The sequence below is a fragment of the Streptopelia decaocto genome, assembly GCF_964273445.1.
Source record: "Streptopelia decaocto genome assembly, chromosome: 3".
Classification (NCBI taxonomy): Eukaryota; Metazoa; Chordata; class Aves; order Columbiformes; family Columbidae; genus Streptopelia; species Streptopelia decaocto.
The window spans coordinates 22079562-22367919 of NC_138656.1; the positions used below are offsets into that span (position 1 = coordinate 22079562).

Sequence of the window (288358 nt, forward strand, 5' to 3'; positions counted from 1 at the left end):
AACTATGACAGAGTTTGGTATAATTCATCAGAGTTAACCATTCCTGCATGGGATCCAGGAAAAGTGTATCTGAGGCCATGAAAGAGGTTACAATGGAAAAGCTAAACTGCAAAGCTTCTGTCTGACCAATTATGCCTTTAATGTTATTGAGCAAATAAAAAGTAATTCACTGAGTTGCTGCTCTGACCATTATTCCGGAGCCAGTAATGGACTGGCGATAATAGATGTTCCTTTTTATCATTAACTGAAGGACCAGGGAATGAGATTATCTGTAATTACATGCACATCTCCCTGTGCAGCACCAGCAAGAGATCCCAAGCCAACACCAGGCTAGCTAGACCCAGCACTTTAGCTGCAGTCTTGTGTAGATTCATGTGTCCATTCTGGGAAGTGCACCTATACTCTATGCACACCACCTCTGTTTGGCACTGCACTGTGCTTGTGTTAGACACGTCTGCCTCATTAGCGCCCCTGCATGAATTTCTTCTACAGGGCTGAAAAGCAGCAGTGTAAACCAGTGGTGACTCCAGAAGTTAATTTAACTGGTTTCTTCAAAAACTAGAGTTAAAAAAGGTTTACATTCATAAACAACAGTTTTCAATCTGTGACTACACCTTTCACTGTCTTAACTCTAACCTATTTTTTTTTCACATTAGGTTTTGGAACAATCTTTCAGTGCACAATATCAGAAAGTCTTTGTTGATGTACCTTTGCCATAGCTGTGGTATGAATCTTCCCTTTACTGACCAGACATGTTTTGCCCCTGGGTTCCCAAAGTCAAGCTAACCAGCCTCTTGCCTACAGCACAAGAACTGTATCTGCTTGGAGTTTGAATCAGGAGAGTGGTTGACTAACTCACATGCACAGAAGCTGATTGATGAAGCATGATGCATCCCTTAATTAAGCAGAAGCTACTAATAAAAATGAACTTACTGGATGATTTGTGTGATTCTTGCAAGGCAGCCATATGTGCTGCACTCTGGTAGTGGGCAAGGGTGGTATGCAGCTGATGCTGGGAAACTACAAAAGAGGAAACTTGTTAAGAGAAACAGTTTGGGTGCTGTCACTATTTCAGGGTAGTCAGTAATTAATGCCCTCCTTGCTTATCCTTGCTTCTCTGATGAGTTGTCCTCTCCTCCCCCTCTGCACCTATTCAGCACTAGTCCTTGCCATCACTGCTGCTCCCACAACTGCATCTATTTCTTCTTTAGCTATGACTGCAGCATTTGGGGGATAAAATTCTTTGAATTTGCACATCTGTTCCCTTTTCCGTGAGCTATAAACATGTGTTTGTCTCAGCAAAACTCCACAACAGTCGGGGTCCAGATGCCTCTTCCTGTGCTTGTCTACAACACTTCAGTGTTTCCCTAGGGTGCTGGAGAAGGAGCGCACTTGGTGGGTGGGATCAGGAGGAAGCTCCTGGAATTCATTCTCTGTGTCTTTGGGCAGCTGCAATTGCTTTACCTAAGTATACAGTTCACCTCTTGAAGATCCAAACTAGTTTTAGCAAGATGGTACAACCATGTAGGATTGCATTGTTATCTAATCAACTGAGTAACAGCCTAGAGGTCAGGATGTTGTGAAAACATGGCAACACTTCCTTGGTTACTGTCAATGGTCTTCAAGAATTCCTGCTGCAATCCAGAGACACAAGTATAGAATCTAAAGGGAGAAGCGACGTGTGATGCTTGTATCTTCAAGGTCCCCACTCCATACGTCTGAGAATCAAAACATTGCTTTGAGATGTACATTCCTTTAACGGGATGAATAAAATGGACTCTTTCACTTCATTTGCTTTTTAAACACAATAATGTGTTCATGCAAATAAATATTCTTTTTCTGCAATTGTCCACAGTGAAAAATAGCAAAGAAACTCCTTCTTTGTTATATTCAGTCAACTTCTATTAAAACTAAGCTGGAAATGAGTGGCTAGGCAAGAGTTCTGTAGCAAAGGAACATGCATTTAACAGAAATCAACAAAGCCAAACCTTAAAAAAGAGGCAAGCCTCCCACCAGGATACAAAACAAGAATGTTATCCATAACACATGCGATACAGCCCTTTCGTTCTGCATGGCATAGCTAAGAGTGCAGCTACAATCCCCAGTTTCAGATGCCACCTTTGGGAAAGATGTAGTCCTAATAAAGGGAAAACAATTGTCAGAATTCTGAAGGGGAAGAAAAGGAAAAAAATGGGATTGCTTGGTCTAAAAATAAAATAAAATAAAATAAACTTTGCTCCCTGCCCTTGGTCAATAGAATAAAAAAATAATCAAGTTTAAATTAGAGTAATGGTGGTTCAGACTTAAACATCAGGAAAAACTTTCAAATAGCAACTATAGTTAAACACCAGGATAGATTGCCTAGGGATGTTTTGGAATCTCTGTGATTGGAGCTTTATAAGAACAGGTTAGACAAACATCTGTCAGGAATGATTTAGGTATAGCTGATCTTGCCTTGGGGTAGGGGGGTGAACTAGATGACCTCTAAAGGTTCCTTTCAGCCCTCTTTCCTGTGATTCTATAAAAAATACACGAAAGGATTGTATGTAGAATTGAATTTGGCACCTTTTAGTGATTCTCATCGTTTTTGCTTTTCTGTTGTTTGCTTTGCAGTTCAGCCATGCTGAAGACTCCAGGTTTCAACAAGAATCTTAAAAAGCTGTTTGATGCCAAATAGTGCTCTGGTTCTTTTACACTGTTACATTTAATTAGGGTTTCTAATTAATCTTCTCTGTGTATTACACTATATCCAGCCATCAATGTTAATAAAATCTTTGCTTAGTTTAAAGACTCTCTGAAAGTTTTCATTTGGAAAGTGAGACCATCTGGCCTCTCTACCTCACTAGGATTAGATTCTGGGTAAAGTGCACTCCATCTGTTTTTGAGATTCGTGTACATATTACAAAGAAAAATGTGTTGCAGCAAGGCTAAGGAGGGGTTTTATTGCCAAGACAGCTGAAATACAGTCAGATCTCTTCAATATTCTTGAGGCAAAAAATAGACAAATTTCCTTTTCAAAATGTTCTCAACATCTCATCCGAAGAGTTGTTTATTGTTTCCCATTGTGTGAGGTGAAGTCTTCCACTGAGGATATGCCTCAATTCTGCAGATATTTAGCATAACATGTTGAAATGTTAATCCTTGTTATACACTGGCGCTCCTGAGAAAGACCCTGCAGCCTACCCTGAGCATTGCTGTGGAGTCCCCAACAAAGGTGTAATACTGGAAGCTATGAAGCTGTGCTGCTGACAGGCAGCACGGCAGCACAGAACAAGCCCATGTACTTGAACTCAACTAGTGAGATAGGATCAGTTTGGCCCCACCTGCTTGTTCATGAATTCATATCCCCTTAGCACCCCACATATGGTGTCTGGCACCTCCTTGACTTCATTAAACAGGCAAATCAAATGCCTTGATTTACTAAACAAAGTACAGTATGTTTTACGACTGAGAATTTTGGCTGTTGTAACGCTTCCTCAGCTGTGGTTATAAGGTGACTATATTTCCAGGTCTTTTCCTTTTACTCTGTACACAGTGAGTTATTTGGAGTGATCTTGTGGTTGAAGCCCCTGTGATCTCAGTTCTGTTCCAGTCATAGCACACACTCCCTCTTAACCTCTGCCCTCATCCTATTAATTAAACAAGACATAAAGCGTTATGAGGAGAAGGCAGTCACACCCAATCGCCTAACTGGCAACAGATGCTTAATCATTTTCGGCTCATTCCCATATTTCTGTTCTGGTTTGGGTTGGATGATATTAAGAAGATCCTGGAAATTACTGTCCATATGAAATTTTGGGTCAGTCATAGATTTCCGTCCATCATTGGGTAAAGATCCAGGGTGAGCAGAATGCTTTCTGTAGCATTTTGATCAGAATAATTTGTAAGGTTTCATTTCTATTGAATTCAAATCCTGTTTCTGATTTGACCTTGAATGACAAGCTATACATTGACATTAAACAGGAATATCATGCTTCCAGACCTTTTTTAATTCAAATTTGTTTACCATAGTCAATTTACTGCATGCAGAGAAAATGCTACATACTGTTGGGTTCTCATCCTTCTTGACTGAGACCCGTGGAGAGAAAAGAAAGATTTGCAAACAAGCTTTGAACATTAAAATCAGTTCACTAAAAATTACCATGGGTATGCAGAATTTCTTCCTCGTTTTTGTTGTGTCCTGGTTTAGTTCAAGTCTTCTTTAAAAAAAGAATAAAATTTAGAAAAGCAGAAGGAATCTTTGAAAGAGGTAAGTATGACAATTTGGTTCCCGGATGCAAAGAACCATTAGCTACGACTCAGGTTCCTTAGCATAACCATTTAGAACTGCAAGTAGATAACAGTGACTTTCATTGATGCTGGCAGATTTATGGGGCCATCATTAAAAAAGAGCGCAGTGGCCTTGATCAATGTTTTCAATGGATGAGGTACATACTTGCTTTCCATCAATATCAGACATGCATCACTACTTTTCCCGCCTGTTCTTTTTTTTGAGAAAGGATATAAATTGTGAACAAGGGAAGATTAGCCTTTTTCTTGAGCCTCACTGCTATATTTATCAATGGAACAGACAGAAATCTGCACAAAAATATGTTCTGCTCCACACTTTCCTCTTTTCTGATAGGTTCTGCTTCAGGTCTCTAAATAAAGATTTGGATTATTTGAGCACCAATAGTGCCATTTTTGAATTTTGGAAAAAAATGAACACAATAATTTTCTTTGACACATGAAAATACAGATTGAATCTGTCTTAGAATCCATCACTGAGTAACAAATACAAGCAGGCTTCATTATGAGAAGGGACCTTGCTAAGATCGCAAGGATGAGCAGATTATTTTCAGCCTCTAACTCCTGTTGATGACACAGAAATAACTTTTCATGTGCTGTAACATTGTTGTTCAGGTGTACTTTTTAAAGTCAGCTCTGTCAAAAAAAAAAAAAAAAAAAGTAAAGTGTAAGAATACCCAGTTTAGCAAACTCTTTGAGCAACCCATCAAAGGCTTAATGGCAGAGCTATAAAACATACACCTCCTAACTCTTACGTTCCAGGAGCGGTTGAAAGCAAGCAGAAGCAAACTATCCAGACTATACCTTTTCATTTTTCTTTTCAGTTACTTGTAAGTGCTGCTACACCCCAGGCATGTTCAGATTTGGAGTAGGAAAAATATTCTAAAACAACCGTCATTGTCTACTCAGGAACCTGTTGGATATGACCAGGAGAGAAATTCTGTGACTTTAAAGTCTCTCTTGTAAAGCCATTTTTTCTAGTCATAAAATTTTGAGTATTTTAAAGTCGTTTTGCCCTCTTTAATTACTTTCTCTTGTCAGAGAAGATGAGTCAGTTGTTTCTAAGATTATTCACTTATAAATTCTGCATAGAAATTGCCAAGACTTATCCCCTTATTCCTTGCTTCTGAGTTCTATATAGCAATAAAATAGTTAATATTTGAATTGATTTGTTAATTCTGTGTGACAATCTGAGTAACAGATGTATCATCTAGATGTGTTCTTGCTGTGAAGAGCCAGTTCATCAACATATTTTGAGAAAACAGCATGGTAAGATTCCTTTTATCAGTGTAAAAACTGGGGCGGCCTAGTAGTTTTCAAGCTCAGTGGAAGTTTACTAATGGCTTGTTCAAAGTGAATCTTCTCTCACCTATCACTTTACCATTTGTGACCTGCAAATTATTTTATAATAAATGTTACATTTATTATAAACTGCGACTAGTCTGGACTTTATGGCTAATTTAGATTTGAATTTAAATTATTCATATCAATCTTTTCTTATGCACACATAATAAGGAACAAATCTGAATCTTTCAAATTCAGCTGTTCACATGGGCTTTTCATATTTATAATAGAATCTGAGGTCGGTCAGAAAGAAGAATTCTCAAGATTCATTGGTACATACATAATTTTGTTCCCAAACGGACATAAAAACACTGGTTTTAAAAAAAAATTATTAACTCTGGCTAGCTGCTAGACTTTGAGAAAAATATATGAATAACAAAATGATGACACTTAGTAAACATTCACAAGATGGAAACAGAAGTTCCATTTTTTAAAATTTCTTAAATTATCGGAACAATTTTTTTACCCATGTTAAGACAATCACCTTCATAAAAAAACTACTTTTATTTTCTTTGCCAAGTCTTTTCCATTCTTAAAAAAAAAAAAAAAACTATGACGAAAGAACACGTTTCTCCAGCTTGAATACCTTCAGATAGGATGGCTTTGATCTAAACACCTTTACAAGTTTGTCTCTATCAGCCAGATGTCTGAAGAGTGGAAGCAAAGACCAGTGAGATGTGAGCATATCCTATTGAAATCTGCTACTACTTGGAGCAATTGTTATCGAAGAGCCAGACAAGTGGAAAAATATGATAGGAGACAGAAATAAAGATACCTGAAGTATCCAGATTTTACACACTTCACTGCTGGGGATCCCAGAGGGTAACATTGTGGAAGAGATATGCAAAAATAAGTTGTTAGTGTACAAATACTCACACATGCCTTCACTTCCTCATAGCTCCTGAACCCTCCCACAAAAGGGTGATACTTCCACAATGTGCCTCATTGCCTTCTTCAGGACAAATGACTAAACATGCCAGAAACCTTTCCAGCCAGTGGAGATCCCCCCCCAGTCCAGATGTGGTGATCTACTAGGTTGCTACTGAGCAGCAGATCACCTATCATATGCGAACCCTAACAAAGCTATGAATTTCTAAGTGTGTGTTTGTGGAACTATTGAGGCACCGTGAGGTTCCCAGTTGGCCATGTATTTATTCTTCTTTTCTTGTTTTTTGTGAGAGAGATGTAAGTGGGTTCAATATTGACGCAAGAAAAGCACATTGTCCTTTTAGCTATGGAAGGAATCATGCAGTCTTCAGTGTAAAAAATGTAATATTGAAAAAGGAAACCTTCACTTGGAAATCTTTCAAGCATCTTAAATATTATTATTCCACTTACAATAACATAGGTGATTTCATCTGAATGCATAGTAGCTGTGAAGAATTAAATAAGCAGATGGATATATTTTACAGGAAATGAAATATGCCATCACTATTTTCACATTACTAAAATATGCTGGTGGTTAAAAGGCAATATAAACTTCAGAGCAACAGGAACAAATATTTTTCTTTTTTTAGCAAAAAACATATCTTGCTATTGTAAATCGTCAGATCTCACCATTTGATTGTGCATTTGTAAAGTATAAAGTCATCAAAAACCTTCCCTGATTCTTGGTGTTCAGCAACAGCTGTGAGATATATGACCATGAACAGAAATGAATGAGAGCTAAATCATGTGTTAATCATTTCCAGAACTAGGTCAAACATAAGCTCTCTCTTGATGCTTACAGACACAGCTGTCTGTCATGGTCATCCTCTTCAAATGCCACTAGACTACAAGTGACAAACTAACAAGTTGCAGGAGCTGTGTAACCCAGCATCTACCTGCAAAGTGGTCTCAGTCAAAATTCCTGCCTTCTCAGGGGCAACAGCAAATTTCCAGTTCATTCCTTACCACAAAGATGCTGCATGAAGTCACTGCACTGTAGATTAAGAACAATTGTCATTGCTGGTTTGCATAAAACTCGGAGTGATTAACCCACTTGCCTGTGATAGTTATTTCTCTTTCTTTTTCCTATTTGAAGCTTGAATAAAATGTTCCCACTACTCCCACTACCCAATATGTCACTGGGTAGATTTCATGGGGAAGATTGTTTCTATGGTTCTTCCAGTTACTACTTTTTTTGTTTGTTTGCCCTGGTTCTTAAACTTCTTGTACTGCCTTTTTCTTTTCCTCTCTTCTGAACAGGGGACATGAACCCTCTTGTGAAACCACAACAATGTCTATCCTCATAACAGACCCCCCTTTCCCCAAAACATGATGGGCCCAGAGCTGGACAAGTTTTTAGATACATGAAGTTTAGTGCTCTTCTGTATCTAGTTTACCACTGGAACAACTAAGTACTTCATTGAGGTTCTATCTGATCATATTGATTGTATATGACTTCAGAAAAAGAGACTGGCAATATGGATAGTGTAAGTAATCATCTGGACTAAGGGGGGCTTAAGGATGAAACCTAAGTTTTAAAAAATATAGCTGTCACTAAATACTATGATATATTTTGAATGAGATTAAGATATAAGCCCCAACGGTTGCTCTGAATGAGATTAAGATATAAGCCCTTCAGTCAGACCAACTGTTGCAAAATGTTCATGTTTTTGGCACTGTCGTATGTGTGTTCATGGAACTGGAAGAAATCAGAAAGATCTTTCAATTCTGAAGCAATGTTTAAATGTTTAGAAACCACACTGGCAGCTTCAGAACCCTCCATTTGCTCTGTTGTCTACAGCAGAAGATTGATGGCAAACCAATTCTACCTCATCTGCAGATGGTAACGCTTCGTGGTGGAGAAAACACAGGATCTTAAGAGGGAAAGAAATCTTACAGATACAATTTTTTTAAAGGTTTGAGCTTTTTACTCCCAATTAATCTTTAACTAGATTGTGTCAAGTTTGTTTGTTTGTTTGTTTTTATGCCATTATTAGCATAAACTAGAGGTATCCTGTGTTGCAGGGGAATTGGAACAAGTGGGAGGGAAAAAGCAAAGATCAAGCACAGAAACAAAACCAATACAGTGAGTGATTCCTAGCAGATACAGAGGAATCTCACCTATCTGGCACACAGCTTTGGAAAACTGGAAAAATTAAGCCAGCAAATGTCTTCTGAAGTAACCAGAGACCCATGTCAGAGGATGTTCAGTCAGTGTCTGAAACACAGCTGACTACACGTTCTTACATGCTAGGCATGTGTGAGATGGTTATTTTTGCAAAAAAACATAAAGTATGGGCAGTCTGTTTCATGTTCTTACATATGATGCATATTTTCTCCTCTTAACAGTGATTCACTGGCCAAGATTTTGGTCAAAATACCAGTGTGAAAAAACAAGAACAATCCTACTCAGGGCTGTGGAGTTACATTAACAGCATATCAAAAGAACATGTAGCATCTATTTTGCTTATGTATGAGTGGTCAGAAATTTACAGTTCTCCTTCCTCTCCTCTCCTCTCCTCTCCTCTCCTCTCCTCTCCTCTCCTCTCCTCTCCTCTCCTCTCCTCTCCTCTCCTCTCCTCTCCTCTCCTCTCCTCTCCTCTCCTCTCCTCTCCTCTCCTCTCCTCTCCTCTCCTCTCCTCTCCTCTCCTCTCCTCTCCTCTCCTCTCCTCTCCTCTCCTCTCCTCTCCTCTCCTCTCCCTCTCTTTCTCTTTCTCTTTCCTCCCCTCCTCTCTCTTTCTCACCATCCCTTTTTAAAAACAGAGTCATTGTGAGCTGAGCATGCATAGACTGAAATTGCAAGTGCCCCTTACTTATACCATGAGCAGACATACAGGATGTAGAAGATTTGGGTTTTGATATTGAATATCTTGACCGAAAACAAAAACAACCTTAACACTTAAATTTGAGAAGAAATGTCTTCTCAGTAAGGGTAACAGAACACTGGAACAGGCTGCTCGGGGGGGTTGTGTAGTCTCCTAATCTGGAGACATTCAAAACCCACCTGGACACATGCCTTTGTAGCTTCATCTAAGTGTTCCTGGTCTGGCAGGGTGATTGGACTAGATGATCTTTTGAGGTCCCTTCCAATCCCTAACATTATGTAATTCTGTGATTCATAGGGAGCATAAAGTACCTAAGAGTAAGAAAGAGGGTTCAGTTGAATTAATTTATTTTTTAACTAAATGTTATATACATAGAGTCTCAGTGTTTTCTCTTGAAGTGCCTGCGTGATTTATCTCAACAGATTTCTGCATTTATGAATTTATTAACCAAAAGATTCTCAAAGGAAGCAGTTTAATGCAAACTCTCAATATGTCACATTTTGGCAGTGATTGCTTAATGCAGCAGTGCACTAATGAATTGCTCCACTGCATCCTCTGATCATGAATATGAATCGGAGTACTATAAACTGAACTCAATGTGCTGATAAGTGACTGTATCTGATTGTGCCAGCAGCCAGATGATTTTCCCATTAATGAGCTGAACTATTAGAAGATGGAAGAACATGAAGCTCTGCCTTGTCTGAGCTTCTTTGCTGACTTTTCCAGGCCTACCGGAAATGTTTCTCAACATGTGAAAGAATTTTTTTTTAAAAGAAGTGTTTTACAAATGCAGTTAAGACAAATAAAATTGTCAAGGCTCAAATTCATTTCCTGATTACAGAAAAGCTGTGGAGTCTCCTTCTCTGGAGTCATTCAAGACCCAGCTGGACACATTCTTGTGTGATCTGCTCTGGGTGAACCTGCTTTAGCAGGTGGGTTGGACTAGATGATCTCCAGAGGTCCTTTCCAACCCTAACCATTCTGTGACTTCTTTGTGGTTGTAGTACTTCCGTTTTAATATGAAGTAATCCAGATTTTAAAATTAAGGAATTACGCACATCCTCTGCTTTTTAGTCTCTGCTATTCTGAATACAGGAGCCCATGGCTGCCAGGAAAGGACAGAGCTCCTCATCCTTCTAACAAACTCTGCTCTGCAGAACTTCTAAGTTCATTAAATTGAGGACTATGGATTAGGAAGGCATGTTGCAAACACATCCTTTGGAACTGTTAGAAATATTTTTAGTTTTTGTTTTAATTTTAGTTTTAGTTTTGAGGCTTTCAGAGTCTAATTCAATGCCAAGAATTGGTATAGCAAATTCCATGATTGCTTACAAGCACCATCATTTTGCTTTGCAGTTTAAGCATGGCCACATCTGAACCGGAGACAACTTCAATAAGTCCAGAATGACGCACGTAAATCAGTTGCAGAGCCCCTAATGGTTCTAGACCTGTGTTGCTATAGAAATGTGAATCGTGGCTTAGTAAAAGAAAAAAAAAAAAAAAAGGCAAAAAAAAAAAAAAAGCAGCTGTTCTTCGGAAGCTGCAGCACAAAAAAGTGGAGTAAATCTGTGGTCAACATTATTATAGCAATTCTGCCTCTAGAGGGCATTACAAGCTAAATGTTTTCTCTGAACAGTGTTGGCAACGTCTTGGATCAGTCTAGAAGACAGTTCTTAAATTACCTAAATTAAGAGATTTTCTGTCTTTACAACATCAGCTATGTAGGAGACAAACAAAATTATTGGGCCACAACACTGAAAGATCCTTAATCCACTGAGTAGCAGCAGATAGATTTGGTAAGAAAAGATGTTACCAGACATTTTCTAATATCCCTGAACATTCTCATGATGTGAGATGTTGTGAGCAACTTTTATCACATCGCTGTTCCATTTTAATGACTTTGCCTGCATCCTTTTTCTGAATGTTGTGATCCTCAGTGGTCATTAAACCCAAAGATCATTGGTCATCAGCACAGAGGCTTTGTACCTTTATCACTTGGCATGTAGGCCAGTGTATCTGATATGGAAATAAATAGCATTATTTACTCTCTCAAGAGAGCCTGTGATCTATACATATTGTTCAGATATCAGTGGACATCAACATGCTACATTCCAGGCTTTTTATGCATTGGAAAAAGATGCCTAAGTGACATAGAAATATTTTGTTAGTGAGCTGGTATGACAAGATCTTCCCAGTAAGTGCTGCTTCCTAAAGGTACATGATAAGCATCTTCAGCCATGAAGTATGAAAAAGCCTTTTTTTCTCTGTACACATGGACTAAATCAGTCCAAATCACAAAAAGATACTTGTGTTTCTGTGGCTGAAAAGGACTGTGCATGTCTTGCTGCACACTGGAGGACATGTTTTGTTATTACAGAAAACAACAACCAGGTTGCTTTGGTATAGTTTAGCTGTATATGTTTTATTATTCACATTTGTTCAACTACAATTGACTGAAATACATTTTATGGGGCAATTAGAGTAACTATGCTTCTTTTTCTGAAGACAGCCTCTTTTTCTGGCATCACAGTGATTCTTTCCAATTTTTAGATACTGCTGCGAGTAGTTTGCTAAATGTCATAGTCAACTACACTTCTGAGACACCACATATCTTCCAGTCTCACCAAGATCCATTTCAAATTCTCAGTGTTCTTTTGTCGGTGCCTCTATCTATACCCATTCTGTGTTGTTATGATTTAGTACAGTGAGAACAGATTGTAACATCCTCGATCACATGCAAAAAACCTTCTCTGAAGTACTCACCGTTCAGTAGTGGAATGTTATTAAAAAAATCTATTTTATTAATAAGAAAAACCTACAATATAAGAAAACATATATATTACAAAAAGTAATTTTATAATTAAAAGTAATATGGTAAACTATATAAATAAGAAAGATAAATAGGAGTAAAGTAAAATCACTAACACAATCACTTAGTGTTTATATTGATAGAATGGTTACATAATGATATCATAAAAAACCTTACTGTCTTCTTCACTATATTATTGTAGCAAATAAAAATATCAAAATTATAGCTTTGATTGGTTTTAGATAAAAACTGTAAGTTTGCTACGTGCAAATATTTCAATTTAAACAAGAGCAAAGCAAAAGTTTCTTTGCCAGACAGGCACTTGCACTTGCTTGCTGCAGAGGGTTACCAAATGGAAGTGACAGTCTGTCCCAGAGCCACAGAAATTAGGTCCACCCTGGGGCTAAAATTTATCTTTTATCTTCTTTCCCATATACTGCACAGTTGCTAGCATTCACTTCCAAATTATTTTTTAAATCATTCATTATGTCCAATTCCTCTACATAATAAAAACCTACTGGTGTCTCCTGCACTATATAATGTAATCTGAGCTTCTTTTGTAATCAAGGGAATCCAACATGATGAAGATGTCCCAAAACCGGGTTCTTGAATTATTACTAGCTGTTCCTTTTAATATTGGGAGTTTTCTCTATCAGCCTCAGCCATATGTAGAAAAAAGTAGGAGCAGGTTCTCCAGCCCATGCTCACAAGGCTTTCCAGATTGTGCAAGCATCTGGACAGGAGTTAAAAAAAAACAAAAAAAGTCAAGATCCATCTAAAGTTTCATAGATTTATGTGCTTTTATACTCACAAATATCTTCAAGCTTCTGTTAACTTTCTATGTGTGTTCATATGCAGTTTAAGAGAGTCACAGAAATAATAAAAAGTCTCTACATAATGGAAGAATTGGTAGAGGTCCTCTTAGAATAATTTTCAAATGGTCTGTATAAATCTACGGAATAAGTGCTGAATGTACTGAAGCAGAAATTAAAGGATTCTGGGATTGTAGTGTGGCCACACAAAATCGTTTGGATGTTATATGTCCATGAATGACGTAAATGCTACGTGAACTCCCGTCAAAGAAAAGTATTGGATTCCCTATGAAATCTAATGGGCAAGAGAACCCACAACCCCAAACCTGGCAGGTAATATGATTGCTACTTAATTAATTTTGTGGGTGTTTATTTATCTGATAAAATGAACAGACCTGATTTTGTGTAAGAAGGTTTCTGGGAAGTAGCTAGCTGATTAGAATAAAAAAAGGTTTTTTTGTTTTGTTTTCTTAAGAGGAGGAAAAGTGTGTTCGTATCGACCAGTTAAAATTATACGTGTTGGTTTTAACGTACATCTGTGCTCCAGACCATTAGGTTCGAGCACAGCCACCAGTGCTGGTCAGCATGGGAGGCTTTGTTTTGTCCTGTGGTCAGAGATACTGAAAAGAAGAGAGAGAAAGTAAGATTAATCTGATAAAGGTATTGCCATTTCTAATCGAACTGATGGGAAACAGTGGTATGAAGTTAAAGAGGCAACACAGGGTGAATTACTGTGATGAACTACCTTAAAGCTGAAGCAATCAAATAGATAGCTCTCACATCTAAAAATTACTGTGGCATCTTTATTCATCAACAGTTTTGCACAAGTGTCTTATGTTCAATCCCTTCCACAAACATCTAAAGCACTCTGATACATTTGATCAGATTAAATCTTACTGGGGCGACTGAGCCAAAGTACAAAAAGTAACAATACTACAGCCCAGTGCCTGCACTCATAACCTACTGTGATGGCATTGAAAGTGCTTTTACTCTTGTGTGTGGCAGCAGTAAAACTTTTTCATGTAGGCTGACAGCTGAAAACTTGCAGAAGTGAAATTTCTGAGTCCTAGTTCAGAAAGTATTCATACAAACAGACATCTCATGGAGGCTTTCTTCACATTCATAGGGGACAAAAGAATCACATAACAAATTTCAGTAATAAAAAGCCTACAATTTAGTAACTGATTTGAATATTGTAAACGGATATATTTGATATATAGTCAAAGGATATGAAAAGCAAACACGGTATCCTAGAGCATGAAACTCCTGTAAAAATTCACTCACATAAGAATTAGTTTATTAATTGCTCTTAAGAAATGAAGTTAATGAGCTCTTGGAATGCTCAGTATTTTACAGGATTGCACGCATGTGAGCCCAGCAAACATATCAGTTTTGTGTGATCAAATGTGTCCTTCTTTGCCAAGCATCATTTGATTATGTTCCCACATATGTTTCCTTAGCATGGCACTAGGAGTAAACACAGCTATTGATAAAGAAAATTAAGTGGATATGGAAAAACTGATAAGGAGTATAGGTTGTTACAACTTTATTTTTTCAAAACTGTTTTTTTATCAGTCACAGAAGAGCTAAAAGGATTTAAAATAGTGTCTTCCATATAAAAAGCCTATCCTCTCCTTCTGAAGACACGGAACAGTATTCATAAAGGATGTATATTAACTCTGAAAATCATGAACAACATATTAATACATTTACAGTTGTGAGAAAAAAAACAACAGATGTAACTTTGAAAATTTTCTTTTTTCAGTGTTGACCTCACTCACAAATCTGTAATAAAGACAATGTGATTCCAGGTCTTTTACTTGATTACTCTGGTTTTGTATTCTAAAGGATTTACATCAACTAAAATATAGCAATTTCAGAAAACATGTTCCTATGACAATACCTTTTTTTGGGCAAAACTGAAAAAAAAAAAAAAAGTGTTCAAAACTTTATTGCTTAGATATCACGCAAAATCAGCTAACACTATTTTGGACATAGTTTACCTCACTTTGCAGAAAGAGTACTTCACGGGACATTCAGTCAACATAGCACTGTGCATTTGCTGAAATACATTTATTGATTACTTATCAGGTGTCTTATACTGTGAAGTTTACAGGACAATTACACTATTTGCCCAGTTCTGGAATACGTTTTTCCCAGTTTTTCGAAGAGAACGATTGATGGTGACACTGTTTGAAAGTCCTAAAGAAATAAGAAAGATATAAAAAGTGTTAAGTTTGGCTTTCATGGTTTTACCTTTTTTATTATTATTATTATTTTTAAGGTGTTTTAGAGCTTTGAACATCGTCTTCTGCTTTCACTTCATTATATGAGTTAAAATGCAAATGATGCAACATAATGTATATGAAACATACATTTTTACATTATAAATACATGATTTTGAAGAAAAGCACAAGAATTGAATTATTTTATTGTAAGTAAATAAGTATTTTAACTCTAATTTACTATAGGCACTGAAATAATTTTCTGCTCTGAAAACTAGATTTTATAGTCTTTTGCAAATCATCATATACAAAATTATATTCTCCTCCTTGGCAACCAGGTAGGTTAAAGACACCAAAATATCTTTGCAATATTTTAAATTTTTTACCTTGGTTAACATTAAAACATGGATCTTAAACCAGTTCCATGAGAAATAGTAAAAAAATTATTATCTTAAATAAGTATTAGTGGCAACAAATTGCTTAAGCGCTCTGGTAGATAAAAATACACACAGGGTGATTCCTGAACATATTTTTTTCCAGGAGAAGTTCTTGGTTATTGCACTCATTTTTTTTTTTAAACACAAATACTTACAAATCTAAATTGCATAGGAGAAATGCAAGTGGACCTGTGCCTTAAGAGTGTAATATAAATACAGTCAAAAAACAAGTGAAAGAAACTAGGTATTCTAAACGATGTTTTGATTTAGTTACTTACTAATAAGTGCTCATGGTAAATGATTAGCAAGTCCATGGTGTTTATGATCAAGGTTTTCAATAATTCTTAATAGTATAATTTCTTTGACCTTGAAATACTGGGGATAGTATCAGCCATACAAAATTGTTTTGCATTAGAATTGTTTTCCTTTTCCAAAAGTAACAAGGCACAGTTGAATTATCAGCTTTCTGATGATTAATTTTTAAGAAAGAAGTTGGTCTGAACACTTTCTACTGTTTTCTATTGTCAATGTGATGCTCTGAGAAAGCACCTGGAAATGTGTTCATAAAATGTCTGAGGCCATGAATGAAAAAAAGCTAAAATTTTTACCTTTCCAACACATTTAACAACTTGAAAGGTTTGGTTTTCTCTCAAAACCAGAATGAAAACTATTTTTTTTCCTGAAAAAATGACATGAAGCAGAATTATAATTCCCTGGATAATTTAGATGTCACTACTTCACAAACCACAGTTCAGCTGAATCTCCATAAACAGACAAAGCAATTCTGACTTCTGGGAAGCTTCATGCAAACACTGACATAGCCCACCTGACTTTCATCTGCACTGTGTATTGCCAAACTGTGACCATATAATTTCTTATTTCTCATACTTAAAGCTATTTGATATGATTCCTCCAACATTCTGGTGCATGAATTTTGAAATAGCAAAGAAGACAAGTACATTCAAAATGAAATATTCCCTTTGTGGTGTTGAAAGTGAGTACTGCTCCATTCTTAACCATTCACAAGATTTAGATTTTAATGTTTCTCTATGCCTTGTAACACACAATTTCTTATCCAACATCCCATTTGCATATTTTTATATTATAATGTCAGAGTGGCATAGTATTTTATTTTTCATTGTGTGTTTGGCATCACAAGCACGTTCTTACTGCAGAAAAGTTGTCCATATAATTATTATAATAAATATTATTATAACTCCAACATAACTGCAAGTAGTTTCCTACTAAAGTGAAACTAGTTATATTTAATTCAGTAAATCCACCATGCTAATATTGTTCACAGGAACAGAAAAAACAACAGCTCTCATTGCTGAGAAAGCAAACACATATGTCCTGGTTTTGTTAAAAACAAGTCTCTCTTTCAGTGAATTTTGCCTGTCAGCTAAAGCCTTCATATTAACTGCATTTTCCTGGAGAACCAGACACATGTTTTGGTAAACCTAGCAATGGAATGCAAACTTATTGATAAGCGTGGATGGACATCTCACGAGAGGGACAATGAGAAACAAGTGATCAAGAAACTGACCAACTGTGTATAACATTCCATTCACGTGAATACTTCATATAAAAGTGGGAGATCACAAGGATCTCGTCCCTTTTTCCTTTCCCTTTTCCCTTCTGCTTATGGCCGACATTAGGAGAGGATCTTGCTAGTCTTCCCTGTGAACTGAGGCCTAGTGAGAGACTGAATCCAGCTCCGGTTGGCTGCAGAGTCTAATCCAGGACTTTGGTTGCCGGCTCTGCAGTTGCTGAGATTTTCAAGATTGGTTTTGTATATTTTGTATATTTTCCCTATTCTTATTAGTAGCATTAGTAAAACATTGTTAATTTTTCCAACTCTCTTCTCTCTGTCCTTCTTTCCCTCCTGATCGCCTGTCCTGAGTGGGAAGGGGGGAGAGGGAGGGGCAAAAAGGGGAAAGTGGGGAGGAGAGGGGGTTAACAACACGTCTGCCAGGGTTTTATTGTCACCCTGCAATCTAAACCCTCGACAACATAATACAGATATAATTTAGGATTAAGCAGTAATTAAGAGCAGCATCCTTTGTTTTGAAAATAGGAAGTGTATTTTTGATTTACATGAAAGACAGGTACATTTTAACACAAAAGCAGTGAACTTTGGGTGAGACAGGGAAACCAGTAAAAGGTGTACACCCCCCGCATCAGGATAAAATCAGGAATGGTAAGGCTGAGCATTGAAGAAGTCTTCATTTGCTGGAGCAGACGGCTTTTGCCATTAGGATGCCTGGCCAAACAAAAACAATTGGCTGCCAAAATTAGCTCCTTGGGACAATTTAGGAGCTTTTGAAGTGAACCGTTTTTTGAGTTGGAACTAAGCCCAGGTCCAGCTTCAAACTCAAATCAAAATGACAAAGAGGAAATTTTCTGTGCCACACGCCCCCTCAGTGTAAGATTACTTTGGGTTGGCAGCTGTACTGTTTATCTTGTTATTTAAAGCTATTTCACTAGATACTCACAACTGAGCATTTAAACAACTGGCTCCGATTATGACGAGAGCAGTTGTAGTTGACCACATTTAGGAGACATCACACAGTCTGATGGATAAATAAAAGTGCTGCTCGCTTTACAGTTAGACTAATTAAAGAAGTTTAGAATGTATACTAGATAAATGTTGCACAGCATATGTATAAAATATAAATATCTTTTTAGGAAAAGAAGCCTAACCATTTCTGTATTTGCAGATGTAGATTTTCATCAGGATTCAGCAGTGGGAGAAAGTAAGACCAGAAATTACCACTTGGCCTTGCAAGATCTACCTCACAGTGCTGAGGAGAGTCTGTCCCACTGTATCATTGGAGCAGGATAAAGGGGATGGAATTGGAAACCACGTTCTCATGTCTCTCTAATTTGATGGTGAATTGTAAGTTCAAATCGTGCAGTGAAGCACTGCAGTGCACTGCTGGTTGATCCTGGTAGACTGCCAGGATCATCTTGAGTTGAAGCTGACTGCTACATAGCACAGAAGTTATGAAGTTATGTAGATAATCCTTTTGAAGCTGCAAGAGTAAAAGTTGGGAGTGGAGAAAAACAGGCTTCTCGAAAATTATTTTCAGTGCCAGTCCCTCATTGCTGGTAGCTGGAATGAATTAGCTTACAAATATGAATTCCTACATCTTGGTGAGATTGACCCTACAGTTTTGCAGTCTCAGGAACATAGGAGCATGGAGCTGAGCTTTATGGAATTTTTCCACAATGCATTCTTAAATCATGTCATATAATTTCCAACATCAGCGGCCTGTATTTCTCAGGACCAAGATGTATTTTTAAATTCCCAAATGAAGTCAATACACGACTTCCTTCTTAAACTTGTTAAGCTTTGACTCCTTTCACTCCAGTACATTGTAAGTGACTCAAGTTCAACTGATAGAGCTTAACAAGACCTATGAATCCTTTCAATATATTTGACTCCTTGACTGTCATGTATGCTCATCAGTTCTAAACAATGGAGTCAAAAAAGGTGACATAAAGTCACCAAATATTTGTCTCAATCAACACACTCCAACATCATAGATTAGATTTGCTAAATCCTCACATAGTTTATGTTTGGAATGTTATTATTTAAAGCAAATTCTAAAGAGATTTTATATCAGAGTACAACTACAAATAACATTGGCAAACCAACAAGACCTTGTAGAACTACATATCACCTCAAAGGCTTTTGAAAATGCATTCCCTCATATTCTAGTGATAAATACACACTAATAGTGTTTCTTTCCAGACAATTTTGAGAGTACTGTACAATTCCCTGTAATATAAAAATGTACTTTGGAATGAGATATGAATTACAATTAAGTATCTTCTTGGAAATTTAATAAAGTAGGAAGTCAGCCACTTCAGACCAAAGCAACAATAGGTAAACAGCAGCAGCATATCTACTCACAGATTTTAAGGCCAGAAAGCATGACCATTTATTGTCAGCTCCTGCATGCACACTTTGGGCAATTTCCGACAGCCAATTTATCAAGTTGGTAACTATTACGAAGCTGGCAAGCACATGATAAACTTGGAACAATACATGCAGATTTCCTTCATAGGTTAAGAGAAGCAGCATGTGAAGATATTTCAAAGATAAATTCTATAACTTCTCTAATGAAGAGTATTCTACCTATAATGGTGATTCAGAGCACTGAGTCCTCTTCTGAGGCAATCTAACAATACTGAAGACACTATAGAATTGCATGATGTTAACAATGACACCATGTGCTATGCAAAATGTAAACCAAACCATGAAAGGTTTGGATCTCAGAAAATTTTTTGTAGTGTTGGAATTATATCTGTTGAGAAGAATTAATGGTAGAAGGAATAACTGAAAAGTGGATACAGTTGCTAGAATCCTAATTTTATCTTCATGCTATTTAATAATTAAAACAGGGAATAAAACTCACTTTCCTTTAGCTTGGAATCAACAAGTACACATCAAGTCTTTAAGAGGATGCAATGGGAAATTCTGCACAAATGTCCATGCAGTAGTTAGGTCCTTAGTGCAGGGTAAGCCTGAGAGCAATCTTGCTTTCCCCACAAGGCTGGGACACAGCTCATGAACACAATACATTCGTAAAACAGGCAGTACTGCCAAGTGCCACTGTACAGCCACAGTCCACAACCCAGTTTGTTTAATACTAAGTGGTCATATATAAGTATTCCCAATGATCCTAATGCTTGTAATAATAAAATTAGAGTTTCAAACTGAGCTGTCATAGTAAGCTTCCCGACCTGTTAATAGTCACAGAGATCTCCCACAAGGAAGCAAACCAGAAATGGCAAGCTGTTAAACAAGTAAAATGTTGGTCCAGCCAACTTTTATTCTTAGCAAATTTATCGATACTGGTTAACAACACTTCCAACTAGTACAGGGCCTTCTGACATGACAAAATGAGTGTAACAACCCATTCTGTCAATACAACACAAATATCATTTCAAGTGCTCAAAACCCACTAAGCTACCCTAAAAAAGATTGATTTATCTGCTCCAGTGTTTCTTTGGGGCAAACTCTTCTCACAACTGAAACCAATTAGTGGGGCTGGCACTTGTAGTGCAGAATGTAGGTCAGCATCAAGTAATAAAAAAGTATTGACTTTTCTCTGTCTGTAAGCAGCATGAAAGGGGTGCCATGGCCTTGTCGTATATGAAAAGAGCTCCATTAATTTCACTTATTTCAACCAGGGCTGTCAAATACTAATGCTTCTATTGCACTTTTCACACAAAGTACATTGACACCAATCCTGGCCCCAGTGAAACAAGTTTACAATATTTCAGTCAGTGAAAGGGGTACTATAATTTTTAATTCCCTGTTGTACATTTAGTGTCTTTAAGCAGCACTGCTCATAAGACCTATTGAAAGAGATGAGCTGGGACATTAATAATGGCTACCCTTCTTCCCATGGGCAACAGAACCTATTTCTTGGGCATAGTTTCAACAGCTAATTAGCCATAAAGTTCAGGACACAGTTGTTTGGCGTAATATTGTTTTTGTGGCTGGTGGGCACAGACTGCCAATTTTGCTTACCACTGTCGAGAAATATGCAAAAAAAAGAGGAAGAGGTCTTCAGTGACTTAAGGCTATAAAATTGAAAAGCTAATATGTTAACCAATTGGGTCAACCAGCCCCTCTCAAAAAAAGAGATAATAACAAAAGCCTGGATCATGCCTTGGGCACTGGAGCTCATTGTGTCAGTGCAGAGGTATTGACTTCCAGGGAAATGTGTGCCTGACCAGAGCTCCCTGCGCCACCGCAGACAAGTGACCACTGCTGGGAGGAAGGGGGTTGAATGACGCCTGTCCCTCTTCAGCTTTCCAGTGCAATGCAGAGGAGGAGAACTAGGAGACATCATCTACCTCCTCTTTCAACTATCTACTACTACTACCAATTCGAAACCCTCTGAATCTTGCTCTTGTGGGTAAGCACAAAGAAAAAACCTGTACTTCCATGAATGAGCTTCTCCATATTGTGGATCAACACAGTGGTGGTCAAACTGACGTAAAATGTTAAAATCCTGTTTCCCACTGTTCTCTTCAATTTCCCCCCTAAACTCTAAACTGCTTGCTTTGTTGCTGTTTTGGGTTTTTCTTCTAAATGAAGTTTATGATTCTTCTTGTCAGGCTTGAGGGCTCTGAGTGTGATGTCTAAATCATTCCCTAATTACCTTCTGCAAATGCGAACATCATCAACAACAATAAAACTCTTTGATTTAAAAAGACTGGGTGACTACGGTAGAAGGCAATTTTCTACTTGTTTTTATAACTTTGTAAGTGCAAGTCTTACCCTTTGAATCAACTTCCTATTAGATCTTAAAATAAAATTATATTGTATAGCCATCATAAAAGGCAACTTTATAACCTTCTGTGTTATGCTAACATCAGACAAGCTTATTCTACTCGTTAGTTTTAGTCTTTCATTGACATGATAATGCATTGCAAAAAAAAAAAAGTCAGAAAATTATGTTCACAGTAGGAAATCTAACTACACTGTTTTAATATCCTATCTTCCAAACAGAAAGAGAAAACATTAATTGCTGTTTAGTTTATGCAACAAACATTTCATTATTATTACATTTAAATATTCATGCAGATTTATAACTATCACTGACTTTTACACATTTCATCTTTTGGAAATATAAATGAGGAAACCAAACACAAACAGTGCTTGCTAGAAACTATGAAATATTGCTAATTATGGCTTATGAATTTGAAAAACTTGATCAGATAATCACACAGGTTTAGATATGTCCAGCATGATGTGTCCAGTACGAGCAGCACAGTGGTCTGTGCTTCTCTGTGACAGCCAGTCATGGAAATTATAACTCTGTTCGTCCCTTTCTCTACTTTTCTGAGAAGGAAGTGTTCTGCTGCTCATCACAGAATCACAGAATGTTTGGGATTGAAAGGGACCTCAAAAGATCATCCAGTCCAATTCCCCTACTGGAGCATGAACACCCAGATGAGATTACACGGGAAGGTGTCCAGGTGGATTTTGAATGTCTCCAGAGTAGGAGACTCCACAACCTCCCTGGGCAGCCTGTTCCAGTGTCTGTCACCCTCACTGTGAAGAAGTTTCTTCTCAGATTTAAGTGGAAGCTCTTGTGTTCCAGTTTGCACCCACTGCCCCTTGTCCCATCATTGGTTGTCACCGAGAAGAGCCTGGCTCCATTCTCATGACACTCACCCTTTACATACTTTACATACATTAATGAGGTCACCCCTCAGTCTCCTGTTCTCCAAGCTAAAGAGACCCAGCTCCCTCCGCCTTTCCTCATAAGGGAAATGCTCCACTCCATCATCTTTGTTGCCCTGCGCTGGACTCTCTCCAGCAGTTCCCTGTCCTTCTTGAACTGAGGGGCCCAGAACTGAACACAATATTCCAGGTGTGGTCTCACTAGGGCAGAGTAGATGGGGAGGAGAACCTCTCTCAAGCTACTAACCATCCCCCTTCTAATACACCCCAGGATGCCATTGGCCTTCCTGGCCACAAGGGCAAGGTGCTGGCTCATGGTCATCCTGCTGTCCACCAGGACTCCCAGGTCCCTTTTCCCTACACTGGTCTCTAATAGGTCATTCCCCAACTTATACTGTGTCGACGGTTAAGATTGCGGGGTGACAATAAAACCCTGGCAGATGTGTTGTTAACCTCCTCTCCCCCCACTTCCCCCTCTTTGCCCCTCCCTCTCCCCCCTTCCACTCAGCACAGGCGATCGGGAGGGAAAGAAGGAGAGAGAGAAGAGAGTTGGAAAAATTAAAGATGTTTTACTAATGCTACTAATAAGAATAGGGAAAATAATACAAAATATACAAAACCAATCTTGAAAGTCTCAGCAACTGCAGAGCCGGCAACCAAAGTCCTGGATTAGACTCTGCAGCCAACCGGAGCTGGATTCAGTCTCTCACTAGGCCTCAGTTCGCAGGGACGACCAGCAAGATCCTCTCCTAAGGTCAGCCATAAGCAGAAGGGAAAAAGGGAAAAGGGACGAGATCCTTGTGATCTCCCACTTTTATATGAAGTATTCACGTGAATGGAATGTTATACACAGTTGGTCAGTTTCTTAGTCACTTGTTTCTCGTCGCCCCTCTCGCGAGATGTCCATCCATGCTTATCAATAAGTTTGCATTCCATTGCTAGGTTTACCAAAACATGTGTCTGGTTGTCCAGGAAAATGCAGTTAATATGAAGGCTTTAGCTGACAGGCAAAATTCACTGAAAGAGAAACTTGTTTTTAACAAAACCAGGACATACTGGAACCTGGGGTTGTTCCTACCCAGATGCAAGACTCTACACTTGCCCTTGTTATATTTTATTAAATTTTTCCCCGCCCAACTCTCCAGCCTGTCCAGGTCTCACTGGATGGCAGCACAGCCTTCTGGCGTGTCAGCCACTCCTCACAGTTTTTCTGTCATTTTGTTGAATGTGCACTCTATTCCCTCATCCAAGTCACTAATAAATATACTGGTCCCAGTACCAATTCTTGAGGGACTCCACTAGATACAGGCCTCCAACTAGACTTTGCCCCACTGACCACAACTCTCTGGCTTCTTTCCTTCAACCAGTTCACAGCCCACCTCACTACCTGATCGTCCAGACCACAATTCCTCAGTTTAGCTGTGAGGATGCTCTGGGAGACTGTCAAATGCTTTACTGAAATCAAGATAGACCACATCCACTGCTTTACCATCATCTATCCACCTGGTTATGTCCTTATAAAAGGCTATGAGGTTGGATAAGCATGACTTCCCCTTGGTGAAGCCATGCTGACTGCCCCTAATGACACTCTTATCCTTGATATACCTTGAGATGATACCAAGGATAAGTTGTTCCATCACCTTTCCAGGGATGGAGGTGAGGCGGACCAGTCTATAGTTACCCAGGTCCTCCTTCTTGCCCTTTTTGAAGACTGGAGTGACATTTGCCTTCCTCCAGTTCTCAGGCACCTCTCCCATTTCCCAAGACTTAGCAAAGGTGATGGAGAGTGGCCTAGCAATGACTTCATCCAGCTCCCTCAGCACCCATAGGTGCATCTCATCCAGACCCATGGATTTATGGATGTCCAGATTGCTTAATTGCTCCCTAACCCAGTCCTCATCAACCGAGGCAAACTCCTCCATTGTCTTGCCCTCCTCTGGGGCCTCAGCAGTACAGGGCTCCTTAGGACAGATTCTGGCAGTGTAGACAGAGACAAAGAAGGCATTCAGTAACTCTGCCTTCTTTGTATCTTCTGTTACCAGGGCACCCACCTCGTTCATCAGCAGGCCTCCATTGCCTCTGGTGTTAGTTTTATCTGCATGTATTCAAAGAAGCTCTTTCTGTTGTCCTTGACCCCTCTCGCCAGGTTTAGTTCTAAGGAGGCCTTAGCTTTCCTAGTTGCCTCCCTACACCCTCTGACAACAGCCTGATATTCTTCCCAAGTGACCAGCCCCTCCTTCCATGACCTGTAAACTCTCCTCTTCCACTTGAGCTTACCCAGCAGTTCCCTGTTTAACCACGCAGGTCTCCTGGCTCCCTTCCTTGACTTTCTACATGTCGGGATGCTCTGATCTTGAGCTTGGAAGAAGCAGTCCTTGAATGCTAACCAACTATCTTGGGCCTCTTTATCTTCAAGCACCCTTTCCCACAAGATTTCCCCTAGCCATTGTCTGAAAAGGCCAAAGTTGGCCCCACTCAAGTCCAGGGTTGCGATTCTGCTTGGTATTCTGTTCCTGCCACGTGAGATCCTGAACTCCACCATCTCATGATTGCTGCAGCCAAGGCAGCCCTCAACCCTTACTGCTTCAACCAGACCCTCCTTGTTAATGAGGATGAGATCCAGCAGCGCTCCTCTCCTAAGCTGGCTCATCCAACATTTGCATCAAGAAGTTATAGTCAATGCACTGGAGGAACCTCCTGGACTGTGGATGGCTCACTGTGCTCACTGAAGTTTGCTTTCTTAGCTCAGTAGGTAAGCTGTGCTAGTTCGTGTTTTGGAGATAACTGAAGATAACTGGTTAACACAAGTCAAGTCCTAAAACTTCTTGTCTTCTTCTGTGCAAGGTAGGAGAGGATGTGTTCTGGCCTTGAAAAGACCCTGTTTCTGCTCCTACACGGTTAGAAGCAGTTTGGACAAAGGACTAAAACCATATCTCACTGTAGCCTTCCATAGCTGTACAAATTAAGCTATGACATGACAGAAAATCCTGATGCTTTTGAGAATGAAATAGTTTGAGCCATTCTACAAGGGAAGCACAAATATTTCAAAACAAATAAGATATTTTGCAATAGCTGTGTACATTAACAATTACAAATGTGTCAATCCTTACAAAACCTTGTGATCTCCCACTTTTATATGAAGTATTCACGTGAATGGAATGTTATACACAGTTGGTCAGTTTGCGCTTTCTGACAAGCAAAGGCAAATTAACTCTTGTCTTTGATGGAAGTTTTGTGCAAGGGAGGACAAAGAAAAAATGGGGAAGGATTTAGTCCAGTGAATTACTTTTTCTTGTAAGTATTGCCTCTCTAAAATTAACCTGGGATCTGAAACTAGCCTGTTCTTTTCGTAATGTGAAATACAACCAGCAATGAAGATTTGTGGTCCAAATTTGCATTTGTTACCTGTACTTAGTACCCTGCAGTAGTTGTGGCTTCCCAAGGGGAAGGAAGAGTGGAATTCCCAGCCGTATCCTCTGAGTTAATTTATTCCATTTATTGATGATCTACACGCCAGACACTGTCTGGTCCTTCCTTCCAAACATGTGCTAGTTTTGTAATGCTTTATAAAGAAATATTTTCTCCTTTATAAATAACTGTTCATATACTGAATTTATTTATGTGTGTAAAGCAGACCTGCTGAAGAGGAATAAATCACCTTTATGTAGATACTTTTAGACATATTCAGAGACATCATCAATACTAAACTGTTTGCCACACAGAAAGTTACAGTGGATGCTGTACCATACTTTAGTCAGTGTTATGAAACAGCATCCAAATTCTGTTCTGTCTGTATTTGAACCAAAATTGCCATAGATAATGTTCTATTTTTTCAACTAACGTAGCCTTTTTTTACAAGTAAATTAAATTAAGAAACTAATGTGGATTTCTCCACAAGCTATTTCATAGGTGGATAACCTTGAACTTTACTGAATTTGGGCTAAAAAACCAATGTGCAGCTGAAATATTTTAGTAGGTATTCAAAATCCCAAGAGGTGTTTATTTGCTATTGTCATGCAAATGTCTACTATTTGCAAGGGATTTTAACAAAATATTTTTGAAGAGGGAAGTAGATGTTCATCTGAATTTATTTAAGATGTATAAATAACATTGCTGAATGTGAAAATACACTGAGTGATACATAACTCTTTTATGAAGTTATTAAATCTCAGGTGGAACTATGCCTAAGACTATATTCCTGTTGACAGAAAAAAAATAGAGACTTAAAGGCATCTGATGAAAACTAAAGGACATATTTTTTTATCGTAGTGCTTGTATTTTTAAAGCTACTCCTTGTCCTGTCCATCACAGACACTCTGCTAGCAGCAGGACTTGTATTAGAAATAATGCACTTAGGGATAAGTAACTTATGCCATTTATAAGCTGCCCCTTTCATTGTCTAATCTGTTCAACCACAACATTCTCTTTCCAGCTGAAAATAAGCCAGAGTGAAGTGTTGACTGCCAAGACAAACTCAGAACCACTTTTAACCTGCTGGACTAAAGCCAGAAAATGTTTAACCTGCCAAGATGAAGTTGCAACTACCTCCAACTTGCCAAAATCATGCCACCAGAAGTTAAGGAGGAAAAATTCTGAGCTGAAATCCTTAACTGAAAATATTTTAATCTTATCAAGTTAAGTTGTATCTGATTAAAAACCAACAAACACATAAACAAAGTCATAACCATTTAGAATCAATAAAAAATAAATAAGGCACATTGATTGCACTGTATTTGGCATATGCAGCAAAAACAGTACTCCAATTAGATTTCATCTGGTTTAACATTGTTAAACATTTTTCTAAAACCTGATTGCTTTTTGTAATGAAATTACTAGATATGCAGATCAGAGGAGAAGAGTGGGTGCTGCCTAGCTGAGCTTTAGCAAGGCTTTCAACACAATCTCCCAGAGAATCCTTTTAACAAAGTTGGTGAATTACAGCCTAGAAGTGCAGACTAATAGCTGTAATAACTGTCTGGAGTATCAGGTTCAAAGGGTAGCAATGAATAGTTTGTACTCAAACTGAAACCTGGGTACAAACATGTTTCCTCAGGTGCTATCTGGGGACATATCTTGTTTAATATCTTAATCAGTGACCTGGAGGTAGAGATGCAATGCACTCTCAGCACGTTCATGGACAACACCAAACAAATTGGTGCAATCAATACACTTGAGGGCTATCATTCAAAGTGATGTAGATAGGCTAGAGGAATGTCCTGAGAGTTCCTTACAAAATACAGTCTGGACAAAAGCATCTGCCACAGTCTAACTCCAGGAACAAAACAGGCTGGAGGCTGACAGGCTGGGTAGTAGGTCTACAGAAGAGGACCTGGGGGTCCTGGTGGGCAGCTTGCTAAACGTGAGTCAGCAATTTGCCCTAGCAGTGATGGAAGCTAAAAAGAAAAACAGCTTTTGTCATTTGTAAATGTAAGCTACCTTCAGAAGAGATCGAAATGAGCAGACAGGAGAAGGCCTTGCTCCTTTCATAGACAGCTTACTTCGGAGGTCAGCTAACACTAGAAAACCTACTTATCTACTATCCAGGGTTCAAAAATGCTCTCGATAATTAATAAAACTGGAACAATAGATCTTCGGCTAATATGTATTGCTATTTTGGCAGTCTGTATTTATTCATATATAACAACTCTTCTTTGTGTGTCATGTTTTTCTTATTTTTTCAGTGGCACTTCTCCTATATAAATCCACCGGTTCTTTGATCCAGTTCAGGAACAGCATTAGCAACACTGACTATTAACTCAGGTGCCACAGATTTGTTTTGGCATTGACATGAATCTAGTTCTGTCAAACTGCTGCTGATTAAGAAACTTCAGGGAACAGAACAGTTAATAGCCAAGCATTATTTCAGATTCAATAGTGTTCAGAAAACTAAAATGGATTACATGTATAAGCACATATTTAAAAAATAGATTGCTGAACACTTCAAAAACTAAAATCGTGCTGTCTTGGTTCTGATATGAAAACATGTTATACATACTAAATGTAACAAGTTTTGAAAGCATATTCTATGGTAGTATGTTAGCAAAAGCTTATTTCATTTTTCAGTTGGATAACTTCCAAACTAAATTCTACACTCCGTTGTCCATGTTGAGGAAAGAATTTAGCCTTCGACTTTCTTTACATCCATGCCCTTAATGGCTAAGTAGAACTTTCAATGTATAGCTGGGTACTATTATATCTTACAAATGAATAGGAACCAGGAATTTTTACAATGTTTTATATGCTAATTTATTCATTGACAGTGTAGTAGCAATATAAGTTATGCTGTAAAGTTTCCCATGCTTCTCTGAAGACTTTGGATTTGACCTGAAGTGTGGAAATCCTTTAAATAGCAAAACATTTTGGTCCTCCTCCTGCCAAAGGCTTGGGCATCTGCAAAAACTACAAATCATGCCAAAGTCTTTGAGTGATATATGGAGGACCACAATCCACTAGGAAATAAGCTAAGACTCATTCATTTCATTTAGGTCCTTCAGTGGGATTTGAACCATCCAGCCCACAAACCATGTCTCATGAGATTGCAGTATACATCCAGCCCACAGTAATAATGATTCATATACATATATGTGTATATGCTTTATTGCTACCTTTAGCCGGATTAAAAGCAATATATCAAATTTTATATTTGTGCTTCTTTTATTAGCTTTCTAGCACTTGATCAGCTGATAGAGGTAATAATGAAATGTTTTTTTATAAACTGGAGTTTGTAAGTCCTGTCCTGAGAATGTAATATTTCAAAAAATAGCCTAAGCTTTGGGGAAAAAACCAATTACAGAAACAGCATTAAAAATGCCAAGCACTGGGCAGAAGCAATTCTGGATCAGTTTAAAAAAGTGATTGATGAAACTCTAATCTGAGCTGAAGGAACAGTTTCACGACAAGCTGTGACCATTCCACACACTTCATTAGCTGCCATAATTAGCCTGGTGTTTCAATTTGTTAGAACTGGTGGGGACAATTTTACTCAGAATGCAAACATCAAAAAACAGGGTGCCTCAGACTTCAGAAGAGGCTGATGAGAAGCTTTTCTAGTCTCTGCTAACTAAAAGATTAATTACAGCTGATGGGAGGCTGTACTCTGATTGTCACTCTGTCTCTGTGCATTACTTTTAGCATTAGAAGAAAGACATGGTTGACACTGCACTGCTCAATCAAGCAGCTTCACATTAGTGTACAAAGCCTGCTAACATGCAATGTTTTCATTGTTTCTCTTTTTCTATTTTTTTCCTCTAAGTTTGAGACTCTCATACCTAACAAGTTATGCTTTAATAGGGGAGGACATTCAGTTACTAATAAGTAGTGCTTACCACTTACGCTGTCATTCCTTCATACAGCTACAGATGAGAGATACTAACATGTATCAAATCTACTAGCTGGGCATATTATTAGTTCCTATTATCACAGTTAAAATGTAAATTCCTACTAAAATACTCTCATGGAAAACAAAAACAATATGGATGTGAAACATACTGTGTGCATCACAGTCTTTATGTGTAATGCCCTTTACTTTAGGTGCTATTGCCTCTGTGCGTTAACTCAAAGCTTGTAAGGTTATTTAAATGGAAGTGAAGTCTGAATTTGAAATGCAAAGGTTACTCCTGAATAATTCCATAACTCTCATTCTATAGAATATTAGCACATGGTAATATACCCACTCATAAAGAACTCCTTATGTGGATATGCCTTTCAGTTTCCCTACTTATTTTGTGCTGAGTTCAAGAAAAACCGTAAAAGAAGAAAAAATATAGTTTCTTATGTGTATCATGGTGGTATATCCTTTTAAGTTGAGTTTATATAATAAAAGGAACATTGAAACTAGCTCTTCATTGCATTAAATGAAAAAAACACTGAAGTGTGTTCCAAAGTGAATATCATATTACTCATTAAAATGGAGAAAACAAGTTCAGAGTTGATTCATAATAAAAATTTTAAAGAAAGAAGTAGTAGCTACTTACATCAAACCATTAAGACATCAAGCAGTCTGTATTACTTAGAGTTGCTCTTTCACTCCAATGTGCGTGCACAAAGGTATCTTTTATTGTGATTTTTCCTATTCAGGAAATGTCGATTACTCTAAAATCCATTTTACTGCACTGAAGTCCTACTGCTCTGAGAATAAGCTACTCTTGCTCTCTGGAAAGACTGTCAAAACAACAAAAAGCTTGTAGCCTTTCTCTCAGCTTGGGCATACACTCAGCATAACCTCTGAGAATCCATCCAGAACAACTGTAAGTGTTAATAAGTATAGGTGAGGTTCTTAAGAGCATGGTTTAGTGCTGGAATTAGGTTATGGTTGGACTTGATGATCTTAAGAGTCTCTTCCAGCCAAAATGATTCTGTGATAATAACATTACAAATTATACAACTATTCAATCATAATGGGTCAGTGTAACAAAACGTCATTCAGGCATCATTTTCAGATGCAACATTCTGTATCTGTTGAAATAAGTCATCAGAATATGTGCTTCTGATCTTAGACTTCAATTTGCAAACTCAACAGCAATGTTTATGTGAAGATGAGATTAAAAAAAATTGTTTATTTTTCTGGAAAAATATGTAACACAATTTTTCCTAGAACATTATTTCTAAATAACATTTATCTACATATCGGTTACATTCATTATAAGCCAGATCCTTATGCAAACTAGCTTAGCTCCATGGATATATCTCAGTTATGTTAGGTGCTGAGGATCACTTCTCATGCCTGCTTTTTCAACAATTATATGGACCACGTAATTCGTAGAGGACTGTGAAAAGCTTTCTGTAACTTTCATTTAAACTCTATCTAACCAGCACAAACAAGGTCTAGGTGGGTATTAGCAAAAAACAAGTAGTTTGCTTTTGCAGATATGTCCCATAAAGAATTAAGTGACTTCAAAATATAGTCTTTTAAATTCAATATTGTGGCAAATTAAATTGAGTTGAAATACATTATGTTGGGCAGACACACAACCAAATCTACTTAATTCCAAGAATGCTGAACAGCCCGTCCAAAACTATCAAAGGTAAAGGCCAAGCACTTCTCAGTTTAGCATGAGGCTTTTCAATTCCAACAAACAACATAACATCCAAATAGTGAACATCTAAAAAAATATAAACAAAATAAATTAGGTGTAACGACAAACTCTACCATTTCCAGCTCAGCTGAGCATTAAAAGCTCTGACACAAGCTGCTGTAATGGACTCTAAGCATGTACTGAAGGAGTTGGTTGTGTTTCTAAAGAGTTTCTGATTAAACAAGAGGTTTTAAAATTTTTTAGGCAATGTATACAATGGGATTATTTAGAAAGTTAAAATGTGCATGTATCTCCCTCAAAGACATATTGGTTAAAGTTAGCTCTTACTAAAAAGCAAGATTTTCTTTTATGCTGCTGACATACAAGTTGCATTATTAAATGAGGAAGGTAGGCAAAGCAAGACATTTATCATCCAACAGACAAATGACATAGGATTGCTAGTTAGACAGTATAATAAGTACCATCTAATTTTCTCTTTCGAATCAATTTATTCTTCAAAGCCTTGGATCATCATCAAGGGACTGCATTTTCCCGTTGAGAAATTAGAGAACTGAAAATCAGGTTTTATAAAATATTCAACTAGTTGCAGACAAACCCTTACAAATAACCACTAGAATGGATTTGATTAGAAGAGTGGTGACAGTATCTTTTCTTATGCAAATAACTGAATGGTTTGACTCTTCTCAGTCACTAGTTCGTAGTGTCCCTTCAAAATTGCACCCTGTAACTCATCAGTAACCTTCACCAGAATGCTTTTCCAGCCTTTCTTGTCAGCCTTCTGGTTATCCACAGGCTGTTTTCTGCATTTAGTTAAAATGCAGCCAGGGATGTATTTGTATGTTTTAATTTGCATCATAGTGTTTACCTTTCTTCTACGCCTAAGAAAATAATTTGAATGATCGTTGATAGTTAATAATCATTTGCATTGTATTGAGAGCAGCAGTTTTCAAAGGAAGCCCAGCAATGGTGATCTTACAGATTCCCTCAAAGGAAACAATCTACAGCTCAAGAACTTTTCCAATGGGAGCTCTGAAAGCTATCTTAATACAAGATTGATTTCTCTAAATAGGACACAGCCATTCAGTATGGAATCTGGAAAAATTGTTATGTCAGCTGTCAAAAGTTGAAATTGCCATTTGCTTTCCTAGAAGACTGAATGGGTGCATCTTATAATATAATGAGAGATATTTCATCCTATTGAATGAGAAGTAATGGCTGGTGTTCCCGCTGTTGGATATGATATACTCCCACCTTTTTTAATAATTTGCTTCTCAACAATATTATTATGACATTTACTATACAAAGCAAAAAGTTCAGAAGTAGAAGTTGCAAAAGTGACTTTAAGCCATCTTCTGGTACCCAGTGTTAGAGATCACTTGCTTATTAAACTGCTCTGTAATATTAAATTGGCAACACTGCTCTTTTGTTGTAGCCTAACCAGGTCACCAAATGTCTGAGCTCCAAAGAGCTCGCAGCTCTGAAGAGTAAAGCCACTTTGGGAATCACCCTATGTGGAGCCAGGGAATTACTCAAGTTGATTTTCACATGAAGATATAGCAGTGTTCTGATTCATAAAGGTTGTTCTGAGAGCAGAAAATATATCCTACAAGGCCCAAAAGATAGACTTTTCATTAATACTGTAGGATATATTGTTGTAGGACCAGATCCTGGGGTCTAAATGATTTGGTTTGGTGCAGGACTCGGGATAGGAAGAAAAGTGACTAAAAGCAGCCTTATCTTGGAAACAGATAGTTGATAACTCAAACTAAGGGTCCATTTGTAGCATCTGAATAGATGCATGAAGTCATGCCAGCAGTAATAATCATACAGGAGCCATGTTATTGGCCGGAGATTGCTGGAGTGCAACTCACTTTGGCAACGACCCTTATTATCCCTGACATGGCTCATGAGGAAACTGGCAGTGTAACAAGCAAACTCTTACAGATCGTCTCATAATTCCCTTACAATAGAGTCACTTCTGGCTGCCACATTATGTCGGCTCTGCATTGCCTAGGAAAACACATTGCAGTTGGATTGGGGAGCTAAGAATCGGATATTCAAAAAACATGCTCGCTCTTCTCATTGTATGTTAGTAACTTCTTACACAAAACATACTAGAAAATATGGCCCTGAAATTTTTAAAACATGTAATAAGGGCTGATAGTACAGATGCACATTCATTAGCCAATATCACTCTGTATCAGGAAATATTCTTGCATAAGATTTTTTTTTTCTAATTAAAATGAAAAGAAAGCACACAAATTCCTTTCAAAAATTGTCATGGAGTCACAAGCTAAGAGAGAAAAAGTGTAAAGCTTCACATATACATTATACCTATCTCAAGTCCAATCACTGCAAGATTAGGAAAAATGGATTTAAGGTGAAATTCAGTATAGTCAAGGGATGGAAAAGCGTGAATAGTGTATCAAACAATTCTGCCACAAAATGGCATCATCCACTAGACACAATTATTGTGAGTATGTTGTTAGTCCTACAAGGGATGAAACTAATTTTCAAACAGAACAAACTGCTTGCCCCCTCCCCACTCTATTTTTCCCTCGCAGTAATACTATACAAAGATAATTTTGCTGTGGAACCACAGGACACAGTGGTTTCAGAAGAATGTGGAAAAAAGTGGGTTGGCCATAGCCATGTAGAAGAGTCACACTTTCTAAGGCACTGACATTTTCAGGCTGTATCAGGTTGTCCTGATGGACCTCTTCCCACATATCTAGAAATCAGGGCCCTACCTAGTAATGTGATTACACTTGAGCCATAATGTGAGCAACAATGAAAACCACAGAGGCGACTGAACTTTCAGAGGCATCAGACTATATAAAACAGCATAAATTCCCTGGACACACAGGTTGTTCTATTTTTCACTATAGAAAGTCCAAATGTAAAGTCACGTGAGAGGAATTATGCAGTTGAAATGTTCACGGAGATTTGATCCTTACAATATTCTCTATGGTAGAAAGCAAATCAAAGATCAAGAATTTTTACCATAGAAAAGATCCAAATTTACACCCAGTGTAAATTAGTGAAACTCTCTACTTTGCATTATACTTATGTTGTAATATTTTTTATATAAACTCTGGCTTAAAATACATACACATACTGGGTTTTATCTGTTATATAGTATGTCACAATCTAAATAAGCACTTCATATAATCTCAGTTGAGGGCAACCACTGTCCAACAAAAGGGACTGAGCTGTTGATTGTGCCTTTATCTACACTGGCAGAATGTGAACCTCTAATTCTCTGTCTCTGGTGACAAAGATAGAAGTGATACAATTTATTTAAGGAACAACTATCGCCTGCTCTAATAAAGTGCAAAAATGCCAGTAGTGTAGACTACAACCCAGTTCCTCCTGCTCCATCAAAACCAGAATCATGTTAGTGGTGATTTACAAGGGCTATTCTTCCTAGCCTAGGCAAGGCCATGACAATCAGAAATATTTGAACTTGATATTTGATTAATGCTGGCAGTATTCCATAAGTGATTTCCACTCAACAACATCTAATTATTTAATTATTTCCCATTATTAATGGAATTAAAAAATTCAAAACAAGCAGCTAGAATGACTGTTTTGCAGGAAGCAATTCATACATGTAGAAATCTTCCTAAAATTATATTAAACTGGCCTGTTGAACTTGAAAGGCATATTTTATCCCAATCAATGCATAAAAGTAAAATTATCCATAACTAAGGCATGTTTCTCTGCTGTACAGTTCAGCTGTAATGATCCCCACACACTGCACTTGCACATCAATTATGATAATCATAATCACGGTCGTTAAGCTGAATGTTCATTATTATCAGGATGCTGGTGACAGCAGATTCAATCATCGGGTGCAATGGGCAGGCAGTCACAGTCCCACCCAAGTTTCTGCAGACAGCGTTGTGCCACATTAAATCTATGATGTGTTCCACATCCCACTCCATTCCAAAAGCTGTAGACGGTAAAGGTCAACTTTATGTTCTGTGCAATATGCTTAGGTTCTCTAAATTAATTCTTTGCAGTACTGGGTATTTTTATGCTTTGTAGATAATAAAATTCTGTTTAGGGCCAAAATGCCTGTGCAAATAATGAAACAGTTATGCAGTCGTACTGTAATTCACCTGTAATAAGGCATCAGAGGAAAGAATCTATCAGGAAGGAGCATCTTAAAATGTCACTTCCTGAATTTTGCAAATAAGAAAACATTAAATGCTGTCATTAAAGTCAGTTTTCTAAAATGCATATGCAAACTAATTCCAATACCGATTAAAGGCTGTAAGCTATCATTTCTGCCTCAGTAAATATGAACATATGTGAATGTTTTGACAACTGAAAGATTATAGTTAGTCTATTTGATCCCTTGACTGTCCGGCTACATTGGAACCTATCATTGTAGATTAAATTCATAGCGACTGGTAATTTTTTTGTATTGATAATTCTCACATAAATTCTATCAAAGGCATTCCAAGGTGTTTAGACATAGGATATTAAATTTAAAATATGCAAGAATATTTATTTTTTATAGTGGTTTACACTAGATTCAGTTTCACTAGAGGTATAGTACTTCCATTTCTTGTTTATTTTTAATGAAGAATTACAATACAACAGATTTTCCCTTAACTCAGAAACTTCTTCAAAATGTAAACAGAATGAGATAAAAATGTTCAGATTGTAGCCAGATGAAAAGAAGAACTATTAACTTTTCCTCACATAGATATGGTAATTATTATGTTTAGAGGAAATCTATTCTAATACACTTTCATTTTCCAGAAGAAATACAACAAGGCAATATTTTCATTGTTGTTAATTTTGCTTCTAAAGTAATTATATAATTTGCATACTAATCTTTTTGTGACTCGAATTAAACTGCATGCTTATAAACACATGAAAACCTCAGGAAAATAAAAGTAGGACATGCTCATGTACATATACAGGGAAACTTTTAAATATGTAGTTTGAAAAAAAGCTAGCTATTACCAGTTAATATCAAGTAATACCTCAGCAGCTCTGAGGGGTCACTGATCCACTGACCACTGAACTGACTCCTTGGAAGAACTTACACTGTAGTTTGTCTTAGCAGCAATGATAGGAGATATTTCTCTGGTCTAATACTGCCAAAAGCTGAACATATATCACGGCATGGTTATCAGCTATTCAGGCGGTAATAAAAGTTGCATCCACAAAAATATAGGAAACTCAAAGGAGGGTTGTGTTTAGCAGGCAAAGGGTTAAGCAAAAAATCTGATTTTTTCTGTAATATTTTGATACATGTCCTTTAGCCTCATGATTCATTACAACAGGATAATTTTGTTCAAAGCACTGATATATACGAAGCTTTAATACAGCTTAGAAATATGAAAGGGACAGAGAGTTCTTTCTGCTTTAACAGCTACGAATGTATGACCTCACACCTGCCTATAGGACCTTTGCCATAAAAATATAATGAGGAGGTGGAGGCGATTTGGTTGGTTTTCTGTTTTTTGTTGTTTTTGTTGTTGTTGTTGGTTGTTTATTTTTTTTTGTTTTTCTTATAATAATGACCCATTAAAGCAGTAAGTAGGTCATAAATAGCTCTTTTCTCCTCTTATCTCTCTGTTTGGGTAAGCGCTTCTAATTGAAGCTTCATATTGATTTAGAATTGGGGTTGGAAGCCTATATGTCATGTTGGGTTAATGTATATAGCTGTTCACCTCCAGAGATTTAGGTTGAAATCTGTCCAAGATCACAAGTGACTTTAGTTGTTTCAGCTGAACCCGTAATTTATATAATATTATATATGTGTGATATCATCATCTGAGCCTGAAAAAGAACTGCTAAGGACCTAAAAAAGAATAGTTTACAGGACAAGATGAGTACCACCAATAAGACTTTCAGATATTTTTTATATACTGTATTTATACTGTGGAACTTCAGTCAGTCACATCTTCCACTCACTGCATTTGAAAGACAAACTCAGGTCTTTTTGTTTAATGTTGATCTTTGTGCCTTTATTTACAATGAGATTTAATTAATGTATGCTAGAAAAGCAAAATTCTACTCTGAACTAATTTTAAAGCTTAAAGTTTTAAGAAACAATTATTTTAAGAAATATTTCTTCTCAAACTAAGATTCCTCCAAACTTGTTATATATTTACAAAGATGAAGTAACTTTCAGGAAAATAAGTAATCATATCTTACAAAATCCAAGAATTATTTAGGTTGGAAGAGACCTCTTGAAATCATCTAGTCGAATCCCCCTACTCACCTAGAGCAGGTTGCCCAGGACTGTGTCCAGTTGGGGTTTGAATGTCTCCAAGCATGGAGACTTCACAACCTATTTGGGCAACCTATGCCAGTGCTCTGTCACCCTCAGAGTCTGAGAGAACCCTGTCTCTCTCTTCTTCATTCCTTCCTATCAGGTGCTCATACACATTGATAAGATCTCCGTCGAGCCTTCTCTTCTCCAGGCTGAGGAGTTCCAGCACTCTCAGCCTCTCCTCATAAAAAGCTGCTCCAGCCTCTAGCTATCTTTGTGGCTCTGTGCTGCACTCTCTACCAAGTCCATTATCCTTCTTGTACTGGGAAATTTTAATGTGATTATGATACCTAATACAAATAGAAGTGATGCAAACATTACACAAACTCATGTTCAAACATATTCTGAGGAAAATTACCTCTTGTAGCACTACAAAACCAGAAATATATGAGATGCTCCTGAGAAAGTAGGCAGTTTAATGAGACTTTCTTCAAATAAAAGAAGTGCCTCTTCACTACTTTTTAGAATTTTCCAAAGAATGTAAGCAGTAAAATATTTTGTTATTTTTGATCAGGTCTTGCCATAATTTTCTGAAGGTTTAGCTTAATGTGGAAGAACAAATACGCAACCTCTCCTAAAGCAGAAAAGGCAATACACATAGAACAAAATTTTGCAAAACTTATATAACCAAAGCTGTACTTAATCGGGCTTTTAAAAATCATAAGTTGGAGACGTGTTGAATTTCCTCAAATTGAACTTACAAGAAAGAGGGCCAAAGAAGCCTGGCATCTCATCACATTGGCTCTATGTGATTTTATAAAATGCTAGAAAGATTCCCATTGGATTTTATGATCTCTGGATCAGGCCCAAATTCACTTAGTTCTAATAAAATAACAATTTAAAAAAGTAATCTATTCTTTAATTTTTACAGTGACTTACCTTGCCTGCTATCCACTTCTTAGGATGTACTTCTCGGAAGTGTTTAATTCCATAAGTTTCTTGGCCATATTTGCCTGACCTACAAATTGACGGGTCATACTTCTCATTTTTATGATATGAAGAAAATGGTAGAAATCTGAAATTCAAGAACATTTAAAAATCAGTTATTCTCTACTCTAGATGCTACAGGATTGATGTAAATCATAGATACCAGCACTACAGGAGGCGACATGGACATGAGCTCCTTTTTTTCCAGTGCTTTCTTAACGTTCCCTCTCAGTATTTTGAGAGGATTACTGCAATTTATCCTATAGCTGCTTTTAAATTAAACTTGGAGCAACAAGATATAGAGTTTCACCAGGATTAAATGAAGACTTTCTGTACAAAGATATAACCCAGTTCACTCGCATTATTAGATTATTACTTTGGCTGTATCTGCACCACCAGCTGGTGTGATGTGAAGAGAGAATGAGTGGGGTTCAATTTGTTGGAATCTTCATGTTGACACCTCACATCTTAGCAGGCAGAGCAGCCTGTGCCAGCGCTCGGTGGGAAGCACACACCATTCACAGGTGTGGAGCTCATTGCTGGAGAACTTACATCCACTTTATAAGCCATGTAGGACCCCAACACATAACCTCAACACGATCGTTCCATCAGATGGATCAGGATGTCCTAACTGTCCTGGACAGCAACAGGTTTTCTGGGTAGGATGCACAGCAAACTGTATGGAGGAAGGTCAAAGACACCTTATCTTAAAGGATCTGCATGAGAGCCTACAAAGATGTCTTAGTTCCACCTATTTCAGTTTGCAAGCAAGCAGGCACATTTTTATAAAAAGTAAGATATTGTGAATTAAGCTTATTGGTGCTTGTATTCTGAAAAAAAACCAACATGCATTCTTTATTCTACAAATATAGGAAAAACTATTATACAATACAATTAGAAATATGTGCATCAGAAGTTTAAAACGTCATTTTAACTGCCATGACAACAGGTGAAGTTAATTAAAACCTTTTCCTAGTTGAAAGCTTTTCAGGATCCAGAGTCCCTGTAAGAGTCAGATAGCCAAACAAGTTTCTGATAAAGACAGGGATTAAAATACCTTTCTTTGTATCTCAGTTGATACAGATTCAGAAAATTATTTGTTTGGACTAATTGATCCATCAGCAACTGTTTGAGTATTGTTCGTTTTTTAAAAAGCAAACAAACCTAAAAACAAACAAACAAAAACAAAACAAAAAACACAGCAACAACAAAAATCCCTGTCTTTCCACTTCGTAAAAATAAACTATTTTAGAATCTGGCCAGCTATCTCAATTTATTTTATCTAGTACCGCAAATGTTATGTAAAGTTAGCGAAAGAAAAATACTGAGTTAGCAGACTTTTAAATTATACAAAGCTATAGGAGCATGTGTATACTCATGGGAATGGGTACTCTCACATAAGACAGATTATGGTACTTGTAATGCTAATTTGCACATGGGATGGACATCACACACACACAAAAATTAATGTGGCCCCAGTGTCCCAGAGAATACATTGAAGGTGCTGTGAGCCGGCTGCTCCACTTGCAGTTTTTATCACTTCTGAATTGCATTTTAATAGTACATTTTTCTTTTGTTCAGACATGAAAGAAAATTGGCTTTCTCAGGGGACTGGATAGCTGAGAAGACAACGCTAGCAGTTTAGGGATTTGCCCATATATGCACAGAATTTAGTTGAGCCACAGCATTCATAATTAAATATGAATACTATGTCTGTAAAATTTACACACAAAATGGCAAAAAAGTCTTGAGGAAAGTAGAAGATAAGGTAAATTACTATGGTTTCCTCAATAAAATTTCCTACACAGAGGTTTTGATTTTACTGTGTATCAGCTAATCTTTGCCTTTTTAGCAAATAAGTAATCTATGCTCTACCATGATTCCAAACAAAAAAAAATACATATATTGTAACACCTAAGACACAACTAAAAGTATGTTCTACATGTAGTTTAGCACAAATGTGATCTTCTGCATTCTGCTGCATATCTCCTCTAAGATCATCAACTGGAGTATGTGCCATGCAGCCTGGAATGTATGGCTTTGGCTGAGTGAAAATTAAAAAAAAAAAAATATATATATATATATATATATATAAAAATAAAATCAATTATGAATTTTTGAGGAAGAACATTGAACAATATGAAAATATTAAGACTGAAATGAACACTAAAGATAGGGTATAATTATATAAAGTAGAAACTTCTTTTCTTCTGTCTCCAGTTCTGCTGCTTGCAAATTCAATGTCCATTTAAAACAATAATTTTTATTAGTCTATGTGAATAAGTAATTAAAAAGAACATTAAAACATTTTTTCTGTTAAGTAGGGTAACCAAATTAATGGGAGTCATACAAAAGTCATTATATTCCCACAACCAATAATAATAGTAAAAAGCAATAGCACTGCAAAACACTTTAGTCATGGCATTGTGTTCTGTAGCTCTATATATACACCTGACACAGCTTTTCCCCAAATTAATGACAGTATGTGCTCTGAATGTGACAGAAGGAGTGATGGAAGGAAAGGAAAATTAAAGCCAGACAATGGTATGATGCCATCATTATCAACTGCATAAGTTTAGACCTCAATAGTTTTTTTCCACTAAAAGCTCACTCAGAGGATTCCTACATCTGGGATTCAGATTTTTCTTGTGATTTAAATGTAAATTCAGAAATTCTTAAAGGTTTTCATTAAATATGACAGAGACAGAAGTAGCAGGATCAAAGAAGAATTGAATTCCATATTGATGTTATATTCTGCCATAAAACAGAATCAGTATAAGCTAAGCCTTTCCCATGTTGGTGTTCTCATGGGAGGTGAACTTCCTTAAAGAAATAAATAAAAAAATGAAAAATTATTTCGTTTCACCCACCACAAATCCTTGAATGAGAGATGTGCCAAAGAACACATTCAAGACAAGGAGGAAAGAGTTGGAACCAGAAATGGGAAATCATCTCAGGTTCCACAAGTAGCAGTACTACACATACACAGCCTGAGGGAGGAGGAGGACCAAAGCTGGACATGTCACTGGTAATGAAGGCCAGCTGCACTGTTGCCAGGACCGCATTATGTTGAACCTAATTAGTGTAAAAAGACCTAGAAGTCTCAACTTAGTAGCCAGTCGTGGACCTGACAGCTGCTGGTGGTGTGTATTTAAATTTCAAAAGATAGCCTAGATTTTCGTTGCTAATGAAAATAAAAATTGCTTTCTCTCTCCCTTCACTCATCCTATCTTGTATCTCCTTGCCGGATTAATTTCATCTTTCTAAACCTTATTTTTCCCACATTGTTACCCCCTCATGATCTTTCTTTGTGCATTCCTCACCTACCAGTTCTTCCCTCCATTCTGTCTCTTTTATTGTAATATCTCTCACTATTGCAACAGGAGATGGAAGAGGCCTTTGAGACACTGAAGGCTTTTCAGTTGGATTGATTGAGATGATGGCAGCAACAGTTGGTACTGGGCTCTGGTGTCTATGGCAATGTGAGAGGAGAGAGCAACAGCACGAATGGGTAGAGGATTTGTCAGGTCCACCATTTGCTGCTGGGCAGCAGCATCCCAGTGCTATATGGTACCTACCAACAGGACACAGTTCAGAGGAATTCACTTTTTCTTGAACTTAAAGGCAGCAAAAAAAAAAACCACAGAGTGGTCCTTCAGTACATTCTCTGGGCCTGCCCAAGAGGCAAAATCCCAGCAGTCCAGCAGTGCAAGGACATAACCCTGGTACCAAAAATGCTTCAATCTTGACCCAGGCTTCTGAGAAAGAACTGGCAGTAAATCTGAAGCCAGACACACTGCACTAACAGGGCACAATAAGAGATACTAAAACCAGAGAACTAAGAGGAATATTCTGCTTCCGTGGTTTGTCAAACTTTCATAATATTTGCATGCACTGTACATTTTTGTAATTTAGTAGTAGAAATACAACCAAAATCTTAACTCTAGGTGTGTGATAGTGGTGTTAAATTTTTATCTGACGTGGTTCTACCCAATAGCTATTCAATTCCTTGTTGTCTTCATTTAATTCAAATAAAACTATTTTATGTCCTTTGAAGAAGACAATGAATAATTAGCTCCAAAGAAACTCTGCTTCTCTATCGGGAAGCTGTGAATTTTTTTTTTTTTTTCCCCTTTAAATGAAACAGGAATTTAATGTTAAGCTTTCAAATTTGGGTTATAGCTGAAGTAATTTTTTCATCAAATCTAACAGTGCCTCTCTTTTCACTCCAGGAACAAAGGAAGAAGCATAGTGGTTTTTTATAGCAAAACAACTGCAGCAAGCAGCCATTATTTAGTTCATAATGAGTGTATACTAAAATCAAATTGTTATTTACAAAAACAAAGACAGATTATTTTACTTAATATATCTAGTCAGATTACCTTTATGGAAATATTTTTTGGTATAAGAAAGTTATTTTGAGTGCATTATTACAAATATTTTCTACAGTAATAATCTAAATGTATACTTTTTCAATAAACTATCAATCACTTTTATCCTAACATCAGTAAATCTAAGAATTCTCTGGCTGTTTTCATTTAACCCCTGTCAGAGGTAATATGAAGTGGTAACGAAAGCATACTCTAGCTCTTGTAGGAAAAGAGATCTCTTCTGCAGCAAATTCTGGAACTTCTTAATTATACACAGACTTATTATCTGTATCCCCAGTGTTATAAAGTAGCAGAACTTCATTAGAAAAATTAAGATGGAAAAATGAAGGCGCTACTTTGTAAATTTCCAGTGGAAATTAGCTGGAAGAAGCAGAGGAATACTGGATCAAAAGAGGGTAATCATGCTTAACTGTGCCCTAGAGCACCCGCATGTATAATACGATTTGCACAGTAACTACCTCTCCTATTACTGCTTGTTTGGAGTATTCTGTGTTAATGGGGTTAGCTAATTTAGTATTTTAACTTAAAAAGACTCTGCTGATTAATAAATGTTGCACACTGTGGTAGTAATTAAAATAAATGGAAGAGTTACAAATAGAAGTTGAATTGTTAAGAAAACATTATCTGAAAATATATGATAATCCCTGTTTATCATAACACAATAACAGTCCGGAAAATATGCAAATTACTGAAGTTGCAAAGCATGTGAAAAACTAAGTATAATTTGAAAAAAGTTTTCAGATATGTTGTATTTGTCTGACATCATAAAATGTAGCAGCTGTTTTCACTACAGCTAAGTCAGAAATACAGTAAATGTAGAAATAAAGATTTTTTTAAAATCTTAACTCTTATCAAAGCTTTTAAATTTTATTGCCACTCAAAACACTGGTGCTCCCCAAGTACAGAGCTTATTTAGGCCATTAACTTCTCTGTAAGTGTACCTTTCATCACCGAGCTGTGCAGCATGGAAGCACCTGAGCTGGTTCTAAAGGAAACCATTATCTTGCTGAGAAACAAGCCCATGAGGAGCTTGGTGCTGCAATGTCCACACAGCATGTGAGAGGCAGGGTGTGCAAACATTGCACGCTGCTGCACATGAGTGAACCAGTGTGCTCAGGACTAGCAGATCTCCAGTATAGTTTGGAGCACTGACGCAGCCAGAAACTCAGATGTCTTGCCTGTTGTCACACCAGAAGACTACAATAAATCAGGAAACCTCAGCCTTACACTATTGCTGCTTTAACCCTATTCTATCAACGAATCACAACTCATTCTGATGTATGTTGACTTCATAAAGGATGTTTAAGAGTATACTTTGAAGCACAAGGCATATCACGCAAGACAGATTTCAGCAAAGTTAATGAAAATAATTTACATTTTTGTTCTATGGAAAATTAGGCTAGCACGCAGCTGCATGCAACTGAGTAAAGAACTTTTCATGCTTAGTGATCTAAATCTGTTGGATCCAGCAGTCAGTGTCTCAAACTAGACACTAGTTTATTAAGTGGCCATCCCAAAGGAGTTCAATTGTCATTCCTATCCAAGCTGAGGGGCAAATCACTTCATTTGTATGAAAAATAGCACAATACGGCAGTAACAGCTTCAATTACATGAGAAAAAGGAATCGTTCTTATTAGGCTAGATTATCCAGTTGCTCCATCATTACAAAATAGGAAATTACAGCCGTTGCTGTAAGTAAGCACAACATTCTCTCTTGCTTTAATTTGTACTGCTTCCGCCTGCCTCAAACTCTCCGACAACTTTTTCAATTATTTCTGTGTTTTAATCAGAAGCCAAGACTTTCTTAGAGCTTGAAACACTTAGAGAAAACACATTAACATTTTTAAGAACCCTGATAATCAGAGGTGAGTGAGAATTATGAATGTTGTTGGAAACTGCAGGAATACCGACAATTTTTTTAAGAGATATCACACAATACTCACTCCGGAAATACATACATCAAGGATTCAGTTTGTCATTTTACGCAAACACCAGCTTTTTTGACAAATACCATACACTTCTGCTGTTCATTCTCTCCGTATTTTTCTAAAATAAAAGAATAATCAGCACAGGAAGCACTACCAGGAAGAAATACAGTCCCAAAGTACACAATTACATAGAAAGAGATGGAAATTTGTCAATTCATAATAGACACTGCTGAGAAAAGACTACTGTAGAACCAGAGTAACCCTTTGCTGACTCCTCCCTGGAGACCGGCATCCCACACCGCAGCTGCAGCATTACTGGTGAGTGTTAGTCCTGATGATGACCTGCAACTCTGTCATCACCTTTTCAAGGTTACAGATGTGACCCTTGCACAGTTGGTTGAATATGAAGAATAAACGGAATGATCGCAGCCTGAAAATGTATAATACACTATGCATTTAACGTACATAAAGCTGAGAATCATTGGTGTTAGGACATTGCTTCTGTGTGTTAAGTATGGCACTAAATACTTCCCTACCCATAACGTAAATAAAGACCCCTGATCAATTAATATCTGTCAAAGTTGGAGACTCCAAATTTAAACTTTTCATGACCAAAGCTTCACAATTCGATCACTGAAGAGAGTCAGTGAAATATGCATTACAAGATCTGACCTTCATAAAAATGTTGATACAGTAAAGTCTGGAAAAACCTCATCAAATAAAGACTGGGCAATATAGTCATGCCTGTAAATGCAGGATATCATCTGTTCTCACATGGAATGTATCCATCAAAACTTATTCACTGAAAAGAACATTTTAAATGTGAAGTAGAACATTAATTATTACCTAGTGGAGTTTTGGCTGTTTGGTTAGGGTTTTTGTTTGTATATTTGTTTGTGGTTTGTTTTGGTTTTTAATTTCAGTGGCAGAAGCTAGAAACAAAGATGTTTAAAAAGGCCCAGATTTAAGCTGAGATGTGAAAGTTAAGCTGCTTCCCTCTCACTCCAATAAATGAAAAAATACAGAGAAGAATGTAAAACTGAAATACTTTTTTACTTCTAACTTACCTCAGTGATGTTTTTTGGCATGAAAGGAATAAAGAGCACTATATCTCATTTTTGTCACCAAAGATAAAAACTAACATTGCCTGCAAGTGGAAAAGTAGCCAAACTAAGAGATTTTTTTACTTTCAAGACTGGTTTTGAGTAGAATTTCCATTTAAAGTCACTGTTAAATCAGGGAAAATGTGAGGAAAATAATCCAACAATAAAAACATAAAAGCCAAATCATCTAAATGCAATTGATTCTGGTATTCTTAAGTCACAGTCCAGAAGCTGACACAGATCAAAGATGGCAAAACATCATGTTCCAGTGAATCAGTGGATCACAGGCTGCTCATGAGGAAGAGTGATTCCTTTCTGTCCTGAATTCTGGTATTAAAGTGTCGGAGGATTGCCAAGAACAGTGAATTCAAGGGAAAAGTTGACAAAACATCTTTTTTTTTCTAGTTAACTACAAAGCCAGAGGGGGTGACCTAACAGTCTTTTAATATCATTGGACAAAAGAGTATTATAATGACAAGAAAATAATTGAAAATATTTGGCAATAGCCTTAATTCTGTTGGGATGTATTCTGTCTGTATTTGGGATAGAATGGAAAAGAACTGGCCTGTCTGACACTATTACAGATGCTATGGCTTAGGAAACCAAACTGCCTCAAAGATGATTACAGTTTTTGCATCATGTTCTAACATGTGCAACATATGCTCCTTTCCCTTCCAAGTGAGCTTTGGTGGTCTACTGGGAGAGAAAGCAAGTCTCATTGGCATGCAACACCATTTTTTCCTCCCATAGTCTGTAAAATCCCTGAATACTAAGACTGAAACAGTATTTTTTTCCTTGGCAAGGTACATGTGGCAAAACAGAATTTGCATTTGTTTTCTTGTTTCCCATGAAACCCATCTGTTGCATCACATATTATTACAAGTTCTTCTATAGATTCATAGATATGGATGGCACATGTCACACAATTACAAGATAGGGTCTCTGCCCTGAACCATTTATAATCTAAGGACACAGAATTTAGAAGTGTGTACATAGAATGTTTGCTCGTAAGCTGTCAGGTTTGACATTTTGTTTTGTCAGGCATGAAAGGTTTCTGAAAGCAACGGAAAAAAGAAAACATTCCCATAACAATATAAGAAAAAAAACAAAGAACTTACTCATTGTCATGTACACGGTTTCGCCATTCCTCCATTTTCATTTCCTCTCTGGCCTTCTCTAGTGGTGAATTGATTGATGCTGCCACTCGCAAGGTTGGTTCCAAAGGCTTGTAGCGCTGCCGCAATACTTCAGCAGTATCGCGGAAAGGCCCCTGAAAGGTATAGGATAATGTGTTTTATTGTGGGGTTACAGTTCTTTTCTTTGCTTCTTTTATTCATGACACATCAGCATTGAAAGAGGACACAAAATGTCTGGGAAGTGTAGCACGACTTTTCTTCCAAAATAATTAAAGCAGTTCATTTGGATAGAGAGTTACAGACAACACAAAGGTTGATAATATGCTATAAAGCTCCAAAGAGATGATGAGAAATGTGCACTCCAGATTTATTTAGCTAGTAATAAATATTTATTATTTAAAACAATATATTGTTAAAACTGATTAGGAAAAGTTAGTTTTTCCTTAGAAAAAAAATATTGCTTAAATAAAATCTGATACTTAAGTATTAACTGTATCTAGATTCTGCTTAAGCAGTAAGCTTTAGTCTTTTCATTTTCCTGAGATAAATAATGTTTTATCTTAAAGAACACACTCTTTTCAATTTAACTTTAAAGCTACCTGGAAGGGAACTTAATGCATGACTTAAGATATAATTCTTCTAACGCAATTCTAACTAATGACTTCAATAACATAGGTGTATAGTCCATTTTTTAAAAGTCTAATTCCACATTAATTGCACAATTCTTAAAAAAAAAAGCTCATAATTCTTTTACAAGCCTCACTCTATATGTACATATATATATTTATTTTTTTTCCAGAGTATATTTTAAATAACTGATCATACCAGCATCTACCTTTTAACAACACAGATAAATAGCAGCAGGAAGTCCTTTCCTGTGTTGTCAAAGTGACAAATCTTATGTCTTGTTTTTAGTACTAACCAGTAAGAACTTACCTGGAGTATGAGTGCAGTATTAGGCTCAGGACAGATTAGTGGCAACTCTGGATTTAGAAGTGTTCCTAATTATTTTTTATTTTATTTTCATCTTTGTTGATCCTGCAATGAACTAGTGAAACCTCCTGAAACTATGAACAAAGAACCCTAATAACAGCCTTTATTCTTAAAGATATCCTTCTTTAAATAGGTTATCACTAACAAGTCACAGCTGGAGTTACCGCAAGCACTGAGTGAAGACTGTGGGGCTAATAAAAAGAAATGATTCACGCCTCATTTATGTTCACTTATGTTTTACATTAATAGAAACCAATAATAGGAACCAGTTACCATAAAAGTCATGGACCGTAAATAACACAAATGGCAAATAAGTATCATCTAGTACTTTTCACAGCTGGACAGGAGGATTGCTATATTTGAAAGTAGTTAATGGATTTTTACAGGAACTTTACTTTTTAAAGGCACAGCATCATGGTGTGGAGATTTCTTTAAAGGTCCTAGCAAACAAGTGAACATAGTATTTACACATCTTGCAGATATTTTCTTGCTTCTACTTTCAAAGTTTGCATAAAATAATATATTCATTTAATATGACCACAATAAGTCTTTAAAAACAGAATGAAAAGCATCATTGCCTGTGAAAGAATAATCAATACAAGAATAGGTCATTAAAACCAAAACCCAGTGTTCTAGGAAAACATCATCTGATGATCAAGTTATAAAAATGTTGAAAAATGACAATAAAAAATGAATAGTCTGTATTGCAAGATATTTGCATGAAGTTTATGTAAGGAGCAAAGAAGAAAGAAATACACTATTGTCAAATAATACCAAGATAAATATGTTTGCTTTTAGAAAATAGTCTTTCAGGATATTGTATTTCTTCTTCATTGTAAAATATTGACTCACCAGGGTAAGGACCAAGTCAGATATGCAAGCAGGGATTTTTTGCCTTCTCTAATTTCTAAGATCTTCTAACTCTTTCACAATCCATACTTCAAATGAAATTAAAAGTTCAACTAGTAGTGGAAGGAGGGGAGAAAGAATGTAACTAAATAAAGACCTCTCAAAGCAGGTGGTGTGATCACTAACAAAAGTGGGATATATATGTTAGTATATTAAGATAATTCTAAACTTTCCCCACAGATTTTTCCTTTTCTCTGGATCATGTATTTGAAGAAACTTACTTAGCAATAGGCACCTAAGGAATATATCTGAGATGACAAGACCTTTAAAAAATCCATTTACCTTTCTGCATTTTAGAAGATGAGCTTTAGATTTGTGGAATCTGTGGTAAAATCGTGCTTACAAATGTTTAGAAACTGGAAGTGCCTGCAACCATTTCAGGTGTCCTGCCTCAAAACAGAAAATTTCCTCGTGAGATCAGGCTAAGGAAAGGCAGAGAGGGAGTCAACCAACAATTTTCACCCTGAAAGCAACTCAGACATCTCTCTGTTTTCTGTTTGGAATTTGTACTGAGTAGCATAAATCTTCTCACTACTGATTGGGCTGCAAAGTAAAGGTTAGCAGATAGGCATTCTTACTACTTTACCATAAAATCAGAAACTTATTATCAAAATTATGATGTACATGAAATCATATGTACTTCACTGCCCCCACTGCAGAACAGCTAACAGCATGCAAAAAACCCTAAAATGGCAATGTGCTTTCTGTTATTAATGCCTTTTAATGAACAGATGACTAATTTTAGCATTAACTGTGTTTCCATCAAACTGTAATTCTAGTTAACTCAGTAATAAAAATGATAGATTCAACTGATGTATAAGCGTCAGTAAAAACCTTTCTTTTAAATACACTATCTCACACACACAGAGCTTACCTATAAAATACTAAATACCCACTTCCCTAAGAGAAAGCCAATAGACAGTTAATTTTTGTTCTTTTAAACATTTATAATAGACATTCTCATATAAAATATCCGACTTGGCGAGCAATACAAATTTTAGATACCTGAAAGAACAGTGAAGTAATAAGTGACTCACAGTGGGCCAGATAGATATTAGAAAAAGAAGATTGGTGCCAAAAAGTGTTACCACCGAGAACAGGGACTCAAGTATATCTAGTAATTAAATTCCTTATTGTCACACCAGACAACTTTCAGGATGATGGTTTCTGATGGGTTTTCATTTCCAGCTGTTTCATCAGCTCAAACCAGTGTCCTTTTCTTAGACGCACAACCCTAAATTGTCAAAGTGTTGTGCAGGGATTTAGCCGTGTGACTCCCATTAACATCAATAAGAGTCATGCAGCTAAATCCACGTGCTGTGCTTTGAAAATTTACCCCACAGTCTACATCCCAGGGTGCTGAAAGGATTAAAGTATTATATAGTAAATTCCCTCTTTGAGGTGCAGAAAATAAACAGAACTCTTCTGGTTTGTTCTAAAAGGCTATCTGTGCACGGCTGCTGTGTGTGCGTCTGAACTTAGAAAGGTCTATAAAATACTCCAGTATCCAGTAAAACAGTTTTGTAAGAGCAGCTTAACAACAGAAAACCTCTGAGTTCTCTCTTTGTTTAAAAATCATGATTTCTGTACCATGTCCACTGGGCAAAAACTGCCCCTCTACCCTGAGAGACAGTGCGTTCAGTCACATCCCACTGAAGGACTGTCATAGCCCCTTTGATCCCAGATGGTAAAGCTATAATGTCATATTTATCTCAACTCCAAACTCCCTGATCACCCAAACTGTTTATTGGCTCACACTTTGTCTTGATTCTGGTAGGAGTCAACAAGTTCACTCGATGAGGAAGTTCAAGCAGTCAAGGTGAGGAGAACATAAGGAGGGAAGGACAGAGGTGGAGAACAGCCCTGAAGCTGATCCTTACTGTTTTAAGCCATGGATCTCTGTGTGGCTCATCTCTTCCAGAGGCATTCTGGCAGGCCTGCATCTCCTTCTTGTGATCTAACTCGATTGTCTCTGCCTTCATGTCCCACCACCAATTCAGACTCATCCTGCCATGGACAAGTCAGTCATGACATAAAGGGGACAAAATAGCCTCTTCTGTGTGGGTTAGCCAGTACGTCCATGGCTGTCCCCACTGAAGAACAATGTGGATGCAATTAATAAACCACAGGTTTTTATTATTAATATTATTATTTGTGGCAGATGGCATGCATACACATCGTTTGAACCCAGCAATTGTTCAGACTTAAGACTGTGTACAGATCACTTCTACCAAGGGTTTTAATAATATAGTAAAAATAAACGTGTTGAGCTCGAGGTGTAAAATACCAATAAAGATATAATATACATTTCTTATTGTTCATTATTGTTAAATTTCTGCTGCTAAATCAGTGAAAGTTACTGAGAAGAACTCTTTTAGAAGCATTGTTTTTCTAAATAAAATACGGAATAGACAATACAGGACAGAGTATCAAAAAAAATGTAAGACGTTCTGAAGACATTGTGGTAAATCAAAGTCAAACTGGCACTGAAAGTGTATGTGTGAGCTAAGTAGAAGGTTCAGTAGAATGGGCAAACTGAAAAATTCTTCAGAATAGAAGGAAAGACAGAACACTTCTACCCCAAAAGCAATCGAATCAGACATTTACTGGCAAAAGCTACATGTCATTGTATTGTCATCAAGTGAGGAACACAAAGGCCTCAGAAGTCTATCTGCTGTGTATATTGGGCATATTCTCAGCTGGTTTTGGTAACAAGGTGGCAAAACTTGTTTTACCATCTTGTGGGACTTTCACTCTGATGCATTTTTTCAGAGATCTCCATTACCTTACAGAAGAGGAAAAAAAGCTATCTGCAACAGATGTTGACATCAACTGAAATTAAAACTGAGATCATGACAGTTAAGAATGAGAGCTGGGCAGCTTGGTTGTGCTGCAGAACTAAATGTAGAAATTTTTGTAATTAAAGGTGACACACAGCTAGTGGACACAAAAGAGAAGGAACTACTCTGTACTGAGAGGATGTCACTTGGCCTTCATGTGGAAAACAAAAGAAGAAAAAGTTTTCACAATTCAGTAATTTGTCTGATTACCTTTAATTTATCTTATTTTTATTGATTCAAAATTGGAAATTAAGAACTCTACCTCTATTGACTCATAATATTGATATTTGATTACATTACGTCTTCCATTTGAAATGTCAGAAATAACATCTTTTCTCCCAAAGGACAAAAGTAAAGTCTAAAGAATCATATTTCCCTGCTCTTGTGTACCACCAAGATCTCTTTTCCTTTAAGCCATATCTGTTTCAAGGACTTTCTATCCTGAATGCAGGCACTAGATCTACATATTAAACCTAAATCCACAACTGGGAGTTTTGGACTAGATGATCCTTAGGGATCCCTTACCAACTCCAGATATTCTGTGATAATCTGTGATAAAAGATAGGAACAAAAGCTGCCTCAGAGTCACTGAAAAATATTACCTGAGGTTTCTGTCTGCCAATAGGTGGCAGAGGCTCTGCTGTGGAAAAAGTCGGAGGCCTTCTACAGGTTGGCCAGTCATAGAGCTCTGAGGTGAAGGGACTCTTCATTTGCTGCCGTTTGTGGCTCAATGGCTTTGACTTCCGTAGCAGCAGTTCCATTGGATCTGGGGATCTTCTGAATGGTGAATTGTATATGCCTGCAATCTGAGCAGAAGATGGGGTTATCTTTGACTTCAACTAACTTAAAACACATTATTGTGTTTATTCTAGAAATAAAACCAATTAAAAAACAGTTTTACACAAAGTTTCATTTACTACTGATATGGGATAGATCTACAGTTTGAATGTATGTCAAGACATTGCATTACAGTTATAAAAGGGTTTAAACAGGATAATGTAATGTATAATCTGGATTTCAGCCCTTCAGATGTGTGTAACTTTCATTTTATGGAAGAAAAACCTCCTGTATCTCAAATCCATATTTTCTTTCAGTCACATTCAATCTTCTGCCTTTCACAGCAGTAGTCAGGGCAACATGCCTGTCTTCCCTTAAAAAATAATAAAAAGTATACAAATTTGCATCTAGTTTTAAAGGCAAACTATTATGGTGTTTTGAAATTTAAAGTTTAATTAAAATTCCAATCTAAATTCATATACACCATACAAAATTACCTATTATTTCCAAACACACACTCCAAGAGTAAAATAAATGCTTATGCAAAGGAACATAACTCTTGTCCCTTTAAACTCTCTGCAAGTTGACTCAAAATGTGAACTAAGACAGTGGCAACTGTAGCATTTTAAAAAGTAAAACTGCGTGATTAGTTAAGGGGAAATACAAGAAAATTTATCGAATAACAAAAAAAAAACCTGCTTCTTTCCAATGAAATCTTCACATTGAATTCCTTTAACTATTCAAATGTATTTATTTTTAATAGTATAAAACCTGTGAAAAACAAAAATTTACAATAAAAATTCAGAATTGTGAATTAAACTGACAGATTCACTCTTCACTGAATTTGATATTTCATTTTATCAGGATACATCACTAATTGCATCGCTAGTGTGATCTAATATAACAATTACTAATATAAAGCATACATTGCAAATTCTGAACTAGTAATCTACATCATTAACAATCTGTGAATATTTGGCAAGTCAAAATTATGTGACAGACAGTTCCCAAATCATTTCTACAACTGTAGGGATTTTATCAGTTGCATATAAACAGTTCTCAAGTAGACATATGTTAGTATACTGAATTAATTATGAAGTGTTAAACATGAGAATTCCTATACCATATTGCACAAAGCCACTAAATCTCCTATAAAACAGATGATATATGCTTAAAATACACCTGGCAAAAATTAATTTAAAGATACTGAGTTTCTTTAAGGATAATTATATTTTCTGTAACAGTATACTTAGGGTAATCTTAAGACTTTTAAAGTAGATTTGCTTTTTTAAAATATATTGTCTTTTGCTTTTATCATAATTTTAATTGCTAAGAAGTATTGAATAAAAATAGGAAAAGAAATTAGCTTTGTGATGCAGGGAGAGTTACAGAAAAGAATAAATGTTTAAAATCTTGCATTTCTTCTCTGGAACACTACTGAGGACTCGTGAGAAAACTAAGTAGAGCATCAACCTCCTCATAAAGTATTAATCTCTTGGGGCTGAGAGGATTGTACATTCCCCAGTTAGTTCTTAGCATTTTTCATTAATATATGCTACTGGGGAGTTCTAATTTCTTGTGTCAAAACAGTTAACTAAGGCCCATATAAAACTTAGTGCTTTATGGTCAAAAATATTCAGAGATGGTAGCTTATTCAAAATACTGTTGGGCTATTCAAAATTTTATGGGCTATATTCTTCAACTCTGTAAGTGATCTGGCCCTAATTACAATTTATTCTGGCTCTCTGTTGTATGTTCCCCTCTTAGTGCAAACCCCATGAACTATTCCACTACATGTCTAAATGTGTAATGGGAAAGAGGACATGAATAGAGATAAATGGTAGAAACATATGTATGCCAAACAACCCATGTTTGGTGCTTCAGCTCCTCAGGATGCCAAAGTAAAATGGCAGGGAACCACGCTTCAAATAGTCGGTAAGCAGAATCGCTGGAGTGAATGTGAAATTCCGGGTCTGTATGGACTGTGAAGTCTAGCTGCTTCTTGAACATTTGGTTCTACAAGTTTGGCTCTTACATAAACATCTCATAAAGTTACAGATCCTCCTAATGCTGTTATTATTTTTGTAGTATTTCATACATTGTCCTATTGCAGTTTTCTTTTCAGCCCAGTACCTTTTTGTTTGCAAATACTCAGTGACCTGTAAGCGCTACAAAAACATAAGTTCCATATGTTGTCTCAGGCTTTACTGCACTGTTCCACATTGACTGAGTAGATTTACGTTATATACTTGTTACACAAGTTCTCTCAAATATGGTTAAGGTCTTCCATACAAATTAGATTCCATGTTGGAGATATACAAAGCAACTCCATGCAATAGTCATGCTGGCTCTTCACCCATTAGTCCTACCATAGCCATTGGCTCTGCCTATAGTCTGATCAATGAATTTTTGTCTTCATTCTGTAGATGACAGCAAAATAGAAAAGCAATTGCCTGTGACTACCATTTCTCCATTTCACTGAACCACTCCTTATATTTTTACTTTATCTTTTTCCACCCATTCCGATGCCACCTATCTTCAGCTGTTGTATCCTGCCTAATGTGGTGACTGTATTCTAGCCATGCCATGTGTCCCCTGCTAGTGGGAGAAACACACACATATTTTATAGAAAACTACAGTGTCACTGAAAATGTAAATGCTTTCAGAAGGAAAACTTCTCTATGTGCACCATGAAGAATAAGGATGATCTAGAATAAACCACTATCACATAATGACAACTCTCTGAAGGTGGCAGGCATGGATTTGTGGATCAGCAGCATATCCTGATCAGGTCTGCATCTGCCCAAAATTTATACCCCTTTTTCAACCTTTTCTTTAAAAAAGAAAATAAATAAAAAAGCTGAAGAGCAAATTGAGTAGGAAATATTAACAACAACAACAAAAAATTCAATCTACAAAGCACAGGTTTGGGTTTTTTGTTTCCTCTTAGGGTGGGGGTGCTGGGTAGGAGGTGTTACAACATCTTAAATAACTTAGACATTTTTCCTCTGAAGAGTTACAGGCAAGAATAACCTTAAAATGATGTGCTGTCTGGGCTCTGCTTTTGTCTGGCATTTCTTCTATTAGTCATACTTAAAGCAAATGTAAATGGCTCAATGAGTGTAATGGCTTTCTGAAACTTCATTTTGCAATCTCTACTGAGATACCAAGTATATTCTACTTGACATTTATTTGTTTCAATGTTTGGCAGTAGAAAAAAATATAGTTTATAAAGAGTTGGAACACTGTGAGATGCTGACAAATACTCCAAGGTGCACAAATAGGATTGGATTTTAGGACTTCTAATGACACCAAACCAGCCCATAATAAATGTGGGAATCCTTTGATTCAGTGTCTTTAGAATTATTGTTGCCAAAAAGGTGTCCTAAGAAAGAACTACTTTTGCTGTTCTTTTTTGACATGCTGTCAGGTTAAACATACAGTTAGTGTACCAGCTATGAAAATGGATTTGGAGCTTCAGTGAGGCCAGTTGGACACTTTAAAAGTTGTTACTTCTTCTACACTTGAAACTCTTTAAGATCTGGGTCAAAATTGATTATGAAGTGCATTTTTAAAAAATAATTTTTCAAGCAATCCTTGTTAATTACTGTATATTTTAATTATATCTGTTTAAGTATTCAAACAGACAGATAGCAGAGCAATCAGCAGACTTAGTATCTAGATAAAATTAGTGCTAACTTATTCTAAATTCCCCAAGGTTTGTGGTAAGATTTTAGGTCTAGACTTAAAATTGGCAGAGTTTGGTAGGAGGGACAAAGGGATGAGTTTGATTCTACTTTCAACTTCAGACCAACCTCTGGCAAAATTTATTCCATTCACTTTTAAATATCTCTGCAAATCAGAGTCTTATTTTCTTGCACAAGTGCAATGCACTGATGGATGCCCTGTTCCCTCTACACTCTGCAAGGAGCTGGCAGCCTGCAGAAATCTAAGAATCTGAAGGATCAAAGTCTTTGGTATTTAATGAATTTGCATATCTTTTTGAGACCAGTACAATGTGTTAAAAGCATTACTTCATCTTTTCCTTACTTTAATACAATATTCTCTCAACTACGAAACCATTGTAGTTAATATTGCTTTTTCAGTGGCAGAAGGGTATTTGTTTGAAATACTACGTCATACTTTGATTCCAATATTTTCCCCACCTTCAGTCCATAAGAAAACATGTTACTCTCCAAAATATTGTAAGTTACAGAAAGTATCTTTTGTCTACAGGGAGAATGACACATTTTATGTACCAGTGTTCTTCACAGCCATAAAGGTCCTCTGTCAACGCCAGCTTTCTGGGACTTTATTTCCAGGAACAATTTTCTAAAGTGACAAACACTATGGGGAAATCTGTGCTGTTAAAAAAACCTACAACTGAGTTATTTGCAGTACTGTCATGCTAACTTCCACCTCAATAATACCAAAGAAATCTCAGGAGGGAACTCTGCTAATAGCTTCTTACTGACCTCCTTGCATCAGGCCCTTCTGGTGAATGGTGGCCCAGTGGTGAATATGGCAAATGAGGTGTGAAAGAACAGATTTTTTTTTAATTTTTTTTTTTTTTTTTTTTAAGGCTATGGTTCTGATTTGTAAGGGAAAATCAAAAAAAAAAAAAAAAGAGAGAAATTGAAAGAAATGAGTTATACAATAGATATATTTTTCCCCTAGAATTCTCTGCCTCAGACCTTCCATCATGGAAACCCAAGCATGACCTGGAATATTAATTGTGTCAGGTCAAGCATACTGGCAAATGTACCATTTGTTACCCAGTCATCCTTAGCAGTACATTAATATTTTGAATCATTTTGCATTTCTAACACTCTATCATTCTCTATCCTTTAGTTTCCTCCCAATCATTTTCTTATCTTTATAATTAATGGTGGCATAAAAAGAAAAAAATCATAAGAAAACAAATATTCACTTAATAAACATGAGCAAAGAAAAAATTTGTTCCCTGTTTAGTTGGTGGTTTGGGTTTTGGTTTGGTTTGGTTTGGTTTTTGTTTGTTTGCTTGTTTCTTTTTTTTTCATATATTCTGCATTGCTTCCACCTGTAAGCCTATATTTAGTCTATGCTGTAGAACATCCATTTTTGTCTTTTCCTGTTTATAATTTCTATATGTAGAAATGTAACTGTTTTTTTTTTCCTGGAATACAATACATAAATTATTAAGGAGCTTGCCTCTTGAAAGTTAAACTATGAAGGAAGCGAGCAGCAAAAGAAATAGAAAGAAGAAAGCAAGAAAGGAAAGAAAAAGGTGCAGGTAGAAAAGATCGTCGATCCCAAGCAGTATAATAAAACATGAACAGTTTTAAATGCTGCAAAGTCTACATATAAAATTCCAAACAAAATATTCCCTAGTAGGTACAGTGTAGCTACTGCACTGCAAATAATTACGCACATGCAAAATTAAAAATCAATGAAATTGAGTTGATGATAAAAGATAAACATAAAGTCAATAGAAAGTGTATCCTCATATATTTATGATATTTTTTATTCTAATTTAGCTAAACTATAATAAAGGTATGATCTGTTTTAATTACTTCTCTATATCGACTCTGAATTTCTGAAATAATCAACATACATCATTATTATAAATGGGTTTTTCTAACAGACATTTAATCTTGAAAAAAACAGCTTTGAAGGAGGAAGATTTTGCAAGTAATTGTCACAGTAAGAACCTAAATAAAGTCCTACTTTCTCATTCTGGTCTCTTAAGAAGGAGTTAAATGAGAAGGAAAGGACTTCAACAAAATAGGGACTTAACTTGAAAATCCTTTTTTGCTCCATTGTAATTTGTAGAAAACCTAAGCAAGCTGAGAGGAGAGGCAAGAGATCTTTAAAAGCCATAAAAGTAAAAGCATGAAGGAGAGCTGTGAATGAAATATTTGCTAGAGATGGGATTGCTGAATCAACACTGACCAGTGCACTTCATCATAATTATCAGGACATACTACTGCCAGGGGATTTATAAAAATCCCACTCAGCAAATAATTGCCCTGCTGTTAGGAGATAGTCGGAGTGTTAACACACTGTCACAGTCCAGCGTTTAGTAAGATATTCAACATTCAATTACTCTTGCTGAGAACTAAAAGGAAACATGATCATTTCTCAGCTACTGCAGTTATGCTTCCACATGAATTCCAGTGAACAATCTTGTTAATCCCCAGATATAGTTTCTCTAGGAGGTAAAAGAAATACCTTAAAACATTAATGATTCACAAGGAAAAAAAAAAAAAAAAGGTGTTTAAATGATGCTGCAACCATATCTGTAAAATAAAAGGATTTTCAAATTTCTAAATAACTGGTTTATTGCAGGCTATCAGAATATTCCATATATTGTGAAAATAAAAGTGTAGTATTTTCAATATTAAATTTATTGGGGAAAGAGCCATCTATAAAAATTCTGTAAATACTGTTCTAGCAACAAGTATAGTAAAACTATGTCCATGAATTCAATTTTGAAACATCAAAATATTTAAGCATATTAGAATGTTTTCTACTAGGAGTAATCTGTGACTTTTAAACTATTATTAACACATTTTTTACATTAACAATTAAGAAATATAGTTTAAACTTTATTCAGACACTGGAAAAATATCATAGTGTGGTTCAACATTGCAATTCAAGGCAAAATTTCCATACTGTGGCTGACAATAGGAAAAATGTCACCCAGCTTTATACATGTAGGTTCAGCTCTCACTGAGCTAATGCTAATCCTTAGGCCTGATCCTGTAATCCTTATAAAATACACTCTCAGGAATTTCATCTAAATAGGAATTGGAGAACCTAGCCTGTTACTGTACCTAAGGTATTTTAGCTTTGTTTGAGATACTGCTTTTACGCAGAGACTGAAGAATTCATAAATGAGTGATGAGTAGTGTATATTCTTTCAAGTGGGATTAATTACCTGTCTTCTTCTTAATATATATTCTGTTTAAACAGTGTAATGGAAGCATTAATTATTGTTATTCTGCCTTCAGATTGTAAAGTCCTTTTCATCTGTGAAATATTTGCTTGATATCAAAATAAAAGTGCAATCATGTTTTAAATGCACATTTGTGAGTAAACCAGACTGCAATTTTATGGCCTCTACAATGAGGTGTTAAGGAAACATTCAAGTCCAACATCCTGGCCACAGACCATAAAATCAACCTCTAAACCTGCACATGCACTAAGTTCAATTGCAAGAAAGAAAACTCCTATTGAGTCTCCAAACAGGTACCAACTGCTTGGGTATTCAGGTAGCAAAACAAAAGAGAAACAAACTCTTAGTTCAATGCATGGATCATTGTGGCACAATATCCAAAGCACAGCATCCCGGCAAACGCAGAGGCATCCCAAAAAAGTCTCCACCTTTCATTGATTCTCTCTTTGACTGAGGCTCATTCTGTCAAACCTAATTCTTACACAGGCACTTGACGACTTGACTAGATCAGGGATAATAACATGAATGGGAGAGCGATGGCACGGGAAACAACACTCTTATGATGAAGACACAAAGCAGAGATAGCGTTGAAAGTTCTCCCACTGACTTCTCATTTGACTTCTAACTGATTTCAAAACAAGCAGACAAATACATTTTAACTTTCTTAACAACTGTATTTTTAAAACAGGAATGGGAAATTCCACTAATCTTATCATTTTTTTCTTTAAGAAGTTCTGGAGTGAGTATGGGATCACATAAAATTCTAGGAATTTCTGAAAACCAATCTGTTTCTACAACCACCCTGTATAAATGGGAATTAAAGAGCTTAGTCTGAAGAACAATCTCTGACGGTGCTTTTATTCTTCCACATCTCAATAACTGCATATGAACACACAGACTATATTTTCTTACTTCATAGGGTTATTTTGAGGCTAAAATTCTTTATGCTTGTGAGAAGATTTCAGAGACTTAAAATACTTATTTATATGTGCCATATTATTTACATCTTTAAAATGAAAATTCCATATACTATCATTGTCATAATGGAAAACATCAGCTTTGTAAGAAAAAATCACCTCAAAATTCACTCCTTTTCTCACTGGATTGAGAAAAATCCTTGTAATTATACCATTTAGTGTCTTTGAATTTGTAACACCAAGAGTTACTTACAACAACATACCAGAAGATGGTAGAAGCTCTTCTTAACAGTTAGATAGATAGAAATGGAAATCATATGGTTATTTCCTTTGTTAACAAAAAAATAATTCAATTCTCAAAAAATGCTTATATGCAACCAAACAATGTGACATTTCATTGCTTTTCATTGTTTCTCATGTGTTGCATTGTGCTTACATGTGAATTTTCCCTCACAGACATAGATTCTGACAGATTTATTAAACAATTTGCTGCAGTAAACCTATAGGATTAGACAATGACTAAAAACTTGAAGTGGTCGTATGTTTAACAGAGCAATCTTCAATTAGACCAATAAACAATGAGGAGGAGGTTTAATTGGAGGTCATAGTATTGTATACAGGAAAGAATAAAGAAGAGGGAACAGAGCCATGTTAGTCAGATTAGTAAATGTAGTCAGAAATGAGTAGAAAAGAGTGGAGTAATAAGAAAAAAAAATGAGAAGATGAAGATTCTATTAAAAGGTTGTTAAAGCAGAAAAACTGGAAGCAAAGAAACATGCAAGATAAAGGTTAAAAAAAAATAGATGGGGGAAGATCTGCAGTTTTCATCACTTCTGTTACAGGACAGACATAATTCCCAAATTAACACTATATAATAGATACTAAACAAAAGCACTTAATATTGAATAAACTGTGCAAGTTAATGAAAGAGCTTTACCATTATACTATTCACTGCCTAGGAGCTGAAAACAAACAAACAAACAAACAAAACAAAAAAACAAAAACCAAAAGAATTGGTGCATACATCACTCATCTTGAAGTCTCATTAAAGCAAGGATACCATCAGCGCCACTTCTTAATCAACAGGAAGGTTTGCTGTTGAGAAATGTACGGCATTTTATCTTAGTGACTTCTCCCATGCCATTACTAACCTCCCTCTTCTTAAGCACTTATCTCTTACTTAGCATGTACTTCTTCTGATATAATAGTTTCAAAAATTACCTGAGCAAGACCATATGTCATGTCAAGCTTGTATAAACACCAGCTGGACTACTACACATCAACCAAATTTATCTGAGTAACAATTTCAGGAATGTCAGTGGAGTTTCACTCTGTGATTGTGTGTGTGAATGGGGCTCTGTGTGTGAGCTATTTAACTGATATTTGCAATACATTGTGATTTCTTTTCAACATAGATTCTTTCATAAATATGTTTATTACATCATACACAAAGCCAACATTCAATATATAACTCACTCCTATCAGTTTTCCTACCCTGCAGCAATCCAGTCCTTTTTCCACCCCAATTGACAGTAAAACACAAAATGTGGTCATGTTTTTCTAAGATCTCAGCATGTACACTTTTGATAGATCACACAGCTTGTGCTTTAAACTCTGCCATTAATCCTACCCACAGGAGTTAAGCAAGAAGTTTGTTGTCTAGAAAAAATCCACACAAATAGAGATTATGCAATTCAGGTGCTGAAAAATAATGTTTTAAGTACAGGGAACCTTCTAGACAGTGGATTTTTAAATGATTAATGCTAGATGCAGAGATGCTAAGTGCTGTAATACATGGTAGATACAGAGATGCCACTATGCTATAATAATATACGTTTAGTATGAGTGACACGGCTAGTAACAAGATAGAAGCTCTGAGAAATATTGCCATGTCTACATGGATATGCCTTTAAACAACTAAGCTTGCATAGGATCAGTCACAAGGCAGCACTCAAACTTTACATCCTATCATTTGTTAAGCTCTTTCTAATGACAGATGATTTTTCAGTGTAAAGTCTTTCTCATTTCTTTGCACAGGTATCAAGTTATCAAACAAACTGAAATGATTCTGTAGTAAGCAGCCTTTAGGAAAAATAGAGTTTGCAATACTGTCACACAACATGCTTAAAATTATTAAATCTGTTTTATTTTTAAGCTCATTCACTCACTGTCTTTAAAAAAAATAGGACACAAATATTTTGTTTTCTGGGAAGTGTGGCAAAGGGAGAAATTACTGATTTCTGTTGGAAGCACTTTCACTTACCACTTGTGCTACACTGAGACTAATGAGAAAAGTGAATGGGAAGGAAGTACTTTTCACCGACACTGGGGAGAAATACAACTAAAATGGGGCATAGCCCATTATTTCTTACAGGAGGCAGGTTATGGAGGCTGGTTATGGTGTCAGCACATAGTACTTCCTTATCCTCTTCCCACTGCTCCCTAACCTATGGAGTTACCCTTTTCCGGGCATGAAGATCACCACGTTTGTCATCTCAGTTTTGATTTTTATTGTACTTGCCCTCTCTAGGGAAACAAAGACGTCTTCTTAGAGAAAAAGAAAAGCTGATTGAAAAGGAGAGGAGCAAAATTAGAAAATCTATGGAAGTTGTAAACTTTTTCACTAAACGGTTTTGGCAGAGTGAGCACCAGATAGATTCTGGAGGTATACGTTGGCTTCCAGCACTTGCCTTCTTTTTACATCACCATGATACTGTGCTGAGTAGTAGAATTACAGTCCCAAGTGTTCCCAGCATGAGTGATCCCAAAGGGGCAAAGCTGGACTCAGATTCTAGGAGAACTAAAGATTTTTGATAGTGTGTGCAAATCACTTAAAGGTCATTTTTGGAATCCAAATTGAGTGGAACTAACTTCTAGACATAAACATTTCTCTTTGTTGGGGTACTACGTCTTCCAGAACTACAAACATCTCAGTTAGTGCCTGCTTTCAGTTTGCCTTACTTTGTACTTCTTTTAGACAGAAACACTAAGCAGCATTAATGGAGATTCCTTTCAAGTGAAATGAGATTGTGTGTGTAGTGCCATATGAGACACAAGAGTGGATGGTTTTACTATAGTGAATACCTGTGAACAGACCGGTACATCTGGCTTCCACTGTGGAAGTGAATACTCAAAGAAAGCTTTCTGATCAAACATACCTGTCACAAATATTGTAAGAAGGAAGTGTTTTATATACTAATGCTATTTAAACGTAGCTGCCAGCCTGCCTGAGAGCTAGGAAAGCTCACTCTCTCCTCTTTGATTTAAATGAGATTTTTTTTATGGTACAAGCTTTGGAAAGTACTCAGAAATACCTGTCTTCTTGGCAGAGAAGTGATGAGTGGATATTAAACACCCATGGATAGGTGGGGATGTTCAGTGATTGGGGCACCTACATTAAAAAAAAATTAACCATTTTAGTTCATCTTCAGGAAGTATGAGTACTTATAATGAATGATAATTTCATTCCCTGAATGTTTTAGAGACAGGATAATAAAATTACAACAGTAAAGAGTAAGGAAATAAAATGTAAAAGGTAAGAGCTAATTCATTCTTCATGCTAGTCCTTGGCCTTTCCTGAACAGACACTGCCAATAGTAACAAATTATGTATAATCATTTTGTGATGTGGACTGTTCACTCGGGACTAAGCTCAAATGACCAAACTTGCAGCCTTGTCTCTTATACTGTGGATCCGAAGATCAAAGGCCAGAGCTTTATCCACTGAGTCCTCACCTTTATAAGAATAAAACTGCCAGGTGTCCAGAGACAGAGTGGGTGTCAAACAGTGTCATTTTAGACCAATTATTTTTCAAGTTCTTACAGGACAGCACATTAGGTTAGAAGCATATTAATCAGTTGTGTCTTCTGAATATTCATTAGTCTGCTCCAGGAAAGATTTTGTGGGTTTTTTTCTTCCTTACTTAAAACATTTACACCTGTTGGAAGTACAGTAACTTCAATAGAATTAACTCCTGATTTCCAGTAGTGTAAAAAGGGGACACATACCATCAGTGCTACGTTTAGGAATTGCCATCTCTGTTGAAAGGAAAAATGCAATAAAAAATACTTTAGCATTTAATAGAATTCGAATTTAAAATATTTTACTCTATGAACTGACAAACACGAAATAATGACTGATAGAATTTATAAAAGAGATAAGAGTTTTTCAATAACTACAGAAAACCAAAATGAAACTGGTCTGAAAAGCAAAAGCTGAAAAGTAACATTGGGGCATGTTTTTGCTACCTTTATACAAAAAAGCCCTAATCCAGAGTCCACAGAAATTTGCTTATAGAGTAGGTTGTTGCACAGAGAAAGAATGGAAAAACTCAGTTCTCATTGCTGAAAGTAGAACTTTTCACTGTTACTCACTTGATGCTAACATTTCCTTCCCCAGGACACTATTATTATTAAAGTTTGGTGTTTTTTGTTGTTTTTGTTTTTTAATTGTTTTCTACAGTGCTAAATCATTCAAGAGTTATTCTCTCACATGTTCATGTTTTCCTGGAAAGGGTTATCCCATCCAAGACTATGTAAAAGTACTTCTTTCTTTTATAGCACCAGTTATTATATCCCTACAAGTAATTCTTTCCAATGCATCAGTTCAATTGGAATAATTATAGGCAAATACCAAGCCACATTTCTTAACACATTACCTTTCACTCAACAGAGAGATAGTGACACAACCAAGCAGGCACTGAAAAGTGAAGGAACTACTGCAATTCAAAAAGATAACTCATGTCTTGCCAGTGACTAAAAGATATGTCATAGATTTTGTAACTTGTACAACAAAGTTGTAACATTAGTACTTAAACCTATTGTATAATACTTAAACAACAGATAACATGGGTCTGCATTCGAGTGTGACACCGAATCTTTGCATTTAGTCTGTTATACACCTGGTTCTAATTGTCACTCTAAGACAAAGAACAACCGCAAAATTTGTTGGAAGGCTGGAAATGCCAACGACAGGAATCATGCAACCACATATTCCAACAAATGTGGGCTCTTTATATCCACCTCTACAAAGTGCCATCAATGTGTTCAGCAATTCTGTGTTCCATTGACTTTAAAAGCAGTTTGTCAGCACTTTGGAAAGTACGGCCCTTTCTACAAATGTCAACCTTGCTAATATGACAAAGAGCAGAAGGAAAAACCTATTCAATTATTGTGAATTTTGTTGATACAGGAAGAGGAACTACAGGGCTATAGAAGGATCATCTACATAGGTAAACGTGTTCATAATAGAAAATCACATTTAATAAGTAGTTTATTTATTAAAGGCAGCTAACAAAAGGATCATTACCACTGTAGTGGAAATAGCATCCTGTAATTATGGACTAGTAAGAAAAAATTTGCCTTGATAAGAACTTACAACACAGTTCATGACAAAAAGGATAAAAATAATGAAAAAAACATACATCTGCACTGTTATTTCTATTGTGCTACCAATAAATATTCTTAACAAAGGTAAAGCTGTGTTAAATATGTACTGCAATTTTTACCATGTTCATCATGAAGGCAGAATTTATCAGACTGTTAAGGTAAAAACAGAGAAGGAAAGCATTGTTATACAAATATATATAAATTTTAAAATCTGAAACATAGAGTTTTATTCTTAAAACAGAATTCAGTTTTGAAGTCCCACAGTTGCCACCTCACAGATTTACTTTTTTGCTGTATTTTTCACTGCAATCTCTTGCACCGAGCAACCAGTAGGTGGAGCAGACAATGTAACTCATCGTGTAATAAGGGCATGGACTTGGCTGTTGGTTTTTTTTCATAATTATGGGTATCACGTAGGAGAAATTTCCTTCAAACAAAAGAAGTTCATGTGTGTAAGATGTCACTTGACTAGTTATTGATACAACTGGCATATATAGCAAGTTGATTAAAAGCTCAGTACTTTATAACGAGGAAGTTTTAGAGTTCATGCTTTATTTGTCGAGATGTTATTTGGCAACTAACCTAATTTAAATCAAATAAAAATTTACATTCTTTCTAAATCCCATTCTTATGCCTATAAACAGGGTTACCTTTGTGTTACATGGATATTACAGGCACTACAGAAAAAAAATGTAGCTGTTTTTTAGTAAAGCAAAGAACTGTGTTTTGAAATTGGCAGGAGGAATAGCATTGTACTTTCACAGAGAGTCAATAATTAGATTATTAATATACATTATTAATATGTTATTAAAAACAGCAAATTAATATGACTACTGTTAGTAATTATTGATTATGCAAATACACTAACTTGTTTAACTTTCTTTTCTTTAAATTTCTTTGCTAGAATACTAATATTCTTTTATTCAAATGAACAACTTAGTTCTTATGTGGATTAAAAAGTTTGTGTAAATGCAACGTATTTCTACACATAGCAATGGGAAACAGTCATTTGGGTAAGTTTCTACAGCAAAATACACTCAGTCAACTGTCTGCAAAAAAAAAAAATAGAAAAATTGTAAATTATAGTATAATACCATACATTTTATATCATCTAATGATTTCTCTCAGTGTTAGTTTCCTCCCCCCAGCAAGGTGGAAAACTGCAGACAAACCAAGTTATACCTATATAATATTTTGTAAGCAGATCAAACTCCTTGTTCCTGAGTTTGCTTATTCTGCCCATATTTTGAGCTGACCAGAAGCTGTGTAACTGCATTAATTCTTGAGCTAATATACCGTGGCTCTCAACAGGGCTAATTAGTTTGGGTTCAGCCCCATGTTATAGCTCCAGATTGGCTTGGAAAGTAATCAAAGCAAGCTCACATCTGTCTGTGTAAGACTATGTGTATATACCTGGTACCAGGAACAACAAATAATGCATACTAATTCAGAGTTTGATATCCATTTCTTCCTCATTTTTTTTTTCCTCATAAAGGTAACAGTTTATGGAAGAAATAAATGCTTGAATAGCAAGTCAATTCATGAAAAAGACAAAACATGTTGACTTCATCATAGACCATGCTGTTATATACATCGTAGACATTCTTGTACATTCATGACACTAGTATGCTTAAGTATTACTTTTTGAAATGCAAATTAGCAAATAGGAATGGGCACAAATTTGTATATAATCTGTGGAATAAGACAAGCAAATTCTGCAATCGATAAAAGATTCACAGACTCCAAGGCCAGAAAGGATCACTGTATCATCTGCTGCATTATGCAATGCCACGATGTTTGATCATGTCCCTATTTAACCTGTAACACACTTCTGAGATGAGTTTCTGGGCTTCAGCTTGTAGGTAATGGAGAATGGAACTGGACATGTCTTTCTTTACTAAAACTAGAAGCAACAACTCCTTAGTTCCTTTCTGTCAGTAAGGAAACACTCTTTCCTCACCCTTTTTGCCTGTAGTAAAACAAAAGGATTGAAAATTATAGGATTTATTTGAAACAATTATTACAAATACAGATTTTGTAATGCTGTCCATGTAACCTGCCTGTACCTCTGCAGCCTTGATGCATGAGGTGGCTCAGCTCCATCACTGAGCCTTATTATGCATGGCATGAAAGAAAAGATTGTAGCAAACTTTAGCAGAAGACCTCTACAACTTATTGGGCTTTAGTTAATACATGACTCTACAATAAATCTAGCTCATCAACCTCTTCTTTTCATTTGCTATGCCCTCTACTTACAAACTATATGTTTTCCTTAACTCACTCAGAAGCGTTGAATTTACTGCCTGGTTCTACTGAGACATTAATGGACCTTGCCCAGTAATCCAATTAACTACCCTTGGAAGACAGCAAGACATAGCTGTAGTCAGATCAGAACACAAGGCATATAGAAAGTGAAACGTCGGACATAGAGCATCAAACCAGTAAATTCTGCACTGAAGTAACTTGCCCTGTATCTTAGCAAGATAGAATATCAAATTCTATAACTATATGCAATTGTGGAATACAGACTTTGATTGCAATAAGCAGTTCATATATATCTTTGTTGGTTTTCAGGTTGTCTTTAGGTCTTGTATTATTTACACTCACTCATGTTTCCAAATACCACATGCAAAAGAAGATGGTTCTTAGAGCACAGTTCTGTGATAAAGGGAAAATTCTGTTGGTTCTAAGTACCAGTATTCACAGACCATCTCAGCAAGCAAAACCTAGCATATTTTTGTTCTGAAAACCACCGCTAGCTAAACTCTAATTATGTAAAATTAGAAACCTAAATTCATCAGAACATAATAGTTATTGCTGCCCCCTACCAGCAGTCTGTGTGGATGGTTGAAATAAAGCACTATTTGTCATTTCTTACAAATGTGTTACAGCTTGCTAGGCCAGTATCATCAGAAGTGAACTAAGTTTACTAAAATCTTTTTAGACTACGGGTCACTCAATGTCTCTAATCAAATGATTTTTGTACTCCAGGTAAACATAGTATTTTTCATGTGTTTGTTTACATAAATTGTTCTGTTTGAAACAAGAATTCACAATTTTCTACAGTTTAAAACTATAAAAACACTGCACAGATTATTCTTAATATTTTAGACCAACATCTAGACAAATCAATTATTGTGAGATGATTTCAGTTATTAACTAGCTCCCCTCGGAAAACTTTTTATTCTATTTCTTACTAAAATTTTTCTATGCCTTTTTTTTTTTCAAATATAAGTACTTAAATTCGGTTTACAAATTGAGTTTTCAAAACTGATATCTAGTTAATTAAACTATATTTCTATTTATTGGATAGATCACAAATGATTCCGAAATGGAGGGAAAGATTAAATATTCTGACACTAAGTGTCATGGTATTTTTCCCATATTCATTAAGATTTGCAGTTCTTACATGCAGATTATAATTAACAACTTACGAAAAGCGTGCACTATGGTCATACTAGCATACCCTGATTGCACATTAACTCCTTATTCATATGAAGAACAACCAGTCACCAAGCACTTACAGACACAAAAGGGTTTTTTTTGCAAAAGTTCACAAAAGTGCAATAAAAAAAGGCAAACTCACAAGCTTTACGAATCATATCAGTTTTGTGTATCTACTGCCATATTCACCTGTCTTTAAAGCAGCTTGCGTAAGAAAGCTTGAAAAAAAATACCACTTTTATCAATACAAAACAAATTAATCAGTAAATATTTAAAATTTATGAGGCATTTCTATTTGAAAACAACCGTACTAAATAAGCTGATTCAGGCAATTCTAGGAAAAGCTTTAGATGAAAACCTGCATTTACAACCTTTCCTAAAAACAAGCAGAACACAGCACCAATCCAAGCATTAGCTCAATTAAAAAAAGGAAAAAAAAATGAAATCCCTTCTCAGCTTAATAACTTGTTAGCTCTTGACAAGTGCAACAACACAACAATAAGCCAGTCAAAATGAGTTTTTAAAGCGAGGTTATGCCCTTCGTGTTGTGTTATCACAGTGGCAGATCAAACTGCTGACTTGGACTCTTTCTGCCAGCAGTGCTGATGCTGCCTCTATGAAGCTGCTGTCACGGAATAGTCATGGTACCTGCTCTTGCCTATAGAAAAGCACTAAATTGAACTCGAAGTAGTGTCTTTGTGATATCTTTTCAACAAGTCATGTCCCATTCAGCCTGCTAGTTTATCTCTGTCAGGCTGGGGGCCCAAGTGGTTTGCATGAGCTGTCAGGGACAGGTCCACCAACCTGCTCAGTGCTAAGGAGGTAATGCATCTTTCGCGCTTGGTATTGCTTTTCCTTTTCTTTCTTTTCTAGGTCTTTCCTTTTTTCTTCATTTTCCTTCATTTCTGTGTACTGTTGGAGTTCGTTCCTGTAATAAAATAAGTCTGCTAATTATACTATTACAATAAAACATGTGCTACTGTTTTATTTTACTTTAACCCTTTCATAGATTCACAATGTTCTGCCATTATATATTAGCAGTATCCTGACACCGCTGGAAGGCAAAACACAGATCCATTCAGTTCCACCACAACAAGATTCTACATGGATATAACTGTGAAGAAATAGGATTAAAATTATAAAAACTATCAATAGTATATTAGTGCATATTTCTCACTCTTTTGTAGAATGTCAGCCTACGTATTTTTAACGTTTGATAAAATAGCATTCATAGATGTCCTTTTTCTGCTTTTAAGAGTCATTTTGGTTTGAATTTCTCTAAGCGTAAGTTATTATAATTTAGTGATATTCCTTCAGATGGTTTCAAAGTAAAAATTGTTCGCTTATGTTTCAGGTAGAGCCTTGCAACACCTCCTTCTGATCTGCAAACAGGTGAGAGCTTATGGAATGAGAGAGGACAGTAAACACAGGATAAAAGTTGACATTCACTCCTAGATCCTTGAGCTTTTTGTAAGGTTGAGAATGCAAACATAGAGAAGAACTGGATGTAAAGCTTTTCTGTGTGTAATGTCCTCAAGAGAAGTTTCCATAACACCAGGCTTCTTGCACAGGTCACTTTCCACTCTGGAAAAAATGTATGTGTTTGCAAACACATAGTGTTATCTAAATGGGTGGGCCTGTATATTCAATTAGTCATAGAAAATTCTTTCATCATAAAAGAAGCAAGGAACTGTACCTAATAGAGGTTCTCAAAGAATGGAGAAAACTCATTATTCTAGCTGAAAGTTTAGAGGGAAACTTTAACAGAAAATGGGTGTAGATTTTCTTGTCAATGTCTTTTTTTCATAGACCCAGGCTTGCCCTAAATTATGCAAACAGTGGAGTGAATTAATGTTCTATATGAAACAAAATTCCATGCTATTGTGTACAGTACATATATTTGGAATTTTTGAACCAGTTAAAAAAAAAGGTTAGTTTGATTAACATTCATTATTTTTGTTATTAAGAAATGGCTAGTTCAAATTAACCTGTGTGCCAAAGACACCAAGCATATTCAGTCAGGCATTTAGATTGTTTAAAAAGTAATTAAGTGAGTAAATTCCAGTCCTTTTTTTTTAAGCATGTGTGTATACAGTAAAATAAAAAGCAAAGAAAAATATATTAACATATCTAGATAATGAAAATATTCCAGCAAAACAGATTATATAGAGAGGTCCACATTTATTGTCTCAGTCATTTCAAAGAGTACCAAATAAGACACTCGAGGACAAGGGTCAAATCCTGTCAAAATATGCATATGAATAAGTTCGCTGATAGGAATAATCCCATGGGAAAGTCATACTGCTCCTGAGAGTGTTTTTAAGACTCTGGCTCAGATTTATCATTTATATTTTAATTATTATCATGTTAAATAAGTTCATCAAAATATGTGAGAGCAATAATTGCTTTATAAATACAAACACTATGAGATCACGTCCTTAAATACAAGTTGCAATTTAGAATTTTCATTTGTTTCATGCTATCTTTCAAGTTTTTATCAACTAAAAGAAGTAAAATATCAAGTAATTAAACATGTTTTATTTCAAATGTAAAAGAAAATAATAGAATGAAAAGGAAATAAATTGAAGATCGGAAAAGATGTATGGGTCTGTTTCAGTCTCTGGAAATACTTTTTGTTGCAGTTTACTGCTAAAGGCTGCTAATACAATATTTCATACAAGGTTACTTATGAAGCACACTGACGTTTAAAAATCACCATGCTATGCTTTTGCAGCAGTGTAATTTTTTTCCAACATAAGATTAAATTGCAAAATAAATGAATTACTTAGAGTGGCATGGCCCCCATTTTGCCACCCTTCTCTTGAAAATTGCTTATTAATATGAAAAAAGAAGTTGGAAAATAGCCTGTTTTACTTTATGCATAGCGTTTCGGGGCCTCAAAGCCTGCAGAGCTGGACTAGCTGCACATTTTAGATTGTGTTGGCAAGCGGGGATGATGACCTTTCTGACCTGCATCTCAAGGCTATTATTAATCGCTAAGTAACCTGGTAAAGCCAAACAAATTTGTTTCCATTGAAAGGATCTCTATCTGTGTCTGAGAATTTGTGCTGTACCAAACAAACCTCATTAACTGTGTCCATTTTTGACAAAGAACTAGGAGTTGGAGGGATTGTCGACCTTTCTTTGTCCTTAAGGTACAGATTTCAGAGTCACTGCATGTAGGTACATAGGCTTTTATACTTGGAAACTCTTTGTTCTATATCGATCATAAACAAATTAATAAATAGAAAATGTATATAGTACCACCATTGTTCTTTTGTTCTATGGCACTTTAATTTCAATATCAGAGTGTATGATCCGTGTTTTCCATTTCTAATACTATTTCTTGATCCTTTTTGATTGCAGAGTCCTTTATTCAGCTTTACTACTGCTATCTGTAACTGATGAAATGTCTATCAACACATTACTACAGTTTATTCATGTTCTTATATAGTCATGTACTTCTTCCCAACAGTGGATATAGAAGCTTTGTTATTTAGAACACAACTGGTGATGAAAACCCACAAACAATGATAAAAATATGAATTTGTATAACAGACGTAATTATAATGGGATGCAAAACGTTTCCCATTGTCATTAATCTGAATATACAGGATTGCTTTGAATGAATGATTAATAATCATAATTTGTTGAAATTAATTGAAGTCTAAAATACTTGTTGAAATTCAATGCAATTCATGATCTTTTTAGACAGCACTATCATCCAAATCATCATGATCTTTCCTGATTGTCACACATCCTCCTTAATCCTGAACTATAATCTGTTTAAAGTTTGAGTTTTTTTAAGCAGTTGCAAATAATTTCCAGCATACTTTTTCAGCCCACACATCTTGACAGTTGTGCTAAAATATTTCCATCATGCATTACACTGCCCTGTACAGTTGTACAGAATATGCAGACAATTCTGTTTTGGGGACAACAGCTCCCAAGATGATTCTCTCCTGAGTATGTAGTAGTCCAAACACTGCTTGACTGGAAAGCATAGATGTTTTTAGCATAAAAATAGATTAATTCTAAACTATTTGATCCTGAAACTTTCATCTTACCTTACCATACTTCCAAGAATTTGAATAGGAGCAACAAAAGCACAGAATATATAAGTAGCTGGATATGAACATACAATTTTATACATTAGCAGGTTAATACTCACACATTAAGTACTGTGTAGGAAGTTTCACTGCTACCATATAGAAAAATGTGTGCAAGCATAACTGATGCTAAAGACATAAACTTAGGCCTCCAAATAGAGTTAAACTTCCAGATAGCTTACATGTAAATCTATTTATTGAGAAGTTTCATGCTCATGACCTCATATATGTGTGGCTGCTCAGAGAAATTAAAGCCAAATTCCACTAAAGTCAATTGAAAATTTCTTGAAATTAAATGATCTTTGGATTAAACCCTTACACTTACTGACAGTCTTCCCTTTGTTCATGTATAGCTTAAGTTCATTGAGCAATAGTACGCAGTCTTTGCTTGGGACTATGTGGTATTATGAATACCAGCTATGACACATGACTCTGGACCAAATATGCTTCAGGATGAACCTGTCATGGTTCAGTGTGAAGTGGGAGAACTGAATATGGGCAAAGTGTATGGCCTGTGTTTTTAAAGCTTCACCAAATTTTGAGGGAGAAAAAGAGTTCTGTAAAAGCAAAATAAGTTTTAGGTTAATCAATAATATTGCTCTGCTTTTATAAACAGTCTGTCTGTTGCAGTACTGCTTATTAAACTGTCACAACTGACAAAGGGGGTAATTTCTTAGCACATCATTTTTTCATTATCTTCATTATCTACAGTATGTTCCTACAAACCTGGCTTCCCATATAAGCTTAGTCCAATCACAGTTTCTCCCACACAGATTTTTATGGAATATCTTTGTAGAGGAAACGTGTAAGTTTTGACAAGTGTAATGTCTTACCATGATCTGAAAATTGTTCAACAAATCAGAAGAATATAAATGTTCATTAGCACAAGTGAAGGATGCATTATTTTGTTTAAAAAAGTGAATATATTCATTCTTTTGTTAAAAAAAAAAGGTGAATACAGCTGTGTTTTCCTTGTGATAGGGAATGTTTCATGTAATTTTAAATAGGCATAGGATTATCAATGTGTGTGCTCAAAACACACAATTAAAAATGATCTTGTAACAAATCTGTGAGGTAGCTATTGAATCGTTAATGATAAAGTTATTTGCTTTATATAGTTTGAAAATGAAACATTTTCATATGACAAGGTAACTTATTGTTATTCTGATACTTCATTATGCAGTAGGCAGTGGTGTTGGTTCCAGCTATGAGATGCAAATTCAGTTGACAGTGCTCCTGCTGTCTGTATAAAGGTTAAAAACACACATATAATATCATTCCTGGCACTTTTGGAAAGGTCTTCAAGTGATGATTTCAGCAATATACAGATTTTCATAATTCTGCATAGAACTGCATCATTTTACAAATTCACGTTGACCTACATTTATTGAACTTTATCAAATTATTGCATTCTGTTTGCATTTTCACTGGCGTTCTGTGGTCCTTTGACCAGAAAACCATAAAATCATAATATTAACTGAAGTAAACAGCATCTGAGAAAATCAATGAGAAGTATAGTTGCCTAGAGTACTCAGAAAGAGTATGAAGTTATTGTGAGATTAAATAGTTCAGACCCCAAATCATAAAATTCCTGCAACATAGGCAGTAGGCAACATTATCATAAAAGGAGATAACCTAAATCGATGTTACCTTCCTGACTATACATCATCCTCTCTCCTCACGTAGAGAATATGGAAGTGAAGATGAAGTTAGTGGGACAATACTTTTGGCACACCACTCCATGCCGCTTGGTTTCACATTACATTGGTGTAGGTGAGAAAGGAATATGACCTGCCATGATAATATCATTTGACTTAATCTATTATATTTAGGAAAAAATGAAATATATGTATAGAATAGCCTGGGACACAAAAATAGTTTGGAGACCTCTATACTTTAAATGTGATGTTTTAACAGAACATAAGTACTACCTACTTATGTTAGCTGTGCAGTATCAGATGGCTTGATAATCCTCAACATTTTTCTGATTTTTTAAATGAAGCTGTTCAGACTTAATGAGCAGAACAGAGCAGCTTTGTAACCTCCTTACTCCTCTCTGTTATGATGTATGCTCCTGTGTGTATCCTGATAGAATCCTATGATCAAAATGTTTGATCTGAAGTTGCAGTGAAAGAGATGCTCAAAGAGGCAGTCGGTTATTTGTGGTATGAGGTATCACACTGCCTAGGAGACCTATCACAAATGGGTGTCCAAAATTATTACTCATTTTAATGTTAAACTCAATCTATTTGACAACTTAATCATGACACTCTCTTTAAAATCTGGAGGAATGGTACTGCTCTGTCATTGCAGTACAGTGAATAGGAAACTAATAGGACTCCTTAGGATGAAAACAAAACAAAACAAAAAGCTAATGTGTAGGCATGCAAAAACACCCTATAGTTTCTATTAGTATTAATTTTACAGAAATAAATTAATTACACCTTGAAATCTCATTATAATTTATGCATAGTAGAATATATTTTGCCTGGCTTTCCTTAACTACATAGTGTACACTGTCAATGGAATTAAGTGACATACCAGTTTAACTGTCAACGTCCACAATGTGATCAATATACTACGGAGGAAATGCGATGAACATCGTGGTGAAGGGCATACTGTGAATGAACACCTTGTGCAGATCAGAAGATCAGGACACAACGTGTACCAGACGATAGGAAAGAACAGACTGATGTACCCTTCTTATCCTTCCAATTTCCACGGCTGCACAGTTACTCAAGAGACTGAAACAGCTTTTCAAAATACTGATTGCAGAATCAGTTTAAAAGAGGGAGCGTTTTCCCTAATCCATTATACAGAATGTTCTAATTCAGGTTTCAGTAACAACTGATACAGAATTTTTCCTCATACCTTTTTAAAAACTACTTCTCTAGTAATATAGCTTTAAAAATTATTCTGTTTTCTGGAAACATGCAAACTTATTGATTCAAATGTTCTTCCCTTATGTGTATAAATCCTTGAGCTAAATTTACTTCAAACTCATTGGCAGCAGAAAATGTTATGAAGTTAAAAATAATTTTTGTAAAAGGTTCAATTTAAATGATGATATTTTGTTAGCATAATTATTTTGATTTAATTAAACTGTAAACCTCACCCATTAGGGATATGGCATAAGAGTAACTACAACACTGAAGCTTCTGTTGACTGAGGAACTGGATCCAAATATGCTGGTTCAACTTTATTTGCGCTCAGGTCTATATTAATAGAGCTAACTATAACAGGAAAAATGTTTTCGCTCCATGTCTGTTTTCTATTGACTCCTTCATGGAAAATCAGCCTAACTGATTACCTTAAACAGTGAAATTAGTATTTGGGGGTAACAAAGCTGATCTGGCCCAGAATGGATAGCAGAGCCCTAACACAAGTTATTCTGATAGCAGTTTAACAACAGTGGGCATTTCTACCACAGTGCTAATCTGCTAATAGAGCAGTCATGTTCTTAAGTTTTCCAGCAACATATAAAAGAGGATGACTAATAACAGCCAAATACCATTCAAAGTTTTCTAGTGAATGTCATGTGAAAGTATCCATTATCTTTTGGCACTGCAATTCCCAGAAGACTATATCTGCTACCATCTGCACTGTAATAACCAGAGGAAAGCATGCCGCTATGTTTTGCCACAGTTAAGCTGTTCCCAGTACATGAACGAACTCATTTAAGCTGTTATCTCTCTGCGGCAGCGCAGGACAATGTAGACATTTCTGTGTTCCTTTTACTTTAATATATGGTACTTGGCAACATTTACAATATTCAACATTATGTAATTTAGAAACCAAACATGACGTTTTAACTTCTAAAGGTCATCAGCTAAGTTGATTTTCCCTCTCAGGGTATTATGAAACAATCTGACTGAGGTCTACTGCCTGACTCATATTTTTTACTTACCTTCATATAAAAGTCTGCATATGTTTGCAAATAAAATGGTACACTTTGATCACATTAAACGCGTTTTACAATGGCAAGGCAGGGAGAGCTTTTATGTATTGACCCATTACGTATAGCAGAGCAGTAATGCCAAATCTCAGAACTTTATAGCGATTTTCACAGTACCTGATGGTTTTCTCAAATTCCATATTCATGGAACAGTGCTACCACTTGAGCACCTATGATGTCATTTTTAATGAAGCATAAAACACTAGAAAAGGCATAGCAAATTAGAATATTTTTTATGTAGCAAATGCAATTATTTTGAGAGAGATGTGATGCATTTATAAATACTGCAGTGCTATTTGTATGTGATTTCACAGCAGTGGCTAATTACCAAACTGACATTATCAAGTAGATCTCAATTTCCAGAAGTGCTAGGAAACCTTATCTCTTACTGTCTTGATAACTTTGAAGTAATCAACACCCCCCAAAAATCAGGCATTTTTTAGTATGGCATGCAAGATATTACACTCAGAATTAAAGTCTATTCTCTCAAATTTGGTTTCTACCATATAAACCAGACTACATTTAACCATATATTTAGGCGTCCAATTATTCACACCTAAAGAGTACTTCTAATATTAGGTTCTGTTGTATATGCCTAAGCACATAATTTTCTGCTCTGAGTACCAGATTCCTTCTTGAATAGCTAAGCACTATGCTAGGTGGTGGTGAGGCCTCCCACCAACAAGTAGAAGAAGGCTAATGAGTTCTGCATTATTTAGGGTGCCACGCTCAAATTAGTTTGAGATGAGTCTGTAAACATTTTGCCATCATGTAGTTAATCGGACAAGAAAAGAATAGCCTACTTGCAGAACAGGGGTGGAAAATGTTGCTTTCTTGAAATACTTCATCATGTCAGTTTGGTTTGGAGGCAGTAGGAACTATGAAGTTCAAGGTAAAACACTGGGATTTAGCTCCTCTGTCAAGCATAAGTAACTTAATGGATTCACTTAATTATCCCTATGAGATAAAGAGCCTGAAGAATTTGAAAGGGGGATAATAAGTAAAAGTTTTGCATGTCTTAAAAGCATCATGCTCACAGTTTGAGGAACTATGGCTTTTAAAGGGGTTATTATGAGTAGTATTCATAGAGATTAAGAAACTCTTTTATGATACTGTGATTGAAAAGGTATATAAATCAATGCACAAGCCGACAATACATCAGAAGGAAAAACGTTATTTTTCTTTTATTTTGTATGCACCGTAACTGTGCTGAGTTCTGATAGCATGTTAAAGAATGTTTGAAAGCCTGTCCAAAATGGTCTAAAAAATTATTTTAAGCAGAGAGAAAACATCCTGCAGTGCCCTCCATTGTTTATGTTTTGCATAGAGAATATTAAAAGGTGGCTAGATTAATGTGAATATTAAAGGAGTGTTCAGTAGAAAAGGATTTAACAAGAAGCAATGGTTCAAAGATAAAAATTAAACTATTTCAATGGGGAAATATGGGACATACTCTGAAGACCAAAGGTAATTAACTCCTAGATTAGAATAAAAAAAGGTGCATTCTATATTCTGATGTTCTTAAATCAAGACTAGGTTGTTCATCGAGAGCTTAATAGGCTTTGTTATAAACTTCTTATTGATAGATATGATACTGGTGATGAATCTGGAGTCAGACTAAACCATCTGATTCAGAATAAGATTATTTTGAGCATCACTAGAAAAAAACAAAACAAAACAAAACTTCTTTTGTTATTCATTGTTATGTTCTAGACTGTAAAAATAGAAGACAATTAGTTTTTCCATTTTTTTTCTCTTACTGAGTACTTAAGACAACAAACTCTTCTTAGATAACAAAACGGTCTATTTATAATGATCTAGAAAATAAAAAAAAATTAACAGAGACTATTTTTAAAGTATCTTTTTTTTCTTTTTTTCATTTTGGACATTTTTCTTTTAAAATAAAATTAGTGGTTTTGTGAGACCATATACTGCTTTGCATCTCATGCAATTCTATGACACGTTGTGGGATAGTATAGGATATACCAATATAAAAGGAAAGACCATAATTTTCCAACATAGAAAAAAAAAAAGAAACATCCAAGAAAGATCAATAAGCCTTCACATACTCAGTCAAAAACCAGATCATGAACTTGCAAAAATGCAATGTATAGACACCACACTTACAATAACAAAATGCAGCTGTGGTGTGGCTCCTTTCAAAGGCCTTCACCACTGTAGTCTCTATTTCTGCCACATAAATGGGAAATGAGAACGGCAGACTAGCCTCAAAAGCCTTCCATGGGCTAATGCAAGTGCCAAAGAATATCTTACTTAGTTTGGTCTTCCTTAATATTCCTCCTATCTCTGAGTATTTTGTGAAATTGTGAGATTTACTAGTTATTCAACAAGGAGTTATGAAGTATGTGAGAAGCTAATACCAATTGTCTATTTGCACTCAGACACAGACACATTGTAATCAAAAAGACTTGTGGTCTTAAATCAAATGGACTGTTGTGCATCAATTAAAAAGAAAAAATGACACTTGTGTCTTTTGGTTTTCTTTTGTTCCTTCGAAGAGCTCAAAAATTTGCCACATTCCCACACGTTCTGGAAAAGCTGTATGTGTAAATTAAGAACTCAGTCATGTATTTGTAGATACACTCACATATGAGCTGTAATATCTGGAGAGCATAAAGCAAGCTTAGTTACATAATCTTTTGTACACAAATTGCTTCTACAAATAAAGAAATATCTAATTTTCTAAAGTAAAACATCAATTCATGCATTTAAATTTTATGCTTCATTATCAAACTGAAAATTGCACACCAAAAAGAACCATCACCTTGTTTTAATGACAAAGTAACTGCTTTAAGTGAGTTAAGTAAATGGCACATAAAATTTGTCATACTTCTAACGACCTAAACAGCTGAAATGACTAGTTCTCCAAAAGGCACATGAAATATATTTATATACTTTTCCATGAGTCTTTAGTCTCCAAGTGGTAGAGCAATTCCCTGATAACCTAGTATAGCCTGTATATAGATGGCCTGTCATGTCTCTACAATTAGATAAAACCAGAACTGCTATAATTTAATCAGTTACAACCTGAAAATTATATTTTGAAAATCAAGTTTATTAATATGTAATCTTTAGGTAATCATATTTATCCTCCTAATTTACACAATATTTATGATACTCTACATGTCCTTGAAATAGGGAACAGGGACACTACACTATGAAAAAGTGGCCTAGCTGCTGGAGTTCATAAATTTTGTTCAGCTTTGGATGAGTTCAAAGAATTGCCATGTAAGAAAAGCCTTACAGAGGGAATTTATCTGATTATGGCAGTAATAATTACCCAGCTGTTTATTGCAGATAGAGAAATAATTCATGTAGGCAATAGGCCGTGGTGGCAATGACACTCCGCATTTAGTAAATATGCAAACTGTTCACTTCTAATTAACCAAGCTAGAGGATGCCCTTATTAAATGTATAAACTAAAAGTGCCTTCCTGACAAGTGATGAATTGTTACATTGCACAAACTCTTGCCACAGAATTACTGGAGTGAACTTGGGGCTTAACTTCATTAAGAGATCTTGTGGGATAGTTAAATGAGGATGGACAGCATAACAAGACCTACCTGACAGTCAATGATATGTTAGAGCTTAATGAAACTGTACCTCTTCCCCTTTTCCACTTATTTTACACTGAAGATCCTACTTTAGACAAAATACAAGGCTGTGAAATCTGTCTGTGTAAGACAATATAAAATACTAAGATTAGGCAGTTTCCTTGCACAGAAAATGTTTTACAAGATGTCAGTAATTCTAACAGACCTATTTCAAAATAAAAAAAAAAAAAATCTATCCAGACACTACAGCACTTTCAAAGCGCACAGGTATAAAACTATTGTTATTCTACAATACTATGTTGTCACACCTGTTTTATTCTACCTTCACCAAAAGTAATCAGCTACATCACAGACTATTTGGTCCAATGAGTAAATGCAAGGATCTCAAATTTCTTTCTACACACTCAGAATAAAAATCTTTCTTTGGATACAAGTGAAGTAAAGCTTAATGTCTAACCTGCTGCTCCTAATGGTATGTTTAGTACTATACAAAAATACATGAGGAAATATAGTTTTCATATTTTAAAGACTACAATCTAACCAGTTAACCTACATTATCCATGTTATTCATGTTTATGTGCAGAACTTGATCCATAAGAGACAGAACCAGCTAAAAACATGGTAAGACCCTTTTCATGACTTGCTCAAGAGAGACATGAATAAAGCACATGAGGTATGTCTAGCTAAGTCTGCACTGGAAATTGAGCTTACTGTGTAATCATAATGGTTCCTACCTTAACCTCATTGCATTCCTATGGAGTTAAAACAGGGTATTGCCTCTCTATAGCTCTAGCCAGTTCATCTCAGCTTCATGAATAATCTAAAAATACAAAAAAAGTCCATCTAAAGTGTCTTGTTTTGCAAAATGCATTATTAAAAATCTATAGGTACATAAGCATATATGTTGTATAGAAGTATATGTGTAAATGAAACCGTGCTAATAGGTATAAAGGTGGGCAAAGAGAAGACCCAAAATGGAATGCCTTGTCAAAGAAGGTTTTTATGCCCAGAGTCTGTGAAGAAATCTGGATTTACGGATTACATATTTGAGAAGCAATAGCCATCACGAAATACATGACTGTAGAGAATATTTTAACCAGATGTGAGTCTCTTTAAAATGCATCATTTTAAAGCTTTTCTCTGGTCTAACTCTCTCTTTAAGTTAACATGAGAATCTTAATATTGTTCAATGGAAACTAGGTCAAATCGCAGAGAAGAATCAAATAGCTCATTTTTTATATCTTATCCTAACAACATCAGGTTTGTAGCTATGGACGTACTCTGTGATCTTCAGTGGATTACACTTCTAACTTTCCCACAAGATCTAGCAGTTATTGTTACTCTACAATACTATGTTGTCACACCTGTCTTATTCTACCTTCACCAAAAGTAATCAGCTACACCACAGACTATTTGGTCCAATGAGTAAATGCAAGGATCTCAAATTTCTTTCTATACACTCAGAATAAAAATCTTCCTTTGGATACAAGTGAAGTAAAGCTTAAAATTTTAAGCTTAAAGCTTAAAAGCTTAAAATCTAAAATCCTCTGGAAAAGGCATAGACATCTCAAATTATGTGCCTTACTACTCAAAATTAATATGTAAAAAAAGCATATTTGGCACTTGTCCTTATTTCTATGGCCCCCAAAGAAAGCTGACAGGATAAGTTTGCATTCTGAAAATTCTAATTACAAGTAAATAAGTCAAAAAGCATAATGTATCTCCTCTAGATATCTTTGAAGACAAGGAAAAGAAGATGGGTTGAAGATAAATTAGTTAATTAAACATGAAGTGAAAGACAGCATTACAAAAATGAGGTTTTTATTGTTGCAAGAATTCTAAGGAGCTGTCTGAAAGGCTTTGGAACTAATTGAAAATAGACTACAGAATCAATTGCTTTTGTAGTCAATGAGGAGGAACATTTTAATTGAATTATAAGGCAATATATACATTTCTCAAAACACTTTGACACTTGAGAAAATGGCTGGCACATGGACTTATCTTTATCATAAAGGAACAATCAGATGGAGGCTGAGCAAATTCTCCTCATATTACTATGTCAACAGATGATTTATTTCAAGCCCACTCAAAAGTTTTAAGAAGCAAAGTGTTAAAAGTAAATAGACCTCAGTAATGCTCTAGTAATCAAGAATAAGTTAGAGATTCTTACTTTTTTCAGTACTATGTCCTCAGGCATATTTGCACAAGAGCTAAATATTGGATTAGATCACCAGCAACATGTAACAGTACTCTACTTCAGTCTTCATTAAGATTATAAAAAATTAGACTGTATAAGGGATTTGTGAACATACATATTGCCAAGGAAGTGATTTATATCTCTTTGCGTGATCTATTTCCCTGACATTTCTTGAAGACCAAGAAGGTTTAATGATGACCATGATACTAAAACCACTCATAGAACAGCTGTGCAAACTTGGATGAGAGTCACATTCTTTATGGCCACTTTCAAGGTTTTTTTCATTACTAAAGCTACCAACAATAGAAAGTAGAATTTGGTGTATATCCTCCAAGTATGTGAAATTCACAATTTCTAATCATAACAGTGTTTACAGGCACTACGATGCTTGCTAAAGCTAGACTCAGGTCTTAGTTTGCTACCTTTGAGTCAGTGTTTGTACAATAGCCAAGAAAGCCAAACTACCTGTGCCTTGGTTACACAAGAACCCCAACACCCAAAGTTTGCCACGGCTTTGTTAGTTTTCTGATACTGCTGTCTTACTGAGTTCTGTGCCTAGGGAAAAATTTAAATGGTGCCATTCATCAGTAAATGGAGCACTACATCCCCAAATCTTATCTCTAGTTGCACACCTGACATATAGCAAAGTTGCTTTACTGTAGTTTAAAGGCCAGTGTGTAGATAACCTTAGTCAAAGAACTGCAAGTTAATCACACAGTTGTGCAGCTGACATCATCCATAAATTCTTCTGATATAATGGCACCAGCATGCTAATTTATGTGATGTCCATTTGCTTATCATGTATTGGAAACTGTTTCACATAAAACAAAATTCTAATGCATCATATGGAGTTATAGCCCATGCTAATTGCTTTTGGCATATTTCCCCTTGTAACCATTTTGTCAGTTCTTAGAGATGTTAAATGCAGCTTTAAAAATGTTTCAAAACAAGGCACTTTCCCTTAAAATTAAATACACTAACTTCACTGAGAAGTAATGGAATTTATTTTAAAGCATGCATTTATATATGCAGCCAGCCAACTAATCCATATTCAGATAGAATACAGTATGCATTGGTATTTATTTAAATACTAATGGATGCTATACATGAAGACTTATTACTAAAATCTAAATAGCAAAATTTTGGAAAATAAATATTTAAGAATGTTTCCTACTTGGTTGGTTTAGAACTTCATAAATCTTGTAGAAAAACAGAATTCAGGACTAATCAACTCGTTTCACTGTTATACAGAAGCTAAACTATACAAATATCAAGAAAAATCTGACTATGCCCTTATGTAGATGGGGTTCAAATTCATTCTTTTGCTGTCTGTCAAAGGATACTTTTAATGACTTCTCAGCTACTACGGACCCAACTGGGGACACCAGCAGCCATCACACCCATTGTTTCTGTAACAGTGGGAAGTAATGGGAATGCTGGTGGAAAATCCACCCACTCCTCAGCCAGTCTGGGAGCTAAAGTCAGTAGTTACCTTCAGTTCACACAAAACAAGTGCCTTAAGTTAGGACAAGCAGTGTGAAAACTCACACATACTATGACTATTATTATTTAATTATATTTTAGGTCAATTTCTGTTAAATCAATTTGTGTTAAACTTAATTATATCTCTCTATGGCTTTAAACTGGGGCAGCCTCTATTAAGTTTACTTTCTCCTGGGGCTTTGACAGTAAAGACAAATGATAAAGGTCTGGCTACTAAATGAGGACAGCTATTAAATAAGGACGGCTTGTATTAAAGCTGGATGGTAAAGATGTGACTATTGGTTGAGAAAACCCCATAGTAAGGGAAGTGTCATGTATTTAAAAAAAAGGGGTGGGGGGAGGGAAAGGAGGCCAAAGGAGGAGATAAAAGGAAACAAACTTTTTTTCAATAACTCTTCTAAGGTACCCTTAGAAGAAACTAACAATGTCCAAATTTCATGGTAACTTCCTCTGAAGTTTCTCTTAGAAACAAGTGAGTGGTAATTTGATATAGGCTCCTCCTTAATGAAAGAGGAGAAAATCAAGTACAACACCTGGTTCTGGAGACGAACAGGTAAAAACGAACCTCAGAAGGAATTTCAATGTGATTTCGAGTAGTCGTTCATAAATTAAAAGTCTGCCAGCAGTTTTCTAGAAGATAAGACTGAGAGCCATATATTATAGAATCATAGAATCCTTTAGGTTGGAAAAGGCCTTTGAGATCATTGAGTTCAACCATTTACCTAGCACTGCCAAGTCTACCACTAAACCATGTCCCTAACAATCATATCTATGCATCTTTTAAATACCCCCAGGGATGATGACTCAACCACTTCCCTGGGCAGCCTGTTCTAGTGCTTGACAAGCCTTCCGGTGAAGAAATTTTTCTTAATATCCAATATGAACCTTCCCTGGCACAACCTGAGGCCATTTCCTTTCATTCTATCACTTTTTACTTGGGAAAAGAGACCAACACCCACTTCATTAAAACCTCCTTTCAGGTATTGTAGTTCAGTTTAGAAGTACATCGTAATTCGAGAAAGAAGACAGTTTAAAAAAACTTTTGAAATTATAAGCTTCTAGTGTGTAATTTTGGGTGGGGTTGGTTTGTTTGTTTGTTTTGTGTGTGTGTGTGTGTGTGTGTGTGTGTGTGTGTGTGTTCGTTCTTTCTGTTGGTGGGGTTTTTTGTGTTCAGTTGTTGTTTTGGGGTTTTTTTTGGGGGGGTTGTTTTGTTTTGGTTTGGTTTTTTTCAGTGAGTGGCGGGGGAGAGGAGTTATACCATTCTGGAGTACTTAAAATCAGTCTCTGTTTTACTGTGGTTCTATTGGTCTTTGTGGAAAAACTTGGTTCTTTACTAGAACTCAAACTGCACTGATGCATATATTCTGACAAATACAGCTATAAGACACATAAGGAAAAAACACATTACTTCATGTAGCATATCGTGGTGTTTTGTGTTGTTCTAGAGATGTGAAACACTCAAAGCCAGCCTAACCTGAGTGCACAAGTGTATTAGTGGCTCTGTCTACCAACATGTAAATGTCCATAATTCTGATGCTATAATAAACCTCAGCCACTTCAGAAATGCACTCCTTCAATTTCAGAGAGTTACTGGGGCTTTTTACAATGAAGAATTGCAATAATTTTATATGCACAAAAATGTTTATGAACAATGAGGTAATACTCTTCCACTTTTAATGTGATGGCTGATAAAAATAATCTGTCCTCCACCTTGTTCAGTATTCCTCATAAGAAACACAGTGGGCTACCTTGGGGTCAAAGTAATTGGCAGCAACTTAGCCCAGTGACAGGAAAAATCTGTTTGGCTGAGGGCCTACACCTGATCTTCACTAAACATCTGTCAGATTTCATAAGAAGAATGTTGAAGATAATATACATATCAGTTTTTCAAATGTACCCCAGTGAAGAGATTATTGAAGTGACTCTTGATTGCACTTGAGGACTGATGCATTTTTAAACCTGAAATTATATGATCCATTTGACCAAATTAACTGAAAAATTAATTTTTAACATTTTTTTAATCTGAAAGATGGATTTTTTTAACCTGAAAGGTATATATTTATGTGAACTCCAGAAGACAGAATTCAAATTAGCAGAATATCACTATATCAGTTGTGAGGCAAGAGCTCACACAGACCAACTTTGACACATTTTGATGTACCTGAAGTCATAGTGCTCACCTTACCTGTTAAATAGAAAAATGTATATCTAGATTAAAATGCTTGACTGGTGCATAGACTTTATGCTTTTTAATGACTTGGAACAAGTACTAGAGAATTTGATGAACATGTCAAAGTACTGAGAGACAAATATTTCTGTCGTTCTCCAAAGTTAGATGTACCCAGCAGAGATCTATTGTAGGTATGGGGAAATAAAATACCAAGTTCCCATCAATCCATGTTCAGTACAGCAGGAATAATTCTTGCTATCTTGCTTTGTTCATGCACATCAAAGCTCAATCTAATCAACACGTTACGAGCCTTGTTCCAGGTTTAGGCAGGGAAGGGAGACAAGTGGAGGAACTATTGTAAACAGAGAAACAGGTTGTATCTCTGCAGTTCATCCAGTTATATGCATTTGAGACCAGAAAAGTTATGGCTTCATTTCCTTTCCAAGAGTTGGTCTAGCCTTCTTAGGATACTCCCTTTTCATGAAGAGAACATTTTTTAAAGGCTTTCAGAACACAATGGTGCAGCTGAAGAGACGACAGATTTTTTTAAGTCTGGTTTTGCTCAGTTATGCTTTAACTTTCTGCACAAAATACATTTACATGAACAAGAATGAGAGATTAGAGGTAGGGAGTTATCAGTGTGCTTCATTATAAGTAACAGTGTAATGCATGAGTTATAATGCTATGACAAAGAGGATGTAGCATCACCTATAATAGTGGAAAAATAATATAAATTAATAAGCAGCATCCAAAAAAGTCAGATAATGCTTTTTTTCATATATAACTTGCATATGCTTTCTAACAGTCTTCTGGCTGGATTATCTTTTCCATGCGATCTAGAAATACCTTTTCACTAGACCCCCTTATATTTCTGTGCCTCAGAAAGCAAAGATTTGTCTCAGGCTTTCTGAATAGGAAAAACTAGATGGATTTTGTTCAACATCCTTTTGCTTACAATAAGAAAGGAATGATCATAATTACCCAGTATTTTGTCGGTTTCCACTGTTACCTGAAGAAATAGTCATGGATCAGGACATCAAATGGGCTACAGGGAAATAATTGCCTCTATTTTAGAGAGCTTTCAACTTATGTGTAGGAAAAGGCTAGGGATGGATAGAAGAAACAGAGTAGAAATACATAGCAACAACAGTTCTAAACAGAAATCTAACAGGCAAATTAATCTATCCTGTAACTACAAAAAGAGCCTGCTCCACTATGTCCACACAAGTATCTTTTGCAATCAATATTCATAGTATGGCTCATGCATGTAACTTAGATGCAAATATGCACTTACATTCATTGTCACTAATCGATTTTCAAAACAATTTTTTTTTTTTTTCTGTTGTGTATACTGGGAAAAATAATCTAGTTCATCAAACCATATTTAGGGCATCATAATCTATGAGTTCTGGCCATAGGTGATGAGACAAATTTTGTTTTATTAAACTGGCATTAGCCCAGAGTATCTCTAATTAATTCAAAGAAAATATTCCAGATTCATAACAGTGTAAATGAGAACAGAATGTTGCGCAACATGCGCAGGCATAGGATAAAGACAATGATGACTGATACATATCTATATATATATTTGATAATGGAGGAGATCCTACACTCAAATCATTTAGTTAGTGCCATAAAGTTTTTACAAACAACAGAATAGGAAATGAATGCTTTACCTCATGGAATTTTTATCTTTACCTGACAAACTCGTTATTCATAGAAACGGCTTCCAGGTATTTCTTCAGTGCATAGTAATTATGGATATATTTCCGAACATAATAGCCTCGCCATCTTTTCTGAATCTAGAGGAAATAAATTTTTGTTTAGTATATTTCAAAGGAAAAGTTTGTGTGCATATCAAATATGTGTTTTATTTCCCAAAGAGTATGGTTTCCTTACAAGTAGAAGCACCAATATGTTTCAATTAAGAAAATGAGGGTAGGATGGAACATATTGCAGTTAAATAGTGATATGAGCTTACTATTAAATGGCAACATAGAAAATAAGTCAAGTTTTAAACCACAGTTTATCTGGGATCATGGCAATAAAAAGAAATGCCTGGTACTGCCAATGACATTGCTCTATGTAAGAATGGTAAAAAATAAAGATAACAGAAGTGGTGCCTTTTCTCGGGTACAAAATGCATTCCCTACTGAGTCACCAACCATCCAATATCTTCTGCTACATGCTTACGTTTGTGCTCTGGATATAATCTAAACTGAAGAGAAGCCGCCTCAGTAGCTCAATGTATAGGCTTTCTGGAAACATAATTACAATTTGCAGCTCTTTCATCTCCAATGTAAGACAATGCATGTCTATTTGTTGCATATTAATTATAATGTTCTCATAAAATACTATTCCTCCTGCATAACAGATAAAGCTAAACTGAAAAAGGAAACCTGTTTATCTGTGGATAGTCCGAAAGTTGTATTAAGAATAGAAATTAGGCAGCATCATCCACCAAAAAGTATTTGTATTTTGGTGCATTTTAAAAAACAACAGTTGGTAAGTGAAGTGTAATCCATGTGTTTAAAACTTCTGTGATATTTGAAAGTTCTGATCATGATGTTTCTGAAATGTTTACAGGTTTACTAACTAGTCATTTTGTGCGAAGGGAAAGTAAACACTAATTGGGTAAAAAAAAAAAAAAAAAAAAAAATCAGTATTTCCATTTGGTTAGCCATATTTATTCCTACTCCTGTAACTTGCTTCATTCAGTCACGCTGAGGGCTGCTCTGACTCCTCATTTTTTTCCTGTAAGAGGTCAGTGTATTCCAGATCGATATAGCTGGAAAATAGACTAATGATCTTTTCCTCTGTTCTCAGTGCCTAGTTCCTCTTTACATTCTTCAATCCTTGAACTTATTTATCTTCCCACAAAGTATTCTTTACTTCATTCCTTGCATTTTGTCTCCTTTTGTTCTCAATATATTTCTAAATTATCTCCCAATTCCTATCTTCTAGTCTGCATTACCTTCAGTCCTGCTCCAGCTTCCATCTCTTTGACATTTACAGCTTTGAAATCTTAAGAGACATAACAGCTGAAAGGCAGAATCTACATTAAAGCAAGAAGACTGAGGTCTGATGATTCAGAAGAGAAGCCAAGGTAAGAAGCTGCTCATCTTCAGTAATCACACCAAAAAGAAGAATCCTGCAATTTGCCAAAAGCCCTCCTTTTCCTGTGGGCCTCTGGCTACAAGTCTCTTCAAGAACTTAAACTCTTCAGTGTATCTACAGGGAATGGTTTTTGTCTTTTTTTTTTTTTTTAAACTTTACAACAAACTTTCTCTTTCCAGAACCAAAGTATGACTTGGTAAGTGGAGTGCAATCTATGTGTTGCTTTGTTTGTCTGTTTTTAATTACCTATCTCCTTCCAAAGAAGCATGTAAAAGTAAAAAAAGAAAAGAGTGTCATGTCCTATTGTGTTTGATTCAGGAAGAAGGCAAAGCAAAAAAATCTGACTGTTGCCCAAACTATCAATCAACCTTTGCACTCAGTGACTTTAGAGTTTGTATCATCCTGTCTGGGGAGTGCAATTTTCTACCTCCTGCCATATCTTGAGCTGGAAGCAGCACCATGCTGGCGCCATCTGTAAGCAGACTAACTAAGGCAGGCTTGCATGTTTTCACACTTTGTCTTTGGTACCATTTTGCAACCACAAAAGCCAAAATACTTTTTAAAGTAAAAACTAGCATTCAGTCTCAACTGGTGGAATCTTGTGGTACCGTTATGATTATCTCTTTATGTGAGATTTAACAAGAGAATAAGTGTCACAGAAAATCTTTCAATGAGTCCTTGAGTGACGTGCCAGCAAGAAAATAGATGATGCACTCAAGCTATTAGGAATTAGAGGATATTACCTTTTAGTGTTAGTATACTCTTCTGTTTCCCCTTTCTGCATCACCATGTATTTTCTTCTCTTTTCGAATAAGACTCAGAACTAATTTTAAAAGTTGATATTTTATTTTACCTATGTGATGTTGTTTGTGGTGGGTTTTTTTTTTTTTTTGTTTTGTTTAGTTTCTGAATAAAAAAATATTTTGGTCCTGTAAATATTGTAATATGAATAAATAATATCTTGTGAGCACCTGAACATGGGAACAAGAAAACTTGAACACTAGACACACTTCTTCGCACTGGGTGATAGTAAATTTCATACTCTTTGCAACTCCTGTTTCTCATACACAAGCTTATTGGGTTAAAAAGGGATAGAGAAAGAGCAAAGAATGAGTATGCCTTCAGAGATCTGGGATTAAGCAAAATCCTTTGCAAGTGAATAAGAATCTTAGCTTTGTTTTTCTGTTTGGCTTCAGCATTTCTCAACAAGAGCAACTTGGCTCCCATATAGCTCTGTGCTCATTAATGCAGGATTATGGTCCCTTTGAAACTCTTTTTGACAGTCTTCACCTCACAGTTATAAATGTAGAACTGGATATTTCTGGGTTACAGGATCAAAACTCAAACTGAAAGACAAAAGACTCAAATTGCATAAAGCTATAATTATCTCCAATGGGCTCAGTGTACCAATTAAATGCTGCATTCTACCTTTATTTACACCACTTTCTGTTCAGAATGATCTCACTGATTTCAACTGAACGAAACATAAAAAAAACCTGCATTATGTATCAAATTATTTTATACTAGATTTCTGTATGTCAGAGATCAAAAAACTGAAGACTAATCCTTTTGCAACAGAACATTTTACACAAAGCTTCTGATGATGTTCATATTTTCAGTGTGAAAGTTCTAAATGTTTGCTTTTATAAGGAAGAATAACGTTTTGCAACTAGATTACTTTTTCATTTCAAGGTGAAAGTTTAAAAAATTCTTGAAAAAAAAGAGACAAGTGTGTATGCCCTTCAAAGTAATTAGCAAGTTTCAACAGTGATTGGTACAATACAATTATTGTCATTGATCAGTACTGAACAGATAATTTTAAACAAAGTCATTGTGTGCTCAGCAGATTACAGCTTGTTAACGGGCAAGTTCTAAATGACCTCTTAAGCTAGTCAAATCAATGATGCATATTCCTCATTAAGTAACATCAAAATGTAAGTGGTCTTATAAATAATGTTTATTTTAAGCACTAAAACAAATGGCAAAACCTTGATATATCAGAAGCCATCTGCTCATGGAAATATTTCTTTTTCAATAGGATTACATTTGTTGCTAAAAATTTATAGCAAACTCAAATCTTTTAAGGAAGAAAATAATATACCAACCTAGTACTCAAAACTAAAATTGATTAAAACAAGTTCTCTGATTCAATTTTAAAAGGTAAAACTGATAGTTCTGGTTACAATTAAATGCAATCCAGGGAGACAGAGATGTAGACTGACTTTGAAACTCTGAGCATGTGTATGGCCTCAGTGATACCTCAATTGCCAAAACGAGAAGTGCCTTTTTAATCAGTGACCATAAACTGAAAAACTATTTCAGTCATACCATAAGATAAAACTAAGTGGTTAAATAGAACACTTCAGTATATTAATCATGAATCAAGCTCACAATGTGTGAATTTGAGGCACTGTTGACTTAGGAAACCTGAAGTCTGGCCATGTATCTTCTGTGCAGTAACTCAACAAGCTCTATTCTATATTTTCTCTATATTTGCTTCATTCTTCAAAAAACAGATGCCAGCCAAAAACACCCAAAAAACCACACAAAAGCAACAAAGCAAAAACAAAAAAATCAAACCCCGTTCAGTGTTTTAGAATGGTAGTATTTTAAATCTTTTCTGCAGATACGGCTGCACAAGATTAAGACAGAGAATTGTATTCTGACATTTGCAACTAAATAAAGATCTGTTCTATTGTTTTCTACTGATTTAAACTTCCATTAAAGAAAAGGACATGACTGAAAAAACGGTACTTTGAAGATTTATATCACCTAATGATTCAACATTATATTTCCATTACAAATGAATGGGAACGCATTCAATTACTTTTAAAAATGAAAGACCAAATGCAAAACTCCATTTGATTAGAATACATAATTACTTCTGAAATTTGGTGTTCAAATGCCTTCTAAAAGTACACAGACAACTTTTAAGAGCTGTCTTGCATCTTGTATTTTCTCACTGATTTCAGCTGCATGAGTATACAACATTTACCCACTATGGCATACTTTTAAATTAGCTAACTAAGGAATAAAATAAACAAAGATAATTTTTTTTAAAAGTGCATTTTTCAGGAATTATATTGTTGTTAAACACCTCCAGCTCTCTAACGTGTAACACGTTACACCAAATGTAACATTCTATTTTGTGCCTTTGAGAGAACCAGCATCAAGTCAAAAATATGATGGGAACAAGCCTTGAGCCTGAGTTATTCTGGAACCAGAAATGTCACAAAATTAAGATCAATTCTAAGAACCTTCCTACTTTACAGAAGCTTCCTCAGGTTACTCTCCCTCCCCACCACATTCCTACATTTGGTAGAATTCAAAAGCTACATTGTCCTGCCTATAAAGATAAAGGCCTCTAAAATAAAGCAGGTTTATTTCACAAAATAAAAGAATTAAGTCACATAAAAAGATTTCATCCCAAGAGTTACCTCATGTCCTTCCCGTGTTTCTTTTACATATTTGTTTAAGTGCAGTTCCAAAGTTTGGGGGAAAAAATGCTGATTTGTTGTTAAACACATTTTGCAGTTTTCTCCATAGCACATTTCATTTGCTGTATATTTATTGAAGTTCAATGACTGTTTATATTCTTAATCTAGCAAAATCCACTCATAATATCATAAATGAGATCAGTGCAGTTCCACATCTAGATTTAGGCAATGGAATTGTCCTGTGCTCTCTGAGTAACAATTTTGAGATTTAATACATCAAATGTCATGTCCTAACAAAAGAAAAAGCACAGCCACATCAACAGATGTAAAAGCCCTATAGTTGGTCAGAATTGTAAATATATATCTATATTTGTAAGAATATTCACAGATAGAACGTTTGGGATTTCTATCAGTATCAGATATGGAAAGGCACAATAAACATTTAAATGGGGCAAGACTCATACAGATGCCTTAAAGTCAGCTACAGTTTTCAAATACAACCCAGACTACTGAGTGTAACTTAAATTTTTAACTATGTACTATTTCCCACTGTTGCCATCAGCATATCAATCAAGTGTATATTATTCTGGTTTGCTCATTTTATTAAAAGCAAATTCGGAGCACAATTGACTTTTCATTTGTTTAACAAGTGAAGAAATATTTACCCTGACAGCCATTTCATTGTAGAAATTCATCTTCATAATAAAATATGCTGTCTGTGAATCAAGGAAAAAAAAAGATGGCATATATTTCAGTTACACAAAGACAGTGCTCCTATTTTTACATATAAAAGATAAGAATCTTTATACATAATACATAATAAGAGTTCTAGGCTTAGAGAGAATAAAATCAAACTTTGTATTGAAGAGATAGGCTTCCTAATACATAATGCAGGCTTAACCAGAAAAATCTATGGTAGTCAAACTAGGAGCTAATGGAGATATATGATCATAAAATGCTCTCCGCTGAGTTTGATAATCAATGGTGCTCTACTGAGAGAAGAATAACAAAGCAGAAATATTCACAAGTGCTGGTGACACGTAGTATTGTATGATTTATTCACTGGGGTTCTTTTAGCCAAAACTCACAGAAACATAAAAGGAATACATATTTCAAGACGTCTGGTTTAATGAAAAATTCAAAGAAATGCTGTCTTCAGTCGAAATCGTTCAAGGATACGGATGCAGTGATGGAGCAAAATTGTGCCTTCCAACCATCTGTACTAAATGTTATGTACTTAGCTGCCTCCCGAGTAATCCTTGGGAATTTTGTTTCATTTAATATTCATTTTAACATCATAAAATCATAAATACAATGATACCATGTTACAGTGAATCCCCTGATATAGAAAACATTTCCTGAAGTCCTGGTTTCTTTCCAATGAAGTAGAATTTCTCTCATAGTGAACGAATCCCCTATTATACTAAGCAATCACTTGGCAGCATAGGTTATTTTAATGGATACATCACTTTAAACTAAGCTTTCACATCTGTTCCGCCCTCTAATTACAAATGCAAAATGAACATAATTCACAATTGTATCATAAAAAGTAAAATATAAGTACTTTGAATGCAAGAGTATGCCCTTTATTTAGCACAACATGCAGCTTTTATGTGTTTCTCATGTTTTAGACACAAATCAAAGGCAAAAGTGGTTTCCCCTGATATAGTGATTTTCTCCCCCATGGCAAAAAGGAATTCACTATAAAAGGGTTTCACTGTAATTAGTGTTATTTGAATTGCCTAGTCTGATCCAAAGCAAATTGTCTGTGGAGAGCAGCAGGACTGGATTATTTATCAACAGTCTGGGCAATTAAGAAACAGTTGGCTGCAATATGTTATTTACAAATGAACACAACGATGCTACTTCATTTTAAATTCTCTTTCTTCATTACATTAAGCAAGGCATAATTCCTGCAGTTTAATTAAGGTGCATTCTAAATGCTCACTTTAATATCATACCAATCTACTAATAATGGAAACAGCAGAAAAGATACTTCTTATATGAAAGAAAGATGCAGGACCGATAAATTTCAAAAAAGTTTCACCTGTATGTGTTGGTGTATACACACACATGCATACACATGTATATATGTATATATTTGAGGGAATCTCCAACCCAAAGGTATAAATTGGAATAAATAGCGGACTCCATCTCTCCTTCTGCCTCCATGGATATTTTCTGAGTGATACTAACTGTAGAAATTTAATGTTGGAATGAAATAAAGTTTGACCGGTCTAATTATATTCCTAAACTGTTTGATTAAATTGATATAATGTTGCTTTGCAGCACATCTTTTCCTTCTTTGGAAGGGAATGTAAGAGTTGCCACACCACCAAATAAATAAAATACATATTTAATGGAAGTTCCTAAGCTTAAAAATTATCATCAGAATTCTGTCCATCAGTGATTAAACTAAACAATCTCACACTTTTTGTTTATTCTTCTCATATTTGGAAGCTGTGAGCACTTAGGTCTGCATCCATCCTGTTTCACTGAAGAACCAAAATTGGAGACCTATCATCCTTACGCTTTTTATATCATCAATACTGAAAGACAGTGGGGCCACTTCGCCTCTGAGCCTGGCAAAATATTGAAGAGCTCTGCAATTGCATTGCTGTCTAGTATTTACAGATATAGTCAAAGCCAACTCAGGTCCTAACTTACTTGCCTCACTTAGGTGTGAGAACTCCAGGCCTTACCCTACAACTACTTCACAAGGTCACTCACAGTAACAAGGAAATCAGACATTTCTGCTTTCATTCAGCGTTGTTCTAAATCACAAGTCAGACAAATGCACAATTGCTCATGAAACTGTCTTACAGCCTTACCCTTGTGCCAAAAGCCAAAGTCTGTTTCCTAATCCTGAGTAGAATAATATGTACAAGTTCTGCTATTACAAGTGGTGGAGAATGTCTTCATCCCTACTCACAAAAGCATAGCCATAATTTAGTGCTTCAACCCAAGTCTACATGTACATGCTTTCCTGGTAAACTAAAGATTCTTCCCTGAACCAGAGCCTTCTTGTCCAGAAGGCTCCTTTCTCAAGCTTAAGTGCAATTCCCTGCATTTCAGCTTGTGTCCACAGCATTGCCTCTCACTCTTTCACTGGGTGCCAATTCTACATTGACATTGCAAGGCTGATTCCCTGAGAAGAATTATTTTGCCATCTCATGCACCATCTCTACTTCTGAACTACTAAGTCTTTGTATCTGTCTCTGATATTAATATACAGGTCTCTCTGCTGGTTTATGTTATGTCTATGATTCCAAAATATATTTGAAGCCTTTTGCGTATAAACTGTTACACTACTTTCCCTTTTTCTGTTTAAAAACATGTTTGAGGATCACCTACAAATGTGATCTGATCCTGACTGGTGTTTTCTTTTTCTTCAAACAGCTAATACGAAGTGACAAATTCAAAAGAGGAACAGAAATTTGATTGAGAGACTCCTGTTGCACTGGGACTATTTAAAACTGGTTACTGAGTTGAAGCTAAACTATTTAGGGTGGTGTCAAACTACATCACATAAAATATTCACTTTTTTTCAACTGCATCTCCTTCCACAGGGAGATGAAAATATGGCCATCATGCATGCTGACTTCATATAACAATGAAATGTTACAATTCTCTTTACTTTAACAAGTGATTCTTTGACTTTGAGAAATATTGTAAAAAGAAACAGTGACGTACAGTTTGATTCACGTTCAGATGTCTGCCTGGTTTTAAAATTCATACTTGCCTGCAGGTCATGCAGCCTTTCAGAATCCAGTAAAATAAACATAGCTAAGTTATTAGGAAAACAATAGGAGTACAGTTCTTAATTTTAGCTTGAGATTAATATTAGGAAATCAAGCTCTATACCGAAACACCTGTATTTAGAAGATAGAAAGGCACATAAGTTTAGTCATATAAACACCACCAATATTTTTTTTAAGTGAATGTATTTTAACAATCAAAGGCGGAGGCACTAGAGGAGTAACAAATGAAATATTAGTAGTGATGCACATATGGACAGCCAGTCTGATGAGCCTCAGTCTTTGTTATTTTCCGCATCAGTACCACTCACATTTCACAATTTTGAATATAATCATTAAAATGATTTATTATCAAGTAATCATGGGTATTTAGTGCATATGCTTTGCCTTGTTTGCTGGCAGTAGCTACCAATCCAATCATTATCAGCAGATAAATTTTAAAGTGACCAATTTTTTTTTTTTTAATTTTTTTTTGTATTTAAGGAAGTATCATGTCAAATGTATCCCTGTTGTTTCATGAGCAGGAGTCATTACAGCAGCTGTTAGCAAGAGTTCAAAGCAATCATTAAGTGATCCTTTAAGTTAAAAGTTGCATTAAGCCACTGAGAATATTTTTGTTTCTTTTATCCCAAATTCAGCTACTGATGAAGTGAAGATAGTATAACAATGAATATAGGGAATGAATATGAACTTTATATTTAAGTCCACTCCAAAACATACAATACAGAATATAGCAGTACAAAGGGAGAAAAGGGTGACTTTTTATGTGTTACTTGCACGGCTTTTTGGTTGACTTCCAATCAGGCTGTCCCTTTCCAATCAAAGAAATGGTAAGCACAAAAATAAGCATTTGAGGGGGAAAAGGTGGTTTTCCGTGCTGGTTGCTGTACAATTCATAAGATTGCTGATGAGATTCTGTTTTGCTAGAGCCCTGGCTAATATTTGTTAAGTGCTGGTGTCCAGAAACTGCATGACTTAACGGTTTGATTTAGAAGGTGTGTATTAAGTGTGGGCTTGCACAATTTTATGTCCTACATTATTCCATAGACTTCAGACTTGGCAAGGGCTTGTCAGTTATGTCTATTTGAAGAACAACATACAAATGAGGCTTTACTAATTAAAGGATTTTTTTTTAACTATTTTTCTTTTCAGAAATATATTTCTAGAATGGAAAGCTGAGGGGGTTTTATGATGCTAGCTATCGTGGCTTCATTGTTACAGGAAATCTCCTTATTTTAAAGACTCTATCTTCAAATGTAACTGTCAGAGTATTTTTAAGAAGAGAGGGCCAAAGAAGAAAGAAGTAATAGATGCATAGAATGATTGACGTTGGCAGGGACTTCTGGAGCTCCAAAACATTGCTCAAAGCAGGGTTAATTAGATTCAGTTGTGCAGGGTTTCATTCCATTGGGTTTTGGTTATCTCCAAGGATGGAGACTCCACAAGAACAGTTTCCATTCTCTGAGCAATCCATTCCAATATTTTATCACCTCCACAGTAAAAAAAAAAAAAAAAAAGTTATTTCTGTGAGTGGAATTTCCTGTGTTTCAGTTTGTCCTGACTGCCTCTCATCCTGCCCTGTTTCCCTGAAAATAAGACAGGGTCTTATATAATTTTTTTTGCTCCAAAAGATAAGCTAGTGCTTTTTTCAGGGGATGCCGTATTTTTCTATGAACAACAATCTATATTTATTCTTGAACAAAAAATCAACATTTATTCAAATATAGTCATGTTATCACATTGTGAAGCATCATCATAACGCTCCAGACCCTGAATTCCATCGTGAATTTCTTGTGACTCCGTTTCCTTTAGAACCATTGGCCCAAATTTCTCATGTTTAGCAATAGTGCTTACCTTAAACGAGCACCCCTTGTCCATGCAGCCTGCTTGTAGCACATTGGCAATGCAACTGTCAGTTGTCTGCTTTTCTTCACAAAGGGTCTATCTGTCCTGCTGCATTCTATTGCCAATTAATTTTATGTTTTTATATGTATAGCTGTCTGGACACTATTTAAATTTACTTTTTAAGGAACTGTAACTAGCGCTTATTTTCGGAGTAGGGCTTATATTTCAAGCATCCTAAAAATCCTGAAAAATCATGCTAGGGGTTATTTCTGGGGTAGCTCTTATTTTCGGGAAATCAGGGTGTGACTGGGCATCAATTCCAAATGCTGTTACGGGCTAGCTCTCTGGGAAGAATTGGAAGAATTGTCTTGCCATCTCACCTACAGAGCACCACTCAGAACAGTGCAATGGACAGGAAGCAGGAGGGTGGTGTGTTCATTTTGCAACTTATCTGAACATCACTGTTTTTACAACCATTATATATGAAAATAAGTCTCTGAAGTGACATCATTCTGTTCAAAATAGGAAGCTGATTGCTATAAAGAAATTAGCATTTGGACATGGGGTGGCTAAAACATAAGTCCTTATAATGCCTGGGGATTGAAAAATATGTAAAATGGCCACCATCAGACCTTTGTCCTGCTTAAGCCCTCTTACAGACCTAATGATCAGATGTCAAAAACTGACATGGTGCTTATTCTCATCTTGAAAAACACAGAAACATGTAAATTGCTTTGTTTCTGAAGTGAAATTCCCCACACTACAATGTTTTAACAGTGAAAAAATGTAGAAATTGAGGGGACATCATGAGATGACTTCATCTAAAACATTGCATTGCCTAAAGCATATCTAAGCCATCCATGATAAGCATTTGTCTAAATTCCTCTTAAAAACCTGCAGTAGAGGGAGTTCCACAACATCTTTTGGCCGTATATGTCAATGTTCCACATGAGGTTGATTTCTTCCTTCCTTTTTCCCAGTGGCTGCACAGATCCTTTCTTTCCATTAACAAATTTTAACATATATTAACATTATAATGTGTCTCTTCTTCAACAGAAGCTTTTCTAGATTAAACAAACATTCCCTAAACTCAGGGATAATATTCAGCTGAAGTCCCCCTTTTTTAAAGTAGAACCCAATCCAACCATTCAGCTGTCTGCCCTGTATTAAAAAATTAGAATGTTTTAGAAGGTAGACTAAAAACCATAGCTTGAAAAGATGACTCATTAGTTAAACCAGGTAAACTGGAAAAGATAAAATCTTTAACTAGATTACTGATAGACAGGAGGGGGAAATAGACAAGCTTTCAGCCACACAAGTCCTGCTATTTGAAAACATAGTTTAGCAGGAGGTATGGACTTTAGCCTGTAATATATGAGTTACTATGGCTAATTTTTTTTTCTTTTTCTTATCTTGTCTATTTTGACTGAAACACAACAATTTAACTTTAACAAAATTAAGCAAGAACAAATGACTAACAATTTTAAGATTATTGTCAAATATTAACATAAATTGATAAATTAGTGAAGGAAACTACATATTAAAAGCTTAATTGTTTTATGTTAAATGCAAATTAGGTTCTTCTTAATCTCCTAAACCTGTTAACAGAGGTTTTAGCTTGTGTGCTATCACACACTTTCGCTATCTTCAAGTCTGCCAAGGGAATTAGATTGACTGTGATCTGCTGTGTGCCTTAAGGCAAAACCTCGAATACTTCAAGGTTCATTAAGTAAGAAATTTAAACCACTAAAACTCAGAACAGCAATGTGTAGACACATTAGCTTATTTTTTTTCAGAATAAAAAGTTCTGCCAGGTAAAAAAGCATCTTGAAAAGCTCCAATCCTGCAATTAGCATCATGTAAGCAGGCTTCTGCATGAGGAGATCTCATTGCTGGTTTGAGGACTCCAGAGCTGCAAACACACGCTGACTTTAACTTAGCCATTATGTGTTGGTTTAGTGAAATTAATGATGCTTTTCATGACAGTAAAGTTAAGTACGTGTCTGTGTGTATAAATGATCAAGTTTCAGGTTTTTAATATCAAGATGAGTGAATGAATGACTTCATATTTACTCTATAAATAAGCAAACAAAATTTTTAAAACTACTACTCTACCTCCACCATTTTTAAGAAGTATCTTCGGCTTCGATAACCTCTCCACCACTTCTGTATAAAAGTTGCCATTTTGTTCAGATGTCTAAAATGAAATATATTAGGAAAATAATGATCATTTTGAGACTTTATAATATAACTTTATTTTTCCTAATATTAAAAATAACATATAGTGTATTATATCCATACTTATCCCAAACAGATGGCCACTGCAAACATATTTTATACACATCCATGTCTGCATATATACATATGCACACACATACACACTTGTAAACCAATATTGATATACACACACGCCTTACTTTTGACAAAATGCATCATGGCAAACTTATCTATATACTATTTCTGTTATCATTACAAAAGTTTTGTGAGAGAAATTTGCATGATAGATGATTGTATCTTCATTAATGGTTTTAACCAACATATCTGATCGGTTCCGAATTTTTTCAGTCACATGCAACATTTTCACAGCTTTAGAATTTTTCAATACCTGATAAAACCCACAGATATCTGACATTTTTAGACTACATTAATGCTTTTATAAAATTACACCTTGTTTAGCTGCAAGTAAATCTTTACTCTCCCCTTATTATGTATATACTTGATTATGCTGCTAAAAATTCCATAATTGATGTGTCTCATTAATTTTGCAGAAAATAATGCTATCATTACTTTGGGGAGCATTCATACCATCAGCTAAGGATATCATATTCAGAAGCCTTCCCGTACAGCTAGAGTCACTCAGAGGGTAATTTCCAACACTAACAACTGGCTATATTGAGCCTGTGCTCTTAAGTCAGACACCACATCCGTCTTTGGGAAGGGGACACTGAGCGGTATCACTCTGTACATCGTTGCAGAGAAAATCCTCTTCTACACTTCACTGATTTAGTTCTTCTTATATGCTTATCACAATTACATTGTTCTTCTTATGCTGTCAGTACTAAATCCAAATGTGTGGGGTTTTGTACAGAATAGATTGTCAAAGACACTTGGGTTTTCACTTTCTTCTGCAGCATGCCGTTTTACTCATGTGCTGGAAACAGAGGGGCACGCACCAATCCTCTGTAGGGGCTTTTTGACACTGATGGCATAGCTGATGTTCCTTGGAGGACGGAAATATCAAGTTTATTTGCATGCTGAACACTTGTATGTGATGGCTGCATCCTCCAACAACACACTTGAACTAGCAATGAAAACAGGTTACCAGTCCTTTTTTTAACAAATGCATGTAATGGCTCTAGTCTGTCTTTTCATGAGGGAAATATTGGTCATTAAGGGATAATTCTTATTTAACCTTCTGATTCTTTAGGCTTGATACAGTATGTATGGATGATATATAATGACTTGCAACAGGCAAGAAGTCAAACTAGATGATGTAAAAATCCCTCTCCCTCACAGCCTTACTTTTTATGCAGATACAGAAATTAAAGCATATGAGTTTGACCACTTGGGCTTATGATCATAAAAAATGGAAGAGGGCCTCATGGGAAAAGGGACCAACTACAGTGTTTCCAAAAAATTTATATCTGTGCTGATATAGCATTTTATAGAACAAAGTAATTGTAAATGGTGTCTATTTTATAAATGGTGAAAATGATGTAAAGAAAGATTTTTTGAAGTTATCTGATCAAATCCAGCAGAACTTAAATTTTTACAGTAAGAGTCCAGTTACCATACACTTACTGGGCAAATTTTCTCTAACCTCCATAAAAACAGAGACAAGAAAACTCTCTGCAAACACCATTCTTTTCTTCCCAGTCATGCCAAGATTTCTCAAACAATATTGTATATCTACTCTGAAGATGGATCATGTCAATTTTACTTACAAGCATCATGCCATTTTAATTTTTTGCAGTTCTGAAAGTCAAAAATTATTATTTCTTAGAGTGGCACAACATATATTTAATTCTATTTAAAAGCAGAATAACATTTGGTGGTGGTGGTTTTGTGGTGGTTTTTGTTTGTTTGTTTGTTTGTTTTTCCAAATGCTCCCATTTTATTAAAATAAAGTAGTACCATGAGAAATTTGGGGAGAAAATCAAGACTGGAATACAGATTAAAATAGACTTCACATACAATACTACCTCAGATAGGCTCGGACTCTGCATCCTCGAAACCAGCTTTGGATTTTTACAGCAGCTTTGTACTCTATTTTTCTGACTTCATCTATAGACCTGAAAATATAAAAAGTAGTAATACTTGTCAGCATGGTAATTTAGAATCAAAGCAGAAAAAATCTTCTAAATATGTCTTACCGTTGCAGTGTGTGATCTTTTTTTACCAGGTTTTTCATTTTTTAATTGTACGTAGTTGAATAATAGTGCAGAACAATATAAACTACACTAGTTGTATGCTACGAAGATAACAAAATAAAGAGTATCGCAAATTGCGGATGATGTAAGGTTTGGGAGAGGGTACTTCTTATTCCCATACAAGACTGAATATCCATGTCAGCATGTCATTGATTTCTTCCACTGTAGGTGAAATATGCAGATAATGCTTTAATGATAATTGGGCCTGAATTATAACAGAAATCCTGTAGGTATGCATAAAATTGTATCTCTATATGAACATTAAACAAATTAACTGTGGTCAATATTATCATGATAAATGTGAATTGAATTAATGAGAAGCATATATTATGGGTGAAATCTACTTCAAATACATTGTTTTATGATAGATACAAAATATTTAATTGTTTATTACCTGGACAGTGATAGCATCAATAACGGTGACAGATACACACCTTGTCTGTAGATTCTTTTAATGAACATGAGCTGATCTTACAGGATGAAAGCTGAGGATTTAGACCTTTTAGCTAGTTTCTCATGAAGGAATTTAAAAGGGAGAAATATAAAAAAGAAGAAGGGGTGACTGAAGGAAAGTGAGATACAACGGGAAGCTAAAAACATTGAGTTAGAAGGATGAGAGTATAGGAAAGAAACAAGATGTGGAAATTTCCATAATTTAGAAGGCCTAGAAGGTCAGAATATGAAATCTTCGTGTGGCTTAAAAGGAAGTCGGGAACTGGTAACAAATGCTGTTAGTAATTTGGATAGATTCCAAAGGGATGACCATGGCAATCTCTTACATGGAGTTATAGGAGTCAATGCGACAGTTTATTGAGTCTTGACAGGACTTTTCACAATGGAAATTCAAAGACATGGATTTTGGAGATAATGTATAAATGAAACTGGCTGCATAGTAGCATGTGCTGCGGACAGGCAAGGAGGGAACAAAAGGAAACAACATAATTAGAAAATATGCTAGAGTTGCATCATTGATTAATATAGATACTAGAGCAACTAACAAAAATGGGAGAATACAGAGAAAAACGAAGAATTTGTTTTTAAGTTGCACAAGAAGAAAGGTTATCTAGAAAGAGATATTGGTGAGGCAGCTGAAGATGCAAGATAGTTGTAGACTGAGAACCAACGACTTCAAGGAGATTTTCAAGAACTATTAGCTGCCAAAGCTTTGTATCAATTGACATAGTACAAGAAAAAGGTGTGTACACAAGTGGAAAAGAAAATAAAAAAATAATTTCAGGAGATAGTCCTTCCTGGCCTTCATTCTGTGACTGACTATTAGGAGAATAGTGTTTGTGACAAAGCTAGAAGTCATGTAGGGAAAACCATGAATCTCAAAAGAGATTAAAGAAATGTATGAGTCTGGAAGAGACTTTTCAGAGAGTGCAGGAATAAGTCATTACTACGATGAGTTTCAATGCTGAGCAGTAGAACACAGCTAGGAGATCACCTCTAGCTTTTATTTGTTTGTTTGTTTCAAAATGTGAATAACTGTAAAATCTTTGAATTTAAACTTATATTGTAATTGTCATGGACTTTTTGCTATCCCGTTTTTATTAGGAACATATTTACCAAATAGCTCAATTTGTTACACCTGCTGCAAAAGAACAATTAGGTTACTATGAGTTTGTATTCTTAACTAGTTGATCTTAGTTAGCTCTCCTAACAAAGTGTTTTGTCAACATTAATTGCCTCAGTAAACACTAACAAGATTAATTTTTATCTGATAAATTAGGATTATCCTCATTATATTTCTTGAAAAACGAAACACAGATTTACTACCAGAGATCAAGAAGCATTAGCTCCATTCATTTTGTGTCATCTGGTGTGGCATGTGCTCTCAAATAACAGTAAGTGGGGACAAATTTTCATCTGACATGCAGAAGACCTGTCCAGTACCTGGAAAATGTGGAGCACAGACTTTTTTACCTAGGACCAAAAATAAGTAGATACCAAAGCTGGCATTTATGCTAAAGAGCTTCCTTGTTCCTCTGTTGTGCAGCTTCCTAGACTTCACAGGAAGCTGACACCTCCAGAATACTTTCACCTAGAGGTAAACGATTTTGATTAAAAGGGTTTGAGTGATTTGGACCTGGACAGGCAGCCATGACTTCAGCCTGGAAATGAAGAGCATATGGGACTGGCCACGTCAGAGGTGACAGCTCCAAAACCAGTCCTACCCACTTGGCAATAGCAACAGTCTGCTTCTGAAGAGAACATTTCTCAGTTAGCATTCTGTCTTGCCCCGCCAAGTCAGTTTAGAAGTCCTTGTAAGTTTATTGAAGCAGACCAACAACAGACTTGTTTTCTTACAAGTATAGTTCCACAAACACTTTCAAATTGCCTTGACAGCAGAAGCAGTTTGAGGTCTATGTGGCTCAAGCTGGTATCTGCCCTTCCTGATCAGACCGCATAGCTGTCATACTGTTTGAATTACGCTTTTAGAGTCACAGATATTTCTCAAAGACTTTACCGAATGTTAAAAAGGCATACTTCAGGTCAGCACCCAGCATATAGATGTTACAGTAAATAAAACTAGCTTTTGGAATGAGTAAATGGTAAAGTTGTTGAACACTTAAAATAAGAGAATGAACTAACAAATCCTGTATATTTTAATGCTTATGCTGACAGGGCATTACTTGAAGTGCAGACATAGAATTTTTTCATTGTGCCATCATTAAGCAAGTCTTTCCCTAGAAAGGTGCTTTCCCTAGAAAGATGCAGTCAGTTTAGAAGGCCTCGTACCTCTGACATAAACAGAGTTCTGTATAAAGCGTCACAGGAACATTATTAAGATCAGAAAAACCTTGTTAAGATCAGGCAAACCTGTCTAACCACAACCAACAGGCAAGACACTAAAGTCATCAACCTGCCCCAATTTTTAATGGAACAGGGGTAGTCCTAAAATAGCAAATGCATTTTGAAAGATAAAGGAAGTTTTCCAATTTGGGGATTTAAGGCGCTTCAATTATTATGGTCCTCCTGCAGCATTAATTGCTAGCAAGAGTACTTCGTTTTCACCAGGGTTGCTTTAAGTCAAGCTGCTCTGGAGGGTCTATGTGTTCTAGATATTCTGCAGAATTCTGCTTTTTGGTCTTAATAGACACATGAAGAAAGATTTTTTTTTCTTAAAATGTGTTTGACCCACATGAAACTAAATCCTTACAGTTGTACCACTGAAGGTATTTGCAAACAGGGCAACATACAGAAAAAGGTAAATACTTGGTAATCTATATTCTTCTGCACCTTCTGATGCTTCAGATCAACTCAGATCCTTCAGGGAATCCGGTATTTCACTGCAGAATACTGACTTCATAGAAAAATTGTTTTTTTATCATGTATTTTTGTCTGAATGTCCCCAAACTATTTGTGAATGATGAGTGACCACACAGATTATACCGATTAATGTGCTCACAACATCCCAGATTTGGCAAATTTAGCTGATCTATTACATTATGTAGATAAAACATGGTTCTGAAAGGGAAATGAAAGCTGTTGTCTGACTTCCAAATATAAATGCTTTAAAAATACTTCAAAGATCACTGCAAATTTGACACTCTTCAATGCCCAAAACTTGCTTGTTAAGTTTAAAAGTTAAATAAAGATCTACCAAGATGTCTAAGCAAGATATTCTAATTTGTTTCAGGATTTTAGTGACAGCTGTGTTGAAGTAGTCCAGGATTTTTACCCTAAAGAACAAAGATCAGATTACAGATAACCCCTTCAGTTGCAGAGCTGGATTGTTTGAAGCCTCTCATTTAAATTCTCAGCTGAAAAATCTGAATTTTAAGAAAATGATGGACTATTCTTAAAAATGAAACAATCCTTTTTTGGAAAGCTCTGCCAAAAAAACAGTCCCCAAACATCAAACATGCTGCCCTCCAAAGGATTACCGTGTCTGGCTCAGTCTGATCTTTCTAACCTGAAATATATGAAATACAAGCATAGTCTCCTGTAACTGATGCTCGTTGAGTGAACTACTGTGTGTTACAGCCACAAGAGTACAAGCTGAAGTTCAGGGAAATAACAGGAAAACACTTTATATGCAGGCCGGACTTGAACTCTATGTAAGTTTCAGTGATGTCTGGGAGTTTTGTTATTCATGCTAATGATGTTGTAATTAGATTCTAAAACAAATGATTCATTAATTAGTGAAGAAAAAACAAAACTGCAACTATGGCAACTATGCTTTTTTTCTGTTTTGAGTAGTAGGCATTACATGTACAGCAGCAGCAATAATACAGTTGAATAAAAATGTTTACAGGACAAAGCTATGCAATATTAAAATAGGTCTTAAAACACTTTGTTTCTTAAAATCTGATTTTGGAAAAGCTGGCCGATGCCACCTTAGCAGTGAGAAAACTCGGCAGCACGGTCCCACTCAGGGAAGGGTAACAGGTGATGTGGTAGATCAGCCTGCCACTCTCTACGTGGGACATTTGGATCTTCGGTAGAATAAACATCTCCTTAGCCCAGCAGAGAAATACAAAACATGTCCCAAGTACTAGAAACTCAAGCAGCACAATCTGATTTAGAAACGCAGCTCAATTTTAAACAGCATGGATAACACACATCAACTTGCTCGGGAGCTAGGGGTTCCCTGTCAAGTCACCAAAAAACCCAAACTAAAAACTAGTGCGTTTCTACAGGTCAAACTAAACGTCCAGCGAAAGTTCTAGATTTGAGGGAGCATAACAAGGGCTCCCTGCTGGCGTGGGGCTCCCCGGGGCTCCCTGGGAGTGCACGGCCGGGACGGGCAGCGCAGCGGGAGCGCGGCCGGGAGGAGGCGGGGGAGGCGGCTGCCAGGACGGGATGGGGCCGGCTCCGCGGTAAGAGGGACCCGGCTGCCAGGGTTCGGCGTCTCTAGGGAGTTTCCAGAGGCTCCTTTTCCCTCAAACTCAGCAAGCGGCGGGGGAAAAGCGGGACACTATTTTCAATGCACAAACGGACGCCTTAAAGAAACCGCGCTGCTGCGATCGGGTGTCCTCAGATCACGCTGGAGGTATTTGGGGAAAGAGGGTGGGTGCTGCCGGGGGGTGGGACGTTTAGAGCTAAACCGTTCTCAGCGGGAGCGCCGCCATCTCGTTGCCGGGGGAGATAGGGGGCTGCCCGCCCCGCCAGCGCCAGCCCAGCATGAGGAGGTGCATCCCGCCTCACTACCGGCACACCCGGTTACCTGTTCCTACGATAATACTCTTCCCGCAGTCCCGACAGCCTCGCCTGAAGCCGGGCCAGGGCGGCCATGCTCCCTCCCTCCATCCCGCCCGCCCGACGCCGCCACCATGGCAACGGGGCTGTACCACTCCACTCAGGCGCGGGGGTGGCTTTCCTCACCGCAGCCCTGCCGGCAGGGAACGGCGGGGCACCGTGGACAGCGGAAGCCTCGCGGAGTGGGACTGGAGCAGAAGAAGGGCCAAGGCAGTGGGTGCTGGAGGGGACACGGCCCCGCTGGGCAGTGGTCCAGAGAGGGAGGGGATAGAGCTGAGATGGTCGCGCCCAGTTTCCTCCCGGTGCCGCAGCTGCTTCCGGGCTCTCATCATGGGGGACTGAGGAGCAGCTCTGGCCGCCCGCGTCCTCCCCTCCCGGCCTCGCTCGCCAGCCCCCGGCGCTGCCGCCGGCCCTCGCCCCGTGTCCCAGCGGCCCAGTCTCTGCGAAGTGGCGCCAGCCTCCCCGGGGAGCGGCCGGGGGAGGCGCCGGGTTCATGTTCCGGGTCGCTGAGCCTACCCCGACCCGAGCTCAGGCGGCGAGAAAGAGTTGGTAAGCCCAGGCCCGGGGGCGCGGCGGGGCATGGGGCCGTTCGGCGGCGCCGCCCGGGGGACACGCACGTCTCCGCCGCCTCCTGCCCTTCTGCGGAGCCGCGGGGCTGCTGCCGGTTTTGGGGGGAGAGGAGCAGAGACACCATTTCCGCGCTGTGTGTGGGACTTGGAAACGTGGGGGCAAGCGCTGCCCCCGCCTCGGCCATTCCTCCCCGCTGCCCGGCCGGCTGCCAGGCCTTTCCCGCCTTGCTCTCCCCCTCTGCTGCCGGGTACGCGTGGGGAGTGAGGTCGGTGCTTTGCGCTGCGCCCCAGGCCTCCGGGGCTGGAGGGGCTGCAGGCCTGACAGATGCTGCTGGCACGTCTCAACGGGGCGCCGTGTTTATAAGCGAGCAGTGGGCTGGGGAAAGAAACTTTCTGTCGTTGCTAAAAAGGGACAGCAGACAAACGATAAATCAGAACTTCTATTACAAGCTTATTTAGTTTTTTGTGTTTGCTTTGTTTTTTCTACTTGTGGTAGACCCTCTTAAGGCCAAACCTCTGTGCAGCATATGCTGCAGAAACAACCAGTTGTTGTGTTTGCTGCTCTGAAGCTAAATTGTTGCAAACCAAGAATCAACAAGTGCAGCTGTAGATAATGAGCAAGGAAAGTGTGGTCAGTTCTGCTGCAATAGAGTTCACAGCTTTACATAGTTCCATATACTACGTTTTACATAATTCCGTATACTAGCATAGTGACCTGAAAGGCCATATGGCTTTTACTGTAGGACTGTGAAAAGGGGAAACTGAATAACTGAATAGAAGAAGGGGAGGATTTTGTTAATAGGCTGTGGAAATATAAAGACTAGTGGTGGAGAGACTGGATGGAAGCAAGACATCCCAAACAACCAGCCAGGAAGCCTTTAATTTCCTTCATGAAATGTTAGTTATCAACTGTTGTGTGTAACTTCTAGTTCATTTTACTTTTATTAACGGAAGTGGAGAGGAGCATGGTGGGGGTTTTTTTTATGTTTGTGTTTTTTTTCTCTTGAATGTTGATACTTGGAGGCCTTGAGGCTATGGTATGTACACCTGCCAGTCGAGTTCCCAGATCTGAAATTGATTTTTTGTTTTGTTTTGTTTTTCCTGGGGAAGAAGAGGAAGAGAAGGGCTCCACACTTATTTTTCTTTTGTGGGGAACTACATTTCTCCTTCACTTCTGCTGATACCACCACTTTTTTTCCTGTGGGTATTTTCATGGCTTCTTTACATTTTTGTAAATGAGAAGGCTTTCAAAGAGGGGCTTTATTTGCCCATATGATATATATTTGCTAGTTGTTTGTCAGTATTGCTAGGAATGCAAATTTGCCTGGTGTAAATGTAACTACTTCTGTTGATGTGATTCAGGACACTGCAGAGAATGAAGTATACTCTACTGACAGAAGTAATTTTAATTCAGTACTTATGCTGCATACAGCAGGAACATTGCTGAAGACATTTGAAACTTTTATCTGTACTCTGAGAATGTTATTATATACTTAATTTGTCATTTGTCTTTAAATTTTACTATTTTGTGTCTACATAAAGTAACTTAGTTCCAGAGGTTTTAACAGTAGTGTTCAGCAACCCAAGGTATGGGAATTTGGCATATTCTTCTGTAATTGTCATCTGACTATAATGATTTTGCTTGTGCAAATATACTTCCCAGAGGAATTCAGTACAGAGAGAGTTACTGACTTATCTATGGGACTGTTAGCTTAACAGTTCTGAAGGAAGAACTGTTAAAAATCTGACTGTTCCTCAGAGCTGCTCTCTTTCCTTATGTATAAGTTATTTCAGAAGCTGTCTGTTAAAGGAAACCCATTCAAGTTAGATGCAGGAAAATAATTTTTTTGATGTTTAATACTTGATGTAGAAAATTAAGAACTTGTGTTTCTAAAAACATTAAGACCCTAAAGAGTGAGTAGATTCAGAACAGCTGCAGAGTGTGTTTGCTTTGGGTGGTAAAGCTCCTTTGAAGCTGAATGTTTTTCATGTATATTGGGAATATGTGGGACAATTTAGGAATTGTTTGCATTTTAGGTATTTACTGGGCACTCTGTTTCTTTCGATAATGACTTTGGTGCCATAGCATATTACCATCATTTGACAGTTCATGTGAACTTCCATCTTGTCAATTAATGAAGTCATACTTCTGAAAAGGGCAAGCATATCAGTTAATGGCAGCAATGGGATTGCAAGAATTGCTACCTCTCATGAGAAGTTGCTCCAAATCTCATTTCTGGCTGACCAATTCATTTGTGTTAGAGCCTTATTAAATGCAGTTCATGTCAGCTTATGGATTCAAAAAAACAGAAGCCTCATGTTTTTGAGGATACAAAAAGGGGAAAGCAAAACAGAGCAATACAACTTTTTGACTGTGTACCATTGCTCTATACTGAACACTTTTTCATTGTTAAATGTGAGTAGACTTGATAGTACTTACTGCTGCGCCTTCTTAGGTAAACAGCAGTTATAGAAAAGTCATGTGTGCTTACTGCAAGTTTGTCTGGCCCTAATTTTAGGGGGATCTGCACTATAATCAGTTAATAAAATTCATTCCTCAAATACTAATAACTTTTTATTGTATAGGACATATATAAGGAAATTTCAAAACTTGCCTAAAGAAGTTTCTCAAATGCAGAGTTGCTACCAAGAATTGAGGTGTAGTGTGTGATTAGAGGAATAAAATGTTGCTGGTAATTGCATACAGTTAAATGTATTAGCACTGTATATTTGATATAGAAAGAGTTCATAGAAGTTTCCAGCAAGTGTTGTAGTTTTTTCTTTAACTGTAAAACAATTACTCATAAATCTTCATTTTTTTAAACTCCTCCTATATGTTTATTGTTTTGTGAAACTGATTTATATACGCACATAACTGACTATTAAAAAAGAGAGTTGGCATACCTTGAAGATGAGAAATAGCCTGGGATTATGGGATTGTTTTTCCCTTTTCAGATACAGTTGTCTCTCAAGTAGTCTCAAGAGTCCTCAATTCTTGTAAGTGTTCACACTATCTTATATGAAACTCAAAATAATTGTTTTCTCACATTTAATTTCTGGAAGTTTCTGTTCTAACACTGTCACATTTTTAAATTTTATAGTACAAAAATTAGATTTGTATTAAGCTTTTTTTGGTCTGCAAATCCAATTTACTCTGAATGTGTTGCCAGTGTGTTGGCTCTTAGTCTTTACAGGAAGCACTGGGCAGGATCCTCAGAGTGGAAGGATTTTCTGTAGCTCTATAGTGAGCTGTTGTGCTCCCCAGCAATGGTTGATACAAGGTAGAATGCATTTTGGTTGTGCAGCAGACAGTGCCTAAAGATATAATTAGGTGTGGATGCGGAGCTAGATGCTTTGTGTCCCCTGGTGATGGGCCATTTGATGACAGGTGAGTTTGAATAATCAAGGCACAACTTCTGTTTCTGATGTATACTATAAGCTTCTATCTAACATGGGTTTATCAGTTATTTCTTCATCTACCATCATATCTTGCTAGCTATTTATTAATAATATTTTTAACTAAGTTGTATTGCTCTGTTTTGCTTTCCCCTTTTTGTATCCTCAAAACCATGAGGCTTCTCTTTTTTTGAATCCATAAATTCTTTAGGCAAGGCAGTGAAAATTATTATCTGCTGCTCCCTTTGAAGTACTTATACCTGTCCAGTCCAAATTTCAGTCACATTCGTCAATAAAGCAGAGATATCGAAAGTAATGTGTCCAAGGCTTTGTGATTCTGAGGTGGAGAAATGGGATTTGAATTAGCACCTGTCTGAAAATAAAAGTACACTGTGAATACAGCTGTTACGAGACATCAGAGAATCCATATGGGAAAAAATTATAGAAAGTCAGCTTTTATAATCCTCATCTTCAAGGAGCTACTTGATTTTTCTTGTCCTCTTAGCTTGTGATCAAGTTGGGTTGTAAAAGTAGCAAAAATAATTGTCTTTTCAGAATAGATGAGGCACAGATGCAGTATAACTTTAGCTGCAAGAAACCCCATGTCTGTTTAACACGAAAAGGTACAGAACTAGAAAGTAAATGTAAATGCAGCTGTTGGTTTAGTAAGGGATATTGCCTCTCTTTATGAGTTGTGCAACTAAATTAGCTTTCCCATCAGTGTGTGTTTTTTTTAAATATTTAGTGAGCAGTTGGAATTCTACATTATTATATGCTTTTGGTGGGAAGTGAACAAATATGATACTTGACTTTCACTGAAAAAGCAAGTGCCCGTTGTTTCCATTAGGAGTTTCAATATGAACATGAATGCTGAACGCAAGCTGAGTGAGCTGTTTTGTAGTAGGTGAAAGCAGTTATACTGTTTCCTGCAATAGTACTTCTATGGTCTGTTCTGATACAGGTTAGAGAGGAAATGGGTCAGCCTTTGGTGAACTACATTAAAATTGCTTCAGATAAATGTAAAGGTCAGTGTAGACAAACTAGATTTTCTTGTAGTAAAACAGAATCTTCTCCTAGTGAAGACATTACAGTTTATTGCTAGCTGTGGGCTGTTGCTGTAACAGCATTTTTATAGCCTTATGTGAGTCATGCTAAACTACGACTCAACTTAATATTTTATGTATCTCAATATGTTGTTCTACATTCCTTGTTACAGCCTTTGAAATTTTTCATCTTACTGACTGCAGTTGATACTCGCTGGTAATTCCTTTAATGTTTCCTATAGTTATTTTTCAGCCTATTTGAAGTGCAAATATTTTTGATATGGTAACATCTGCAGTGATGATTAAAATTACTTCAGGTTTGGAATACAAGCTTGACAGCTGGTTGTGAACAATGGAGAAAGTTGCAAAACTGAGTTGGTCTGATAAATAATGCTGTGATAGAAAAACACTGTTGAATTAGGAGGCAGGTTTCAGATTAACTGTTCTATCTAGTTGCTATTGCCAATTTTTTTTTTTCTTCAATTATAGGAAGAGAAATGAGAGCTCCAGTAAAATCAATCAAAAGAGATTTCTTGGGATTTCAGGATAAGGAGTTTTAATATCAACCAATGGCATGTTGAAAGTGCAGTGTGAATAAAAAGCTGAAGTAAATTGTGTATTGTATTCTCAATCTATTACAAAGGGGCTTCCAGTGTCCCAAATTGATCAAGTAATTCTCATAATCCTAAGGAAATATGTTGAAGTAATTATAGTATTAATTTGTCTGATCCATCCAAGCGATAATGTACTTAGGATACAGTTATATTATACATGAGACCATGACTGGAATGTTTATGGTAAACAAGGTCTCTGCGCTGTACAGATCTTAGTTCAGAAGAGACCTGATGTTCAGTAGGAAAGATTAATTGCAGGAGTGCATAAGATTCGAAGTTAGAGTTTGATGGAAAGACTCTTACTGCTCAGGGCCTTTTAAGAATCATATTATCCCTTAAAAAAACACTTAAGGGGGTTCACTTCTCTTAAGTTTTATCTTTTGACCTGGCAACATCTGTATTGACAATATTTTGGGGAGAATTCAAGGCAAGTTTAGATTAACTATATAAATCCAAGCTGCATATGTTGTGTTTGATCTTGAAGTGTTTTATAGAACTAAGGCAAGTTTACTACCGTGCTTATACCATTATCTGGAGTAAAATGGTATGCCCACTCTAGGAGCTACATTGATTTCAGTGATATGGTTATCCATATGGGTGCATAAATTGATCATAAACTATGATGTAAGACATTAGTGTCCCTGCCTTTCCTTCCACTTTGTGCTCCAGATATTATATATGCTAGTTCATGTTCTGTCATGTTAGCAGAAACTTGTTCATCTTAAGAGCTGAGTGTGGGTTCTGTTCAAGCAGCGTGCGTAGAAACCTTGTACAAATATACCTGGACTTGTCTCTGCCGGTGTTTGGAATTCCTACTATACAAGCAAAAAAAAAACCCAAGTAAAACCCAAATAATAAATCCACACACACCCCAAAAACTCTCTGCAGAAACTTTGAAAACTCGAAGAATTAGTTTTAAATAGTTTTGATTCTATGAAGTAAATTCTGGGTTTATTTGCTTCCACTTTCCTCTTTCTCTCTGAATTGTCAGAAAATCATTGCTTCATTTGGACTGCTTTTCCTACTGTATTGATTCTCTTATTCCTGAGAAGTATTTTCATGTGATTGAGGTTTTGATTCTTCTGAACCAAATGGATTAAGGAGAAGTATAGCTTTCTTCTAGGGCTATCTCATCCTTTACAAGATAGTATGATGATTCTGCTGTACTAAGAGCCAAAGAAAATTTTAGTTTAAGAGGGAGTAATAGGACTAGAGATTACAGCAAGACAGAAAAAGAGACATGAGAAATAAATGCAAGTGACACTAGTTTCAGGAATCCAAAATGAGCTCGTGTTTCTCTCCATGCTATTGTTCATCTTGCATTTGAAATGTTTAAGTGTCTCTGAAAAATGTTTAAAAAGAGAATATAAATTTCTTTAGGTAAGGTATTTCATAACCAGCTCGGATTTCTTAAATGTGCTCTTCAGTTCCACCATTAATATTTGAAATTTGTGTGCTTTATGGTCATGTCTGTCCATTCAGCCATCACCATCAAGTACCTTTAACATTAAAGTTTGTGGTTAAGTGAGAGAGGGAACCTGTGTGCTATGTGTCCAGATTTTTTCCACATGTACGTCTCTGCTGGTATGGGTATAAAACTATTTGTGGATCCCTTCGTTATTTTATACTCTAAAACAAATTGAAGAGTCTTGCTTTTAAACATCTTATACATAATTTACTGAATGTCTTCCACATTTATCAGTTTGTGTAATGTAGGAAAGAGCATGAACATTATTCTCTGCTTTACCTCAGTGACAGAGGTCTTCTGATGCTTTGGTGAGAGAACCTGGTTGTGGTGGTTACAGAGAAGGTTCACAGCCTTCGGAGGAGGAGGAAGTTCTGCAGCAATCATTTGATGTTTTCTCTTCCTTTCATAATTATGTTCATGTGAATATGGGTCAACTTACCAAAGCATACTAAGTTAAAGATGTGCTAAGTGCTAGTGAAATTTGAGCAGGAAGGAGCAAAGCATGTAAAGGATAAGGCCTTAATCAGACAGTGTGTGTATTTAGGGATCTTTTTCCTTACACAAATGTGTGATTCTATGAATGAGTGCCTACATGTGGTAGGAAACTTTGTGTGTAATACTCTAGAGTTACCTGTAGCAGAGTATTCTCTCAACTTAATATCACTCCATTGAATCAATATTTAAAAAAAATCAAATATCAGCCATTTGGAAGGACAAAATTAGTATCTATTAAAAAAAAAAAGACATACACTGTCAAAAAATTACTGCTTTAACTTCATTTTAGCTTTTAGGCAGCATTAAGAGATAACAAAATATTTTCTTAAGGATAATTATGACAACTCTTAAATAGAACTCCCTCAAACACTATCAAGGAGGAATATTATATGTTCCATTTCACATCCATAAGTTTAAAATGTGCTCCCTACCCACAAAAAAACAAACAAACAAAAAACCCAAAACCTCACTACTCTCCTTTCCAAAAGAGAAATTTGGGAGCATACCTTTTAAAAGGAACGTATGCTGATGTGTTGCAAAATGCATAGGACCAGTTGGCAAGGCTTTATCTCTCTGTATGAATGCAATAATCTTGATAGGATGGATGTTAAGACTACCTTGCCTATGGTGACTAAAATGGTTTTGGCAGGTTAAGTTGTTATTAAGTTCACACTTAACACTTGAGATTCTTATGTTGTTTTCTTGCTTTTCTGTTTGTTTTTTGTGAAATACATAGGCATTTCAGTAGGACCATGGAGGAGCTGGTTCACGATCTAGTTTCGGCACTGGAAGAAAGTTCAGAGCAAGCCAGAGGAGGTTTTGCTGATACTGGAGATCATTCTCGAAGTGTGTCCTGTCTTCTAAAGCGACAGGCAAGGAAAAGGAGGGGACGTAAAAGACGTTCATTTACCACCCATCATCCTTGGGAGACTGGTCACTGCTTAAGTGAGGGTTCTGATTCCAGTTTAGAAGAATCAAACAAGGACTACAGGGAGAATCATACTAATAAGAAAGACCACAGTGACTCTGATGATCAGTTGTTGGTTGCTAAACGGAGGCCTTCCTCAAACTTAAATAACATTAGAGGCAAAAGACCTCTGTGGCATGAACCAGATTTGGCTGTTGACAGTTTGGGAAACAGAACTTTGCGCAGGAGAAGAAAGGTAAAACGGATGGCAATAGATCTGCCATCAGAAGTTGCTAATGCACGGACAATAACTCAACAGCAGGATAACAGCAGAGATCAAGAAATGGACAATGACAATAGATCATACCAACACCAAGAGTTTTCCAAGAGTAAAGTGAAAAAAAGAAAAGTAGCTGCATCTCGGCAAGGACCGGAAATCTTGGATGAAGGAGTAGTTATAGAAAATGAAGAAGTGAACCAAGCAAACAAGGATAAAATGGAGTATGAGGAGCAAAAAGGCTCAGATGAGAACATGAGTGACAGGTTATTCTTTCTCTTCCTTTTTACAGAAATTTTAGAAAATACTTTTTGGCTTTTATTACTGTTGTTTGTGTTAGCAATCTTTGGATTTTTCTTTAATTCCAGAGTTAAAATGCTATCATCTGTCATATCTGTTTTAAGAGGTTACTCTTTTTAAAGTAATATTTTTAAACCATATGAGATGCTCAGGTTAAGGAATTCAATGTGAAATAGAGTCATGTAGCAGAGGAATAACCAAGAAAACAGTTTCTTGAAATAACACATTTAAATTGTTTCAAGATTAAAAATGGCAAAATGTACAAAAGTTTAAAATGTTTTTTTTCTGGGTATTTCAACTGGTGACAGTTCTCAGACAAAAATTAAGGTTTTTTTTTTTCCAGTTTCTAGACACTGCTGCTTTGATTATCTCTATTCATCAGAAAGGTTGTCAGTGTTTAGAGTCACCATTTAGACAGTATGTTCTGATGTGTCATGGGCATAAAGACTCTGCAGGTTGCCAAGGATATACATCATTTATGAAATGCAAAAACCAATTTGCAGTTCAGAAACACCTGAGCTTACTATTAGAAAAATAGGGGAATGATGACCCTTTGGCAGTATACCTCATCCATCCATTCCAGACAGCAGTCATACTACAATGGTAATTGTTTCCAAAGTACTATTTTGACAACACAGTAAGGTGTAAGTCATTTTTCCACCACACACAAGGGATGTTACCTGCAGGGCCTGGTAAGCTTGATTATGTTTATTTCGTATGCCTGGTTCTGAATGCAGAACTGTTGACAAGACAGACTCATATTAAAACACATAATTTTGGCCAGTTGCTTGACAGCACTAGTGTCCCTGTTTTTTTGTAGGCATGGTATCTATAAATTGTGAAGTGTTTGCCTTACTGGAGAGGTAGAATTAAGATACAGAGAGTACTCAGGGACTTTGACCAGAGCAGACAGATCAGTTACTTACTGCAATAGCAGCATTAGTGGTAAGTGACTAACACCGGTTATTGCTGGAAAAAGTTCTTTTAAGTCTTTTTATTACATACTGGTTTTGTCCCTCACCTGTGGACAGTAAGCAGCTGAAAAACTGAATGGATCCTGAGTCTTGCAAATTGTTCCTAATGCCTTAATTACTAGAGCAGAAAGCAGTCCTTAAGGGCTGCCAGTGTAACTTCAGGCAAATCACTTTGACATGCAAGACAGGAGTGTGTGTTGCCAGGAAGCCTTTAGAAGACTTCCCTCTTTGATACCAGGAATCTGTTCCCCCAAGTTTGGTACATAAAGACAGATGGTTACATTTTCCTTGGAGTTAGGCACCATTGCATGGTTTATCATATGTCCATACTCCTGTCACCTCTTTATTTGTAAAAGATCTTCTGTTATACTACAAGGGTAACAGCTTTCCAAATCAAAAATTCTGTAGCTAATTTTTGAGTGAAGAGTGGTTGATATAAAAGTCCCATTGTAGGCTCCTAAAAGTGTACTACTTTCAGGTCAGTCTGAATATATATGTATATATATTTTTTTTTTCCCCACAAAATAAGTGTTATTTATTTTAAAAATTCATCTGCCTCTTTAAAATGATTCATGTTTTATTACACCAAATGCTGTCATTTTTCAAATTGTACTTGAAATGTTTGTCTCTGGCCCCAATAAATGGCCTCTAAAACCATTCTCATCTTCATAGTGTTTTCTGCTCATGCACATGGTTGTGATTTTACTGAATTTCTTGCAATGGTCATCTGTACCAAAAAGCTTGAACACCACTGAATTAGAAAATTTGTGTTCCAAAATGTGATTAGAAATCCACCATATCTAAGCCTCTCAAGTGTGTACTCTATCTGAATATTTTGTATGTGAATAATATTAACTTGTTTTAAACTAGCTTTACTTAAATACAATAGTGTCTTTATTGTTTGATGTCATTTAGCTAGAAGAATTGGAAACAGCTAGCAAACTCAGTGTATGTTCTAAAAGCTCAGATTTTAGAAGGGAACATGAGTTTTGTAAGATTGCACAAGATATGGAGAAATAATGAAGCATCTTGGATAAGACTCATGCTTCAGTAGCATTTGTTGGAAGAGGAGAAAGAAAAAGTCTAAAATATTTTCTAATTTTGTATGTTTGTGTGCCTACAGTTTACTAATTATTCCAAGAACAAGGATTAATTTTTTAGAAGTTCTAAAAACAAAACAAAGCCAATATTTTTTGATGGAAGTTAAATTGCTGTGATCTAAAACTGGTGAGAAGTTTTCAGTGTATACATGAAATGACTTCAAAATAACATATATATTTGAAGTGACACTTCTTTTGCAGTCTTTTATCTGTGTGTGTTCAAATACCAAACACAACAATAACCCTTTTTCAAGTGCAGGCTTCAGGAGTAGTAGGAGGAGTCTTAAAGCTCTTAAAATGTCAGCATCTAAATGATCCCAAAAGATTAATTCCTTTGATGTTGGTTTTGAGCACTGGAAATGAGATTTTTGTGATCAGAGCTCATTGTCCCATATTCTCAATGCTTAGCTCCTTGGTCAGTTTAAGCCAAATTTGCAATGCATGGAAATTCCACATGACATTTAATTCCTGCAAGCTTTGGTAATTGTTTCCATTTTAAGTGACTAAATAGAGGAGAAATTTCAATTTCCCTTTTTGAAAGAGCAGCAGTGAAGCTGCCCACCCACCCTCCAGACTGCCAGTGAGAGTTCTTGGGAACAGGCTTGGTTAGTAAAAAAGATCACAAGTCTGTCTGAAACCAAGGTATGAAACAGTTTGCTAGTAACAGTGACTAATAATAAAAATTATTTCTTCTTTGTTTCCAACAGATGTGTAAATAGGGCTGTGAAAGCTTTTTGGATAGCTGAGCTGTTCCAGGTTTTGGCTTGCATACCTTGGTTTATAGGACTAGAAGGAATCTGTGGGTTTTTCCTTTTCCTGGAAGTCATGCTGGGAAAGGAATTCTTAGTACAAAGCTATGGAATTGGCAGTATACAGTGCAAAATTATATTAAAACTGGAAATAAATTCCGTCATAACAGCTCTCATGTACTTAGACATTAATGTATTAACTCCAGAGGTTTTGAATTTATTAAGTGAAATGGCTGCCATGTAGCAATTATTTCTGCTGTAATCCCTGCCCTGTTTGACTGTGGCCTTCGGAGAATGAACACTGTGGCTGCCATGGATATTCCAGTGTTACTGTTTGACTTAAAAAAAAAAAAAGTATTCTGTGTAACTTTTATATTTTCAGGTGTTTATGTTTTTATGAACTTGGTGGTCCTTCAGTAAGAAATATTTCACAATTAAAATACGTCGGAGAGAAAAAAAAAAGGAAGAAAAAAGGAAGGAGACTTCTCAAAATTGGAAATTTTAGTGGGGAGAGTTGCTGAAATACTAGAGTTAAAAGGATTTCCTACCTTGCATTTTAAAAAGTACAATTAGACAGCAAATGGACAGGAAGAATCTGTGAAAAGGGGATGTTTTTTCTTTGAGTGTGAAGTAAAATTGTGCATAACGAAATGTAAGGACAGTAAAGCCATCTATATTGTAATTAAAGTGAGGATGAAATGGTTGCTAGAAAGAAGTTGCTAGGATTTGCAACATTAGGAAGTTCAAGTTTTTGTCTCGCCCATCAGAGATGGTTCCATTCTCATTGCTTGCCTGTCATCTTTCTTCTGCTTAGGGCAACTATGCAAGTGCTTAAGTCTGTTCTGATTAGATTATGTATAGAAGGTGGTGTAAGTATTGTTTATACAGTAAAAACATGGATAAGCAGAAGATACAGCAAAGATTAAGATCTTCAAATACAGAGCTGTGTGTGTATTCTTCTGGAAAAAAAATCACTGCTTTCTGTCACTTGATACTGTATTGTGTTTCAAATCCTGTTGGGATGCCTCCCAAAGCAAGATACAAAAACCAAATATATACTTATAATTAAACACAAATTAGACCAATTTTATGTAATTTATGCTACAAGCATTAAAAATTACGCTTATTTTTGTGAGAGGTGACCATGTAAAAGGAAATAATTTTCCTGAGTCTCCTAGCTATTTGAAAATTAAAACTACTTTTTTATTAGAAAGTAACTAAAAATAATTGAAACCAGTTAAATTCAAGTATAGGACTTGTTTTAATATTTGTAAGCGTAGAAAGGTAAACAGACCTGAAGTATCTATAAAGAGCTTGTATGGAAGCTTGAGAGTAGCTGTAGTATTTATAACTTGTACTTGAATTTTTGTGGTAAACTGATTTTTTTTTTTTTAATTGTTCTACATCTCACTGTAAATAAAACTTGATTAAGTTTTGGTGAGAATATTGCTTCCTTAGCAGATCTACTCTATTGGACAACAAATTGAAATAAGAGGTTCACAAAAAATTCTTTAATGTGAAACTCAACGAATTGTGATCTGTGTTATTAAAAGACAAGTCTGTTTTGCTATTTGGAGACACATGAAATATTGTTTGTAAAGTTATGTATACAGCAAAAAAACCCCACAACCTATTGATTTTGATGTCTTTGAATTAAGACAGAAGTGTGTGCATGTTGTATACACACATTCTAATTTTAGGGCCATGTTGGAAATCACAGAAAAGTAAACTGTAACTTGCTTTTTTCTGTTGGTGTTAGGATCATTGATCATACTTTCTTCAGAGTGATCTTTATTTTGATGTAATTGGCTACCTTTGTTAAAACTTCTTTTCTTTCTTCTCAAGTAGTATGTCATGAAACCTCAAACAGTGTCTTTTCCAGAATACTTGCAAATGATGCTTAGAGAGGTAATTCAGTTTTCATACTCTAATATTTCATGTGCTGAAGGAAGGCTTAGGCTGCTTTTGATTGAGACTTTTCCTATTTTATTGAGCAGTGGTGTTCCAGGATCAAGCTGAATTGCACAGCATAAGAAGGAAGCAGTGAGCATTTGATGGAAGCACATAATAAAATTCATCAATTGTGTCAGCACCTCGTTGCAGTCACATCTGGCTTACTGTCAGGGTACCATTAGATTCCTCTGGTTTTATGTGCCAAAAATAATATGCTTTGTAGTTAATGGAACTAGGATATTTGCAGTTTGATTAAAAAAAAAAAAAAACATCCTATTTTCTTTCCGATCTTTGTTGGGCTTAAGTTCAATTTGATCACAGCCTTGTCTCCTTAAAATTTTACGACTGAAAGATCAATTGTTCTTTTGATCTATTTCTTTCTTTCTCTTATTACAGTGAATCCAGCAGCCTGAGCAGCAGTGATGCTGGTTTGTTTACCAATGATGAGGGAAGACAAGGTATTGAAACAATCTTTCCCTTCTCCACCCCTCAAACCACATCAGTTGAAATTCTGTAAGCGTTGGAAGTTACTTCATAGATTAATTACTATATTTCAGTTGCTATTACTATTTTGATGAGTTGAAGTATAGCTTGCTTTCTGGGTTTTTTGAAATGTTACTAGTGAATGTCCTGAATCCATGACTTAGTCAAAAGCTGTCTTGAAAAGTAGTCTTTGTAATATAATAAATATACTTACAAAATGAGCATCTCCAGAAGGTTATCTATACTAACTTTTAATTCTTCACTTGCTCCAATTTTTGGACAAGACTTTGTAATCATAATACTGCATCTCAAAATATTTTTGAGGTGTCTATTTTTCTTTCTTCTAAATTGATATGGCAGGATTTTAGAGTTCTTTTTCATTCAGTAGTTTGCTTGAAAAGTAGTTTAAACAAACTACTTTTCCAGCAGTCTAAGATTGAGATTAGAAGATGCATGGTATTTGAGTCTCTCCTCAAAAATTTTTCTTTACTCTAAAATGCAGTGAAAATTTCAAGTTTTCTTCCAGTATGCATAATGTTCTCTCATGTTTTTATGTGATAAAACTATTAAGGTTGCAAATATAAGACTTTTTTTCAGTTTGTGTTTTTTACCATCTTTAAATGCAACACATTTACCTGTATTATGCTAGTATCTTAGTGCCCATACTGTCTTTGACAGTATACAAAATTGAGCCAAAAATAGACTCTCAGGTGATTTAAGACTTGCTTTTCTGTCGGCAATTTCAAGTTAATGGTAATTGAGATTATTTTCTTATGCAGTTTGCCACAGACTATGTGAGCGTGTGCAAGAAAACAAATCTCAACCCCTTCCACAATAGTGATTCTGGTTAAAGGAAATGTTTCTTGGTGGTGGTGTTTGTATGTGTCTTTTATTGTTTGGTTTGGCTTTTTTCTTTAGTTGTTTTGTTTTGTTTTGTTTTTTTGTTGATTTTATTTTGTTTTTGTTTGGTTTTGTTTCTTTTTTGTTGTTGTTTTTTTCTACTGTCTATCTTCAATTTTAACATTACAATAGGGAGACTTAAAACAGGTGTTACATTCCTTGCTTAACAGTAACTTGTACTACGTAAACTGTACCTCCCAGTCTGGGTATCTGTTTTCAGTTGTGCTAACACATAGCTTTCTTGCAGAATTTAGACTCTCTTTGAAAGTTTAGATTGATCTTTCAACTTCAGATGAAAAGTATTGATATCAGAATGTCAAAAATATTTCCTTTTACTTCCTTATATACGTTTCTCTTTTGACTTGGAAATTTTAAAACTTTTGTCCTATATATTTGTGTAATATGTCCTACCACATTTCATGTTTACATACATTTTTGAAGTACACTTATGATGTATTTGTATCAATATTTGTCCTTAAATTCTGAACTAAATTATCTAAATCTCTGAATAATATGGTTGAAAATGTCCACTTTGTTTTTCTTATATTTTTCATGGGAAGAGAAAAGGGGAGGGATCAGTGAACAACAGTGTTCTTTCACTGGTGCGTTGTTACCATTTTAGTGTTGGTTCTTTACTATAGAACTGTAATTCTTATTTTTACCTGCTTGATTTTTGTACCTTGATTCAGTTTGATTCTAATTTTCAAGCTGAAAGTCTTAGGCCTGAAATAATATTCTGAAACATAAAAGAACAACAATAATTAAACTTGGGAAGGATATTGTTGGGACAAAACATCATTTTCTTAATCTCTACTTTGAACTAATTATTTTCTTGCTGTGATCAGAAGACCATTAGCTTTGCACTGAATCTCAGACATTCTTATATCTGTGTTATAGCTTTGGTTTTGTGAAAACTTTTCCATGAAATTGCTATCAAAGATCCTACTGCAAAACCAATTTTTAAAATTTTCTAATAATACTTATTCCCCCGAAAGGAAATGCTAGTGATTTTTATCTTTGTACTTGCTTTATGAAAATGAGGTTGTCTCTGTTAATTCATTTTTAGCTCAGGTAAGACACATAAAAAATGTAAAATAAAAAAAAAAGTAGGAGGAAATAAATCTCATAAAGGCCAAGGAGAAGCCTAGATGAGATAAACAAGGCTGAAAGAGGAGAGGATGGAAAAGTATTAAGGGACGAACTGGCCTGTTTTTAAAAGCTAGACTGACTCCTGTCTTCCTGGTGTCCCTCCTCCAGGATAGATGTTCAGAACATCAGCATCTTGACCTCATTTTTAGTTCAAATTTTCTGCACTTCTGACTTCATGTTCCAGCTAAGTCAAGTGGAGAACCAGAGACTGATTAATGCTGCCTGGTGAAATACTTGGTTTAAATGATGTGCCTGCCATCATTCAGAAGTTTGGGTAGCAAAGGATGGCATAATCCTGTTCTCCAGGGCAACATTTGTTCATTTTGTGCCTCTGAGATTAAGAACAACATATTGCAGAAAAATACTATGTATAAAACCCTAATTAATTCCCAGAACATATTCATCCTATGGGACAGATTCTAGAAAATAAAGTGATCAAAAGCCACCATTTCTTCAAGCAGTTGGCCAAGTCAGTTAAATAGTTGAATATTTAGTTCTGAACTTCAGAGTGCCTGACCTTGCAACTTTTAAGATTTCCCAGAATTGTTTCAGAAAGCAAATGGAAGTAAATTGTCTCACAGTAACTGTACTCTTCTGCGCGCAGGCTCTTGGAAGACTTTCAGCTTTTATAATTTGATTCAAGAAAGCCAGGTGTAGCTGTAAGTGGGCGTAGTAGTGGAGTAACTGCTAGATATATTTTAATTGTCATCAATTGCTAAGATAAAGTTGCCAAGACTTAAATCCTGTGTTCAGCTTCTAATATGTGGTGCTCCATCTAACCTTTTTTTCAAAACCTTTATAACCTTTTCCTTTCCAGCCTGCCTCTGTTACAGTCTCATAGCTCTTTTTGCTTGATTTGTTCTGTTCCTATGATGTTCTCATCTGAGCCGCGCCATGCTTGTCCTCTTTCCCCAAGTTATCCAGGTGCTTGTGTTGGGTTATGTGAGAGGGCAAAAGCAGCTCTTTCGTTGTGCCTCGTTCTTCTGTCATATTGCCTTTTGCCACAAGTAATTAGTACCCAATGCTTTCCAATCCCAGTGTGGCAAATGTTTTTCTTCTGTGAAACATTGCCTACCCTGTACAGTTGTCCAGCAAAAGCTTAAAGATCACAGAAGATGCTCAGTGCAGGTACAGTCAGTGAAGGAGACAGCTGCTGAACTATTAACAAACCTCAAGTTAATTCTTACAGGCTGTTTTGCATTTATTACAAACTTTAATTATAAGCGGTGTTATGCCCAGTGTAGAAAACTTTTGCAAGAAGAGTTTCGAATCAAAATGTCTAATCTTACATTGCAATGTATAATACAACTCTCTTGTAGGCTTAGCAAGTAGGATCACCTGCAGTTTCAAGGCACTTTACAGGTGTGGTTTACAAAGGTGCTTTATAAGTTAAAAGTGCTTTAAGTTAAGCTTTCAACACAATGTTAACAAAAGTGTAACGTTATTCGAACACTAGTTGGTATTATTGCTGTTTTAGGAAAAAAAAAAAGTCAAACTGCAAGTATATTCTTTAATGAATTGTATAATGTGGTTATGGCAAATAAAACATTATATTTTGTGTTCCTAGTCCATCTACACCTACTAGTACACTTGGGGAACTTCAAAGTTTGACTTAAGACCTCTTAAATCATGACATGCGGCACTTGAAATGCCCTTTAAGATCTAAGGAAGTAGGAGGAAAAATTATATTAATTAAGTGTTAAATAGTTAAAATTGGAGAAGGTCAGGGAATGTCAATTTCCACTGTGGATGTGGCTGAGCTTTCGAAGATAGCTGTTCATTATTTTATGATTAAACATATATTCATTACTGTGTCCTTTATGAAGATGACCCACTACTGACTCAGGATATGAGAATTCCATCCTTTTGTCTTCTGTAGCGAGAAACGAATTTGGACCTTGTATAACGTGTCAGTAACTGCAGGTGTCAGGTTGTCATTCTCCATATATAAAATAAATGGAATGTGCAATACCAGGTATAATCACCAGCAGCTTTGGACTGTTGTGACCAATTAATTTGTCTTTGCAGGTGAAAAATAGTATTAACTTGTTGTATATGACCCGAATAGTTGAAATCCTAAATATTGCATGTGGATCACTGTGGCACAGGTGAACATAAAGCTGAGATCATGTGTTGTCCTTGGTCGAATTTATTAATGGCACACCTGTGCAGTCCTCCTACGCAAGGGCAGGGTATGATGTTATGTTGGACAAGCAGGTGGGAGAAAGCCTTCATGTGATGTTTTCCAGCTTGAATCAGACGAACTAGCTGTTTAAATGGTGTCTGAACGGTGTCCTGCTATCGTTTTTGCCAAGCTGGCTCTGTAAAGTGCGGAGGGCAACCTGCAATGTGCCTCTGTGGATGGGTAACTTAAACTCCTGCTTTCCTAAAACTCCCAGTGTGTGTTATAGTGAGTCTTCCCATGTTACCTAATGATTATTAGAGGTGTTAGCAGTGGTTTTGTTTTGTGGTGTTTGTTTGTTTGTTTGTTTTTAACCTAGAAAGCAAGAAACTGGTTATAGAAATGAGAGTAGCACATGAATAGCAAAGAATACCCTAGGATGCTATTGCTCTCTGTGTGTGAATTGATGGGTAATGGAGCAGCACAGTGGCAAGCGATGTTTGTGGGACACTGATACCCAACTCTCTTCACTGTAGCCCTCAGAGTAGGTTGTGGTTGTTACAGGAAATCACACACACAACATGTGACTGCTATGGAGGGTAGTCTGGCCATTTGGAAATAAAATGAGGAAGAAGGGGAAAAATGCTGTCTGTTTGCAGTGGAAAGTCTGTTTGTTATAATCCTACATTGCTTTAGCTAGAATAAGATTCAGGTGAAGATATTTTGAACATGAAGGTGATGGTGATGTAAATGGGGTTTGTGTCCATAGGGGAACCATAAGAAACCTGCATAAATCATTTTCTAAACTTCTTAAAGGGGAAGAGAATAATTTAACATGAAGGAGTGATAATTACATAAATATGTAAACTCAGTAATACAGAAGTGAAAATTAGGGAAACAGTAACTGGGGAGAGGGGAAAGCTTATAAATAAGCCATGAACTGAAGTGCCTTGAAATTTTAGAATTGAAGTTGACATTTCTGAGACTTAATTTTTTTTTTTTTTCATCAGTATAGTTATAATTTAATGTAAATTGCTTTGAAGTAATTCCTTGAAGCATTAGCATTACCCACAAACAAGGTTGTTGTATTTTAAATATATGGCTAGAAGAATGCATGGGCTCAGACATCAGTCTCTGGAGATCTGGAGGTGGTTTTACCTTTTGTGTAGCTTGGAAGAATATGATAATTTGCTCTAGTCTTGTGCTGAGTAGAGGTTCAGCAGCCTTAACAGGAATCTGCAGTGAATCTTTTGAAGTATTTAGAATTTTTAATTCTGAGAAGTTCACGTGCTACAGATACTGTTGCCTTTTCAGAGCTGTAGATTTAGTAGGATAAAACTCAAGTATTTGGTTACAAAACTCTTGAGCGGGAGGCTTCTGTGTTACTCTGTAACATATGTAAGAGGCTGGGAATCCACCAAATGGAGTGATCTTCCCTGACTCTTGGAATATTGCATCCCTTCAGGGTGGAGCAACTGGGGAACAAAATACCTGTGGGCACTTTCACCTGGATAAGAATAGTAGTCACAGGTTTATGCTTGCCTCTAGGTAATAATATGATTGAAAATAGTCAAAGGATTCAGAGTTGTTTAACTTATATAGACAAGGAGGCTAAAACCCAGATATGCCTGGATTCCGCTGTCATGTGGGAAAAGCTACAGTGTTCAGATCTTAAGTCCTTTATTCTGCCTTTGGCAGTAAGCAACGTGAGTGCTTAGGGAAGTGTACAATAGCATAACAGGTGAAATGTCTTAACAGATAGTTGCTTAACATAATATTCCTATTGTACACAAAGGGAAAGTAACTTTATATTTTTTCACAAAGAACCATTGTTGAGCATATAGTGAAGATACCAGTTTTCCATAGCCACTGTTTGCCTTATCGTGCAGTCCACCAACCCAGTCTTAAATTCTAGCTCTTTGTTTCGAGACTGTATTGCACACCTCTTACAGGCTTCTGTCCTTGAGCTGATTGCAAAACCCAATCTCAGAATTCTCTGCTTACTTTCATAGCTGAATTATGTGTAACAAGGCTTCTTTTGAGTTCCTGATAGTACTCCTTATTAGAGCTCTGATCTTATGACAAATTATGCAAAGTTTATCTATGTAAAAGTTTGGAAAATCTAAACAAAGGTATTCAAACTTCATTCAGAACCAGAGATCAATCTAATGAAAGGGTGGGATTCTCCTTCCACCACTGCCACTGTTTAGTAGTCTTAGACATCCTCCAAAGAAACCATACGTGGCTGTAACAAAACAAGGATAGAATTAGTTTTGAACACCTTTGTGAAATGTCATAACTATAAATGAGGATTAGAATAAGTATAGAGAGTAATCTGAAATGTGTCAGGAACACAAAGAAATTCAAGTCTTGTTTGGACCTATGTATCTCTTTCCACTTCTGTTTTCCCTTCATCTAAAATTCCTGTTCTCTAGTCTCTGCAAATGTTGCTGTTAGTAGTGGTCATTAAAGGTATAAGGATCACATTTCACCTGCAAGTGATCAGTGAGGGCCCTTATTCTATATTTTCTTGAAGTACTTATCTTGATGAATGTTTACAACTGTTTTCACTTGTGCTTGGTCTTGAAGTATTCTTTTCATTGGAACAATTTATTTGGAGAAAATGTGTTGAATTTTATTTTACCTCAAATTTTGGCTCAGGTTTTCATATTTTTTTTTTCCCCACTGCAGGATGGAGTGGGAATGGAATTTTACATGAATGCCTTTTGTTCTTGAAAATTGTCTAATAAATCTTGTATTTGTGTCTTGCTTAGTCCTGCCTAATTAAAATTGAAATGCCAAACAATTTATATGCAGAAATACTGAGACATGCTTTGGATACTTGGAAGTACAATTAAAATATAGAGCACATCCTTTGAAATCTAGTTCTTGTAAGTAAGAAAGGACACGTGCCGTGTCTTAAGATATTTTCTGTTCTTTTCCAAAACTACCTGGTTCGTGTAAAAGAGCATGTTTTAAAACAAACATAGCAGTTTCTTTTTAGTTGCCAGTGTGATTATGAGCCAAGTTTAAGATCAGATTTTCAGTCTTGTCTTACTTTTGACTTTAAATCCAAATATTTTAATACTGCATCTAGAAACATTGTCAGTAAAAATGACCAGCTTTGTGGTATAATGCAGTATAATTCTCAGTCACATGATACTGTCAGTTTTCATTTAAAATCAACTTTTTCAAAACTTATTTCTAAATGAATTTAATCAGATTAACTTCATTTAGTCACATCTGTTCATGATTGTTTTCCCCTTTTACTAGCCATACAAATCATGAAATTAAGCTAATTATATACCATTATCAGCTGCAAAGAACTAGTTTCATAGTTTTATACCTTTTAATTCCCTGCAGGAGATTAAAGCTTGTTTTTTGTTAATATGTAAAGTGCAGTAACTTAAATGGATTTCCCTGCAGTTATTGCCAAAGGATTAACTAGTTTATTATTGTTTTTCACTATTGTAAATTGGTTTTAAAACATTACATTTTATGTGGTTTCTTTGATGGCAATGCTTGTCATGGTATTGAGAAACATTTGCCAAATAAAACTACTATATATGAGCAATTGTTATATACACAAAAGAAGTTACATATTGTTATAAAACAAAAGCAGTAATTGCCCTGTCAGAGTTATTATTGCTGGTAACATCTGGTTTTTATCTCTGCTGCTCCTCCCTCTTTTTTGGGGGGATACTGCCCTCCCACAGGTGATGATGAGCAGAGTGATTGGTTTCATGAAAATGAACCTGGTGGAGCATGTGGAATTACGGGGGTCATTCCATGGTACGAACAAGAAGACTCTACAGAACTGGAGAGAGAATTGCCTGATCCAGTCTTTGAAAGTATTTTAACTGGTACTTTCCCTCTTATGTCCCGCTCAGGGAGGAGAGGTAAGTAGCAATCAAGCAAATGCAAACTGTAGAGCCACTTCAGTACAGTAGAAAGATGTCTGTGGATTATACAAAATACGTAAAATGTTGACAAGATCTTGGAGTTACTGGTTTGTTTCCTTGAACTATTTCATTTTTAAGATATCATTAGAGAGAAAGAATGAAAAAACCCATCAGTGATTAGAAAAGTCAGAAAGTGTAAAACTTGGCTCATTTCAATAGCCTACTCTTCTATTTGTTGTCTTTATGTTTGCATTAAGAACTAAGTGTTATTTAAAGTGAATTTTTACATTCTGTTTTGTCCATAGCTTCTGTGATAATGCTTAGAATTCGGTAGAGGTTAATTAATTCAAAGGTTGGAAAGGCTAGCGTGACTGTCTGCTTTGCTTTATGATTGGGCCATGTTGTCTGTAGAGAAGAGAGAACGGTTCCTTTAGAGCAAGGTTTGAGATTGTGACTTAGAAAATTTTTTTCTTCTTTAAACTACTTCAGACAACAGTGAATTCAGTGTATCCAGTGGTAAGTCGTACCAGGGTTTGATTGTGTTTACAGCTAGGAACCCATTCTTGTCTAAAGATGGAAGTTGTCAGCCCTCAGCTTGCTGCCAAAGAATTTTGTTGTACCTTCTGTCTGCCACAAGGATTTCTTTTGCCATTCAAATACAGGTCTTTTATAGGAGCACTTTTAAACTACTCTGCATACTGAATGCATTGAATTCTCTTTTGAGGCTTATTTTCCAGAGGCTTGGAATTGTGTCTGAGGACTTGATCCTTGCATATTCACCAGCTTTAACATTTTCTAGTACTAATAAAGTCGTAAGTGATGCAAAAATCACTTTCTACTGTAGTGCAGTATGCTCTGCTTATGCAGCTAACTGTGCATAGAACAAGGATGGCAGTAAGAATATCCACAGAAATGTATGTTCAACTTATCCTTTCTCTCACTTTTCTGTGCTTTTTTTTTTCCACCAGTACAATGTTTGACAATATTAAGATGTCTTTGTTTAACTGAAGTCAGATTAATAGATTGGTATTTCATGTTGAATTTCATTTGTTATATGGTGTAGGAAATATGCTTAAACTGATTCGGAACTTCTTTTTTTTTAGGTTTCCAGAGTAGATTTGGTCATCTTCATGGAATGCCAGCAAGAAACATAAAGAAGGCTTCAGGAAACCAGAATGCATTGGTAGGTGCTTTTATTATTGGAAGCTAATTTGCACTGTTCTTTTCTTAATAAGCTATATGTCTCTCATGCTTGTTTCCTAATATTGTAGATAGGTAATGGAACAGTAAGACCCCAGTGCCACTGCTACCTGATATTTTTTGTTTGCTTTTTTTTAATAGTTAGATTCTTCGCACTGCAATTCTATTGTAGTGGAATATTTGTGTGTACTCGGATGGCAGAAATAGGCTAGACTGTTTCTCAGTACTTATTTTGAACCGAGTGAAGGAAAAGGTGTGTGGAGACATTATTTAACATTTTCAGTATGTATCTTGTGTATACAAAAACATGTTTCTCCCATCTTGCAATAAAAATCAAATCAAAGTTAAAGTTTTTTCTGATACTGAAAGCATTCTAGGATAGATTGGGGTACAATTCTGATTTTTTTTTTCTTTTTTTTTTTCTTTTCTTTTCTTTTTTTTTTTTTCTCCCAAAAGTCTGCTTTGAAAAATCTATCCTTATTTGCTTGAATTCTGTGTGGTATATGCAGAAAATGTATAGCAAGTTTGTGATGCACTGTTGTAGACATCATGCATTCCTTTGAACCGAGTCTGTTCTAAGGTTGTAACTACTAATGAGATGTTTGAGGTGTTTTTAGTGTCTTCATCTCTGGGAGTAATGTTTATAAGTGAAGGAAAAAATCCAGCTGTCCTTATGTTTTTTGTACAATCTAATAATTGGATTTTCCCTTGGCTTTTTCTCTAAAATAAGATAGTAATGAATTTAAGAATTTATTTGGTGGAGGGTATGAGGAGAAGAGAGACTTGGCTTTTAAAATGAAAATGTTAAACTGCACTGCAATGAATACATTTTATTTCTTTTTTATCAGAATACTGTTTGGAAGAGTAGAAGAATCTGAGAGACTCTCTGTCAGTTTGTAATAAACATATCCCAGCATGATAAATACCACAATGTCAGTGTTCTTTATTATTTGACAACATTAAATGTTTTCAAATTTTAATTTTACTAGACAAAATAAGGTGCTTTTGAGAAATTTAAGAGCTATCGTATCTGGAGAGAATAGAAAGGACGTGGTAGAAATTTAACTCGTTTTGAAGAGACAAGGTTTTTATAATTGAAGTCTCTGTCCAACAATTGCCATTTGGAACTGAATAAGATGCTTTAAAACCTTGGCCTGTGATCTCTGCTGTTAGTGGTCATGAATTAGATGAATGCTATCTAGTTCTTGGTTTCCTATCTACCTATTTTTATTTTTGGTTCAGTGCTTGCTTGAGCATATCTGGGATTTGTAGCCCATTTTCTAGGCTTATTGCAATTTCACTCTGGTATTTTATAGGAGCTATTATAACTGATAGGTTAGCTTCATGGTATTGATGATACATGGCTTAACTACCCTAAAAACTGCCTTTTCTTCTAAATTGTAAAAAGGTGATTAAATTTCAAGTGATGAAGATATAGTGTGAATGCATATATGTAATAAAAAACCCTAATGTTTATTTTCTGCTACACTTTCTGGATTGTCCTTAGGAGCCCATTTTTTCTTCCAGTCATGATATTTTATATATAAAGATGGTATCATAGTTCCTTTTATAACAAAAATGCAAGCCTGTCTACTAAAGACTGATAATTCAGTTACTTCCAGTTATTAAATATATCATTTACATAGTGTTGTGAAACAAGGTTGACATGTGAATGTACCTTCTAAGCTACTATGTTTGGGCAGGGATGCATATATAGGATGGATGTGCAGCTGGCTCTTCAGATGCAGTTTTCTGACCTTATTGATGACTATGTTTGTGGGCACATCTGCGTCTGTCTTTGCAAACACAGCTATATAAACCAGAGCTCATGTGCTTCCTTTTGTCAGTGATTGCTTCTTGGTGAAAATCTTTTTTAGGTACTTCAATGACAAAAAAAGAGAACCATTTAATATCTGTGACACCTGATAACAGAGAACAAGAAGTAATTACTGCTATTAGGTGGTAACAGTGAAGAAGAGTCAGGATGCTTTTAGAAAGGTTAATATCCTGAGGAAAGAACACTGCAGACTCAACTCATTGAAAAGACTTGTGTGACTTAATTCTTTCTCTTTTTTAACACAGAGGAATCTAATGTCTGTATCACTGATTTTTAAAGGGAGACTGAGGAAAAAAATGGAGCTTTCTACTGAAATACATTTCGTAAAAGACACACATTATATACTGTATTCACTCTAAGGATGTCTAGTTTCTCTCTTGGGAATGTGAGCATGTAGTTAGCCCTTTGCATACAGTCAATGTGTTCTTAAACTTTTTTTGGAACAGTTTAGCTGAAGGTTCACAATTACAACACCTAGCGAAGCCTTGAAGAGATCACTGGTTTAGGGAAGGCAAAATAGCTATGATAATACTTTGGTATATCATCATCCTCTGCCAAAAAGCGTTTAATACCCAACTGTTTCAATGTTTTCTTGTAAGAGGATCAGGCTAAGAGTGTGATTATTGCTTGCTATATACCAAGGAAACTGCCAACTTAAGTAACTTTCACACCATGGTTTCTAGAAGCAGTGGGAGCAGAGAATCAGAGGAAGAATGCTGCTCTTTATGGACCAGTTAGTGAACTTCAATTTGAAGTAGCCACACCTGGCACTTGGATCTTCTCCAGATGCTCTTTCTGCATTTCATTGTCTAGTCGCTTAATTTGAACAAGCTTGTGGGTCTTTCTGCCATCAAGTGTGCTGCCTTTGAGTCAAAACACTTTTTAAATGATTGTACAACACTGGACAGGGAAGAGAGAAGTAAAAACCTAGCCTGCAAATAGTATGAAAATCTTTGCCTAATCCAACGTGCAGGATTATTGAGTTGGCATACAGGAAGTGACAACTGAAAAAGCTGAGCAAGAAAATAAGAGGAAAAAAAAATGGAATTCATAATGAAATGGTTTATCAGGCATATTTTATTGCATACAATTACAACACTGGCTTTTCATATTGTCTTTGCTTTTTGTGGCAGCATCATTTGTAACAGTACTTTATTTGAAAAGAAATAGAAAAACATGATTTTCTATGACACCATGCTTTTGATCCCAGTGGTGTGAAGTGGCTAGTAGCAACTTTGTGATTATAACTGGAAACTGATATGTGTGCTTTCATACTGTACTAGTATTTAATATACTCTTTTAATAATGTATATTGCAGGAAATCTTACTGTGTTTGGTTGAGTTCTGCAGTTATATATATGGCCTGAACAACTATCCCCACCCCCACATTTTATTAGGCAAAAGTTCTACAACGTAGCAGTAGTTCTATAAATGAAATACTGATTTCTTAGAAGGAAGTGATTTCACTGGGCTAAAATGCAAAAAACATCACCAATAAAAATGCTTGCTTTCAACTCTGCCAGTTTTTTTTTCCATCCATCACCTTTATGTCATGATTTTTGATTTCATGATTTTAAAGACAGCCTTCATCTCGCACAGCCTGTGCTGTTGAGCTTGGCTATACATAGTTGTAGTTATGCAAAAAGTACGTAAAGGGTGAAAGCTACATTTCAGAGACCTGTTATCTGAGGGTGTCTGGGTATTTCTGTCAAATCCTGTTACCCTTTTTCAAAAGTTCCAATATAAAAGAGCTTTTCTCAAAAACTTATTGTCAGATAACTACTACTTCATTGACATGTGGAGTAAAGATGTATTGAGCACTAATGCTTCTTGTTAACTGCTTTCAAAATGTAACATCAAATCAAATATTTCTCTAAGTTCTTTCTAACTGAAGAAACAGACAGGTGTTCTCAGGAATGTTTTTCGTGTCAAAATATTTTGGAAACGGAGTGAAGTCATATTAGGTAAGGAACCTTGATACTCTTTAAGGAAACATTCCTTATATCTGTAAGTCAGGCATCATTTTTACAGTGTTGGTCAGAAGCCTCTTTATGAATGCTCTGCAACTTCTGTAAAAACACTCCTCCTCAAGTTAAAGTTGATTTGGTGTTGTGGAGAATTCTTTTACACTACACGTGTGGCATATAGTCAGATAGAAAACAATTCAGTTTGGTAGGTGCATAAAATAACTTGTCTTTGGGGTTTTAATTATTTTCTTCAGTTAGTAACTTCTGTCATTTGGGGTGTCTCTGTCAAACTCTGTGGAAATGAGTGGTATTAGATGATGTCTGATAACACAACTAAACTGTTGTTGGATTCCAGGCTTTCACTCACTCAATATCAGGAATACTAGGCCTCTGTGAGGATGACATTTTGATTCTCTATGCTGCTAAAGCTGCAAATGAATTTTCTTTTTAAGTGGGTAGGAAGGGTAGGTAGGGCGTTTGGTTTTTATAATGGGGGTTTTAGTAAGCTTTCCTGTCATGGAAAATGTTTTCGGCTATTAAAAGCATTTCTTACTGTGTTTTTCTTTTTTTTTTTTAATCTTTTCCTTGTCAGTAATTGTCTCAAATTTATGTAAATGTAGTGAATAAGTCATACTCTCTTAATCATTACTTTATTTAACTCGGTGCCTTACTTTTACAACATAGAGGGAAAAACTTTCTTGAGGAGCATTTGCATTCCTGTGCTCCTTGCAGATACGGATTTTCAGACAGTAAAAAAGCAGATTGTTAGCAGAGAAGGTGCTGCTCTGATGGCAGTTTAGGCCCTACCTTTGATTCTTCCTGTGTTCAGTCACTCTTGACCAAAATGCTCCAGTTTTCCCAAGGAATGAGTTAAATGTTTTTCTTCTAGACTTCAGAATTTAGTCATGTTGAAATAGCTTCATCTTATGAGAAAACAAAAGCGGGGAAAAAAAGAAAAAGCTTCTGTCAGATTGCAGAACCCCATTGTAAACAATGTACTTTTCAAAAATGGGATGTAAATATTGGGGATGATGTTGACTTATCTGTGATGTTCTTAACATCATGTATCTAATAATATTTGGAGAACTGCTTACTATTCTTACACCTGCTATGTATTTTGCATAGTAAGAGGTTCTTTTTTTCCACAAATTAATTTTCAAGTGCTTTTTTTGCTAAAGCTCTCTCTTATACTGATGCAAGCATAATATAATTTGTCCACCTGCTGTGGTGAGCACCTGATGGAAGAGTAAAAGCTTCTTAGTGAGTAAATTAATAGCTTATCATGCTTATTAAAATAATCATAATTGTACCTGTACCATGTTTCATAGTAGGTCAGTATTTCTCAAAGTGGTTCCCATCACTGGTAGTACCAGTGGTGGTACCCATACTTCAAACAAGCTTAAATATTGTGATTGTTCAAGGCAGAGTGCTAGCTAGAATTAGTAGATCAGTTTTGTTAGCATAGTTGTGATTGATACAAAGTATTTTGAATTCTACCTATCCTTTTTGAGATCTGAATGGTTTCATAAGCTCTGCCTATGTTTGTTTTAACTGCCAGTTATTTTTGTGTCACTTGTAATTGTCTGTTAAAAATCTATGATCATCTTGGTGTCATCAAACCACTAAACAGGCACAAATAATACCATGGCATTTCTGTCTCATTTAAAGCTGCAGTTCATTAGCCAAAAAGGACCTACAGGTAACTAAAATACCAAATGTATAGATTTCAATAAATCTAATGTGGGTCAGTTTTGTTAATACTCCTGTTACCTAAGTGTAACCCCTCTTCCCTCCACCATGATTAAAATAGCTAGAGGAATTCTCAGCCTTGTTTGTAACAGTTGTAAAGGCGTTAACTGGTGAAGGTGAATCTGTTTTATTTTTTTCTTCTGTGTCGCTTATATTGTAAAGTAGAGTGTACAGTCTTGAATTGTGTCCTGGTTTAATTCTTACAAAATATATGCCTATCAAGACAAAAGAATAGTTTAAAGGCATCAGGCAATAGCTTGTATTCAACAAAATGAAGATATCTTGTAGGTGTAACTACTGAAACATGTATTCTGTTTGCACAACAGAGCTCACAATGTTTTTTCTTGCAATATTTCACCTGTTGTGACAATCAAAGCATACCCTGAAAATATCAAAGATTAACTTCTGTCTAGCTAAATTGAATGAGGTGACTTAGTCCCTTTTCTTGGACTCTCACTTCAAGTATAGTGTCAAAAAAAGCATCCCACTCCAGTGAAATAGTTGCCTTCCAGCATTAGTCTCAGAAATGCCAAATGTGCTGCTTATTTTTTAAATGCATCTTGTAGTTTATTCGTGGTGACAAGTGCTATGAACTGTAGTCTGAGCAGTATTCCTTGTAATTCACCTTAACCCAGCTGCTCAAATGATAGTCAGCTGCAATTACATTTAAGTTTACTTTTAAACTAGGGCAAAGAGCATAATAATACCCCTTTTATTCTTCAGTTAGTGCCTGTCTTGAAGACATACTTATTATATTTTTACAGCGCTCTTTACAGATAATAACGATTTTGAAAACCTCTGACTTAAAAATATGAGGCAGCATAATTATTCCTCTTGTTTTCTCCTGCTGATCACAAAGAAATCCCCCTTTCTGGTGTCTGGCTGCAGGAAATGTTTCTTCTGCAGACATTTGGAATGTGCCTGTTTTGACTTCTTAAGCCTGTATTGGTTCCTTGGTTTATGTTTTAGTTGAATTCTGACTACATTTAAAGACAATTTTGTATTAGTTTTAGTATCCTTTATGAAAAAAATTTCAGTCAGTTATGTCTATTTTAGACACTTCTTAATGCCTCAATAGAAATGTTTTGAAGAATTAATGGTAAAGCTACATTGTCTTGTGTCCAGTGTTAGGAATTGTATTTCCTTGTGCTGAGCTTAATCATGTGATGCTCAGAACAGACAGAAAAATCTTATGTGTAACAGGTGAGGAACACATGCACAAATATACTGTGGCATAGTTGATGAGCAACGTTTCATTTACACTGTAGTAGCATTATAAATGTCAAGTAAATCGTGACAGTGATTTCAGCTAATACATTGTGTAGTATTTTTCAACTGGAAGCAAATACAAGATCAGGTACAACTCCTAAGCTGTTGAAAGTTTCTTGCTAATCATACAGTGGCAACTCATTCACATGAGTAGGTTTTTCTATTCTGTCTTGTTGCCCAGAAGGGATGGTAGGGGAGAATGAGGGGCCACCAAAAGCATAACAATTTGAAAGCAGTCCATCTGTTTTTTCAGTTGCATTTCATAGGGTGGCCATCTATAGGGAAAACAACGGCACTCCAGACATGTAATAGGAATACTCTGCCTATGTGTTGGTGTCTGGGTTAGGCCTATTAATAGTGACCTTCTAGATTTATTCTGACATGCACAGTTTATACTCTGATGTGCTCATTTGGTTAGTTCGCTACCTCTGTTCTTGCTTTATGTAATACATATTTTTTAAAAAATTTTAAAAAGTGATCAATATCATTTAGCAGCGCACCTTTCAAATTATTACTATGAAGATGAAATAAAATATTTTAATCTTGTTTGATTCATAACAAAAGTGAAAATAGAAACTGCAACTTAAAATGTTTTGTGGTTTTGGGTTTGTTTTTTTTTTCTGTATACAGTCCGAGTTCATATGTCTTGAACCCAGACTAAGATGCAGCTGTAAAAATAGGGAATTAAACTGGATCTTTAGTGTCTTCTCCAGCAATTTGTCATGGAGATGCATTGATATCTTACTTCAAAATACAGCACAGAAAATAAAGTAGCAAACACACGTGGTGCATTGTGTAGAAATTGAATTGCTCAAGAAAATTATTCTGCTGCTTTTGTAACAAGAGAGATAAGATAGGAATGAAGAGGTACTCCTCTGCCATTCTGTTTGATTACTGTGACTTTAGTTAGTCAGATGTAAAGACAATGTTCTATAACCTCTTAGAAATAACCATAAAGAAGTAGAGTGAACCACGGTTGTTGTAGCCTAACGTGCCTGTGACTTAGCTGGAAAATTACACGTTTGCTACCATTTTCATTCTTGAAATAAAACAATCAAATGTGCATATTGAGAGCATAGTTTTGAGGAGGGAAGAAAGTACTCAAAACTTCTCATGGACTGTCTCTTCTGATAGTTATCACATGGTATTTACAAGTAAATTTAAGACAATTTGTAGTATCTAGAATAACTAAGAACTTTTCCTGTTAGAAGTTACCGTAAGGCAGCTTTACTATCCAGTAAGGTACAAGACTTGAAGGAAAGATAGGAAAGGACTGCGTAAAAACGAGGGGGGAATTGCATAAATAACAGCAAGCATTTCAATGTTAAGTTGGGTATAAGTATTTTAAAATGTATTTTTATCTCTGGTTCTAGAGAACAGAACACTTAACTAAATTGTGTTCAGATTATTGAGAATAAACTATGTAATAGTCACGTCATATATAATATTTAAAAACTCTGAAGGATTTATGCAAGTTTTCTTTGTACACAAACTGATATCTTCATAAAATTAATACCCTTTATCAGTGATGTATATGCATATTTTCTTTAGGTTTTAATGTGATATTATTTTGTTTGTTTCAGGGAAATAACTTCATTTACATTGCATGTTCTAGTGAATGTTACATTAAATATTACCAGAATGTGTCAAATGTTTTAAAAATATTTGGAGGTTGATGGATTAGTACTCTTCAAAGGGAAACAAAACACTAAATATTTCTAATCCTGCATTATTTACCGCATGGGTGGTTAAATGCTACTTTAAGCCTCATAAAATTAAAAGGGAGAAATCTGCCAACTGTAGCAGGAATTGGATTTAGGAAGAGTGGTACAGAGCCAAAATATTGCTACAGAATTAAATGTCAAAAATCTTCTTTAATAGTAGATATATAGTTCACAGTGCCTGGTTATGATTAATACATTTAATCTAAATCACTGAAAGTTGCTCTCTCCTTTTCCATAAAATACAATAGGACACAAATCAGTTTTACTGTAGGTGGATAACAATTGGAAAATAATGCATCTTCCCGCCCAATAAATTGTCAGTTATACCTTTTAACTAAAATCGATTCATCTTTCCAAAATTTATTACAATTTCTAATAATAAATCTTTTCAAATGTTTATTCATTTGCTTTTTGATACATTTGTGCCACTTTTGCTATGGTCTAATGTTTTTTCTTTTGATTCATTGTAAATTAGAAAATCTATTTTGAGTCAATTTTCTAGTGAAGAAGTTAAAATCTATAACCTAGCCATTTTTTCATAGTCTCCTTTGCACATTTTAATACCCTTGAACTTAGGTACAATCCAGTAAATTCTGATCAGAAGGTGATTAAAAGACTTTTCACTGCAACTTCTTGACTGAGGGCCAGATTCATAAAACAAGTACTTATGAGATTGTTAGCTGGTTTTCCCCTGCACATCTCCCTGATTCCAAGAGAAAGATTGAAATAGTTACAGCGCATGAAGAGATACATAGGTTTTGGCTGAAGATTTTTTTGGTATGGACAATCAGAATTGCCCTTCTGAATTAGAATCCAGCTCTGAGCATACAGGGTATGATAGAAGCCTCCTTTGTTGTCCCTTTATAGCAGCAAGACAATGATAGTACTAGAGATCACCAAAGCATGCTGTATATTTCCCATTATTGTTTATGTCTGTAATTATTCAATGCTAATCTCTTGAAGTGTGATCACCTGCCCTTTCACATTCTTAAAAGTAACAGTATTCTAAGAAGAAAATATCTTAAAATAAATTTTTCATCACTTTCTCTAATGATTGATCTGCTAATCCGTATTGTGACATTGTGTTCACTGTTCAGCAGTTTCCTGCTCTGTGTATAATAAAATGTGTCAGAGAAGGATAGTCTTAATTTTTAAAAAATCTACCAATAAGCGTATTTCCTATTCTGATTCAGTTAAACAGTGTGCTCTTTTAGTCAGTTCTCTGGCAATTATATATGAGAAGCTCAATCTAGCAGTAGTCATATCAAATTTCTTAATGCACAGATCTGTTTTGTTTATATTATAAATGTCAACATTGGCAGAACAGAGGGAGAGGGTTAGAAAATGTTTCAATCATAACTAAGAAGAAAATTACATTCATAATTTGAACCTGATCTACGGTATCACTTATTGGTGAATTTGTGTAGCTGACAGTATCTTGGGTTTTAAAGTGATTGATTTCAAAGTTAAAAAAATCATTTGTGTGGTTGGATTGGAATTCATTAATTTTACTAATTACAGAGTGAAGAAAACAGCTGTTTTCTTAGGCAGAGATCAGGCTTTAATTACAGGTCTTACCTGCTCATCTAAAAATAGTGTCAATATGTTCATGTGTCTCTCTTGAAGTTAATTTCTTATTTTCATATGGAGGTATGATTCTGTTACTCATTTGTTAAGCCTCGCTCTAATTGTGCACAAAAACAAATCTAATATGCAGAGTACCTGTTAAGGGGTACATGTGTTGTAATGCATATATTTAGAAAATTCTTGCACAGTAAGTTGGCTAAAGATTGGCTCTTTAAAATGTCAAAAATGGTACTACCCTGTACTACTGTTTTCAATTGTAATAGTGTGTGTTACAAATATAGTCAAAAAACACATGCAACAAAGCTGAGTTTCCAGCAATTATAAAAATCTGTCTAGAGTCCCCTTAAGACTCTTATTCTGAGGGAGGTACTCTGTAGGACTACAGCCTACCTGGGAGAAGCAGATTGAAGTACCTTAGAATTAGAGGAAGAACCTAACAGAGGTATTGCATATTTTCATTCTGTCCTTTAGCAAATTGCTATAAGTATGTTGTCTGTTTTAATTGCTTTCAATATGTATTTTTCACTGCCATGGAGCAGTGGAGATTATCTATCTGATACTAATATTTGGCAAGATCCAGAAAGATACCACCTTTGAAGGGAACACTTTGCAACCAACAGCCTGAGGAGGCATGATCTGTAGAAAGAGTAACTATTTTTGCCACATCCTTCTGTGCTTGGAAGAAGTGCCTGAAAGGAAAGAAGATAGCAAAGCATCAGTGAGCATAGTTGCTATAATGAATATTTAATGGAGTAAAATGATGCAAGCCTGTAAATGAACTTAAAGAAGTAACAATTGTCATATTAGAAAAACTTGATAACTTTAACTTTGTGTAAAATCTTTCTAACTTCAAAACATAATTTTCTCAGTACTTCAGTATATCCTTGCTCAGACTTTACTGTTTGCCAGGATTCATTCTTTATTTCAGAAAGTGCATAAGTTGCATGGAAGAGAATTCTCATATTTTTTAATGAAAATGTATTTTCTTCAAAATCAGAAGACTGTCTTATAGTGAGCACCATTTCTAAAAAACAAACAAATTCAAGGTATACGTACAGTAAAGCAACACGAAATGACAAAACATAAGCAGAGTCAATATAACCCATTAGTAGCATACTCCAGTGGTTGTCCAAGTGTTCCATTATAGTCTTCTTGTAGGTATTATGGGGTAGGGAAAGGTACTTTCTGAAAAGCAGTATGCTTGGGTGGGTTTTTCAAGGTTTTGGTCAGGGGGGATTATTTTGCTTTTTTTTTTTTTCTTTAGAGGGAGATTTGTACATGTTTGCTTATTTCAGGGGAGTTACTACTACAGGTGGTATGATCAGAGCTGTTGAGCAGTATGAGAGTGCAGCAGACCCAAAATCCTTCATGAACGTGGAAATTGTTAATATGACTGCCTGCTTTTAGTTGTGGTGATGTATTGAGAGGTTGTGGGACCTTGAAGAAGTAGGTCCTTAATCGTTTAGTGGTTTTTTTTAATGCTAGGTTAATAGATATTAAACTACTAATAGCATCAGATTGCATCCATTATATCTGTAGTCTGCCACTTTACTGTGTAGTGATGATGAGACTAGAAAATATTTTCATTTCAAAGTGAGCTTTCACTAAAATTCTAGCAAAATTATCCAAAATTATTGCAGGCTGTTGGTGTACTGTTTGTTACTGGTTCTTTAATTTAATGTTTCTTTCAGTTAATGTTGTTGTGTTTTTCTATATATACAAAAATTCTCAATTTGTTTTGAATGTGTTTCTTCTATAGTTCTTCCAGTAAATTAGTAAGGCAAAGAAACTTGATCTCAAAATAACTGAAATGGGAATATTGCACTTTGAAGAATATGTTTTAATCAATAGCTCTCACTACTCATTGTGGCTATTTTGATAGGATACTAAATATTGTACTGATACCATTCAATTTTCAGTTATGCTTTTGTTGCCATGAAGATAAACTGTTGAATTATTATTCTTGAGAGAAGATTAATTCTTGCCTTCTCTGCATAGCAATGTTTAGGGAACAGGTGAATGTTTAAACGCATTGCTTTGGAAGGTAAATAATATCCTTGAGGTATTGTCCACTCTGCTCTCTGTGGCTTTCAAAATGTGTTACCAAGCACAGCTCTTTCTTACGCCTTCAGAAGAAAATAAACAGGCTCTAATGTCTACCTTAAGCTAAAGGGGGACAGAAAACTGCCTGGAGATTCAGGTACACCTGGTGTCCCCTTGATTTTACTGTCTTGCTGGAGGAGCTGAAAGTGGCCAGCCGTGCTGTCAGGGTTACACATAGCCAAGAGGCCTCAAATAGCCTTGACTTGCACAAAATAGATTATTCCAGTGGAGTGACAGAGCTGGTCGGCTGTTAAGAGAGCTAATCAAAGCAGACACAAACCCAAGTATAATACTGGTCATTAGAAACTCTGTTGGCACCAGACTAATTAAATGTAAACACCTAAAGCATTCATTTATTTCTTTATCAAAATTATCAAACTGGTGAAGTGCCCGCAGCTGGGGGAGGTGAGACTTTTTGACCTCACTTAACCTTTCTAGTATAACTAAGAGGATTTGTCTTGGCAGCCCCCTTTCCAAGGGGAGATCTTTGAAACCATTAATGATCTATCCTTTGGCAAAATGCCTGGCACATATTCTCTCAGAGCAGACTTTTTAAAGCTTTGTATGCTTTCCTTAACACACATCATCTGACAAGCTTTCTGAGGAAGCTGGTGGTTCCTGTCTAGCTTTGTACCTCGTTCTTAAAGTTTAAAAGGGTGTGTGCTTGTATAGATCAGTCTTTTTTGATCTGCATGTCCAATGTTGCTTAGTCTCATCTCGTTGTTGTGTGGCCTGACAAAGTATTGCTTGTTGTTTGAGCAGCAGCAGCACCTATACCCTTAAGTACTTGTCTCTGAAGAACAGTTTGGGGAAGGCTGGCGAATCCCAGGCACTTCAAGCATTCTCTTGCAGAAGTGACAAACCAGGACTAGAATCCTCATTAATTCTCTCAGTGCAAATTACATCTGGTTAGGGATCTCCTGAGAGTTTGTCAGGGTCTCAGACACTGTGCAGCAGTGGCTGATTTGAAAGCTGTCAAACAAATGAGGTTAGATAGGCAGTTTTCTTTTGGCAGGTGTTACTGTGATATTTTTTGGCAGGATGGAAGGTTGAGGTTTTGGAGAACCCTGTTGAGGTTGTCCCAGTGTTTTGCCATGTTCTTTGTTTTAATTTGTTTAACCTCGTCTAAGCGAAGCAGAATGACCTAAGAACTGTGAATTATACTGATCTTTTGCCTGTGATCTTTGTGTGCCTTTCTCTTGCCAAGTGATGTTCTGGCCAGGTATTAACCAATTGATGTGCTCTCCTGGCTGTGGATGACTCTGAATTTCATATGTATTTTTGTTTACATTGGGAAGCAGTGACTTGGTTTTGTGGGCTAGAAAAATGCATGCTGCTTCTAGAACTTTCAGAAACTGAAGTGCATATGTTGACTGTGTTAGATTTCACGTAGTAGACTCTGAATATCCATTTTCAACAGGTCGAAGATTTAACAAAATGCCTGTCTGCACATTGACAATATATAAAATGCAATTAACAATTAAAATTGTTCTTGACCATCACAAAGAACTCTAATTTCTTAAGGAGTTCTTTCTACTGCCACTTTACAAAAATCCCGTAGCTTCCCCTTCCCTGTTTTTGTGACTTCAGTCTTTTCTCTGTTCCCAATGATACCTGCAGGTCCCTTTTCATATCTCTTTATATCTGCATATACATATGCGATCCTCGGGACTCCTAACTCCCAGTTTGAAAATGGGCAGTGTATGATGTGAATTGTTCCAGGCTCCATGTGTGAGCTGCCTGAGTTCATGCTGATCTCTCCTCAGTGTAAGAGAACTGATTTGGGTGTCTCTGCCCATTCACTGTCACAAATGCAAACTTATTTTTAAGACCTCTCCCCTTTCAGAGCCAGCCAAAATTTTGTTAAAAGTTAGTGAGGGAGTGGTAGGACATCATAAGGTGCAGATAATTATGCAGGTCTCCTTTTTCTCAGAAAACCCAGCTAAAAAATTTCATAAAAGCGTGAGTAGAACTATGACTTTTATGAAAGAATATAATAGTAAATTGTCTTTACAGGAACATAGCTCTGGTCAGCATAAAGAATACAGTAGTAAGTATACATGTGTATTTATTAAGTACGGCAGTCCCAGGGTAAAGTTACCTATCTGTTTTCTAAGGCTGGCAGCTTTCCTGCTTAGAGGTGTGTCATGGGCTAAAATATAGGTTCAAGTCAGGGAATGTCAATCATTTTAATTTATTGCCGTTAAACGACCTTTGAATTACTGATTGGACTGTTGAAAAAATAAAATAAAAATTAAAAAACAAAGAAAAACAAACAAAACAACAACAACAAACCACACTGAAACAAGCCCACCTCACCTTCCCGCTAGATACCTCTCTTCCCCACTTTCTGGTCTCCAGTCCCCCCACTGCACATTACACTCAGTCACTTGGGTTGGAGGATGGGAGGCATAGGAGATGAGAGCCAGTGTATTGTGGTTCCTTTTGCTGCTGCTTGTTTCTTACCAAATTGCTCTGGCAGGGCTTGCAGTCCCTTTAGGGTTGTACCTCCTCCTCAGCCTTGTCTCCAGCCCTTGCTCAGGTGGCTTCTTTACTTCAGAAGTGTTGCTTTACTGCCAGTCTGTCTTATTTCTCACTTGTGCCTGTTCATGCATCTCTCACAGTATCAGCTCTTGCATCTCTTTTGTTTAGCATTCATCCTCCTCTGACGCCTTCTGTATCCTCCTGTGTGTCTACTTCTGTGTTCACCTCCCATTCCTAAATTTTCTTTCATGGAGTCATCAGGGTCTACTCTGGTTCCATTTTGGTGCATGGTGGGTCCCTTTTGTCCATCACAGAGCCCACAGGTACCAGCTGTGGCTGGCACAGAGCAGTCCCTGGCTTCCTCCTACATGGGTCGCCCTTGCAGCACCCCCTCCAGCTGCAAAAGCCCTGCCAGCTGTGCCCAGAACAGGGTAGACAGCCTTGATTTGGTTTTGTATATGTAGATTCTCACCATGGTACAAAGAGAAACAAGAGAAAATGGACAGGGGTGAAAAAGAGTTACGTTCTAAAGCATTGCTGTTTTGGGGTTTTTTATGTCTATTGCTAAGGTTACTTACACAAACTATTTACTTCAATAAAATGCCTTGGAGAATATAAAATCAGAACTGAAAACTGAGTACATAATTGGTACAAAACTTCTTCTGTGCCTGGATAACACCTATGTGTAACATACATAGCTTACTAATAGTAATCATACTTTAAGAAAGCCTTGCAAATTACTTCCTTCTTAGAGTTTGCTTCCTAATAAGAAGAAAGTAAATAAATTTCCAAGTACAGTGGACAGCTTTTTGAAAAGTTATGATTTCTCTTCAGTGTAGAAAACTCTATAGTTTTGGTAAATATGCTCACTGTACCTCATGTGAATTGTATGTTATATAGTTTTCTGGCAATGACTATATTGATAGAATCTCATGTTTTACAGAGGAGAGTCTTATGAGACTGTAATCCAGATTCATAAGGATAAATTTCATCCATTTCATCCAGTCTGAGCCTGGTATTGTCTAATAGTTAGGTAGCTCCGAGCAATTAAAGCTAATAAAATCCAAGGAACAGAGACTTGGGTGGAGTTTACTCTGTAAACCTGGATTTACGTGTCTGTGGGTTTTTATATCTGTCTAATAGCTAATAATACCCTCCCTTCCATTTGATAGGCATGCAAGAAGAAAGTCCCTAGCAAGTTGTAAAGAATGTGTGTATGGTATGGATTATGAACATGGAATCATGTAGTTTTTAAAATTAATTTCAGCTATTCATATTTGTTAATTTCTATTATTATACTATAGGACCAGCTTCTCAGTACTGTTTGAATGGATAGCAATAAGCCCTAGTGAAGTTCTTGATGCAATAGATCTCCTTTTAAGCTATTGATTTGTGGTTTGTGAATTTACTGAAAGGGATTCAAGTAGCATCTTGAAAAAAAGATTGATACTGGAATACTGTCAGAAGAACCTTGAAATTGAATTACAGCTTTAATATTCAAAGTGGGGCATGTATTTTTATTTGTAGTATGTGTAAAATGACTTTTATAGATGAAATTTAAAATCGGTGACGCAGAATAGGGTTTATAGTGCATGGGCTTTAAGAAGAGCAAGGGAAGAGCTTTGATGTAGAGCATGTAGCAGAAAGATGCATATTTATTAAATAAAGGAATTTTAAAATGGGGGTATGGTAAAATAAAAGGTTCTTCCTGATGTGTTATTCAGATAAATGTCTGTGTTGCCAAAAAGAAATGCAAAGTCTTTCTCTGTGCTTAAGTATTTTATTAAATAAGTATATTTATCGTTACTAAAACAACCAAAATCATGAAATATTTACTTCTAAAACAATGAGTAATGGCCTTGTCAAATCTTAGTGCTTGAGGATTTCATTTCTAGGAGTCTGATCCTGTGTGCTGTGCTGTCAGTATCACCAGTGTTTCCAGCGAGGTGCTGTCCTTTCTTCTCATCCTTGGTATTCCGAGTTGTCAGATTTGGCCAGATAGGCCTCCCTCTACATGGTTTAGATGTATGGATTCCAGAAACCAAAGAAAATCTGTGTAGGGTTCCTTAGGTGGACACCCGCATGTCAGCAGAGTCAAGTGTTCGGAGAGGCACTGGCTGAAGTACCAGCTCCTCAGCAGCCTCCATCATGTAACCCGTTGCATGGAGGCACACATTACCTGTGCCTTCATATACTGTGTTGTCCTAATATGAGCTAAAAATGTCTTGCTTCATTGTCTCGTTTAAGACAAAAAATAAACCAGAACCCCTCCCCTCTCTTGCATCAGTCCTGCATTGGACTACTGCGTAGTCTCACTGCTGAGGCACGTCTGGAGGAGGAAACGGGGGAAAGGTCACCTCCTGTAGTGTCACAGATACTTGTTCCTGGACTTCCATTTCCCACAAACTTTTTGTGACATTTTCTTTTTGTGCCTTTTTTTCAGCATTTTCTCTGGGTTATTTTGTCAGTAGTCTTTACATTCATAATTTCCTTCCTCACCAGCATTGTTTGTACTCGTTTGTGTAGTAATTTCAATAAATCTATTTATCACAGTGAGTCTAATGCCTACTTACACATTGTCATTGAAGAGTGGTAGCAGCAGAGACTGAAAAGCAATAATTGAGCTTGCTTGACAGTGCATCAATGCCAAACATAACGCTGAGGCTACTTAGGAGCACTATTAGCTCTGGGTTTCCAGAGACTGACTCAGGACAGTCTTCCCAACAGAAGGAATTTATATGGATTGCAAGGGATGGAGTATTGTAACCAACAACCCTCTTCCATTCAAACTGGAAAATTCTTAAGACTTCAATAAAAATCATTGACAGCTTACCAGGAAAGGTCAGACTTTTTTCCTGCTCCACAAAGTACAGCAAAAACTTTGTTATGGGATTGGTGTGTAGGCTGGTAGAAAAAGCTTGTTTTGAAGATAGAACCCAAATAATCAGGAAGATGTTATAGTTATTTCAAGATACTTTTGATATTCTGCATTGTAACATTTAGTAGCAAGGATATGATAAATGTTCTCTTTTAAATTACTTAATCCTCTATTCAACCTAAAATTTCACATAAGAAACCTTTTTCAAAAACAACAGTGATATATTAAATACATTTCCCACTGTCATGTTAAAGGATACCAGGTCAGCTTGCTGGGCAATCTGAAATACTATGACTTGATAACTGTAATAGGATGTTTTGAGGTTTGCACATTCCAGTATAGTTCAGAGACGATTCTTAAACCAGCTTTTTGTTTTATTACCCACAACCATTTCCCAGGAAACATTTGTGTATTGAGGGTTTAGCTTTGGGTAGGGATTAGCTGCTAGAAATGAACGTATTACTGATCAGTGTTGACAGGAAATGGAGAGGAAGAGAAAAGAGGAATGTTTTCTCACTCTTTATAAGATTTCAGTTGCTGAAATCCAGTTTGAATGATTTAGTACTGGCTCTTGGTTCTAATGTTATATTACTGTACTTACAACTAAAATAATAATCAGTCTTTTACCATTCATCACAAATTTAGCATAGCATGATGGTGAATGAACAGTTGGCCTTATTAGCACTAGTTTGTTATGATCAAAGCTGTAGTCCAATTTCAAATTACCACAATTCATTTGCAGAAACAGCAGAAACTTTGACTGTATGCTAGGCTATAGCAAATAGGGCAAACACAAAGAGCAGTAGCACTGCCAAGAAAAATTTTAATCTATACAGGTAGTATGTAAGGAAGGTGACATCATTGTTTCTAAAATAAGAACTTATAACAACTTTAAAAATTTAAGACTAGTAATTTCATTGCTGAAATAGTCCCTACAGATTTTTTTCTTTAAGAATTATCTGCATTTGTCACTATTACCCTTCAGTGATAAAGAACACAAAATGAGAATCACAAATAACTTGTATGGAATATATTAGTTAACACCTCTTTAACTTGATATTCTTTAAGACTGTCCTAGCTTGCCTCCTCTTTCTACTCAAATAATTGCTCTTTCAATACATAGTTAATAGATACCTTTCTCCTCCCCTTTTTTAATCATTTTCTACCAAGCTGTTATTTTCAAACTTGCCGTAGTATATTTTGCTGACTTAGAAAGAGAACTCTAATTTTACCATAGTATGTTTTTTTTAATTTAAAGAAAAGCTGTTGGTTTTGTTCTCTATATTGTTGTTGTGCTTTAGTCCATGTTAAAATATGAAATTGCAATAATGCGGTTTAGATCTGTATCTTTTTACATGAAATTAAGAAAGATGTCAATGTAGTTTTGAAGTAGCATGGGGAGAATGTGTGGGGGCAGTATTATACCATAAGAAGGAAATGGAGAGTCTTTACTTACACTTGAGACTTTTAGAACTGCTTTTTTCCTGTTTTTCTTTTCTCCTTCTGACATTCATTTTACTGACAACTGCTGGGGTCTGAACTTTGACAGCAGCAAGTGGAGCAGATTACAAAACAGACAAACTCTGTGAATTTCGATAGTTTTTCTGTACTGTCCTTTCCTTGACTTCATTAAGTAAATTGAAGCCAATGGTAACAGACTTCATTTCAACATGTTCCTATTTTCAGCTAGCATATTTTTCAAAAATTTTTGTGTTATTTGCATCTGAGCTTTACATACCATCTTGTCAAAAGTACCCAACAAGCAAATCCCACTGATTTGTATGTGCTAAGTGCATAGATTTACTGCTACAGTTTGAACATTTTTAAATTAAAATATATCGCTTGTTCCAAATGTATTGATTTACACATCTATTTGTCAATATTAAATAGAGCAACTTTTCCAATAAGTTAGAAAAGATCTGGCAAGGCAGGTTACATTCAGTGGATTGGTTTAAGTTTATATTTCTGCATGTTACTTGTTCATGTGTTCTTGCTCTTTCGCCCTTTATTCTCAATCACTGTTACAGGTATTTGTAACGTCCCCTAACTGAGAGAAGCTGCAGCCAGTTGCACTGTGAATTTGTGCAAAGTTGCAGTCATTCAAATGTGACCCTGAAGTTTTCTTTCTGAGTTTTCAACTTCTAACAAGTGCTTCAAAATGAAAATTCTAAGCTTAGGGGTGTTTTTTAATACCTTAAAAATCTTAAATTGGGCTTCAGAGCTCTTAAGCTTAGTGTAATGCCAAATTCTCAAAATGACTGCTTTTACTATAAATACTCTTGAGTAAAATGTTACAGTTTGATCCCTTTTTTTTTTTTTTTTGAGGTATCAATATAGTTATCTCTTTGTCATCAGCCAGCTACTTGTGCAATAGTCATTTTAGAGTATGTGTACAAGAGTCACCAGTGCAAATAATCTTACTGCTTCTCTTTCTTTTCTGTTCTCTTGCACCTGAATGTTAAAGTACATCCTTTGTCCTACATAAGTGGTGATTAAGTGTGTGGCAGCTGAACTATAGGGGCCATCTTCTAACTTAGTCTGTTAAAACTTTTTTGTCCATATCTATATTTATATCTGCTCAGCCTATTCTCCTGATTGCTGATCTGAAGAGGAGATGAGATGTAAAGCATGTGGAACATGCATAGTAGAACATGAGTCTGGTTCAGATCAAGAAAATACTGTGTATTTTTGTCTGTAAATGTAGACATAGCTCACACTTAGTAAGTTCATACAAATCTTCCAAATGCTAAGTAAATCCACCTAGTGACTGACCAGTTCCCTAAAAATTATGGTGGTTTTTGTTGGGTTGATTGGGTTTTTTGTTTTTAAATACTGTCATTCCAGTTGCTTAAATTCTAGAAAGTCATTAAGTGATTCTCTTTGGTAGTGATAGACACAGGTAGGGTTTTTTTCCTGCTGAAAAAGAAACTAACAATCATTTTCTTTTCATTTTTAAAATGTTGGAATTTTCTCAATAGTTTGACTAGTGTGTGTCTATTGGTATTAAACCTGCATGTTACTTAAGTTTTAAAAGCAAGGATCTATTTTAATACTGTGCTAATTTTAAATCTGAATACTTGCAGCAAGGTGAAGGAACAGATTATGATAGTAGCTAATTTGCTTGAATAGAAATACCATCTCAAAGAAGAAAATGAAAATTGTAGAAACATTTTCATGGGCCCTTGAAAATCTTCGTTTGGGTGACATTCATCAGCAGTGTTGTTGAGAAACTTCTGGAAAATTGTGTATGTAGTTTCCGTGTTCAGGGATAAGTTGATGGTGGTTGCCGGAGCCTCATAGCAGTGGAACATCTAAGCATGCTGTGAGATCTATGGTGTTTGCTCTGTGCACAAGCAAGGAAAAAATTATACCAGAGCTGCTTCATGTCTGTAGAGACAATATAACTTAGGAAAAAAATATTCAGCAGCTTTCTTTTTCTCTCCAAATCACATTAATTTGAACTTCTAGGTGTCTTCCTGTAGGCTTTTTAATGACAATGAATTGAAATGCATAAGTAGAAATGAATAACATCTTTTGTAAAGGGATATCCTATGGTGTTGGTACCCATATTTTTTTCTAGTGCAATAAATATGTTTTGTTGGGGAGAGGAAGGAGGGGTGTGTCATCGATTGTAATTTACTAGTGGAAAGCCTATTTTATGCTTGCCTCTTTCAACTGGGTTTTCTGTGGAAGTGAGGTGAGCTATCATCAGTTTTCTTTCTTCCTCATTCTAGTATCTTCAAAAATTCCTGGTTAATTTCACAATCCACCTAAATTTGACAGTCATTCTAATGTAAATGATTATGAAATACCTTAAGTCTCTTGAAAAGAAGTAGCGAGGCTGACGTGACAAACCTAAATTTATTAACTCCCTTGAGGAGACGCTTGTGGCATAGACTCAGTGATTAGCATGGGAGAAACCCATGTGGGAGTAACCTTGTAAATGCTTCAACATTTGATCAGTGTCTGTGCCTTTGTTAGACCTCAAAGTCAGTTAAATGTCAGGTCTAAAGCCATAAGAAGCCAGGTGGAGTTGCTTGTTTTTTTTCCAGTTTCCTTTATCCAGAATGCATGAATGAACAGGTAGAGTTAGTTAAAATAGAAACTTCAGAAGCACTGATTTTATTGATTTGCTGGCCAGTTCAGTGATGTTTAGTAATTAGTATGCTCTCTTATCCTTAATTATTTTAGACAACGTTATTTATATTTCAGTTCATTATACTTGAAGGTTTTTTACCATTAGAAGCCATACTAATTTTTTTGTTCTTTTTCCTTTTGATGCGGCCAGTTCTATGGCTGTAGTGACCTCTAATTGTCACTTCAACTTTTGTCTGAATATGCTAAAAAAGTTGTGTTTTCCTGTTTTAATAGTGCCTAAGGTTAAGTTTCCCTAAGGTACTGATAAGAGATAATGCCAGGAAAATTCTTGGCACATTTTCAAGATGGGTGGGTCTCTTGAGTTCCAAGGATGGTGGGTCAAGGAGGAGACAGACATGATTTCTAGTAGCCCAGAATAAGAATTGGGTCTGTACTAGGTTTAGTTGGGTGAAGCATGGAACAGAAAAGATTGTATACTAATTCTCTGAATGCGGACTGTGTATGAAGGATATTTACATCTATCAGCACTAATTGTATTAAAGTGAAATAATTATTATGTGTGCATGCTCATGCTATCTTTTTTTCTTAATCCCTCACTTGGAATTTTAATCTCTAGAAATTCAGTGATTTCATTACTTTTAATTTCCTCTTACGTTGCATTTATGTCATGTGCCATCCTTGATGTTTGTTCGGACCAAATAACCAAACTGAATAATACAATGCTACAAAGTTACTTGAATAGAACTTTCTTCCTTTGATTTGCATAGAGACAGAGTTCATGGTTCAGTAGTACTGATCTTGGAGGAAAAACTCATGTTACAGTTGTGTAATTCTGTAGGAATCTAATATTTTTGCTGGTAAAAAATGTTTTCATTTTTAAAAAATAGTGGCATTTCAGGAGATAAGTGTTTGATTCAAAAGAGAATTTGACACAATCTGTCCAGCAGATTTGCCATATTTGCCAGTAGTGTTAGCATCCTCAGTAAGAAATACAAACAACTAAAATTTATATTACTCCATCGCATCATCACTATTAGCTTCATTTACACTGATTGACTTATGTCCCTTAGCTTATACTTAGGAAGTTGTATGCCTATGAACCTAGACCATAGGAGGAAATTGTTTGCCAAGTATTTGCGTATCTTTGTTCCATGTGGAAATACATTCTTTACATGTTGAGTCTGTTTTAAAAAGAAATAAATGGTGATTGTCGCCAATGAAAAAGCCAGTTTGCATCATGATAGCTTTAACAGTCAAAATAAATAATCAGTAAGAATTCAAGGTCTGTCCTTTTCACATTACCTGTTATTTTTAAAAAGATTTACAAATGGGCTGTGAAGTTCACTTCTGAAGTGTCAGAAGTCCACTGACCTCATGAAAACTGCTACAGATAACAAAAATTTTTGTTTTCATTTTGACCATTAAAATAGTTTTCAATAACTAAGAAAAAATTCACTAATATAACTTAATTGCATTACATCATAGCATTCAGATAATTGAGGTTGAAGTGAGTTGTCAACTTAATGTCACGTCATACTTTTGGCTTAGTGGACTCCAATAATATATTTAGGTTTTGGCCTGGTTTTGTGATTGGTTGAAAGGTTAATGTATATAACTGCTACTTCAGGACATGAGTTGTAACACTGTGTTCTGTATAGTATATTCCTTTCTGTGTTCTGTATAGTATATTCCTTTCTGTGTTCTGTATAGTATTTTCCTTTCCTGTCTGAGTTTTCAGGCTTTCTGTAGGATGAGGGTGGGAGGGGGGTGACACCAGCAATGGTAGCTGTATACTCTGTCATCTGCTTAATCCTTATCCCCTTCGCATTGTCAATACTCATCTAATTCCACTTTAACAACAGTAATTGGCTGATGGAGTAGCAGATATAGATTTGTTTTCCTGATGACTCCTTGACTTTTTTCCTCTGGTAATACTAATAGAATTCCAAATCCTTACTGGTGTGATCATGTCATGAGTAGGTCAACAGTCATGTCAAGGTCCTATTGGAAACTTCATAGCCAACATCTTAATTTAGACTTAGCTATCTTTTTCTCTTGTATGTGCAATTGTAAGCAATTCTTTCAAGTATCACACTCATTCCATTATAATGTAATTCGTTTGATGCAAAGGGAGGCAGTTCTGCATGTGAATTGTTTGCTGAATTGTAGCTGGTCGCACACAAATTCAGTAAGCCTCTTTCCAGGTGTGATGTGTTATCTGAATTATGTTGGGAGCTTGAAGAAAACAGAATATTGCTTGTTTGCTGAGATTTTCAAAGTTTTTTTCAGCCTTTCAGTTAATGAGAAATGAAATTTATATTTTGAGTTTCTAATATCTAAGGAAAATTTGAAATGTGAAGTCTCTGGGTTGGCTGAGTTGATCCAGTGGTTTCCTCTGACCAGAAGGAAAAGACTTGCTTGCCTCCTTGTTCCTTGTTTTCTTTAACTCTGTCTTAAACTTGTGTCCCACCTGCTCCAGGCCATGTAATTCCTCCCCTACATCTTGCCACAGCTCTGAATTGCAAGATCCATTTCTAAGCTGCCTTAAATCACCTAGACGGGAAAAAATCTCAGACATTTATTTTGAAGTTCGCTTTCTGATCTTTTCAGTGAATTGGAAGTGATCTGGAAAAGGTCAGAAACATCAGCTCTGACAGGATTGTGATGCTGACAGTAGGGTGGAAAGGGGGATGTGGGACAGCCCCTTTTAGCATTAGGGAGTCATTTAGGACAGATTGTTTGGGGGTGGGATTTTACCTTTATTTTTGATTATAAGTTAAAGTTAAAAAATAAGGCTCTACGGAGTTGTTTGGAAGCCTGTCTAGGTTTGATGGTCTGTCTCTCATCCCCATAAAACTTACTTTGTCTTTTCTGTTACCTGAAGCTTCACATTTATTTTTGGCACCAGTATGTGTCCAATCTGGAAATGGGAAGTATGCCTTGTTGCCTTTCATGGACTTGAAGTAACATTGCAGAAGTTTTTGGTTTTAACTTGAGTAAGAGCAGAGTAGACTGCGTATGCTCAAACTGTCAGAAAAACCTGTAACAACTGATTAAACACCTTTTGTCTCTTTAAAGCATGTCAGATTTAATTGAGTGGTTAAGAACCAGTTTTGGCAGAGACTTAATCTCACTTAGTCTTTTGGCTAACTGAATAGTACTCAATATTGAAAGGCTGCGTGCTGTCTCTCGATAGAGATTTATGCACTTGACCAAGTGCTTAAATTTTACAGGGAAACATTTAAATTCAAGTGCTTTGGTTGTCTTACATCAGAAGCAATGCCTATCTTGGGAATTAACACCGTTATAACAGCAAGGAATGTTAACCAGCCAGAGTCTACAACCTGGCTGACTGCCTTATTGTAGAATCACAGAATAGTTTGGATTGGAAGGGGCTTTCAAAGGTCACCTAGTCCAATCTCTCTGCAATGAGCAGGGACATCTTCAACCAGATCAGGTTGCTCAGAGCCCCGTCCAGCCTGGCCTGGAATGTCTCCAGGGATGGGGCATCTACCACCTCTCTGGGCAACCTGGGCCAGTGTTTCACCACCCTCAATGTAAAACATTTCTTCCTCGTGTCTAAATCAAAGCTCCTTCCTTATAACCTCTGTCCAAAGCCTTTGCTTTGTGAAGTTGTTGAGCAATTATAGGGAAATCAGCCATTAACACTGCTCTGTTTAATGTATTAGCTTGTCCTCTTAATGTTTCTGCATTAGTCATAGGTAGAAAGCAGAAAGGGGCAGGAATGAAAAGAAAACCCCCAAAACAGCCTTTTCTGTTTAACAAGGAAGTTATCTTTAATATTAGGTTTTGCGGTGCCAAGCTATGAAGGTGTAATATTTTACTTCCACTTTAAAGTACAGGTAGGTCCCAGAATTATTATGCTTTCTGAGAATCTGGCCCAATATCTGAAATGTTCTTATAGAAACATTTTTCTTATGGAAATTTGTTTATGGAAACATTCTTTTAGACTAAATGAATAAGAGAAAATGCTTTGCTGTAAGTAAAAATTCATACCATTGAATGACATTTTAATTACATTGATTTGCTGCTTCCAAAACAAGAAGCCCAGAAAGCATTAAAATAGTAATCTAAACTTATCTACACATTTTAAGTTTTCTCCTGTTCTATAACTGAAGCAAGAAACAGTAGTTTAGAATGTTACTTTGTCATTTTAGAAAATGTATGTGTAAAAACAATTAATACTTAATGCACAGGCAAATGTAACTTCAAAATTTTTCTGTCTACACAATAAAAGATACTATCTCATTCATCGGCCCAGCAAGGTAATTCTTGTAACTAGCGTGACTTTAGCTTTAACAGACCATCTCTGCCTCAAGGAAACAGGCTGCCTTTCTAGTGTAGACATGCACAAGTGCTGTATAATAATAGAGCGTTATTATATGTATCATTTTATGTGTACAGTCAGTGTATTATCTACTGGTTTGGAGGGAGTGGCTGAACTCAGTTCCCCTGTTTAAGGTAAAATTTGAAATATTTTAATTGAAATATTTCACTTTTCTTAAGCTTGCATCTGTCCTTCAGTGTTATTGTTTTCTGCATTAATAATATATGACAATCCTAGCTATTAATCAGAATGGGATGTGAATATGGCAACTCATGATAAGCAAAGTTACCTTGAAATTACTTTTATTATTAACCCAGAACTCAAAACAATCTTTTCCATAGAACAAAACTCTGGATGCAACTGTGGTACAGTTTTATTTCAAAAATATTTTACTAGCTTCTTTCACCATCAGCATACAGGTCTCATTTCTTTCTCTCATTTTTCTTTTCATTAATTGTTTTGGCTGGAAAACTGAAATACATTGTGTTTGTCTAACTAGCTGAGAATTCAGATTTGAGGTCACTTCTCATTTCACTTCACTGTGAAGACAGCTGAGCAATGACAGAGTTGCCCAGAAGGGTGTGCAGTCCCATCTTCAGCAGTTTTCAAGACCCAACTGAATAAAGTCTTGAGTAACCTGGTTTAACCTCGGATCTGAGGAGCAGGGCATAGGGCTGGAGACCCCTTGATGCCTCTTCCCACCTGAATTACTGATTGATTCCAGCCAATGGTCTCATCCAGTGATCCTGTTGTATTGGGAAGTGCTACATCATAGCTGTATATTTATGTTTTCTTTTTAACATACATTCAACTCCTTTGTTAAATTAATTTTATCTAGCCAGTTGTCAGATCAACAAGAGAATGTAACTGGGAGTCCAAGAAAGTGACCCAAAACACTTTTAATTCATGTATGTGTATTTCTTCATTACAAGCAAGTCAAGAAATGAATAAATATTTTTAAAGGTTAGCCTTTGTTTTGTTATCAAAATAACATATTTCTTTGAGTGTATTCTATGAAATAGTTTTAATAGGCATGAGGTCTTTTTAAAAAGTTATTATGAAATAGTTTCAAGTTACAAAATTAGTTAAAAGGCTTTTGACTTAATGTCAATAGTGTAAAAAAATTGAATACTTTTACTATAATGATTCATTTGAACTTATTTACTAAAGTCATTCTTTAAGGAAAAGTTATGGTTTGGGTTTTTTTTTTCTCCTAATATATTAGATTTTCTTGTGATTGAGCTCATTGGCTTTTGGATTCTGTTTTCATCTTTCTTACTCAAGGCAGAATAGTTTAAGTCAGCAGTATGGCCTTTGTTTCAGTAAAGAACTTGAAACAATCTTCTATGGTAATCTTCCCCTACCAGCACCCCAAAGGTGAACACTTTATTCAGAATCTTAAGAAGTTAAATGGAACAGCTGAACTGGTTTAACAGCTTGCAGTCCCTAGAGGAGAAGAGGGTAAGAGGATGCACATTATCAGTAGATCCTGCTCCTTTCCACCTAGTGGAATAGTTCAGAATTTCACTGAAATTACTCATGTTTATCCACTAGCTTGCACCTTCCCACCCCACAGCATTTCCCTGGGTTGAATCAGCTCACTGAATGCAGTGAATGTCATGCCTGGTGGAAGGTGCCAAGTGATATAAGAGGAAGATAGGAAAGGATGAATTAATGACACCAGTTCTCCTCTCTAGCAGCAGTATGGTGTTAACTTCAGCAGTTCTGCTAAAAAATTAAAAATTCTAGAGCAAGGCTAGACCTAACCTAGTCTGGAAAAGAAAGCTGTGGAAAGAAAGAAGGCAAAAGCATTGGCAGGCTTAACTTTTACTATTTTAACTGGAGGAGTTAATTACTGCTAGCATGTTTACAATTTGTGATTTATTTTTTTCTTTGTGGACATGCATCTCACATACTAAGTTTTCTGTTGTTCTCACAAACTAACAGGTACTTTCCAAATGTAAAAAACACTGTCCCTGCCACAAGGAGAGGGGAATATTGAGAGAAATAGTACAGCAGGGTATTTGACTGTTGAAAATTGATGTGTGTACAAGTAGACAAAAAGAAGACAAGGAACTGCTAATGCTAACAGCACCAAAAAAAAAAAAAAAAAAAAAAAAGAAAAAAATGCAGAATCTGGTCTCTGAGACAAGGAAGGAGGAGATGGCATGAAAGAAAACAGAGGAAAATATGTGTGGGGCATGAAAAGTGATGGAAGGCTTGAATTAGATTTTTTTTTTTTTTTTCATTTATATGTTGGTGGTAGAAGTCAAATAATCCTGAAATCTTTGAGTCTGAAACCTGAACTTTTCCCAAAGTTGAGAATAGCAGGCAAGGAGGAAGACTGGGACATCACTATTGCTGCTGGTCACAGTTTTGTAGGGGTATTAAAAGGTTTTGGAAATAGGAGCAAGGAGCAGGTGGTTTGGGTTTTGTTTTGTTCTTTTAGAACTATCTAAGTATTAAACTGACCCTGAGATGTCTGGGTGAGGTTTCAGGAAAGGTTTGGAGATCTGTGTTAGATGAAAGCTAACAAATGAAAGGCAGGTCCGTTTGAGAACCGTCAACATGGATGTTCTGCACTGCAGAACCTCAACTGCATGTCAGTGTTTCAGGCTGCAGAGCTAAACATCCTTGAGACTCTGGACCTAGTTTGGTATAACCGAGCAGATACCTTGAGCACTTGTTGAAGGGAAACCCTCTCTATTTGATTCTGCTGCAAAAGAAATTTGCTGAAACACTGTTTAGAGAGAATTCTGAATGAATTTACATCCCATTTCAATCAGGAAGAGCCCAGGACCAATATGCTGAACACACAGGAAGACTTAGAGTTTCTCCAAGGACTTCTACATCAGAGTAAGTTCAAGGCGAATGGGTGTTTAGCTTTCTGTCACAGTGAAATCCAGATTCTTGTACAATGTGCACAGCCGTGCTTTATTAGTTGCATTGGAGATGGTGACTAGCAGCAGTGAAGGAGCTGGTTCTGGAGAATTTGTTTCATAGGGTCTAACTCTTAAGAATTTAATTTGTGGAGTCTTAAGCACTTGTGTAGACAGTGGTACTTCTTAAAGAGTGATCCAGAGCACTAATGTTAGCTATATATTTCAGGAATTTCCTTTCCCTTCTCCTGTCACCGTTCTACCCCTAACAGACTTCTCTCTGTTGGTAAAGGTTCCACATTCTCTATACAAGTATTTTGAGTAAAGGTATAAAATACAACCCTTGTGTATGTAAATCAATACCACTTGTTTTGCGTATTAAGATACCAGCATGACTAAACCATGTTCATTTTGAATGTACTTAATTTCAGTTATTGTATTAAAAGAAACCTAAGTTTCTGAAGTTGAATCTTTTATCAGGTGCATTTAGAAGCTCACTTATTTGCTTGCTTGAGCCTGAAGTCTATATTTCCTTCAGAAGCTTCTTTCTGTGCTTTCATAATGTCACAATATTGTTCTGTTTTCAAGCCTGATTTTTATGGTGGTATAATTAACAGACAATGTGTTGATACAAAAAAAGACATCTACTGCTTTTGACACTGAGAATTAATTATGAAATAAAAGACAGATTTGTGCTCAGGCTAGAATTAGCCTAGCAGTTCAAAATATAAGCAGTCACCTTGGCATCACGTAACAAAAAGTGACACCCTTTCTTTTACTATAGACTAAATATATCTTGTGAGCTTTAGTTAGATAAATCATCAGTGTGTCAGTTCTATCTGTTATTCTATTTAATTAATTTGGAAAATAGTTGTCTCTTTCCTTTGACAAGCACAGAGTTCATGTTTGTTAAATGCTTGGAAAAAAAAAAAACTGGTTATGCTTTTTGAAGTGGTTTAGATTGTTATCAGAGAGGTTGTTCATTCTTACTAGAATAAGGTGACATTCAGCAAAATTGGTAACCAATTTTAAATGAAGTAAAGTTTCAAAGGAGTATCTATAATACGGTTTTTCAAACCCTTTAATTAGTTTTTGCATGGAATACCTTACACAAAGTGCTGGCATCGTATTTTGCTCTTGTTCCTTGCAAGGGAACACAATTTGAATGCTTTTAATGCAACTTTCCTTATTTTATGGCAACAAAGACTCCTCCAAATACCTCATGCTGGTTAATACAGAAGAACATTGTGTCAGTGTGTTTATCTTGAGCGCACAAAGAACCACTGGAGGGTCAGAGGAGGGCATCTGGTGGATAAGCTTTCAATATGATGGGAATGATAACAGACCTATGAGTGGTGCAAAAACCAGCTAATCGTTTACAGTATATGATTAAAACCCATGCCTTTTTTCTTTTTTGCAAAATTTGTTTATTGATGCAAAGGGGAATAGCCCTGTATTTCCTAAGCGGACAAAGAGGGAACTTACTTTTGAGAAACCTGGCTGTTCTAAGCTGCCACAATTTCTACTAGTTGCAGTGGCCATTTTAAGGTTTTAGGCCTCCGTGTTCTGGGTGGGTTAATTTTGTGACGGATCGTCATTGTGATGGATGATCTCCTACTGTCTCCTCTGTGCATTTGTCAGTACAATAGTAATTGTCCTAGTTTTTAGGCTTTTATAGTAACAATTCTTGGGAATATCAAGAAGTTATAAATCATCTTCAAATTTTGTTTAATTAGAAAGCTTATTTTATCACAATGGAGTGGTTTTGAGGAGGAAAATGGAGATGAAGAGAAATCAGTAATTAATTTCTTCATTTCCTTCTGAATAACACAGGACAGACAGTCCTCATGCATTTTCCAGTTCCAGTGTAATTGACATTGTGATGCAGGTTGGACCTTCCTTTAGAGGACAGGGATTTTTAAGGATTTAGAAAAGACTTTATTGATGTTGCTTTCAGAAAGGGTGTAGCAATTATGTACATTATAAGGATTACTAGGAATTAAGATATTTACAAAACAGTATGTAATAGCATATAAACACTTTCCTAGGCCACAAAGTATGGTAATTTTTAGACATGTGTGCTACATTCTGCTTAGTTGGCAGTGAAGCCAGCAGCAGGTGACTGTTGGTTATTTTTCGAATTTACAAAAGCTTCATGTAGAGCTGGCTGATTGCTGCCAGGAAGGGTGTTCTCAGGTTTTGCACATGAATGTTCAGTACTTTCACTTTCAGCACACATCCAAGTTTGTGAGAAGTTAGTTCTAGCCCACAGTGCCTTGCTTAGTATCATCTGAGAAGTTGCGCGCATTAAGAATATCCTGTGTGTGCACGTTTTCGGAACAAAAGGCAGACATGACAATCTGGGTTTAAGTCTCCAGGTCTCAGGTTTATGCACAAACTTGTTCTATTTAATAATAATTCCATTAAGCAACGTATATCATTTTAATTATCAAGGCTGATGGAGTTTCATTTGAACTTAGATAGATGTGAGTTCATGTATTTTTTCCTAAAGTAGAGGAAATTGGGGGTTTGGTGTCAACTGCAGGAATGAAACGAATGTGGAATGGAGTCAGTTCTTTGCTCATTAAATCCAAAAGCACCTGCTGTATTATTATTTGGCTGTAAACCAAAAAAAGAATGGTTTAGTTAAAACTGGAGGGAGGGGGGCAATCACTTAATCAAATTTATACAGCTTTCAGAAAGTTACTGGAACTAAAGTAGTTGGTGATGTAATGTATGAAGTCAAAGAGTATTTTGCTATGCTGGAGAAAACTAATGGAAACATTCACTTGGGGTAAGACAAATGGTATTAAATGAGAAAACACACCATGAATTGCAAATGGAGCTGAGTTAATTTGTTGCTACAGTAGTGTTGCCCTACTGTTAAATGAAGGCTGTGTAATTATCTTGCTGGCAGAGATAATGTCAAAACCTCATTTCTCCTTACATGCCTCATTTTTACATGAGGGCTAATTGAGCTGCAAGGTGACAACTGATTATATATGGATATCATCAGGTCCTCTTGCTCAATTTGCAAATAATGTTATCTTTTTTGAGTGATGATTTTTATCACATGTCAAATTAAGGCATTTAAAAAACTTTTTAAAGCTATTTTAGTAATTTGTAGCATTGCATTTCTGTCACCATTTTATTTATATTTTTCAGCATTAATTAATTCTTCCTCCAAGATTCTTGACATCCATTTACTTGCCATCCCTTTATTTAAAGCACAGAGACACATGTACTAGTCAGTTTTTCATGCCTCTTGATCGTTATGAATGACAGGGCACTTTATAATCGCAAATATAGTAGGCTTTCTTTAACTTTTCTGTGGGATTTTTGTTTATTGGAAATGCTGCTGAATAATTTTTGTTAATAAATGTCTGATTTAACAAATACCTGATTTAAAGCTTTTACCCTATGCCCAAATAAGCTGAAGGAAACTGTGTCAAGTAACAGCACCATTGCCTCTCTTTACTTCTTGGCTTCCTGAACACCAAGGGGCCACTTCATCAATGTGGAGCTGAAAACTAACATGATTCAGCCCAATTATTTTCTTGGTTTGCTTGATCTCTGCCTTACCCATGTATTCAATGCAGTCTCTTTCCTAGATCTCTTAAGTTTTTTTGACAGTAGCTACATCCACAAAACTTAAAATATAAACAGTTCATTTTGCATTCCAATAATGTAAAGGAGCAACCTGGATTTCTGTGTTTCTGCCCAAAAGTGCTGAGCTAGAGAAGCCATGTGTGAGATGAACCTTAAGAATTTGCTTGGAAAAAGAAAACTTTAAAATCTAGCAGTAATAATGTAAAAACAATAATTTTACAACTCTTCATGAATTTATTATGTTATTTGGGAATACTGCTCATAAAGTATTCACAATGTATTTGACAAAGAATCTACTCTGAAATCATCTTAGTATATTGACTACACCTTTTCCTTGCAGATAGAACTTGTACTTGAGTGAAACCTGGGAAGTTTGATACCCCTGTAGTCACTGTCTTGTGTTTCATAGCACTCAGACTTTTACCCAGGGGTTGATTGTAGTCTAAATGGTATTTTATAACACATTTATATTAGGAAAATATTTTAAATTATAAAATTAACAAACTGGCAGATTTTGTTGTGTTAAATACATTTTAAAAAGAAGGCATCTTAACTTATAACTGATTGAAGTTTAAGAATGTGTTCTTGTTTGCCAAACCTGTGTACTTAGTCAGGAATCAAAGCACATACACACTTTTCATTCTCACATGTTTTATTAAATATGTATTTTTATATTTGAAATAGATTTATTTCTTCATAGGACATAAAGTTCAGCCCTGACTTGGCTTTTAAACAAGTGAAATAATGATGCAAGACTGCCTAAATAAACAGTCTCCTCTTTTACTTTATACCAGACAATAACAAAAGAAACCTTTGCTTTGATATTAAAAACCCAAAAGGTTCTTTAATATTTTCTTATACTGACATGCTTTTCCAGACTGTTTGTGTTTTGTAGTGTAGGAAAAATACTTTTCTTTATTGGAAACCTCATGACTGAGACCTTAAATAATTTTACTCTATTAGATAGGAAATTAAAAGATCCTACTTAAAATAAGAAATTACTCCAAGACAATTCTCTGTTTCTTGCTTGTGTGACATCAAGGGAAGGGGAGGGGGGGGAAATCAAGAGAGCTTCTCCTGGATGAAAGGAGTTACTTGAAAGTGAAATGTGCAAATCCATCAGTGATATTTTAATAATGCTGGGTCATGTAGAGTTCTGAATAATTTAATCATTTGGTGTGTGTTTGCACTTCTGTATGAGACTTTGTTGGAAAATACCTTTTTAATGACTGACTTGAATCCTGAACTGTTTTTTTAATAACCTCAATGTTCGTGTGATAGTTCTATAAATCTGAGAGTGTACAGTAAGTTTATACTTATTAAATTCCTCATAAATATAACACAGTTCTCCTTCATGTAATGTAGCTAACATAAGAACTGAAAGGATAATGCTGCTCTAACAATACTAGAAAACTTTAAGCAGCATATGTAACCGTTAACCAGGTTAGACTTACATTTTATTTTTATGAAAGCTGCACCTTTTGATTAACTTCTAGGTAGAAGCGTTTCTTCTGTGGTTACTTACTACTTACTGTGAGGTCCTAGGTAACCCTCTTTATTGATGGACCTCTAGTCTGGCTTAAGCCTGAACAGAATTTTTTTTTTTTTTTTTCCTTCATCAAGCCACTTGACTAAATCCTTGACTTGTTACCTCCTACCTTAAATGACTGCCTGTAGTGAACAGCAGAAGCATTATTCTTGGTTTCCACATACTGAGTTTAAGAATTTGTGGACATTAGATAAATTGACAGGTTTTCTTAACAATATATCCTCAATTGCTAATAGAAGAGAAAGCCATGCTTCACAAGTTTTTCACTTTATCTTAAGTCTTTGTTCTAATAATGAAATAAGAAGAAAGTATTGCGAGTATTGTAATAAAACTAGAAAATATTTCATTAAGTAGTGGGAATGGAGGAGCTGATGAGGAACCAGTGTTGTTCTCTCAAGGCAACATTTATCTACTTGAATATTTACCAGTACTGAGGAAAAACTTCAGCAGTAAGTAACCAGTTTCCACTTTTAAAATATTTATGCAGTAAGAAACCCATGGTAAAAGTGCATGGTTCTCTGCATAAAATTGTTTTCTTAAGCTACTTATTTTTTATTTGCACAATAGCACATTGTGCATCATGTTGGTTTGTACTTTTAAGAAAGCCTGTCTGGAAAGTACACTCCTCTGTACTTAAGAAAACATTAATTCTTTATAGGTATGTAAAATAAATATTAGTTTACAAACACAGAAAACTTATGACACCAGCTCACTGGATTCTGAAGCAGGTGTAAAGTTTTATTATGCTGTTAAAGAACTCGAACTTCGGGGATACTCTGAAGTGTGTGTATACAGTAGCTACAAACAAAACCTGGCATTCCAAAATGTCCAAGATAATGTTTCCAAACATACCAGGAGTAACGTCGGTGGCACTGGCTGCAGGTGCTGGTGGATGTTGGGCTGCCCTCGGTGGTGACCTCATCATTTCCAGAAGCAGGTGGAGGTGGCAATTATAGCTCTGGCCACTATCGTGAACCTTCTGTAGTAGGTGATGAATTGTAAATGGCTAGACCTGGTGCACAACAATAAACTCAAATAAATCTTCAATGTGTAATAATGACAAGACTGAAAGACTGGCAGTTATAACAAGGCTGCTGTTGTCACCCACTTTACAGTAGCCTTGATATCCATCATTATCAGCTGGAGCTAACTCAAGAGTCGGACAAGAAGGTCTGAAGAAGGATGAGTTGTTTGCGCTGAAGCGTCCAGTAGGTCCCATCTGGCAGAGAGTAAATGGGATTTTTTTGCCTGTTCACTGGGCCAGAGCTGTCCATCATTTTGGGCAGATATCTGATCACTTCATGCTGTGGGACAATATGGCTTTGTGCTGTTTGGTACAGCAATGGCAATTAAAATAACTAAATTTTTCATTTATTTCAAGCTTCTGTTTTAACTTAGCCGAAGGTATTCATAAGAAGTGATCTTTACATTAACAGAGCTTTTTGTTTCTTTGAGTCAGGAAATCAAATTAGACTAGTGGATGCCAAGTTACTGAAAACTTTAAGGTAGTAATGCAAAGGGATTTAGAAATACATGCACAATGGAGTTTTTGTCTGTGTTTTCCCAGTAGCATGCTTTAGACTACCTGAAAATATCAAAATAGAACACAGAGCATTATAAATGCAACTGCAGAAGTAGCAGGGTTGCTTAGCCCCTGGCGAGTTTCTTGTAATTAGTATAAATCCTAATTGTCTTAATGCATCTTAACTTGGTGCTTTTCTCTGCTAAGTACAACTCTGCTGGGTTTACATCACATGTGTAGCTTTCAGATGTATTTATCAGACAAGCATGAAGGATTATTCAAAAAAATGTTGTACACCAGAAATAAAATGTGAAAACTGAATACTGCTTAGTTTAACATGGCAGCTTATCTAATATTCGTTTGATCTTTAGACTTTTCAATGAGATCATAGGATTAATCAACATAACATGTTAATCAGTGAATCCCAGATTGATTTCCCCCCCACTTAGAGGTGTAGCACTTCTTCAACAGAAGGCAATTGAGTTTATTGAATATTAATTTATGGAGTCAATATAATTGCACTTTCTAAATTTGTTTTTTACTCGTGTTTTAAGAGACTTAGTTGCAAGAAAAAAAAATCCCATCAGATGTCATAATTTTAAAATAAAGGTGATTTTATTAGAGGCTAGAATTTTATAGTATCTAGATTGCAAGCTGCTTAACAGCAGTTTGTTCTGTAAAGCTGTCTTATTTTGCATTCAGAGTAGGTTCTTACAAAGCTTAATCCTGGCTTTAAAAGATTCAAAGTTGTGAAGTGATGCATTATAGATATGTAGAGCCAGGTGTTCTTTTAATTTTAAGAGTATTAAGTGCAATGGAAGAATATTATTCTAGCTTGTACATTCGTTTATATTTAAAAATTGTCGCATTTTATACATGCCTTAGCTGTGTGATAATACTTATTTACAAACATTTCCATGTCTATGATTAAAAGTCTTTTGAGATTTTCTTTCCACAATGCAGGTTCAATAGCTGGTGTCCAGGCCAACTGACATACCATCATTCACTTTTTCTTTATTTCATAGTCTTGAAGCCTGGAGGCATCAGACCCATGCAGATTTCTCTGCATTTTAGTATCTTGACAGAATAACAACTTCCAAATTTAAAGTAGCGGCATATTGTATTCTATCTCTGTAGACTTAGTTTGAAACAGCAGTAGCCACGTGAAAATATATGTCAAGAACACTGTTTTCTCATATTGGAATTTAGGCAATTTGTTTTCAGTCAGAGAGCTGTTTCTAACCTATTTTTGGAGCCCCTCTGTGGCCTGACCATACGTTCTAACATAATTTATGGTGGCACTGTAACATATGGACTTTTCATCATTGTCCAGCTGAAATCCTCTGTTGGACATGGATGCTCCCCACATACACAAACTCCCAAGGCAGGTATTTTAAAGTACTTTTTAGTTCTGTGTAAGCTGAATTCATCAGTGTGTCTAGCCTGGTGTCAGGGTTGTTCTGTGCTTTTGATTTTAAAAATAGTAAGATATTTCTTTTGTGTATCCTGCCCGTAATCTGCCAATTAAATTTGGAATTTTTCAGCAAATGAACTAATTACTGATGAGCTTGAGCATCGTGGGATCCCAAAGCTTCAGGTTTTTGTTGGGCTGGGCAATACAGAAATAGAAAGTAAGAATAATCCTAGACCCAGGGAGCTTTACAATTTTAAACAGAAGCAGGAAGCAAAATTATTATCTTACAAGTAGTGATACCTTCTGACTGAAACAATACTGTTTCTAGTGGGAATGTTTTCTTTCTATTACTTTTTGGTAGGATTGAGTTGGTTTTTGGATGTGAGAGCATGAATTGTAGGAGGAGGGAAGACTGCAAGGGACTAATGTGGGGGGCCGGGGGGGAAAGGAAGGATAGTAAAATACAATGGGAATAATTTGGAGACAAGTCACTGACTATAAATAGAAGTAGAAAAAAAATTTCAAAGTGCTTTTCTTTTACTTCCCTATAAGAACTGATGTTGTAAGTAGTGTGTAGGTGATATTACAAATTTTGTGACAGTAACTGAGAACTGTGAAGTGCTGTAAATACTAGTAGTTAAGTAAAATTTATTAATATTGTCTAACATTAACTGTAACAAAAAAAAATTCTCCATATACCTGTGCTTAGTCTGTGTTCGATCAAACTGAAGCACCAAGAGATATTAAAAATAACTTACATTTGAAGAAGAGTAGTTCTCTTCAATCACTATTTTTTTCATGCCTTCATTTTGTTATGCCTACTAAATCTTAATAGCACTATTTAGAAGATGATATGTGAGGGTTTTTTATCAGCATTGTCTTCAAAAGGTGGGTTTACTTTTCTGTTGACTGACTGACTCATTTACTACTAAGAGGACAGCAAGACTCAAAAGATGTAGATACATACAAATTATACTTCAATTAAATATTTTGTTGGTTTTCTGATTGCTATAGAAAAATATGAATTTTTTTTTAAATTGTTTGTTCCATTCCCTAGTGTCATATTCAGTGTATATGTAGGTCATTGGGCATTTCATTGTCAGGCAAAAAGAGCCGCACACAGAATTAACAAATACAGAGATATGACTGAAACACAGTTTTCCTTGCAGAGCTGAGGAATTTGAGGCAGGGCTGTAGGCAAGTACCTTTTCTGACACAAAACTTAGATTTCAGAGCCTTCTCATGAGAAGGGTACCTAAACTGCATAGGCATGCTGGGAAACAGCGATGGTGGTGGTGGTGTCAGAAGCATTATCTGGTCTTGGCGTAACTCCTCACCATAGGACTGTTCATACAAACTTCAGTTTATCCTTTGGTGAACAAAAATTAAATTGACATCAGAAGTCTGAACTATAGTACTGCTTATTAATTGAATCAGTGAATGAAATTGGTTTGTGATGGAGTTTTCTTGTTTCTGTGGTGGAATCAAGGTACTACAGTGATGGGTTCTGAAAACCTGTGTGTAAAGTGTCAATATTCTTGCAATCATCTTAATATTGGTTGTTATTCTGATGTGTTTATCACCTATTGTATTGTAAAGATGTTTTTCTGTCTTCTACAGCTATGGTTCCCTGTTGCATTTTTCCTTACACAGTGGATTTTATAGTGTATAAAGAATTAGAACAAGAAAATCACATGAATTCATAATTTTATTCATAGAAACCTATTTTTTAATAAAGACAATGATGGGAGCAGTTTCTGTCACAAATCTCTTTAGTCTGTTCTCTCAGTGCTACAAGATACATTTTGATTCAGTACCTTAAACACTCTCAAACATTTACTTGCAATGATTATTTCTGTTTTTTTTTAACTGCTCCGTGCTTGATCTTCATGCCATAAAATTGCTCAGGATTTTGAAACGTGATAACCATCATGCCAATCCAAGAATCTTCAAACAGGGTGTTCTCCTGCTTTGTTTGTTTTGTTGCGGTAGTGCTTATATTGGAAAAGCAAATAATTATAACAAAAGAATAGATGGAAACAGTTATGGTAGTACCTTGTTTAGCCCATCTTGTACAGATCTATTGGCAGCTCAACTTAGTTTTTGTTTAATATGGTAGAGCAAAAGCATCTTTTATAATATGAGCATCTCATATCACTCCTCTTAATGACTGGGTTTGATGATCTTAAAGGTCTTTTCCAAGCTAAACGATTCTATGTTTCTATGATTTCTACACCAGGAACTGCCTTGAAAATCTAAACCAGTTTCATTGTAAACTTCAGGCTCTTAGTTCGGATGTGATTACTGATATTTTTAATTACATGGCTGCTCTGTAATTTCTACTGTTTGTGTTTGCAGACAGTTTATTCTAAAGAAAAAACATTTCATCATTTAAATCTGTGATACGAGCTGGTTATTTGGATGTAATCCACAGACAAATTGTGAAAGGGTCTGGAATCTCTTAAAATGGTCTTTCATCATGTCAAGCAAAGTTTTTAGAAAGCCCATGTAATTACACAGGATGATTGTATAATTGCACATCTTAATTATTATATTTCTTACTTTGCAAGTTATATGTGTTTGCACTAATTATACTACCAAAATGTTTAATTACTAAATTATAGTTGCATATTGGGTGGGGGGGGGGGGGTGTGCTTTAATCTGCCAGCTGAAAGCGAGTTTGTAGCTAGCATTCTAGAATCACAATTTTGTTTAAAATAAATATATTTAAGAGCAAAATTATAATATACTATTTTGGTGGTCTCAGTTTGAACAGAAATAACAAAATAGTTGTCTGAGAGAAATATAAATACAGCTCATGATATAGCTGAAGAGAGGATAGCAGGTGGAATAGTAGAAGCAATTTAGTATTAATTTTTATAGCAAAGCACAAATAAAACCAGTTTTTATAGCAATAAATTATTGATAAGTAGCCTTTATCCCCACCTCACACCATCCTTTGTCTCCCACCTCTAGTATTCCAGTATCCTGTCTAGGCTATCATTATTTTTATTCACATATATTCATATATATGGAACTCCCTTTTTTAATCACTGTGGAGAATGCTCCCAGCCTTTGTCATATCAGTCAATAGTGTGTGTCAGCTTTGACTTAGCTTTTTTTCTAAATCTTATTTGGCTTTCTTGCTAAGAAACAGCTTGTCTTTTTTTGTCTTTCTATATAGTTTGAATCTTTTGCTCAGGCTCCCATCTCTCTGTATTTTTAGTTACAGTTCCTTGTCTAGCTTTGGCAAAATCATTCTTGTCGGTTTATATCCAGTTAGAATGTGATTACAAAGATTGTTTTCTTAGCTGAATGTCTTTGCAGTATCATCCTTCCACTGCATTTCCCAATTTGTTTCAAAATTAAGGTGCTTTTCTTTAAGATTCTTCCAGATTTGGTTTTGTAGCCAACAATCCAGTACAGCAAGGTATCCGAGTTTAAAATGTGGTTTAAGTTTCACACCTTGCTTTTGCAGAGTTTGTGGTGTGTTTTGTTGCTTTTTGGGTTTTGTTTTTCCTTTTGCCATTTGGCTCTGTGTACAATTTCATCTTGCTGCCTTTTGTTTGTTCAACACTGAAAGCAAAAGCCTTCCTCCAATATGATGATGTGGTCTTCGGTCATACTTACTTGCTTATATTGTCACTTACCTTCTATTTCAAAACCACAAAGTTATTTTGTGGGTGGTTTTCTATAAAGTTGAAGATTCTCCATCCCTAGGGCCTCCCTATGCATTTTGCCTCAGTGGTCCATGATCTCATCCTATGTAAGTTGTTTTTCTCTTCTTTAATCCAAATGTACCTTCCTGCAATCTTGAGTTTATTACTTTAATAATTATAGATGACAACTTATTTGCTTTTCTCTATTGTAATTTACTGTCTTTGAAGCCCTGGGTGCCATGCTTTCCCTCCGTCTTCTTCACACTGAGCCAGTAGTACAGTGTGTGAGTTTAAATGTGAGGAACCGAAGTCATATCACCACTGGTCAATTGGTGTCTTCCTAGAAGGTGTCCTCTTTGGGAGATTACCCGTTGTTTTGTAGCAAAGAGGGGAGATGAGAGTTTAATGAAATAATTCAGAATCACCAGAAACCAGCAGCCTCTTTCAAAAGGACAGCTTGAGAGCTGTGAAAACTGGTTTGTGTGTACTTGCCATGAGCAGCTTTTACATTGCCTGTATCCTAGCTGCTGTGACTTAGTATTTGGAGGTTTTGTTTGTTTGTTTTTCCAGTTTTGCATTCTTAGCTTTTTGCTGTTTAGTATTTTTATCAGACTCCTGTGGAATACCACTAAGAATGTCTATTGGAAGAAGATTCCCTGTATATAATCATTTCTGAAGATGATCAGCTGTGATTTTAATCAGTTTTATATATACTAGGTAGTGTATTGATTTTTTTTTTTTGACTAATTATAACTTTTAGTAGACCTGTCATGAAGTATCAAGTCAGATTCTTTACAGAATTCTTAAAGCTTAGATGTACTTCATAACCACTATATGATGCAACAAGTGTATTTGCCTTAAAACAGTTGGGTTATCTTGGTTCATGAGACTTAAGACATTCATCCAAGTATGACAAGAGAATCAGTGTCACATATTTCATTTATTATGGAAGAAACGATGTCTTTCACCAAAACCAAGCCATAAGCCTTACTTCTTCACAAACACCATTCAAATATCAGTAATGCTTCTTTGTGATGGTGTGTTTACTTAATTTGTATAATTAGCACCTAAATTAATTTAGAGTGAGATAAAGTGGAGCTTTATTTTTACCAAAGAGATGTGTTCTGTGAGAATAGGAGACTTTTGAATAGGAAAAATAAACAAATAATTTTATTTATCTCTCAACTTCACTGAATAGATGCAGACAACTGATCTTCCCTGACAAGTGGGTTCCTCAGTCTGTATTTCCATGGATGAACTCTTGGTCCTTCCTGTGCAGTCATCACTGACAGTTGCTTAAACCTAGTTTTCCTCAAAAAGTATTCTTTTTGCAGTTCCTAAACTATAGCCTACATTTGCTCTACTACATAATTGCATGTTTATGCAAGATGCTGTCTGACACCAGTTCTTAAATGTCTTGTTCATTTTGTGAATATTGGAAAAGGAACAGGTTTTTATAGCTTGAGTGGTTGGGTAGTTATCTGATTATTATTATCAATAAAATTAAGGATTTATTTAAAAAAAAGAGCTTTTACCCTTTCAATTTTACAAATTCCCTTGTATGACCACTGACATTTTAGTCTACTTCTAGGATTGTATGTTCCAGTTATCAGTTGGAATATGTTTTGTCTAATAATTGAGGTTTTTTTGTTCACAAGAGATATGATGTACTGTGCCTCTAAATACATGCTTTCAGAAAAAAAAAATCTTGCTTTCTAAATAAGACACCAAGACATATGTACCTATTTTGCACACAAACATTTTCATTTCTTCTTTTCTTTACAGTTAGCTGACATAACATACTACTACGTGAAACAATAAAATTTTCAATGTATGAGGTATTCGTTAAATTCACAATTTTTTTCAAGGCCATATTTTGTGGAGGATACAAATTCAAAACAGGATATTAGAAAAACATTGGGAGACTCTTCAGAAACACTGGGCTTTAATTTATAATGTATAATCTATACATACTGTATAAACTATATAAAGAATCAAGCAATCATGTCTTTCACTGTTATCTATTGCCATCATTCCCCATGCATTGAGGCTCTCACTATAGCTATTACTATAAAACGTTCCCTAAGTACATAAAGGCTCTAATCGTTAAGATTTTTATTACCAGCCACACATACAGAGCTGCAAATTGCCTTGTTTCAGATTTATTATGTATTACTCTAGAAATTCTATAAAGATCAAAAGAACTGATTACAATGTTGACCTTTGCATTAACTCATCTGAATTTAAATTCAAGTGTTTGATTTGGGAAAATAAGTCCATTTATCATAGGTCTGCTACTGAGGGGATTGTGCAGCCCTGATTGGGAGTGTTGAGACCAAATTTATTTATTGAGCGTGGGCTTGAAAATTGTTTGTAGGACAAGAGGAACAAAAGTTTGACCTGCTATTGTGTTGCACCCAGGGAACAATGTGGCAGCTGCCTTTTTCGAATATCTAGCAGGCTGCTCTTGCTGTAAAGCCAAAAGATATTTATAGTTTAAATACATATAACTATTTCAAAAATGGAAGCCAATGAATCTTTTCTCATTGTGAGATAATTAACTGTTAAATACGAATGTTACAGCCTAGCAGTATGGAAGAAGACATACAGTATTCTGGATCTTAACATTTCCTTTTTCAAGTCTATTTGAAGTTTACTGTCCTGAAAACATAAATATTTATGAGTGTACATTCTAGAACTGTCTCCTCAGCTAGTACAAGAACAGTAGCTTTATCAAGTAATTAATTGTAGCTCATTTAATGTCCCTTCAGAAAAGTAAATAAGGGTAAAAGAAATTAGAACTAATAGAGCTGGAAATGATGTATCTGTACAGAGTCTTTGCAGTATCGTTCATTTCATTGGGAAATGCTAAAGATGGGGGTTTTGTCACGCAAGTGCAACTTACACTTTAAAATGTCAGAATTGGCAGTTTCACAGGCTTCAGCTGAGGTGTCAATGTGTGAGACATAATTTACTATTTAAAGATATTCGCATGAAGGTTTGGAATAAACATATTTATGTAAACTTAAAGTAATTAAATTCAGATAGAATACATGTCCTTATCTGTTTTTTATGTATTGATAGGAAGCCTACAAATAGTGCACCATGGCGCATAAAGCTAGCTGTATTTGTCTGAGTCATATGGCTGAGAAATTAAATACTCCTAGTGGGAATGCATCTTTTGTATATTAAACCCAGCTTTTAAGATGTGTATATCATACCTTAAATAAAAATGACATTACTTTTTAGGGTTCCTAGGGCTTTCCATTTTCAAACATCTTAAACATTACCCGTCCTGTTGTTCTGCTGCTGTGTGGCATCTTTAAAACTTCATGTTTTGAACTCTGGTTCTTCACTTCGATGAGCTGAATGCAGGTGATGATTCAATAGCCAATGCAGACTGGTTTACGGCATGTGAAGGGTTGTAGGTACATCCTGTCCTAGTCAGCCTAAAGTTTTATGGGTTCTGAAGTCAGCGAACTTTCAAAACAATTGTGGAGGATACTGTCACGTCTATGGTGTTTATTCCCTTTTTAGACATCTAGTGAGAAACAGAGTGCTCCATTAAAATGAATGGCTGCAGTTTTGGGGGATTACTGGGGGTCTTTGTTGGGTGTTGCCAGGTCTCTTTAGTCTGCCACACGTTTTGTCGTCTGCAACATTGTGTGCAGGTTTATGCCTTTGCTATGTGAAGAAATTTATTTCAGACTTATAAGAACTCCATTGTATTAGGAGTAAGATTTTCAGCTCAAACCTTATTAGTTGTTTACTTAATGAGGATTCCTGAGGAACTGTGAAAACCAACTTTTAGAACTGCTTTTGCAGAATTGTATTAAACTGTGGGGCAATGAGGAACTAACACCGATCCTAAGTCTCCAGTATTTTATCGAGGTTCCATATTTGTAATATTTTAATTAGTTTTATTAGTAGTGATTTTGAAACTCTGCCATAGATCTCTCACATTATGGTACCTGGTTTAAAAAAAGAAACCAAAAGCATAAATAGCGTTTGTGAATAAGAATGCAAAAAAGGGCAATTGCTTCTGTGTAGATCAGAATCCTAAACCACATTGGGAAGAAAATCTTATTCGTACAGAGATGATGTAGCGTCTGTTCTTTTGGCATGAAGGCATTCATTGGCTGACTCTGATGTCAGGTGGAAGGAGAACAAACACTGAAGTGTTTGGATTTAAGAAGTAGCTCCTTTATTTAAACTGTAGTGATTTCCAAGCATAATATATTTTGAAAAACTGTGTTAATACATATATACCTAGAGTCAAAACAGAATCCCTTGGTCTTCCCACACATTGTTCCCCTTTCTAGGTCTTGTGAATTTTAAAAGGTTAAGCCTGGTGGTGTGGTGAATAAAAGATTCTCCGGTTACCTAAGGAGGATCTGGACGTACGTCATATCTCTGTTTTCAGGTATCAAGCATTTTTCCCCTGCTGTTTTCTGTTCATATGTTTACTATTTGACTTCTAACACTAAACATTGGAGATGCTATTTTCCTTAAATATTTTTAAATGGCAGAAATTAAGCAAATATTTAGGTTTAACTAAAATACAATGTTACTTTATTCTTGAATAAATTGCGAGCGCTGCATTGTGTCATTCACTTACATTGCCTTTCACTAGAAATAGTCTTGCACATGGTAAACTAACAACTTACCTAGAGATTAATAAGACCATTCAAAGAATTCAAGGGGTATGGAAAAATCCCACGAAAGAAAGGAATTGTTCATCAGGGTGAAATGGTTTTATAATGGTGGACCATAAGAATTATAGTAAATAACTTCAGAAACTTAAAGGTACAAATGGAAAATATACTCTTGCTAATTTTAGGCATAAAATCTGTCTTAAGTCATTTGATATGAAAGCTTCTGGAGATGATGGGCTTTCACTTTGAATGAATAAAAACCATAGTTCTTTCCCCAAATCTTGTGATAGAAGTAAGTAGGACTTTGGTTAGAGCAGAAGCTTCCAAAGCAGATTTCAGATGTCTACAGGTAGAAGTGGGAAATAAAAATGAATTCCTGTAGTGGGCTGAAATCAAAGGTATTTCTGAAAAGGTTTAATGGGAATAGGAATTTACCCACTGCTTTTACTCTGACGCCAGCCTTTCTTTGTGTTTCAAATTAAGCAAATATGAAACTTTCCAGGCTCAGGACACTTCATATTGTTTGAAGCTGGTTTAGTTGAGGTTAAGGATGAGCTAGGCAAAACAGGAGTAGGGCAAGTGTGCCTGCATCAATCAATTTCAGAGTTGTAAAGACTTTTTTTTTTTTAATAAACATTGTTGTATCTGTTGTTTTTCCAAGAAGGTATCTTGAACCAGTACTATTTTTTTCTCTCACCTGGAGAAAGAGGCATTTCCTCAGTGGATACCATCTTTTGTTCCAATATTGTACAGATAACCTCTGATTTTATAGTAAGCTGAATTGTTCCTTTTTGAGTAAGTACTGCCTTGATAACTTTCCAGAATTTTCTCTAAGTTTTCTTTGTTCAATTGATTATTTACCTCAGCACATGGTTATATGCAGGAAGAACCTGAAAGAGTTCCCAAATATTTCATGGTATTTATAGCACCTTTTCAGTGAACATCTATCTCTTGCCAACAATATTCCTCCCAATCAATATATCACTATATATTTGTGATTATAGAAATAATAATGAAAACCTCAAAATGTATTTTGTTTTGTGCTACTTAAATATCTGTGGGTCGTAGTGCCAAATTCAAATGGCTGTTTCCATATGTTTTTCTTCTTGGCCACCTGCACAATTTAACGCTGCTTGGGGGTATGATACGTACAACAGCGCTTTCTACCAATACATGCAATTTATTGAATGCTTCAATTAAATACTTTTTTTTTTTAAGAAATTCAGCTGAAGTTACAGGAGTGCCTGTTTGTATTTTGTTTTCCCATGACTTGAGCTGTTTATCTGCTATAACTCTTCTTAAACTTAGTTTCCAGTTAACTTTGTGGAATGTCATATTTACCCTGTTAGGGTCCAGTTAATAACTAAATAGATGAGCATTCTCTTGACCAGCAATTTTCATTTTTCTGAGAGGAATCTGGGAATCTTATCAACAGTTGAGATCCTACCAGGCTTTCTAGTGTTAAACCTGCTTGCAAAGCAAACCAGGCCTTATACAGAATCACAGAATGGTTGCGGCTGGAAGGCACCTCTGGAGATCGTCCAGTCCAACCCACCTGCTAAAGCAGGGTCACCCAGAGCAGATCACACAGGAATGTGTCCAGGCGGGTTTTGAATGTTTCCAGAGAAGGAGACTCCACAGCCTCTCTGGGCAGACTGTTCCAGGGCTCTGGCACCCTCAGAGTAAAGACGTTTTTCCTCATATTCAGATGGAACCTCCTGTGCTTCAGTCTGTGCCTGTTACGCCTCATCCTATCATTGGGCACCACTAAAAGGAGTCTGGTCCCGTCCTCTTGACATCCACCCTTGAGATATTTATAAACATTGATGAGATCCCCTCTGAGCCTTCTCCATGTTGAACAGACCCAGCTCTCTCAGTGTCTCTTCCTAAGAAAGATGCTCCAGACCCCTAAACATCTTTGTAGCCCACTGCTGGACTCCCTCCTTGTTCTTCTTAAATGGGGAGCCCAGAACTGGATGCAGTACTGCAGATGCATTCTCACCAGGGCACAGCAGAGGGGAAGGAGAACCTCCCTGAAATTGCTGGCACTCTTTTCCTAATGCACCCCAGGAACCATTAGCCTTCTTGGCCACAAGGGCACATTGTTGACTCATGGTCACTGTGGTGAGTGCCCTCGGGTATTTGGTAGGGAATGGAACAGCCCATCAGTGTAGCATTGCTTCAGCAGCTAAATAAAAGGTACTGAGCCTGAAACCTGCATTTAGCAGATACAAGCAGCATTCTGCTCCTAGAACAGAGGACTCCCATTCCTTTCTGATTTAGCATTTTGGGATTGCTATCATTTTAATGCAATACAAGTTAATTTACTGTAAGGAACAGTAGGCTCACTCTTAAGAGCATACTGTGATGTTTTCCATTAGGTAGGGCTTGATACCATACAAAGAGAACCTTGGAGCACTCTTACTAATGAGGAGGGATTTGAGAGTAAGATAATACAGTTTAGTTTTTAAATTGAAGTAAATGGTGACTTTGCACAGTCCATCTATGAGCTTGTGGTGGGATGCATCATTGGTATCTGCATTATGTTAGTTTTTAAATGCAATGCTACCTTATCTAAGTGTTGATATCCCAGTGTGGGACTGCTGTTAAGCATAACAAGCTTGGCAGTCTCTTTTAAAATGTATGAGTGGAATTCCCACTTTTGATTTTTTTTTTCCCCTATTAGAACCTACTTGTTTCAATTCCTTCTGTAGTAGAAGTCATGAATTATTTACGTTTGATATTTGAAGGCCAGATGATAGAAAAGCTTGAGAATGTCTTGCTAAGAAAAATTGTATTTATCGTGATGTATTTTAAAATGTATTTTATTTCTAGATCATTTTGCTTAGGGAGAAAACTAAAAAAAAAAAAAAAAAAAGTCTGAAGCCTGGATTTAGCTTGACCTTAAAAATACCCACATGAAAAGTTGATTTCTGAGCTTCCTACTTGCCTCTCCTGTTCATCTCTACTGGCATTTGCAATTTGAAACAGTGTTTATAGTTATACATCAAAAGTTCAGATGGCAGAGAAAGTGGTAAATACTGAAGGATTTCTAAAATCTGCCAGTCATGTAAGCTTGCAGGGAGTAAACCATTTGTGTGCAGGTGAGCTCAAAATAATTGAAAGTGTCATCTGTGTACACTACTGTCAACAGTGAAGCTGGCCAACTTTATACCTGAAACTCCCCTAAAGCCTTTTTCCTGCTGTTTCACCACTTGTACAAGCCCTTCTCGTGGGAATTTCACCTGAAACGAAGAAAAATTGTTTTGTTGGCACTGATTATTTAAATGTCAAGTATTTATTTTAGCACTTCAAATGTATAAATTTAATAAGATCTGTTATTGATCAAGCTGTATACATTTTGAAAGGTAATTTATTCCAAATCTTACCAAAGTGTAACCTTTTAAACCAAAATTTTCTTCATGTGGGAAACTCTTAGGTATGCTGCTATCAGCCTTCTCTCGTGCCCAGTCTTCCTATCATCTCATTCTTCTGAAAATAGCTTAGGTGTTGTCCAGGCTGTAATATAGCTCATTAGGTGCCCCTTTTAAAAACAAAATGTAATGACGTTCTCACGCAAATGAAACTTGACTGGTTCAAAACGTTAGGACCGTGCAGAACTGTAGGTGCTACAATAGGAAAACATTCTGCTGCTGAGAGGGAGAGGAGAGTGATCCTGACAGACCAGTTCTGCCCACTGCTGCTGGGGGTTGCTAATCCTGACTGCATTCCCTGTCACTGGAACTGCAGTAGTATGGGAAGGATGAGATAGAAAGGATGGGACCTCACTGTCTGTCTGTCTGCTCCGAGCCTACCTCAGCGAGATAAGGCTGTGGGCTTCAGTGCAACACAGACAATGGGGCATTCTGTTTAATTGCAGTAGCTGGCCGTTTGTTTTTAGTGTAGTTATAGTTTATTAAACTAAAATCCCTCTTTTTTTTTTTTTTTAATAAAAAGGCATTACTTGCGGTCTGCAGTTTAGTCATAGTATTTTTCATCTGTTTTCTGATAATAGTCAAAATCTAGCATTACTATGTCTAAGTACATTAGTGGCTGCATAGATTAATTAAACTGATGTCAGCCTGTTTAAGATTAGTTTTAATGTATAAGTAAAATGAAAAGACTTTAAGACAAATTATTTGGCTCGAAGTTCCATTTGTATGGTGTATGTTTCAAGCTCATGATCAGGGCTTACTGTGGGTCAGCATGTCATATCCCAGTTGTGTCTACTGAGATGGAGGGTTATCTTCTATGTCAGCTAGATAACCCTGTGAACAATTTTGAGCAGTGGAGATAATGGGACTGAATTCCGAAATGAGGTAGGACTCTGAAATGGGGTAGAATTCAGAACAGGAGCTGGAAATATCACAGAGTACAGTGTTGTGTGTGAGCACCATACAGCTGCTTATGAAGGCAGTCACCTTTTGGCATCGGTAGTCACTTACGTTTGACAATAATCCTTCTTGATAGGGTGCAATTAAAATGTGCAAGAATGACAAATCAGGTATGTATTCACATAGAAAAGAAAGGAGAAATAAAAAAAGTACTTCTGGGCTATTGGTGCTATCTTTTTTTTTTCATCTAATATTGTTTTTTTAATTTGAATATGGATATAGCACAATCTAATAAGTATTTTTTTGCCATGTTTTGGACAGCTTTTATGATCTTCAAGTTCTGCTGTGCACAATTATTGTGGTGTTTAAACCATAAGTAGGTTTTTTTATGTTTCTCCTTACCAATAAAAATATAATTTTTATGTACTTGGAACAAATTGTAGATCATCTTTGTGGCAATAGATGCACTTTCATGCTTCAGTTTTTTAATTTTTTTATTCTCTATTTTATTGTTTTTATAAATAAGGGAAAGGCCAAATTTGTTGCACATCTATGATGAGTATAGTTATGTTGTCCCTGATGTCATACATTCTCAGATGACACAACAGGATTTCTAATTGTGCACCTAAATCAAACCATTGATATCATAAATGAAGTAATTCAGTCTTCATGCAGAAAACATGTAAACAAATTATTAACTACTTGAGTTTCCACTTTGTTTCCACCTTTAGAGCTAGCACAGTATAATCCGCTGAATTCCATTATCGGCTTTTGGCAAATGGACTTTTGCATGTATATTTTTATAGTATATATTTTGGCAAATCCTAGCAGTGCTGGTAGTAAAAGTATTTTTTTTCTCACTGTTGTATAACTCGTCACTCGTCAGCCTTTAGTTTTAGCTGTAGTGCAAGTGAATTACTTAGCACCGACAAGCATATTCTTTCTGTTATTTCTTCATGCACTTGATAAGCAGAATTGTAACTCATATCAAAAGCTCAGTGACTTCTGTAGCCTTTGGTCAGCCAGTAGAGGCCACTCATAGCTTGCTCCTGCAGCTGGGCGGTGATGCGAAAATGGGGGTTTTGTTGTGTGCGTGGGTTTTTTAATCCACTCTGAGCAAGCTTATGCTGCCATGAGCTGTCATAGTGTGACTTGTACTTGTAAAGAGTTTCGTTATGAGTAATTCTGCTTATATACATAAATGCTTTTAATATTGATATTTTTCTGTTTCCTGTAATAAGTCCCGTGGCAGTAGGAATAAAAATCACCTTCAATAATACACTTCAAGCAATCTTAAAGCAAATGCTTTGATGACATCCTTTGTTGTTGGTACAGTCTTTACTGTTATTACATTATATTACTTTAATGAAGTAAGGAAAAACTATTACAGATTACTTGGGGGAAGAGGGGTCTTGTTTGTATGTTTTCCTTGTTTTTCCCAAATGATGGGCTGAGCTGCATAAAACAACTTACCGAAGGTCAAAACAGCAAACCTTGCAGCAGAGCAAGGAATTGAACCTGCATCTCCCAGGTCAAGGCTGGTGTCTTAATCACTGCTCTGCTACTTCCTCCTGTCTGTATCACTGTGAGGGTAACTTCACTTATTGCTCATAATTTTACAAGTAAAAACATTATTTCAGCGTTTTAGAAGATTCTTAACTAATAAGGATAAAGTCCCAGCGCTACTGAAGTAATCATCCTGTTGACTTAGCGCAGCTAGCATTTTGCCCTCAAATAAGTTTTATATCTAAACAGCTAAACAGCTAAAATATAATAAAGATTTTTTGTTGTTGTTGTATGCAGCATATTACTGCACAATTTATTTAGCAGCTCATTCTACTAAGGGAAATTTGGTTTCATTTAAATGAAATTTGTTAAATATTAGCTATTTACAGAGTTAATCAAGTAGCAGAATTTTGGCCATTGTTTTATTACCATATCTAATACAATTCAGACAGCTGCACTTAAGATTCTCCCTTTCCTAACACAGAACATTGAAACAATGGTGCAGTGTGGTGTTTATGCAGTCCTGAGAATCTTACATTTACCTTTAAACAAGGAGTTGGTTTAATTAAAAAAAAAAAGTTTCTAGTTTATATTTTCTTCTGGAGACTTACCCGTCCATTTTTTGTGGTGCTCTGAGCTGCTGCTGAAGCAATGGTGCCACATAGTACTATTTCGTCCTAAATATTAGGAATCTCAAAAGAAACTCTCCTGCTGACTTCCTTGCAGATAGGACATTTGCACTTTTTATTTTGCCTGATGTTTTCTTCATAGACCAAATTATTTTTTTTTTTTTTACATTATACACTATAGTATTATTTTCCATGCTTTCATAAGCTCCTCCAGTGTTACCGTATCACATACCTAAAGGCAGTGTGTATGCACTAATGTATATCATTACAATGCATCATAAAACTTATTCTGTTGTGTACTCTATAGTACATAAAGGTTTGTCCTTTTGACAGATATTCAGGACAAAACGTGGTCTGTGATATTTTCTGCTAGTGTTACCATTTAAAACAAAAAAACAAACCTTACACCCAGGCCAGTCTGTTCTCAAAACTCTTTTTTGGTTTAAATTTATAATTATTTAATTTCACGTTCAGATTTTATCTTAAATGCAGCAGAGGAAAACCTGTGTAATTGCAAAGACTTACAAAGAAATTACGTGTTCTGTTTTACACATGAGATTTCAGTTTTCCATCTTTCTCTGAAGGTGCTTTGTTCAATAGTGGGCTTTTCTTATTTTAATCTCTGATACCATAGTTTTCCATCTGTTAATCATTCAGTTGAAAACCGTACATGAAGAAATAGAGATATTTTGATCAGTTGTATGAAAAGAAATGTAGAGAAAACTCTTAACAGTGTGTGAAATCACTAGAGAGATTGGGTAGCTGCGACATAATCTTTAACTCCAAGAAACATACTTATTCTCATTTTATCTGGGGTGCGTAGCTCTTCTGTTTCTTCTCTCTTTTATTATTAAGATAAAACAATAAAACATGTACAGCGAGATGTGTGTTTGCTTTAGGATTAAAGTCCATGCCTTTTGACCTATTTTTCTTGAGGTTTTTCTCCTTCCTTATCACTTGCACAGATTTTGCAAGCAGAATGGAAATGATCCATTGATTTTTGCAACACTATGTTAGTAAGAGGTCCATTTTAAAGAGTTATAACTAGAGTAGCAAGAAACTGGCACAGATCTATTATGCCAGTGAACCATGTCTTCATGAAGACTTTTTAGAGTTTGACTGAGCATCACTTACAGGTAATCTGTACGTAAAGAGATGCTTCTCTGGAATGGTCAGTTTGGGCCCTTCTGCAAGAGTGTGCTTGCAGAGGGAATAAAAATGTAATGGTAGCATCAGGCAAGGGTTGTGGCAATGATTCAGTAATGTATACTGCGAAAGCGGCTTTTATTTTCTTAGTTTTCTGTATTGTTCCAGAGCAAAGAACTTGTATCTACATTTTTTTTAAAGATGTATTTTAAATCCAGGGCTTTGCTTATTGTAGGTGCTTTCCAGTGCGTCCACTGAACAAGGTGTATAAAATGAGTGACAATAAATTGATGCTGAAAATAATAAGAATTTGTTCTTAATGAGCGCAGTAAAATGCAGATAGTAGATTTTTCCCTATTTCTTCTCTTGATATAGTTTAACTTCCTATAAATTGGCACTTAAAGATCTGTGAATTATGGAAATGCCATTGTGATGCTGGAATTTCCACTGCAAAATCCTGTTGTCCAGGATTTTATTTTAGTTGCATTTTGATTTAGACAACAATTGTTCTGCAAAAAACTCCTGCATGAGAAAACTTGATTTGCTACTGAACTTTTCAAATTGTATTCATCAGTATAGTATATTTAAGGAACCAAGAAAAGGTATTTTTACTGCTTCTGGAATTTAAAAGATTTGATTAATATAACTAATTTTTACATGTGTTAATCTGTCGTTGATCAGAGCACTTAATTTATAGAGTGGAAAATGGGACCTATTCTTTCATTTAAAAAGGGGTCAACTCATTTGTGTAACTAGTGTTCAGCAACATTTTGCTGAAATTTTACTAGTTTTGCATACTATGAATGTGGCACACTGTGGTGGCTAAGTTAAGCATTCAAGTCAAATACTTCCATAATTATTTATGTAGATTCTTTAAACATATCATAGAATCCTTTAGATTAGAAAAGACCTATAAGAGCCCAACCATAAAGCTAACACTGTCAAGTCCACCAAATCATTACAAGGAAATAACATCCTGTAAAAAACAAGATCAGTAGTATCTTTTCATTGCACATGCACTGGAGTGTTTGGCATAAGATCCAATTTAAAATGTCACTTTCAGTATTAAAAATTACTTGCATCTTAAGAAATTTATTCTTTCAGTAATGGAAAACATATTTGATGTACAATTATGAATAGGACATGGTCTGTATTTTTTAAAAAATGTATTTCCTAAGTTAAACATAAATTATAAAGAGGAAGTGTACTTGCTCACTTGATTGTGTGTAGCATGGGAAACCTTAAGGGAGAAGAGGTATGGTTGAGTATGCGCCAGGAGGGGTTTAGAGCGGACATTAGGAAGCATTTCTTTACTGAGAGGGTGGTCAAATACTGGAACTGGGTTCCTGCACACATGGCCGATGCCCCAAGCCTGTCAGTGTTTAAGGCGTTTGGACAGTGCCCTTAACAATGTGCTTTAACTTGGGCAGCCCTGAGTTGGTCAGGCAGTTGGACTAGATGGTCATTGTAGGTCCCTTCCAACTGAAATATTCTATTCTGTATTATTAGCATTTAAAAATAACAGTTGCTGTGCTCTCAATCTTATTTCTGCAGAGTGAAATCCTCTCTTTCTTGTCCTTAATCCCACCATCTTTCTATATATCACTTCCAGAGTTTGTCATATGTAGTATCTTGGGCAGTGGTATATCATGTTGTGTATTTTGAGGCAAAAACCCTTAGTTACGAATACTTTTCCATCTTATCTTGTCCATCACTATAGATCTTAATTTCTCAGGCAACACAATTGTTGCGAAATGGAAGTACTTTGAATTAGAGTGCCTGTGTTTCAGTCACTACCTTGTCGTCTTGTTCAAGAAATGGTAAAAGGACTTGTAGCCAGAAGAAATTAAGAGTTATAAGATGACTCTAAACTTTATTCATATTAGAACAGTTACATCAGCTGTAGATTATGGTGTCTCTTGTGCAATGTGTTACTGGAGAGACTTTGCACCAGGAGGAAGGTGACAAGTGACGAGGCTCAAAGGTTTCCCTCGTTTCCCTGTACACTCCTATTTATTTTCCTGATTTATGCAAACAGGCCATGGTGCAGATTGTGACAGAGTTGGGCTGTGTGAAGACCCATGATATTTCTTTTGTACTTTTTGAAGGCTGATATTTTTTCTTATCCTCTAGGATATAATCCATAGTCTTTTGCTACATCTAGTAAGTTTTGTAAAAGCTGCTATTCTTAATTAGAGGAAATAGTTAGAAATATTTCCATGTCTTTTATTAGTTACCTAAGTTCCAGTAGGAGTGTGGTTAGGTTTGCTTATGGAGTAGTGTGACTTCTAGAAGCACAAACTACTAAATATATTGCTAAAAAGCCTGAAACAGGTTATTGGGTATTTCCTAGGCATTTTAATGTCTCATAAGAATAAACTTTTGAAGCCACAATTCTGTTCATGTTGTGTGTGAACTTTAAAGTGTGCTATGGTGGTTTTTTCCAAAAGTTTATCCATGAAAAGATTAAAAGAAAAAAAATACTGTATTTATATTATTAGAAACAAATCTGCTGCATTTTCTTCCTGTAAAGCATGTCAGTAAAGTAGTCTACAACACTTGTTGGACATCATCAAAATGTACTTTTTCAGATTGCACTTAACTTGCCTGTGGCTCAAGTGTTTGTTACAAAAAAAGAGAAGGCACCACCTTGTCATGGTCCATTCAGTGGACGCATGATGGTTCGTTTACCTTGATCTTGAAGCACAAAATTAAGGAGACCAAAATGCCAAGGGTTATCATTCAATCAAACAGTGTAACTTTATTATTTTGCCCATAAAGCAGCACGCGATAGAGAAAGTGGAGAAAAAGGAAAGAAAAAGGGAAGAAAGGATTATAGTTACCACCACAGGCCCAAAGGAGTCCCTATGGTCCCAAACAGCGTCCTGCCGGTACTCCGTAGTGATCCATGATCCTTTGGTGGGGAGATCTCTCTGAGGTTTGGTTAGGAACTGTTTTTTATGCTGAGCAACAGCACCCAACACCTCCTTTCTCCCATGGATTGAGGCCAATCTCCGCCTTCGTTTCGCAATGCAGACTTAACTTTGCAGGCCCAAAAAGTCCCCGCTTCGCTTGCCAAAACTTGTCTGTGCCTGCGCTGCCTCATGTTCAGGGGTCTCTTACTTCCTCCTTCTTGTGTCAGCTGGGTGACCTCAAGACCCTCTGCGGGCCCCTTTCGCATGCTCCTCTTCATTGGCCCCACAGGGAGGAGGTGGGGCAAGTTTGGCTGAGGCAGCAGGTGAAATCCATCTTCTGGACAGCAGCTATTGTTACTTGTAGTTCTGGGTATCAGAGAGTCATTGTACCACGCAGTTCTTTCTCTCAGGCCTTTTGTTTCTTGGTATCTCTCCAAGTTCCTGGTGGCGATGTTGACGCAAATACTGTTCTTCAAACCGACTCTTACACCACCCCATGGCTCAACATTGTTATCAGGATCTCATGGCAGTAACACAATCTTCAAAGAGAGACAGAAAGTATAAGAAGAAGAAAAGTGGCTTATATCTTTGTGATCCGCTTTGTGTTTTAGGGATGTCTGCGTTGAAGGGGACACTAAACAAATCGTGTGCATTAAGTACAGATATTAAATGTGTCAACCGCTTCACCATTCTCCAATTCAAAACATACAGTACCTCACTTTTTCAGTAGGAACAGTAACCTAAAGACATTAGACATAAGCAAGGGGCATTTTATGAGAAGACAGACAAGTCCACTTCAGTTCCAACGTCTTTTGTCAGATGTCTCAATCCTGCTCATCTTGACCCCTGTGGTGACGAACCATGAAGGACCGTTCCCATCAGTGCTCACTATACAGTATCAGCTCTATGATATTGTGTACTCACAGCTAATTTAGCATACATGCTAAAAACTAACACTCTTGTGTATATAAGAAGGACGTTTAATAGTGTGTAAGAATTGACCATTACTGAGAAGAGCGTCGTTAATGAATGAACCTAGTTTAAAAGGGGTCTGATCTGTCAGTCTTCTAAACACTGTCACCACAGCAAATTCTGGTTCCCTGATACACACATGTGCACTCAGAGACACACACTGATGTACATTCAATAAAAAAAAAAAAAAATCTTAGATGTACAAACCTTCAGTGCTGTTTCTTCCTAGTTACCCAACGGAAAGCTGGTACTTACTTTACCCACTGATTTCTTCTTGTGTACTGGGATTTCATCACCTAAACTACTTCTAGATAAGTAAGCTTTTTGGGCTTGTGGGGTTTTTTTTGTTTGTTTGGGGGTTTTTTTTACTGAATAAATAATTTGAACAGTTGAGAGGATATTTGTTTTGATTTTAGTGTACTGCAATCCGCTCCCACTTTCTGGAGCAATTAGCTCTCTCTTCAGTGGAGATTCAACAGATCTTTGGAGTAAATTTTTCTAATATTGAGTTAGCAGTTGAAGATGGGCAATAGGATTTGTTTTAGCATTTTACATCCTAGGTAAGTTTTGCAAAAGGGAATTAATTTACATTAACAGATTGTGAATCTTACAATAATCAGCTTTCAGTTTTATGCAAAGATCTGTATTTATGAATTATGAGTTTAGTTTTCTAAATGTTCTGAGGCTGCTTGGTAACTGAACCTCTTGGGTGTGCAAGAGAAACCTGAGCAATGTACTTTGCGATCAGTAGTAACTGTATTCCAAGCAAGTTCATATTCTCATATAAATTAATGGAAAAACATACTTCTGTGGCTTATATATTATTTTAAAACTGGCAATTTATAAAGTGATTTTTCTTGAAATTTCCATGCTTATTAAATTTCAGATTATGTATTTTGAGTAAGCTGGAAACTTAAACTTGTTTCCATAAGTATGGCTGCAGGTAAACAACCAATTTTAGTCCAGAAAATAGCTTTTGCTTCTGTCAACATGTTGTTTATTTTCTCCCTGAGATAAAAAGTTCGGTTTTCTGATATTTGTACCAAGATAAAGTCTGTAAACAAGATTAATATAGTGTGGAAAAGGTTGTCAGCAGCCCTGGCAAAGGAAATAAGTTGCCTGTACACAGAACATACTGTAAACTGAATAAAAGTGTCAGGTCTACCATGAGATAATGTGATCATGAACCTCTAACAAAGCATGACATAGGCACAGTCGGCTTTTCTTATAGCTACAGTGTAGAAAATGGATTACTATATTCCAGGGATACCCACTGGAATAGCATGAAAACCTCATTTTGAGATTAATGCAGGATGTAACTCTCAAGAGCCGAGCTACATGTTTACCTGTAGTGTTAAAGTAACAGTTTCGTTATTAATCTTAAAATGTGGAAATCACATATTAAAATATTTGCTCATATTTCTAGGTCTGTCTTTGTGAGTTGACGTTTCTCACTTATTATTAGGTGAATTATGACATTGCAAAACTAACATTTAATCACTATTTTATAGTTACCGTGTGGCTATGTAAGGCCTCAATAAGTCTAGCAAAGGAGTAAATTCCAAATGTGGGTAAACCAGTAGGTGCTGTTCTCCCATGTAACTGCCAAGGAATTTGTATGTTTGCATAGATTTTTCTGCAGTAACGTATTACCAATTCTTTCAATCACCGCCAGCCAGAAAAGTGACAACACTTTAGGGTTTCTCAGTTTGGCCCCAAGTGACATCATTCTTCAGATCAAAGAAACAGATTTTGGTCAAATACTTCAACCTCATGGAGCTTTCAAATTATTCAGTAGGTATTCATTGAAACTTTTCCAGACTCAGAGCTCTGACCACCCTGGCTCTTCTTCAGCATGAGACCAGACGAATAGGGATATTTTTCTTCCAGAGTTGAGCGCATTGTTCTTTTAATAAAAAATAGACTGCTTTTATCTGGGAATCTTCTGCTTATGTATTTTTGGCAAGCTTGGGTGTTATCACTGAGCTTTTGTGATCTCCTTTCAAAATTGGCAGAATATCTGACTTCATTCCCACCTCTGGTCATCTACTGACTATGAAACTATCTCCAAGGAACTGAAAATTTGTTCCTGCATCCTTTCCAACAGGAATAGTTTGTCTTCTGCTCTGGTTCTTCAAGCATGAGTTTCATCAGGTGGTTTCTTATTGTTCTGCTTTTACCCATCTACACATGCAGACAAACAGATTCTAAAAATAAAAATAAAGCTGTTTCAATGCATTCTTGAGCAAGAACAGAATACCATCATCTGCAAAAGTCTGCATGTGCTATCATGCATTCTTAAGACCATTCGTAAATCGAGCGTATTATGTATTTTTTTTTTCAGTGTATGTAAAACACTAGACAAGGACTACAGTACAGTGTGGTGATTATTTTCTTTGCTTTCTGCCTCACATCAACTTAAATTTCAAAAGCTTCATGATGAGATACAGAGGTTGGGAGCATTTTTTAATAAATTTATTGCTGTATTATCCATTTAATAAGGATGGTGTGTTGACTATGGGTTTTGAAATATCTTTCATTTTTTGGAGGTAAAGCACTTCATGGACTTTTTTGAAAAGTAACTTACGTCCCTGACATCTGTAAGTGTCTGACATCTGACATCCAACCAGAATTACACATAAAGCGTTTTGGTAAATCTTGTATAACACTTTCTGCACTCAGGCTTTTCATGATCACTGCAGATATTGCTAATTGCTTTTATTGTCTCTAGTGTACTGTCTCTACTTTATGTTTAATATTTGTGATATGTTTACTTAATATTGCATATTGCTACCCCATTTTTCAAAGACTTTTTTTTTCTTTTTTCCGCTAGATAACTCCAGGACCAGGCGGTAGCAGGAAAACAGTTCACTTGTCCCAGGATTCTCTTCACCATGAGTGAGTATCAGTGATGGGAGTTCTAACTTTTTATTATTGTTTGCTTTATAGTAGCACCTCTGTCCCAAAGCCACATTTTACAACTGTACAAATATGTGATAAGAGAGCCTCAGGTCAGTTACATAATGGTCTTCCTTTAGTAATATTATTTATAATCCTTAGTGATTCATTTTGTGTTTCTTAATTAACTGTGAAGTTCAGTACTTTGTAAATGTGTTTTTATTAACTTGCTAAGTATATGCTTTCCTAAAACACAACACTTGTAAGGCTAGATACCAAATACAGGTTGTTAAAAAAGACCTGCCTTATTTTTCTCCAAAGGGAAATTCAGAAATGCCAAGCTTGAGTATAGGAAAATAAACAAGCATCACATCTTTGAGTCTTAATCATGATGTATTGTGTGAGGAAGAAGTTTATCATAAATTCCACAAAAAGAGATTGAATTAATTGTTTAGACACATGTAAATAGGAAACATCATTCAGTTTGTTTAGTTACTCTGGTGTGCCATTACTGTAAACTCTTATTCTCTTCAGCTAGCAACATTAAACAACATTATTTCTTGGTTATCTCTTTTGAATACTTACAATAAGAAGATTGTATTTTCCTATATTTTCCAAATCAGAAGTCTAAAACACAGATATCTATGATTAGGAAATGATATATTTGGGGATACATTTGTATGTTCTAACTGCCACTAGATAATCATTCGCAGTTTAAAGCAAAACTTACCAAAGCACATATAGTACAAATATCAGCTCCTCAGTACCAACTGTTTTATGCTACTAATCCACATCTGTTGCACCCATAACTTCCTAATGCATGTGTTAGCTAAAGAGAGTGTGATTTTTGTTGAAGTTATTTCTACCCTAAAATAGTTCCACTGACACTTTATGTTTTTTAATTTTTTTCATGTTATTTAAACAAACAAGCAATCCTGTAATTAAGTAAATGGACAAAATCATAAAAATCAGTGTGATATGAATATCACTTTCTCATTACAAGAGGTCTTATTCTTTATGGAGGGGTTTTTTAAATGTCTAAACATGAGATGCATTCAAATTACTTTGATTTATTTTTTTGTTAGAAAAAATTTTACTGATAATAAAGAGGCACTCACCTATGAGGAATTTAGATCTAACCCATTTTATCTCTTATCTTCATCAGCTTCTGGATGTTTGTCACCTTATTTGTTTGGTCACTCACAAATGTGATGGTTTTTCTTTTCATCCACTGCCAACATCACAGTTGCGGGTACATGAAATCTCCCTGTTTTCCTCAGATATTGGACTATTCAGTGCAGTTGATGGAAGTTTCATGTCCAAAATATAAAAATGTCTACTATTTTTTATCTCAAAGTATACTTTTAAGTTTATTGCAGTCATTCTTTTTTCATTTCCAGCTTCTTTTCCTTAATCACCGTAAAAGTAGAAAAAGCATTTAGCAGTGTGCAGGTTTCAGTGACAGCTGATCTTGTGTAAAGGAAGGAGAGGGTTGACTGCCTGTCAGCAAACTCACAAAAAGTGAGTGACGAAAAGCCACAAAACTTTCAGATTTGTGACTTATAAAAAATGAGTAACTTAAACCAGATGATTTCATGGAATCTGCTTCTTCTCACTATATTAATTAAATTAAAAATTTTAGTGTCGTTATGTAACTGCTTTGGGGGGAAAAGTGAGAGTAAGCTGTATTAAATTTAACTACATCAGGAAAAAAAGCATGACTAGATTAAGTTTATAATCTTTGGTTACACTTCTAGAGGAACTTACTTGCTTTTACTGCTTTTGAGGGAAAAGTCACAATGTGAGTTCTTGTCCCTGCATGTCAACGTCTTATTCCAAATTTTCATCTCTATGAAATAAGGTTACCAATAGTCAAAATAATGTAATTATATGGAGATATGAAACCACTGAATTTCTGGACTTTGACTTTCACTTTAGATTCAAACTCAGATCTGTTTGCAACATAATACATTAACAATTACTAGGTAGTCCACTACTTAAGCATCTTTTCAGCTATAATCATTAATAAGTAACACTTCAGTGTTAAATATGGAATTACTTTTATTTATAGCACATGCATTATAGTATGTCAAAATACTGTCATTTGCGTAGTATTTTAGTTTGTCTGGCAGAATATAATTACCTATAAAGCCAGTAGCTACTTAGAAGTAAAATTTGTGGTGCATTCTTTCAAAACTGTTATAGACTTACAGAGTTCAATAAAAATATCCCATTAAAATAAAGCATAGCCAAAGGCTGTATTTTCCTGGCAGACAATAAAATACCCAAAAGCATGCACAGACTGGTCATATGACAGCATGTGCTTTGCTACTTCTATTGTTAAACCTGTCTTTTCTTTTTCTCCCACAGCCACTGGTTTGGCCCTGGGGCTAGAAAGGAACACAGCCAGGTAAGAATTGCTTTGATCAAGAACAGTTTATTTGAGATGTATAAAGGAATTTAACTACCTCTACTCCAGAGGTAGTGGGCTAAATTTTAAGAAATCATAAACAAAGCAGATATGATTTCATACTTTCTTGTAAGGGAACATATTAACAGGAGTGCATTTCAAAAAGTCCCTTAATTAAGAATCTTTAATGAGTCACTTAATTTCAGCTAAATATATTTGAGTTTTAATGGTTTAAATGAAAAGTCTGGTCATTTTTTCAATGATTTTGTTAATCACAATATCTCCAAATGTTGCATTTCTCAAAATGTTGGAAAGCAAACAACTGGACTCACAAAATCAAGAAACACAGAACAGCGACAAGAGTGGGCAGGCAGACAGGTTTCTACAGGAAAATCTTCAATTCTGTTTTTCTACATTTCATTGGTTAATATGACCAGAGCAGTAAAAAAGAAATGTTAGATTTCCATCATGGTGCAGATATTGGTAGAAGTATCTCAGAAGTTTGTCTGCTGGGGTCGACCCCTACAGTGCAGTCCCTAGAGGTCCAAGCCTAGAGATGCGGTTGAGGGAACATGAAGACATGTTTAAATTTCATTACCAACATAGCACTTGTTTCTTTAGCCTGTCTTCAGACATGGAAGAATGCCTTTCTTGATTGATGGTAGTAAGGTCTAAACAGAATATGCTGTTCAAGAACTTAAAAATGTGAAAACCAGTCTAGTTCTGTTTCATAACTGTATCGTTAACTTCAACTATTCAGTCAAAGTAGCTAAATACATCAACATTCCATTGAAATTTAAGACTAAAGTTGCATAGTACATTTTTCAAGTTGGTTAAAATTTATATTACACAGTTGATTTCATTAGATCTGTGCCAGTTTGTTAGTGCATTTACAAATTTCAGTAGATTTGAAATTTCAAAAGGAAATAAGATCTGTAGGAACTTTGGTGGTTCATCTTGGGCTGATCCATCAAGACTTGTAGCTTCAGTAAGTCATAGTTTAAATCAGCGTATACTCTTTCCTGTCCCCTCCCCCTTCTTTTGAACTCCAGAGCGAGCTGATTCTCAGTTCTATTACTTGCCCAAAATTGCCAGAATGGATAAAACAGCACAGTTTTAGTTGTAAATTGTGAACTTCTAACATTTTACGGTAAGCTGACACTTAACATCTAAACAGATGGCTTTATATTATTTACATTTAACTCTCATTATTTTGAAACACATCTCCTAGTAGAAGCAGCACATTTAAAAAAGCATTTTAAGTATTAGTGTGCTTAATCTTAATAATGATAAAAAGTTTTCTTGGGCTAATCTTCATCCTATTCCTGAAGTGTTTGTGTTATAAGTCATCAAATTTTCTAGATCAGAATGAGGGATTTTTATTTTTTTAATTGGATTTTATAATGTATTTATTGTCTCATATAACAGAGTAGTTAACTAAAGAGGTACTGTGTATGTCTTCAAATATTCTAAGCTTAAAACAGTATGGAAATTTCCATGCTGAGAAATACGTTAACCTACATCATATGTACTGGCAATATCCAGTATAGAGTGCAGAAAATGTCTGTTTAGCTGGTATATGATGGCAATTTAATTAAGCTTTAGTAGATTTGAATTAATTTTAAATATTTACACATTTATTTTGTATTTCCTAAGAGCTGTGTTTTCCAGACTTATATGAAGTTCACTGTATTTGTAACTTACATGTTATTGATGAATTGTGAACTAAAGCTAATGTCATCAAATATAGGCACTACTGGTACATAATGGGTTCTGGTTTTTAGGCACATAAAATAAATTAGAATGATGGTGCAAGGTAATTATGACAATTTTGACAGCCTATAAAATTCACTAGATCCATGGTGTATAACTATTGGTTGCGTGGGTTTACTACTTTCTCTTTTAATTAATTTCTGGAATTGAAGTTATTATGTTACAAGTAATTAACTAGCCAAATTCAAAGTCTGGCAGGTGATCTGTATTTGTACATGCTATAAATACAATTTACTTATCAGCCAGAGAGTATTGATAACAGCAAGACTGTCCTCCTCAGCCTGATCATGAAATAGATACACCTTGTACGAATACCATGCTGGTAAAAATCCTGGCTACATTTAAACATTAATTGCTCTGATTTGTTGATGATAAGAAAATGAAAAAAATATTTTATCACAGTAAGGCCCCTTATCTTTATGTGTCCTTCAGGTTGCCTTTTAAAACCTGACTGCACTATTTTTACTGCATCTGAAAAATAGATAGTTGTAATTATCAGGAATGTTCCTCATATAAGAAGCAAACTATAGAGAGTTCAGGAAAACATACTGAAGTGTCATTTTGCAGATAGGTGTCAGTTTTTTGAGGCCATGCTCATGTACAACATTAAGATGATGTTGGCTGAGTCGTAAAGTTCATCATTCCCTAAGTTCCAGAACCTGAGTCACAATTTCAGTTAAAAAAATCTTTCGTTATTCCTACTTCCTCACTCTTATGCGAAGCTTTAATCCTGTGTTTTAGTTGATTGTGCAGCTTTCAAATTACAAAAGCTCCTGGGGCTTAGAAGAGTTTGTAACTGTTCCGTAACTGCTTAGATACAAGTGCCAGCCTGAATAGTTTTTTGTAATTGAAGTGTTCTCCAACATTTTTCATAATATCATTTTGAAAATTTAAATTGAAATTGTGAAAATTGTAAAATTGTACAGATAAGATAATTGCATGGCTTTCTAATATGCTTTAAGAATGTTTTAATGTTTACATTTTCAATTATTTAGGTATTTTTAATTAGTGGATATATCTTAATCTTAGCTACTACTGTAAAATTTTATTAGATGTGCATCTCTTTAAGTCTTGGGTGAAAACTATTGCAAGGTTACTCATGACAGGAAAGAACAGAATTGTCGGGTAAACATTTCTAAAAGCAAATAAAGGTATTGGTTGTGAGACTGGTCTGAACTTTTTTTTAATAGCTTCAGCTCTTGCGAGACAACCGATCAGAGAGAGGACACAAGAAGAACAGCTCTGTAAAAACAGCTAGTAGGTGAGTTAATGCTGCAGCTGTCACTAATACTCTTTATGAATTTGCTAATTTCTTAACTCTCAGTTTTTCATATAATGACACCATTCTTTGGAGAATTTTCAGGAGCCTTCTTTACTTTCAAGAATTTAATTTATACAGCATGATCTTTGCCTAAAATATGGGTATTAGACTTTATTGGTGATGATATCCAACTACACTTACTAAACTTAATCTTAGTAAACATCAGAATTAAATGGATGCCAAAGTAAGGTTTGTGCTTCTGGCATGTAAGTTAAGTACTGAAAGTGTTTAAATTTACCATTATGCATACATGTTTTTCAGGTTGAGAAGATAACTCAAATACTGTAACACTTACATTGTTCTTATATCATATTATGACAATAAAAATTTCATTGTGAGGATTTATTAAAAACAAATCTAGTTCTATCCTCCAGCTTCTTTCCTCCCTTTCAAAAGACAAAAAGTTCAACACTTGACTGCTGGGCAATAGTCTAGGAGTCTCTTCTTAGGGGGTTGTTTACATATGTTACTTGATGAATCTATTCTGCCAAATAATTAATTTAATTCTAATATATTTGTAAATGAGAAACTACAGAAATATTTCCCTTACTGTGCAGAATACCTTACACAATTTTTGTTGTTCTGTAAACATGACAGTGTGCTATCAAATCACTTTTTTCAATAAGTTATAGCAATTTATATCATCATGTAATACTATGGTTTTGAGTGAGACTGCTCTCTTTCAGGCACTTGTCTTTTAGTATATATGTGGTCATCCTGAACTAAGTTTTTAATATTGTTAAATACCTGCTTTGGTTAATACCTGGAAGGGGAGACCAATAATTCTTTCAAAAATACACATATTAAATATGAATTTATTTCATAGTAAACAAGTTCTGGTTACATGGTCTAAAACACTGATTATGCAAGTGTCAGTCAACAATCTTCAGAAATGGTGATTATCTTTGTCTATTAAACATTTTATATTAGGCCAAAAAAATGTTGACAATTTCTGCATATGTTTCCTGGCAAGTGCACTTGTTAAATCATATTTTTGCTCAGAATTTTAGAATGAGAGTTCACTTTAGATATGCATTTTCACTATAAATGCACTCTTACTATCAGGCTGCTTTCATGAAACTGAGAGTATAAAGTGGATACAAAGTGAGCAGTAAGAGAGATTATATTTACAGTAATTTTAGTATCTTTTTTATCCAGTAGCAATGTAAAAAAGTGTTTGAGGAATTCAGAATCATGACTTATGTGTTTGATATTCTGACCAGTGAAGCTCTTATGAAGTGATTGCTACCTACACAAGCAGATAGAATTGAGATTTTTAAAATGCCATTAAATACCTGAAGTGATCTTCAACTTCTCTTTGTGTCCACTCAGCAGGACGGTAGTAGACTGTTATCCCAGTAAACATCTGGCAGGGTTGTGTAGAAGCAATAGGTTGCAAATCTAAGACCAAAGACTGGCATTTTCTGTAAAAGATCTGTAATATCGAAGTAAGACTTATATAAACCATTTTTATAATGTACATAAGGCCGCAGAATATTATCATACTTTAATACCCTTAAAAACAACACGGTCACCTGCTGACATCTCCTGGAACCATCATCTCTGTTTTCAAAGGCTTTTTCCTTCAGATGGAGGCAGGTTATCTCAAATAGTTATTTGTGCTTTTTCAGAAAACCACTGTTTTCTCTGCCTACCATGGAAACCTTACTATTAGTTCTTTAAAGTGACTTGAAGAGAAGTTCTCAAACTTCTATGAAAATTATATTTTTAACAGGCCGTCTGCTGTCTCTTAGAATAACAAGCTGTATACGTCCTATTTACAAGATGTATATTGAACGAATTTTAACCTGATACACATCAGATTTATCTGTGGTTAATATCAAAGGCTGGGTTTGTTATGACTTGATTTGAAATTATCACTTCTACCAGAAGGGTTAATCTTAATTTCATCAGGCAATACAGAGAATGAAAATGTTTCTCCTTTACAAGGTACCTATAGAAATTACTGGTTTAGTAGCAAATATTGTTCACAGTTAATAAAACAGTGAACATTGCCTTAGTTGCAAAGGTACATCTTCATTACCGTGTATGAAATCTTAAAATGGAAATCACTTAGATTTTCGCATATGTCCATGTCACTGAACTACAATGATACCAATCAAATGTCACAAGGTTAAGTTACAGAATTAAGTCACAGTGTAGTGTATCTTCCATCATTTCAGTGTACTACATGCTTATGCAGTTAAACCCTGTAGAATACAAGTGTTTAGTCACACCTGAAAGTAGGAAGCTTTCTCACATTTTACAAAGCTTTCTCAAATTAGTTCTTGCATGTGTTGAACTATTACAGTTGACACATCAAGGTAACCCAGATGAGTAACCCCCGTAAAAAGAGGCATACAAAAAATAATGGCTGTGACCTTATATTGTCTTACTATTCGTTGCTAAATGCAGTAATAGAACAGCAGCACTGGGTAAGTATTGGACATTCTGTAAAAATATTGTACCTATCCAGAATACAGTTTAATCTGCTTTTCCACAAGACTGAATTTCTCTAGATCTTTGTATGCCTTTTACACAACTGTATGTCATGTCTTTTGCTTCCTATTTTGTAAGACCTTTTTTCTGGTTTTCATATGTATATGAGATATGTACACACACACACATTTGTCTTTGCTTACCCGACTTTTCTTACCCCTTTTGGATGACTGAACACAGTTCTTGTCTCAGTGTGTAGACAATATGTAAATACCCGTATTACATTAGAACAGTGACTTGTGGAATAATTTACTCTATAAATACATCAGAAAGGTGTGGAGCTGTCTCTTCGTGTTGGAATAATACTGATACTTTCTGTGTGAGCTTTACTGTACTGGGTTGCTAATATTCAGTTACTTCTGTAAAAATGAATAACAATGAGCCAATCCTATATAAACTAACGTGATCTCCTACTAGTCCCAAGGTAATTAGATTGTTGAGAACTGTTGATATGGCTACTGATGTATGCTACTGAGTAGCATAGTCTTGTATCACAAAACCAAGAACCTGGATAAATCCAGTTCAACACACGTGGTGTTCTGTGTTCAACACACTTAAATATATATACACCTGTTAATGCTACCTTTACAGAGATGCTTTAATTTTAATCTACAAATATGTAGTTTTCGCATAAATTATTTAAATTATATAAATGGTACTAGGGAATACTGGGTTAGCAGCTGCATTTATTTCTCCTGTATAGCCTTGAATAAGTTACATTATCTCTCTACATCAGGACAAGAACAGTCCCCTCCCCAATCCAGCTATGCTGCTTGAAGGTGTTAATTCTTCTAGCTGCTTGTCTTTATCCTCTGCTCTTTTGCCAGTTAAAGGGTTTTTTGTCTGCATTTTTTAATATGCTCTGGGCAAAACCAGCCTGGTTAGCTCAACTCACCTATTTAAATTAAATTGGCTGGTTTTGTACAAACCATATTAGGGAGTGCTCGCATGATTTCTTCCTCCGGCAGAGCTGTGGAGATGATAATCTCCAGCAGATGTGTGATAACAAATAGCTTGGGATAGTAATGTCTTCATCTGGCGCAGTTGTTAGCAGACCAAATGTCTGTCTGTACCCCGGGGCTGTGGGCAAACAATTGAACATGATTGAGTTATGGCGAGTTAACAAGTTGCTGCTTGGCAGCTGAACTGCCAGAGCCGCTCGTGTGCTCATTGTTTGCCTGCTCCTGTTGTGGGGTAAAACACATTTTCTTAAGTTACCTTTGTAAAATTTTAGAAAAATGAATTGTACCTAGAGAAGATTCCCTAGGGCTAAGAGATTCATTTGGTCAGCTGCGAAGACAGCATTGAACAGTATTTTGCTGAGCTGCTATTACATGACTTGGAGCATGTGATGATGTTGTTAAATATATGGGGGGCAGCCATCACACAGCTGTCCGCCTGTCTCGTAATATTTAATGTATTTATCCTCACAATACTCTTATGAAGTTGGGAAGTACTTTTATCCGCATTTGACAGAATAGCCAGAATACTTAAGCAACTTAATACTTTGCCCTTGATCATCTAGTTCATGCCATAACTAGTTAATTTATGCTTTAATCTAGTAAAAACAGAATTGCAGATTGGGAAAACAACAGACTACTAAATATGTTAAACTTGTGTTATTGTTTACTGTACATAATTGTCCTGTGTCATATTTCTTTTGCGGTGTGTTCCTGTTAAGTATCATTATTTATTTTACTTACAAATTTATTTTTTCTTACTCTACTGTAAGTAGCATTTGTGACACATACATCAATTAAGAAACTGAAAGGAAAATAGTGCCCAAATTTTCACAGCTTACTGTTTTTTGTTGGGTTTTTTTGTCATATCTTGATAATTCTGTGTTGGCTTTCCACACTCAAATTGTCCCCCAGAGACCTTTAAAAGGAAAAAAAAAAAAAAATATTTGTAGTTCTTGTGCAGCTCAGTCGTGGGTTTAAAGAAGACTAAGTCATACTGACAAAAGTGATTTCAAGGTGGAGTAGAATTATATAATACAAGTCGTTTTTCAAGTAGCTAAGCGATGTTGTGTTAACAATCTAGTCCATGTAGCAGCAGCTTAGTATGAAAGAGTTGGCCACGTCTTGTGAGTGCAAAGTAGACCATAGCTTGATGTAGAGGTGGTACGTTGATATTTCTTCAAAAATCAGCAAGCGCCACCTGTTCAGCTGTTACTTTATTGTGAAGGGAGGGCTGCATGCCAGTGATCGCCTGTTGCTTCTCTATTGTGAGCCGACAAGAAATCTTTGAAGTCTTCTCCTGAACAGCACAGTTGGGGATACGGGTCTTTGCACGTGTGGAGGAGACGTTCAGGAAAGCAGCCTCGGGAAGCAGTGTGAGAAGGGTTACGTGAAGGAAATACATCAGATTCTACTAAATGGTGATGTGTCAGTAAAAACCCAGAACATTAGTCTTAACTTGCCCATGTTTTCTGCAATGGTCTCTTTCTTTCCTTTACCTAGTTGTTCTCAATCCAGTTTAAATATGTGCCTTGTGTTGCTATGAGAAGATGACTCTCAAGCATTTTCATAACTAACAGTATTATCTATGAATTAGGATTTAAAGAAAGCTCCTAAGGGAAAAGTGACACCAAACCTGATAGGAGTTTTTCAGAAGTGTATTATTGCTTTGATTAGAAATATGACTTTCTGCCTTTCCCAGTTTGGAAGGCAAACCCCTGTTTGTACATTTGCACAGCGCTTGTTCATTTTTATTTGATGATATGGATCATGTTTTGTTGTTTTTTTTTTTTTTTTTACACAAATAGCATTACAGCTGCTCTTTATTTGATCTTCTAAAGAGACAAAGATGTGCAAGGATTCTGCGTGCTCCGTCTTTCCCACCGTGTCATCTGTTGTTTGGGAAAGAGTCCTAATTTGCAGCAGATACAAAACTATTTGTTGAGTTGCAGGTTTGCCAGAAATAAATGAAACCATTAATTACTACATTTTTTGAGCAGCTGTTAATGGATTGGGATAAGAAAACTGTACATTAGACTACTGGTTAATTACAAGAACTGTAATTGTTTAATGTGGCTTTTGCGGAATGAAATTGCAGTACCAGAGGAGGTAAATTCAACCAGTTTTTGAAAATTATACATGAAAATGTGCACATGCTTACACTGCATTAAAGCTAAGGAATGCATAGCTGTTTTACTAGGTGATTCACTTCTGCTGTCATATGAACACATATTCCCAGCAAAAATACTTTTAAAATGAAGTAATAGTTAAATAAACATTTTAATTCAAGTGTAAAATTAATAAAGGTAGATAGTTAATATCTTGTAACCCCAGAGCTAATAATGGAGGAGATTCAGATGTAACATTAAAATCCAAATGTGTTTACATCATTAGAAATTAACAACTAAGCAGTTTTATCTCCTCTTTGGAGTGCCATGAAGCAGTAACTGTACTGTTATGATTGGTGCTTAATAATATTTGCAGTTCCAGATTAAATTATGTGAATGTTTGAGGACACATTGCTTTCCTCCCTTGCTGTCACCTTCAGAGACAACATTATTCCATCGGTTTGGTATTTTTCTTTGGGAAGAATAAAAGATGGTGCCATTTTGGAAGAGGGCAATTCCTGATTGAGCTTTCTATACTGTGGCCCTGTTTTTAAGGTCCCAACAACATTTTTATTTGGGAGAGGTGGACAAGATGACAGCAGTTTTATTGTTATTTAAAATATAGCCAGTATGTGATGCTTTAATTTTATGGAAGTCTTCAAGCCTCAGTATTTGGTTCATGGGTAGATTTAAAATATCCATTGATTAAATGAACATTAGTCATTAAGTATCTTAAAAGTATCATATTTTAACTCAACTACCATAATGAGGATATTTGCAAAAGTAGCATAAATTTTGAAAAGACCATGCTCTGTTTTGAAAATATATTTTTCTATGTGATCTGAGCAGTCTCATTGCATCAGTGCAAAACTAGTTAAGTACAAAGCCACAAGACAAATTTCATTGGTTTTGCACTAAAATCTAATATGCTTTATAATATTGTACATAAATAAACTGCTAAATGATGCTGAAAATTTTTCATTTTAAGTTGAATTCCAGGTACACATTAGTATGTTAACTAACAAGTAGTTAGTCCCAATTTAAAAAAAAAAAAAAAAAAAGTATAATAAAATCAGATAACCTCTAGAAATTATGTAGTCCTGGATCCACCTGATGTACCATCTGGATTGAATTTTTCCCTGAATGAACTGATAGCAAATTTCTCATTTTCAAGTACCTGAATTTTAGCACATGGTATCCTTGTTTCTCACACTCAGCTACATTAGCCTCTCTCTTCGTTCTGCTCAGGTTTGTGTTCCAATTTGGGAGTCTCAGCGTACCTGTCAAAATGCTAGTGGCATAAGGATAATGTTAATTTGGGCTTCAGAGGTGTGAAGACTATTCCTGCTATTTAAAGTCTGGGCAGGAGCCATGAACAATAACTTGCACTGCAGTTCCACAAACTATTCAACCTGTTGTTAAGCAGCATTGCAATCAGAAGAGGCTGGTTTGCAGTCTGGTTTTGCACCACTTGTTCGTCCCAGTATCTCCCTGGCCATGAGAAATTTAGATCTTGTCTGTCTGGTTCACGACACAGACACATGAAAGCTGCTTACCGCAAATATAAGGATGCATAGCCATGCATGAAGGAAGGATGGGTTTGCCTCTTTCTGTTCTTATTATAAATTAAACTGCTCATGCAATTTTTACATTGAGTTCTTACTAATCTTGAAGGGATCCCTGAATCTCATATCCATAAAGCAGCATCCACTGGTGTGCATTCACTAAAATCCTGAGGCACAGACACACTGACTCAGACTATGGGTTTGTGTAAGGAGAGAGGTGGTTTAGAAGAAAATTGGAGTAGTTTGTTCCCAATTTCGTAGAATTTTTCCTGTTTATTTTATTTGATATTTTGAAATTGCGAATATTTACTATAATACATTTAAGCCTATCTGGAAAATAATGTTCAGTAACTGTCCTAGCCAAAAAGAAGAAAAGGGCACTGTTCAGCTTTCTCATTTTTTGGATTTCGTAGTTTGTTTGCCAAGGCTTCTGTTATTTTATATATATATACACACATGTATTTAGAAGTTTTAATATAATTAATTAATAATGTAGAGCAGGAGGACATAAGTGAAGCTTTTGCTCTTAAAAAATTTTGAAACTGAAAAGGACAAAAAAGAGAAATCAATATTTCACTTCCTCTTATCTGCTCTCCTTTTTTATTAGAAAGGCAAATTTTTCTTTCCCTCCTACTGACACAGACCCCTTGTACTCAATGGAGTTCCATGTGAATTACTGAGGGGAATGAGTGCAGAGTGTTATGAAGTATAATTTGCTTAATATTCAGTCTTACGTTTAGTGATTCTTTTTTCTCCACTCCTTATCCCAGCTTGCACACAATTATGTCTAAGTTTATCAGATTGACTGTATTATAACTGTACTATCTTGGACAGACAATTAGATTGTTTGAAGAGTTGTTTCTCAAGCATAGTATTAAAAATAGGGAAGTAGAGGGACTAAGGAGGAGAATGATGCTGGGTTCAGCTGCAGACCTGTTATTTTCTTGGAACTGGTTGGAAGGCAGTAGGTTAAGGACTGACCAATAGTGTTTGTAATGTGACAAAAAGCTTCTGGATCACTGGTCAAGATCTAGGTCTGAATGACTGATTAAAAATCATTACATTGTGCTGGCTGTTTACCTACATTAATTGAATTATTGCTCTCTTATAGTGGACCAAGTTCATTCATGCCTGCTCACCTTCACAGCACAGATGTAAAGAAAGGAACTGATATAATAGATTGAGTGTCTCCAGCCTGATAAGACATTTTCCTTGTTCCATTTCTAAGCCACTGTATTAGATGTTTGTGGATTTTTGTAGTTTTTCTTCTTGCTTTGTAAAAGTAAAGGATTTTGAATATGGTTCTAAAGTTTGAAGTAATTTAATCTACTCTATATGAATGTAATCCAGAACTATATAGGTAGAATGTGATTTTTTTAAGTCTTTTCAACATAGTAGATTTGTCCTGCACTGACTTTATTTAGTGAATGTCATGCTTAGTAAACAAATGTATGTCCAGAAATAGCTGGAAGAAATAGTGTAGCTGAGTAAGCTATTGAGTCCGTCTGTGGAAGTATCTGTTCAAGCCCACGGTTATTGCTCAAGTCATAAAGATTTTTTCCAAATCATTTCAGAGCTGGATCAGGGCCCATAGGTCTTTGATATCAACAATGTTGTTGCAACATGAAGAAAAACAGAAGAATGTTTGCTTTAGAATTTTAAAACAATATTGTCCTGTAACAGGATGTTATTCTAGTAGAGCAACCTATTTTCTAACTATGTTTCACCATTACACACACAAGGGCATTATTCATTTGTATCACGTGTTGGTTGACATTAAAACAATAAAACAATATTTTCTGTCAAAAATATTTAGAAATATTCTCAATGAATATAAAATCTATGTTCTGAATGAGTATAAATGTTAATTTCCTTTCTTGAAAATGTGAAATCAGGTCATTTGTTGAAGAAAACTAGGTTTTAGCTATTTAATTTTTAGCAGAAGTGGATTTTTTGTTTGTTTTATTCCCTCAGTGTTCCTTGGTGACTTGTTTGTACACCAGGATATTGGTTTGGATTTGCCTTTGTTTAATTCATATACTTTTGATCAATTCCAACTCATGCCCAATTATATTACACTAAATTAACATAATTCAACAGATGTTGATATTTAAATGTTTTCTGGCATTCACATCTTGGACAGCTGTCTTAGAGCTTGGGGAAAAGGCAAACATTTAGAGTTAAATGCTGAACATATGCTTAAATTACTAATTAGAAACAAGAAAAAACAATGCATTATCCTTTCTGAGGGCAGTAGGCGTCCACTACAGAAATTTTTTCTAGAGACTCAATTCACAAGTAAAGTACATTAGTGACTTGAGATTTCATGTCAAAACATATGTAGTGATATAAGTTTTTATTTTCCATTGTGCTTGCTGATATTATTCCAGTATGGACTTGAGTGTGTAGATTTGTAGAGTTCAGGAAAAATTTGGACTACTTTTGTGTCTGAATGACACTTAAAAGTGCTGAAAAAGGTAACAGAAAGGAACATATTAGGATTTTGTATTAGGTGATGAAGTAATCTGATGGGGCCAGGGGAGGATTGTGTTCTTCACGTAAGAGGATTCCACTAGGCCTTTCAATAATAAAGGTATGTCACCCTTATGTTTAAAGTTATGTTGTGAACAGATTGGCATCATATAAAAGCAGTTTGATAGAGTTGCATGGTTTTATCACATCTGCTTAAGATTTAATAAAAGGAAAATGAAGTGCATAGCACCTGTGGTTAGTGCAATGGCTTTCACACTTTTGAAGGCAGATGAAGCAATCTGTTGTATAGATGATGTCATTCTCTAGACAAGTCTGAAGAAAAGCTTTACTGTTTGTAAAAAATGTGAAGGAATCAAGCGTGGAACTGATTTCACCGGAATGGTGTCTGCTGCATAAACATTGTATTTCTTTATTGTATTGCCAGTTCTTTAGCAGTGAATGAAAAGTTTCTGTAAAGGTTCTTAATGTATTTTATAGACAAGGCTGATTTGCAGCAGTATTCGTCTACCACTCTTAGCCAAGAGAGAAATTCTTCCAACACTGTCAACACTATGGTGCTGGGACAAGTGGGGATGGTTCTTTCTACAACTTCCAGAAAGTTAGCATGAGGAAATATGTATGAATTTGTATATTTTTTTCACATATTAAAAACAAAATCAAGCAAACTATAAAACAAGAATTTAAAGTTTCTGATTTTCAGGAATCTGGATATATCCTTGATACTATGTATCACTGATGCTGCTTTCACGTGTTCTATAAAAGCCATGAAATCCTTCTAATTGAGTGGGAGGGTTTGATGGAAGTAGAACTAGACTTCATGTACAGCCTGAGCATATATCTCAGTGTCCCTTCATTGAAAGTATTTTTTTTCTGGAAAAGAGGCTCAGGTGTCCACCAGGAATGCAGCTGTCACAGTAGCTTTGGTGTAGGCTGTGCTGAGCATTTAATACACTGCCTGCCTAAATGGCCACCAGGCACACATGCGTGTGATGTGTTTCTGTGACAAATAACTAAACATATTCCAGACACTGATTTGACCTGAAGTCAAGTACATTTGTACTGTGTGGTTTATCTCAAATGTTCTTAAAAAAATATTACTTGATTGTTTCTCAAAATTGCCCTATACCATAATACTAAGGTGTGGAGGCCAGATCTTCATTGTTAATGCAACTGTTTTGTTCACTCTTACCCATCTTCATCTACTCCCCAGAACGCTGGCCTCAAAGTAGTGTCCTGTGCATCTGCCCAAAGTGCACATGCACATATTTTACAGACTGAAAGAATGTAGGTACCTTCTTCAGAATGGACAAGAAGCCATCCCTCCCTAATTGTCCACAAGGTCACATATGTTCCTGCATATGTTACTCTAATCTGAGTGTTCAAATGGAGACCAGAGGCTGTGTCTGTGTTTTGGCCAAGCTGTGTGCTACAAGGAAAAGAGGAAATTTTTCCTTATAAAATTCCTTAGCCATTGTTTTTACATAATTTTTTCCTGAAAAACAAATGTGCCTTCCATTTTTTGGTGTAATATTACGAAATCATCATGCATCTTTTCTGTGGCTGTATTGAGATACATACCAGAGGCAAAGGTTAGAAGTATTCGTTATACCTACGTAATACAGAATAACCTTCCCAAATTTACAGCACCCGTTGCCTGGGGTGTGCCTTTGATGTGATACCTTTTGATTAAGTTCATATTTCTGGAGACTCAGGCAAATGGAAGTGTAGAATTTCGTGTTCATCTTATCTATAATAATTAGCTAATAGTGTAACTGGACATTTAGAAATACATATATAACAGGTTTTTAATGGTATTTATGTCTAAACTGATCATAAAATGTTCCATTGACTCTATTATATGTTCTGTGGATGCTCGTGAAGTCAGTCTGTGACTTGTGGAAATCTAGGAAGGTACAGTAAGAATTAAAGTCCATCTAAGCTCTCTTATTTAAGCAGTGCTAATGGATGCACTTCCATTGGCCTCCAGATACATCAGGGTCTACATTTTAAGCCAGGGAAGAAATGAGATAATCTGTACTGCAGGTCCATTCTGTATATAGGATATAAGCACCATTTCTGTGATATTTTTGTGTTAGTGGTACTTGAATAATGGAATATTTGCTCAGATTATTCTTTGATTTTATAAAATTGACCTGTTCCACACATTACATTTTTTTAATCATTTTATTGGCTTGCTTCTCTGTTACACAAATGTGAGTTGTTTTTTTCATTGTTAACTACTGCTGTGAACATTGTTTCCCATACTCTCTACTCAATTCAAGTTTATAAGAAATTGTCCAGTTATTTCAAGCTTAAAGTGATTCACGGTCCTCACTGCATTCTCTCTTCAGTCATATCCATATTCATATCTATTTTGTATCTATATTTTAAGACTGGGGACTGACAGTTTCAATTAAATTTCCCCTTCAAAATAATTCTCTCAAGTCCCTTCTAAAATGCAAACTGGTCAGCTCTTGCCTTATTGTAATCTCTTGTGAAAGAAGTTCACTTATAAATGTTTGTTGAGCCTCTCCATTAGCTGAAGCATTCAGTGGCGATAAACTTGTAGAGTTCTACAGCCATCTGCAGGAATGTGTCGATACTGTGGCAGAATGGTGTGTCACTGCTTACCCTGGATTTGTTCCTCACTTGAGAGATGTTGATTGGAATATAATGGGTAGGAAAGTACTGATCATTGCCGATTCATCTAATTGTGATAGAGAAATCAGGCTTCTTGAAAACATTATTGCATCATAATAGTATGCAGCGTAGGTTTTTTTTCAAGTTAGAGTACAGATATTTAATAAATACCGTTAAACAAAAAATACACACTCTTCCACACCTGGCTTTGTTAGTAATCAGTACTTTTATGCATTTTTGACATGAGCAGAACATAAAACGATGAGCTTTGTTACTTACAAGTAATCTAAGCAAAGTAGTGTCATCTGGTAAGTGATTTAACACTAAATAGACTAAGGGACAAAATTAAGTTTGCCTTTAATGATGCAACTGTTGGCACAATTACAGTGCACCAACAAATGCCGCTGCACTGATACCAGATAAAGCATTGCGGGTTGCAAGGAAAGTGACAGCTGCAAACAGCACACAGACAGACTAAAGTTATCAACAGACATGTTCTTACAGTGAGACATAAAATAAACATGCAAACATTTTGTATTCAATACAGTTGTACCCAGAATTCCCCTAAGTGAGATGACAGTCTTGCTAGTTTTGGACTGTTGCACAGATGCGCATAAAGCTACCTGCTCTATAACCCTGTGTCTTCATTGTGTCTTTCTGAAGAGACTGTGTAATGATTATTGAATTTGAATAGGGTTTTTTAATTTGGAGTACGGGGGTTGGGTTTGCATTTTGGTGGGGATTAGGGTGTTGATTTGTTTGTGGTTGGTTGGTTTTTATACACCTGGGAAGATGGTGATTACAGAAGCATGTAATAAACCAGAGAGCTACAACTCATGTTCAGGAGTATCTGCTGTCCTCCTACAACCATTTTATTCTCCTTCTCAGTGACTGGACTGGTGGACTTAGAACTCTGATAGTGGCAAAGGTGATAAATACTAGTGAAAGAGTTAAGAACCACCTTGTGGGCTTGGTTGCTCAGAAGGTAGGATTTCTTTTAAAGCCATGCAGCTGTAGTTCCCCTGCAGAACAGGCATTTATTTAGGGAATGTAACCAAATGGTCCATGGACTGCAAAGGTCAGGGGAGATAAAAGTCTGACATCTCCTATTATAAATGTCTTCAAGAGGCGAACATGTGTAACTGCAGAAAAGGCACTTATCAAAAATATTTGCTTATTGAGCTATGAAAATCATAGAAAAAGATACTATGTTCTGTAGGTATGGATAGCAATGTTTGGGGAGCTTAAAGAGACAGTTCTAGTCACGGTCCCAGAGTGAGAGCAATTACCTTGAAAAAAGAAATGGTAGGGAGACTGCAACTATTTCAGAAGGAGATAACAAAACTTCTGTCAGAGTGAATGTTTGTCACAAGAATGCATAGATGCTTGCGAATTGCTGTACATGTCCTTGCTTTTATGAAAGTATTTTTTGTATCAAAACTACTTTTTATTGTGTTTATTATTTATTGTTTCAGTAGCTTTTTTGTTGTTACTGCCTTTCCCAGCCTGTCTTCATTTGTGAAGCTCTTACGTACCATGCAGAAAGGAGAATCTAAATACAGTGTGCAAGATGAAACATGAATAAAAACTGACAGTGGCTTTTCCAGTGTTTTTGTTTAATACGTTGAGGCATGACACAACAACAACAACAAACAACAAAAATCTTGGCATGCTAGTGTAAGTTCACACCAGCCTGGCTTTTGCAGCCCTCTTATTTCCCTCTGCCACAACTTTGCTGCTGCTGTGACACTTGCAGGCCCGCTCGGCCGTGGTGCAGCTGATGCCCTGTCCATGCTCATATTTTTCTTATTGACAGTGAGTGTTCTTGCCAAACGCCAGGGACCATAGTCACATCTGTTTGTCTCCCCAGCTTGTCTGAGGCTGCTTGGGAACACTGTTTATCCAGAGGGCAGCTTTAACTAGGCCTAATACTCTGAAAAGCCTCTATTTGTAAATGCATACAATGAGGCGACAAGTTCCTGTTGTCTTTCCTTAAAAATTATTCCATTTGACACTGCTTGCTCCAGTCCCTGTCACCAGCACGTCAAAAGCCAAGTTTTCAGGCAAGGTGGTCTTAACAAGTTTTATTTTTTCCCTAATAAAATGCCTAGCTTCCCTCCAGAGCCCTATTTATAAATGATAGCTGGAAGCAAGCTAGGGGTAAGTAGACAGAAGTCAGGCAAATAGCTTTCTTCCTTTCTGAAATACACGCTCTTCTGATTTAATGGTATGAAACATAATGCTGAACTTAGCCTGATTGAGGGTCGGAGTTCTCCCTACTTTATAATACCCCCATTACAAGCATTTCAAAATGTACTGTGCAGCTTCAGAATACTACTTCATTTTGTCTACCCTGCCAGTTCCACAGCACTGATAGTTTTTGCCTGTTCCTCTTAAAAAAATAAAATATTTTTTTTAAAAAAATCTTTTTGTTTTGCTGTGATCTAGATTGTCAGCGCATATCAAATGTTAAGACCCGGCAAAAGCAAATTCCGCTTTAGAATCATGAGTTAACCTAATGTTTGGTGTTAGTGGCCCTAAAACTGCATTTGACAAAGCTTATTTGGTGCTCTAGCATATTGTTATTTATTTGTGGTGTACAGAATTTTCGATGACAACAAAGAAATACCCACTCTCACCTTGGCTGGTGGTCGAGTTGTGCTCGGCAAAGGCGAATGATTCATTTATGCTGAAGGAACAAGGCTGCCTTTCAGACGTTCATTGATTTTAAATTAAAAAGTAACTGCTATGTTCTACATGAAGGGTGACAACAATAACAAAGTAGTCCTTACTTAGTGTTATTTGTTGCAACTCCATTCGGTTTGCCTGGAGGAAAAGTGGGGAGACCCCAGTACCATAATCTCACAGATCAATAATCTAGATATCTCAATGTAGTGTAACAGATAATCAATTCTGGGTAAAATAACTCAAACACTGCTAGCTGTTACTGCTGGGGCTCAGGTCTTCAGGTTCAATTGCCTGACTTTATTAATTTTTATCTTTCATCCTAGTTGTATTCCTGGAGACTTTCTCCCTTTTTCTTTTGGAAGAGAAAATGGAGAGTCGCACACTGTTTAACATATAATTTACCACACAACTTATTCTGCATGTTTAATATCAACGTTAAATATCGATCTATTGATGATTAAACATCTCTTAAATATTTTTTCTCTAACAATCGTTTCCCCGTATTGTATTTAAATATTAATTTTCTTTATTGTACATTCAGTTATGAAAGGGTTACACATCTTTATTTCTTTCAACATTTAGAACTGAAATTTTTCGCCATGTTAATGTACCAGTTCAACTCTGGATGTTAAAACAGTACACAGTTTCAGCTTAGATAAATTGCAAGGAAAACATCTGTTTTAAAACAAAGACAACTAAACAAGTGTTGAAGTAGGGTTTCACTGGGTGAAGCTAGAGTACACTTCTGTGTGAAACTTAACTTTCTTGGAATATTTTACTTTTTAAATAAAAGCGCTATTGTATTTGTTAATTTACTGTGACTTCTCAAACATATGTAGAGGATTGTACATTGTCATTTTTTTCATCAAGGTGTTGCTGCCACTCTTTTACATTATTGAGCAGATCTGAGGTCTGTCAACGTTATATGACCATTTCTTATTCATTTAGAAGCAGCACAGCTTTAAAAAGTTTATAAATGCAGTAAAGGATAAGTCGTATATCCACACTGAAACCAGATCCCGTGAGTGACAGGGTTACTATGCTACAGTAAACTCTGAGATGCAGTTTTCAACTTGTAATTTTATCAAAATTCACTATGCTCCTGTGCTAAGAATCACAGTTCTTGGTAACATTTATGGAGATATATTAAAATTGTGGAGTTTAAGAAATTACTGCATTTTCCTCCCTTCTGTTCTTGTTCTTTCCAAAAAAAATGCCAGCTGTATATATTCCATTCTACAGACACTGTACATTACCTTAGGAAAAATAATAACTATAATTGTCCTCTACAACTATATTCCACAATTCAAAATGTGGAAATTCCAAATTTACCATCTTCTGTGGTACCTGACTTCTAAAAGCTGGCTTTAATGCAATAAGGCTTGGTTGTTTGCCATCCTCTGCAGATCTACCAGTTCTCCATTTTCCAAATGTAAGCTTGTAATTGTTTAATGAGTACCAGATACTGTGCTGCCGTGTTATCATTCTTACAACTTGCCAGTGAATTAGTACAGGACAAATTGCTGTGCTACGAGTTTATTTCATGTACCTTTGAAGAGTTTAGTGTTTCATGTTTTCTCATTCATTCTTCATCTTATCTTAAAAAAAAAAAAAAAAAAAAAGATAATACTTTCATGTAATAAATGTTGTTCTGACAGCCAGGCATTACTAGCCAATTGATAACCTACCAACAGTATTGTGATCTATTTAGATAATTAATCTTCACTATTTTCCTGTCAAGAGCAACAGTGTTTTTGTTTTATGTTGATCTAGAAAGATTGCCAGTTTTGAAAATTAAAAAACATTCCCTTTATATTATTCATTCCAGTAACAATTTATGATGCTGCATTTAGATACTGAGTGCTTGTCAACAAACTTAATTATGCTTCGATATAAACAAGATTGGTGACTTGACTGTGCAGCTTCATCTTCCTTGAGAATGTTTTGATATAGGTTCAGATTATACAAGCTGTGTATTTATGTGGCAGTTTTCTTCTTTTGTTAATAGTTTTCTCCTGTAATTACTTGCAGGCAAACCAGCGTACACTTAGGATCATTGTGCATGGGAGACATCAAACGGAGAAGGAAAGCTGCTCCCCTGCCAGGACCCACAGGTAACCAATTTCCCTGGGACAGAACACAAAACACAAGATGTTAAATCTCTAAATACAAAGCAGTAGGTCAGTGACCTGGGGAAATGCTTGATAAATTTGGTAACTTCCCATATAACTTCAGATATGTCCTATCCTTATTTATTAATGGAGATTAAGAAATAAATAGGATCTCTTCATTCTTTCCTCAAACATTTCCAATTTCTAGTCCTTTGTAGCGTGACACTTCTTTGAAGAGAAGAAGTCTTTTTTCATATACTGAGAATCAGACAGTAAAGACTATTGCTTATGTCTGTTCAAGCATTACAGGGTAGAAGACATAAGGTATTTTTTTTGGTAAGGAATGTATCTGAATACTATAAATACCCTACACAATAAAGACAGGATGTGAATTCTTGGGCAAACAATTGAAAATATGGAGATAAGGCTGTGAAACACAGCTTTAAAATTAGTGCTGTAGATTAAATAAGAATCACTTGCAGGCACATTTCTGAAAGATTTTTACAGATGCGAGGTCACAACCATTGGATGCATTTTGCTGATGTCACAGCTGTGAAATGACTTTTTCAATACCTAGCAGTGATTTATAGGACTCTCATCAGTTTGTTGTATTAATTATACATGTGCATAGTGGAAGGATTAGATTGTGTGTGTGTGCCTATGTGAGGCTTTTTTATATTGCTACTGTGGAAATCTGAATTGCATGCCCTAGTTGTATATCAATTACTATAGCAACATATGCAACACATACAGCTCTTCCAATGTATTCTAAATAGATGTCTTTAGAGAAGCCTAATATTTGTATTCCGACTGAATTTACCCTCTTGAAAGTTCTTTGTTTCAAACCTCAGTGGCAGAAGCAGATCAAGAATAGTATTACAAATGTTATAAAAGCACCTTAGAGGCAGCAGAAAAAGAGAATGTATGGGTCAGCTTCTAAGACTCTGAACATATGTGAAGTGAGAAAGAAAAATACTTAATGGCTGAAGAGAGAATAATATAATTATTTCCACAAGGTGATTTTCACTTCACAACTTTCAAGTACTAGAGGATGTCATTGTGTACCGAGAGGCTATGAAGTATCATGAAATTAATTTTATTATTTATTTTAACTTGGGCTTCCTGCATTCAATATTTTATTTTCCAAGCTGACTCCTCTGTGTAACTTTGCAAAGCCAATATTTTGATATGAAGGCAAATACATTATGTGGTCCTTCAATCTTATGTATCTATATATTCACCATTTCTGAGGTTGTTTTGCCCCCAAAATCTGCATTTACATGGAGAGTGACAGAGAATAATAGTGGATAAAGGTGTCAGGTGTGGTACTTTTATATGTGTGTTGTGGGTTTGGTTTTTTTCCAAGTCGAAGGCAATCTTTCCAATTTTGTTCTGGGCAGGAGGATTAAGAAGTTTTTTCTGCAGTCTTGGAAAAGTTTTTTTTCTGCATTTGTGAATTTTTAAGCAAATAGAAACTTTGGTAAACTTGTACAATGTGTGGGTAGTGTATAGCATTTTATAAATTATTAGTGTTTTCTCAAAGGCTAACCTTCCTACAGCTAAATTATTGTTTATCCATTGCAGGCCTTCTTGTCTTTCTCAGTGTTTCCTACCATTATTGAAAGAAGCAGGTTTTCCTTTTAGAATGGAAATATATTTGGAAATTTAGGTTAAAGTGAAAGATTGGTATTTGATTATTCTTCTTTTAGTAGTTTGTTAGCTAAGATATAGGAACAGAAGGACTAGATTTATGTAGAAGAGATTGTGTTCTTTTTGCTTGAAAGAAGGACAAGACAAATGTTGTATATTTACATGAACAAAATTTGGAAGTGAAAAGAAGCTTTCTGCTAGTAATTGTCCACATTTAACACCACAGTGAAACCTGAAAGGCTGTCTGTAAATGAGTCATTAACTACAAACGTTTTCTTGAGCTGTATGTGCTGCAAATTAGCCAAGTTTCATCTGAGCCAATCCATTGAAAAATGCATTTTCAAAATTCACTTTTGCATTTTTTGAATAAATTACATGAGTAAATTAATTCTTGTAGCACTCTGTAGGGTGTTGAAAATGGTCATTTATACGTTTAGGTTCAGTAGCACTGAAGAGAATGACTGGTGATCCTAACGAAGTATTGAAATACTTTCTCTGGTTTTGAGTCTCACAAGGGTAGCACCTGCTACATTCAGACACCTTACAAAGCCAGAGACTTCTGTAGCAAGCAGTGTTATTGGTTAAACATTTATTAATTGTGACAAGAACACCCAATTTATTTCAGTACTCCACCTTATTTACTGCTCTTTCACCTTTGTATTTTGTATTGAAAAAGTAAAATGAATATTGATAGAGTTAGATATTGATTTCTAAATTTATAGCCTGCTCTCAGCCTGGAGTCAAAGTCACATACCAATAGGTTTGTGTATATTAGTAATAAAGGATGTAGATTTACTTGTACAGCAATGAGAGACTATTGAAGCAAGAAAGTTCAAGCAGCACAGAGAATTTCATAGTTTCAAAAATGTCATTTGTAAAGGTGAAGAAAAGCTGTGTTGAAAAGCAGTGAAGAAAATGGGAGATCATGTAGGTTTGGATTGTTAGGAGCTGACAGTACTGAAACAGGAGGGTCCTATTCTGCCTTTTTTACTAAGATAAATTTTGTGGTTTGTGGATGCTTTTTACAGCCCCATCTGTGTTTTACTGAACCTAGATAGTTAATTAGTTTATCAAGTAACAAAAAAAGATACTAGTACTTCCTATGATTTCTTTTAAGAATAAGGTGTTGTACATTATAAACATCTGGGTTTTTGCACAGCTTATTCCATGAAACCAATATTATTTCAGTGATTCTAGACAGATTTGGGACCAGGTAATTCACAGTGACTTCATGCCCTCTGACTACCTGAGTGGTAGAGCTATTTCATATGACACCCTGACATATTTCATTGCAGCAATACAGTACCATCAAGTTTGTATAAAAACCTCTTAGACAAACTAATATATTGTTATGGAAATAGCCCTACCAAAACTCGGTCCAGTGTTAATGAAAATAATAACAAAACAACAACAAAAAATAATTTGTATGCAAGAGAAAGTACATTGTCTGCAGAGAATTGTTACTACTGGAAACCTTGAAACCTATGAGAATGTTTAGAGTCATTTCAGTCTTAGATTACCAATTTTAAGTCTCATATCAAACCAGTAGGTGCTACAGAATTTTCAATGCCATGTTCATCCACTGAATAGGCATTTAGCCCAGTTCATTTCCTATTGACTCGATCTTCTGTACAAGCTTTTTTTCTCAATCAGCTCCTCTTAAATCCTGAAGACCTTTTAGATTATTGTTCTTCTTTTTTTTTTTTTTAAATGAGAAACCTCTGAATCTTGACTGTTGGAAAAAATCATCAGATTCTGCTTCACATGTGTGGGATGTTAATAACGTGATTTACAGAATGTAGAATGTCTGATTCATAACAGAAACATATTTGTGTGCCTTGTAAATAGCCATTTATGTCTATTTGCAAATAGCCTTTTTGCTCTGATGTTTACATAGCATGTTTTACAGTTTGGAGCAGTGGTGAAAACCTGCAAAGACTAATTTTAAAAAGAGAAAGCTACTTTGTAGTTAAAATAAGAGAATGTGCATATAAAATATATAAATTGTTATACATGTTATAAGCACTAATACTTTCATTTTGCAAAAGCAAATTCCAGATGTAATTTTCTTTATCTAGTTGGCATGTTGCATGCTACACTTCGGCTGGTACTGATTGAAATGACCAAGTTAAATGTCTCATTTTAAAGAATGTGTTTTAATGAAAAATATGACAGATTCTTAATTACAGCAGAAATACTGAGCACTGCTATAATGCCATCATGACTCACTTTAACAAGGTAATCAAAAGGGTACATGTTTTCATTCCTTTTTAAAAATTGCCAACGGAACAGCTAAGCAAACTATTTTGCTGATGCTTAATATGTCAGTGATTAAAAATCAGACCTGAATATCTGCAGTACTGAAACGATGATTTGAAAAAGATTGTGATTACACTGTGATAACAGAGGTGGCTGAGGCTGAGTTTGTGGTGAAGGTCAACTTAGTGAGATAGTTGCAGAGAAAGGGTAGACTTTTGTGTTCTTGGATGAACTGGCAGTAAATTCCCAAAACTCTAGGCAAACTGCTATATGCACGCTTCCTTTTTAGCTTGATCATTGCTTTTCCGTCTACTGAATGTACAACTCCATAGACTGAAATCCCTTTTCACAGGGCAGTGCAACATTGGCATGTGCTGTAACACTTTTCCTTATTGTGTTGTGCCATTTCTTATCCTTAGTCTACCAAAGTGCTTTCTGAGGAACGCAGCATATCTGCTTGGTCATCCAGCCTATGGATACTCGTTCTCGTTTGCTTGCTTTCTGCAGCAGGATTTTAGGGCCTCCTTTCTGGGGCTTGGGGGGTTTCGTTTTTGGGGGTTTTGTTGGGATTTTTTTTGGCTACCTTATTGTCTCACTAGATCAGTTTAAAAATTGAAAGACTGCACAGTGCCATCCGGTACTGGAAACTGCTATTCCTGCTGAGCAAAAGACTTTTCATGTTGAGCTGAGGTCATTGGTTCAAGCAGTGCCCCCTACATATGAACAGCAGAGCAATGAGGAGCATTAGGTAGCAAACTTCAGAAGAAAAGATCCGCAATGCAGCAAGAAACCAACATTATACTTGGAATTTCCTGATGGATTTCTTGTCATCTAGAGAGAAGACAATATTCTTCAGAGTGTACACAGTCAAGAAGAAACTCTCAGGTTTGTAGGAGACAACAGTACCCATCCTTTCTGAATGCCATCATCTTCTCAAATATGGAAGGTTCAAAAATAATTTCTCAGATTACTTTAGGTATCTTTCCTAAGGTAGCTGTTTCTTTCTAGTTGTGGAAAGCATTCAAATTGCCTCTATTGAGGGCTGGACTCAATGATCCTTAAGGGTCCCTTCCAGCTTCAGATATTCTATGATTCTATGGGTTTTTTGGACTTCATTTCAACAATCATAAACCAGCTTAACAGAGAATATCACCAATGAGAGCATCCTTAATATATAAGAAATTTATGCTCAAGAAAGGCCAAACCAAGTGTTTTGTCAAATTCCAAAGGTAGGTCTCATTAGAAAGTTGTATACTTCACTCTCAGTGAAACTGATCGGTCAGTTGTGTGCTCTGCAAGTTCTGTTCATTCTCCACCAGGCACCATAGTAAAGTGGTTCCTCACAGAGAGGAACCGCCTCCATTTTAAGTGCAGTTTGTTAGAACCATCACCTTTTTCATTATACGCATTGTGCAGTTTTCCTAGAACTCAACCAATAATCATAGAATCATAGAATGTTTTGAGTTGGAAGGGACCCACGAGGATCATCGAGTCCAACTCCTGTCCCTGCATGTGACAACCCCACAGTTCACATCATGTGTATGAGGGAGTTTTCTTCAACACTGTCAGGCTTGGGGCCATGACACCTCCCTGGGGAGCCTGTTCCAGTGCTCCAGCACTCTCTGGGTGAAGAACCTTTTCCTAATGTCCAACCTAAACCTCCCCTGGCACATCTTCCTGTCAGTCCCTCAGGACTTTTGTTAACCAGAGAAGGTTTGGGAGTTAATGTGCAAGGAGGAAGTACATGTAGTTTTTCCCCAGTCAATATAACTTCATATCCCAGCTCTCCACAGCAACCTCTCAGTTGATAGTGACTAGTTTTCCGTTCTCCCAAGGGAACAGGGAGCACTGCTGCAAAGAGGCCCTGCTATAGATTATGAAAATATCACTTTCTTAAAGGTTTGTTAGCATGTAATTTTCTTTTTGAATAAGCAAAGAGGCCTAGAGGCCTATGCGTAAACTTGATAGCTTTACGCAGAGGGTTTTTGCCACTTCAGAGGAATAAAAGTAGCTGCTTTAAGATATGAGAAAATATTTTCATAATGTGAGAATAGAAAATTAATTGGTCATGTTTCCAGTCCAGGCTAGTTTGTGGTTTTGTTTTCAGTCTTTCTATAAAAGCTTTGCAATTGGTGGAAAAGTTTCTGATACAAGCTACTGTAGATGCCTATTATATTCTGGATTGCATAAAGAAAATTTTAGCTTTTGATTTCCACTACAATGAGAGGAAATTTTGATTTCCTGATTGTAAGGGAATTTTACCTTTCAGCCTATATATTGACACTGCCAGTGCTAATGTAGTAACTAAGATTTACGTTCTGATGCCTTCATTACTGATAGAGGGATCACAGCGAGCACTGTTTGCATAAGTAAATAGGCAAATGGTTATTTAGCCTGTAGTAAAAATTATGCAGATGTATTTGCCTAGTTTTTAATGAAATTATCTTCATTTTTAAATTAAGATTATTTGACAGAAGATAATACTGTAACCACATAGGCAACAGAACAAGCAATAGAAGTGGAACCTCACCTCTGGCATCCTGGCAGTTCATCCCTCTTGGGTTAGGATCAGATAGAGCTACCCTAATGTGCATAGTCCTAACAACAGTTTAATCCTCAGTCATTCTGCTGAAATTAACGGTAACCGCACTGTCCATTTTGAGAGTATTACTGTGATTTAAATCCTTCCCTGTGGGTTTCAGTGTAAGGTCACAAGTCTCTTTGTAAAAGTCAGGGAATGCTTATCAGAAGGGAGCAATGTTGCTGAGTTTTGAGGGGTCTGAGCAGAGCTTTGGAGTGGTCCCCCATGAGAACGCTTCTTCCAAAGTGCCATCAGTGACGGTCTTTCTGTCAGCGTACACAAGGCGTAAAACTGACCCTTTTGGACCCAAGTGAAAAAATAGTCTTGGGTATCCCAGAGATTCCCCTTATGGAGGGATAAATGAGAATCTAAGAGTTCTAACTCTTCCCAACCAGTTTTAGAAGTAGTAAAGACTGAATGGGTGAGAAGTTACACTTCACACGTAGCATAGGCAAATGAAGCATGGAAGGAGAAGAGCACCTGAAAATCCAGTTCCAAGTGGTTGGTGATGACCAGTTGAACTTGAAGTTTAGTGCCCCAGTGTTCATCAGTGTGTGGATTCATGCTTATATATTCAGGAGAGTGAAAAATTTATTTAAATCTAGGGTCTATGCTGCAAGAAAGAATGCATTTACCCATGCCATAGTTATGAGACAATTCCTTTAATACCCCTTGCAATGGGGCAGTAGGAATGAAGCTATGGCAGCACCAATATTAGCAAAACTCTGCTGTGGATGCTGGATAAATATGGAGGTTTCCAATACCTACTGAAGTTATAGCTCTGTCCTCTCTGTTATTTTTGTCTCTGTGCTAACTAGAATAAAACACAGTGCAAGCAGGCTCACCTGAACTATAATCATTCTAAGGTTATTTTTCAGACACAGTCTTGGATAGCTTGGTGTGAGAGAGATATAAAAATCTGGTATAAAAATGCAATATCAAATATTTAGCTAAATAATCTGGCATTTTTGTAACTGTTTGTTTTTAGATACACAGCCATAGTATACTTAATTTTGAAAACCACTGCATGTACTGATTTTAAAAATAACAGCATGGAAGTTGGTTACACTCATGATGCTGACTGCACAATTATCCAAAATGGTTTTAAGAATATAAACATCTAGACAATCCAATTCCCATTTTGCTAGTTAGAGAGAGCTGGCATAAAAAGACACACTACAGCAATGTACTATTCTGTTTACATTCCTCGTACTATTGTCTTGTGCATCAGGATCAGTCCCTGCTGTTCTGGGCTCACTTGTCTAGTGAGGAGTCAGAAAAGAAAAAGGAAGAGATGGAATATTAAACACTTTCAGAAAATGAGGGGGAAAGTGCAGTAGCTTTTAAAGTGAAGCAGCATGTATCGTTTCTCCTTCCATTGGCTGTTTATCCAACATCAATACGACACTTTAGGAGCCAAATTACTAAACAAGCTGCCAATTAGGCTTGCAGTCAGCTGGATAGATTAGTGGCTAAGAGAGGCAGATACAAGATTTTCATCTCTTGAGCCAATTACGCAAGTGAATTACCATCCACAATGCTCCTTGGAAGATTTGAGGTAGAAAGACTGACTCTGCTGTGATAGACATAAGTGAGATCCAGGGTAGGGGGTAAGGGGTTAGCAGGCCATGTATTGCAAAAATTACCCAAGGAAGAAGAGATCCTTCTAGGAAAGGATTTAAAGGATTTAAGGCTGCTGGGAGCGAAAGAAGAGGAAATAATAGTTGTGGTATGCTCTGCAAAGGCATTGCTGTTCTGCTCACAAGTCTTAATCATATAAAAGAAAGATGAAAGGCCAAGACTATATTTATGTACAGTGTCATTTTCTCAGAACTGTTTAAAGACCCATTTTCTTAACATCAAAAATAGTTCAGTGGCCAGAGATGAAATACTTCAATATGCCTTCATTCTTTTCTTACAACTGGGGAGGAGGGGAAAAAACAAACAAACAAACAAAAAATCTTAAATAAGGGTTATTTCAGAGATTGAACCTAATTGTGTTCTGATTTTATTCCCCCAATATAAACCAAACATGCTTGATGTTAGTCTTACCCAGCAATTGAACCATTCAAATAAATGCTGTCACAATAGTGGTTTATGGGGTCACAGTTCCTTATTATTCTTTAATAAATGATAACTTAATTGCTGAGCTTTTATTTTTTTAGAAGCATTTTGCAAATAAAATGGATCTGTCAGATCAAAACTGTGCATAGGCTCATTTGTTTCCTGCTGAAGATGTTGTACACTGGTGTAGCATTATTTCTTAAATATGAAGCAAATTTAAAACCTGAACTTTTGCAAGCTGTTGTATCCAAAAATGATTAAACAGATGTGGAGCCTGCAGCAGCATTAGACCTCTGATCTGATTTTAGCTTACAGATGGAATTAAATTAATTCATGGCAATCACTGTAAAATCAAGGCTGTGGCACTGAATGCTAGTGTACTGTTTAACCAGGACATACCTGTCTCAACAGCTGTTAAGAAAAATTACATACCTTAATTTTTCATTGAAAACAGCCTTTAATGCCATCATAAATATCATACCAAAATTAACAAATGTGATGACTTCTTTGTTTTCCCCTTCCTATTTTGCCTTTTTCTACTCATAGATTCCATATTCCATGTATGTAAGGTCATATGCGTAATACTTGTAGACCTTGAAGTGTGTCTGTTCACATACACAAAGCTTTGAGGTCCGGCTTTTTTTATTTCAGTTGGCAGTATTGCAACCAGAAGGACCGTAAGTGAGGGTATTTTACGGCGCTGTCTTCTCAAAGCAAGTTATTCTTCCTTAGTCTTTGCTCCTCACCCATGTACTGGCAGCCACTTCTACATGCAAGCTACACATCTGATAGATGAGGAACCAAATTGTTACAGTTGCTAAAAACATTTTCAAGTCTGTGGAAATAAAAGGGTCTACACAGGAGATTACAACAATTTACTAGTCCAGAGTCTTCCTCGTAACTCCTGGAACCCCATAAAGCCTCACACAGCAGTAAACTTAGAAAAATGTATCCCTGCTGCTTTTTTTTTTTTCTTAATTAATCTGATTTTGCAGAGCAGTTTTTTGTGGGATGGTGCAATGGGTTGATTTTGCTCTTGCTCCTGGGTGGGTTGAGGCCAAACACATCCCAGAGGTAGCACAGCCCTTTTGAAGGCCAGTGTGCTGGGACCATTCTCTCTCACAGTCCCTCTCACAGTCCCTACTGGCTAGTCCAAGAAGTGCCATGGGCATGAATTAAAAACTGAACTTGAAGATGAATATTGCAAGGACAATTACTGCTTTTAATTAGAAAATAAAAGCCCAAAGCACAGGAATGGGGGTCTGGGGAATAGCACACAGTATAGCATGATTTTTAAGAGCTCTCTCCTGTCATGCAGTCAATCAGCAAAGCAATTGTTTTTTTTCCTGATTGCTCATTGGTGGTGGAATGGTGAAAAAGGGCAATACAGTTACCTGTATTCTTCTGATTCAAGTAAAATATGTTGCATTACTGATTAATATTCCTGCAATTTTCACCCGTCATTTGAAAACCTCAAGACATATGTAGATATGTATTCATACAAAACCTGACTACACTGCAAAAAAACGGCCTGTGTATATTAAATCTCTCTCACAATTAAAATAAAAGCTACCCATGTTCACCTCATTTGCAAGGAGTAATTAGTCAACTAGTAATATAGGCAAATTGGGTGGCTTTTTGATTTTGACTTATTCTTGCTACAACAAGAAGCCTCCAAACACATTATCCTTTGGACAGTGTGTGCTGTTTGGTTGTTTGCCCAAAAGTGAGTTGAGAACCAAGTTTGTGGTCGTTTCTTTTCTTTTTCTGTTTTTAATCTGGTGACATATAAGAATAAAACGGAATTCCTCGGGGAATATTTTGGTATGTACAGAGGAAGGAAAAATAGTTATAATATACATTGTAGAAGTACAAAAAGTATTCCAATTATTCTGTCAGTCACAGGAAAAAAAATGCACTATTTTAAAAAAACAAAAGCATCGGTTTATTAAAAAATAACACGTCAGGGTACAGATTGTTCTTTCATATGTTTTTTTGTGAGTCTGCTCTGGTGGTTTTGAGAATTGAAATTCATATAGGAAGATATAACATCTGTTACAAGAGAAGGTCTGTAGGTTTTTCCCTCAAGTAAACTAACAAGAAAGCTGTTTACATTGTCTCCGGCGATGCCTTGCATACCATTCCAGCAGTATTGCTGTCTTTGCCTAAGCAGCATTATGAATGGTTTAATATTTCCAATTCTTGGATGTCATGAAATATACTCTTACCATTGCTCTTTCCTGCCTGGCAGATCTGTTGGATTTTTCTTCCCTTATAAGTTTCCCCCTTCATTTTTCCACAGATGTTCATTAGAATGATGCTCCATTTCTAACCATCACTTGTTGTGAAAAGTGGACCAAAACAGACTTCCAGGATTTTTTACCTGTGAGGTTTGCTGAAACTTTTGTTGAAACAGTAGCCTTTTTTCCTTCTCTTTTTTTGAGCTAGAAAGGATAACCAAGAAGGTTGCAAAGCCTGTGTTGTGTATGCCAGGCAGTGTCAGGGACTCGTCTGTATGAAAATTGCCTCTGCCTGTGGGGCCCTGAAAAGAAAGGAAGTCTTGGACATTGAATTTTGTGCTGGTCAGTTCAAGAGGAACCCTCTCGGGGACTGGAGGCTGCTGACTTAAAAGCCTTTATTTTAAGCCTAGCATTAAGCATAGCTTCAAACCAGTATTAAAGGATGCCTCCTCTCAATGCATTTCCCTTTTTCTTTAACTCAGGAACTGAGATATACTAGGGAGCTGTCTACCTTTTATGTAGCCAGCATTTTACTGAATATGAACAGATCTGTAGTGGATAAAGCTGGAGTACTGTAAATTCATCTTCACAGTCACCGTGAGGGTTTTAATGTGCAGCTCTCATTTTGAACTTATGTCTGTGCAGGTGGTTTCCACTGTGGGGCTTTGCCATTTGTATGTGTGTGTTAAATAGGACTTTTCAGAAGTGTATGTTCAACTTTTCTGATGTTCTTGCTTAGCAAGTTAATATAATGATGAGCCAGCTGCTTGCCAATGGAAAATTCTTCATTGAAGACATTATAGTCTCCAAAAGCACAGAACCATAGTCTCCTTCTACAGTATTTTTCAAAAGGTAGCAGGCCATAATAAATAAGTAAAGAGCTAAACAGTTAATATTTGAAGCTGGGCACGGGGTGCAATTTTTTTGTGCAGTTGTCGGGGGGGGAGATGTTGAACAAAGCTGAAAACAAAATCCAGCTGCATATGTGCGATCACTTGTGTTAGGTCAAAAACTTCAGCCCTTTTAAAAATTGTGGGGTATAACTTGGTAAGTTTTACTGCAGATTTTTGAAATAAATATAATTTGTATCCCTCATACATGACAATTATATATTGGAAGGCTTATCCATGTATCACCTCCAAACTCTAGCTTGAGGAGTTCAGTTGATTAGGGAGGAAAAAAAATATATATATATATTTACATATATATATATATGCATATATATATATATATATATGTAAATATATATACAGCTTTGTTACTTGGCATTCTTTTTTTATGATGTATTAATGGAAAAAAATAATGTTATTTACAAAAATGAATCTCATTTTAACACTTGCAATCCTGATGACCTATTCTGTACTATGTGTGTATCTTTTCTCAGAGATCTCGATGGTAAGGAGAGAAAAGTGTGAACAACACTTAATGGCATTGAAAATACCAAAATAAACTTGGATGTATCACCTCTCACAATGCTCAGGAGAAGAGAAACTGAGTAAAAGTAGAGCTGAATTTCAGAACAGTAGACCACTTTTCTGTACTGTTTCTGTAGCACCTGCATTTTTTTAATCAGAAATTATTTATTGTGTTTTGTTAAAAGAAATCTAGAGCATTGGTAAATATTGCTAAGACTGGAAAGGTAATCATGATTCTATGATGTACCTCGGCATAGTAACTGTATAGGACAAGGAATTCACGTAATCTTGCTGATGTGTGTTTTTTGACACTGATGTAAAATCTACTGTATTGGAATATAAAAGATCTATAACAATATTTGTCCTACTTAAAAACTGAATGAATCTTTAAAAACATTAAAAATAAAGCAAAGTGTAAGACTCTATTATTTAGAATCATATGCACTGAGGAGGTCAACATGTGCAAAGACAGCCTGTTCTAGCAACCTATTAGATGAATTAGGAGAATAAGAAGGTTTAAAGCTTTAAGGGAGATTATCCTGCTCTTCTCCACATGGCAGGCAGTGCTGATTAATGCTGTGTGTTTCTTTAATCTCAGGGTTTGTAGGTGAAAACACCCAACCAATCCCAGAAAACAACATTGGAAACAGAATGCTTCAGAGTATGGGCTGGACCCCTGGCACGGGCCTTGGACCAGACGGCAAAGGAATAGCAGAGCCCATACGAGCCGTGCAGAGACCAAAAGGACTTGGACTTGGATTTAGCTGACAGAAATGCGCTCTGCCTGCCTGAGAAAAGTAAAGTTCAAAATTAATTTTAAAAGACAAAAAAAAAAAAAAGGCAAAAGTGTTATTTGTTGTGATGAGCAAACCCAGTTATTCTTCTCTCAAAGATCACTGAAGTCAATGCGCTTCACGTTAGCGACACCAGCTGCAAGGTACGACCACAGAGACAGAACCGGCATTCAAGTCTAACTTTCTGATGGTGCTAAAATGTACAAAAACTTCTACTTTTTAATTTTATGTAGTCTTAAACTTTGTATTAAGCATAAGATTCGGTATATTCACTTTTTTTCATAAAAGCTTCTGACACAGCAGGTTTTAGTATATAAGAAAATTTTTTTGGTAAGTATAATTTCATCTCGAGAGTCTTGATAAGATTTGTCAAGGAAAATGGAACTTTTTACAGCTACTGTGTTTCCCCCCTTTTCAGGCAAAGTTTCCAAACCCGTTTTTTTAGTGTTTAACAATATCTGAGCATAAGCTGTCATTTTGCCCATAAGATATACACGTTTCCTGCTGGAAGGTGATATGGTATGCAATTTTGTATAGGAACATGAAAAATGGCTTTGTTGTCGTAGGAATGCCATTCCAACACCGTTATCGTGCAATGTATCACTGTCTTCCACATTCAAGCTCAAAAGTAAAGCTTTTCTACTTGTTTTTACATTTACAAGGTTATCTTTTTTTCAGCAAATATTTTAAAAAATTTAAAGTTTATTCTGACTTCGAATTTCCCTTTATATTAATAATCTTCAGTGTTTTCACATGTAAGAATAGTTTGAGCTTTGAACTGGGAAGTTGTATTTTGAAGATGACTGTCTTTCAGTGTTTATATTCTGGGGTTTGGCATATTTTAAACAATGCAGTGTTCAACATTGTGTTATCATTTGGTTTGTGATCAAGCTGGTGCCAATGAGCCACAACCGTTAAGGATCATGAGCAGAAAAAGGGCAAGGAGAAGCAGGATTAGGGTGGAGGAAAGGAAGGAAAAAGATACTTTGGCATCTTGCAAATCTAAGCTGGCAATTTAAAATCAAGAGGGATCATTAAGTGTTTTAATCAGTATCCTAATGTACCTAATGTCAGCAGAAGCAATTTCATTAACCACCAACCAATCAAGCTCCTAGGGTACTTACTGGTCTGCAATATAAAACAAATTCCACTTTAAATGATAGGGCTGAAGGAAACTGTTGTTCAGATGGACTAAGGCGAAAATCCTGTGTCATCATCCCCCCACTGCCCACCCCGTAGTAGCTGGCAATGTTCACCCTGACTGCAGAAGGAACAGGATTTGATTCTTCAGTCTTTTTTTTCTTCTTCTCTCCTTTCCTCTGCTCCCAAACTGCAGAGAAAAATACTTCTAGATGCTTGCAAATATATTTCCTTACAATAAAAAGAGCACAGCTTCCTTCATGGGACTGTGAAACGCAGTCATGAATTTTAAGAAGTGTTTTTACTACTTTATTTTTCTCTCAACTTCACCCATTTTCCAGAAAAAAATAATACCAGGGAAAGAAGAAGTAGCAGCATTATAGCATTGAATTTGCTTAAAAAAAATGTTCGTGCTTTCTACTGTGAGTCCTGTCGGTTTGGGAACATTATTTCACCATACACATAGTGTAGAGTGTAAAAGGTTAATACCTGATATTGGTTTTATTGATAGCTGAATGCACGTGTTCTCTGAGTTTCAGCAGAACTATTTATTTCTGTTTCAATACTTGATATGATTGTGTGGTTTTTATTTTTGCGATATGAAACTTTAAACAGACTTGGGATTTGTAATCAACACAAAATACTTTTTATTGGAAGGTTTGGGGGCATAACATGAGTTCACCACTTTGATATCTCTTGCACAACTAAACCAAATTAAATACATTCCATATCTAAAGTATTTCAGGGCCACATAATTGCAAAGGGCTGAGATCCTGAAATTCTACAGTTTGCAGAGGTGCCCACTTGTGTGTTCTGTACAATAGTGAATTTATGTGTCATGCTCCCATTCTTTCAATGCAATGTGCTACTGAGGGCAAGTGAACTCTAAAGACCTCTTTGTATTGTACACCACAATTAAAAATTCCTTAAAATAATTTTCAACATCTGAATTGTGAAACTGAATCTTTAAATTGTTGTTGTTCTGTAAAGGAATGTTCATTCTCTGATAAAATTCCGTTGTTATACTTTGGTTACAACACTTGTGTATCTTGGGCTGGAAATTCTATGTATGGCACATATAACACTTGTTTGAAGTATTTCTGTATCAGTAGTTCCTCAAGAAATCCGTCTGCAACTCCAAAAGTACTTGAAAGTATTTCCTGTTTTAAACAGATAAGAGGGAAATAATGGATACACATTGAGAGAACCTCTTTAGCCTGTTCAACTTTTTATTCATCCATTTATACAGATAGAGTGAAGCAGCTGACCTAGTAAACAATCATAATGGAAGAACTTTTCAGTCTGATTGGGGATCTTACAACTTTCTGTTTTATATCAATCTACTAGTGAGTAACAGACATTAAGACTAGTCAAATTGATTTTGATATTGAAATAGATACACCTTGGCTGTTTTCCAGCAGGTATTCTCATAGATGCCACAGCTGAGAGTCAGCTTTTTCTGTTAGAAGCTGTAGAACAAAGTGATTTATTAAGATATTTTAATGTAGTGTTTTGAGATACTTTTATGTTGCAGTAATAATCCTATTCTGACTCATCATTTCATTTGTTTTTCCACATCTCACAGGAGTGGTTTTAAAGATATTCCAGTAGCGCGATTTTGCAGTTAAAACTAGCGTTAAGAAACAAAACAAATATGCTTTGTACATTTTTCTTTTTTAAGCCATTGCAATGTTAGTTGGCTTTGAAAAAAGTCAGAATACATGGATTTTTTTTTCTTCAGGTCTTTCCCATACCTAACTTTCAATCATACTATGATACCTGCTATAAATCTGGCTCACATTATTTTAAAATACATATACGAGTATTGTCAGATAATAATTCTTAATGAGTGTGACACTGAAGGGTTTTTTTACCTACATAAATATAGGATCCTCTTGTATCTAAAAGTTACCATTCAGCACTTGACAGATTCTTCCTATTTAGTTGTTGGATTAATCAGTAGCTCAGCTGTTACCATAATATTCTTCCTCTGCAGAATGTCTAGTGAAGAGACATTAAGTATTAGCAGCATTGCGTTTTGCTACACGTTCCATGGTGTCTCAGAGTTCTGTGAATTGACCCATTAACTGTTAATAAAATAAACCCATGAGCAGTATCTTATTTTTAAATAAATATTTGTCAAAGTCAGAGAAGCATTGTCAATATGCTCATTTTAACAAGTTTGTCCCTGCATTTGTCTTTCTGCAATTAGGTCCGTCATGGGTGTAGAATGCCAGTAAATAGCTAAATAATATGTATAGAACGCTTTGCTTTAACAACACAAGTGCAAGATGAAATAAAATAAATAGACTTAATTCTTCATGGGTTTTGTGTGTTCTTTTCTTTAAACTATCCTTTTCAGTAGTGTTATTTGATTGCACAGGTGAGTACAGAAACACGCTGTTTCTGAAAACATAATTGGGGTTGGTAATATCTTGTACCAAGCAGATGCATATTGTGCTAAAGCTATCATACTACCTTATATGTACCTTTTTACTAGTCCTTCTTTTCTAGGTGGTCATGATCCAGATGAAAAGGTTACACCATGACATCAGAAGATGCCTCATTTCAGATGTTTGCAGTACTTCTGTTGTCATATTCTTTTAAGACATTTAAACACAAGTTCTCTTTACACTTTAAGTACATGTGTACTTTGATAACTGTGACAGGACCTTGTGCTTTCCCTTCAAACTGTTCTCCAAATCTCTTCCTCCAAGGAGAACTCACAGAACGTTCATTTCACTTCCCCTCTCCCCAAACTCCCAGGACAGTTTTAGTAAAGACATGTCAGCAGTGAGGATCCCCTTCCTCTTACTCTAAAATCAAGAGACTTTTTAATTAGATTTTCATCCCTAGCAGAGTTTTCAGGAGCAGTGGCAGTTAGCACATGGCAATTGCATAACCCAGTTACCCATGATGGAGTCCCATACCTAAGGGCAGGGTGCGTGTTCAGTCTGAAGAATTATTTCTGTGTTGACCTGTTGTCCAGCTGTAAAGCTAACATAAAATGCTAAAAGACAAAATGGCTTTTTTAAAAGATTGGCATATGTTTTTGCTTTGAATTCTCCCTGGGGAAGGTTTTATCGTGGTCAAGTGATGGTTTTTTATAGATACCATATTTAAGATTGTGATTTTTTTTTAATGACCTATATATACTGTGAAGACTTGGAGGAGGTGCAGCAATTTCAACACGGATGTTCTGCTTGTCTGGGTTTTTTTTTGATAAAAAAAAATCTATGCAAAAACTATACCAGCATAAATTCATATAACCTGTATCTGTTCTCTATAAAGAGTTTGTCTAGTAAAACTATCAACTAACTTTTTAATATAAACATGCTTTAAGTTATTGTGGAAAACTACAAAAGCAAGAAAAGTTTCATGGTTGACTGGTAGTAGGTAACTCTAGTGGAAATGTTTGGGCTTCCTATGATTCTTCTCTCCTGTCCTAAAACAAAACAGATATTGGAGGTAATTTGACCATGATGATATATTGCTTATAGTTCAATATTCAGTCTTCAAGTAAAAGGCTGAAAATCACTGAGATTCTGTAAACCAGCATCTATGAGAATGCTGGTTATTAACAGCTATAAAAAATGGTTTGAATGAATATGAGGTATTTCATCTATACAAAATTATGATATTGGCATGACTGCACAAGGCATATTGCTATGATGAATTTAAGTATTGGGGAGTCTGACTTTTGAAGTTGTGAATATAAGTCATTAATCTCCAAGGAATGTAGGTTTTATTTTAATATATTTACACTGATTAAATATGCAAGCTTATTAAAATGATATTATCTTTCAGAATATTTGATCATAGATATGTTCAGTTTAATTGTGCCTTGTCCTTAGTGGTGTCTTTCATCCTTAATATTTGTGCATTTTTCTGAAAAACTGTCACCCTATCTATATTGGAAGTGATTATACCCAATGTTTTCCTCTCTTAAAATGTAATCTCACATATACTCTAAGTGATGCCACTCAAGACTTTATATCATTGCTACTAGTGTAGTGAAGTTGTTTTTCAGTACATCCCTAGGCCAGTTTTCTGAATGGCCTACTGTTGCCTTCATTAGTTGTTATAAGAGATTTTGACCCTGAAAGCCTGAAATTTCTTTAGCCTGTTGAGTTGCCCCCTCTCTTTCCCGTGGCCCCAGACTGATGCAGACTGGAAGCTATGTAATGCTTCTTGCACATAAATATCTCCATTGACTTCAAGTAGTAATAGATGCAATCTGCAACATAAACCACACATGCGTAAGTGTAGCTAATACAAAATGTAACAATTTCTTGAATACCAGTGATAGTAAGTTAATTTGGATTAAACTCAAGTAGTTTGACTGTCTGAGAGGACACTTTCATTATCTGTCACCAATTTCTTTTATGTATGCTATGGGTATGCCTTATTACTGAAATAAAATACTCTGAGAGCGAACCAATAATAATTTTAAGGATTTTCTTAATGTGGTGTAAATAATAAGTAACAGAATTACCAGGTTGCCTTTATGCTCATTGGAGTATATAAGCTGATTTACTTTTCATCTTCCTTTTATCACTGAACATATGAATGTTACTGAATTACAGTTCTTATTAACTGAATTTAGGCAATTTCTACCCATTACCCACAAAGATAACATCAGCTACTAAACAATAGCTCTTGGCCAGGGATTTAATAGAATGAGAAGTCCAGGCAGGAATGCTGCCATTTGCAAAAGTGTTGGAACAAAGAATTTACCATCTAGAGAATCCTCTCACCTTTCAGCCTCTGTGTGGTATCTACCTGCAGTTTTCCCAGTAGGCACAGGGTTTTCCATGATGAAGGTTCGTGGAGAAATGGCGTAGGGGTTCAGGCCTGCAAATTGTAGTCTCAGCACTTGATATTTGCCTGTTACACTCATATAGTGCTGACATAGAGAAGTGCGCCTCCCATAGCTGGGATCTCTTTTAAACATCCAGGGCCATGAACAAGAATTCTGGACAGCTTGGTAACAGAGGCACGTGGCACCAGGTAGGCTGCCTCTGATTGTGACTCTCCCTCTCTGGGTTAGAATTAATAGAATAAAATGTGAATTTGCACTATGGTGTGCCAAATTCATGTCTTCAGAGGAAAAAAAATCATTCCTTAGAATAAAGTTATTCTCATATGCGATCCAGACTACATATTCATCCAAAAAGTAAGAATTTTTGTGTTGAAGAATCTGATTTTTTGTGAAATTGTGCCTTTTTCAATGAACTGTGGCCAAGACACAGTGTATTCCACAGGTTATTCAGAGACCAGGTTACCACAGTCTTCAGCTCTGGCTTTACCAGGCCCCCTCGACAGGCCAGCTACTTAGAGTCAGGCTCCCTTCTGGAAAATCAAAGAACCTGGAAGCCTTGACAGTTTGTGCCACTGAAACCTTCTGGCTTCAGGCCCTGCAGCAAGGAGGTCTCACAAAGTCTTTCCAAAGATGCATGATTCCCATCACAGAGCAAAGAACTGGCAAAACTGAATTCACCTGATGGTTTTTGTAGTTGTGCTACAGCTCCATCATTGGAGGCTGCCCTGGCAGCAATTTCCATGCTTCCAGTCCAGGAGGACCCATGTCAGAAAGCTGGGGAGTCAGAGCTGCCTGAGGTTCCTGCTGGGGAGTCTGCAACATGAGCAGGTCTAGAGACTTCAGGTGTGTGGCAAGTTCTTGGAGCACCAGCTCAAAAAAAAAAAAGCTTTGGAAACCACATTCTTGTTCCAAAACTATTTTTGGAATTGTAGAAGTGTCCTGTGGAGGACAGCATCTGGGGCAACTTCCACTGTCCCTGGTAGGGACCATGTTACCTGTTACTGAAAGTTTAAAATGTCGGTTGTCTTTGCTATGAGAAGTTTAGGTTGTGGTTCTTGATCACTGTACCCCAGCAGCCACTGTTTTGCAGTATGCGACCACTCACCCCACAGACCAGTGGAACATTGACTCTGATGGGCTGATTACGAAGATGGTTGGGGGTCTGGAACATCTTTGTTATGAAGAGACACTGCGAGAGCTGGGTCTGTTCAGCCTGGAGAAGAGAAGGCTCAGAGGGGATCTTACCAATGCTTAGAAATATCTCAAGGGTGGATGTCAGGAGAATGGGACCAGTCTCCTTTTGGTGGTGCCCAATGGTGGGGTGAGGGGCAACAGGCACAGACTGAAGCACAGGAGGTTCCATCTGAATATGAGGAAAATCTTCTTTACTCTGAGGGTGCCAGAGCCCTGGAACAGGATGCCCAGAGACGTTGTGGAGTCTCCCTCTCTGGAGACATTCAAGACCCAACCTGGATACATTCCCGTGTGATCTGCCCTGGGTGAACCTGCTTTAGCACATGGGTTGGACTGGATGATCTCCAGAGGTCCCTTTCAAATATAACCATTCTGTGATTCTGCATAATGGCTTCAGGGTTAAAGGTGAGCATGTGGAAGGGCCAGCACCAGTTTCTGAGATGTGTTATCGTTAGCATCCTGGTAAGCGCAGGCTTGGACTTCATGGAAAGGTCAGGTCTGCTGATCATGGAGTTTGATAGCTACTTGCATGGGCTTAAACGTAGCAGCACAGGCTGCCATTTTACTATGGAACAGAGCATCTGCATCATCTTTGAGGTTCATATATCTGTCACGCAGGATCAGTTACAGATTTTTAGGCAGCGGTTTGGGGTGGGGATCATTCCGAATTAACTGCTGCCAAGATAAATTGTACTGGACCATAACAAAAAGGTTGCAATGTCATGCAGTGTCCTGTGGTGATTTTTGTTACCATCCAGTACAGAGGCTATTTGAAGAATTTTTGCCAGAACCACAGGCCTTCTCTGTCTTTGGACCTGGCAAATCAAAAAGGCAAAACTAAAAGAAAAATGCAGCCTTTTACTGTGTAGTTGAGAAAATTAAGTTATAATATTTATTAGTACTTGTATGTGTCTACACAAGCAAACACACGTACATGCATACAGATGTAGACCTCTTCAGAGAATGGTATAATACATAAAGTTATTAAAGCAATAGTTAAGCGTTAAACCATTTGTTAAGTGGTCACCCCACATACCTCACAGAAGTGTGACAAAGCCTTTGGTTCTGCTAAGCCCACATTACTTAAAGGGGTGAGTTGCTTCTACAGAAGTGAATCTGCAATGTATTGTTTCATATTCTGTCTTTATGTAAACCTAGCCAGGTTTTTTTAGTTGTCTTCTTCCTAATCAGTGGTAAAGTGCATTTAATAGCTCACTTAAGGTGTCATCCATTACTATGAGTTACTGTTAAAACTAATTAATAGAGCTGAAATTATTTTGTAATGAGAAATTGAGGTATTGCAGTGTTAAAAAAAATTACCATTCATAGCTAATTAATGTTTAACAATGCAAATAAGCTGATAATTATTTTTCAAGCCATAGAAAAATTCTGTGACACTTTATATACTACCTTTGTGATCCTAATTGTTTCTGAAAAATACCTTTAGAGAGAAATGGTCTGAAGAAATTTCCCTGGATAAAAGGCAGCTTCTGAAGTGCACAATGAATGAGAACTCTCCTTTTGTTCATGTGGGGCTGCATTCAGCAGCTGTTTCTCACAGTAAGTACTGATGGAGAGAAGGAAAAAGTAAGGGTCACGAAGGTAGGTGGAAGGAGAAATTATGTGGGATGTTGGCCAAAATTTCCTGACTGCACCAAGTCAGCTGTTCAGCTGCCATTTTCGTATCACTGTTAACTTTGGTAAATGAAATATGCTCTTACTCTGTTTTATTTTTTTTACCTAACTTTGTAGTCTTCGTTTTATTTTAAGATGTCGGTTTAATGTCACAAATGTTGTTTTCATCATTTGTTTTTTGGAAGGTGTTGGGTATTATCTTCTTTTTTCTTTTTTTTTTTTTTTAGTCAACTGGCAATAAATGCTATTTTATTTAGCATGTTTATGATAATATATAATCAACTAGCAAGGGAATCACAGAGATTCCTGCTGGTGTTCTCTTAAGCACACACGCATTTCTTCATACAGCTGACGTTTTAAGTCGATTCTGATTTCTCTCCAGCAAGGGAATGATCTACTCTTGCCAGTTTTGGTTTTATCTGTACATTAAAGTTGTCTTCTGCCTTTGCCAAACAGCATAAATCATCCTGCATGTTGCATACACCACCCGCTCTGCCAAAGAAGAGCCTTCCTTGATGGTTCTTAAATTTTCCTGCAGAATGTGGAGTATTTGTTGTTGTCCTACTCTCAGCTGCCCGTTGTCCCCCAGCCTGGACCTTTCCTTCAGGACTGTCCACTGCTGCTTTTTCACTGTTGACATGGTGCTCTGCAAACTGGTGTCAACCCACCTTCCTTAGAAATGGATTTGATTTTTGTTGTTGTTGTTGGTTTTGACCTCAGATAAGACCTTGTGATCACAGAATTATAGAATACTGGCTTGGAAGGGACCACACAGATCATCTGGTTTAACCTTTCTTGGCAAAAGCCTGGTCTAGATAAGATGGCCCAGCACCCTGTCCAGCTGAATCTTAATGACCTATATAATCTTCTGGGAGTCTCCTGTAATGCCATGTGTTTTGCTGAAAGCCACCACTTCTGTTCGTGTATTATCTTGCAAAATATTACCTGGAAAATATCGTCCATTTGTGTCTGATGCTCCCATGCCAGAGGAAAGGAAAAAGACCTGTAAAGGTAATATTTTGTCTTCATTCATTTAATTATTTTAAATTGAAATTATTAATTTACGGAAGAAGAGTTCTGAGTCAAGATTTCTGGAAGTTTGGGGTTGGTAGAACTGGGCCTGGAACCGGGTGCGAGCTTTGGTCAGTGTGTTGTAACCTCCTAAACCAGGGGAAAGAAGCTCGTAGACCAGCAGTAGGTTACTGTCCCAAGGTTTTACTGCTGTCAGAGAGCTTTGGTGTAGCACTTGCTGGTGTTTTCCTCATTCTGTATGCTGATGTAATAATTAAAATATTTAAAGCCACTCCACAGGTCAGCTACATATAAATTTATGCGAAAAATGTCATGAGCGGTGTGGCCACCATGGTTGAAGGTTGAGATTTTTATGGATTCTTTTACTATCTTTGATGAATGTTATTATGACCCCCTGACTGGATGGTTTTCGTATCCATTGAGTAGCCTCATGATCTGCTCCCCGTGCTCTCCAGGACCGAGTGCAGGCTGGCTGGCTGCCCCTGCTTTGAATGCCTGGCAATCATTTTCCCCACTCAGCTCAGAACAATTATTGATGATAGTCTGAGCACCTTATGGGCTAAAATTTATGGGTGTTTTACAATTAGGCATTTTTTTCATGTTAATTTTAATAGGTATTTAAGGACTGTAATATGAAAAAATAACACTTTCAGCAGGCTTATTCTCATCTGTCTTTCATGTTGCGTTTCTCATCTTTCAATGATGATTTCTGAAAATCTTAACCTGTGTTTGTTACAGAGCAACACAACAATTTAGAGAAGCATGTTTACAGGGCAGTTAGTAGTTGTACAAACATTTTTGCAATTTGCATCTCTAATATAGCTATAGAATTGACTTAAGCTATGGGTTTAATTGTAGTTCAGACTCTGCACTCCACACAGCGTGGATTCTTTCAAATGTTTTAATTTCTAAATGCAACTTCACAAAAGGAAGGAGAAGGCTGAGAAGCCTTCCTGTTGCAGCTCTCACGCTCTTGTGTTTTTCCATTGCGCCTGTTAACAACTACACTAGAAACAAGCAGCAGATTTTTTTCCACTCTGTGAGTAATTGTCTGCACACCAGTGACAGATGTGCAATATAGCAGCTTCTTCAGGAAAAAATTAACAGTTTGTCCAGCATGTCAGCTTGCTCTTTTTAGTGCTTCGGAGGTCTTGGCCCCATTATGGATGATTTAGAAATTGAGGCAAGCTAAGACCAGCTGCCGGGCTTGAAAGCCTTAGTTAGTAGCCCTCATCTGCATTCCAGTATTCACTTACATCTAGAAATTGGTAGGGCCCCTCTGGCCACAAGATGAGTATGGGCTGACAATGCCTTGATTTGTTGAGAGAGAGAATAAATGGGTTTTTCAGAAGATGAGGAAATATCACCATTACTGGCCAATTTACAGCATTTTATCTGTTCTTCAAACATGTCACTTTTGTTATTGTTGCATGGTAATTACATAGTGAAACGGAAAGAAAACAAATTCTGGTTACATATTCAGATGGATTGCAAAAATCATATAATCCTGATAAATGCCCATTTATGATACACACGGATGAAAGGTTCATTTTAATTTTGAATAGCTAGCACAGCCATAAATAGGATATAGGATTAGATCCCACAGAATCCGATTACCTAAAAGCAAATAGTATTTTTCTTCACTTTTTTCATAACCAGGAGTTTCAGTGTGTGCAGGGTATTTAAATAAGCAGGTTTTCAGTAAAAATATGTGTAGTAAATGTAGTTCAAGAATTTCTATATTTTAAATATAAACATTTGGGACTATTCAGCTAAGTTTTTTCTGAAGGTGCTTGTTCGTAAAAAGACATCAACCCATCAATATTGCTGAGAAAGATATCTCACAGCTGTACCCTAACTGCAAGGCTTATATTTATGACAAATAGAAGAAGCTTTGTGTATTGGATATCCAGTGCAACAAAGCAAAAGATTATTCATATTGTGCATGTACTGTGAATTGCAACTATTACACCTTCCTAACAGTTTTAAAGGAAGTTTTAGGGCAAATAGTGTGTTTCAGAAACAAGTTCTGACAAACCCCCAGGCAGCTGCAGTTTTGGCAGCACATTTCATGGCTGAATCATTGTCTAAAATATGGGAAGCTCCATTTTTCTCAATGGGAAGGTGTGAGGAAAGGAGTGGTGTGAAAATACGTGGATATATTAGCAGAAAGGTGTGCAATTCGTTCCTGATCATTATAGAGGTGAGAAGAAACTGCTTTGTAAAGCCGCCTGATTCATAAACCCTTGGTGTCCAAATTATCTCCACAAGATGTTGTCTTCTCAGCTTTCAGGGGGGAGTGCCAATGCTCCAAGAAGAGTAGCGATGGCAGAGAAGGGAGCACCTGGGACTTGTCCCCTCCTACCCCTCAAGTCCCCCTCAAGTCCCCTCCTACCCCTCCTCCCCACGAGCAGACATCTCTGTCCCTGAAAGGAGCCAAACCCACAGAGCCCTGCCAGACATGGCACGGGATGACTGGAATGCGTTAAAATGAGCTTGGTTGCAGAAAATGGCCACCTACAGACTGCACGTGGTTCTGAGCGGGGGAAGGGGAAATAAAGGTTTGAAAGCTTTGGTGACAAAAGCTTTGGATGTATCTAAGTATGGTGCCACACGGTGCTGTGCCAGCCTTCATGTGAGACATGATGTTTTGGAGCAGAGGGTTAATGAAGATGGTTAACCAGAATTTGGTCACAAAGGAATACGATTGAGCTCCTACCAAACTTTACCTGTGACAAAGTCTAGCCTGATTTTTTTTTCCAGCTGTTTTTGTTCAAATATGTCATACATGGGAGTAGGTAGCAGCAATCTGAGCAAGCAGCCCTCAGTTGGATTTGGTATCAACTGATTAAATGGTATCTGCCTGCACTTGTCCACCATGTAATCATTTAAAGGTTTACAACTTGGGGTCAGTTACTACAGTTCAGTATATGGCTACAATAAGACTGATGATATTGCAGGTAAATATTATAAAAATGACTGGTATTTTTCTCTTCCTGATCCTTATATTGTATTTGTAATAATTTAACCTTTCTCCTTCTTCTTTGTTAAGTCCTGAATCTGTACATAGCTATTGACAAGACTGATGCCAATCAAAGATTTCAAAAGGTGACTTTTCTGTGGGTCAAACTTTCTGGCAGTGGGAGAGACAATGTATAAAATGTTTAGTCTCTGGGAGGTGGTGATAAATGTTCTGCTACTTCAGACATCTGAAGATGGACTTCCATTTTGTTAGAGATCCATGGGTGGAGGTGGCCGGTGGGTTGTGTGGTGACTCCAAGTGAGGTGATGGGTGGAGGACCTGTTGTTCAAGATTTCAAAGGGAACTGTGTGACATGACCTGAATTATGTTCTTGTGTGGTTTTACAGCAGGTGTACTGGAAAAGAGCCTAAAATATGTTTTCCATGTTATTGTCATGAAGTCATTTTCATAGTTTTCTGCTGAGTTTTGTTATCACATTAGCATTGACTAACTTTTCTCCTAGAAAGTTTTTTTAGTGAGCTTCACGGTAAGTAATGACACATATGCAAAATGGCTACAAGAAGCCTATCTTGGGAGACATATCTGTAAGATAAATTGCTGCAGTTGGCTGAAGACAGTGCATTTGCTACACTTTTAATGCTCAGATCTATCTCAGAGCATGAAGATTGTGCTAATTTTTGTTAATTTACCTTCAAAATCCCTTCTGAAGATTGTGACATGGTGCTTGTGAACAGCAGAGACTACTAGTGCTCGTTCCTCTGCCACTGAAGGAACTACCTACAGCCTGAAATCCATCCCCTATGCAAGTATTCAAAGTCCTCAACAAAATATATTGACCCTCACAGGTACACAGTAGGATCTGGAAACCACAGTGCTGGTGCCTTCTGTTCCTCAGAGTGAAGAGTGTGTCCACAGCCCACACGATGCCACGTCCATCCACCACCACCCTCTCCTCTGCACAATCACTCATGTCCACCTCTGTGACTGCAGCACCTTTGGCCCGACAAGAAGTGATCCCTCCTCTCATTGTGCGTTGTGGTGGGGCTGCTGTGTCCCTCCTTAGCAGACTTTCTGATCTGGCTCACCAATAAAATGGTTGTTATCTCAGTTGTCTTGAAAGGATGTGGGGGATGTTCCAAAAATGGACTTGACATATTTTTCTGAATGTCTCTTTGTGCATGTGCACATACTGAAAAAGCAGCGTTTTAACTTGAATGCCTTTTAGAAGAGTTTTTCAGTTCAGCCTTCAGCAGTTACTCAATATGATGATATATGCACACTCAGAAGAAGAATAGTGCACAGCAAAGAGAAGATTTCAGCTTTGGTGAATCACTGCCTTGTTTTTCTCCCCTCCTATTCAGACTGAAGATTTCCTGCTGCTTTACACACATCAAGCAGTATTAGATGTAGCTGCATAGTGCTGTAGCCTGACTTTAAACAAGCAGCCAAAGTGGTTGTTGAAATCTTAATAACACTTGGTCATCACCTTTAAAAAGACCATAGTTTTGCCATGAGTGAAATTATGAAGAAATCCTTCTTTAATTATTATTATTATCACCCTGAATTTCTTAGTGGCACTGAACCTTCCATAATATGCAGCCATCTGGTACAATTGCTTCCAAATACAATCTCACATTTGATTGTAGGGTCTGGAACATCAGCCTGTAGGAGTGTGCTGCTAAAGCATCTTCATTTACTGTCTGATGCTGAACAAATGTAGGACGTTACAGTTCACACAAAAGCCCTAATTTTTTATATTTTAGACATATCCATAATAGGTGGGATTGTGTAGGCAATACTCCAAGAAGGCAAGGAGAAAGCCACAGCAAATTCCAGTAAAGCTGAAAGCGTAGCAAAGCTGTGAATGTACTTCATATATAATTAGGATGAAGTGCAGTTATCTCAAGGGTCCTTAAAATCACTTGTTGATTGAAAAAAAAAACATGCTGTTGTACTGGGAACTGGTATAAGGTCACTAAAACAAAGCTCAGCAGCAGGTATTAAAACTATACCATCTCCATGTCAATAACCAAGTTAGGTAGTAATCAGAATCCCCACCTGTGGCAGCACCAGCAAAGAGAGGTCTGGGTCTGTCAGGAGGAAATACAAGGCTGGCCCAGTCCCCAGAGCTGGGAGGCACTGTCGCTGCTCCTCCATGGCCTACACCGTGGTGCAGGGTTTTGGAGAAGCCCTCCAGCCCTGCTCCTGTGGCAGCTGCCTGGAGCAGGTCGGGGATATGTCAGTATGCACAGGCAAATGGTGCTTATGCGCAAAATAGTTTCTCACTCCTCAACACCCAAGGAGTAGCCAAGTTCTCAGCACATAAGGGTTTGTATTCATATTCTCAAAACCACCACATTTTTGGCTGGGTAGCATTGTGTTTAAGGGACTGCTTTGGAGGTTTAGTTAGAGGTGACACCAGGCTTTCACTAGGGCCTCAGTGAAGTAATTTATTTGCTCTGTGATGCTGTTCTCCCAGAGAAACCCCAGACTGTTCCTGTGTGTTAGTTGCCTTCACATCCCTTTGTGTCTCATTTTCTGTAAGTGTTTCAAGGTGTAACATTAATCCAAACACAAGAGCAGTCAATGGGTTTAGGACAGTCCTGACTACCATTCTCCCCTTAATATTTTTCTTCACATTTGCCAGCATTCAGATCATAGAATCATTTCAGCTGCAAGAGATCCTCAGGATCATCAATTCCAACCATAACCTAAACTAACTCTAGCACTAAACCATTTCCCTAAGAACCTTGTCTAAACACCTTCACGGATGGTGACTCCACCACTGCCCTGGGCAGCCTGTTCCAGTGCCTGACAACCCTTTCCATGAAGAATTTTTTCCTAATATCCAATCTAATCCTCCCCTGGCACAACTTGAGGCCATTTCCTCACGTCCTATCACTTGCCACTTAGAAGATGTAACAAGTATCTTTGTGAAAGTCAAGGCATACAGGAGCATGGTGGTCCAAAGTAATTTGCTACACTGATCACAATAGATAGTTCAACAAGTTAAATGGTTGATGGCTAATCTAGAAGTTGCTGCTCATTTTGTTGGGAACTTGTATCTTCAACCTGCTGATTCAGTCATTTTTTCCTATGACCCGTTAATAGTGAATATGGCAGAGGTATTAAGGCAAAGCCATTTTGATAAATTATGTAGTTAATCCAGAATGTAATATGTAAAATATATATATAAAATTCAAAACAGACCAAAGAAATAGCAGTTCCATTAAAACACACCTAGATCAAAGTGATGCCTAGTTATCAATTCCTATGTAATTTGTAGCAACATGCAAACAATTGAAAAGTACCGTTGTCAGCTTTGAATAGAGAGAAGACAGCTATTTTTTCTCCCCAGATGTGGATTTCACATCCATACCCTTGAATTAGTTTACTAAACCTGCATCCAACTCTTGTTTCTCATGCAGCACCCTTTGGTTTATAAGGTAAGGGGCTCTTTGCTATGAGCTCTAGTACCCGTCAGTGACAGAAGGCAAAGATCAGATAAACTGCATGAGACCGCATCTGGAATATTGTGTCTAGTTCTGGGCCCCTCAGTTCAAGAAGGACAGGGAATGAAGATGAAGGGAGTGGAGCATCCCCATTATGAGGAAAGGCTGAGGGAGCTGGGGCTCTTTAGCTTGGAGAAGAGGAGACTGAGGGGTGGCCTCATTAATGTTTATAAATATGTGAAGGGTGAGTGTCACAAGGATGGAGCCAGGCTCTTCTCAGTGACAACCAACGGTAAGACAAGGTGTAATGGATGCAAACTGGAACACAGGAGGTTCCACTTTAATGTGAGAGGAAACTTCTTCATGTTGAGGGTGCCAGGACACTGGAACAGGCTGCCCGGGGAGGTTGTGGAGTCTCCTTCCCTGGAGACATTCAAAACCCGCCTGGACACCCGCCTGTGTAACCTCATCTGGGTGTTCCTGCTTCGGTGGGGGGATTGGACTGGACGATCCTTTGAGGTCCCTTCCAATCCCTGACATTCTGTGATTCCGTGAAACCTTCAGAGGTCCCAATACTTGCCAGGTGACCTCATTGGTGTGTGTTAGTGATAAATTAATATACAACACTCCTGGGGTGTTTCCCGTGCCATGGAACTGAAGGGACATCCTGGGAAGGGCCAGCAGAGAGACCTCAGGGCCAAGAAAAGCAGGGTGCTTTTGGTGGGGGATGTCCTGTGAGCACTCACTGCTGGGGACAGGACCAGGAAAAGAGCCCAGTTTGGTGCATCATTCAGCATCATTGCTGACTCCTTAAAGAATAAGTGCTGCAGGCTTGGATTTAAGGGACTGGGTCCCCAGTGGCTGGAAGGCCCCAGTTCTTTTTCCATAGCAGGAGCCAGCACTGCTGGGAACAGATCACAACAAAACTGATTAAAAGCAACAGCTATTTTTCACACCGTCCTCTGACATTCCCTCCCGTAAATAGCAGGGGTTTGTATGTTAATGTTTCTATTGTTTTAATATTCTTGTTTTCCTCATTCATATTCGGAGGTATTATTGTTAGTGCCAACTCATTTGATTTATTATTTAGAGAAAGCACTTGTTCAAAAAGTCAGCCCTGGATATTAAATGATGATTGCTTGCAATGAATTTCTTCTTAACATCTGCAAAGACAATTTTGCCTTTTCTTCTTCCACTTAACTCTAAATGAGAGATCTTAAGCATAGTTAAATAGGATTCATAATATCATGCTGACTGAAAATCATCTTGAAATGGGGAAAATGAAGGCAGAAATAGTTATCCACATACAAAGCCCTATTCCCTCTGAATTTAAAAAAAGAGGGAAGGGGAGATTGTTGTCTCTGGGTGTATATTGCTATTCCTGATTATGTACATACTGAAGAGAGAGGAAACTCCAGTGTCAGAGCCACAGGTTTACCAGAGATAAAGATCTGCTGCCCTGTCCCAGGTCTCAAGCTGTTGAAATTAATACTTTAGTGTGTGATTAGCAGTTGGGGAAAAAAAAAAAAAGGCAAATATTTTTATTTTGTTTTTTATTCTTAACTATCTACTACCTAAAAATACAGCTAAAGCCCACTGGATTCAAGAGAAATTTTCCACTGATTTGTGTAAATGTATCAGATTCATTTTCACTCGAAAATTTTTAGCCATTTTTATTTTTTGGCCAAGTAAGTAACATCTCGGTAGCCTTTTCATTAGCATCAGGATAAAGAAGATAATGCTTCCATATTAACTATTGTATTAATTATAATTTTTACGTATCTGCTTTAAAAATCCTTGTGCAAACGGAGCTTCTGAAGGTACTTTATTTCATTATCCTTGAGAAACAAACATAAAAGTAGCTGTAAATAAAGGTGCAATTTAGATGTTCACTGACACTATCCAGGTTACAAAGATGGGCAAAATGAGAAAAAGATAATTAAATTACAGATTTAATTAAAGATAATCATCAAGAAGGCTGGTAAAACAAACAAGTATATTATTTTATGAATGTCCTGACATGAAGTGTATGTACACTGAACTTCTTAGCATTGCTTTGGTAATTCTTTTTTGTAAAGCAACTCTTTTTCCACAAATGGAAAAATACTCCTAGGTAGCAACTGAGTATATTAACATCTTACTTTTCTACAGGGAATTAAAAAAAAAACACAACAAAAAAGCAGCTTTGGTTTAAAATAGTTGGCTCCTTTAAAAAGCACAGCCATAGCAAAACACTGAAGCAGAAAATAGTTTCTGGCATAAGATGTAGCATTGTATTTCTGAATATATTATTATGAAACTAATTGTCACAGAATTATGTTTGAATTTTATGACACATTCAAACAACAGTGACATGAGATGCAGAGCGGGCATTTCTTACATAAATATTTTGCCCCCTTCGCCTTCCAGATTGTGGCAAACAGTAAAAATGACTTCAGCTACAGTACACTTGGAAACCACAAGCAGATTGTGCTCTCACTTTAAACCTTGTAGTTTGAGTACCTTACCTTTCTGCTAAATCTCACACACCTTCTAAAGAAAGGGGAAGCATCATCATACAAATTGATTTGGTCTTTCGTATTTATAAGGAAATCTGAGAAGGGCACGATAGTAGAATATTAGCTTAATTCTTTCTCCTTTTATTCATAAGATGTAGTTGTTTTATTAGCTATCAGCATGCTTGATGGTGTGATGTGACCTAAAGTTTCTTTCAGCATTCATTAGACATGGTTTTCTTACTAAGAGGAGAATTCACACTCAAACCTGCCAACTATGTCTTTTTTTCTGAACCATTATGTATTCCACGTAGGCCACACAGGTTGCAAAATATTATTCTGCAAGCAAATTATTCTGTTGCAGTGGCTTTTTTTACATGTCCCTTCCTCTCCCAGTTTGCCTTATTTTCTAAAGGCCATATTGTGAGTTTCAAAGCAGATAAATTGATAATTAATGTATTTTAGAAGTCTGTATTTTTACTTTGGAATGGGTAATCTTCAAGAATGTATTTAAATGTGTAAATGCATATAATTCTTATTTTTAGGGAAATTTTTAAATGGAGGTGGGCTGTCATTGGGAAAGACAGTAACAAGCTCATGTTTAAATCTCAGTGACTTTAGATTAAACGTATGCATATAAACATTTTTCTGTAACAGGAACGCTTACCTGACCTAGGACCTTGTGGAAAAGATGCTTAAGAAGATACAAGTCCACGAAGAACCTTATATGGGCAAAGCTCCCAGCCAAGAATGGGAGCAAAACATTAAGCTCGGTTAGACCTCCTTGACTACATTTGACCTAGGACAAGGGTACCTGGTGACACCACTGGGAAGCCTCACTTGCACAAAGGACATGAGTAAGACTATGATAATTATTGATCCAATGAACTATAACGGTTCTTTCTCAGCCTATAGATGTCTGATGTATAGATCTGTATTTAGGGACTCTTAAATACACCTTGTGAATGTCTTGACAGATTGAAACTGCTTCAGAAGAGACATTGCAGTCAGTGGTGTAAATTCTTCTCAGTTCTCGGGTAACAGAGCATCACCTCAGAGGTTGCCTCACACGCACACAACACTCTAAAGCTGAAAATGTTTGTATTAATGTTAGGAAATCAGATCTCCTTAGTTTGTTTTGTCATTGTCACGATTTTTAGACCCCTCTTTCACATGGTCAACCAATAGCAACCAAATTAAAGAACCAAAATCAGCTGGAGACTTTGTCACAGGAATTTAAAAAAAAAAAAAGCTTCTGAAACCAGTAATCTGTTTCTTTGTGTTCTGTAGCTTAGTGTTGCTGTATATGTTAGCAGAGTTGTTTCCTTTACTGGTTGTTTTTTGTTTGGTTTTCTTTTTCTCTCCCCCTAAAGTGCTTCTGGATTGCATATTTGCATATAAAATTTCAGCCTAGAGCTAATTGTTACTGTTGATGAATTATAAACTGCTTAAAGACAGGGCTATAACAGAAATTCTGACACATTCTTGAGTACAGAAGCATGAACTTGCTTTCCTGATACCAAAACACACCATATTTTCCTCCTTAAATAAGTTCTATTAAGGCATTCACAGCTTTCTAATCCTCATGCATTTCTTTCATGATTCCCGTGTGGAGTTATCCTTGTTGTTTTGAAAAGGATAGTCTTGAGTCTGAGCCTGTACTTCCAAGTCCCGCTCTTTATTGCCTAAGGAGTATACAAAGGTTTAGATTGCATCTTTTCAATGCATTATGGCACCGCAGCCTAAAGCCAATACTTGTTTTTTAACTGGCAACCTGCCTGTACGAATGGAGGAAGCAGATTGCCTCTTTGCTGAACACTTAGACAAGGTACTGATTTAACAACAGTGGACAAGCAGCTGGGAGCTGGGCTGTCAGCCTGTCACACACTGACAAATCTGTTGTTCATATTCAGGCAGGATGTTCCAGTTAGATTGCCATCAGTATCATCCATCTACCAGAGGCATGCCAGGCGTACCGGCGTCTCCTGCATACCCATAGACGAAATGCTGGTGATACAGCTTTCCAGGGGATCTCAAGAAAACAGTTAATTTGCCTTCTTTTTTTTCTTTTTTTTTTTTTTCTTTTCTTTTTTCCAGTGGTCTCCTGCAATAAGACAGGGAAGACAGCAGATTCAATTTTTGCCTCTGTCTTTGTTCCCTCATTTGGTATGCTCGAATTATGCGTGCAAATTGTTGGTTACTCCAATTTCATGTCTCGGGCATGAAAGGAAACCTCTGAATGGAACCTTACCACTTTTGATAAAACCGTGAAAGATTTTCAAAAGCCAATTCAATAAAATGCAGTCTAGCTAAAACGGAAATAATAAAATAAAAAACTGATGATTAATAAAGATATGCCGAAATTACATTATTCTGGCTTCCAGAATAATTTTGAACGTATTTTCATACAGCTTTTGTAACACTAAAATAATACGCTCCAGAACTGTTTGATTCGCATAGTCAAGCTTGTTCTGTGGGTGAACTCTCGGCTAAAACCTGTCTGTCTATATACACGTTAATCAGTTGGAGTCAATCTATATTGGGTTTGTATATGAGTGGGTGCGGGGAGAGGGGTGTTTATCAAAGCTGTAGAGCAAGTGCTGTAATTATTTTATCACAGACATATACTTGCCTCTTTCTCTTTTAATTTGGAAAAGCTGCTTTTAAATAGTCTGATTATATATTCAACAGATTATAGTTTTATATCATCTGTCCTTATGTCAAAGTTATCCAATTTGTGGCCCCATGTGCCCTTTATCTGCTTCTGCTCCAGATCCATATCTGTAATCTCAAAGCCCACAAAAAGAACTAGTGGGGGAAAAATAGTACATCTGTATAATTTCATTTGAATTTGTCATCTGATTTTGCTGCTGCCTGTTCATCACCTCTGAGTGATAGAAATAACCCACAGCTTTCTCAAGGAGGTGACAGAGGAAGGAGTCCAGTTAACTTACTACTTACTACTTATTCTCACAGTGGTATATACCATTTTGCATTTGTAGACTGACACCAATATAATTTAAAACAGTAATGACTCTGAAAAGTGGTAAGCTAGTCAGATTCTTAGTATTAATCCATATCTCTTTACATGTTACCTTAATACTGTAAAAATCATAATGTGACATACATTTACGTAGTGTGTAATTTAATCAGCTAATATCTGTAAGCCCCCTTCCCAAACTCATCAATATAATACCTTTTCTGGTCAAGAAAGCCATTTACCTTCACTATATTTTCCACAGTGAGGTTCAAGATCTTCTGGAAAACACCAAGTTCATGTAGATTAGTTAAGTGACCTATCTAAAAGGAGAAGAAGAATCTTGCAATTTTATGCCTTTTTGTTTGGTTTTGTTTTTTGGTTTTTTTTTTTGAGGCATGTCCATTAACAAGAAAGCCCATAAATAGGAAATAGTGCAGTATAGATTGCAGCAAGTTTTCGCACGATTCTGAGAACAATAGAAAAGGTCAGTAAAAACATGTAAAGAAGGCAGGCAGATAAAAATCAGTGTATATTTCTTACAGAGTATGCCACTGATTCTTCATTTTTAGAAACAGTTAAGCTGAGGTAATCTCATCCCTCCCTAAAAGGAATCTCATTTGTCACTCCACACATAAAGAAAGGGGTAAAGCCAGAAATCTCTTAAAACTTATCTTTTTTTTTATATACAGATTGTGTTCCCAAATATGCAAATTTGAAAGAATTTTGAGGTGAAGATGCTTTTAAATATGAAATATTACCTTGCTTTGGGTCACATTGAAATGAGCGAACTACATAGCAACTTTCCCAAATGATGAGCTACAGCAGTTTTTATTTTGTTGAAGGAAACTCCTGCTTGGTCTTTTAAAGTAGCCCTACATGTTCATCAGACAGTAAACATGGGCTGTAGATGTAGAAAGTAAAGAGATTTCTATATTCTTCTATATTCTAAATTCATGCTTTAAAGCCTTTTGTATCTGGTCATATGTCAAGGCTAAGCTCCTACTTTTCATACACAAAGGTAACAATATCAGTTACTTATCTTCGTAAAATCTCTGGATGTTCTTTGCTCAGAAATCTCTCTGATTTTTGATTGACAGAAAGATTACCTAATAAACCTTCACTACAAACTAATTAATCACTGTGAATACAACACTAAATTGGCAAGCATAAAAAAGCAAATGAGATGGGTGTTGAAGACCGTTTTCAAATGACCTCAGTTAAAAACCAAGTACAGAGTGTTGAAAGTATCAATAATATTGCCCTGATAGTAAACTTCTTTACTAGAGTTTTCTGCTCGCAGGAAAAGTGTGAGGATGAGATATTAAGTCACACCATTCCCGACTGGACAAACCCTATCATGTTTTGGGCATTGGGCCTGCAGTAAGAGCAGGGCATCACCTCTTCTGAAAGCACTAGGGACGTGGGCAGGACTGGGATCAGCTTTATAGTTCTTCTGCACTCCTTTTGCACATATTAATTGCAAATATTTTTTATCAAATGAAACACATGATTGTAGTTATTATCCTGATGCAGAAATTTAATTGCATCCATGAGGCAAGGTTTTATTCTAGAACAAGCAGGTGGTATTGTGGCAAGGCAGCAAGTGTGTTTCCTTCGGTCACAGCGGTCTCTGCGAGCTGTGAGAATACCTATTCCCTGTGCACAAGTTTAACAAAGATAAAGTCAACACAAAGTGATATTCCTGACAAGTTTATCTAAGTCTGAGGCTTAGGTCAATATAAGATCTTAGTTCTCCCCTTTCTGTTTTTTCTTTTCTGATGATTGAATACCACCACAGCTTTATTTATGGCTCAGGTATAGGGTATACCAGCATCACCACAGGAAATACACTTGTCAATTTTTTAAGCCTTGAAATTAAAGACAGGAGAAATCTCTGATGGTTTTTATCCTACTCAGATTGTTCCCTCTGTTCAGAGAGGCTAATATCGGGGATTTTTTTGGGGCAGTCCCTGCCAAGGTTGAGATACACAGCTCCCCTCCAGGAATGCATCTCCTTTGACAGAACAACTCTCTCTGCTGCTAATTCATTCTCCTGTGCAGAGCTGCAGAGGGGGCGGCTCGGCTGGCAGGGACAGAGGGGACCACGGCTCCAGCTGTGGAGGTAGGAAGAAGACGGGAAGGGACTGTAAAGCCCTTCTGCCACTTAGAAGTTTGGAGGAACAGAGGAAAAAAAAAAATCAAAAATAAATTTAAAAATACCAAGGCAGTGGGAAGGGTACCGCTGTGTTGTGGTTTTTTTGGCAAACAAGGGAAGGAAGAGTCATATTTCCATCTATTATTTCAGCCTGTTAAAGTCTGTTTCTGTATCCTTTCAACTACATTCTGCCATGTACCCCAGCTTAACATCAGTGTTGTGTTTCATTAACATTCTGGTTTACCCATTTGTCTTAAGAGAGGGTGATATAGGCTTTCTTTCCTGCGGTTTTTATGCAGGTATCTGCTGTGTGCCACCTCAGTGGCTTGCTAACTTTTTTTTTTTGGTCTTTTGCTGCTTCAACAATTCCTATATAAACCAATGGAGATTGTTTGTGTGACATGTATCTGTGAGCAGCCAGCTGCAGTGACTAACTTGAATCCAGCTGGCACTTCTGCATATACGACTCATCCATTTAACTGAAATTTGACTTAAAATAATAATTTCAGATTTGTGGACTTTGATTTTTTTCTTTTTTTTCTTGCTATGGCTTTGTTTCATGATTTGACAGGCTTGTAAAATTTTTATTTTGTAAATTAAACTAAAATCCTAGTAGACTGGGGATGAGAGAACAGATAATCACAGGCTCTTCATGTTGTGGCACATGCATGTAGACAGATCCCTCTAGTTTTCAGCCTCCCAGCACCTTGATTGTTCAGCAAGGCTGGCCCTGTACGATCCTGCATCTAAAGAATGAAGCAAACTTCCGATGCTGCAAGTGTCCTGTTGAACTTGTCAGGACTACATACAAAGACAAAAGGGACAGTGTGCAAGGGGTAGTTGCAAGGCTGAAGCCAGTGAGAAGTTTTAAACAGACTCCAAACAAACCTCAGCCCAAGCTGGACTGTTGTTTTTCTTGTCACAGCTTTTTCATCTTTTGTCTTCTCTCAGTTGTCCGCGTTGCATTCAGGTGAGCGTGGGAGCGATTCGTGGTGGCTTTGGCTCCGGTCCCGGCGCTGGGGCTGTCTTGGCGGAGCACGGGGTCAGGGTTGGTACAAGCTGTCTGCTGAGCTCCAAACCTACCTGCCCAGCTCCAAACACCAACATCGCCTGTCACAACGAGCAGCTGCAGCCACCACCACCACTTCCAGGGATTTTAATGAATTGGACGCTTTTCTCCAACCCACTTATTTGCCTCCTGCATCTCCCCCCCCCAACCTCTGCCGGTCTCTTCCCCTCCTGCTCCCACCCTGGCTGCTCCCAGGCAGCGGGGAGAGAGAGCGAGAGGAATTATTTATTGTGTGCCTGTTGAAAATGAAAGGCTTTTACATTTTAATGAGCACTAAATAGGAGCGAGGAAATATTGTTCATTAGCTGTAATCTGTGGAATTGCTTGAGTGAACTTCCTTTGGAGGCCGCTTTAAACGGTTCACTCAAGTAAAGCAGTTTGTATGGTAATTAAGGGAGCATTTTTCTGTCAACATCTGTGCTGCTATTTATAACGCTGAAGGTATCTTATTACTCCACCAGAGAAACATTAAAGGGGTGGGCAGAGGGGAGGTTGTATTTTATGTATATATATATATATAATTACTGTTTTCTCTCTTCAAAACCTTTCCTTTTTCGTTATTACCTTTTTGCTTGCTTATTCTCTTCTCACTGTTCCTACCACCCCCCAATTTGCCAAGGAGAAAAAAATCCCATCCACTATTTCCTGATAGTAGGGATTATCATTCTGACATCTTTTCATTAATCATACCCCTTGCTCAGCAGCCAGGCAGGGACACTCAAGCTGCTTGGCAAAAACGAGAAGCCCGTGTCTTTGGAAACGGTTCCTTGTCCCGCTTCTCTACAGGGTAAAATAGATGCCTTTTTGGCTGGATTGTCACAGTGTCCCCAGAGGGGTAACACAGCACCACCTCTGTCCTCCCTGCATCCCTCTGGTCACACTGCTGCACAAAAGCCAGCCCCAGCTCCTGGTGGTCTGCAAAGAGGAGAGCGAGGGGGCAGGAGGTGATGGGGAGATATAACCCTTAGCTTATTCAGGGTCACTGTATTATTTTAATCTTGAAGTTGGTATTTTGACTTTGCCGCTCTGAGGAAAAATTCGGGTATAATAAATGGACCTGGTTTTTACATACAAAAATTATTTTTATTTGTTTGTTTTCATTTGATAACACCCATGTTTTTGATCCCAACCCACTACTACTATGCCAGGACAATAAGAAGCCATCACCAGGTATAGTTTTACCCTTACTTTTTCCCTATTTGCTTTTTCCTCTACTTATAACAATAATGTTCACATCCCGAATGCAGCTTGTCACTTAGGGTTATAGGAAATTTTGTCCTTTAAAAGTTCGAATTGCTGAAGCAGAAGTTCACCTCACCCAACGCCACTTAGTGATGCCTCCCAGCTTGCTTAGCTCTAGGTCAGGGGTGTCAAACTAATTTTCACCAGGGGCCACATCAGCCTCATAGTTGCCACCAAAGGGCCAAATGTAGTTTTAAGACTATATAAATGTAACTACTCCTACATTTATACAGTCCTAAATTTACATTTGGCCTTTTGAGGGCAACTGCGAGCATGATGTGGCCCCCAGTGAAAATGAATTTGATACACCTGCTCTACGTGATTTCCTAAGAGCTGCAAGCCGTGTCCTGTCTTGGGTGTGTGAAATTCCTGCTTTCCCAAATCTAAATGTCTTCCTCCTTCCCTTCCTCATGTTCTGAACATTTCGTTTATGCTTCCACTGCTTTAGTTCTCTCTTTAAACCTCTGACATCATTTTCTTCCTCCCTTAAGCTAAATCCAAACCTGGGGTGTATACATGGGGTTTCCTTGGTGATTAGCATGCAGGCCAAGAAGGCTTCAGGGAAGAAAAGGGAACATTCATTTAGTTCTGTAAAGATTTTACCTTTTTACTAAAAAGAACTTCAAAATGTATGTGGAGAAATGCATGAGGAAAAGCAAGAAATAGAATTAAAGCTGGCTAGAACACATCAAAAACATTGCTCTATAGAAATTAAATATGCTGTGCCAGAGCCAATAACTTTTATAGATTTTTCTCTACCTGTAATGAAGGAAAAACATAAATGACTATCATAAAAAGTAAACATTAGAGATAGAAAATCCCTTTTACAGCATTCAGTCCATCTTTCTGCCAACAACAAGTTGTTCCCTGTAGTATATTTTTCTAGTGATTCCTCCAGTCTAGTGTTAAACATTTCAAGTGATGGGCCTTTCTATTCCCCCGAGAGATGGGCTGAAAGCTTAGTGCATTTCAATGTCAGGAAGTTTTTCTTAGCAACTTTAATGTTCTCTGTCTGTATTTCTTCCTATTGGTCTTGGGATATCCCTGTAATTATTTATGGTCCTTTGATTTTCTTATCGTTACTGTTTTGGAGGTGCCTGTATCTTGATTCTGTACCACCATCTCATAACTATGCAGCAAAAGTTCCAACAACATATTTATTTTTCATTCTTCACTTGCAGTTTAATTTATAGGTGAAGACTCCTTAAGGTTTGTTTTATTTACAGTAAGAGAGCTTATCATATAGCCAGAGTCAATATCACTGTGCTTTTATTTGAACAGGTAACCAGATCACAAGACCCTGACATCTGCTATTTTTGGTAAGGGGCCAGCACTGGTTTCAGAAACAGGAAAGTGCTTCCAAAGAGAAAAATTACAAGCAGAGACAGAAAAGATAATAGAGAGCAAATCTGTCCAACAAGTAAGAGAGATATAAAAACAAAGGGAAGATTTTCTTCGAGAAGAAAGCAAACGAGTTAAGGCCTCTGATAGCGAAATGAGCAATTTACCTGAAGATTGAGAGCATTTTATAGTCAAGGAGGAAAGGAAATTTGCCTGAATCAGCAGCACAAATCTGTGGTCCTGTTCTGAAAGGCCTATATCATGCCTAGCACGATCACCCACAGAGGAGATCAGAGAGGCTACCAGCACTCCTGTACTTCAGCTAATGCGTGTTCAGGTGTTCACCCGCTTACAAATTGGGATCACAACAAAGAGCTGAGGGCTGTTTCATGGGGCTGAGGAATTTATTCGTGAGCTGGAAGCTTTCCATGAAACCGCTGGCAGGAACAGTAGAGGCTTTCTGATGTGGTCCTTGTGAATATAGACCTGCATCTCCCAAGCATGGTGAATAGGGAAATGCACTCCAGGTTATGACATATCAGAGTGCTCGAAAAATTAAAATTCTGTCTGGATTTCAGTATGTCTAACAGACTGTGATAAATGCAAGAATACTGATCCTGGAAATTTTATCTGTCTCATTTTCATGAACATTTGGAGTCTAAGTGAAGTGCATGTTTTGCAGACTATTATTCGTGCTTGGAAAATCATCTCTCTCAGAGCTTCTGAAACCCAACAGACATGGTGGGTTTTCCAAGTAGCACTGAGAAGAGACATGTTTATTGTACAGGTTTGACACAAAATGTTTCAGGGTCCAGTCTGATTAAAATCTGAAGACAAATTGGACTACTCCTCATTTCTTGGTCAATTCCAACATCAGAAGAGTGGACAGGCAGACAACTTTTTATTTAAAAATAAAAGCATCATTAGTAGCAAAGCACCACAAGTCCTTTCTTTGCTGAACTGGAAGAAAAAATAAACGGTCACTGATCAGGAAGTCAATTCATTGCCAGGAGGCTGTATGAGACCACCTGTATATCACACAACTTTATACTTCCCCTATATCTCTTGTGATGAACGTGGCTTGACTAAAGCACAACTTCCCAAAGTTACCTAATCTTGATTTGTCTCATTTTCTTTAATATTTCAACCTTTCAGGTACTTCTCAGCCAAAGACACAGAAGTGAAGTAGGACAACTCCAGAATAAATGTAAAGATCTCCACTCAGTGAAAATTTGCTGTGATGCTGGAATTGTATCATCTGCCAGCAAAACACTGAAAAAGAAGTCTGCCAAGTACGTAGTTACTAATATCTCTTACAAGGTGTATTTTATTAATTTTTAAAAAGCAATTCATTCAATTCAGTTGTTTAATGCATTTTATTTAAATGACCTCTCAGTGAAATAGAATGCCACAGTTACAAAAGGCAGGAGAGGAGGAACATCAATCTGTACAGTAATTATTCCTTTTCTCCTCAATTATACTTTTAGTTGTCAAAGCAAGAAGAGATGCCAAATGAAGAAACAACTTTTAAGCGTATGAGATTCTCCTATGTTTTGCTCCTACTAAGGTAAGTAAACTATATTTTACACCTTCCTTCCTATATAACTATATAAACATCTTCCTTACTTGTGATCAAATTGTTTTTCCCAGTATTTTAATGTGTAGCATTACAGCAAGAAGCTCACACACATGCTTATCTTTAGGTATGCATTACTTCTATGGGACCTCAATGGTATTTATGCTCATGGAGAAACTTTGCTGAGAAGAAATACATTTTAGTATATACTCAAGTATTTTTCTCAAGAGATTTACCATGCATGAGGGTTCTTGAAAGGCCCTTCTGAGTTAAAAGTATCTGTTCTTCTAAAGAGGATCTATAGCATATTTCTCAAGGTAATCAAGGCTCATGACATCTTGTATTTCAAATTCCTTTTTATGAAAGAATAAAAAAAGTGCTACATTAGATAAAATAAGCACAGGTTAGAGTGAAAGATAAAAATGGAGAAGGAAAACAGTAGAGCAGAAATAAGTAGGCATCTCTTACAGAAATTCTTCATTTATAACCTTTCTGAAGCTATGCTGTATTTACCTATAAGCTCTTTAAGGCAAGGATTCATCATTCTGCATGGGTACAAGAGGTCTAATGTGGTTCAACATGCAGTTTAGTATTTAAAACCAGATCATTTTCTTTGATTGTTACAGAGTTTACTTGCTTTAATACCGTTTTGGTATTTATTGAATAACTGAACAATATAATAGACATAGGCAATTAATCATAATATTTTCCAAAGCTCAAAAACATTTTTCTCTTTTTTTGGATGCTACTTCTGAGGCTTCCCAGGTAGTGTACCATTGTAATACAATATTAGCACATGACAGGGCATGTTTCAGAGGTCCGCAAATATGTGCTGTAGATGTGCAGCCTCATGCATTCAGCCACTGGAGGCGTGTATTAATGGACCATTAAAACATGCCCAGGAGTGTCTTGATGCTATTACAGTATGGCTTTGTGAATTTTAATTCAACTTTTGTATAAAACACTTCTTTGCAAAAATATGATTTTTACTATATTGTGAAACCTCTCCTATTTAGAACAGAAAGGGCTTTCATAACATAAGAATAAGACAACAGGACATGGATATAAATACCACTTTTTCTACCATTTTAATACATTCTCTTTTTATTTCATATTGTTTTATAAATAGCATAATCCTAAGGTCTTATTCTCATTTTTGCTGACCTACCTTTCCACTGCTCAGGAAGGGTAAAGGAGTCTTAAAGTGCCATAAATGTAAATCACTGCCCCAGACTACTTAGCTTCGTTGCTAATTTCAATAGACATTTCTAGGTTTCTAGGTGAGTAAGACTTTTAAGCTGCTTTGGACTTTTGTTGAAGAAACAAAACTAGAAATCCAAGCAGTTTGCCAAATAAGTTTTGCAGCAGAAAGCTAAGATAAGAGTGGGAAAAAATGGGTCTGTCACAGGAGGTCACACTGCCCATACCCTCAGTAAAATGTTGTCACTGACCACGTCAGTTTCACAGCTTAATCTCAGTTTAATCAAATCTGTAAAATAATGTAATCATTCAGTACTGTTATTTTATTACTGTTGTATACCAACAATACAGAAATTGTTATTTTTATTATGCTAGTACAGCAAACAGTCACCTATGATTTCATGCTAAAACCTGCTTGAGCACATAATGCAAGATGTGGAACAAATTTTATCCTTCCATGTCACCCTCTCATTTGAAAGTCAGAAGCAGCATAAAGAGCTTGAAAGCACTCAAGCCTGGCTAGAGAAGACTTCTTCAGTGATAGAACTTTGAAAAAAGGCCATAGGCCACTCTTAAAAAAATTTACCATCTGTTCCAAAATAAAAAATTGTCCTAGGTCAATTTAAAAAATGCATTTGAATTTTGTCTTATTTATTGATCTATTTGTTAGTTCATGCCATTGCATGTAGCTGTAGCCAGCAGTCATTTTGAAATGGAGTATTGCAACAAATAATTCAAAAAATATTTTAATTAGGTATCAAAGCATTGTTTTTCTATGTTTCTTCTTAAAAACTATTTAATGAAATTGTTCACCTCTTTTTGAATTAGTTTTCTGACAGAAAAAGTTGCAGTAGAGCTCAACATTTAGAATAGCATCGCTTAGGGCTGTGTATTAATGATCATTATCATAATAATAGCATTACGCTGTTATTACATATTACTCCTCCTCTGAAGTGTATAAGTAGAGTGAGCTTCAACTTGTAAACACCAGTGCTGCTTGAGCTGCACTTCTCATTCACAGTGCTGCAGGAGGAGCATCAGAATAAAGACAGGTTTATCTGCAGCATCACCACCTCAGAGCATCAGCTTCCTCAGCCATAAACCCTTGCTGCTGATCCATGCGTGGTCAGAAGGTCTGGAAGGATACGTATCTGAATTGCTGGTGGGACATGGTGTGGATCTGGGAATCTTCTTTTCCTGCCCTGTTTGTATACGAGTTGCAGTGCTTGCCAGCCTCCAAGCAGGAAGACCTGACTGATGGGAATAGTATGATAATCCAGAGCATTATAAAAACTGCTCAGATTTGAGAGTTTTGTTTTGCTTTGTTTTTCTATTTTTCCTTCTCCACACTGACTTCAACTGTGGGGAGCTTTTTGAGAAGCTCTTTGGAAAGGAAGCAGAAGGGGGTACTTGGTTTTGGGGTTGTGGGTGGGGGAAGGAATTTGACTGGATGCAGTGCTAAGTTCCTATGTCTGCAAGCCCAGAGAAAGGAAGCTATTATTAATATCCTACTTGTGAACATAGCCTGTAAAGTCAAAACCCAGTGATGATGATTTAGGTCTTATCAAGTCTGCTAGTGTCAGTGCTGTCTCATGGTGTTGTTCAGTAGATATGGCAGTGCTGTTGACTATTGCCTTCCAGGGTGAGCTTGTAGCCTTCCTTGTAATTAGATTTTCCAGTTGTAAAGAAATCCCTCAGAATTACACGTGTGCTGAAATGAACCATGTCACATATTTTCTTTGAGGTTGAAATTATATATACATACAATCTCCGAAAGGCTTAAAACAATTTAATCTAATTAGAGGAAAAAATATGGTTTGGACCAGGAACTAGAGACAGTTCTAGTTAGGTATGGCAGTGTTTAACTTTTAAGCCTGTGGCTGCCAGAATTTAATCTAATTCAGCATTCTATGATTAAACACCTTGCCTTCCTCTACAATTTAGGTAAAAGGTCATACGCTCCAAAAGTCTTAACCAAAAAGTGAGAGCACAGAGTGGGAAATCCAGTAGATCTGATCAGTAAGCAAAGAGCTACCTCTGAATTTATGACACATTTGCTTCAGGGCTCTTCAAGGGTGCGAAGGAAGGACTAAGACGTAATGCTGGACCTGATGATGTGAGGAGAATGGAACTAAGAGAAAGAATCAAGAACAGAGAAGAGCAGAACAGGGAGAAGGACAGTCTGTAGGGGAAGAGGCCGAGGCAGTCAAGCTTGGGGCAAACATGCAGAAGTACGGCTCCGTTACTACTTACTTTCCTCCTCTCCCCTAAGGGCCTGGATTTTTACCCTTTGTGTATGTATTTATATATTTTATGTATGTTTTATATACAATATATTTATTGTCTATTGGATTGTATATTTCTTGTATATTTTTATATTCTATGATTACTTTACTCTCATACATTACTTAAAAAAGAGCTATTACTATTTATTGTCAGGACTCCAAGATCCATCTGTGATTTATATCTTATACAAACTTAACTCAGTCCTTACAGCCTGAAGAATGCAGTTTTACTACAACTGGTGCTCTTACACTGCTCCTGATATACAAGTGAGTTAGATTTAGATTTAGCTCAGGCACTATGCAGTCTAGATGATCATAATTATGAGCTGGGGAACTGTCCGTCCCCATCCCAGACCACGCGTTGGTGGAGCAACGCAATGAGATGACACATCGGAAGTGGTCTGTCTGGTGGCCAATGGCTGAGGGACTTTTAAGACCTAAGGAAACTAATGCTCACTTTCTGAAAGGCAGCTCATTGGGAGTGTTGGCTCTTAAGAAATTTGGAGGTATGCATAAAATAAATTAGAAGAACATTGTACATGTGTTGATCATTAAGTTAGGTCACAATTATTACGATCAGTAAGTAATGGAATTAACAAATATTTGCAGAGCACTTTTTTTTAAAAAAAAAAAAAAAGCAAGAGGCATAAAAGTGCTCTGTACAGCTAAGTACCTGTTTCAGTTTTATGGTAAATGATGCAGGTATGATATCCCTCATCAAGTGCCAATCATCTCTAGAGCTGTCTCAAAACTACTTTTGTAGGGGGTTTTAAGTATGTCAGGAAAGAAAGACCTATTATATAGTACAATGCCAAAGATATCACCGCTTTTGTTCATAACACGCTGTCAATACATCTGGTATTTGACCTATGACCTGTACGGCTTCCTCTCAAAAGGTCCCAGACTTCTTGCACCTCACTTTTGAGACTGAGACAAGTATTCCAATAATGTATGTTTGACAAAAGAAGTAAGATTTTAAATATGGTGTTGTCTGAAATCATGCTTTTTTATGCGAGTGTAATTCAGAAATAGCAGAATCAGATTCCTACCCAGACCTGTCATTGACCAAACACAAATAATTGTCATCTGATTTTTAATTTTCCAAAAGCAACTTTCCAGCCAAAATGGCTTGGTCCCAGGTTCTGCATTAATTAAAGCAAGAATGTTAGAAGTTAATTAGCTAGTACTGCTCATTTTCAAAAATTCTGCAGCTTTTACAGGTTTCCAAATAAAGGAGGTGGAAATTTCCAAATGGTTGCATTAAAATGGCTTTTTCTACCCACTTTTGTGTCAGCTTCTGTAATGACAGGGGAAGACAGGCTTAAAAAATGTGTTCAAATTCTGATTCCAAAAAATAACATTAAAAAGTTTCTAAAACACTGCCCCAACACTCCCCCAACACTGCTCTGAGATTGATGCTTAATGATAATGATGCATAAAACAGCTCCTAATTTTTTCTTTCAAAGACTCTGCAATTCCCTTTTACAGGGTAAACTATATTGTTGATATAATTTGGAGTCTCTTCTGGCAAGTAGTAGTAGCAGCTAGTTCAGACATGGACATGGCAGAATGGAAAGGAAGGGATCCACACCTCAGACAAGATTGCCCTGCACATCTCTTTGTTGCAGAGTTTCAAACAACTTATTTCACCTTGCTTCAAATAGCATCATACTGTGATATATTTGCTTTAATAGTAATGAAGAAATCATTAGTTCACTCATTTGCCAAAAAGGCATGCTATCACATTTTAAACAAGAAGGCAATAACAAAAATTACGTCTCTTGAAAATATGTCTCTAGAAGATGTGTGGGAGGAAATGTAAAACTAGACAGGGGAATATTTCATAAATTGTCTTGAATATAGCACTGTTGTTACTGGAACATCATTAAAAACTTGCAAGATGTTCCTAGGAAACTCCTTAACTGTCATGGCTTTAACCTACATTAAATGATCTCATAACGGACACCGCCACTTAAGCAGCAAATACTAACGGAGACTAGATGGGATGTGAGAAGAGAAAATCAAGAGTATCGATGCACAAATGCTGACTACCATCTGGCACAGATGTCATTTACTGCTCTTCATGAATCAGGAACCAGTTAAATTTAACAGATTTAGTAGTCTATCCTTGTGCAATGCTAGGTAATACAATAATTATTCTTCAAAGTTGCAAACTATACGGTTCATTATTTTGTGAACAGCGATTCTTGATAATTAATTTTAATTAGCATAATTTTTAGTTTTAGGGTAATATTCTAGGTGCATGACTTACAGAATCAAATAGCAACATAAACATTTAAGAACAGTAATCTTTCAGCTTTAGAATGTGTGTGTTTCAAGGCTGCTTTTTGAAAGAGAACTAGTAGGATTGCTAGATGAAGGGTTAACTGCTGGACGGTCTTGAATATTTCATTTGCTGGAATAAAGTGGAAGTTTTCAGCTTAATTTTTTAGAAAAACACATGCAAATTATTTTTTCTAGGAAACATGGATATTTTGCCAAGCGTCTGTGAATAAAGCTTCATATATGGCATTATGTTGGCATACTTATATATTTTAAAATATACTCTACGATATAGTACTAAAAAAATCCATAGCAGAATTGCAAATGCCCTACTGTGTTTGCATTTTAATTTTTGAAGTAATGTTTAGATGTTTACAACATTCAGTGATTAAGTTAAAGGCCTTCTGTCCAACATTCCTTTATAAAAGCAGAGCTCTGAACACATAAGCTGTTTATGAGCTGCAAATGAATATATTGAGGTATCCTCGTTAACAGCCAGTTTATTTTGCTTATATGTTAGGTCATGAAAAGCATCCTATATGTGTGTTAGAAGATATTAATTTCATTAAAGCTTTATCAATTTTTGACTTCAACCCTTTGAACTCTTAAAATTTGATGTAACTAGATTTTTTTTCCTAGGGCAATAAAGAGTATTTTCAGAAGTTTATTTTGACAGTCTGGGCCAAGAAAAAAAAATACAATCTTTTACTCTAAACAGAAAACAAAATGCTGTTTAAACGTGAATTCTGGCCTGCAGGTGAAATAATTACAAAAAAGCAGAGAAATGAGGAAGGAGTAAAAGCAAAAGGAAGGAAGCACAGCCACTGCACCAGTTACAAAGCCTTTTTAAAACATGGTTGCTTCTAGAATTATACTGTTAGCGTTAACTACTCTGCTAAATGTAATTTCAGAGCAGCTTGGCTATGCTGGGACCAATAATGTTTCAGCAGATGTTAACAGTGAGGGAATTTAAAGATTACAGAGTTTCATGGGTGTAGTAAAGCTGCAGTGGGAACAGAAATATTACCGTAGCTGTTATGTTCTGAGTGCACCACATTTACTGACAAGTAATACATGAGTGATAGTGAGGACCAGGGGAACAGAACTTTATACTTACTGGTCAGCAGCCTATAAATTCCATAAATTAAACAAAGTTTTATGTATTTTTCATTTCTTTTCAGAATGATCCTCTCTAAGGGCCCTTGCTTCATGTTAATTCCACCAGCAAAGCGTAGCTCTGTCTTTCAGCATTTTTTCATGAGGGTATTTCCCCACATACATGTTCCGTTTTCCTCCTCCCACTGCCCTCCACTTGGAAGGTTTTCACAAGCAGTGCTTTCCCACAGTGATCGTCCTTAGGTCAAGCCTTGACAATGAATGGAAGCACCGCAGATATCAGCTTCTGTAGGAAGAAGGTCCTTCACATTTTTCCAAAATGAGGCCAGCCATTTTATGAATGACTTCTGCCCACAGCACCCAGGCAAGGAAATAATTATCATGACTTGCTGAGACTCCTAGAGATTCACAAATTAATGGAGAAAGTTGTTATCCCTTAATTGGCCTTCCTAAAATATTGAAGCTGCAAGTGTGAGAAGAACGAGGCAAACTAGAAGGATATGGCACCATGTAACAATGTCCAAAGGTGTTCTAGCAGTGAATGGAGTGTGAAGTTAAATAAACTGGCCAAAAGTTATATACAGCTGTCAGTTACGAGGTGTGTGTTTGCTCATGGATTTAGCTACAGGGACAGAGCCTAAGCCTCATGTAGATTGCAGAGACCAAAGCTAAACTTGTGGAAAGCATGAACTGCTGTATCCAGGCTCAATTACTTAAGTATGGTTAAAGTGCTAAGTTGAATTACTTTAATATTCTATATTTAGCTGATATTTAGCTGGTGTTCAGCTTTTTGTGATCATGACACTCAACAACAGCAGCACTTACGAGTCAAAGAAAGGAGACTTTTCAGAGAAATAAAGGAAAGAAACAAAATGTATGCTATTTTCTATTGAAACAGATTGTAGTTTAGAGTGAATATATCCTGCACTGTTACAGAAAGGAGGACAGGAGAAGGTAATTAATGTAGTCATATTTTAAAGACATGCTCTCAGAGGCTATATAGGGCCTACTGACTTCTACTTTCAGGTTGGGTATCAGGAGGGAAAGGGATGACCTTTTGTCAACTTTTTCCATCACAGAGTTCACTACAAGGTGCCACCGATATAAAAGTTCCCTTCCCATGATGCTGACAGTGCAGAGCTCACTGCCAGTGTTGGTCCTGTCCCAAACCTTTCCCTCAGTGAGCCAAATGTGCTTGTGAAAGAAAACAATACAGTACCAGTATGATGCTTGTTAGGTTAGAAGATCGCAATACAGCAGACTAGATAGTGAAAGCCTTTTTATTTTGATGGCAGTCTTTCACTGTCTATCATAAACTTAGTGAAGCAGGCTTTCTCCATCCAGCTCTCCTTTTATTGGGCACAAATCACTGCTGACAGGAAGTTTTATGCCTAAATCCGTTTACTGTCCTTGTTGGTAGTCTTTAAATTAATATTTATAAGCTGAGAGAGGCCTAAAAGGATGCAGTAGTAAAATATCTGAATGCTTCAGTTTGGCTTGAGCTGAATTTTCTCCTGCTCAACCACTGACATTCCTTAATTACTAGTGATCCAGGCATGTATTGTCTCTGCTGCTCCAAGCCTACAAATCACTGCCTTCCACAGTATTGTGGCTGACAAAAGGGGAGGGTCAAAGCAGACCAGTTTGTATGATATATTGGATGAATGGCTGTGGGTACAGAGAGAAGAGAGAAAAAAGACCCAAAGCCTTCAGAGAAATGCCTTGAGAGAAGTAACTTAAAGCTGAAATAAATTATTTGGCTATGAAAAAAATTAATAACATGTGAATTGGCAAAAGTAATGGATTTAGTTGCTATAATTTTAAAAACAGTGGAAAACAAACCAGAGGGCATACTGAACTCAAAAAAACTGAGTTGGGCATATTCAAACCTTGAATGGATGATACATACACATACCCTCAGCAAAATGACCATTTTCATTAAATCAGTATGAAGGACATTTCTTTTGCATATCAAAAACTGTTGGGCAAGCCGAAATTAGAACAAAGCTGATTAAAAGTAAAATCTTGTTTCATCCAGTCTTTTCCTCCTTTTTGTTAATATTTTGACCTTTTTTTTTTTATGTCTTCTGTCAAATTAGGTGAAGGGTGTGCAACAGAAGAAAAGCAAATATAATAAAAAACAGATCATCTGTCACCACCTTAGCACATAAGCACATAAAAATAATGAGACTGGCTAGGCTGGAAAAAAGTAGAGATAACAAATGGTGGAGCCCTCTTAAAATGTCATTTTAGGAAGAAAAAATTTAAAAGAGAAGAGGGACAGATCGTTCTAGCCTGCAAGCAGCGAATCTGCACCCTGGTCCTGATGCAGATTAAGTTTTGGCATATGAACCATTCTATGATTACATGGGAGGATCCCTCCATGCAAGATGCAATAGACACAAATGACCCTTGTCTGTACACTGTGTGAAATCTTTTTCATAAGGAAGGAATGAGACTTTTACGTTTTCCAGATCAACAGAGAAAAAAATGAATAATTTGTAATAGAACCACTAAAAGAGGCAAATATCTTTCTAATCTACTACTCATGTCTTTGTAACCACTAGATCTCTGCCTGTAAGAATGTCTAAAAGCTGGGTTAATGCATATCCATTTCATTTTGGGAAAGAAGCCATTTACCACTCTATTTACTCTGCAAAGACAAATTTGGGGACACAAATGAAATTTTGTTCTTAAAACCTCTGACCATTTCATGTATTTGCAGATTTGATTTATTACACTTGGCCGAACTTTATTCTACATCCCTGACTGCTGTACCTCTGAGTCAGTGTGCTGGTAAGTCTTCATTGCTTCTCTTCCCTTGAGAGCTAATACTTCATACATGCTACATTCACACACTACAGTAGGATACATTCATATGTAGGAAGAAGACTAGGAAATAAACCATCAGTTCTTTAGTACCTCAAAACTGCTGTTCTTTTGTGTTCAGAAGCCTAAGCTGCCTCAGGTAATCTTCAAACTTCTTTATAAACAGTGTTCCTGCCAACTGAGATAGCTGATGATTATAACAAGCCTACTCTTACAATTGTAAAACAGGCATGATTACATGTTCTAATAGAATGACTCAGACTCCCCCTAAATCCTATTCTTCCCAAGCATGATAAAATTATAAGACTTGTAGAATAAGCCGATCATCTGCTGAGGGCAACTAATTCCCATATAAGTCTCTCTGCTCTTGGGTAATCAAGCATCCAAAGTGATTTATTCTAGAGCTTAAAAGGAGATGGCATTTTGACACCTGGGCCGCTGCCCTGTATCTCCAGACACAAAGACATACATGTGAAATTTGGGGCAGGACATATTTGATGGGACGTGTGTGATATGGGAAAGCAAGATGTAAAATGCAGGATGATGCAGGACAACAAACGTATACTTAATGAGTGTTAAGTCAGCCAATTAACTCTTAACTCACTATTTTTCAGGCTCACTCCATCTCTTTGTAAGGGCACAAATAAGCAGGCATAGATCAGGTTGAAAAAGCAAAATGTAACAACATTTCCCTTTGCCTCTTTTTCTTGAGTTGTACTTTTGACTCTTTAAAATACATTAAGTATCTCACAACTACAGGGGTACACTTTCTCTATGCCAGTGGTTCTCTGTGTCTACAATGAGTCACTCTGCCTTCCTTGAAACAATGCCTCCATTTAAGTGAACCATAGTGAGCAGTAGTCAGGGCTGCATTTTTTCTTGGGCCTTACGAAAAATGGCAGCTTTAACCTCCTGTTCAGATGTTGATTTCTAAAGTAGACCATAGGACTGTCCAAATTCAAACAAGATATTGACATATTCTGGGCTTTTTTCAACTTCTTTAGGGTTATTTGGGTGGCTGGGTTTGTTCATGCTTTTTTCTTGAAAAGCATAACTGGAGTACTAAAGCAGTTTATAAAGGTTTTGGGGGGAAAAAATATCTAAATGCCCTAAATGCCTCCATTTGTTCTAGCTGTTCAGCAGTGGGGATAATGCTGTCAATGTAATGTGTTTCATCATCAAGACTGAAGACACTACAGTTCTCAATAGCATGTTCAGAAAGGCTGACCTACCAGCCATAAGATAGCACAGCAGTTACCAATAGTTCCTCATTCTGATGCTTTTTTCCTACCAGAAGGTGCCTGTATGGAGCTTTTCCATTCAAACATCACTGAAAAAGTCCTCGCCTTTTAGTAACATTTTTCTTACAAGTTAGATGAAGTTGGATTACATGCACATGTAACCAAGCATTTATTGAAGGAATCTGTGCCTATGGCTGAGGTGCGTTTGCTAAGTGGACTGTCATGCTTTCTAAATGCTCTTTCCCTAATTCCCTGACCTGAAAAAAAAACCCATGTTAATAATTTTCCATAGCTGAGAGACCTTTAAATTGAAATGTTTGGAAGCTGCCTTTCCATTGGCTCCAACCTCTTTTCTCAATATCCCAAGTACTTTAACTTCCAGTTGTCCTAACACAGACCCAATAGTCAGTTCCCTCTTCCGTGCTGTGTGATCAAATGCCTCCCCATGTCCTGCTGTGCAAGCTTTGCTACTTTGGGGAAAAATCCTTTAGAAATCAGGCACTTCCTATCTCCACACCAGTATGCTGAACGTCTTAGCTAGGATGTAAATTTTCTATTAGGCTATTTTATGCTATGAGGGTAACAGCTGTGGCTGGGTTTTGCATTGGGATTCCAAGATGGTGACCCTCATGTTGTGGGGAGCTCATGAGAGGGTGGGGATTTTTGCCTGAAGTACATAGGATTTCCTTCAGGTCAGGAAGTTCTTTAGAGAAAGGATGAGATTTAGCTACTTGGATGCTTTGAAGTCTGATCCTCCATCTCTTCTTCCCCTGGGCTGAAAAGATGAAATCTTGTGGCACTTCACATAGCAAGGTCTCAGTACCAAGACTGATGCTGTCTTCAGAGTCTGAGGGAATTAGAGCCATCTGTGTTTGGCCAGAGTTATGAAGGGCTGGATAGGAAAGAAGTTAGAAATAAAAGGAAAAGGGAGTTTTTTTCAGGCTGAAAGAAGGCTTTGGAAGTCCACATCCAATCCATTCTCTAACCAAACTCCTCTGAGGGCTAAAACCATAAATAAGGAGCTCTGAGCTGCAGCACCAGACTTCAGTGCTGCCACATCAACAGCTGTAAATCAGCTCTTGAGCTCTTCTTGCTTACCCTGTAGGGGAAGCAAAATTCTGCCTGGATGATGCAGTAGCATTTGGCAGCAGCACTCTGGCAAACAGACTTCCAGATGTTTGATGAGAATGACAGCCTCAGAGTGAGAGTGCTTGAGTGTGTGCTTGCATGCCACTCTTTAAAATTCAAGGCTAGCTTGCAGCATTATCAGGGAGTGAAAATGTCAAAAGAAGACAGTGTTCATAGCAGGCATCGCATTTCAGGCCTTGGGAGGAAAAAAAAAAAAAAAAAGAGGGAAGACAGCACTGAAGCAATTTTAAAAAGAAAGAAGGGGGGTTGGGGAGTGGGCAGTAGTTAGAACAAGTCTGGGAAATGTGTAACAGACTGTTACCCCCAGCCTGAACCTGTGTGCCAGCCCTCGTCTGGCCTCATCGAGGGCTATTTCAGCTCTCTGTCTTCCATCCCATCTATTCTGTAACCCCACCCTCTTGCCAGGCCCCAGTTTCTGCTGCCCTCCATTCAGGTAAATGGGCTCTATATTTTTTCCTATGATATCCGGCTCTTGCCTCTGACCTTCTCCTGACTTCTGTCACAGATGTCCTTCACTGCTGTGCCATTCCTGCAGTCTTCCCTCCTGTTTCTGTGATTTTTGCTTTCCTTGTATCCCAGTTGTCCTCTCTCCCTGAGGTTGTGTGTCTTCCTTCTGTCCATCACCTGCAAAGTCAATGCCATTTGCCTGCCATTGCTCAGCACATGGTTTACGCCATACCCTTTTCTCTCAGCCTTTGTCTATATGGCCTATATAGGTTGCAAGTATAGTAACAAAATGTTAACCTGATCTTCCTTTTTTATTCTTTTTTCCTATTATGTGGAATGTTACATTAGATTTTTCTGATTTATTGCATATCTGACTAGAAAAATGATTAAGCGGTGTTATAATTTCCCAAACATTTTTTTTTTTCCAAGTGTGAGAGCTAATTGTGTTCTTAAATATCTCAGCTGTTGTCATTTCCATATTGGTTTACTTTTTTCTGATGAAAGCTTTTAATGAAAAGCACACAGTGAGGGCATGAGATTTTATTGGTACAAATGTAAAAATATTTCTGTGTTGCCATTCAGATATGCTCTCTTCTTTTAGGAATTCCTGCTTTCCAAAATACCTCATGCATGTTTCTCATTGCACTGGTGATCTTTGCAAGTGTATATATTTTAAATTTAAGCTTTGCTTTCCCTGCAGAAAGGCAAACCTTTCACTTCATATGTAAATATATTACAATTTCTTTTTTCTTCCACTTGAATGTAAGTCTTCTGTAATACGAACCTGATATCCCTTTGCAAAGAGAAGAATCTTGGTTTGGTATTGTTTGGAAACAGATTTTGGGTGGATCTGGCAGTGTTGGGTGAGGCATCTAAGGGTCACACTGCCTGAGTGCACTAATTGCACCTTCCTGCCTCAGTGAGCCATGGGTTCTGACAAAGCACTTGTACATTATTCTGATAACCACTGCCCTTCTTGTAAAGGATCCATACAGCTCTACTGAGAGTAAGAAAGCTTATGGCTCAGGGAATTGCTCTTCTTCCAAAGCCTCTGTCATCTTCCCTAAACAAACACGAGGGACCGATGCTTTCTCTGGTGTAACACCACTGACCTCTCTGAAATTACACCGGGGATGAATTTGATCAGATTTGTCATGCAATCCATTTTGTACCAGCACGAGCACAGACGAGCGAGGCGAGCCATCCCGCAAGTCCCATCCAGGGCTTTGCAGTTGCCCCTGCTCTTACCCCAGGCTCCTTCCTCACCTTAGGCTGAAGGGAATGATAAGGTCCAACTTGTCAGGACTTATTACTTATTCACAAAACTATCACACCTTTGACACATCTGTCAGTTTTTATACAAAAAACGAATGAGCAAGGATGCTGAAGTTTCCTTTCAGCGCACTGGAGGGCAGTCCTTTTTACCACACCCTTAAGGCTTTCATGTCAGGGCTTAGTTGCAATGACAGAGCAGTGTGAGAGAGCTATCATTTTGTCTGGCCATACTGTGCTTTCCTCTGGACAGATTATACTTGCCTCCTGGTATTTAAGGGAATTAAGCTTTCATCCTTTACATAAAAATATATACATAAATGGATGCAGGATGTAATTGTTATAAATAGATAATGTCAAGCATCCAATTTACGTTAGAGTTATGGATTAGATGAAGGTATTTCCTTTTTTTTTTCCAACACTTCCTAAAATAAATTTGGCACATTGCCACATCACAGAGTTCAGTCTTTTGCTAGAACAAACAGCAATTTTTTTGTAAAAATATGAAATCAAGAAAGGCAAAACATAGCATAAAGCAGTGCGTTTTCTAATGAGTTTGTGGTCAAATCGGTAATTTAAACTTGACAGTAGAATGACAGAATTCAGATTAATACCGAAGCCACCAGGGATCTTAGGAAACCTTATGTTAGATACAGTGTATGGCTAATGGTTACAAAGTACAAAGGATATGGATAAGCATGGCTGATTTATGAAAATTCTGTCTCTATACCAAATGTATTTATTCCAACATTTGGGCTTTGGTTGCATTTAAAATTAAAAGAAAGGCTGCTTATTAATTTTACATGAGCTTTTTGGCTATCTATTCAGGGCCAAGTTCCAAGTGATTTGCTGCATCCTCCTCTACACACAGTCATTACATAGCCCGAACTCCATAACTGGTTCTAAGTTTCCTGTGCTTCAATAATCCTCTTTTCACAGTTCCTGCCTCCTAAAAATCACCATAACTAAGAACAACATTTTATAATGGTTTAAATCATTAATATCTGTGCAGATGAGAAAGAAAAGGACACAGGTAAGATGAAGTTCTTCAGTGCCACCATGTACACCACTGTGGTCTGAGCCTTTCTTCAGAATCCATAACGCATTCAAAACCTGAACTTCATAGACTAAACTTCTGTGAGGTATTCCCATACTGGCAGTGAGCTTGTCAATTCTTTGTTAAAACATTTGGATTATCTACATTGCAGTCCTCATGAGTTTTGGTGACTTCTTTTTTTATAAAAGTAGATGCCTAAAAAGGGCAAGTTATTAAATAATAACATTTTCCCTTAGCTTTAAAATGTTATGAAAAGATATGCCTACAGGTATTGTGTATACAGTTTGGAGCCACCTTTCATAAAGCCGTAAGGCTTATTCGATCACACAGTTTGCATGTTTGTGTATATGTATGTGTGTATTTTAGCTTAATCAGGTTTTAATCTATTTAATGATTTTAGTCACATTTGACAGAACAGAAATCTTTAAGACTTAAAAAAAAAAAAAATCCTCTATTTTTTGTGGAAGGCTGGATGGATAGACAGATGACTGGATAAGGATGGTGAAGAAGAGACACCTGATAAGTACCCTGCCTAACAACAAGACTGCAGAGTGAGTTCATGCATTATTAACCATAAAGAATCCACACAGTATATACATCTATATATTTCACAGAGAGTGTGAGAGATGGACCATATGTGTCCCACCCTTGGGAAAAGCTTCAACTGTAATTCACAATTAATTATGAGACACAAAGCAGTAGGAAACAGGGCTTCATCAGTTCTGTTCTTGCAAAACTACTTATTTATGTTTTTGCTTTCCTTCCATGGCACTTCTGAATGTAGATAATGTGACACTTGAATGTACCTCTGGAGTTCTTTATAGAGTTATTTTGCTGCTGCTTTTCAATCTGTGATAAAAAAGAATGAGCACATATTTTAAATAACATAAATTGAGTGGAGTTATTCTTCCTTGTGCACCTATTACTCTCCTAGTCCATACAATCTCTTTAGTAGTAGTAGTAATAATAATAATAATAATTTAAAATGCCATAGATTCTTCTTAGTGATGTAAGAGGAATTCAAGTTGTTCCAAATATTATCGCTACCAAAAGCTGATTCAGGAAAGATAAAGTGGACTGAGCCTCCAGATTACATTTCTCATTGTGTATCTCTGTATTATCACTTAAACATAATTCTTATCATATTATCATCCTTAACATCAATGAAATTGAACTACCTTCTTGAATCCCACTGGTGGGTGTGGGTGGATGTGGAGAGGGGAAAGGGTGGCAATCGCAGTAGGATCATCTTCAAATGTTTCAGAAACATAGTGTGAAACAGCCTCTTTTGCTTACTTTATATTCTACCTTCATTTCCAAGTTATTGGAAAGATGAATGAAAGCAATACACAGGCAGAATAACAAAATTATAATGAAACAATTACATCACTGAAACGACATCATACTCTGTGTCCTAGCTACTTGGTGTTCCAGATATGATGCTTTAGTTCTTTCCTCAGAGCATCCTGACTGCAGCTAAAGTCAAATCCATTTTGAAACAGCAAAAGCCTTATTACTGTGCTTTTGCTGCAATAAAATCTTCCCATTGCATCGGCTTTCTGGTTCTTACACAGCTCAGTTCATGTATTACTGCAACAGATTCAGATTGCAGTGCTGTCTGAAAACCCCTGGTGAAGACAGCGGCAGGACCCCTCAGCTTTAACTGCAGGTGGATCTGAAGTGGAATGTGAATGAGGAAATACGTCCTGGATGTTTACAAAACATATTGACTTCCAGGCATCCGTTTTGCCCAACACAGAATGAAGTTTAACAATCATGGAATAATCATCTCTATTTTGAAAAGAAGATAGCGATGGGGGAGGTAAAAGAGGAGCGTTCCCTCTAATTATATTACAGACATAACAGGATGTAGAAGTGTGTGATGAGGCCCCACTACAGCAAAGCACGTAAGCAGAGGCTTAAAATTAAGCATTTATTTAAGGGTTTTGCTGAATAAGGATGAGATCATTGACATACTTAAAGTTAAATGCATGCTTAAGTGCTTTGCTGAATCTGGGCCCAGATTCATAAAGCATTAAACAGTCACTTTAAGAAAACGGTGGAAAGCTGTTATACCATTTCTAGACTTTTTAAGTCATATCTCCTACATTTCCCACTATCACTTTCTTACTAGCTGAAGGAGAAGGTTTTTAAAGCTCCAGTTCACCAAAATGTTCATAGCTACCCGTTTATAATTCAAACTACTCCATGCAGCCCCACACATGTGTTCAAACATACAAACAAGCAAACAGGAGACTTGAGTGTTGCCAGTTGGAATACTGTTGGTCACAGATGCCACGCTTTTTTATTTTTTTAAGTATAAATGAAAAGGGAGGTTGATACAAGCTGGCCTTCGCTGTCCATTTTTGGTGCTCTGTTCCCGTGGCTTGGGTTATTTGGGTACATGTTGCTTTGTGTCTGTGAGGGCTCCTTTTTTTCCCTCTCTCTCTTTCTCTCTCCCCTGGTCAGAGTAGCAGTACTCATCACCTGGAGTGAAGGCTGACAGGAATGAACATAGGCAGGAAGCAGCGTGACACACACACATTGTCATGCATGACTGACCAGCAGCCATCAACAGCAATTAAACATTGAGAGCACTGGATCCTTTTGGACAGGTTCAAGTTTCCTGGCACTGCTGTGATTAGATGTTTTGCACTGTTTCCCTGTAGTCAGTATGTGACACATTCCCTTTTGCTTGCTCTTTTCTGATATTTATTTTTGCACTGTCCTGGTGTTAGCATCTTCTCATGGAAAATGAATCACTTAAAAAGGTACCATTTTGAAGGAGATTTGTGAGGCAGGTTAAAGAGCAAACGGATATTTAAGAATTAGCTATATTTTTTAAAAACACAAAATTAATCCCATTCCGTCAAACATTATAGTGTTGCAACATTTTGAATAACCATAGGTGTAAATGAGATTCAATGAGAGAAAACTCTGTGAAAAGCAGAAGCCAACGAAGAACCACATGAGACTTTAGGTTTACCCAGCTGACTGCAATTTTATTGTAATTTAAGGCGACAAAACAAAATGCCCTTAAAGGCAAGACTGAAGTGAAGAGCGGCTGCAGTTGTCCTGGGCTGTCACTTGCTTGCCCTTATATCAGGGCTGAGATCCAGAGCAGCCCAACTGCCCGGCATTTAACGAAGGCCCAGACTTCCAGGGCAAGGTCTGTGGCTTGGCATGAAGTGTTGAGCACAGCAACGTCAAGCTACGGCACTGGAGGCTGCGGCGAAAGGCCTTTGGCACATGACAAGGTCTCACATCTAATTGAGTAGTCACAGGGTTTGAGGCCAGATACGCTCATTAGGGCTCGACTCTGACCTCGTGAATTGTCCTCCTCTCCCTTCCCCCAGTTTGAGTCCAGCAGCTTGAGTGTGATTAAATAATTGCTCCTGTTAATTGTGGTCTCCTAGTTTCTGTAAGGACCTCAGAGGTGCGCTAATAAGCTGCAAGAAACTGCTAGACTTTTGTGCAGGAAACCTCCATGCCTATGTCCTTTCCATCTTTCACCTTCCATGTGCAAGATGTGTCTCCAAACATGGTTTCAACCAAGGGAAACAATGAAGTAATCAAAACTGTTGGGATTTCAGCATTCTGCAAGAAGTCACACGAGAGGACAGTGTAATTTTAAATGGTCTGTGCTCTGCAACAACCAGCCCTGCCATGGGGGGCCAGGGAATGCATTAGATTTTCTCCCTAACTGTTCATTCCCTTTTGTGCTGCTAATGGAGGTTGCTCCAGCTATGCATCTGTTTCACCTTTATGTTCTTGCAATAGCATTCAGAGGCCAGAACAACCCTGGGGCTTTGATACTACTGCCTTTCACTGGCTGGGATCGTGGGGGCAGAAATAAGAACTGCTATAAGAACCGTTTCTGAATTTGTTATTCTCAATGGTCATTCTAGATTGCCATATTTGTTATAATAATTCCACTGTTTTGTGAAGCATAGTGTATTGAGAACATTAAAGAAGCCTCAGAAGAACCGTGTGAAGCAGAAAATGTAATTATTATTTCTGTAATGCAGATACAAAGACACAAAAAGGATGAGTGACTTGCTCAAGGTCATACAGTAAATCAGAAATGTAAATATATCAGAACCCAAGCCATATCTTGTTTCTGTATGATGTGGCTGTATTCAGGCAAAACTAGCTTGCTTGATTCTATCTTTTTGCAGCTTTTCAAGAACTGTCTACTGTTCTCCTTGTTGTCTTCCAGGATATCCTGACAGATCATCATAGGCACTTCTACAAATATTAAGGAAAGAGCATCAGATGGTGATGTTTGATTTGTTACTGATACTTGAATTTCTGTTGCTGAAGTAGATGACAATCAAGTAGACTTGGCTTCTAAGCCTGGAACATCATCTTTACCTGTGAATCAGATTTTGGACTTTCTGCTGGTGATTTAGAAAAATAACTGGCATGAACAATGAGACTTTGGCTTTCCAGCTGAGGGGAGCTTTTGGACAGCTTCATAGACAGCTTTCCCAATGTAAATGAAGAGCGTGCAAAGTGCATGAAAAATTTAACATGCAATGGAGAGGCAGGACATACTTCATTAACTAACTTCAGCACTGGCTTCTTTAACACTATTAGTAAACCTGTTATGTCACATCTGAGATGCATCAGAAGATTTTGCTCTAATAATTGAAGCAAAGCTGTATAAGAAGAACACAGCAAACCAGAAGATTAAAAAGTAGTGCTGTGTAAGTCAACCGTTAGTTGCTGACATCAATAAAATATTTTCCTTTATTATAGTCATTAGGGAACATTTTAACAATGATTAAAATTTCTTAATAATGTAGTAAAAATTTTAGCTGTTGCCTGGAAAAAAAAGAGGATACTCTGAACTATATGGCATGCAAATATTTCAACCAAAAGCTGTCATACAATGGGGTTATTAACAAGTACTTCTTAGAGCTGATGGTCTGCTGTTGGAACCCACTCAGGAAAATACAGTTTTTTACATATATATATATATATATATATATATATATATATATATAACATTTTATACAAGCACATTGAGATGTTTTGGCAACTGAACAGGGATAAGTGACTTAAGCTCTTTACAAGTGGAACTGAAACTTTATTAATTATGAAGTTCTGATATGTATTGACTGGGCTTTGGTGTTTGCTTCACCTCCTAGATGGTGTCTTCCTTTTTTCTTCTGCATTCTGTTTGCAGAATGTGAAACCAGCAACAGAAAGTGTATGGTGATAGCACTAAACAGAGTAATAGTATGGGAGCATGGTAATTGATCAGAAATGGCTTGGCAAAGCAGTGTTTCAGGTGGGCAGAAGGATTTTCTTAATTATTTTTTGGAAATTGAAAAATCTGATATTCAGTTTTACACGTTTGCACTTCAAGAGCAGGCTCTCCAATGGCAGACAAAGCCAAATATTTCACTTTAAAAACTATAATGGCAGTAGTGTTTCTCTGACAGAAGTGCAGTTTGTATGAGCTTGGCACATGATGTGTGAGACTAACCATATGATTCCTGTGATTCAAAAAGACAGGGAGCTTAGAGGAGCTTCCTACCTCCTCTGTGTGCTGCAAATAGTACACTGTTACAATAAAACTGGGTCATATCCTGATTTATTTGAAATTACAACTGGTAGGAGAAGGAAAGGGGAAGCACGCCACATCTAACTGCACCAGCAAGGAGGATTAAGGCAAACAGAGCATAAAGTTCTTAAGCAGCATGTTGGCTGGGGAGAGGAGTAATGACTTGAGCCTGGTAACATCCTCTGAGACCTTTAACTGCCTTAAATATTCAGGTTGCACATCAAGGGAAAGCGAGCACTTTTGGAGCAGCGGTGCCCCACAGAATGGCGTGAAAGGACTGATGAGAAGGAAGGCTGAGCGGTGGCTGCCGAGCTGCCAGCAGGTAATTGCGTACCTACGAGTGCAGAGAATCTTTGTTCATTGCTCACAAAGCAGTGTACGGCTTTGATTGCAGGCGAGTCTGGTCCAGACACTCTCAAACTTGGAGTATCTATTTAAACATCAACAACAGGACAATTTCTGATCTTACTTTTAACCTTTTCTGAAACCCAGCGAATCTAAAGCTGTTAGTCAAAATTACACCAAATATGTTCCCTATCTCATGCGAAACCATTTTTATTGAACATACAATCTACACATTTTCCCAGTTCTGAAAAAATCTTTGTGCTTGTTCAGATCTGAAGTAACAGATTCAGGAAATGGAAACATTCAAGCCCAGGCTGGACAGGGGTCTGAGCAACTTGATCTAGTTGAAGATGCTCCTGCTCATTGCAGGGGGGTTGGATTGGATGACCTTTGAAGGTCTCTTCCAACCCATTATTCTATGATTCTATATAAAAACGGTGTTCTGAAACATTTGAAGAAGGAATTCTCATGACATTCCCAAAACCATAGGTGACACACAAAAATTATTCTTTTTATTTTCTCTTTACCATGAATGTTTGAAATTCAGTGATGGATCCAATCCTAAACTGATGTAACTGTTTTCAGTCACTCTCATCCAGTACCTAATCTTCATTGACTTTCTGGGGCAGCCAGAATTTTCAGAATTCAAGGTTCAGGTGGTATCTGCAATGAGGCTGGATGCAAGGTGACCCAGCAGAGAGACCCATTTGGATGCGTGCAGGAAAACTGGTGCTCTGCTACAGATCAGAGCATTGGACAGGGACTTTGAGGTCAAAGTAAGCATATGGCTTAAAAAAGTAGTATGACCAACTAGACTCAAGTATCAGCACTGTTCTGAGAGTTCATCCTGCCCTTTGCAGCATTCTGTGAATGCATGTCCTAGTAGAATGGTGATGGGATTTTCAGAGGTAGTTTGACCTTCCTATGGTTATGACCACCTTGTGCCTCTGATTTTCTTGAGTAACAAGGAGATTCACCAAGAAAAGTTGTAGGAAAAAAAATGCTTTAAACTCTTCCAGCATATCAGTTGTAAAAGATAAGAAAAGCAAATAGAGTTGAAGTCTGTATCAGCCTATTTCTTGCATTTTTAATTCTGTCTTCATCCTCATGCCGTATTTCACCCTGAAAAATTCTCCACCAACACGGAACATCACAGGATGCAGTGCACAAATGAGGAAAAAGAAAATTGCTAACCATGGGCAGGGAAAACAGAAATTAAACTTAGGTCTGGATTACTGACTACCACATCAACGATTTTTCATCTGCATGTCCCACTCTAAAGTACCCTCCATTTGCTACCTGTTGCCACTAGTTGATGCTTGCCCTGTAACTACATCTGCCATCATCAGGTATGTTATAGTCTGTTACAAATCTCAGGAACATGGCTAAGATTATTTTGCTTCACTCCTTGCACAATGCACATAACTGAGCATGGCAGTGGGGGGATGGCAGGGATGAGGATCTCTTGTAGCTCCAAGGGCCGCCTTTTCAGTGTGTGTACTGTTACTACCTGGTTTAATTAACATCTGTGCCAATCAGAGCAGCTGCCTATAACATAGAGAAGGTTAGCTGAGCATTCAAGAAGATAAATGAGACAAGGGGTTGCCAAGGGGATGGTATGTCAGACACGTGCCGCGGCTGCAGCGTACATACACATTCCCATTAGCTGTACTGCTCTTAAGTCTGGGAGCAGAGTTAAGGCTTTAAGGCAGGGATGATACATACTTTAACTTCACATATTTTATCTTTAAAAATGTAAATACACATGTATTGGATATTCTGAAAAGGTATGCAACCCATCAATCAACTTTAACCCTAGATGAGCAAAGCATTAAAGCAGCTAATAGAAATGATTAAACATTAGACAACTGAGAAAGATTTCAAGAATATGTATGGTGTTCCTTTCAGGAGCTCTAGAAATAGTAGAGCTATGTGAGTTCAAATGCCAAAACACCTCAAAAATTGAAGTTTTAGAATATCTTGCAAATTAGGATACTCTAACTGTGTGCATTACATCCTATAGTTTCATGAACCAGTGGGTGCTATAATAATATGGAAGAGTCTGAGCTTATGCACCTTGCTGAAGTGTTTTTCTCAAATCTTAACAATCTTCGTTATTGGTTTTGGATTTTCAATTTTTTTTTTCCCTTTAAATTCATTGAGAAAACAAGCAACACTGAGATCATCCTATTTGGACATACTAGCTTCAGAATGATAGTAGTAAAATCTTTATGCCCCAGCACCCTAACAGCATTATAATGCAATAGTCATAGGGTCTAAACATACAGTGGAATGGTTTTGCCATCACAATCTTGCATCCAAATGGCCTCATAAGACAATCCCTGTAGACATGCAATGAAATCCTTTCCTCCTAGTGACAGTATCACTAACTCTAATTGTTAGGCATTTTTCCTTCTTTGACATTGACATGAAATCTGTACTACAAAATGCAGATATCACACAAGTTTACATTGCATTAGCACATGCTTTGGAATTAGTATTTACCTGTATAATGATTATTCTTCACTTATACTGAAGCTATGCAAATGTCTTGGCTTTTCAACGTCTTCCTTGCCTGAGTATATTACAACAGTTTTGTAGGGAAGAAAGCTTGTTCATCTAGATTTGAATGGGGAAAAGTTAGTAGCGATCTTTAAAGCATTCAAGCAAGCAGTTTACAGTTCTGTAATAGAAAATTAAGAGTTTCTTCTGTTGTTGTTTGTTGTTGTTGTTGTTGTTGTTGTTGTTGTTGTTGTTGTTGTTGTGTGGTTGTTTTTTCCCCAGAAGCCTGAACTATTCAGAAGGCAAGTAATCTCAGATTTACTTACAGCAGTATTTGCATTCTATTTTTCTCTCCATGCCCTTTCAAAAATAATTCCTTCACAAGGTCCTGGTCAAGAGCAAGACAAGAGCTCCTGTAAGCTTCTCTAAAGTATACTCTGACATGATGAAGGAAATTAACTCCCACTTTCACTTAGGCATCCACAGCAAAGTTACATTGGCAATAAATTATAATAATGTTTTTAAAAAATATAGTTCTAATTTCCATTTGGCATTCACTAGAAAGCAGAAGATGAAGCTGAAGCACAGAGATTACTATGTTTAGCTCCACTAATGATTTTCAGCATACTCACTTTTTTTTTAGCAAAGGCTGGGCACCTCTGCGATGAGCAACCCAGGCCTCTAAGGAGATGAGATGAGATGTACAGTGAGGTGGTCATACAGAGATGTGCAAAGAAAGACATTGGTTCTTTTACAGCGAACATGCAGTCTGAAGGAATGCTATTTCTAAAGATGAAAGCTGAGGGAAAGAGCCATCATGGCCCTGAACAAAACACAAGATAAGAGCTTGCCTTCTCTGATCCTCTCATATCTTTTTTGTGTGCTTTCATCCAAAAAGGGAGCAAAGTTGGGAAGAACCCTAGTTTGCACAGGGCAACTTGTAGATTGGTTAAAAGAAGTTTTGTTGACATCTGGACTAGCTTTTATTGGGCCATATTATCAAAATTTGTGTCACCAGCTAATCTAGGTTTGAAACACCTACATTTCCCTTGTTGTGAGATGGCTTAAAGTGATGAAAAAAAAAATGAAAAAAATACATAATACAAGCCTGTTTTTAACTCCCAAAAGAGAGCATGGGTATTCCACAAAGTCCACTACCTACTTGATCATCACTGTTGATTTCACTCGTAAGGTGATATTCCAGCAGTGCTGAGAAAGCAGTACAAACCCTCTAATAAAATATCCTAATAAAGAAAAGTCCTAGTGAGTGGCAGACACACTGAAATGGGAGTGTTGGTCACATGGGACTACAGGGTTGAAACAAAGATGTTTGTAGATGAGGATAAAAGAGAGCCTGCCACCACTGTCATGGTGAAAATGTTGTGGGTTTTTTTTTCTTAGAATAAAGAAAGCAACCCAGAAAATTTTGCATTTGAATATTTTTACCTACCTAGGGAAGAAAAGGGTCTTTTCACTGAAGTGCTCCAATGTATTTTAAAAAATGCTTTGGTGCCTTACTTTAAATTGAATTATGCAAGTACATTTGCAGTGGACTCATTTGGGGTGCATGCACGCATACTTTGTGGATAATAAAGTCATCAGCAGTTGCTTGACATTACTGGATAACTAAATTGCTACTGCAGCATTGTTGCAAAGAAGTCAAAACAGCCTGGGGCAGGCCTATTTTATGCATCTGAGTTTTCCCAAACTAATACTGCATTCATGAACTGTTGCTATTTGTATCTGGAATGATGAAGCTTCGAATTTTTCTCAGCCCCTTTGGAAAATTTCCCCATTCCCCTCTTCAAATAAATAAAGTGGGAGCTACTCTCCATATGAAGAGATGGGGAGAGGGGGGATGGTGTACACACAAACACAAAAAGTCTCTCAAAGGGCAGGTCACTTCTCATTCTGTCTTATGGTATAAGCACTTTTCAGATGAATCATTATTAAAATACAGGATCTCCCATATCAGAGTAACTCAGTTGTTTAATTCACTAATGTATCCACTTGATGTCACTGTCACTGCCCAGTAGAATTGTTAATGTCAAAGGGCTTTCTGGTCACAAAGACTTCGCACCAATAAGTGACTGAGCTGTACAGAGTCAGTTGCCTTTTGGACCCTTCCAGGTGACTTTATCCCTGTGATGGTCCATTCTGTTAGGGTGGTGCTTCCGCTTTCTGATCCCCTTTATTCATGTTTTGCATCTCTCCAAGAAACAAACACTCATTTTTCAAGGGTTTTTTTTTTTTTTTCCTGCCTAGAAACAATCTATTGTTTTCTTTCTCTTGTGAGTATAGAGAAGACTTGTAGCATTACCTTAACTATTTGTTATGACTAATTTCTTCTTAACGATAATGCTAATTTTTTAGAAGGCATTGAATGCAATTTATTTACTGAAATGTTGCATGATCTCTTGGTACTCCTCCTATTATCATTAGACATCTTAATTCTAGGGTGAAAGACCTATATTTTGCAGTTTTCCTGTAGTCCTAATTCCAGCATGCCTTTTTCTCTTCCCACCATCTCCTAATATCTTCTTCAAATCTTAAAGAAGCGAAAAGATGATGTCCATCCATTCCCCCATATATTTATTTTTGTAGTGAAAATGGAATACAATAGATGCTAAATACATATATATATAATTTAATTTTTAGTTATTTTTACACACACACACACCCCTGGACTTGTCAGCCTAAGATATCATCATGTGAGGAGCACTTAACTACTTTAAGCTGGGATTTAGGCAGTCATCCACAGTGAAACACAACTATTGCATGTGAGCTGTTCCTTGCCAAAGCCCGTTGGCCGGGATCAAGTTTTCTGGGGACAGCTGTATCCTGCTTTAATGGGCCTTGATCCTTTCACTGTTGTCTCCTTGCTGTCCAGGTAATAAACACTTTCTGTCAGTCTACAGCTCTCCCTTCAGTGCCAGGGTAAAGCTCCAGCCTGACAAAGAGGTGCAATATGCTCTTCTGTGCTCCTTGCTCGGGGTGTCAGCATCTTAGCTCCCCTCCTACCTCCTCTCTAATGCTACGCTGCTGGAGCCCTTCAAAGGCTGGAAAGCTGAAGAACTGGCATGTGGCTCTGCATATTTGTACACGAGTCTTTATTATTTGTGTGCACGTAGGTATTATTGTGGGGGCTGGAAAAGAAGATTGTAAGCTTTTCATGGAAACACGCATTCAGAGCCAAATCCTCATTAAAAATTGCCTTAGCATCCAGGCCAGGGGAGAATTGCAGGCGCAAAGATTATTTGTGTATATTGCACTTTCAGAGGGTTACTGAGATTCGTGTTCCTTTCTACAACATCTCAGACATTCAAGCTTTGCTCTAAGAGGAATAGCCAAAATTTTCCCCATGGAACTACAGCAGCTTTATACTGCCCCAGCAGACCAAAGCGACCTTAAAACTGGTGCAGCAGGAAACAGGAGGATTATATTATTTTGAGAGACAACTTAGAGATGGCATTCTCAGAAACAACACCTCTGTTTGCTGCCAAAATAGGACTCATGGCAATGGCACTGCCTGTGCCACTTCATTCTTAGCTCTTGCACTCCTGCCCTCTGGGTTGTTGGTAGCCGGTGTTATTTAGAGCCATCCTTATGTTTGGACTGCAGAGATTTTGCTTGGCATGTGGCCATCCCAGGCTCTGAAGATAGCAGAGGCCAATGTTTCTGCCCTGAGCTGTGAGCTGAGGCCAGAGCAAATGATCAAGATCAAAGCTTTTGCCTTTTTCCTTTTCAAAGCTTTGGGGTTAAACTCTTTCCTGTGCAAGGGCTCCCTTCAGTATATTCTTAAGAGCCATTTTAAAGGCATTTCACTCCCTTCTGTAGGTAACAGTATTTACCAAGTTGTGCTAAATTGCATTTTTGGAATAGACCGTTGATGGATGGTTGTATCAGTGCACCACTATTCCCAAAATTTACCCTTCATCGCATAATATGAGGAAGAGAAGGAGCCACATGTAGGGAACCGAAGTCTGGTGTGCTTAGGTAAGTATGGATTTTTTTTTCCCCTCCAAAATGCTAATTCTTTATGAAGTACTTGTGGATTTATTAACATCCCTTTGCAAGTGAGCAGCACAAGGAAGCTGGAACTGTGGAGAGAGCCTGGTTCATTGCCATAAGCAGGGAAGCAGATGTACCACTGTTCTCATAGCAATCTGCCTTACTGCCATGTCAAATAGTAGCAGCTGCAAAGATGGAAATTTTCCATGTTTCACCCTATTCCTCACTGAGGTGTGAACTTGTACACCCAGCTAAGGCTGTTTAAATATCCGTAAGGATAGGGGTGGGTTTTATTCCATAGCACACACAGAAAGACTTCAATAGAAATAAATATTTTGAATAAGAGTAACAAAAGTTTACAACAGTCAGCATTGCAGTTCTAGTGAGAAATTCAAAGAATTCAAGGGTAGCACTGATTTATCTTTTGCATTTCATGTTTTTAGTGAATATTTGTGATCCTTATAGCATTTATGCAGATATGTGTCTGCTTTCATTCTCTTCAGGGGCATATATCATGTATTCTGAAAGTCTGGTCCCTCATCTGTAGAACTGAGGGTGAAATAGGAGTTGAAATCTGAAACAAGGAAAACTTGTTCATGAATGTTATGGGGAAGAAAGGGAGAATAAAGCAGTTTGAAAATTTTATTCATATCCATTGTAAATTTGCAGGAGAGTGAAACTTCTTAACACAGAACACATCAAAAGCCAGTTGTACGCAAAATTCTGTAAAATAATATGTTACATCCAGCCCATCCATTACAGAATTCTGCATGACTTGGCTTACTATGTTTGGCAATACAAATAATTTGATTTAGAAGTCTGACAAATCTTCCTGTGTGAAAAGTGAATTCATCAGGTCTTTACCTGTTCTGCAAAGCCTGACCCAAATATTAAGGAATAATAGACAGGTTTTCAAAGGCCTGCTTGGAGAGGTGCATCTTACAATGATGTCTGAATGCTGTCAACTAATTTTAAGGGTTTGTTGTGTTTTTTATTCCCCCATCAACAGAATTTCAGAATATACTGCTAAGAATGCCTCTGCATACCCTGAGGTCTGCTTATAGCAATATAACTCCCAGCCTGATCTTTAAGAGAAAAGAATGAGTTTAAAATGTTACAAGACAAATTTTTTATACATGTTTGGATAGAAAAGACTAAGCTGGATGTTAACACATTTTAACAACACATAATCTCTGCTGACGCCAGTGGAGTGAATGGCAGCTATTAAAAGCTGGCCATAAAGAAGGAATAGGTTCTTCTACACCTATTGGAAAAATTTCTTCACTGAAAGGGTTGTCAGACATTGGAACAGGCTGCCCAGGGAAGTGGTTGAGTCACCGTCCCCGGAGATATTTAAAAGACACATAGATGTGGCACTTACAGATACGGTTTAGTGGTGGACTTGGCAGTGCCACATTTACCGTTGGACACGATGCTCTTAAAGGCCTTTTCGAACCTAAATGATTCTATGATTCTGTTCAACTGACACTGAGCAGCCATATTCATTAATAACACCAGCAACTCTTGTCTCCTGTAAGTTTATCTCAGATTTCCCTGACCCTGTGTAACCACTGAAGATTTCATGTGGTTTCCAACACTCCCACATCTGCTTGCCCTCCAGGTGTTTACAATTAGAAAGGACACTCATAAAAATCATCTTCCAAAATCTGAAGGGAGTGTAGCTAGAATAATTTTCGTTTGGTTTTTATTTCCCTTCATGCTTTTGTGTGAGAATTGAGCTGAAAGGGACAGTTGGGAGTAAGCATAAACAAACTCATGAGAAAGAGATCAGATCTCTTTTTTAAGTTGTACAAAAATTGTGTTTAACCTTCTTGACTAGTTTTTCACCAGTCCAGCTCTAATTCCAGATCCAATGCTGATGAGCAGGTTTTTGAAAGCAAGGACTGAGACACTGCTTTCTTTCAGCTAAGTGCAACCTCAGAAACAGCAAGTCTTCCCAGTTCACATCTTCCAGGATTCCCAGAAGAACAAATAGAATAAAAAACAGATGCAGTTTTACGGGACAGCCAAGGCTTGTTTGCTTACACATGCTCCCTATCATGCCTTCAGCGTTAGGTATACCATGAGGAGAAGAGGAATTTCTGCTACAAAGGAGCAGTGGGAAACAAATTCCTACGAGTATCTGCACCTGAGCCAGGCAAGAGAGAGGTCACAGGTATTGTGAGGTTTTCCAAATTCCCATGTGTCCTAGAGGCTCTTGGACCAGAGAGTGCAGCAATTTAATGCACCACAAAGAGACGGCAGCTTTTTAAGAGCTGCTTTAGCTGTCCAAGGGAAGCACTCCTCAAGCACTGGGCAGTGCTGCACAAACCACAGCTGCACTCACAGGCTCTACCCTGCTAATGAGAGCTAGCTCATACCCTACCTCCTGCCAGGCGCAGGTTATTGAATACTTAGTAGGGAGTGTATTGCACCATATGAGGCTGAAGTAATTTATTTATTCCTCATCTGAAACAGGAAGAGGAGGCATTTCTTAGGGAACACATGCTTGGTACACAGTGTCCTCCTGGGTTACTGGGCAGCCCTTTGGCTGCTCCAGGAAGAGCCTAAGCATCCATCCTAACTACCTAGAACAAATTAGGGTTTATAAGCTCTCCATCACCCAGCAATGCCCTCCTGCAGGAAGATTTTTCCAGCACATCTTCCTGGGACCAGCTTTTCACATTCAGCAGAGCCAAGCAGCTGCATCTTCAGCAAGCTGCTTCTCGACCACCTGCTGCATGTTTTGGTGGTCCAGCTGGTGAGCATTCCTATGCTTTCACCCAGTCTGCCTCTCCTTACCCCTGATGTGATGATATGTTTTCAGAGGGGGACTCAGATCCATGGCTAATGAAGCAAATTGTTCTTGGAACTGTTTCCTGAATATTGGCAGCCTTGTTGCTTCACATCTTAAAAACAAAGCCAGATTCTTAATACCACTGAGCATGGAGTTTGTAAACTCAGGACAACTCTTGCATGTCAAAGATGATGGTGCTATTACTCTGTGCCATGACAAGTTTTCCCTAAAGCTCCACAGTATACCAGAGTCCCCTGGTTTGTTTTAAAACTCCTCCCTTTTTATCTCAGTGGTTTAAACAGAGTGTACAAACAGTGGCTAAGCCCTTTCCAAGCTAATTTCTTTCCCTACACGGTTCTCAGAAGGCAAGCAGGGAGACCTCCCACCCTGCGGCCATTATCCCCATAACAACCAGTATAACCCTGCAACAGAGCCCAGAACACCCTTCACTCTGCTCCTCACAGGGGGAGGGAGCTCACCCTTAAAGTTACTCTCTGCCCATACCGTAAATGCAAACTCTGGCCATCTATATTTTTAGTACACAGTGTGTGTACCAGCTAACTGGTCTGGCCGTCAGCTGGCTCTAAATTAAGTCTGTGCCAATGAAATCACTTGAGATTCTTCAACACTGATTGGGAGACGAAGGTATGAAAACTCCAATCTGCTTTTCTTCATCCTGATCAGGTGCTGCCCATTAAATATAAGTGTGTGCTGTTTAACGAGCAAGGAAAGACCTTCTGATCAAATTGAGACATCTAGGGTGGAGCTCCCCTGCTGCAAGCAGGTAAGTTTCTAATTAAAACACTTTTCCAGTCTCTTCAGAGTGAACCATCACACCAAAGGTAACCCCTTGTGCCTAGGCTGTCTTAATTGAGTCATGCCAAGCCTTTATTTTGACAAGGTTATTAAGGTAAATAGAATGGCCAGAGATTTTTTTTCTTTTTATCATGTTGTCAAATTTGAGAAAGCCTTTTTAAAAAGCCTGGTTGTCTTCTTTGTTCCCCTGGTTGTGAGAGAAATGTGTGTACCATTTGG

The 288358-nt window shown here is 36.6% G+C and overlaps 2 protein-coding genes across 2 annotated transcripts; one reads left to right on the plus strand and one right to left on the minus strand.

The window, feature by feature from the left end:
* Window positions 1-15103: 15103 nt before the first annotated feature.
* Window positions 15104-109275, minus strand: SPATA17 (spermatogenesis associated 17; the record flags this gene model as incomplete). The annotated part of the gene is given in 11 exon segments (XM_082048737.1): window positions 15104-15206; window positions 39089-39224; window positions 47677-47828; window positions 53039-53242; window positions 70703-70826; window positions 89106-89209; window positions 94627-94677; window positions 101680-101761; window positions 103767-103856; window positions 109168-109247; window positions 109249-109275. Coding segments are annotated over 11 exon segments (1131 nt in total). The 3' UTR covers window positions 15104-15125.
* Window positions 109276-109523: 248 nt separating this feature from the next.
* Window positions 109524-229193, plus strand: GPATCH2 (G-patch domain containing 2). Its single transcript, XM_082047835.1, has 10 exons — window positions 109524-109748; window positions 117521-118234; window positions 123441-123502; window positions 131415-131597; window positions 132704-132783; window positions 192467-192531; window positions 194902-194941; window positions 197905-197975; window positions 215019-215101; window positions 227906-229193. Exons 1-10 carry the CDS (start codon window positions 109693-109695, stop codon window positions 228073-228075), a joined length of 1524 nt encoding a protein of 507 aa, XP_081903961.1. The 5' UTR covers window positions 109524-109692; the 3' UTR covers window positions 228076-229193.
* Window positions 229194-288358: the final 59165 nt, after the last annotated feature.

Coding starts and splice junctions, on each gene's coding strand:
- GPATCH2 (XM_082047835.1), top strand. CDS start 109,693: ATGTTCCGGGTCGCTGAGCCTACCCCGACCCGAGCTCAGGCGGCGAGA. Junction 132,784..192,466: donor CAGGAAACCAGAATGCATTG/GTAGGTGCTTTT, acceptor TTTTTCCGCTAG/ATAACTCCAGGACCAGGCGG. Junction 194,942..197,904: donor CTAGAAAGGAACACAGCCAG/GTAAGAATTGCT, acceptor TTTTTTTAATAG/CTTCAGCTCTTGCGAGACAA.